The sequence below is a fragment of the Corvus moneduloides genome, chromosome 2 (genome assembly GCF_009650955.1).
Source record: "Corvus moneduloides isolate bCorMon1 chromosome 2, bCorMon1.pri, whole genome shotgun sequence".
Taxonomy (NCBI): Eukaryota; Metazoa; Chordata; class Aves; order Passeriformes; family Corvidae; genus Corvus; species Corvus moneduloides.
Window position 1 is genome coordinate 38,956,447 of NC_045477.1, and position 288,358 is coordinate 39,244,804.

General features: G+C 44.9%; 4 protein-coding genes across 6 annotated transcripts; 2 read left to right on the forward strand and 2 right to left on the reverse strand.

Annotated features, from left to right (window-relative positions):
* The first annotated feature begins 6,764 nt into the window (after positions 1-6,764).
* On the forward strand, positions 6,765-85,187 carry AMOTL1 (angiomotin like 1). 3 transcript variants are annotated; one of them, XM_032099194.1, is made up of 15 exons: positions 6,765-6,913; positions 14,076-14,211; positions 16,750-16,800; positions 37,558-37,704; positions 40,202-41,087; positions 51,073-51,349; positions 55,372-55,516; positions 56,579-56,668; positions 66,985-67,130; positions 73,538-73,687; positions 77,151-77,341; positions 78,652-78,777; positions 80,033-80,259; positions 80,964-81,233; positions 82,192-85,187. In XM_032099194.1, exons 2-15 carry the CDS (start codon positions 14,127-14,129, stop codon positions 82,293-82,295), a joined length of 2,895 nt encoding a protein of 964 aa, XP_031955085.1. In that variant the 5' UTR covers positions 6,765-6,913; positions 14,076-14,126; the 3' UTR covers positions 82,296-85,187. The 3 variants fall into 3 exon arrangements, with proteins under 3 accessions (XP_031955085.1, XP_031955088.1, XP_031955086.1); XM_032099197.1 differs by lacking the exons at positions 6,765-6,913; positions 14,076-14,211; positions 16,750-16,800 and adding an exon at positions 26,590-26,625; XM_032099195.1 differs by lacking the exons at positions 6,765-6,913; positions 14,076-14,211; positions 16,750-16,800 and adding an exon at positions 31,880-32,174.
* Positions 85,188-100,213: 15,026 nt separating this feature from the next.
* Positions 100,214-114,524, reverse strand: CWC15 (CWC15 spliceosome associated protein homolog). The gene is made up of 7 exons (XM_032099198.1): positions 114,418-114,524; positions 113,307-113,445; positions 111,123-111,235; positions 110,124-110,212; positions 109,274-109,384; positions 100,945-101,063; positions 100,214-100,660 (listed from the first exon to the last, which is right to left on the reverse strand). The coding sequence occupies exons 2-7, from the start codon at positions 113,435-113,437 to the stop codon at positions 100,531-100,533; spliced, it is 693 nt and encodes a 230-aa protein (XP_031955089.1). The 5' UTR covers positions 113,438-113,445; positions 114,418-114,524; the 3' UTR covers positions 100,214-100,530.
* A 14,138-nt stretch (positions 114,525-128,662) lies between these two features.
* ENDOD1 (endonuclease domain containing 1) lies at positions 128,663-139,113 on the forward strand. The gene is made up of 2 exons (XM_032099200.1): positions 128,663-129,341; positions 134,995-139,113. Exons 1-2 carry the CDS (start codon positions 129,048-129,050, stop codon positions 136,126-136,128), a joined length of 1,428 nt encoding a protein of 475 aa, XP_031955091.1. The 5' UTR covers positions 128,663-129,047; the 3' UTR covers positions 136,129-139,113.
* An 11,987-nt stretch (positions 139,114-151,100) lies between these two features.
* Positions 151,101-191,731, reverse strand: SESN3 (sestrin 3). Its single transcript, XM_032099199.1, has 10 exons — positions 191,549-191,731; positions 168,289-168,354; positions 165,762-165,959; positions 164,896-165,078; positions 164,277-164,513; positions 162,574-162,721; positions 160,230-160,345; positions 157,677-157,867; positions 156,273-156,417; positions 151,101-154,552 (listed from the first exon to the last, which is right to left on the reverse strand). The coding sequence occupies exons 1-10, from the start codon at positions 191,651-191,653 to the stop codon at positions 154,466-154,468; spliced, it is 1,476 nt and encodes a 491-aa protein (XP_031955090.1). The 5' UTR covers positions 191,654-191,731; the 3' UTR covers positions 151,101-154,465.
* Between the last annotated feature and the right edge of the window lie 96,627 nt (positions 191,732-288,358).

Here is a 288,358-nt window from a genome sequence, read left to right on the forward strand (position 1 = left end):
TTCTTGTCTCCCAGAGCTGAGCTGCAGAGGGTGTGGATAGTGCAGTCTTGGCTCGGGACATGCAGCATCATGAGAAACGTGTGGAGAACTTACCCTGGAAATAAAACAGTCTCAGCTAGGGCTGGGAAGAAACACTTTTTGAGCTTTTTTATAGCTTCGCCCCACCTTTGCCCCCTCCCCTCCCCCAGCTTCACAGGAGGATCAAATCTCATCTTTCTGATTTTTGATTTATTAGTTTTGTTGGAAGAAGACTTAGAGCCCAAGATCATAACCAAAAGGGTTAAGGATGTAGGAAGCTCAGGTCAGAGACCTGCATTGAAACAGGCCAGCTTAGGTCCCACCACTGTCCTGCCCTAACTGCTGATTGCTGCTGCCTCCAGGTGGTTTTTCCACACGTAGACTAAAGGTTCCAGCCTAAGAAACTTTCCTGGCAGAAGTTTTGTTGAAAATGGTACATTCCTGAAATGAGGAGAAAAAAAATTATTAGTTGATATTTTCCAGGAAAATATTGATTTCTGTGGCAATTGGGAGGAAGTGAGGTGAGCACAGGGGCCGCAGGAGCTGCTGCTGATCCTCATGAGTCCAAGTGTTGGGTGGACAGGGCACTTCCATGGGTCGAGAGCATCCCTGTGATCTCTGTGTGTCCTGGCCACTGCAGACACAAATGACATGCCTTTGGAAAACTGCAGAGACTGGTGGGCAAGCTCCAGGGCCTCGGAAAAAACCAGCAGTGGAAAACCCACTGGCACAGCCCAAACCACAGACAGCCAAGAATGAGCTGTTACAGCTTGCTCATGGGGGAAAAGAGGTAGATGTGGTCTCCTTTGGGCCCCATCCATGGAACATATGCAATGTTTCATCCATCATGAAAAAATCTTGAAGGAAAAGCCTAAATTTTGGTGTTGCCAATAACCCATCTGTACATTCAGTGTGGTTCAGTGTCCCCATAGGGGAGGAGATGATGGGCTTGCAAGGATGTTTGCTGGGGGGAGACAAGACTGAGGAATGGAGGGAATCAAAGACTGCCATAATTTTTTTGGGGAAGCCTCAATGTAGTGGCTTACTGGAAGGAAGAAAAAGGGAAAGGGCAGCCTCTGTCACCATCTTTTTGGGAAGAGACATGGAATTGCCCCATACCCTAGAAGAAAGTGCCTCCAATCTGCTCAGACCTACTAAAAATGCTTTCAGCGTAAGAACAGAAAAAGACTTGAGAGCAGTTGCTTTCTTTGCGGGAGCAGGAGTCAGGAAAAAAATAATGTATTTAACAGAACTTAAAGCTTATTCTTCATTTTTTTGTGGTAGCAGAAAATCCTCTCAGCAACCCTCTGAAAAGAGTTCATATCTATGATATTTCTGATTAGAGAATCGTAGTGGCCAATGTGGGTAGGACTGACTGTTACAGTGAAGTGCCTGGTAGAGCCACAGGAAGTTTTTTTAGTTTATTTGCGACATCACAAACATGTCAGTAATAATGGAGGTGTCCTCTTGGCTGCTTAGAAGCGTAGGGAAGGTATTGTGTACCACATAGTAAAAAAAAAGAGCTATCCCCATTCATTTACTTTGTTGCAACTGGGGGGTCTGCTCCATCATTTCTTGAAGTCAACAGGGAAAATATTATTGACCTGATGAGGTCTCTCTTTGCCCCACACCTGGCTCTGTTTCCATTTGAGAAGTGCTACCACCGATGCTGGATTGCTGATGAATTTTTCAGTAATGTGCATGTGAAAGTAATACTACCTCAAGGGATGATTAAATCACTGGGTGTCTCAGTCTTCAGGATGCAGCTAGACACATCCTGTCAGACGCTGTTCTTCCATAATTGACCTGAGCAGACTTTTTCATAAGGTTATTCCTCACCAATAGCTCATACTGGTTCCATGGCATCAGTGTTCGTCTGGCATTCTCGTGAATCACCAAACCAGGGGGTGGATAACTGTTACTTTGGTTCCTTGCCGAGAGTGTAAATAACATGCCCAAATCGAAACCCCCTTATTGATACAAAATAAAAGTCTAAGGAATACTCAGGAGGGAACCTGAAAGGAGAGGAGATGACGTGCTTCACATTTCAGCTGGAACAAATGCCACTACAGTGCTGACATTTTTCTGGTGGAGTAATTTTTTTTTTTTCTCAAGTAGCAAGTAGAATGGGCTGGAAAATGGCATTTCTCTTTAGTGAGATATTTAGAAGTTTCAGCTTTTGGGTTTGTTCTGACTTGGAACATCAGGTCTTCTCTAGTTTTTAATGAGAACCAAAGAGAATGAGGCAGGGACATGGTGGCAGGGACTCATCCACCACCATGCCTTAGGTAAGACTGATGGCCAAAATCTTGCTCAGTGTAATTAGCGATTAGGATTGTAATTGCACCCTCCTCATACCCCGGGGGCATCCCTGGCTCCTCCATGCCAGTGGGTAGAGGGAACCCTGCATCAGGTGGAGCTCTGCCCTGGATGCATCCAGATCCTCCTGCAACTAGAGAAGGAGCTTGCAGAGGATGTGAGGTGGGAAGTGACCACAGCATCCCACCACACAGTTCACAGGGAAGAGCAGGCAGCCAGGGGAAAATCAGGCGAAAGAAAATGTTGGCTACATTTCTGTGATCCCACTGGCAAGATATTAGGTATCTGTGTTATGGCTGACTCCACGGAGGCAGAGATCATCACACCCTCATAAATTGTCACCAGAGTCTTGGGTGTAAAGATACAAAAGAGATTTGTTTCTCTTCTCCCCAGCACCGCAGCAGGACTTTCACATTCCATTTTATATGGAAGACATGAGCAAGTTTGCAGCTTACTGTTATCTCAAGGTCCTATTTGGTCTGCTTTTTAATATTGCAGCCTAGCAAAGGAAGACTTGATCTTCCCTCGTTCACCCATGTGAAGCCATCAATGAGCATCCATCCGTGTGATTGGCCCACAAAGTGTGCCTTAAGGCCTGCTAGGGAATCAGCTGGGAACCAGGGCCCCAGGGCCCCCCAGCAGCACCTGCTGAGAGCCAGCAGCTTTCACTGTCAAAGCTGGGTTTGGGGTGCCCAGTGCTGGGCTCCTCCAGGGGAGGCGTGCCGGGTGCTGGATAAGCAGGGAGTGAGCGTGGGTGTGCCCTTGGATGGAAAAACACAGGGCTGGGGGAGATTAGAGCTGTGCATTGGTGAGTCACAGGAAGCCAAGGTGCTGGGTCAGCCCCGAACTGAATGAGGAAGGATTAGGAGCCAGACCAGGTGCAGGATGCCATAACCCCTATGGGAAGTCAGATAAGGAAGGATGGTCAAGGCATCCTTCACACATGCCGCTGAAGTGTGGTTTTGCCATCAATTCCTCCCGTAGTTACCAACATCACCACCACCTTACCAACCTCTTTTCTGCTCTTAGCTGATCCTGGGGAAAGCAATTCAGTGAGAGGCAGGTTGGATTCCCTCTGTATTTTTCTCTTCAGAGTTCCAATTTTGTTTAGCACAGAAAGATAGACCAAAAAGCAGGTTTCTCTGAAGAGAGAGCTGTAAATATTTTATGTCTAAGTCAGTCCTCTGGAAAATACTACAGCTTAAACAGAAAGTGTTTCCTACCTGCCAGCAGAGATCCTGCCTGAGCCTCAATTGCATTGAAGGATGTATGTGGATATTTGAGCAAAGAAGTTTCCTCAGCCTGCCCTGTCCTTCACCAGGGAGAAAATTATGGTGATTATGGCTGTGCTGTCTGTCAGGGTCTCAATGTGACAGAACTCTTCCTCTCTGACTCCCATCACTGAATAACTGCTGCCCATCTCTTCCTGCCCCACAAGTAACTTGAGACTCCCTACTGCCTGCGCCTGGCCTGGGACTTATCTCCTTTCGACCACCAGTCACACTTTCCCCCTCTCCCTGGCAGAGGTAACCCAGCACTCTCTCTGAATGAGAGAGCATTGTAGGCATGGCGTGGTCTAGACATGGGGATGGGGACAAACCAGCCCTCAGCCAAGAAACTCCACTGCTCCTCAAGAGGCAGCTGTGCAAGACCCCACCAGTGTTCAGGATATGGAAAATCTCCCATCCAACCTCACTCATGCCTGAGCTGCCTTGCGAGGAGAAGCCCAGAAAGGCTTTCCTAGGAGAGTGTCTGTTTTCAGACACCTTTGCAACAACAGAGGGATGGCCTCCCTCATCCTGTTGACTGGTATGATCATCCGTCTCCATTTGCTCCACTCTTTTGGGGGAGCACTGTGTTTACATCTGGGCAGATGTGTAGCAGAAGACAGGCGCCATGGTGAAGACTTTTCTCCCACCAATTCAGAAGAACTGGTGAGCAGGATGATGAGCAAGGGATGGGAGTTTTTATGTGGGCACCCAGTGACACAGCTCAGGTGATGTGGCTGGAGAAAGGGCAGGAGGCTGTTGATATCCAGCACCATCCCTTGTCCTCAGCACAGGGTAGGAAGAGAGGAAAGAGTGGGTTTACCCACTTTGTGGCTAAACCTTTCTGCAACAGACGCAATGCAGTGCAATGACTGCTCAACTCTGCCTCGCCCAGACTCACCTGGGAGCTTGGCTTGGGCTGAAACCATCCACTCCATTTGTGTTCGAGGCAGATCGGTGCCTCTGGCTGTAAATCTCCTGGGAATCTCATGACTCACAGCATAAGAGCCATGGAGTGCCGTGAATTACACATCACCGGCTGCTCACCCTCCTGAAGGCAGTGTTGGCTCCCCAGGATGTTTGTGCAGGAGCGGATGAGCCTGTGCCGTGGTGGGGCGACCACAGCCCCGCACAGACATGCCGGGAGGAAGGTAAGAACGTGCCCTGAGTCAACAGGCCTGGAAAAGCCATTAGGACTTGGTATCCCTGTAATTACAAGCCTACTATGTAGGTTTTTGGTTTTTTTTTTAAAAAAGCTTAACCCAAAGTCTCCACACAAATGTCCATCAGTTGACTTCTATCCAACCAGTGATTTCTCCAAGCTTCTCCCATTACAGAGTTGAAGCCTGGTGGCCTCCTCATCCTCCAGGATGGATCCCGATGCACCAGAACCTCAGGGGCTTGGTGGGAGAGCTTTGACACTACTGGTGCTGCTCCTGCTGGTCTACAGCTGTGGTGAGTGAGTTAGGGTGTGAGGACGACCTTGGAACACACCAGCACAGCCAGGGCTCTCTCAGCTCCTCCCCTGTGCATAGGTGGTGGCACAGCCAGAATCGTTCACTGCTCCAGACACTGGCTGCCACCACAGCCAGCACCGGTTGGCGCCATGCTGGCAGTCCCCAAAATGCCTCTTGGTAAGAGCTTGAATGCTCTTTCCTTTGTGGCCAGACCTATGCCATTGGAGAAGGTATGGGAATGCAGGGTCTGAGTGTCTTTGTTCCGTGGCTGATATCTGCTTCTCCTGGACCTCCTGGCTTCTGGAATATATAGGCAGTCTGCAACCCACCTCATGCCTGGCAGCATCCCAACCTGCTCACGCTGCATGAAGGTGCCAAGCACAGCCAGATACTGACAGAGGTCTTAGGCAATGCTGGCTAAATCTGGAATTGGGTGATAAAACCAAGCCTCAGAGTTGGCTCAAATGCTGCACAGCACATTTCTCTTTGTCATCCAGTACACAGGGCTGCTTGAAGCCCTCCTGGCCCTGGGAATGGGGGCTGTTTGCCTCCTAGGTGTGAGGTTTTTTCCTGGTAGCTGGAAGCACTTAACAACCAAGCTCAAAATTTTATATAATCTCCTGAGTACCATAAGCTGTCAAGAGACATGATGGATGGTAATGGTCGTTCAGGAGATGGAGCAAAAACCAAGATCTGTTCACATCTGCTGCAGGTGTGTGGGCTGCTTATGCTCAAGTGAGCTTGTGGAGGTCATGAAGGATTTGGAGGTTCACTTCTGGGATGTCCTTGTTGTAAATCATATGGGAAAACTGGCCACTCTGAAAAAAGATTGCAGAGTGTGAACATCTGCTGGAGCCATTCTCACCATGGTAAGACCATATTTTTCCTTGCAAGAAGGTGGGGTAATCAAGGCTTCCTTCACTGTTTGCTCTTCATTGTCACCCTCATCTCCTCCCATCTACTTGGTACAAGTGGCTTCTCTGGAAATTTAACTTGCATGGTATCCCATTGTCTCATGCTATTTATTCCTCTTCTGAGACTGCCTGAGGTGCCATTTGATCATGGCAGATATCCCTTTCCTGGTATCACTTTCCCCAGATGCTTCTGACTCAAGGGAAAACCCAGGAAGACACCCACCATCCTTATCAAGATGTAACTAGCCCAGACACCACTGCATCACATCATTTTTTCATTCCGTGTCACCGATGACTCAGCCTTCATTAGCAGCAGTCATCAGGGACTATTTCACCTACATTTCCTCCTGGCTAGAGGCCATCCCATAACCTGTGCAACTCAATAAGCTTCAGATTGTCTCTTCCAGTGCTGTGGCTGCTTTTGAGACTCTGCTGCTCCTTCTCCTTGGCACTTTCCACATGTGGTGCTGCAAACTGCTGAGGAAGGTGGGAAGTAGCCAGTCCAGCATCTCTGCTAGCTTTGGCATTTTGGACATAGGAATTAGCAAATCCCCTGTTTGAGAACATCTCAATGTTTAAATCCTGTCGAGGGATTTAAACAGCCCATTAGGTTTTTTCCCCTCTCTGCCATGTTTCCGCAGGTTACTTTCCCATAGATAATTATGTGACTCAGGAAGACAGACACATACCTCGCATACTTGTGGGAACCATAATTCGATAGGTGGTGTAGAGCATTTTGAAGCTCTTTGAACACACAAGAGCAGCTGAATTCCCGTGACTTACCTACCCAAACCAAAGCAAGTCCAGGCAATGGCTACATAGTTTTTGTGGAGCTCTTACCCAACCGAGGACAAACATTTCCCAGGAAAGCTTTGGTCTTGCAGCACCAAGGCACAGACGCTTTTTGTCGCCAGAGAAATCACAGGTGTTTTGTCAGGTAAGGTTTACCATTTCTACTTTACCATTTTTTTTTTTAAATGTCTGAACTGAGGCTGGAACAGGAACACTTTCTTCTGTGACAGCAAAGAAAAGGCAGTCGTGTTTTCTGAGAGGTCAGGGAAACAGCAAAGAGAAATTATCCTCTCTTAAGCAGCTAAGTGATTGTTATGGCTAAAATATCCTGGCAGCTAATTGCCCGTGAAGATAACTGGCAGAGCTGAGGCGTGGTGGCATTTGGTTCTGCTAGTTTAGTACAGACAGCTTTGCAACAGACACAAAAGGAGACACAGGCTTTGCTTCAAGTGCTTTAACATTTGGATTGTGGAATTGCAATTCAATTTGCTGACTTTGGAAGAAAACCAGAGAAGTAAGGAAGAGAAATTTTATTCCACATGGTGACTTTGAGGACCTTACAGATCTTAAACTCACCCCAAATCTGTATTGATATGTGCATCCAGCATCTCCTGTACTGTGTCATCAGAGCAGTGGTCCTGCAGCACTGTGAAGTGAATCCTGGTGTCCGGCCCTACCTGTGGGATGGCTGGGACAGGTTTGTGAGCAGCTCCATTTGGGGGATACCCTTGCTCAGGAGTGAGAGTAAGAGTTTGGCTGAAACTAAGGATTCTCTTTTCAAAGGTCTTCAAGACTTTGGTTATCTGTGTGGCTAGAGGTGAGCTATTTAAAGGAAGTCATGACAGGTAAATAGGAATTTATTTATTGGTTTGCCTCCTACCTTTACATCCAAAGGGATGTAGAGAATAGATAGGAACTTCTAGAGCCCATCCCCATCAGTGCAGGTGACCTGAAACTACTCACCTGCCATTATGTCCCCTAAGACCAGATTGGTGAATGAAAAAATGGCTTTGTCATACAGAAAGCTTATCAAAAATGTTTTGGGGCTCCTGAGCAAAGATGGGATTCTGTCCCCAAGCCCCTTCCCTCTCTGGTCATCCTTGCAGCCCTGAACTGAGTCAGGGCTGTATTTTTGGGAAGGTTCCCTTTGGAGGAGATTGTGTGTTTCCTGGCTTGTGAATGTTTTTGTTTGTTGGGGTGAGGGGAGCAATACAACTTGCAGCTTGCCCTGACATGTGCCTGCTGTGTGTAAACCTGCAGCTTTTATAAAAAGGGCTCCTGTCTTGAGAACTGTGGAGTGTTCAAGTGCTTCTTGGCTCTGGGCTTCTCCTTTAGCTGTCGTAAGATCAGATTAATGATGTATTAGTTCAAGATAACTGCCATGAGATCATGTAATTAGTTTGTGATCATGCTCTGTGCCAGTTGGCTGAAACTGATGCTTTTAAAAAAGCGTCTTTCAGACCAGCTACAAAAAGAGCTTTTTGATTGATGACATTAACAAATAGGTCATTAGTTACCTTTTGGGCTAATTAAAGGAGAGCACATCCAAGGCAGTAAAGAACAGCTGTGGGTGATTAAAGGCAGCCATCAGGCTGAGCTCTGGGGTACATGAAAAGTAGTTTATCACCTTGTGCCTTTCACTGTGCCCACGCTGCTCCAGGTTAAACAAATTTGTAATGTCCCCCTCAAAGTCCTGATCATGCCCTGCTCAGCTCTGTAAGGCTCAGTCAGACCTTCCCATTCCCGCTCCTATTGCCTTTGGGCAGATGAACAGCTGCAGGAAGGCAGTGCCTTCGCAGGGCAGTGATACCTGCCCAAGAGCAGCTGCTGTCTGCCCAAGCGACAAGACTTCCCTTTGCCACTGCTCCCACATTCCGAGTACATGGCCTTTTTGACACAGAAGTTGTCAAGAAGTTTTTACTCAGAGCAAAACCATGAGTCAGGGGATACTTTAACTTCTCTGGACTCATTGGGTTTGAGAAGAATCTGGATTATTGTGTAGGCACCATAAGGCCACTTTGGTGAGCACGGGGAGAGAGGTTCCCAGTGCATCCCTGATGAGAAGGCAGCTATCCCTGTGTTACTGCAGGGTGCTGGGAAGCATCACTGATAAAGGGATCTGTCTCATTGCATTTAATCCCAAGTGTGATTGCTGCAAGGCTGCTGCCCGACACCTTCTCCCACAGTCTGGCCAAGCTCTTTTCTTCAGTCACTGCTTCTTGTCTCAGCCTCAGTTCTACCTTGGCTGCCCACATCATCCCTTTGGCGTGGCGAATACAGATCCCAAACCCCAAAAGCTGTCTGGAAGCACATGTTGGGGTCAGTGCCCTCTCTTGCTGGAGAACACACTAGTAATGGCCAGCCACTCCTGTAGGGTTTGCAACATGAACAGAAACAGATTTTTCTCCCTTGTTCCAGCCTCCCCTCTCCAAACTGATACTGAACACCACTCTCCATGGTGTGCTCCCTGCTGCCCCATCTACCAGACCTCTTATGACTTGTGACCACCTCAGCTGTTGTGTAGCCTTTTCTCTTGCCACAGTCCCTGCCCATGCTCACTCTTACACGAGGCTGCTACAGGCTAGTGGTAGCTGTCCACTCGCTAGCCCTGGCCTGGCAATGGGCTTGCGTGGCTTGGGGCTGCTCTGATCCCAGGAACCAGCTGTGTGGACCTCACACTACCTGGCTCCCCCAGGACAGATGCTACTCAGAAGGGATCACACATGAGCTCTTCTTAGGTGCTACAAGGTGTTGGAAAGGTTGCTCATTAAATCAAGAAATCGTTAAATGCAAAGGGCTCCACTGTGCTGTTCTGGGGGCTCAGACCAGCAAGGTGGTGTGTGAGTATCACTAGCCCTAAGTGATCACCAGCCCCAGGTGGTCACCAGCCCCAGGTGGTGATCTACCTGGATTGTATTGAGTATCTCATGAAACTATGCCCTGCTTTGTCCCTCATGGGGAAGAGAAGTAGCTGAGTCTGTGTCTTCTGGAAGAGCCACTGAATTTTACTCCCAGTCAAGTAGGTGGATGTAGTTAGAGCTCTAAACCTGAACCATATGCAAGGAGACATGATAGCACAAAGAAATGTGAGCTCCTTTGTACAGCACCTGCATCTCCACTCAGCAGCACTTGAGCCATGTGGATGGAGCCAGTTTTGAGGCAGTGTTTGGCCAAACACTTCCAGCCTATACTTGTCCACCAGATCAAGCCTCTGCCTGCTGTAGCATTTAGGGTTTGACGCTTTAATATCTTGTCTGTCTGGGTTAACCTCAGGTCATTGACTTTTATTTTCCTGCTGTTTTGGCCATGTGAATTCTACAGTTTATGGTACTAAAAAAAATCCCCATTCAGTTGCTGAGTTCCCTGAGAGGCTGGCTGTGTGGCAGATTGTCTTGAATTGGAAATGCTCCAGAAGAGGAGCTTAACTGGGGCTTGTGCTCCAACAACCACTCCTGACAGATTAGAGGGATTGTAAAACTTTGCTGAAATGGTCATTCCAATATTATGCTATTTTTTTCTGTGGTTTGGAAGAGATTTGCAGGTTAGATTGAACATGGACAGTGCTTTGTGATCTGCATTGTTGTTATTGAGGTACAGTAAAAGCTCTGGAGTGAAAGGACTCTTAATGTATTCAGTCCCTATCATTTTTAAAATACTGTATCAGGATATAGGAGGAATGTGAGTCTTTTCTCACCTTGTTTTTCCTCAGAGGAATGGTGGAAGCTATTGGTGTGTAAAATGAGCACCCCTTGCCCTAGGTGAAGACTGCACACAGAACCTGAGTGCAGGCCCTTTGAAAAATCTCACATTTTATTTATCTTCTTGAAAGATGGAGGTAATGGGTGTTGATTTTTGACCATAGCAAGGCTGAGCCCTTCAAGCAGCTGGAGCTGTCATCCCAGCCCTAGTGAGACAACAGCTTGAGCAGTGATGCCTCCTTCTCCAGCTCTGCATTTTAGCAAGAGGTGTATTGCATGGATATAAATGCAGCTAGTGGACCCTGTCCTGTGTTTTCACTCATCCCTTTCCCTCCCATCCCATCCTGTTGGGCAGCCACAGCGATAGTGGGCACAATGCATGCTCTGTGGTGAGACAGGGACCACAAACCCATTGCTGATGCTGACACTGAACATCCAACACCAGCAGCCCGTGCTGATACCAGGTTCTGCTGTGCAGGGAAGAGATAGATGCCCCAAAGCTACAGCAAGGACTGAGGTTTATGATCGTCTGGGTGTTTCTCATTGCTGGTGTTATTGACCCAAATAAATTTTGACCTTTGCTTTCTCTAGTGTAGGTTAGACCTTATGTGTCAGTGAAGTCAGAAGGTTTTACATCCGCAATTAATCTTCTATGTGATGAGAGCTCAGGACTCGTGTCTATATGATTTCATGTCTATATGATTCTGAGCAGAGCGGGTCAGCAGGCAAAGAGCTGAGGTTCCTTCTTTCAGAGAAACAAGTTAATATGGAAAAGCCATTTTATCTTCTATGCTATGCTGATAAATTGCCCTTTCGTTCTTTCTCTCTTATACTTTTATTGAACTTGCAGACAAACCCCTCCCTTGGCAGGTAGAAAGAAGAAATTGCCAACAGTACGCACTGAAGAGATGCCTTTCAGTAGTGTAGCTGTACAAATAATAGGTTTTTCATTTCAGTGGCTGAAGGGAAAAATTGAAAATACTTTTCGGTTTGGATCACCCCCTAAAGGAGAATGTTTCTTTTCTTCTTTGATTTCTTTTCATAAGCGTAGCATGAGACATTCTGGTTTGAGATTATTTACTGCTTTTCATAACTTAAAAAAAATAAGAAAAAAGAAAAGAAAAAGCAAACTAGGTCACTTTCAAACCAAAACCAGCATTTGAAAGAACAAGAAAAAAAGTTTCATTTTTTAAATGTCAAAATGGAACCTTGCTGCTCTTCTCAGGACTCTTTTTTTCTCTTTCAGCTTAAACTAATTACATAGTCAATCCAAATTTGCCTGAAGTCTCAGTACCTCTTAATTGCAATTCAGCTGAATTTGCTATGTCAAAAACCTCCAGTCCAGCTCTGCCTGTGCGTGCAGTGACCTGTCCTGCTTGCTGCTCACCAAACGCATATGGACAAGTATTTAATTCTACTCCATTAAGGTGTTGAGCAAGAGAACGTGTGAAGTGACTTCTTGCAGGTCTGGCCAGCTGGGGAAGAACCAGCATACTCCTGGTTCTTGCTGGTGAGACCTGGCAGTAGGCTGAGGTAGGGGCTTTGGCTGTGCCGTGCTGGGAGCCACTGGGAGCCAAATACGTCAGTGTGGAGCTGCTGCCCCTTCCTGCAGCTCCCCTCAGTAAGATGGTAGCTGAGAGGTACCAGTGCTTGGGAAGTGCAGTGGGATGGCTCAGCCGTGCTTTGCTTCCCTATGGAGACAGGGCCCCATCCATCTCTTTCTTGGCCTCATTTGCTAAGGAGATGGTGCTGGTGTGATGGTGTCCCTCCATTGCTATCCGCCTACCTCTACCAGGAATGCCCTCAATTAGGGTCATGACAGCATTAAATTACAAAAAATTCCTACAAATAATGACGAAGAAAATCAGAGACCGAGTAGAGATGATCAGCTGCCAGTGTGGTGGGGCTCGTGGGACACACCTCACCATGAAATCAGCTCCATTGCTGCCTTTTGGGGTCTGGGTTTGCCTCAGACACTGCTGAGGAAGATCCTTGTTGTCACCTCCTTTTCAGCATCTTCCAACAGAGGCAAAAACTTGTTGCATCACAACACTTGTATGTTTCCTTAATAAATTAGAGGTTGCTGATACTGGATGGACTCTATTCCCTTCCAAATCCATGTAATCCTGAAGGCTTAGGGGTGCATTAAATGCCTGTATGTGCTACCCCACCAGGGATCATAGAACCACAGAATCATAGAATTGCTTGGTTTCGAAGGGACCTTAAAGATCACCTAGTTCCAACACCCCGGCTGTGGGCATGGGCGCCACCCACTAGCCCACATTGCTCAAAGCCCCATCCAGCCTGGCCGGAGACTTCCAGGGATGAGACATCCGTAACTTCTCTGGGCAGTCAGTTCCAGTGCCTCACCACCCTAACAGTAAAGAATTTCTTCCTAATATCTAATCTAAACGCTTTTTATAAGCCACCTTTAGGTACTGGAAGGTGCTATATGGTCTCCCTGGAGCCTTCTCTTCTCCAGGCTGAGCAACCCCAGCTTTCTCAGCCTGTCCTCATAGGGGAGGTGCTCCAGTCCTCTGATCATCTTCACGGCCCTCCTTTTGACTCACTCCAACAGGTCCATGTCCTTCCTGTGCTGAGGATGCAGCACTGCAGGTGGGATCTCACAAGGGCAGAGCAGAGGGGCAGAATCCCCTCCTCACCCTGCTGGCCATGCTGCTTCGGATGCAGCCCAGGATGAGGTTGGCTTTCTGGGCTGTAAGCACACATTGTTGGTTCATGTCCAGCTTTTCATCCATGAGAACACCAAGTCTTCTGCAAGGCTGCTCTCCATGAGTTATTCTTACAGTCTTTGCTCACATCTGGGATTGCCCAGATGCACAGGTCCAAGGAGTAAAGGGAAGATAAAGGTCTCCAGGAAGATTCTCAGGTGCAATAAACCTGTAGGTTTCCTGACTGATAGTCAAGAAAATAATTTAGTGTCTACACCAGAAAGGAACTTTTTAGGGCGGAGAGCTCTCATGTTAACTGCTCAATAATCCCCATCCTTCCCGGGTGACTCAGAGCCACTACTCCAGGGCTGGGGCGGCTGTGAGAGCCAAGTGGCCAGTGGTAGTGTTGCCTTGGAATGTATAAATGATTGTAATTTCCAGCCTGCAACTCCTGTCCATGGAGGAGCTGGGATGTGGGAAAAAGGGCCAGCAAGCCTGCCCACTCCCCTCGCTTGCCAGGACCTGATGGCTGGGCATGTAAAGCCAAGACACACATCTCCGATGGATGTCCTTGTGAAACATCGCCTCACTCAGAAGTAAAACCCCACCCCTGCAAGTATCATGACATATTAGGAATTTCTCAGTGTTGGTCAGACTGATAACAGAAAATGGAAGATGTCCAAGTGTTGGTGGCCTTTTGATGCAGTGGGGAGGCCTGTTGATGTGGTAAGTCGAGGCGTGGTAGAGTCAGCAACTCCTTGGTCCAAGAGTTCCCTGTGAGCCATGTGGGTTTTTTCTCAATTTTTTTCTTAATTAATTTTCTTTTTTTCTCCTGAAATATTGACAAGATTTTCCTCTGCTGAGGTGAGCTTCTCAGCAGCTGGCTATGGTCCAGCAGCACGACAGATGCTCAGTGTATCTTTTGATTATTCCCCAGAGAGAGCAGCAGGAGGCATTGCAAGCAGATCTTTGATGCTGCAGATCAGAGATGGACCCTGGTGAAAACTGGAAGCTGGATGAAACAAACTGGCTGTCTCGTGGTGGGATCCACCCCTTTTCCAGTGTGAAAGGAGGTAGGATGTGATTGATGATTTTTAATCCACCCAGTGAAAGTGCTTAGAGCCTTCCCAATGTGCTGCTGCCATTCACTGTGCTTGCAGTGGCCCCAGGGGTTTTGCTGGGCTATATCCAGAGCCAGGCAGTACTTGGTATGAAGGTGGGAAAGGTCTGACCCAAACTGTCACACTGACACAGGCACTTGGCCTGCGGCTTCTTTTCCTTGTTCAGAGTGGACTTTCAAAGAAAAAAAGAGAAGAAAATAAAAGAAAGAAAAAAGGCTTCAACACCCATCTTTTGGCCACTTAGTGTGCCACTTGTGCTAGATGTAACCACCCTCACTCTCCATAAGCAGAACTCCGCAAATGACCATTGTTGGGAAGGAGTGACAGGAGAACTGATAAAATATTCTCTTCAATCACATTTGTGGGGGATAATTTAGGATGGCTGCAGGATACATGCTGTCCTGGCAGTGACAGGGGGGCTGCCCCAACTGGGGCTCCGTGTGCAAGGACTGTTCAAGGCTTCAGCCCACCTTAGCCGGACACAAGATGTCCCACCTCAAGGCCAGGGTTCATTGCTCTCTAGAAATTGCCTGTTTCAGGAAAGCACCCAGGGCAGATGCAATGAGAAGTACCCAGCAGTCCTTTTTCCTCTATTAATTAATCTCTACCTAATTTCCAGTCAGCTGCTCTTACTTGCTTTTTAATCCCCATTTGAACATTTGGCAGGAGCAGCCACAAGTGCTCCTTGCTCAGCCCCAGGTCATCTTTGTTACCAGAGGTCCCTGTCCCCTGGGCCAGCACAAGCTGTCCCTCCTTGGGCAAAGTTCCTTCTTTGTCTGGGATGTGCTGTGCCCTAGACTAAAACCAAAATAAACCCACAGCCTTCCAGATGGCAGCACCTTGGGAACGGAAACACTTTGCTTTGGTAAAGTGCTCGCTTATCTCCATCTGTTTCCCTTGGCTTCCCGCTGGTAGCCCAGATGCTGGGGGAAGGGAAAGGGACAAACCAAGAAGCAGCATCGCCTCCTTTTCTGTGAGAACTGAATTACATAAGTAGCTTTATCCTTTTGAGCCCATAGGTAGATTTATGCTTTTGAGCCCTGGGTTCAATATCACCAGCAAAGCACCACTGGGCAGCATCCTTATGATAGAACATCTGTTGCTTTTCCAGGTACCCAGCCCAGGGTGGCTCCAGGGGACCAGCATAGGGATGCTTCCTGCAGTCCACTCTTTTTTCCCATTAGAACAATCTCTGCTTCTGTTATTTCTGAAAAGTCTTTCCTATGTGCATGGTCTGTGTTACTGTTTATAGCTGTATTGGTTAAATGCCCATTGACTTCAGGACTGCAATGTGCTTGTGTCTGTAGAGGATGGCAGAGTCACTGCCATCACGAGTTCAGAAAAGTCCAAACCAGCTGAACAATTGAATGTGGATGTACATTGGCTTTTGGTTTTGTATGCAGCCCATTGCTATCCTAAACTAGTGGCTCACAGCGTTTTCCAACTGTTGGGCCTAAGAGCATTTTATAACAGGGGGCAAGATCTCTTAGAAAGGGCACAGGTATGGATTGCTGTAGGGCATCACACACCTGCCCTTCTTAAATGCCGTTCTGGAACCCCTAGGAATACAGCGATCCACAGATTCCAGACCAAAAGTTTTTTGAGTCAAGCCCATTCACTGAAAAGATGCCATGAATCATAAAGGGATAAAAAACCAGCACAAAACCCCCCACCCACTGCAATTTAATTTTTTTTTAAATTTGCATTGGGTTTTTCAATTTAGCAACACTTTTGACATTGCAAGAAATGTTTGAAAATAGCAAAATCCCCCCCAACTACAAGGCACAAATGGAATTCAACACTTGGCCACGTGTGTGGTTGTGGGTCTTACTGGCAGTGAGCGATCTGTGTGTGTTGTTCTCTGCAGCTGGGAGCAGACAAGAGTGGGTGGGCTCGTTTATGGGATGCAAAATAAACCCCTACAAGTTTTTGATGAGAGATGCCACCAGCTCAGGGATTTCCAGAGACTGTGGCCTAACCCGTCACTGGCACTGAGTTACTGCGGTGCTGTTATCAGATGACTCAAAGGTTTGGTCAGCCTCTGAATAATTCTTGCTCCCGCTGGTTAAACCTTCTCCAGCTGCTGTTGTTGGAGCAGACTGTAGCATACAGGAAAGCTTTGCTGCAGGCAGGGTGCTCCTGGCCATGCCCTAAGCACCATGTAAATTGAAGAAAGGGAGTGAAAAGCTGTGGTGTGGACAAAAAAGGGAGCATTGCCAGGGATCCCAGGGAGGACACAGATGGGGCAGTGGAGCTTCTGCTCCTCAGGGCTCATCCTGACAAGCATCTGTCTTGAGATGGTTCTGAGGTTTTTCAATAACAGCTGAATTAGAAGAAAACCCACAACATGCACATGAAAGCTGTCAGGGTGAACTGGAAGCAAGCTGAGCAAGGGCTTATCAGCAGTGTGATGAAAACAGCATTGTTACTCCCCCTGTCCTCATTTACCTCTCCAGCTGACTTCCTGAGCATTTGTTCTTCTTCCCGCAGACAATGAGCTCTCCGAAGGTGCCCCAGCCCTCTTTGCTCTGGATCAGCTGGGTAAGTCCATGCATGACACATTTTCCTCTCCCTGTTTTTTCTATGTTGAGTAATTAGGAGATGACTTAAACAACAGCAGGGCAGCTGCTGAATGCTTTAAAATTTATCAGCAGCAGTGCCTCCTTTCTGTGTTGTTTTTTAATGCCATCCATCAGAGGGATGGAACAACTTGACAGTAGATGTGTTTGATACATTTCTGTGTTAAATCGATGCAGTTTTTTTTCCCCTGGGAGAGAAGCTGTTACCTTTCTGGTGCAGAGCACTATAGGATGCTGTTGTTTCTTGGCTGGGGGTTTGAAGCTTAGCCAGCAGGTGGTACTGGAGTTTATGTGACTTTCTGGCACCTTGCAAAATGATGAGGGATTTTTCTTCACCTGGGAGGCAGAAATAGAGATGTGTAAAGCAAGAGTGAAGAATAAGATACTCAGAGAGAAAACAACCTCAAATGGACAAGGGAAGCTGAAGGCTTCAGAGGCTGAATCCATGGGGAAACCTCATCTGGCAGTGATCTCCCCTGAATCCCAGGGTCAAGGTCAAAAGAGGTGTGATTCTCAGGATGAGTTAGAGACGTTCTAGGTGGGGTGGGGTGAGGACTTGAGCTGCAGGATGGGAAGCTTCTGAAGGAGGACTTCTGGGCACCCAGCACTGGAGGTCTGATGTGCATGGAAAGGGGAAAATCACAGAATCACGAAATGGGTAAGGTTGGAAAGAACCACAGTGGGGTCATCTGGTCCAACCTTCCCACTCAAGTGCCATCAATTGCACAGAGTTGCATCTAGATAGCTCCAAAATATCTCCAGTGAGGGAGACCCCCCAATCCCTCAGGGCAGTCTTTTCCAGTGCTCGGTCACCCACACAGTAAGGAAGTTTTTTCTCATATTTAGGTGGAACTACCTGTGCACCAGTTTCTGCCTGTTGCTGTTTGTCCTATTGCTTGGCTCAACTTAGAAGAGCCTGGGTCCATCCTCTTGACACCCTCCCTTCAGATACTCATTGATAAGTCATCTCTTCATGAGGCTGAACAGGCCCTCAGCCAATCCTTGCAAGAGAGATGCTCCAGTCCCTTAATCCGCTTTGTAGTCCTCCTCTGTATCTGCTCCAGGAACTCCACGTCTCTCTCGTACTGAAGAGCCCAGAACTGGACCAGCCCTCAACCCCTCCTGAGAAGAGCATGCTGGAAGGCGTGAATAAGAAGTGCTGGGAGATATGCCAGTCTCAGGACTGGGTACCCTGCCTTGCTCTGTGGCAGCATGGTGGGACTCCTCTGGCACACTGCAGTGTGCACCACCTTGACACGACTGAGCACTGGCCCTTCCCCACAAGGAAAAGGCACCCTCCTCTTCATTTTCAGGGCAATACATTCTCCATACTTGGAGATATTCAAAAGCTCTCTAGACAAAGACCTGGGAAATGGGCTGTAGGTGGCCCTGCTTGAGCAGGGGATTGGACCAGATGAACTCCAGAGGTCCCTGCTAACCTCAACCTATCTGTGATTCTGTGACTACCCTGCCACTCTTGGAACCCACCTTGACCCCAGTAAAGATGATCCACATGCACTCACGGGGTACTCACCATGTACGGCACTGGTGGAAACTTGGGATAGGAGGGTAACACTGCAGGAGCCCAGAAAGTGGTTTTTATCAAGTATAGCCATCTTCAATGTATATTTCTGCTGCTAGGAGACAGGTTCTTGAAAAAAAATCCTAGAAATACAAAAATGCTTAAAAACTGTATGATGCCTCACTGGTTCTGGAATGGGTGGCGTATCAAGTGGTTGTCCTCCCTTCCAGCGAGGATATATACTTGATCACATTTTAAAGTAGTCTGTGTGAGCTCTCTCCACTTGGTGTCAGGATAGAGACTGCCCTGACATGCATTCACCCAGAAGAGTGTCTTAACAGGGAATGGGAATAAAGCCAAGAGCCTTCTTTTGGCTGCCTCATTCATTACCTGATTCTGGTTAAAACATGTAAGATAACTTCAAAATGCATTTTCTGTGACAGAACTTGGACCAGCTCCTTTTATATTCTTGGTTATCCTTGTCTTATTCCTTGAACAGAGTCTTTCCTCAGTGGCATGTGCCCAGCTCTCCTAACCCTGGTATTTAGTGACAAAGATAAAGCTCCCTCTCCCAAATAACAAGTTGTGGTTGATTTTAGGAGGAACTCCTCGGATATCACTTTCCTCTGCACAGCAACTTAGACATCCCTCAGTCTGGAAAGGATTATCCAAACCAGTGCTTATATCACCTTACAATTCCACTCTCCTTTCCAAACATAGCACAAGATGTGATTACTCCATCCAAGGTAGACAAGACAGAAAAAAGATATGAGATAGCAGAACAAGTAATGGAAATACAATCTCTCCTCTTGCCTTCCTCCCAGCTGGTGAGTTTTCAGCTGGATCAGTCCCCTGGCCCAAGTCAGGCACAGCTGTCTAATTTGCAGTGCCAGGCAAGACAGACGGTTAAGACGAAGCACAGGTTGGAGAGAGAGAGGACAAGACCATGCCGGTAGCAGCTTGGATTCATGCTGTGAAGTGATTGTGTAACCAAAGAATACCAGGTCAAAAATACTCATCTCTGGTCAAACCAGCCACCTAAACAGCTGGAGTTATTAGTAGAGGAGCAGCAGATAAAAGAGTATTATAATAACAACATTCTGAGACAAACCATCAATATTTTAATAATCATCAGGATAAAAATCACAAAAAGGCAAGTCTGAGCAGGACTTCAGGGAGACAGATACACCCTACTTCTGCTTGGAGGCAGGGATAGTGGCTCCTGTTCACCCATCACCCTGTGTGCAGGACCAACTCATCCTAACAGCCTTCCTAGGCAACTCACCCCAGTGCTTTGCTGCACTGGAAGGGTTTCCTCAGTGTCTAATTAGATTTGCATAATTTAAGCCAAAGGCAGGCATAAAGGCCCTCCATGGATCAGACTGAGAGTTTCTTGCCCACTCTGCAGGGGCTGAAGGGGGCATTCAATGGAGGATCAGTGGAGTGTATCCCTTTCTTCCTGCTCAACATGTCTTCCTTGACCTCTAGTCCTGTCTCCAGTTTTCTGTCAGCTTGTCCCAGCTTGCTGTCAACTGCAAATGTGAAAAACAGTGCTTGGATTTTGTGTTATTTGTGGAAATGCTGATCAGGACCAGATTCACGAGAAGTTTTTTTGCATAACATCATACCACAAGCAACTAACCTCTAAGAAAAGTTTTGACCAGACATGCACCCACCTTTTCATATTTTCTTGTAGCCCGTGTGTTCCTATCCTGCGTATAGTGACCCCGTATGATACAGTACCACAAGCCACACTTACACACCAACACATACAGCATCTGCACCTCCTTGTTCACCTACCTGGTTTATCACCTCATTGCAGCAGGTCAGATGAGTCTGACAGTTCTGCTCTTGCTGAATGCGTGCTGGATGTTACTCATACTTTCCTTTTCTCCATGTTTGCAAAAATTTTAGTGATTCCAAAGCTTCCAATGATGGAATTAACCATAACTGGGAAATCCTTCCTAACTCTTCTTTCTCTCTTTGTCTTAAAGATCTGTGGTCTGCTTTGTCATGTCTGACCTTTGAAAACCTCTCTGTGGTCTGCTGCTGTGCAAGTCAGTGCATGGCTCACCTGTACCTTGTGCAGTAAGAACATTTCTGACATTCCCTGGAGAAGTACCAGGCAAGGGAGGCAAAAATGACTGAGGGAGAGAGCAGCTTTTGTGAAAGCAGACTCTGAGAAAACTACAGCTGAATTGGGTGGAAAAGAGGTGCTTGAAGGAAGGTACAATAGAACTACAAGAATTATGAATGGCATTGAAGTAAATAAGTGCAGGAGAGACATGGACACAATGGACATGGTCCAGCAAAGGGCCACAAGGATGATGAAGGGATTGTGGCACCTCTCCTGTGAGAAAAGGCTGAGAGAGCTGGGTGTCATCAGCACAGAGAAGGAATGGCTCTGGGAGATCTCATCAATGTGTATAAATACCTGTAGGGAGGTTGTAAAGCGGTTGTAATCAGGCTCTTTTCAGTGGTGCCCAGTGCCAGGACCAGAGGCAATGGCCACAAACAGAAACACAGGAGGTTCCCTCTGAATATCAGGAAGCAATTTTTTCTGTGAGGGTGACCAAGCACTGGCACATGTTTCTCAGGGAGGTTGTGGACTTTCCATCCTTGGAATTATTCCAAAGCCATCTGGATGTGGTCCTGGGTAACAGGCTCTAGGTGGTCCTGCCTGAGCAGGGTGGTTAGACCAGACGACCTGCAGAACCCCTTCTGACCTCAACCAGTCTGAGATTCTGTGAAATAGGGAAAGACTTAAAATAACCCAAAGGAACTGTGTCTTCACTCAGCACATAATTCCTCTGTGCAACTTGCTGCCACAGAATGTCCAGGGTGCCAAAAGTATGAATGGGCTCAAAAAATGATTAGAAAACATCATGGGAGAAAGGTCTATGAAGGGCTCTCAAACTTGATGATGCAGTTAAACTTCTGGCTCAGGAAGGCAAGTGGGATCATGTACTAGAGGAAACAGCACTTGTAATGTTCTATGCATTTTCTCTTCAGTCATCTACTGGAGAGGACACTTGGAGCTCTTAAACTTTGCAATAATCCAATGTGGTCCTTCTTGTCTTTCCTTAGGTCCACAGTGACTAACCAGAAGAAAAAAAAACCCCAAAGCCACACCTTCTCTTCCTTTCTTTTCTTCGCCTGTCTCTCCTCTCCCACAGCTTTGGCTGCTGGATTTCAGCAGATATGAATCAGACAGTGACTGTTGTGTTCCTTTTGTTCTGTAAATGATTAAAACAGAACATTTCACACTTGCTTTGTGGCTCAGTAGAGAAATGCTCCATTTTCTCCTTGGCAAATCCTGAGGTGGAACTTCTGGCTATGGAGAAAGTGAGATCAGGGAGAGAAAAACTATCCCAACAGAGGAACATGTGCAGACTGCTTTTCTGTCTCTCCCGTGCTTGGCATATCTTCTCCCCATTTTCCATTTTCTCATCCCTCCTCTCTTTTCCACCTCCTTCCCACCCCACTGGCATTTTTTCTGCTTGCTGCTTTAAGATAATTTAATTGAATATCAGAAAAAAAGAAAGCAGACTGAACGAAAAATGCAAGGTGAAAGCCCCCAGCGCAGAAAGCCCTGGGAAGAGTAATGAGAATGTGATGAAACGGAAAAATAAAGTGGGAGTAGGGGGTATGAACCTCACTCTGCCAAAATCAAGATGAATACGTATGGGAGATGCAATATCTCAGTGGAAACCCCTAGGACCTGTGCCTCACATTTCCTGACAGCCAACCAGAGGAGGAATTAGCTGGCTGTACTATTTATAAGTGCACCCTGGGCATGGCCAGCTTGCTGGAGGAGGCTCCCCACAACAGCGGCTTGCAGGAAATACTGCTTTGGTGATACTGACCGCCTGGGGAATAAACACGCCCAGAAACGAGATCTCATTGGATATAAAGGGAAGGAAAGAGAAAGCCCTGGTCCCTGCCCTGCTTCTTCCCACTGCTTCACAGCCATCCAGCTGGATTTTTTTCTTTGTTGTCCTGACCTCATCCCATACTGAAGCAAATCCAGAGAGCGAGTGCTCTGCTTAGCTGTCTTCTGCCAGAAACCAAAGAGGTCAAGTTATTAGAGAAAAATGAAAGCTCTTTGACAGAACTGGAAAAACAGATGTGCAGAGATATTTCTGCTGCCTCCAAACACAATGCTGCCTATGAAATGTGTATCAGAGGCGATCCGAAAAATATGCACAGTTTTTGCAGTAGAAATCTTAACAGTGGCTAGTTATTTAGCAGGATGGGTTTCTTTGGGGCTCCCCAAACCACTGAGTTTACTGGCTGCTAGGTTACAAGATTACTTTAAAACCTTCTGCAGATGTAGTTTAGAAAGTCATGCTCCAGTGCTGCAGGAGGATCTGCCTCTGCCCAGTAGCTGGAAGTCAGTTGGGGATGGTGAGAATGGGGAGCTGTGTCTCTGCAGGGCACGTAAAGCCTGTGACTATCAAGAAGAAATAGGGTATTCTGCGCCTGAGGTATGGTAAGGACATCTTTCATGTCAAAGGCTTTGTGGCTTTTATTCACTAAATTTGCCTGGGTGGAAGTTTCTACGCAGTGTATTCTGATTTCTTGATTCAGCTCTTGCTGTGGTCTCGGCACTGCAGGGCAGCTATTTGGGCCACCCCCAGAGGTGGTGTTAATGGGGCTGGAACCCTCTGGCTGCCCATCAGCCACTGCTAAAAGCAGCAACGACAGCAAGAAGTGGAATTGTGTGCAGGCATTTGGGGTTGCCGCAGTGTCAGGCGGAGCGGGACAATTATTTGTTTGCTTGCGGCATTTGGAATCTGTGGGATTACACGCATGGTTGGCTGCAAATGTAGCGAGCATCAATACCCGGGTGCGCCCGTAGCTTGGGATGGCCACATCCCTGCTGCAGGGTCTCAGGGGTCCGGCCCCAGGTCTGTCAGTAGCAATTGCTTCGAGCTCCCCAGCTGGCAGGTGTTTGGGATGGTGTAGGGATGCTGAGTGATGCAGGGGGCTGCTAAGGACCAAGCCATGATGGCATCTGGAAATGCTTCTCCCTCCCCATGGAGCTCACCAAAGTGCTTGGGATATCCATGAGAGGTGTTTGTTTTCCGTGTCAGGGTATAAGAGACATGGGATGTGTGGATAATGTGGGTCTCCTGAATCCATGGCTACCAGGGAGAAGCAGGAGGGAGGCAGTGAAAAGAGATGGCACTGTCATATCCACTCTGCAGACCTGACAGCTGGAGTTATGGTGGCACTTGGTCCTGGCTGAGCAGATTAGAACTAAAAGGAGTGAAAAATTAACTTCTTTCCTTCCCCAGATTCCTTTGAAGAATGACATAAAACAAACAAACACACAAAGAAATATTAAAATATTGGAGCTATTCCCAAATTGAGGGAACAATATATTTTAATAAAATATATAAATAAAAAAATTATTAAGTACATATAAAACATATTAAAATATTGGAGCTACAAAGGGGAGAAGCTTGAGTGGCAGTTGCCTTGCCCTCCTGGGCAGACACAGCTCCCCAGAGGTCATCTGGGGATAACCTCTGAGAGATGTAACAAACCAAAAGGGGTTCGAGAACTCCCTCTGCAATCTGTCACCCTTTGTGGCCACTTGCCAGTTTATAAAATCAAAATGGAATTGAAGAGGAAAAAAGATTTTGAAAATCATGTGCAAACACACACCAGAAAATTGATTACATGAGAGAAAATTGAAACAATACCTTCACTTCAGCAGAAAAAAAAGGGTCTTTTCCTTGGGAACATAACAGCATGGCTCACCAGGTCCTTGCAATGCTACTGAAAGACAAGATGGCAGATAATCTTTTTTCCTGATATATTTGTTCTTCTAGCACAAAAATCATCACTGATCACCATGTAGGAGTAGGTAAAAGGGGAGCACAAACTCTGGGGCCAGAATGAGAAACAAAATAAGCCCTTGAACAGGATGGATCTGCTTGGCCAAGGGCAGTACAGCCAGATGGCCCCCATGACACAGACTGGGAAGCAGAATAACCATAATAATGTGTCCCATTTTGCCCAATCAAATTATAAAATTGGAACATGACAAAAAGTACCACTTGAATTGCTACTTTGAACTGGACTCATGGGACTTACTGGACAGCAGTGCCCTCATCCCACTTCATCTGCCACAGTGAACAGGCACTTAACAAGCAAGGGCAAAATTTCACCTTCATTTTACAGCTGAACTGGTTCATGGCTCACCTGCGCTTATAAGCAAAGCTAACATTTATCTCTGGGAGAGGTAGGAAAATCTGAAAAATCCAAGGCAAATTCCTCTTAGGGACTCAGGTGTCTAACTCTATTGTCAAGGTTCCCCATGACTTTGCAAAGGCAAATTTGAATTTGAATTTAGGCATTCAAAAACCTGAATTTGGGCTTAATCTTCTCCCACATATTCAGGGCACCTGCAGGTGACAAAGGAACTGAACATCGATCTCTAATACAAGTCTGGTACCCTAAGCACTGGCCTGTAGTTTGTCTCCCAAAGAGGTCAAGGATATGATGATTCCCCTTGTCCCCCACCTCAAAAAGCAGCATATTTGCAATTCGCTTCTCCCCTGTTTGAGCATAACCCCAGCCTGTATTAGATGACTTCAGGGAGACAGGTAATAGATGCTTCAGCTTCAAAGCTTTAGAGAGACACTGCAGGGACAGCACCTGACTGGCACCTCAACTTGCACACGGGCATGGAGGGAAGGGCACCTCTGAGGATGTCCAGCTCACATGGCAAACATCATTCTGGGGTAACTTCTGTCATGGGAGATGCACAGATGCAGGAACCGAGGAACCTGATTTCACCGCTGAATATTTTTTCCTTCTTTGCCTCTTTCCCATATCCTATAGCGTCCCTGTGTGTTGCATCTGAGCAAAACCCAAACTGAGCAAAGCTGGGTTTTGTGATGCAAAAAAGCAATGCCTCAGACTGCTGTGAACCACAGCACCCTCACAGTGCCTGGAGGTACCAGGAGTCCTCTCTGCATCCATACAGTCCAGTGACAATGGCACTGGGGCAGCTCCTGTCTTGCTGTGCCCCTTTATGGGGCTGTGGTGGCAGTGAGTGGGTTCTTCTTCAGCCTGTTGCTGCATTCCTTCCTACCTGCCTTTATCCATTTGGCACAGTGTTGAGGAGGGAGAAGCCACCATCAGTTCCTGGGAGAAAGTACAAATACAATGGACAATCCTGGCATCAGTGGGCAGCTTGCTGGACTGAAGGAGGTTGAAGCACTGAGATGGGGAAACCCAAGCAGTGTCCTGGCAGTGCCACTCATCCCAAAAGATGCCCACCCTGTGGGCCAGTGGTGGGAATAGGGTGTGTTGGGACTGCCCAACCCAGTCTGTGCCCATATGTCTACAGGGATAGGAATGAAGTGCTGTGCAACACCAGAGGAGCTGTCCTGCCATGTCCCCTCTGTCAGACCCTTGGCAGAACGGCTGGAGTGGTCGGGGGAGATGGAGTAGCGGCTCACTCCAGCCCTAATGAACACACCCGTCGAGCTGGTGCGCCAAACCACAAAGACACCTGAGCTGGCAAATGTCCTGTCTTCCCATTACCGCAGCGCTTGCACTCAGCATCAGCTGTAAATCCCTTGAAATAAAGGGATATGTGCACCCACCACTCATGTGAATATGTGTGATGGAGCAGGTGGGCAGCAGGGCAAGGGGCTGCGTTCAGGAATGGGGCGCTGAGTTTAGGAACGGGGAGCTGAGTTTAGGAACGGAGTGATATATGGCCCAGTCAATCCCCAAACAGCCATCGGCTCCTCCATGCACAGGGAGCAGCTAGAGCTCTGGGAGATGAGGAGGATGCCCAGGGTTAATTCACGGGATTGGGACTCGGGGTAACCCCCACCAACTGTCCCTCAAGAGACCAGGGAGCCTGTGCCGGTACCTAGGTCGGGATTTAGATCCCGAGCATCCCCAGACATGAGGCGGGGCAGCCGTGCTGCCACACAGGCTCACCCCAGGCGTAGCCAGCTGTCTTTACGCGGTTCCGTGTGCGGCTGCGAGCCTCCAGCCTGTCCCCACAGCGTGCCGCCCCCACATACCCGACCGGAGGGGCGAGGGGCGGGCAGCGGCCGCCCCGAGCCGGGAGGTGCCCGGACCGCCCCCGGACCCGCCCCGTCGGCTGCCCCCGCCCCCGGCTGTCCCCGCCCCGGCCCGGCCCGTGGCGGCCGGCGGAGCGCGCCCGGCGGCGGCGGGGAGCGGCGCGGATGGAAGCGGTGCTGCCGGGGGCGGCGGGGCGCGGAGCCGGAGGTGAGGGCGTGGAAGGGAAACGGTGTCCGTGTGTCCCCGCAGGGGTGCCTGTCCGTGCGTACATGTTTGCGCACACGTGTGTCTGTGCGTGGGGGGATGCGGGTGCCCGTGTCCACGTGTGTGCCGGGGAGCGCGCCGGGGTGTGCGGGGGTGCCGCTGCGGGATGTCTCTCCTCATGCCCGCCCGTGAGTGCTGTCGTGACCCGCCACCCTCCCGGGAGGATGCGGGAAGGCCTGGGCAGCCTTCTCCGGCTCCCGGAGCCACCGCACCCCGCTGCTCCCCCGGGCTGCGTGGAGCCCGCACGCTGTGCGGGAGCGGGGCCGAGTCGGCGCTAACCCGGCCCGCCGCTCCGCTAGAGCCGAGCCGCCAGCCCGGCCGCCGCCGCTGCTCCCGCTCCTTCGCTCGCGGAGTCCTCCCCGGGTGCTCCCGAATCTTCCCCGCTCCGGGAAGGCAGAGCAGCGCGGGGCGAGCCCCGAAACAGCCCCGGTCAGAGCGGGGTGTCCGCAGTATATTCCGAAGGAGGAACGCGCCGAGGGTCCGCCGCCCCGGCGCTCCAGGGAAGAGCGAAGCGCCGGCTGGGAGCGCGGGCAGTGTTTCCAGCGGCACTCGGAGCGGCCGCTGCCGTTTCCGCAGCAGCGATCGCAGCGTCCCCGCGGGTCCCCAGCGCCGGGCTGTCACTCGGAGCGGCCCCGGAGCACTCTCCGGGGACACCGGCCCCGTCCCGTTCCGTCCCGCGGGTGCGTGGGGCGGCAGCGCCGGCCGCAGGGGACACGCAGGAGGGGCCTCCCACGCCGGGGGAGCGCTTTCTTATGTTGTTGTTGTAGGGGGATGGTGAGAGGGAACTTTTTGATATTTAACCTTCCTACCCGTTCAGGAAATAAAGATAAACTCCGGTTAAACAAAACAAAACAAAAAAAGGCAGCATTGAAAAAAAAAAAAAAAAAAAAGCCGCGACGTGAATTTAACCCGAATCCTTCTGCCAGGTTTTGTGATTCATAGCTTTAAGTACAGGAAGGTCGCTGCTTGGGCTTTTTCCTCTTTCGATGGAAAGAGGTTTTTTTTTTCTCTTTCCTGGTGCTGTGTGAGCATCCCGGGAGCTGTGGGCAGCTGCTGCCAGAGACCAGGAGCTCGTGAATGAGAGTCTGCAAGGCCCTTATCGTGCATCCACTGAGTACAGGTTATGCCTTTTTATGTATAAAAAGAAGCCTAAAAGCTTCCTGAGAGAAGGGTGGCAGTGAACATGAGTCCCATGAATTTCCCTGAGCACAGCTAGCTGGCAGCGCCATTCCTGCTAACAGGTGTGCATGTATATAGTTATATATAGATATTAAATACATACATTAAAAATATATGTAGATAAATGTTTGTGTATTTTTCTATATTTACATATATATAGAGAGAGATATATGGCTGCATATATTATATATAAATAAAATAGAGACCATGTGTATATATTTATTTTTATACATATATATGTGTATATAATAGATTTTTGCATATACATGTAGTCATTTCTAATGGCCAGAAAAGCTTTTCCAAGAGTTCTATAAATACCTTATCAAGAAATGTCTGAGTGATGAGGGCAGGGAATATTGGGTGGGCAGGAGCCCATAATAAAATCCTCTCTGGGGCTGTGCTGGGTGTATGCTATGGCCCTGCATGGAGAGTCCGAGTCCTGCCCAGCCTTCCTCATCCTCAGCCGTGACTGGAGCAGTGGTATGAGGGGATGAATTCGGGGACGCTGGTTTTAGGTTGTTAAACTGGGGAGGTATGTGCCCCACAGTATTTCTGGGGCTGGGCCTCCCAGTTTCCCCAGGCTGTTTGGGGCCAATGGGATCCCCCAATCACCTGCATGTCCATTCTCCTCTGTCCTGATGTCCATTGCTCCCCTTTTCTATCAGCATTTCACAGGGGGAACTTTGCTTTCCCTCTTCTTTTGGAAAGCACTCAGCTTCAATCTACAGGGGCACGTGTCGCCTCTCCTAAATCCAAGTATCTGCAGGATTGGTGACAGGCCTGAGGGCAGTTTCCAAGTCTTGGCCTCCCACAGCGATCTGGACCAAAGCCTCTGCGCATTAGTCCCTGGATGGAGGGATGGGTGCATGGATAGAGCTCTGGTGCTCCTTGCAAGAGCTTCTCTGTGAGGAAACGCCAGCACAGAGCCAAAGGCAAAGAGACACCTAAGGGGGTTGGAAGGGATCCCAGCTGCAGCCCGGGGAGGGTCAGGCACAACCAAACTCTGCACAAGGGTGTTTCAGGATTATGTGGAGATGTTACTGCTGACCATTGCAGCTTTCTTTTTTTCTCACTGATAGGCATGTAACTCACTTTAAAGGCCAGATCTGGTATAAATGTTACTTGGCGCTAAGGCAGGAGTGTGTGCCCTGTGCAGCTTCCTTGTCCTGGAAACCATTAGGAGGACGGCTGCATACTTGGATTTTCACACACAGACTATCTGCTAATGTAATAGTCCCAGTGGAAAGTTTAGTGCTCGGGAATATTTTGTGGATTTGAGAAAAATCCCAGGAGGATTTTTGGTTTCATACAGCAATTGCTTTTTGGCAGCTTTGGGATAGATGTAATCTGGTTCCCATTTGTGTCCTGGATATTTAAATGGAACGGCCTGCCTTCCACTCAGGGCACAAGTAGATGGATCTAGAAATAGATGGAAGTAGAAAATAATAGTAACAAGAAAATCATCACCTCTACAAAAAAAAAATTTCTTAGGTCAACTTTTCAGATGTTGCGTTTAGGAAATGTATATGTCAATTTTTGGTCCTTTTAGTGACTTTTTGAGTAGGTGAGATACTGCTGTGGGTGTAAATCTGAAGTAAACCTGTAGAAGCTGGTGAAATTGCTCCAGGTTTGGATTGGTGCATGTGAGAGCAGAGTTTGGCCACACAGTAAGGTGTACCCCATTAGTGGCAGGCAGTCCTGCAGCCTTTGCTGGCTTTCAGTGGCCTTGTCCAGCTCAGATGTCCCACCACGGTGTGTGGTTGTGGTTTTCCTGATGCGTGTCTGTCCCACATCTTGAAGGTGTCATTTTTGTGCAAACCAAGCCATGACAGCCAGCACCTGTCAAGGCAGCACCAGCCGAGGAGCAGCGTGATCTACAGGGGGATGCCACATCTCAAGAAAACACAGCATGGGGTTAAATAATTGAGCAGCACTTGGGATTATCTGCTCTGACCATGCTGGCTAACACAAATATTAATGTGCTTTAGACAACAGTAACTCCAGTGATCAAGTCTCAGGCTGGAAAATAATGACATTGTTAACTTAATGAACGATTTAAGGAATTAAAATGCTTTTAGTGAAATTCTTCCCTATGATGGCTACCTGGGATGGACAGAGGGTCCCTGCCAGTGACATATCCTGTCCCCTGGGGTGTGTCCCTCTGCTTGTGACCAGCACCATTTTGGGTCTGTTTTTGATATGATGGCTCCACACCAGTGGCTGTTGCTGTGATTTTCCCTGTTTTAAATCTGAGCAGAGCCATCTGGGAGCAAGAACTACAGGCAATTATCTTGTTAGCTCTTCTACGTATAACACCTTTATTAAATTTCTGCATTTTAAAAGTGGCTGAATATAAATTGCTTGTAATGATTTAATAATGGAAGGATCATAGTTGTAATATATATTCTGGTGGGAAGAAGGTTTAATTCCTTTTTGCTTTAAGTTATGACACTTAAGAATTGTGCAAAGGCTCTGCTTAGAGTAGGGTTATCACAAGCAGTTCTTCACACAGATCACGTGAAGAGCTGTGGATCCTTAGGATGGTTTGTTGCTTGCGTTAAAAGAAAAGGAAAAACTCTAGAAATCCATACGATAGAGTTCAATGCCTGCCTTTTCAGTTAGAGAGCACTGTACAGCCTTTGTACTATTTTTGTTCTGTCCTTATCCCAGGCTCCTTTGTACGCTGCAAGTTTGTGGGAATGACTCAGGGAGAAAGCTATTTAACCTAAAGGACACCACTGGCAAAAAAAAAAAGGGATGGATAAAGAGCAATGTCCGTGACTGTGAGTGGGAACCAAGAGGAATATTTGTGTGTGTCTGAGGAAGAGAGATCCCAAAACCTCCTCCAAATGGGAAAAAAAATCCTCTTCTTCAAGATGCTGTTTATTCAGTTCAAGAAGGGAATTTTAAAATATACTTGCTTGAAGTAACAAGGAGCGAAGACTGAATGATCCACAGACCTAGGTCCTATTTCACTTCTGGTTAATTAATGGAAGGGCTTAAATATCTGAGTGACACGGATCGTGCCAGTGCTTTTCTGTAACGTGATCATTTTTAAAGGCAGTAAGTACAGCAGAATTTATCATGGCTTAAACTCCTGCTCTACAAGTGTCTTGTCTGTATGTTGTAGCTGATTGATGATTTTTCTTTTTTCCCCCAGTAGAAGAAAATTTCCTTCCCTAAGAATTTATGTGATGAATTTTTATCTTGGAGGTTTTTTATTGCTTGGAAATCAGAATTTATAGTGTAGTGAAATTGTCTGCAGACAGCTGCTGTGCTGATAAGCAGTGTGGCTGTAGCAGAAGTGTTGTCTCACTCGCAAGCTCCATGTCAGCCTTCGTATTTCACTCTTTTACCAGGAGTTTCTTTCCCTACTTTCAGCTCTGAATAATACTTATCCTTTCATCTCAGAGCAGCAAGGCTGACATGAGTCATCATTGTGCCACTGGCACTTTGATCAAAGCAGGATTTTCAATTATTGATTCAATTCTTTGAATAAATTTGGGCTGGCTGTGTATTGTAGACTCAGTGTTATAGCTGCAAAGGCAAATGTGTAGCTTATAATATAGAGAGACCTTAAAAATGCACGTATTTGTGCAAAGCCTAGTGCAGCTGCCTAAGCAATATGCATCTCTTCCTCCATGGGGTTAATGCCCAGGTAACTGTTTGGCACCTGGAGGTGTGATGAGAATGCTCTGCCTGTATCCTGCCTCTCCTCTGGGGTGAGCCTGGGACGGGGGGAAAAACCAGCATGTTTTTCTAGCATTATAAAACCTGTTACCATCTGAGATGAAAGAGTGGTGATGGGCACAGTTTGCCCCTACATGCCAGCACACCTGATTTCCATAGGGAAGGGGGAGAAGTGCGGGCATCCGAGGGGATCTCCCGGGTAGGCAGGCTTGGCTCCACTCTTTCCTCTATCCATGTGATCTCATGCCAGCTTCAGGAGCTGCTTTCAAAGCACATTTGCTTTGCTTCTCTCATAGGTTTTTTTCTCCCCTGCTTTGCTTTTTGCTGAGGGGAAGCATATATGAAAATAAGCACGTGAGGCTGAAGTTTCGTGGAGAATGCTCATCCTTGTCAGCAGTTAAATTTGGACGTGTTAGCACGATTCCTTGGGAGAGACGGAGTTTGGCTGCCTCCATTGCCTATTCACATTAGTCTTGCTCGTGTTTTCTTGGACAATGCACTTTCTGGAGACTGGCATGACAGTACCAAGGATGGGTGACTCCAGGAACTTTTCTTGAGCAAGGGAATAGCACAACGTGGATCCTGGAGCTGATACTGGGATGAGGATTTCTTTCCCCAGAGTGGTGAGTTGTGGAGGCGTAGCTCGGTCTGATAATCCTGCCAGGCACAGGGGTGCAGCTTCTCCTGGCTTTCATGTGGAAAATGAGAGGTGCTGCTTGCTCACATCTGGTGTGCATTATGTGTGTTGGATTTTAGTCCTGCAAGATATTGCTCTGCTCCTGTGAAAATAATACTAGTGATGCTTGTTCAGTCCTCGCAGGGCTCGGGAGCCCTGGCAGTGGATGCGAGGTTCACAAGCAGAATTATGGGGTGTGAGGATGAGTCAGCCACCCCAGAAGTGACCTGGAAAACTTGTGCATTGACTGGGGAGCTGTTGATGGAAAATGATCACCAGTGGCTGCCTGAGCCCCTGCACTTCATCGGAGCTGTGGCTGCAAAAGAATCCCAGTGCTGCTGAAGGAGAGCTGCTGGAGGTACCAAAAACATGCCTTGTGACATTGTTAGGAGTCCAATTTTTATACCTAAACCAAGAAGTGAGACACATGAGTTATTTTTTTCTTCCCAGCTTTGGGAGAGTGGCATGGCTATGGGGCTGGGGTATGGCAATCCCTGCTCTCACAACTGTGCTAATGCTTAGGAGGGGAAGTAGGGTTCATGGGCCAGGATGCACATGGAGGAGTGTCCAGCCTCAACAGAGGGTCCCTGTGACCCACTGCAGGGACTGATTGGTCCACCCTGGGCAATTCATGGTACAGCCTTCGTGCAGCCCCTGGAATGTTGGAGTGCTTTACTGTCCTTTTATTTTCCTTAAACAATTCTCTTCCTTTTTTGACCTGAGATTTTTATGCAGCAACAGGGCAGAGAAAATATTTTAAATGTGGAATAAGGTATTTATACTCCTTTTTGGCACAGCTATGATACAGAAGGACAGATGTGGGCTTGGAAATGATGTAGTTTTTGTTCTGTCTTTTTTGGACTTCCCTTACATACTGTGGCAGGATTTAAAGGAAAGTGTAAAGCTGCCTTACTTACTTTTTAATTTTAGATGATTGCTTTGGATGATATTTGAAACACCTCAGTTTCTGTTGAACTACTCGGTCAGTAGGGTACAGATTAAAAGGATTTTTTGGAGGTCAACTCTGTGGTTTTGTTTGGCTGGGTGAATTTTGGGTGGTAGAGGAGGAGTTACACATGCCAGCAGCATGGGCTGTGCTGCGGGCAGCCACATTATGTTACCTGGGTGGGCAGTGAGGTGTGATGCAGAAACTCATTAGCTGGACTCTGCCGTGAGGTGTTGCCTCTAAATAGCACCAAGCTGTGTTTTCACGACTGGCATCATTTGGTGTTTTGCTGAAGATGAGAGTCCTAGTACAGTTTGGCTGTAAGCAAACCATCTTCTCTGACTGTTTTCGTAAATTTGTTTCTTGGGGATGCTGTTATTGGTCTAAAAGCATGGCTTTCCTCACATGTCACAGCAATGAGCTTCCTATGTGGTTTGCTTTAGATCCTTTTCAAAACCAGACTGAAACCACATCAGAAACAGGAAATATTTAAGTGTTGCTCCACTGTCTCTGGGTCCTGGCTGACTGTCTGGTGTTAATCTTAGCAACTGATTCATTTAAATAGTTCTGAATCTTCAAATGAATTGCACTGCTGTGCAATAACCTCCAGGATAATATGTCTGCTTCTGTACAATGGAATGTGTGCTTATCTAAAAGAAAAGGAAAACAAGTGAATTGGTGTCAGGCAGTCACTTAGATGTAGGAGGGTCAGTAGAGATGCAGAAATGAAGGCCTGGAGCAGCTGCCCAATTTAGCAAGGACTGAACTGGGCCAGAAATGTGGTCATGTCTTACAGAGCTGGCTATAAGAGACACTAGATGTATGGCAATTGAAGGCGTGATGTCTATGGACTGGGCTGCATCCTGGCATTCTGGGGCTGAGGGGGCTGGGCTGCCTTTGGGAGCGGGAGAGGAGAGGGCACAGCACAGCTGGCAGCTGCCTGCAGGCACCTACAGACATGATGAGGTTGGTTCTTCTTGGCAGTGGCTGTCACAAAACATGGGGCAGCAGCTGCAGCAGCTGTGGTTTATGGTTTGTTTGGGCTAGATGTGGGTAAAAAGCCATTCCCCAGGGACACGTCCCTGAAGGGGTGATAATCTTCATCCTAGGTTGCCCTCAACTGGCTTCTTACTCATGGCTGCTGGGCACCACTGCTCTGGCACCAGGAATCAGTTATAGGGATGAAAATTGCTCTTTTGGTGAGCACTGTAGAGGAATGCGGAGGTCTGGGAAAGGAACAAATGCCTGAGCATTGGATGGGTGCCTTGCACCATGTCAGAGCTGGGTGTAATAAAGCCTTTCCCTTCAGAGAGTGGAGCTGGGATTTGGAAGGCTCCAGTGACAGCAAGGAGGGAAAGAAAAAGGGCTTGTGCTTTGGTCCAAATGGCTTGGGAGGTTCCACTAAGCTTTCAAGTGGTGCCTTACTGCCCATGATCTGGATTTTGGTTATGTGCCAAACACTGATCTTTTGGCAACTGTTTTCTGTGTTACACAAAAACTGGTTTTCTGTGTCAGTTACAGCTGACATTTTATTAAAACCTACTTTGAATGAGCATAAAATATTGTTACATCATTTTTAATGTCATAAGACATCATGACAGCATTTTATAATGATAAAACATCAACGTGGGTGCAGCACAGTCCAGTAGTTTCTGCCTGGATTTGGGCTACTTGATTTTGACTCTGATATAACAGAGATCAGAAACTGAGCAGTTTGGCAGATGCTGGTATTTACCAATCCTGATTTTAGTAGAATATTGCTCTGCCACGACTACCAAGGACAAGGGGTTAGGTGAGAATTTCTGATGCTGTTAAAGAAAAAACCATGTCTTTGTTCTTGATCTTGTAAAATTTGAAACCATGACCCAAGGGTGCCTACAGACTCGAAATGCAGAAGGCGAGGGTACGGTTTTACTAACAGTTTATTTCTTTTGAATTCTCTTTGGTTAGTGATGAGGCCAAGCCAGTATCTGCTTGAAGCTGCTTGTCTTCTTCCTTCGGTGTGCAGGTTTTCTTTGCTTCACCCCAGTCTACCTTTTATTCATAAAACAAGCTTGGGGTTGAAATGCACTGGTTTCATACAGGATTCCAAATTCCAAGGCAGAACTGTGGGTGTGGAGGAGCAATTAAGGGTGTCTTTAATCCTATTCTCTACCAGAATAGGCCAATAATTTTTGAAATTAGTTTACTTGAGATTTTTTTTTGGGTCTGTGTTGGCATCAGCACAATTTACAGACCAGTCTCCTATGCTTCTTTTCACAGACATATATGGTTTAGATCTACTCAAGCAAGCAATCTTTCCCTCTTGCTCTCTAAATATAGATAACTGCCATACACATTCATGCATAATATGAATGGTAAAGTGATGAATTCATTAACATTTTGCAGAAATGTCTATTTCTTTTCCTCTTGGCACAGAAGAAAATAGTATCTTCATGCCTGTAGAAAAGATAGGCTGGATCCTACCCCCTTGTTATCCCCCTGCTGCCTTGCTCCATGCAGTTGCATGGGGTTAGCGATGACCTGTGTAATATATGCAGAGAGATGCAGTTAACTGAGCACAAACCAAGCAGTTAGGATTTATAAATCCAGGTCATTTGTGCATGACTCTTTCTTTCCTGCAGAGCGGGGTGCTGCAGATCTCTGTGTTTGTGGGCTTCCTGACCCACAGGGGTCGGTGGATGCAGCACTGGTGCCACTTTGAGCATTCCACCTCCTGCTCAAGCAAGTCCTTGGCAGTGGCTGGTGCTAGAGGTTGATGACCATTCCTTTAGCCTAAAACCTGTGACAACCAGTGGGGTGAGTTGAGAGTGAGTCTTCTGTGTCCCTGCTGTGTGCCAGGGTACTTGCAGCCAGGAGATGCTCATTTCCAAGGTTTGAACCTTGAAGAGCCTCTCTTTACAAAAATGAGTAAGTTCTCAGAAAAATGAGAAAGTGAAAAATAACAAAATCATAGAACAGACCAGGTGGGAAGGGATCTCAGCAGATCACCTGGTCTAACCTTTTGAGGGAAGGAGACAATTTAGATGAGATTATCTAGGACAGTGTCTAATCGCATCCTGAAAACCTCGAGTGATGGGGAGTCCGCCACATCCCTGGGCAGGTTGTTCAGTGAGTGATTGTTTTCACTGTAAAAAGTTTCATCCTGATGTCGAGATAAAACATCTCTTAGTGCAACTCATGCTTGTTGCCCTTTCTCACGGTAGCTCCTTGTGAGGAGAGGGCCTCTTTCCTCTCAGTAGCCTCCTTTTAAATCCTGCAAGACTGTAATGAGAGCTCCCTCACAGCCAGGGAGAAAGGACCTAACTGCTTCAGCCTTTCCTCACAGAACAGGCTCTACAGCCCACTGATGATCTTTGTGGCCCTCCTTTGGACCCTGTACAGTCTGTATCTTTCTTGAATTGTAGGGTTATGCCAATGTCATTTGTGACCTGAAATATAGGGACAATCCAATGTCATTCCTGGCTTAACGCTGCTGTGATGCATTTTGTATCAGCTTCTTAAAACAAGCACCCCTGAGAACAGATTTAGGATGGGCCCTGTTGTTTGCCAAGTTGCAAGCAGAAAAGGCGTGAATGCTGTGTAAGTGCTGCTCAGCAGAGACTAAAACATCCCTGCGTTATCAACAGTGTTTCCAGTGCAAATCCAAAACACGGCCCCACACCAGCTACTGAGAAGAAAATTAACTCTACCCTAGCCAAAACCAGCTCAGTCCAGTCATCAGTGTCTGTAGCATGCTGGGGCTGGGGCATGCAGCTCCTGTGCAGTTGATCTGCCAGACGAATTCCCATGGCCCTCCAGCTACATCCACTCTTTACCATATTAAGAACATCTGGACAAAGTGATTTATAAACTCTCTCCCTTGATAGCACTGGTTGTATTTTATGTCTCAGCAATTTTCTGTATTGCTAAACTATTACTCATGGGCAGATTTTGTGGTAAGGCCTTTCCCAGACTATAGCCCTATTTAATGTGTGGCTGTGTCCTCAGCTTTCCTTCTTTTTACCTATTCCCTTGTTCAGTTTTATGCTGGCTGTGTTGGTTTCATGTCCTGGGCCTATGCCCTGATTCGTGAGCTTGTGACTTGTCACTGCTAGCTCTTACAAACCTTTCTTTGTACCTGGACTGAGGACCTTGTAGCCGAGGGTGGGCCAATGCATGAAACAGCATTGGTGACTTGGTGTTTTGCCTCTCCTTCCTCAGAGCTACTGTGTTATTTGGGAGGTGTGGACTGAAGAGGTGGTTTGCTCACTGGCCTCAGAAGGGCTCCTTGGCACCCAGCCAGGCTCAAGAAAATTTTTTTTGACTACTATCATAAGTCATGGCTTCATATTTTGTCATTCATGCGGTTTCTTTACTGACATTCCGTTTGTCTTTCTTCCAGGCTCCACATCTGTTTGTTACAAGCCTACCAGCCCAGTCCAGGTACTGGAAGACACTGGCTTTCTTTACCAGGATCACCAGTTATTTGCTGGCAGGCATGAAGTGTCTCCACTAGCGGCTGAAGTGATCAGTGCCAAAGAAAAAGCTGGTAAGCGCATGGCCACACTTCCGTTTGAACCCACTGCACTTACTTCCAAGTTTTCCCCAAAGCATAAATCGAGCAGTTTAAACCATTTACAAATAGTGTTTACAGAGTTGAAGGCCAACTTCTCATTCTTGCTAGAGTCAAAGTTGCCTTTGGCTTGTGTATTGTGACCCACCATTGCTTGTTACCTGTACTTGTGGAGGATGCAGCATTTCCACTTGTCCTTCAGGACATGGTTGCTTTTCACTGCACAGCCGGACCAATTTCCACAGCTCTTTTGCTGATGGAGCAAGACCACAGGCACTGTGGAAGGCTCACTGTGGTCAATCCTTCTGGACTTCAGTAATAGGCAATTTAAAGTACATCTCCCAGATACAAGGATGATAACATCACTAGTACAGAAGTGGAAATCCTGATGTGTTATAAAGAACTGCCTTGACTGTGTGATGTTGGCTTTGTCCCCTTTCCTCAGGCTTTTCTCAGGCGTTGTCTTACAACCTAGACTGGAAGCTTTCTGGTGTGTTAGGGAGACGTTATTCCTTGTCTGCAAAAATGTCCTTTGTGGTGAGGCTTCTGTGTGCTGTGATAACATGGATAAAGCAGCAAGAGTTTGCTGTAACTGCAGGGACATATAAGGCGGATGGATACTTGGCTGTTGAGCAGACAGGAAGATGGAGATGTGTGTGTCTGTGCATCTTCCTGGCTTAGACCCCATCCCGAGGAGCTGATAGCCCCTCTGAGAGGTGGTGGCCAGGCTGCAACCCCAGCGAGTGAGGCTGGCAGGCAGATAACATGGTTTCAGCGAAAGCAGGAGAGGTGTATCTCCTAGGGCAGGTGTGGAGTGAAACAGCCTGGGAATCTTCTCTCCCTCTTGAGCCCCACAATCATCTTTAAGGCTTTGCCACAGAAATGTTAGTGGAAATGACCTCATTGTTAAAGGCTTTTCTTTCCCTCTTGCATCTGGGTTGTATATAAGTTATCCCACAGCATGTGCAGTAACTGGTGAAACCTCCGGGAAATGACCAGACCTCAAGAGAAAGTTTGTTTTTAAACTGCTTTTAAATGCCAAAAAACAAATGTAATTCCTGACAAACTCCTCTGAGAATTGGAAACAGCAGGAGAAAGAAAGTTGCCAAGAACAACCTCAAAAAACCGAACTGCAGACATCACCTCCTTCTTACCTAGGGACATTGGAAGACTCTTCTCACTTTTGTCTGCACTGGAATCTTTCAGGAACATTCCTCTGAGTTCAAACGGCGTTCAGATAGACAGCTTACAGCACTTTTGGGATGGGTGTGGAAGAAGGGCTGCAGGAGGGAGGGATTCCAAACCTCTCAGCCATGGCTATAACACAATATGCTGAGTTGAAAGGGACTCATTGGGATCATCAAGTCCAGCTCCTGGCCCTATGCAGGACACCCCAAGAATCACACCATCTGCCTGAGAGCATTGTCCAAATGCTTCTAGGTGCTTAGCTCCAGGCAAGCTCCATTCCATATGCAGTGCAAAGATGGTGCCATTGGCTCTGAATGACTTCAGTAGCCTGTGTTAGGGTTGTGTAGCTAATCTGTCTGTGTTTTTTTTTTAAATGCTGGCATTACATCTATGACCATAATGCCTTCCTTGTGTTGACCCAGCAAAATTACAACAGTTAGTATTGACTCCCTTAGAAACAGCGTTATCAGCCAGAAGAGAAATTGCAGTTTTAGAGGAACATGCCGGAGCACAGATTATTCTCAGACCTTTAGGGTCACTTTATTTTCAGTTCCATTTCACAGTTTTCCTGTGACACATTTTACATTTTATTTTGTCATGGCACACAGTACACTTACGACTTCGTCCATCAGAAATACAGTAGTTGGTATTGCCATGCAGGCTGCCTCTGTAAGTTGTGCAAGCCATCTCCAGGGAGAGGTCAAACACTGGAACAGGCTTCCAAGAGAGGTGGTCAATGCCCCAAGCCTGTCAGTGTTTAAAGAGGCATTTGGACAATGCCCTTAATAAAATACTTTAACTTTTGCTGAGCCTTGGATTGGTCAGGCAGTGGGAGGAGATAATCATTGTAGGTCTCTATCCCATCCCATCTCATCCCATCCCATCCCATCCCATCCCATCCCATCCTATCCATTTCAGAAAATACCAAATTTCCCTGTGATATGGAATGTCCCTTGTTGACTTGGAGGGGGGGTTCAGAGCTGTGGGTATGGGATGCATGGAATATTGTGGAGGGGAAGGCCAGGGAGGGGACTGGAATGTGTTCCTAGGGGTCACTGCAAACAGAATTAGGGGTGAGGGACAAAGAGGGAGCAGTGCTCCGCCTCCTTTGTTGGCTTCCAGCCATGTCACCTGTGCTGCCAGGGGAATCCTGGCAGGGCACTGCCCATGAGGTGCATCCTGGGCACGGGGTCACTGTTGTGGGACGTAGGAGGGGAAAAAAGAGCAGGGGGAATTAGACCTCCTGGACAGCAGAGCTAATGGCCGCCTCTCTCTCCCTGCCCAGCCGAGGACACCCTCTGCACCCTGCGCCCACCCAGCTTCCGCCGTGTGCCAGAGGCGGAGATGCGAGGGGCAGAGGAGGTGGCAGCCGGCACCGTCCTGCAGCGCCTGATCCAGGAGCGGCTGAGGTATGGCAACCCCAGCGAGAACATGAACCTGCTGGCCATACAGCACCAGGCGACGGGCAGCGCCGGCCCCTCCAACAGCACTGCCAGCACTCTCTCTTCCGCAGAAAACCTTGCTCCCGAAGACCTGCCAATGGTCCAGCCGTCAGGGCGGCAGGAACCACAGGGGCAGGAGCACCAGGGGGACGGTGCTGCCATGGAGAAGCAGCCCCGGGCCCCGCAGCCCCCGCACAGCACCGAGGAGCTCCCCACGTATGAGGAGGCCAAGGCCCAGTCTCAGTTTTTCCGTGGCCAGCCCGCACCACCAGCCACCGCTGCCACACCGGGTTTTTATGGCTCTTCCAGCCAGAAGTCCAGGACGGAGGGGAGGCCGACAGTGAACCGGGCCAACAGCGGGCAGGCGCATAAGGATGAGGCGCTGAAGGAGCTGAAGCAGGGCCACGTCCGCTCGCTGAGCGAGAGGATCATGCAGCTCTCGCTGGAGAGGAACGGGGCCAAGCAGCACCCCCCAGCCCCAGGAGGTGGGAAGGGTTTCAAGGCAGCCCCACAACCTGGCAAGGCCACAGACCCGCGGGGCCCGCCACCTGAGTACCCCTACAAAGGCAAGGCAGCAGCCCCAGGCAGCAAGGCACAGGAGCACGGGCTCTTCTATGGCGAGCAGCCGGCACAGGATGTCCTCAAGGCTGCCTACGCCACCCCCCAGCCCACCCGGGCAGAGCTGGCCCTCGTCCGCTACCAGCCACCCCCAGAGTATGGGGTCAGCAGGTAATGGCCATTGGGGGTGGGTCTGCGGGGCCACCTGGTCCTACCCTTGTTGGAGGAGCCGGTGTCTGTGGGGCTTGGGCCTTGTGTAGACATGGCCACAGTGAGCTGTAGCTCCAGGCATGGGGGGGGACATCACACCCTGCAGTGGGGACGTAACATCCTGTGGCTGGGATGTCAGGCCTGGCTGGTGGAGGCACCTGCATCTCCCCGAGCACTCTATAAAGCTTGTATGCCACTTATGTGCTACTTAAACCTTCCCGCAGAGCTCACATGGGGCTTTCACGGTACAGGGCCCCTTGTGCCAGGCCTCCCCGTGAGCACAGGTTTATTCCAAGCGCATTAAAAACAATCCCGTGTTTGCTGGCTGTGTGCTGATCCCTACGAGCAGTGCAGGTCCTGCCTTCAGTGGAGAGGTGGTGTGTTAAGGGCTCCTTTTCCTTGCTGTACCTGAATGCAAGTGTTTCTCTGTCTCATCCCTGTCTCTTTGACCTCTCAGACAGTTATTTTGCTGGGTTTGGAAGTCTTAAGTTGTTTGGTGTGAATGTGAGCGGTTTCTGTGTTGCAAGCTGCCTCATTGGGTCTTTACTGATCCCAGAATCCCCAAAGGTTTTGTAGGCATCACCTTAAGTTGCACACAGTTATTTTACCACAGCACAGGCACAAAGAAAAGGTGATGCAACTGACCTGGCTCTTTCTGTCCAAAATGTGTAAGGCATGAAATGCAGGAGGGAATGCTCTGCTTTTCCATGTTTGCAGAAAGGATGGGTTTTGTGTCAAGACAGGTAGAAACTCAAAGTATAGCTTCAGTGACAGTGGCAAGGTGACTGTGACAAGTGGTGGGCCTGTGCTGCGTCTTTCTCCAGCTACATGTATGGCCACTGTGTGGAGTTTATGCAATTTTTTCAGAGCAAGATGGTATTTTTAAGACCTCAGCAAAAATGCCTGTTTATGCAAAGAAAGACCTATATGAATGTGAGGGCACCTGGGGCCATGCTTTCCTGCAGTTGTTTATTGTGCTAACAAACATCTCCAAGCACCAAGCAGAATCATCCCCACAGAAAAGGAGCTGGTTTGGGTATTTTTATCACTCTTGGAAAATGCTGGTTTAATAGCCACAGAGTGTTCTGGGTCTGTGCAAGTGAGTGGAGCTGGGTGCTGCATTCACTGCTTCTGCTAATGGGGAACTGGGAAACCCTTTGGGACCACTTCCAGAGCTTTTCCTAGTTGCCTGATCAGCAAGGTTAGTGCTGAGAAACCCTTTGATTCAGTGCAGATTTCCATGCCAGTCCTCAGCAAAGGCTGCATCACCCCAGCAGCTGTGGGGAGAAATCCACTGCCTCGTGATGGTGGTCACTGCTCATTCCTGGCAAGGCAGCATAGTTTACTCCCAAATCACGCTGCAGGGGGGATGTGTGCTGTTTTCTTCGCATGGTGCTGGAGCAGTCTCCCTCCTGTCAGGTATGGGGTCACCAAGGGGAGGGATATGTGCTGCAGCAGAGGACTGGCAGTGTGACAGAGCAGAGCTGCTATGGTTTGCACACTCACTAAAAAAATCTTCAGTGGTATCTTTCTTGCAACTCATCAAGGGCCTTAATACTTCTCAGTCTGCATATATCCCTGCTGGCTATGCCAGGAAGCTTATAGAGGTGTAGGTTAGGAGGTTGGCATGGCCGGGGGTTGTTTCACCAAAGCTAAGTTTGCTCTAAGGTGTATGGTGTCTCTTGTGCTTTATTTAAGGCAGTTCTGGGTCCTGATGTGCAGATTGTTATTTTCGGGTCCTTCTTGGCTCCCTTTACGTGGTGCCTGGATTTTGGGGAGGTTTCCTTTCAGTGAATGGGGGAACATTTGGCTGTGCTCAGATGTCAGAGAGTGAGCCTCTGGGTCTCAGCAAAGCGATGGTCTTCATCCTCATCTCAGGCTTCTCTATATTTTTTAACACAGGAATGTCAACCTTTCACTTTCCTTGGGTGCACTGAAATATTCATTGCTGGCATTACCTGGGCTTGTTCTCAATTATTATGAACTGGTGTCACTAAGAACCAGGAAATAAACTCACTTAGTTTATTCTCCTGTGCTTATCCCAGTTTATAACTGGTCCCATGGTCTGCAGGATCCCTGTATGGCTCTGTCACCCAGGGAGATTCGGTTGACAAAAGCATTTAGGAGGTGACTGTAGTCCCTGTGTGTTTATTCATCACTTGTCATTTCTCTATCTGCAGCAGCTGTGCTCCAGTGCATCCTTGCATGCATCTTGGGCTGCATGACAGGATGGGCTTGCCCACATCTGGGATGGTTAAAATGCAATTTCACAAAGTAGTCTCTGCACCAAATATTCCTGTCTTTGAAGAGGATAAAGGCAGTTTACCTGCTCAGGGATATGAGCCCTGTCTTTACTAGAGGATTTGTCTGGGCAGCAGTCCCAAAGCACTGCTGGAGGAGGCGGCGGGGGCTGTGTTACACTCCTGGGGTGCTCCCAAACACAAACCTTCCTGTGGCTCTGCACTTGATCAATGCTTCTCTCCTTACCTGGGCTCTGGGGAGGCTCACTGCATGCTGGCTGGGATGGAGGACCTTGATAGAAGAGGTTGAGATAAGGGACTACCTGGTTTCATAAGGTTAACAGTAGGGGTAGGGTTTGGAGAGGCTGGTTTTTCTGTTAGAGGAGCAAGCGAGGTGAGGAATTTCAGCTTTCATCTCATCAGGAGGGTCTGGGAAAGAAGCTGATGGAAACAGAACTTTGCTTATAGTCAGATGGGAATCTCATATACCCCAGCATCTCCTTCCCTCTGTCTTGGTCATATCAGTTCCCCAGCCCATCCATCCTGGCATCCTCTGGATAGGGACCACGCAAAAGGCTTCCATGTTCCAGAAAAGAGGAGAAACACAGAGTGCATCAATACAGGAAAAGCATTAACAGATACAAGGAATGGAAAAGACCTCTAGGGTCATTGATCCCCCACTTCCCCCCCTTCTTTGACAAGGGAGATGTGGCTGGAAATGGACCAATGCTGGCAGGGAGCTGTTGAAGGATAATGGAATAACTGTAGCTGCTGCTTAACTTCCTTTTTTGGTTTAACTTTTTCTTTTGCACATGACTGGTTTTAAAGGAAGCATTGCCTTTATAATCATCAGGGTGAAATATTGAAATTTATTGTAAATTTCATGATAATCGGTGTTGTACTGAAGAACTCCTAGAGTCATATGATGTTGTGGTAGTCTCAGTATTTCTACAAATTAGACTTAGTGACTTCTGTTTTATGGACATCACAACTGCAGAGCAGAGCTTGAACCTTGAAGCTTAAAGGACAAAACAACCAGAAGGCAAATAAAAATGAACCAGTATTTTTTCCTTTTAAAATATCAGTATTTTTAAGCCAGTTGCTTGATGCTTGGGGCCCTGACTCACGACTTCTGAATGCTTTAAGTTGGCCAAGTATAATAATCTTTAGAAAACGTTTCCTTTCCTAGATGTGCAGCTATTCCTGAATGGTGTCTTTGCTAACTTTCCTTAGGTGCAGGTTCAGAAAGTCACAGCTTGTTAGGCAAAAGGGCTGGGAACTAATCTAATTTACTTTTTTGCACAATGCCATGAATTAATTCCAGTTTGTGAAACATTCAGTCCTGGAGATTATAACAGTCTCCATCTGGAGAATCCATCACTGCCTTTACAGCCTTGTTCCACTAGCTAATTGCCATCTCTGGCATAGATCTCCATCTTAGTTTCAGGCTGTATTTTCTAGTTACCAGGGATTTTGCAAAGTCTTTGTCAGATACAGTGAGGAGCCCTGTGCTATCAGTCCTTTAATATATTTAACAGATGGAGCCTGGAGCCCTGTACTTATTTCACTGTTGTCAAAATCCGTTTTTCTCACTGTGGAAAGCTAACCTGAACACTGCTTCAGTACCAGCTGGACCAGAGGCTTATCAGGTGTAGTAACACCTCTGATTTGACTCAGTGTTCCTTGTTTACATAGCTCATTAACACTTGCAGTTGGCACCCTGGGATCTCCCCATACAGCTTGTTACCCGGTCAGGCATGTGAGGGTTGTCACAGCCCAGGATAGTATTTTCCACCCTTTTACTCTAGCTTGCTGTATTTATTCCTGGATGGATGAACTTGGACCAGCTCAAGTCTGTATTGTTTCTCCATGTCCTGCTTAAGCAGTGATCCAGATCACTCGGTGCAATGAATCCTCTTCATTGATCCCAGTGGCCCTTGTCAGATCCTGGTGTCTTTTATTCAGAATGATTTCTTTCTCTTCACTATTAATAAAAAGCGTGTATAATGCAAATGAAGCCTTGAACTGGAAACTCGGCTGCTTACTGAGGGGAATTAATTTGTGGTACATGCATAAGACAATCATGCAGGCACCTTTTCATTCTGATTTAATCCATGCATTTTGAAAGACAGCATGCAGAATCAATGAAAAGAATAAATCTGGGCTGTTTTTAAATACATCCCATTTTTTATGTGCCTCATAAAATTCCACCCTGCCAGGATGTAGAAGTCTGTAATTAACTGCTGGAATAGTCTGCTGCTTCTCCAGTTATTTGTGTATTTATTCCCCCCACACATATTACTGCTGTTTTCAGACAACCTGTTGGTATTTACTGATTCAACCACGTCTGTGGCTGCTGACAGGACACAAGGAGCTTGTTTTCTGAGACAGCCCAGGCAGGCAGGTTTGCTGGCAGTGTGGGTGAGCTGAAGGATGTTACACCCAAACTGACTTGACCTGGCATTTCTCGGCAAGGATAGCCCAAACATGAGCGTGGGTTGGAGGCTGCACTTCCATCTTACGTGGATGCTGGCAGCCCTGCGGAGGAGCTTTGCTCTGTATCCTTTTCCTTCTGGTCTAATATGCCTTACATTAAAATAAATGAAAGGGAAATGAAGCTGTTTCTGTGGCTTGGGTGATGCCCATGTCATTTCTCCTTATCCTTCTCTATTACTATCCCAGCTGGTTCTTCTGGAAGTGCAGAGGTTGAGGAAGGCACCTTTTCCTTATGCTGAGAGCCTGTTCTGAGTGTGGATCTCTGAGAGGAAATACAATATCCTGTCCCTCTCTTAACTACCGAGGATAAGTTTGATACAGCATATATCTTTTTAGATCATAATTTTGACCTGCAAAATCTTTATGTAATTGTGCCAAAGAAGCTGGGCCAAGTCTTTCCAGAGCTAACAAATGTCACCAACAAAACAGTGAATTCAAGAGATGTGAGTCCAAGTCTGCAAAATGCTTTTTGAAACAAATACTTGTGTTTACAAGGTGCTGCTGCTATTGCTGATTCCATAAGACAGAGAATACCATGAGGGCCCTGTCTGGGCTATGGCAAATGTTCTCCCATTTCTTTCTGTAGCACCATTTAGTGGTGGATCTATAGTTGTGTTTCCTTGAATCATGACCATCAGACCGGGCTTGCTGACTTTGCCAGGATCCTGTTTTTTTCCTGCGTGGTTATAATACTGTTTCCTCCATGTTATTCACAATGAGACAGAAGTGTTTGAAGTCTGCTTCGTGACTGCAGAAATCATAATGAGATCAGGTAGACACCTGGGTCTGAGGTTAGTAGCCAGACCGAAGGCACCCAGTAAATGGGCAGGAATAAGCGCATTTCACACACTTTTTTACTCTCATTGTAAGGTAAAAGCCTAAGGCAACTTCAAAGAACTGCACCCCAGAAATGCCTTATTGTCATCACTGACTCAGCCAGAGCATCCACAGTAGATGCATGAAGTTGTGAGATAAAGTTCCTTGGGAGAGTCTTTGAAAGATGAAATAGGCCAGTCTGCCCTAGAGGCCAAGGAAGGCAAAGCATTCAGAGAAAGATGAGCTAAATAGGTTAGAGGAGGGCATTTTAATTATGAATGTAAATGCCATGGTGTGTTGGAAACAAAGTCCTTGCTCCACCGGCCCCTTTCCATCTCTAGACAGAGGAGAGCTTCACTGTACCTGTAGCAAGCCAGAGGTGGAATTTCCTTTCCAGAACATTTACAAGCATTTTCATTTTATTACTAATGTTGCGCTGCTTTATCCAACAACAGCTCTTCTGTATTTATGATTTCCTGGTCATCAACAGCAAGTGGACTTTATAATTAATTTTCCTTTCCAGGTTTCTTATTCCTACATAAAGCTACAAATTGTCCCCAAATTCCTCTGTCTTGGTAATTCTTGCTCCCAGGTGGGCCAGTAGAAGAGGAGTATTAAGACCATGCCTAAATTTGGGGGCTTGGGCAGCCCCAAAATCTTGAGGGACTTCTTATGAAAGTGAGGTCTGTGGTCAAGTATTTTGCTGAAGACACTGTATTACAAGCTATAGGTAGTAAGCTATTATATATGTATTACAAGCTATACATTTGTGAAAAGAAAGAGAGTGCTTGGTGACCCCAACACAGTAGCCCTTGAATGCCTTACTGCCTGCTGGTGCTCCTTAATTTTTTTTCTTTTTTTCCTTCTTTAGAATACATTGCAGAAGCTTATGGGGGCACTTCTTCTACAATAATGTTAACAAAAAATATGCTTTTAATAGAAATGCAGCTGAAATGTTGCAGAGACAGCCAAAACTCATAATGTTCCACAGTCGCATGCTTTTAAGAAGGATGATTTTCAACGAGAATGTGTTTGGCTGAAAGATTTTAACCTGCTCTAATGCAGAGCAAGATCAACATTTAAAATACAGTAGAAGCATTGTGAGAATGTCATTCTTTACTAAGCCCAAAGGATCTCAGGATAATCCCACTTGCTGCGTTTCTTTGGAGCTTTATATGAGAATTTGCATAGGAACTAAGCTGATGTTATAATATTCCTATTTTTGCAAATGTTGATTTGTTAATATGAATTGCTGTGTTTATTTTATTCAATATATACTCAGAGATTTTGCAGTTGGCTAAGTCAGAACTAAATTGGGACAGATTAAACAAGTAAAAAGCAAGTCAGAAACGTTAATTTGGTTGAACAGCTGTGTATCCAGAAGTATAAAGTCAATTGTACCTGTTCAGTTTCCAAGCTGGAAAAAAGCTGGAGAATCTCTCCTGTAGCCATGGCTACTGAGACTCTGGTGGCGGGCTGCTGCTATAGGGTGTAAATCTTTCGGAGCTCAAGAAGTCATTTGCAGTTCCATAAAATAGAGATTTCTGTGATCTTTCCTTCCTCTGTATGTAAAGATAGACAGACTAAAGTGACAAGAAAGGTTTGATGAAAGGGTAAGATTTTCCAGAAGTACAGTGTCAAAAGTTCATGCGAGGGTCTAAAGGGTGAATCTATGGACAAAGATTGCTGTGCTTCATAATGAAAAAGAAAGATTGCTGTATCTCCACTGGTTTAGATTCAGAGATCAATTTAATTCTATTGCTCTATGCTATTCCCTTAAAGAAGTGAAAAAATCTGTACCTGCATCAAGTCTTCCAAGTCTTCTACTTTCTACTGAGTGTCTTTGTAGGGCTGTAACTGTATCCAGACAGCTGGGCTTTTACTTGCATAAAACCAGCTGTGCCTTTTCTTTTGGTAAAGACAAACAAGCTCACACTTATCTGAATTCATTGCTGAGGTAAAACATGTGAGCACAGACTGGCTGTCAGCAGCGTTGAGGTCTGAGTTGTCTGAGTTCGTGTTCACTTGTGCAGCATCTTTTGCTGTGAGTGACATCCCTCACTCATGATATTACTTACTGTTCAGATTTTTGAGCAAAAGAATATTCAAGTCCCACAATGGGGATCAGGTCCCCTGCCAGGTTTGCACACTGGAGCACCAGAAGGAAAGGGGGAAGGAAGAAATTTTTTATGCTGAGGGTGGTGAGGCACTGGAACAGGTTGCCCAGAGAAGTTCTGGATGCTCCATCGTGGGAAGTTCAAGGCCAGGTTGTGGACAGTGTTCATCTAGTGGAAAGTGTTCAAACCTGTGGCAGGGTGGCTGGACTAGATGGTTTTTGAAGGTCACTTCCAACCCAAGCCATTCTGTGATTCTGTGAATTCCTATGTGTTTTGTTGTGAAGTGTCATACAGCACCTCCATGACTTCTTGTCTTTTGGAAAGTTTTATCCTCTTTTAGTTGACATTTAGCACCTTAGTTATTAGCCTGCACCTCTGCCAGAGAACTAACATGCCTGGGACTGAGAGCAAACCCTTCTGGCCCTGGGATCTGCCCAGGGGGAATGACCCCTCTCCTGTGCTCCTGAGCTGCCTCCATGGATGTTTAATTTACATTACATCTCTAAGGAGAGACACAGCCTTAGAGCATGTCTATGCTAGACAGGTAAAAGCCATCTCAAGACCAGACTGAGCTCAGCGCAGCTTTCCTCAGTGCTGGCTGCATGAAGCTCTGCTGGGATCTTCTTCCCAGGGGCACTGCTCTGTACTTCTGGCCAGGTTAGCAATGTGCTTGTGTTTGGTGTTTCCTCCATTTCAGTACCTTTCTGTGCCAGAGTGGATGCACTGGGCAAAGCTGGGACGGGAGTGTGGGACTGTGTGTTTGCTGTGTCTGGGGGCCTGCAGAGCCCTATTTGCTTTCACTCTAGTTTGAACAGAAGATTAAGGCTGAACTGCTGGCTTGCTTTGCTGTCGTGTGGCTTGGCGGAGACAAGTTTGTTAGAGCAGTGCTGTTCATTTTCTAGGGCAGGATTTTAAAATTGCCTTCACTTTTGAGCTTTGTTCTGCAGCAGTTGAAAGAAGTGATGGGTTATTGTCAGTAGAATTAGGCCAATACTCAGGGCTTTTGAAAACCCTGTTTTGAGAAGCTGTGTAGGTGCTGAAGACAACAATAACTACAATTACTGTGCCTTTATATAGCACAAAATTGTCTGTCTAAGAAATAGCATTCATGGATCTTTGAGGCCCAGTGGATTAAATAGGTCTGTTCATTGTGTCTTGTGCCTTGTGTAGGGTATAGAAATAAAGGTAATGATATCAACAGCAAGCCTAATAGCTTGTGGTTAAGTTAAAATACAAATTCCAGAAGGTGCTTGATTGCAGACTTCAGGTGGAGTCCGGCAGCCAGCTTATTTTCCAGCCAAACTGGGCCCTGACACTGTGGTACCACATGGTCTGGGTTGAGTCTCTTAAACAAGATCAGTGTAGAAATTCCAGAGCTTTGGCATCAGGGCCGAGGAGTGGCTCAGCCTGTGCACAGTGAGATTTTGCATGGGGCTGCTTCCCCTGGCTGAGGCTTCGAGGCTGCCTGTGCAGTGGATGGAGGGATGGAGATAGGTCGAGCGAGGGACTCTGATCCCACCTGGCTGCCAGCTGCAGGGTTACCCTCACTGCTGAGGCATCCTCCTGGATTATCTTCCAGCCATTGCAAATTATGATTCAGGTGTATTAAAGAACTGCCTGCTGACAGCAAGTCTAGCTCAGGAGCTCACTTCTTATTCTTCCCTGATATGAGTCTGGTGGGTGATGGATGCCCTTAATCGGGGAGTGACACAATGAGGTCTCCCACTGGAAGATGGCTTTCATGGCTCACCGTGATTGAACAGGGCTGTGCCTCCAGCAGTTCCGCAGCAGCCCTTCCCTCTTCCACTTGCTAAAGCCACTCAGGGATGCTGCTTTGCTCACATCACTTCCTCTCGCCTCCCAGCTCGGCTGATCCGCTGGTCTTGCTCTGGGCAGGGAGCGGTGTTTGAAGGGTGAGTAATGCATCCCTTGTGTTTTCTTCAAGCCTGCCAGCTTATGCTTCTCAGTTGTGGCATTTGTGGGAAGGGGAGGCAGGGAGAGGCTGGCTGCTGCTGAAGTATTAGCTGCACACCTAGACAAAAATGCTGGTTTTGAGTCAGTGCTTCCTTTATCCGTTCATGCCAGATGTGTACGTCACTGTCAAGGGCAGGCAAGGAGACAATTTACCCAGTCTCTGCTGTGATTGTTGGTATTTAGGAGTCGTGACTGTCCAGTTATAGCACTATTAATAAACCATGCAGTCATTAGGTGAAAGCTCCCGTGAGCATTTCAAGGGTGTGTGGCTCTAACACTTCCCCTATGTGTGCTTTCCCACAGCCGACAATGCCAGCCGCCCTTCGCGCCGCCGCCGGCCCAGCAGCACAGCCCCATGTCCTCGCAGGCCACCGCTGGCCCTCTGCTCCCAGGCTCCTTGCCCCCGCTGCCGGCCCCTGCGGCTGCCCAGACCCCAACGCTGCCAGGCCAGCAGCTGACGCCCGATGCCTTTGCCATCGTGGAGAGGGCGCAGCAGATGGTAGAGATGCTCTCCGAGGAGAACCACGTGCTGCGGCAGGAGCTGGAGGGCTACTATGAGAAGGCAGACAAGCTGCAGAAGGTAGGTGTAGAGTCTGGGATGGGTCCTGGCCAGAGTAACCATCTTGGTGCTTGTGCCTTTGGGCAGCTGTCTTCATAGCTGTGTCAGTGTGTGCAATGGGGATGCACCAGTGGCCATCTCTAACCAATGCCTCTCCATGGTGGTCTTGCAGAAGGGTAATCCTGTGCCTTGTGGGCTCCTGCAAAACAGGGCAGCCCATCAGATATGTCTCAACTGGATATTTTCCCCTTCCGTCCTTCCATGTTGGCCTCACTGGAGCTTTCCCTGGAAGTGTCCCATGGGCAGTATGTTCCTGGTGCAGCTGGATCCTGCAGCATGTGCACAGGGGTTAGAGATGCAGGTGAAAACCATATGAAGAGCACATCCACATCTGTCCCAAGCACATCTTGTCCACCACAATAAGCTCGTGTGGTGCTCCACACTCTTTGGAAGTGTAACAGCCACCAGTGGGGTTGTCCATTGTTTGGAAATGGATTAACTGGGTTGTCTTAGAGGCTTTCAGTGACTGCTCTTTGAGTTTCTAAGAACTGATGTTAGACATCCATTTGAACATGTTGGTTCTAAAAGCACTGCCCCCTTATCTGAAAGAACCATTTGGTAAAGATTTTGCTCAAAACCCATTTTTATAAGAGATCCTGCATCCTCTTTTTTGTAAGCATGCAAGTTTTTTCAGTGGAGAAGGGTGATGTCTTGCACACTGCCTGGGGTGAGAAGATGAAGGGTCATATCAAATGAAGTAGAAATTGCTTAAAACTGAGGCTCACTGAAGGCAAAGCAGAGATGCTCCCCAGATCTGCTGGCTTTGGGTCCCAAGGGCTCGGATCAAATAACTGATTTAGGACCCTGCACTACTGTTTCATTGATGTCTCCCCACCACTTATACACAAATGAGCTTAGACTGCAGGTCTTTTCTTTCTGAATTTAGGAGTCTATATAGGAGTTCAGTTTTTTTCTGTGCTGTGCAGATCAGGGTGTTCTTGGAGACACCCTTCACATGAGAAGAAGCAGATCTGAAAGACCACGTCCCAGCCTCAGCTTTGGGAAAAATTTGTGACAATCTGTTCAAACAGATGAGAAAAAAGACCAGGTGTTTTGTAGCTGCTGTCTTTTCTGCCTCCTTCTCTGCAACAAGATGAGTTGACTTTATTCACACCATTTCCTAAACTTAGTTAAAAAATTTTCGCAGCAACATCAACTATTCCTGAAGAAGTCTGCAAAAACTTTAACGTTAACTTCCCTGTGGCCTTTGTGGGCAAAAAGAAATATTCCAGCTATTAATTTTACAAGAGCTTCATTGTTCAGTAAAAGGTATTTAAGTGTAATGCCGTATAAATATTCCAGTTTTCTTTCACTGTTGGAAATGGCTCTCTCTTTATCTTGGATGCCCTGCAAGTCGATTGCATCAGACACCAACAGAAAGGTATTCAAGCATGGGCTGAAGTCTCACTTCAGTCAATAAAGTGTGGACTTGAGTCCCATTGACTTTGGGGGAATGTAAGCAGAGTATTACAGTGAAACACATACTCAAGTGCATTCTTTCTTCAGGAAACCAAATTTCTAACACATGGTATCCCTCCCACGCTGCTTTTGCTGTGTTTGAACACAAGGTCAGGGCAGGTCTTCCTCTGTTCCCACAGTTTCAGCTGAACATCACCGCTGAAAATGTGATTCAGTTAAATTACGTACTTTAGATGTGAAAATTCTTCCCTCTTGTTTCAAGTGGAAAGGTTAGGAAGGAGTACTTCTTGTTTGGGGGTAACAATTTTATTCTAGGTAGCACCACCTTCCCATCACTTTTATTCATTACAGAATAGGAGAAGAAGTTAGAGAAAATCAGCCTGACTAGCAGGACTCTCTGGGCATTTGTTCAAAGAGATCACAGCTCTGAAGGTTGTCATATTCTCAGTTGTGTGTGAACAGACTTTTCTGTAGAGAGGTATAAGGTAGTGATGAATCCCTGTGCTGTTTGATGAGTTGCCTTGTTTTCTTACCTAAAAAGAGTTGGAAGAGGAATTGTGTGCATTTAATTTTGAGCTTTTTGCATGATTTTCCCTTTTCTGTGTGGCATTACCTTGCTGAAGTTTAATTGCCAGGCTGGGCTGGCTCTTCCCCATGCCACATGTGTGGGTTGTTGGAGTGGGTTGGCTCCAGGAGCTACCGGGCAGAGAAAAGGCTGAATTGGTTTTTTGTCCTCCATGGAAGAAGGAGAAGGAAATCCCAGAGCTGTTGAGAAACGCCAACACAATTTGTGGCTGTTCTTCTGCTCTCCTTTAATTTTGTTCAGTGCTGATGGAGCACTTGCTACAGGAAGTTTTTGCCTCCAGGGCTGCAGTCTGTGTGGTGATGTGATTTGGGAAATACCAGCATACAGAGGGCCAGGCAGAGCCCTTGTGGTAACCAGCAGCATTGGGCCAGGCTGTGGAAACCCACTTCTGTGCTGGCAAATCTGCTTTGCTGTGGTAGGAGCTCTCTGGAGAAGGCATTTTCTCCTGCAGATACTGGCTTACCAGCTCCCTGAACAATTCAGAGTGAACCAAATTAAAGCATCTTGCTAAGGGCATTGTTCAAATGCCTCTAAAGCACTCACAGGCTTGGGGCATCAACCAGCTCTCTAGGAAACCTGTTTCAGGGTTTGACCACCCACTCAGTAAAGAAACGCTTTGTCATGTCTAGTCTGAACTTCCCCATTTGTTTCAGCTTTTGTGTTTGTGAACAAGCTGGAAGCAGAAATTGGGGAAGGTAATCAGGTTTCCCCATCATGGCTCTGCCAGGCTTTCCTTGGTGCATGGTTTGGAGGTGCTGCCTGCCCATGGGCTGTATCTTGACAGAGTGGCTCCAGCATCATGGGAAGTGCAAGTCCAGGCTGCAGCCTAGCTGCAGGTTCCTACACAGACAGTGGGGTGACAGCTCCAGCGTCCCTGGAGCTTTCATTCTGCAAGTGCTGCAGCTGGAAGATCACACCTGAAGCTTACTGAGAGGGACCTAACTCTACAGCAAGTGGAGGTGAGTTCGCACCCTGGCTTTAAAAATCATGAATCTGTCCCACCCATGACTCAAGAGGCCAAAAAAGTGCTAGGTAAAGGTATGTGGGAGGCTATATATATATGTCTTTTGGTTTTCCAGCTTATGCGCATTATCAAGCCTTTCTCCACACACAAGGGCCGGGCATGCAGGAACAGATTCCCATGTCAGTTGATCATCTCTGCAGCAATGATTTTACTTAACATGACATTTTCTGATTAAAAGAGTTGGATTGGATTGAGCAAAACTCTACCCAGGACTATTCTTGTGTCAGTCTTTTGGGCTCAGGTCTTAAGATGCAGGTTCACCGCTAAGGGATTCCTCTGCATACCCTGCCTGCAATCTGTCAGATTTCAAGGAGATGAAGTTAAGAAGACTGAAAACCCAAAACAATTGATTCTGTCTGTTGTGGAGAGTTTTTCTTGTATAAAGCAGTCTTCAGTCAAGGATGGAAAGGAGTGGATCACAGTAGTTTAAAAGCAACATGAGGCCAGAGCTGAGCCTAAAATATTTCTGGTGGTATTCAGAGCTCAGAGATAAGTTTTGGATCAAGGACTTGTTGAATAATAAATGTTGCCTCCTACACCCTTTCTAGGAGAGAATACAGCCCACACAAGTACACCATTTCCTGTTTTTTCTCCTCTTGGATGGCATTAAAGCAGTCACCATGGTCATAGACCAAAGGCAACCAAGCAGTTCCATCAAGTCTAGCCCACCACAAGCTTTTTTGAGAGCTGCCAGTGGGGTGTCATGGGGCGTTGTAACGTGGTAAGCTGCCCCACAGGGTGTTTACAGGTGTTCCCACTGTAGGAGCCACCAACATTGCTGGGGCTTCATGCCATCCTCTGCCAGGGAGATTGGTCATTGCAGAATTGGTCGCTGGCATGACACTGGACATGAGCATTGCCGTGACCCCTTGTGTCTTACTGGAATGTGCTGGGCAAACACTGGGATGGGACACATTCCTGCGGGGCTTTAACAAGAGCTTTCTCTCCTTTCAGTTTGAAATAGAGATTCAGAGGATTTCAGAAGCTTACGAAGGTTTGGTCAAGACCACCACTAAGAGGGAGTCTCTGGACAAAGCGATGAGAAACAAACTCGAAGGAGAAATCAGGAGGCTTCATGACTTCAACAGGGATCTCCGTGGTACGTTACAGTCGCTTGTGGTTTTTTTCCCCTCTGGTTGACATGGTGTTTCACTTACAAGCTCCAGAGCAGCAGGCTTTAGAGGAGTGGCTTCACACAATATTGAGATACATGTTCATGAGAAGTAAGACCCTGGTCATTGGCATAAGACAAAACTGCTGTCACCCGCCTGGTGGCAAAAAAAACCTTCTGGCAAAGTGTAAGAATCAGCTCCAGATGGTGCCTTTGTGTTCAGCACTTGAAAATATGGATATGACAGCAAGGCCACCAGTCACAGTGTCCTGTCCATTCGTAATGAGCTGAAGGGCAAATTGTAATGTAGAACAGTGCTGTGTTACCCATAAATCTCCAAGGTCAGTGGCGTCACAGATCAGTAGCAAGTATCAAAGGGTATCTCTTTTTTAAAACACTTAAAATTGAGGGTGTAGTCTTTTAAGAAAGGAAACGGAGGATATGTTGGGTCACTATTGCCCATCCGGGTTCCTGATGGGGGGTACTTTGGTACTCGCTGCTCATGCAGCGAGGTGCCTTCTGACTTATGTGTTTTGCAGTGGTGCAAGGTGGGTCACATGGTCTTTTTGAAGTGGGGGAGTTTCTGAAGGCAGGACCTTCCCAGGGAAAGCTGTCCTTGGCTGCAGAAAATGCCTTCTTTCCCAGGACATCCCCAAGGAGTGGTGTCACTGGGCTGGGGGCTGCCTTTGCCCAGGACGTCTTGCTGTACCAGGGGCAGCTCTTCACTGCAGGAAAGCAGCCATCCCCTCGCAAAGCTGGGTAATTCAGATTACAGATGCCTTGTGCATTTTGAATAGTGTGAGAGATGACTGCCTGGGCATGTCAGCTGTGAATGGCAGAGGCTTTCCCCCCAGTTTCTGTGAATCTGAATAACACAGCTTCATGGAAGAGGTCAAAGGCCTCATCTTTTATGTATGTCAGCCTCCATTTTAATGTCCTCCTTCAGAGAGTCTATTTATACTGCTCTGCTGGCATGCATCTTATTTTCTTGGTTGGCCTACAATTTTATATACATATATTTATACTTGAAGTATTTCCTGTTTTTTGCAGAACGACTGGAGACAGCCAATAGGCAGCTGGCCAGCAGAGACTTCGATGGGCACGAGGATAAGGCAACAGAGGGCCTTTATGCCACTCAGAGTGAGTACTGTGCTTATCTGTTTGGAAGATGCAGATAGATATATATATGCATACATACATGCACACATATCTACATGGTGGAGTGGAAGTGAATACTTTGCTCTTAACTGTTATCATGCTTGTAGCTTGGTTTCACTCAGCTAATTCATCACATACTCTTGTTTAAGCTGCAGACTGGATTGTTTAAGGTTTTTTCTCTCTCAGCACCAGAACCAAGCAGTGGGAGTTAATGGTAACACAACTTAGCTTATTTTTGATAAATATTTATCTGAAATTGTGAAGTGTTGCTTGCAGAGATAATCTCTAGGGATGAATGCTTTTTAGAGAAGCCAGATTCTTCCCCTGGCTGGGAAAAACCCAGAGCAAGCTCTGCTGACCAGTTGTCAGTGCCATGGTTTGACTAACTGCAGAAAGAGCAGAACTGGACCACACTTTTTTCAAAGGACAGAAGGGACAAAGATTTTATGACTTCTATTGCTATGAAAGCATCCATTCCCAATACATAGTCGGCTCCCATAATGACTGGCCATAGTGCTGCTGATTTCCTTGCCATGCACTGATGTATGTGTGACCATCTGATGTGAGCATCTGGATGCTGTGTGGCAATGTGTGGCTTCTTTTGTATCCTAAGCATCTTCAGCATGCTTCCAGAAGGGCTTGGCCACCTGGAAGCTGTGCAGTATCTTGTGAACTTAAATCCCATTGATGCTCAGTGCTGTGTACTGAGTGCCTTCTGTTTTATCACACCAAGAATTTCCTTGGAAGATGAGCTGCAACTGCAGTGGAGAATTATCCACCTCCGTTAGCATTGCAGAGTTTGGTACTACTCAACATGCCTTACCACCAGCCCTGTAACGTCCACCAGCTGCTCCAAATGCTGGAGAGCCTTCTCCTGGCTCCCACCAGCAGCGAGGAGCCCAGTAGGGCTGATCATTTGGTACATATGTGCACAAACCAGAAAAGAATCCAGTGATCTTTTCATGACATGTTAGCTTTGCCATATTAGCAAACGGCATAAAGGGGTGTAGATACTGCTGTGAATCCAGCAGGATGATCTGTTAAGGAAATAGCATTGCTGTATAAATCTTGTCATCTTTGGGAAGAGTTCAAATGGGATAAGCTGCTCAGTGGAAACTGGAGACTGGGATCTGCTCTCTTCATATAGAGACAGCCTGGCAGTGTTCCTGTATGCTATTAGCTACAAGGAGGAGTTAAATCCCCAGGATGGAATCAATTTGAGTTATTTTCCAGTTCATGGAAAATAAACATGCTCTGTGCTTCTACTGATAAATATCTAGCAGTGAAACTTTGCACTGTGCACTCAGCGTACTGCTGCAATCAATTCACAGCTTACAAACAAATATAGCTTTTTGGATCCTGTCACGTAAGAAGGTCTGGATGCTTGGAGTGTCTCCTGGCTAGGCCAGAGAGCTGAATGTTCCTAATGCAATGCAGAGTGCTTCCAAGAATAGAAAAATGGGCACATGTAAAGCAGGTCCTCTTCAGTCGTGTTCTTTGGGCTGCTGGGACATGCACAGTACTGACCTCAGTATCAGGGTGTCTGCCTAAAACACCCCTCTCAGAGTCCATAAAAGGTTCTGCTTGGAAATCCTCTGTTGCTGACTGCATTTATACACTGATGTTTGTGTGTTTGGGAGTCTTCCACAGGGGCAGACTGTGACTGGGGTTCGGTTGCACCTCACTGCTGACTTGGGGGTTTTTGCAAGCACAGTTTGTATCTTCCTCGTGCCTTTTAATGGGATGCACAGGCAGAAAACTGAGAAGAAGGAAACTGAGTTTTAGCTGCCTTATATACGCTGAGATTGAAATAGTCATTTTTAGAAGAAGAGAAAAAAGTTTTTTGTGAGACTGATGTTTTGGTTTTTTCCTAAGAGTGGCAGGTTATTAAGTAAGTGCAGATTAGTAAATGCAAATCTTGATTTTCATTAGGAAAGCAAAAGCAAATTTCTAGTCCCTATGTTTGTGGAAGACAGCCTGGAAACATTATAAACAAGTTATATAAGAAGACTCCAACATCAGCAGTTTCCTAAAAGTTGTCATTTTTAAGCCACTCTGGTGATGAGCTGAAGAAAGAAAGATAAGATTCTTGAAGTTGGTAATACTGCACACCAATTTTTCTATGGTAAAACTCCAGTAATAGGAAAAATTCCCTGAAAAAGAAAAATGGCAAGGCAGGATGTTCCAGGATCATTTCTCAGTTCCTCACAGAGGTCTCCATTAGCAGTGCAACAGTGCAGAGCAATCATATGCTCTGAGATGGAGACCAGAGGTGACACAAAAATCTTATTCTTTGCAGTAATAATAGACAAAGCCAGGCCACATGCCTCAAAGTATTGAGTGCTAGGCATTTGTGCCTAAGGGAAACGTTACTGTTCTATCAGGGGCTGGAAATTACTCACACCAGATTAGTTTCAAGATAATTATGTGATGTTTTGTCAGGGAAAAGGGTTATTTTAAGGAAAGCCATGAAGTAGCAACTGATGAAGGCATATGGACCCATACAGGCAAGAGAAGAGATACTTAGGAGGAGGCTAAGAGATGCTGTGGAAAGGGAGAGGCAGGAACATTGAGGATGGTTTCAAGGGCATCAATGTCATATCTTGGGAAAAATATGTTTTGGTGGAGTGTGAGAATTTTGTGTAATTTTTGGGGGGGATTTCTGAACTGTGGGAACACCGTTTTTTCAGGTGTCTGAGACAGATTGAGGTCTGTGCCCATCCATATGGCTCTGCATCTGTTAGTGGGGATGCATGGACAGTTCTAGCAGTGTGTTGATAGAGCCTTATGAGAGGACACTTTGTGGAAGTGTTCAGTTCATGTGCCACGAACTTGTGCATGTATCTCTGTCCCAAATATCCCAGGCAAATAAATATTCCCATTTCCAGACAGGAAATAATCAGGAAATAATCTGCATTGCTGCTCCAGGCCTCCCTTGGCCCAGCTTTGTCAGCATCAAACCACAGCTGTAGGGGACTGACTGAGGCTTGGGCAGATGGACAGTATCTCTGCTGCTCTTCTGGGGGGAAGCACCTCAATGTCTGGGCCTGGCAACCTGGCCCTATTTAATGTGCAGAGAATTTAGTAAAGCTGTGTAAAACCTTCTCCTGTTTGGCTGCTTGGAGTAAATACTGATTCATTTATTTTGCATATTATTATGGAGTGGATACCAGCAGGCAACTCATTTCAGATTCCTTCTGACAGTCAGTCTGGGGAGACTGTCAGAGCATGAGGGCCCATCCTGCTCTTGATCCCCTGCCTCACAGCCATGGTACTTAGCTGTTCAGGAAGGTTGGGCCACTGGAGTTGGCTGGGACACAACTTGATCTAGGTGAGCACAAGAGGTGACTCTTGTGCCCCATCCTGGTACATCAGCTGGTCCAAGGTGACTGGCAGTGGCTGCCATGATGTACACCTGTGACCAGGGACGGCAGATGGCAGAGCTCCTCCACACACTTGCCATGTCACGAGCTGCAAGACTGACGAGAGACTAAAGTCCTTCAGTTTTCACTGAGGAAACGCATGGTCACTGGAAAGCATCTGTGGAATTAACAGCTGTGAGTGAAGTGCCATTGGGAAATGAAAACCTGCTAAGAGAAATTGTTGGAAGTATCGCAAGGGATGTGGTATGGGAGCCACTCTTGTTTGCAGCAAATCTCCTGCAGCCAAATAAGTCTCCAGCTGCTGTAATTTGATATATTTTCTTCCGCCAGCAGTGGTCATTTTGTAGTAGCAAGGACTGTCTTTTAAATATGTCTATGTTGCCACTCTGCAACATCAGAACAAGGCAAAAATCAGATTGGGATGTATTGAGATGGTCATTAAATTGGTCACATAAGTTGATACTTGGATGTAATGTGTGCTAAAGTGGGAGTCACATCTGAGTTACAGGCATGAGATGACATAGATGTAGTGTATCTTTTTGTCTCAAGTTTCCATTTCAAAGCAGATTCAAGACATGGCTACTTTTGGTGTACTTGCCCATCCTGACAACTCAGAAAGCCGGTTTGAAAGCCACTAAATTTGTGCCGGTTTGGCCAACTTTAGAAATATATCCTCTGAGAGAAGGCAGGTTACAAACCACTCCTCCCCCATCAGGTTTGGGAAAAAAATGTTTTCCTTGAAGGAAAGTGAAAGAGATAAAAACGATTTATTTAACAAATACACAGGGGAAAAAAAAGATACTAATGCCAAATAATGAAACCTCTTGCTGTACAGAGAAAACCTGAGAAAATTTCAGAGTCCTTCTGTAGTCTGTCTCTCTCTCTCTCTCTCCCCCTCCTTGGAGCTGGGACAGGGTGGTGGGCCCACCTCCAGAGCCAAGGCCTTGGTGGAAAGTCCTCCCAATGTGTTCTGATGTTAAAACAGTCCAGCAGAGAAAAAGGAAAAAAAATGAAGTCCCAGGAAAGCAAAAGTTCAAGTCTCCGTCTCTCTCCAGAGAAAAAGAAAACCGGAAACTGGCTGAACAAGCAAGCAGGGTGCTTCTCTGCTCCTCTCCCCCAGCCCCTTTGCTTTATCCCCTTTTTTCTACCCAGCCAGAGTACAGGTGTTGCATCCACAGTGTGTGGAGGTACAACAGTCAGAGGCAGTGTGTAGAAAGCTGTGAGATGACAACTGTGAGCTGCAATAGTGAAGCCTTTTGGGAACTGTTCTGTAATGGGGTGTGACAGTTACCCACCAGAACATAGAAATAGTTATTAATTGGAGTCCTTTAGTTAAAAAGGTGTATGCAAGGGTAGTGTAGTAAAACAGTATTTCTAGACTTTAAGGATACCTTGCTTGCACTTGAAGAGAATTTAAGGTATGTTCGATTAAGTCCTTCTTCAATAAAAATTAATGCAAGTAAAGTACTTATAAAATATACCTCCAGGATTTTACAGGATGAAGCTGATGTGGAGAAGTGTTGAGAACTGTTCAGGAAAATTTTTTTTGCCAGCTTTCTAGTGGTGATTATTTTGTGTATTTGTTATAATTTGTCCTCTTTTGGTGGGATAGAAAGCCCAGCGCAACAGTGTAGGGTGAGGGCTTCAAGTTCCCAATATAGAAGCTGAAAATGAAGATCCCAAGTCCTGTTTTACTATGTGTTATCCCCATGTGTAATGCAAAACATGGGTTTCAAATCCAGAGCAGAGCACATGTGGTCCCAGCATGAGGTGGTAGAGTGCAGGGCTGAAATAGCATTTGTCTTCCAGCTTCCTCACCCTCTAATGACTGGAGCTCCCTGATAATTTGCTCAGATTTACAGTTCTCTACAATAGATATTAATGTTCCTTCTGGCTAATCTGATTGAAGTAAATATTTTTGCATTGAAGGAAGAGGTCTGCATGTCTAATATAAAATCCCTTGCCAACAAGGGAAGAAGGCCACCATCACACTAAGATGGCTCATGGTGGCAGTGGTGTGGTGTCTGCAGCACTCACTGGGCTTTGCTTGTGGGCTTTGCAGTGACCACCATTATGGTGTTGCTGCTAGGATTTTTGTTATGAGGTGATGAGTTCCTCCTTTTAGGATAAGTGGGAAGACAGCTGGGTGGGCTTGGGCTCATCTCATCCACTTTTGCCTTGTTCCATATGACTCAGCTTGTGTACATCTCACCTGGCCGCTGGCACCTGCTGATGGTGTGTGAATTAAACCTGTTCTCATCCCACCTGACATTAAGGAAGAATGTGGCCCTGCTGGGGGTAGTTCAGGTCTGAAATGGCATGGCTTTGGCCGTAAGTTTTCTGACCCTGCTTGGGGGAAGGCAGATGGTTGGGCTTCCAACTTGAGTGGTCACATTTGGGTGGCATGGGCTATATGTTTGGGGCAGTGTTGCATTCCACTGTGGGGAACTGTGAGGAATTCTTTTAAAAATGGATGGTCAGGAATGAAATTACGCCAAACGAGGCAAATGTTGTATGTGAGAACCGTTTATTGGTAACGAAAAACAAAATAAAAAGGAGTTACATTATGAAAGAGGGCTAGAAAAGACAAAGCAAGACTAAGGAAAATAGGAACGGAATGGGGACAGAGAGAAAAAGGGGGCATTACCACCAGCGACTCAGGGAAGTACAGTCAGCGTCCAGGTGACAGGGGCGTGCACACTGCCTGCCTGTGGATGGACTGCGTCTGACCGAGCCTGCGTGGCTCCCGGAAAGGTGCGGCTCCACAGCTGCGGCTCCTGTGGCGACGGCCCTGGACACGCGGTGAGTGGGCGGTCGGACGGGAGGACCAGGACCCTGGGCAGGGTCACGGCGACCGGCTGGATCGGGGTGGCAAGGTTGGAAGCAGGCAGCCCAGGCAGGGACGCAGGGTGAAGTGTCAAGGCGGCAGTCGGGTGTCGGGTCCCTCCCCCTGCCATGGAGCCCTGGGAGAGGGGCCCTGAGGGCACAGACACGGGGCTTCCCTGCCCCTGCTCAGCCTCGTTCCCATTGGTTGGTTTGTGTTCCCTGCGCGGGCAGAAGGACCCTTGGTCCCGTGACTGGAACAGTTCCTCGGCAGAGCCCCGGCCATGCGGCTGGAGAAATAAACATCTCTGAAACAGCTATCAAGAATCCGTCCATATGTATTTCTTTCCCATGGGCCTCCTTGTTTGATACATCGTGTTACAGAATCCCCACTGTAACGAATGGTGGAGAATTGCAAGCAGAATGATCCCCGATCCCTAAGGACACAAAATTCGTGAGTAAAAACCACTCTAGATCTCTCTCTTCTCACCTTGGTTTGGATATTCTCTCTGGACTATGGAAGAATCGTGGGAAATGAGGCTCTCTGAACCACAGAAAGAAATGTATCTAGAAGTTAAAGGAATCCTTGAACAACAAAACAAGAAAGTATTTGTTCCGGGAGATCTAGAACATTTTTTTAACTGACATTTCAAGAATTTCTTCTATATTTCTCGAGACTTACTTTTTGATATTGATCCTCCTGGAACTAGTCTCGAGTGTTTTTGGTACAAGATCTGGGATAAGATAAGGGATCAGACAAAACATGGACTAGTGACAGAACCTCTCCGTGGATCCATTGTAATCACTGAAGCTCTTCAGGAGCATTTGTATGGCCCCATTACCCCTAAAGCAGAGGATGGCCGTAATCCCATGGCTGAGACTGTGCGGCGGCCATCTCAGGAGCACATGACTGCAGCCGTGCTGGCGGAGGTGCCTGTGCTGGATGCACCCGGCCCCCTCAGGAGCGCGCGCCTTATGGCGGACCCCATCCCTGTCTCGGGGTCCTCGGCCGCTCGACCGCGAGTGAGGGAGCGATGCCGCAGGCACCACAGGCGCCATGGGCCATGAGCAGCCGCGTGGCAGCCCGCTCTGAGCACACGGCTTGGAGAGCCCTGCGGAGGGAGAAGCGGCGGTTTCCACAGCGACACGAGAAGCCGTGCAGCGCCGAGCCGAAACGGGGCCGCTCTCAAAGCAGCGTGGAGTTGGCGGAGTGGAACCGCTCACAGGGCACAGGGCCAGCGGCGATGGCAACGCGGGGCCGCGCAGAGCCCAGACATGCGCCGGAGCAGCGCCGCTTGGAGAGCGCGGAGCTGCCGCAACGCGGGGGCCCGGCCGAGACATTGGAGTCGGTGAGGCAGCAGCCACGCGGGATCGGCACCCACGACAAACACGCAAGCACGTGATAGGAGCAGTTGTAGCCACGAAAGTCACAGGAACTGTGAAATGGTACAATGTAAAAAACAACTATGGATTTATAACACGAGATGATACAGGGGAAGATCTATTCATCCATAGAACTGCCATTAAAAGGAATAACCCTAAAAATTACCTGCAAAGTGTAGGAGATGGGGAAGTTGTACAATTTGATATAGTGCAAGGAAAGAAGGGTTTACAAGCAGCGAATGTTACTGGGCCTGGAGGTATTCCTGTCAAAGGCAGCCATTATGCACAAAATTATAAACAATATCCATCCCAGCAACTTCCCTACCCACAGCCTACTTCCCCCTTTTACCCTATACCCAATATGAACCCTTTCCTAAATTTACCCTATCCCCAGTTTATTCCTAATCCGTTTTTCACCCCATGGCGTCCCTATACAATTCCCTTTCCCTACAACTCCTCTCCGATGCCGAGAGGGGGATGAAAAGGGGGAGGGAAGAAATTAAACCCTCTCCTGCCTCAGTTTCCCCACAAAGCATGCCCAGAGAGTCCTGTCTCCCTTCTGTCAGCCTTAAGATGTTCCGGAGAATCTGTTTGGACATTTAAAGACTCAGGAAGTGGCTTGTTTTGTTTTGAAACTGTTCTTGTTAAGTTTATCCAGTTGTTTTCAATGTTAAGTTTTAAATCTCTTTTTGTTAAAAATAAATGGGTGAAATGTCGGGGTTCCTTTCCCCCTGCCATGTAGCCCTAGGAGAGGGGCCCTGGGCAGGAGGCACGGGGTTTCCCTGCCCCTGGTCAGCCTCATTCCCCATTGGTTGGTTTGTGTTTCCCTGCCCGGCAAGGACCCTCGGGTCCCGTGATTGAGCAGTTCCTCGGCAGAGCCCCGGCCATGCGGCTGGAGAAATAAACATCTCTGAAACTTCTAGCAAGAATCGGTCCATATATATTTCTTTCCCACGGGCCTCCTTGTTTGATACATCGTGTTACAGAATCCCCACTGTAACGAACGGTCAGGGGCACAGGGAGGCAGGGCAGGTGCGAGGGCAAGCCAGCGAGGGCACGAGAGCCAGAAGGCAGGCTGGGGCCAGGGCAAAGGAGGGAGCGAGCGGCAGCAGCGAACAGTAGCGAGCAGCGGGGAGCCCTGACGCAGCTTTTATACCTCCCGGCCCCTCCCAAAGTCCAGCTGCTGGCAGGGGACCATTGGTCCAGTCCAACCTGTGCCATCCATTGGTGTACATCTTTTCGCGACCTGATCAGAGAAGCCCCTCCACAGTGTCTCCTACTGACTGCCTCATTGGAGGTGGTGCCAGGTGAAGTCTCCCAGAGAGGAGGCTTTGCTCTACCCCAGTTGTCTCCTGCAAGTGGCACCTGTACACTCCCTCCCGCCACATGCCTCTGACAACCATTGTTGAGGCATAACAAAACTGAATTGGCTCCTCACAGGCAGATTTCCCATGTTTCAGTGTTTTTGAAGCAACTTTTCATTTCAGTTAAAAAATAATAGATTATGTAATGCTATGTTTTAAAAATCAAAAATCAAAACAAACATTAATTGATGCCAAGTAAATTTTTGGAGGAAATTTCCTTCCTGGAGGCAACTCTATTTTTGTTGTCATTCAGAACAAAGGCCAGATTTTGAAATCTCAGATGTCACTGAATGAAACCTTGATCCCTTGCTCACTCCAGTCTTTAACTTTGTGTTCTGACATCAGGGATGCAGTGATTGGCCTGTGACACTCATGTTCCCAGAAATGGCTTCTCAGCACTGTCAGGGCAGAAGCAGATGGAGTCAAGCATTTCCCCAGGCAGCTTGCCAGCAAAGTCAATGGTGGGCCTGCAGTTTGTTGCTGAAGACAAAGATCTGAGCGGAGCTGACTGAATTTAGCCAGTTGTTTGCTTTTTTAATGTTGTTTTAAATCCTACCCCAAAAAAGGATGATTTTTCAGCACAGAGATTATCTAAATGCTTTAGAATCGCTTGTGATGCTTAACAGGAGGGAGCACTGATCATTGGATCTTTAAGTCCTGCAGGTCTGGAAGGTCACCCAGGATCTCCATAGGGCTGAAATGGCTCCCATGGCGCCTCCCTTCTCTCTGCATGGTCAGAGAAAGCCTGTGCAGAGGCCTCCTATCATATTCTTCATTACTGCTTTCCCCTCTTTCCATTTTCAGGCTCTCCAGCACAGATTTGTGTTTATTATTCAGCTCCTTCAAATTTTCTGTATGTCACGATCTCCATCCTTGTAAATAAGAAGCACGAGGCACAGCACAGTCCACATCCATGGGGCTGAGGTTTCCTGCCCATTACAGAAGGGCAGCAGCATTGAAGCTGGCAGCTATAAGCAGCCCTTGATGTACGGTGTTGTTTAAAAAAGGGGTAGTTGGTGCAAGCCAAAATTTTACTGTGGGATGTGCTAGCAGTTCAGCAGAATGGAGAGCTGTGAGGCAGTGCTGGGGTCCACAAGCTCTGCTAGTGCAGATGCAGTCCAAGCTGCCACTTGTTTCTGCTGCTGGTGTAAGGCTGGGCACTGAGGGGCTGAGCCCTGGCAGTAGAAGCTTCTTGCCCACTGTGTCTCAGCACTGTGTTGTAAAGGCCCTACTCGCTGCTGCTTCACGTAATTTTTGCTTTCCTAGGGAGGTGGCAGCTTACCTCTGGTGTGTGGCCTGGTGAGCTGTGCTCATGGAGTGGCTCTTGTTCTTGTCTTTCTTTCAGATAAAGAGCACTTGAAGGAGAAGGAGAAGTTGGAGATGGAGCTGGCAGCTGTGCGTTCTGCCAATGAGGACCAGCGGAGGCACATTGAAATCCTCGACCAGGCCCTAAACAATGCACAAGCCAAGGTTATCAAGCTGGAAGAGGAGGTGAGGCATAGACAATATTTCTGTGCTCTGGGGATAGACATGGCTCATGGTTAGGCCTTTCTCCATCCAAGTCCTGGTTCTCTTCTACCGACAGGGTGCTAGGTCTTCCTGTTTCGCTTGCACTGGCCCTTTTATAGAGAACATGTGTAGTTATACAGTACTGAGCCAAACAAGCAAGCAGAGGAGACCATAGATGTGTGTAGAGCAAATCCTTCAGTGTGTAATCAGAAGCAAGATCAAATTTAACTAGCTGGTGGCTGAGGCAATGGTAGGATTTAACAGAAAAATTGAATTAAAAACTGACCACTCACTGGCCTGGACTGTGATACAGACATGTGGTGTTACTGCATCCCATTCCTTGCCAAATAATACTAGGAAGCTTTTGAGATATGCACAGCAACACGGTAGTGCAGGGTTTGGTGACTTCGCATCTTAAAAAGTCTTGCTGATCTGGCTGGAAGCAGACTGACCAGGATTTAGAGCTACAGGTTTTATTTGAGAGCTGAAGAGAACCTGTCGTACTGAAGTCCAAAACTCCAAGAGTAAGCAATAATCATATAAGCCTGATAATGAAAATAGGTATTCAGATAGGAAGAGAAATCCCAGGCACAGGGGGCTCTTTAAACTGACGGACAGAACAATACCTAGTAGGTAGAAGCTGAAACCAGGCGAATTCAAAGTGGAAATAATGCTCAGTTTTAATTATAACTAAGAGTGACATTATCAGTTCTCCATTACTGGTGAAGAAAGTCTCAATTTATTGTATTCCTTAAGGATCTTCAAATCAGGAGGTGTGGCTCTAGTAACTATTTAAAAGTCTGTGCATTCTTGCAGATCGGTCAAGACTGTCAAAACAGGCCTTTTTGACCTTTTAGACCCCTAAAATCTCTGTTGATGGGACCAACAGAGGGAGAGTGTTTTATGGGGAGTAAAAGAAACATAATCTTTACTACTTGAGTGAGCAGGTCATTGGTGAGGGGAAGGCCATTGGTGAACCATTACCCTAGCAGATTTGGTAGAGGTTCAGGCTCTGGCACAGTGTTGGCATGATCTTGGGCAGCTCTGTTCCCCTTCAGAGCCCCGTTTTCCACCTGCACCCTCCCCAGAGCTGGCACAGGGCAGGGGGGAATCCACAGGAATCTGCTGGGTGCACAGATGCAAAGGATCTTGTGAGGAGCAGAGAAAGCCTTTCCCAAATACCTGCAGTTAAATTCATTGTCTTGGAAAGATGAAGGGACAATTGAGCTCAGTGAGTTTTGAATGATTTTTGTTGGGGTATCTAATGATACCGCAGTGACAGACCCCCTGTTAGGCTAACCAATACTTACTTAGAGTCTGGAAGATTTAAGGTACTATATGTAAGAGCTGATGGCATTGCTGCTTTGTACCTGACCATTGGCCCATTCCAACTCCCTGTTTAGAAACATTTTGAAAACTCCATTTCCTTGGATGGATGCACTCAGCAGCAAGAAGAGGATCACATTAAGTTTAACTGCTCTCTTGTTAGTTAGCCTAAAGCCTGCTCACCATCCTGGTGTATTTGGGGTAGTCCCTTTAGGGTAGCTGCAGGAGCCAGCGTATCTTTAATCTGTACATAATTCACTTGATACTGTTTGGCTTAAAGGCTACCTGAGGTTTTCTATTTGCATTTCCTTACAAAGGGCTGAATAAAGGAATGTTTTAGGTGGCAACATCTGCTTCTACACTCATGGCATCATGCAGGGGATGGGAAGAAATCGTGTTTAGCTCATGTCTGGTCCACAGACTGCCAGTGTGGTATGGGCAGGTAACATTGACTTGCTGAGTAGAGACTAGTGAAGGCAGAAGCATATACAGTGATTTCCAGGCAGGTGGTTCAAGAACCTACCTTATGCCTGCTGTGTTGTCGTAAATACGTTTGCAGCCTTAGGGCTCTAAGAGCTTGGCAGCAGTCAGGTTTTACTCTAGTCATCCAACAGAAATGTGCCTCTGCTGGATCCTGGATTGTGGACTGGTAGAGCTGAGGATAGGTTAGATGCTCCCCTCTAGGGAGCTCCTAACCTGCCCAGGGCATGGCAGGTGTTATGGAGGTGGTAACTTCCTGCCTGGGGCACTGTAGGTGTTACAGAGGTGGTAATCTCCTGCCTGGGGCATGGTAGATCTCAGAGGTGACATATATGAAAGTGATGCAGTGGTATTTGTCAGAGTATATCAGAGTCCTCAGCCTGACTAACCCATGTCGATCTGGTACCTTTTAACTTCTTTTTTCATTCTTCGGGCAGTTCAAATGAATTTTAGCCCAGCTGCTGTGTTTTAATTGTTCAAGGCAGTGTCAGGCAGCTTGGGTGAAGTGCAGTTAATCTGAGACTGCCAGCATGTGCCCAAGTTCCATCACTCACTTTCCCTTTTGTCTTGTTTCATGGCTGAATCAGAGCACCTTTTCAACAGTCTCCAGTGTTTCTGGATCTTAATTAGACACATGCAGAAGATAAACTGCAGTGTTAAACCTTCATTTTAAAGCAGGGATTTTTACTATAGTTGGCAATATATTGAAGAAAACGCAAATTCAGTCAAATCAAAATGACTGTTATTATTGTTAACTGAGCTCTAGCTCATGCACTGCTTTGTAAATCCATCCAGATTTCTTCTACCACTGGCATGTAATTAACAGCGTTTTAAATCAAGCCCTGAGAAATAAGCAATAGCTACTAAGTTGAATTAACATAAGATAGTCTGCTATGTAAATCTGCATTATCCTGAGTGCCTGCTAGTAGAAGGATTTAATTCAACATGTGTAGGTGGTATTATCACCACATGTCATTTAGCAGACTGCTGCTGGAATCAGTATCTGTTCCATGCTTTGAATAGAAAAATGAATAATTGGAGAGGACTCAGAAAGCAGCTGTACAATTTATTTGGGGTCCAGAAGCTGTTCTTTGCTGGGAGGAATTAAAGGGAAAAGTTGGCTGAGCTTCGGTCCATGCACATGAATGTGAATCACTGAATGGGTAAGATTAGAAGGGACCACAGTGGGTTGTCTGGTCCAGCCTCCCTGCTTAAGCAGGGTCATCCTAGAGCACATGGCACAGGATTTTGTCCATATGGTTCTTGATTATCTACAGTGAGGGAAACGCCACAACCTCTCTGGTCAATCTGTTGCAGTGCTTGGTCAGCTACATAGTAAAGAGCTCCCAGGTCCTTCTCTTCAGAGCTGCTTTTCAGCAGGTCAGCCCCCACCCTGTACTAGACTATGGGGCTATTCCTCCCCAAGTGCAGTGCTCTGCATTTGCTCCTGTTGAATTTCAGATGGTTCCTCTCTGCCCATCTCTCCAACCTGTCGAGGTCCTTCTGAAGGGCTGCACAGCCCTCTGGCGTATCGGCAACTCCTCCCAGCTTTATATCTGCAGGGAACTTGCTGAGGAGGCATCTACCCTTTCACCCAAGTCATTGATTAATAGGTTAAACAATGCTGGGCCCAATATTGAACCTTGGGTGACGCAACTAGTGACTAGCCTCCAACCAGACCCTGTGCCACCCTCTGGGATCTGCTCTTCAGCCAGTTCTCAATCCTCCTCACTGTCCACTCATCCACGGTTCCTGAGTTTACCTATGAGGATGTTGTGAGAGACAGTATCAAAAGCTTTGCTGAAGTCGAGGTAGACTGTGGGGTATGCCCAGCCTCTGCCCTGGAGGGAGGCCTGCTGAGATAGGGAGATTGCATAACCTCCCAGCAGAATCCCCCTGGAAAAGGGAGCCACCTTTCAGTTACAGCGAGAGAGGACACAGACCTATGATCCTCTTGGAGATCCTATGCAGATCCTTTGTAACCCACTGGCTTTTACCCTCTCACACCCACCCCTGTACCCCTAAAAGATCTAGCCCTCTGCCCTTGTGAGACTGGAGAGCTCGTCCCTGGCCTCCCCTTCGCGGGGTGCAGGCTAATAAGGCTGCCTCATGTGGAATTGCTGTACGAGCCTCTCGTCTCTCTCCTCCTGGTCTGGCCTGGGGTTTGCCTCACAGAACAAGAGCTGAAATCACTCTTGCTGAATCACTAAAGGGCTGACAGCCTCTCTGCAAAGGCACTCCCGTGGCTGAGGGAAAACTACACGGGCCCCGGGAAGACGGTTCCTCCCGGGACCATCTGTCCGAACCGGTTATGGTTTCCTGGGTCTGAGCTGCAGACCCCACACCAGCCACCACAGTAGACAATATCCGCTGCTCTCCATCCATCCAGGGATGGATGAAGAAGGGATTGTTGTCAGAGAGATAAATACTGCTATTTAATATAAGAGGAAATAATGAGATGCAGTGTTTGGAGGCTGAAGCTGAGCAAGTCCGGCTGGAAATAAAGAGTTAAGAGTAATTAACACTGAAACAATCTACTTAGAGTGATAGTGGATTCTCCATCTCTTACAGTCTCATAATTCAAATTCATTCAAATCTCATATCTATAGAATTTGCTTGTTCAAACTGGAGTTATGTTTCTAGCACAGATATTTTTCCAAGACTCACTCATCTTTACTCAAATTTATTTGCTTGGATCATCCCCTTTTAGCCTTAGCTCTTCTTTATCTTTATTTTTCTAATCCCTAGGACAAGGGCAGTGTTCAGGCAAGTTTGCTGATGTAGTGAAGAAGTGAATTGTTTAATTAAATGCTTCTTGCTCTAATAGATCACAGTTTGGAAATAGAACAAGAAGTAATTTGCTTAAATTGCATAAGAGAAAGCTAGATTAGGCATTAATGTAAAAGTTTTCTGGCAGTAAAGGAAAATAAGCTGTGAAGTAGTTTACAGGGATAGGTTGTGTAGTTCCTACCCCTGGATGATTTTGTAAACAGCTTATACAGATGTGTGCCAGGTTTTATGTACAGTTGATCCTACCATGCAGTGGGAGGATAGATTAGTACCTCTCCAGGTGCCATCCAGTTTTGAGTTTTTTTGGAGTCTGTGTGTCTGTGAGGTGTTGGAGCTTAATGTCACATGTCTCTGATTGTAGTCGCCCCTCCCTTATGGATCCATGCTTCCATGCAACCCAAATTAATTTGAATTACAACATTTTCTATTTTGTGTTTTAAATGCATGTGTGATTTTTTTTTTTTTTTGCTTATGAATCTACATGCAGAATAGAAAAGTCAGAATTGGCTCGAGAACCTCCCTATAAATTTATGAATGTGAGAACTGTCTTGTTGCACATCTCCTGCAGAATTGTTTTCGAAGGCAGTGGACACGTGAGCATCGCCTCACCCACAAGGGCAGAGGTGTGTGAGTGTGTGAACCCTGGGGCTTAGGGGACTGCTCCAAAGCCAAGTTGTGGCTGCTGTGATACAGATGGACCCTGCAGCATTTGGCAGGACACGGGAGAGCAGATGAGGTCTGCTGCCAAAGAGAGACCCTGAGGGAGCTCCCCAGCCCTCTCTGATGCATGCTGGTGTGGCTGGAGGTGACACAAACACCTTCCTACTGCCAAAATAGCACATTCTGCAAGAAGCCTCTGCTCTGTGGGTCTTGCCAAGTGGTGAGCTCCTGAGGAATGCAGTCTTCATGCTGCTGCCAGAGACTAGTGGGGATTATAATCTCATTAATTTTCATGGAAAGCCCAGGGAGCTGTAAGCATTAGCCTAGATTGCAGCAAGGATAAGGAGGTCACTCTGCCAGTTGTTGGTGCCACTTGTTAGGGAGGTTTGTTTAGACCAAGCTGTGCTTTTGCTGTGAGCAAGCCTGTTTCACTTCACCTGTGACATGGATGGATTTAGGGTGACAGAAGAGGAATTCATACCCCTTTTGGGGTATGCTGCTTGAGCAATCTCTGGTTGTAAAACCCTGCATTGCACAATCCTTGTGTCATGTTTAGCCCTTCAGTAATTGCATTATAGAGGTAAAGAGGGCCTGGCTTTAGCTGCCTGGACATACCATCTCCAGATCAGCATGGACAAGCCTGTGAGCAGGATAAAGTAGGTGGAGAGCTTCTGGCTGCTGGCATTCCACTTGTTCCACCTGTGTTGAGCAAATATGCAAGAGTGAAAAAAGGGCCCCTCTGGGTGCAGGCAGCGTGCCAAGTGTCACCAGTCAATAAAACCCACGGGGATTCCTCTTAACTGGGTCCAGCCTGTGCGTTTGCCCAAATAGTATCCACCAACATGACAGCTCTTGCTTAGAAATGGCCAGGGGGGTTCATGTTTAGCAGATTCCCAGTGAGTGGAAGATCTGGGCAGCATTCCTTCCGAAAAGGGTAGATCTGCCCCAGCAATGCTTGCTGTGCACATTCCCTGCCCATCAAAGAGGCACTATCCTTTCCCTAGGAAAACTCTTGGAAGCAAATGACCAAAGCCATGCTCGAGCTCAGTGCATGCCTGCCAGTGCACAGGGGTCCCAGTGGCCGAGGGTGGGGTACAGTGCCCTCCAGACTGCTGACCCCCTGTACCCCACAGCTGCGCAGGAAGCAGGCCTATGTGGAGAAGGTGGAAAAGCTGCAGCAGGCGCTCACACAGCTGCAGGCGGCCTGCGAGAAGAGGGAGCAGATGGAGCGGCGGCTGCGCACACGCCTGGAGCGAGAGCTGGACTCGCTGAGGATGCAGCAGGTGAGGACAGGGTGATATGGGCAGGACCCCAGCATGGGGCCTTTGGTGTTGATTTTAACAGAGATGGTCACTTGCATCCCTGCCAGGTGCCACCTTGCTTTTGGATTCAGGTTGTTGGGCTTTCCTCCAAACCATTCATTTGGATAGGGTCCTGGATCATTGGAAGTGTTCAAGGTCATGTTGGATGGGGCTTTGAGCTTGTGAAGTTTTCCCTGCCCGTGACAGGAGGGCTGGATTTAGATGATCTTTGAAGGTCCTTTCCAACCCAATCCACTCTATGATTCTTATTCCTGATCTTCAGCAGAGTATGCGGCCCTTCTGCTGTGGGACTCTGGACACAGTTGAGCCCTGCCTGCTGCTGGGCTGGGATGTCCTGGCTCCCTTGCCCAAGGGCAGGCAGGGGAAAATGTCCTTTCAGGTTTCTCTCTCTAGCAATGACAGATTGTGCAAAACTCAGCTCCACAGAGAAGGAGGAGAGGAAAGGTGTGGTACATGTGAGATTTATCCCAAAAATTTTAGCTGATGTTTCATTGAAAAAGCCAAGTGGGATGATGTGGAAGCTGGTAGGGGCAAGACCTAGGCCCTTATTTGTTCTGCGCAAAGCTTGATGTATGTGGTTCACGGAAACCTCAACCCATGACAGATCTGGAGCCAAGTGATGGCATCTTCAGACAATAAATTATTTATGTATCAATCCAGTCCAGAATGGGCTAGGAGTATAGATTGGCATTTCTGTGTGTCCCCTTGTTTTTTGGCAGCCCTGTGTCCTTAGAGGAGTATTGTTATGCTTATATTTTATGCACAGTTATTCCTTTGTTATATCACCTTCATCCCTAAGTCCCAAGTCCAGTCGTCTCTGAACGGGAAAAAGATAAAGCATGAGGAGGTTGCAGGGAGAATTTCCAGGCTGCAGCCTGTACCAAGTGCCAAATAGGTGGGCATTGGCTCTGGAGGAGAGTGAGCAGATACACTAAATGTATCAAACTACAGCTTGGGGAAAAACCAGCAACATAAGCAAAGCATGATGCTCCTGGAACTCCTGAAGGGCTCATTCGTATCTGTCATCACACGCATCTGCTACTATAACCTTTCCTTATTTATAAGCCATTAGTGGACACCAAAGCAGCTGTTACACAGAGCTTGTGCTGCCAGAAAGCAGAGGGGCTGATCCTGCTGGCAGTATGCCATTGGCAAATAGCTCTACGGTCAGGGTCAGTGTCAGTGGTTTGCAGAGCCATGAGGTGGCCAGACCTGAGAGCATCCCCTTCCTTCCAGCAGCCCCAGGGCAGGGCAAGCCCCCCAGCAGCTTTGCCAAGGTATCACTCTGCTGCTTCTCCCTGCAGGCCCTTCTCATTCATCTTGGCTCTTTCTTGCTGCCATAGAAGTGTGTCAAGTCTTTCTTGCCCAGTCCACCCTGGGCTTGGTGTTCAAGTCTTCTCAGTTCCCCCTTAGCCAACTCTCTTCCTGTTTAACAAAGGAATTACATGGGGTATGACATGCTAATGCCATTTGAGAAAAGGACATCTGAGAAAAATACAATTAAAATTCAAGTGAAGATAAAACTAGAACTAAGAAAGGCTGGGGATACAGAGACAAATTGATATATTAAGTAACAGAGATACACTGTCGCTCAAGTCCTTGTCTTGGGAGTTCAGGCTATGTCTGTTCACTTTGGCAGAAAATTCCTCTGTAACTTACAGATTCTTTCATTTTAAAATTTTTTTGGCAGTGTAATTAGGAATTGGCCTTTAAGTTGACAAAGTTTTCAAATGCCAGCACCCATTCCATCTAGTAAGTTTTAAGAGGAAAGATAGTCTTAACTTCTTGTCTCATGTATCAGCTTTGAGAGAAAACTTCGGGGTGTTTTTACTACTGTTATCCATACTGTTTGTTTATGAGCCACAGCACTGCAGAGAATCATGTGGCATCAAAATACCCCAGCTTTTTGCTTCAGAGCTGTCTTCTTTGAGTTATCAAAGTTATAGCTACTGAAATATTTTCTCATTGCAGAGAGAAAAAGGAGATTTTATTTTCTCATTTTTACCAGAGTCAGCAGAAGAGACCCAGCACACAAGGAGACGATGAGCCAGAATCTGTTCTGTCCCTGGCTTGCTGGTAGCTGAGTCCAAATGGCAAATCTTCCTTATCACTGATACCACTGACACACAAATTGGGACCAATAAACAAACTCTTTCAGTCAGCGTTGCAGGCTCAGTGTTCAGGGCTGGCAGATGTTTTTGACTCAGAAGATGACAAGCACCTGTGATGTCCCAAGATACCATCAGGACCACACTTCCAAAATAGTACCTTCCTGCCAGAGATTTGACTGTATTTTTGCAGGAGCAGAGTCGCAGCCGTTGTTTCCAAGGGCTGATTCATATTGCATTTCCAGAAAGCATCTTCCAAACACGTTATTACTGCACCAGAGGCAAAGGCTGCAGCCCTTCCCTGGTATCTCTAGTTTCGGTGGTACAGCTTTGCCAGTGGAACTTCAAGGTGCAGCATGAATGAGAAGCCAGTGCTCCTGAGACATGGTTTCCTCTTTAGCACAATACTGTTCACCATGGAGTATAACAAATCTCTTGCATTTTTTATTTAAAAATGAATTTGTTTCTACTGAGTTCTCCCAGAGGTTCATGCCTCTCCCCTCAGTGTGCACTCATCCTTCTGCTGAGCCAAGGAGTGGATTTCCATCTGCCTCTGCTCTCTATCAGCAGTGAGAGAAGCTCAGGGTAGCTACCCATGCTGCTTAGGTGACTTAATTAAGTGTTGTAACTGGGTGGAATAAATCCTGCCTGGACAAGCACTTTCCTTGCAGAATAGATGGAAAGAGTTACGCACCCATTGCTGCTTGTCAGCATCCAATGGGAGCCACTCCACAGTGCCTGGGGATCTTCTGCCCCTCTAGTTAGAAAGTTAGCTGTTACACCACAGAAAGCATCCCCTGAGGGCACAAGAGAACTAATGTGCCAGAAGGGACAAGCTTAAATGCATGTCTGGGGTATTCTCCCAGCTGCTGCTTTAAATGGGGTGCCATGTAACTAGGTCACAAGGTGCTTTTTTTTCAGCTTCAATATATAAACCCTCTGCAAATAACTGCCTGTCCATACTAAGCACTGCCCAGCCATGGGCATGAAGTCCTAGCAAGAAGAATGTATCTTTTAAAGCTTCATTGCTTCTTTTTCTACCAACTTTTTTTCCCCTTGGCTTGGGGTATCCCAGGAAATCTCTGCATATCCAGGGTAGCAGCCAAATCCCTGCTTCTGTCAGCATGGTCTGGGGAAGCACATATGGTCAACTTGCCTGTTCTCCAGCAAGCTAAAGGGTTTAGCCTGGGGTTTTCACCTGCCTCTGTCAAAAGACATGGTGATGGCTTTGTATGTGCCAGAAAATTGAGGAAAAAAGGGTCAGCATCTCCCATGCTTGGCAGGGCATGAATATCTGTCACTGTTTCCACTGGCAGAGGCAGGGCAGCTACCAGGCAAGCAGCCTTCCGGAGCATAATGCCCCAGCCCTCATGGAGCTGGTGCGGGAGAAGGAGGAGAGGATCCTGGCCTTGGAAGCTGACATGACCAAGTGGGAGCAGAAATATCTGGAGGAGAGTACGATCCGGCACTTTGCCATGAATGCTGCAGCCACAGCAGCAACGGAGAGGTAAGATGACCTCACTGCAAGCAGGCAGCTCTGTTCACCATGGAAAGCATGGGGAAATAACACAAAATGGGTGTTTTCTTAAGGCTGGATGTTTCTTGTCTTTCCCTGCTGAGTTGCACTGCCAGGGTTAATGCACTTGTCCAAGGTGTGATGCCAGTGAAATACAATAGTTGGTTAAGACAGGATTTATCCTTCTGACCAGGTCCAAAAGTTTATCAGATCTAGGCACCAGATTCAAGCAATGGCCTCTGGCAGTCTGAAGGTGCCAAATTACACAGCACAGGTAAGGCAGCTCCTCCCAGCACACCGGCGGAGTGAGCAGGGACATTGTATATGGCTGCACCCATCCCATGGCCTGCAACAAGGTCGTTTAGCCTAGTTTTAAAAACCTGTAATAAGGGAAATTTTGTTGCCTAAATCTCCTTTTTCACTACTTCATTAATCTTCAAACTAAAATGTTTTTCCTGATAGCTAAGCTAAACTTCTTTACAGCAAATTACCTCCACTGATTCTTGTCCTTCCCAGGCATACAGGATGAGCAACAGAACACAGTTGATGTTCAAACAGCCTTGTATATATTGGAAGACAGATAGCCCCTGTTGTATCTTCCCTGGTCTGAACTAACTTCCTCCCTTCAGCCATTCCTCACATGTCCTAGTGTAAACCCTTTCCCATTCACATTGCATATGTCTGGACTATCTCTCTCCAGTTTGTCTGTGTCAGAGTGTGGTGGCCAAAAGCACAAGAGGCAGTGAGACTTCCCAGTGATCAGGAGGATGGGATAATTAACTTCGCACATCAGTTTCCTAGGAACCAAATCCCCCGAAAACGTCCTAAAATGAGTTTTCCCTTTGAAATGTGTTTAGGTGCGTGACTCAGGATGGAATTTTCTTTTGCACTTCAGTCTAGGCAGCAATTCCTATGCTGTTTTTCAACGTCCAAAGTGTAGAGCTTTGTTACTGGTTCATGATGTAGTCTTGTTGACTTGGGATCTGGCGAGTGAGTCCCTCTAATGCCTGACCCTATCCTTCTGGATGGCTGTTAGCCCTGTATGGGTCACCCATGACTCCAGCATGCTCTCTGTTCCTTTAACCCAGTTAAATTAATGGCATTAATGACCCAGCCCAAGCCAAGAGTAGCCTGCAACAGGATGCCCCGATGCCAGGGAGCCACCCGCTTGACAGGCAACCGTCGCTAGCTTGCTCTTTGAACGTGGCTTTAGGGTTTTCTTTGCAAGTTTCAATCTCACTTGCAGAAGCCACCCTCACAGTCTCAGGAGCCTGACTCACTGTGGTGACCCTCTTTTCCAGGGATGCCTCGGCCCCGAGCCACTCACGCAATGGCAGCTACGGTGAGACAGCACTGGAGGTGAGGGGCTGGCAGGAGGAGGAGGAGATCGTGCAAGCCAACCGCCGTTGCCAGGACATGGAGTACACGTAAGGGATGCTGTGCCATTCCTGCTTGCTGTGGTGGGGGGGCTGGGTTCAGATAAACCAGGATGCCCTTCTGTTCCTTCCTACGTGCCCAGAAAGAATGGGCTTGGCTTCACTTTGACTTAGTTTTGCTCTTCAGCATTCAAACAGGGATTAAAGAGTTGTTGTCATTAGATAACTTCCTCCCTATCTTCTTGTTAAGCCTTCCGTGGCAAACCCAACATTTTTACAAAACAGAGGCTGTTCCACTATTAAAAGTAGTCTGTCATGCAAGGACACAAATGTGCAGACACTTTTATAAAGAAGGTGTGTTTGTTGCTTTTGGAAAACACCAGTGATTGTTTTTACTGGGTTTGGGTTTTGTTTTTCACTCACAGATGCAAGCTACTCCTACTTCCAGGGAAGTAGTGGAGTTTTGCCACTGGCTTCATAAATATAGATTAGCATCTTGTATTTACATTGTTAATTAAACATGTGATGATGAAAACTAATGCTTTCACTGCTTCACAAAATGCACCTGCATTGTATTATATATTGTGCAGCACAGTCAGGCTAGCCATTTGACTGTCACAGTGTACACATTTTTGAAAAATACAGTTTGGTAGTTGTTCAGTATGATTTGGTGTTAAACATTCCTGGAGAAGAGTTCAGATAATCCCATTTTTTTAGTGATTTGAGAGTCTTCAGGGTCTGTATGAGAGAAGTAGCGATCTTTGCTCAGCTCTGAACACCATGTGCTGATCGTTTCTGCAGCAATGAGGGAGAAGGAAGAGCTCAGACTTTTTTTTCTTACAGAAACCAAAAGGAACCTTTCCACTCACTTCAGCATGTCTTCACTCCAGCTGACAACAGACCTGAATCTTGGGGTTAACTCAGTCTGCCGAAGCATAGTTTCCAGATTTGGCCCTGATGTATTACAGGGGTGAAAATTGCCTGTGTGTTTGTATTGTGAACATAACAATGTGCTTAAGACACTGCCCACTGCTCCTGCTGGGTTAGTAAAACCATAGCATAGATGGGTTCAGTTAACCTTGCAGAAAAGTTTTGGCTTAATAGCTAGAAATGCTGTCTGTTTTGAAGTGCATGGTTATCCTTGGAGGAACTGCTAGGAGCTGCCTTGTCCAAGTATCTCAAAACCAGAGAGGACAGAACAGCAGGGCATCTGCCCTGGAGGCCTCCCTTCTGCCCCTGGGTGTGGAGACCTGCCCATATGAATGTTTTTTCCATTCCTGTAAGCAGAGCATTCATATTTTGGCAGAATAAAGAATCTCCATGCCAAAATAATTGAGAAGGATGCCATGATCAAGGTCCTTCAGCAGCGGTCACGAAAGGACCCTGGGAAAGCTGACAGTGCCAGCCTGCGGCCGGCTCGGTCCGTGCCCTCCATCGCCGCTGCTACAGGTGTGCATTCGCACCAGACCTCGCTCACCAGCAACCAGATAGCTGAGGAGAGGAAGGAAGAAAAGCTCTGGAAGGGAAGCATAGGTGAGTTCAGTTTAAGCTTTGGCTCATCCATTACTCTGTCATAATCCTTCTGCTTGAGCTTAGCAAAAGTGCCTTGGCACACATTACCCTGACAGCTCATTTCCAGAGCACTTTCCATGGGCAGAATGTGCGTCCTTGTGCTTAAGTCAAAAATCTGTCATTCTTTAACCTTGCATTGTATCTTAATTACATTTTTATTCATATTAAATCATTCTGCACTGATTATAGAAAGCCACAGTTGAGGGAAGTCTTCCCAGATACAAGCACACAATGTTTGCAACTTCATGGGAGTAAATAACAATTTTGGGCTAGAAATAAAGCCTGAATAAAGTTAATCAAGAGGGTGAGCATCCCTTTGGATGGGACAGCATGATGTGATGTGGCAGATCAGATGTGAAAATCAGTGTTGGACTGCCTTTTGTTTGGGGCCACATAGGATGGGGGTGTGGAGGTGTGCGAGGCTGTGTCAGGAGTAAGTGCCACTAGGATGGGTGTGCACAAGGGGAGGCAGGGAGGGGAAGCTGCTTTCAAAAAGCTATTTTGTAGGAAAGTACATATGGATGCCAGAAGAAGCAGCATCAAGGGAAAAACCTAAGCCAAACTAAATGAGTTGAGACATACCCAGTGTCTTGTAGCTCCAGGGTGGGATGGGGGACAGCACATGTGTTTGAGCCAGGATATGACTGACCCCTATGTGTTTTCAGGGCTGCTCTTGGGAAAGGAGCACCATGACCACCCATCAGGCTCTTCACAGCCTCCTCCTCTGCCCTCCTTGTCTTGCATGCCCGTCCCAGTGCCGGCAGCCTCCCACGCGAAGACGGGCAGCAAAGACAGCAGCACCCAGACGGACAAAACTGCTGAGCTCTTCTGGCCTGCCACCGCCTCCTTCCCTGGCCGGGGACGCCTGGGTACCACCCCATCACACAGCCCAGCCCCACGGCCCCTGGGGACACGAGTGGCCAGTGAGAAACTGGGTGAGCTCTGCCAGATCCCTGTGTCAGTGCAAAATGTCAGCACCCCCAGGGCTATCAGCAACCCCCAGAGACACATCAGTATTAATGGGGGCAAGGTGTGTGTATGTGATGCTGCCACAGTTTGTAAGGTGCAGTGGAGGTTTCTTCAAGGAAACTAAAATTGTTGAGAGAGAACTTCCTAAGGCCGCCCAGAGTGGCTTTGCAGAGCTTTGTGCTTGGCAGCTTCTGTAGGGCTTCGTTCACCTGTGGCAGGCAGAGTTTGCAATTATTCGTGCTGCCAGATATAAAACTGTAGAGTTTCACACCATGAAAACACTCCACACCTGCTCACATACTCAGACTCTTCTCTTTTTTTTCAACTGAAACCATGGTTAGTTAAAGCACAATTTTCTCCCTAATTTTTAAAGGAAAGCTGAGGGAAATATTAAGGAGAAAGTGGAGATCTTTTTTTTTACGGGGGATGGAGAAGTAGAATTTTAATTATTTTTGAAAGGTGGAAACTGCTGGTTTGCAGCCTAGCAAAGGAGACATTTATTTTATGGACATTATTTTGAAAAAGCCTGTTTCTTACACATTCATCTCCTCTCAAAAGCAAGCTTTCCCTCTAAAAACGTGCTATGTATCATTAAAAGAGCTGACTATCACAGAACTAGATGGTCTTTAGCATCCCTCCCAACCCAGACCATTCTATGATTTTAGCTAATGAGGTTCTTTGGTCTATATCTCTTAAATAACATCTTTGTGCCTGTCTTTGGGGTCTGTGCACACTGACACCTGCTGTCATTGTGCAGGGAATTCAGCATCACACGTTCCTAGTGTTCTGAACAAATTTGGCTTTCAGTATGTAGGATGTACAGGTAATACATGCCCTACCTTCCAGGAATGGGTTGATATTTGCTTTGAACAATTTGCTATTGCATTTGGGATGAAGACTAACTTTCCCTTCTTTCCATTACAGAGAACTCCAGCCACGGGAAGCTGCCTGACAGCAAAGGCAGAGTGAGCAGCCTGCTCCACAAGCCTGAGTTTCCAGATACAGACATGATGGAAGTCCTCATCTGAGCAGAGGACAGCATCTCTGGGGTTTTGTGTGTGTACAGCTAGGCCCAAGATGGTCCTTGGTGTGCCAACATTAAAAACTAACCCTGAGAGTGTGAAAAAGATGGAGTTTATGCCCAAATTGAAGCTAGAGTCTGATATGTTGAGACTTTTGACCGGGTGAGAAGTCAAGAGCACTGAAGAGGAGCAATGAAATGAACATCTGGGATTTTCTGAACAGAAGGGGTCGTTGAAAATGGAGAGTGGTGTGAGAAGGGGATCGTTGAGGAAAAAGGAAACTGTGTTTTGTGGCATAAAGAGAAAGTACTGAAGTTACAGACTGGTTGCATGCTGCCGTTCTGTTTTCCTGCCTCTGCAACCAGGACAGGAAGCGAAATCCCATCTCTTTGGAGGCCAGAGTGAGTTTCTTAGTAATCCAGGAAAAACTTACATCTTCCTCAGTATCAATGCATTTCTCAAAAGTTTCAATCTCAAAAATTTCACTACTTAATTTTTGTGAATAATTGGTCTGTAGGTGTAATCAGCAGGTTCTTATAAGTATTTGTTTGAGTGGCATTGCTGTGGTTTTCCTGGGCAGGCAGGTCAGGTGCCTCTTTCCTGGCTGGACAAGTGTTTCTCTTGGAGCCAAATTTACAGTACAAATATTCATGTCTCGCAACCTCAGAGCTTGCTGAGACTTCTTTTTTTGGTAGGAGCAGTTGTTGGCTGGAATTCTCCTGGTGGATGAATGTAGAAGAGGGGGGAGGGACCCTTCTGAAGCGAACCCTGTTGTAACCATAGGAAGGTTTCAGGAGGGAAAGTTGGGGGAGTATCCCAGCAGCTCCCTAAGGGGCTGTGCGCTATAGAGTTCCTTCAGAGGGGAGCTGCATGGGTGTGTTTTTAGAGGAGTTAAGCTGGGTTTGCATGTGAGATCAGAAGATACCTCTTTCTGGGCACTGGTTCATAGTATTGGAAGGATGAGTGTGTTTGTGGTAAAAACAAGATTTTTCCTTACTTTCAATTCTTATAGCCAAATCCTACCTTCCTTGAGCATACAAACCTGCTGTTCAAGCTAATGTGGGACTGGACATTAAAGGGTGTAGGAGCAGGCTGGGATGGGTTTAACTGCAAAGCAGTACGTGAGCATCATGTGTTTTCTGTGCTGCGCTGCACGTTTTTTTCACCTTATTTTACCCAGGGTGGAACATTTCTCATTTTCAGCTTTGTCCCTGAATTCAGTAAGAGGCAGCCAACTCACCCGCTGTGTTACTTGTGGCTTCGTGCACTGCACATGCCGATAGGGAAATTTTCCTATGTGAGGCATTTCTGTATTGGCTTTGTGATTCCTGAGCCTTGTGGTGCACCATAATGACTTTAAGGAGAGCTTGGCTGTGGGAAAAAGAGTGATGGGATCTAATGTGAAGCTGCCTAGAGTGGAAAAGTGATGGTTGCTAGAAGTAATCATGCACTCAGGGCTGGCTCAAAGTCACTTCTTCCCATAGGAAACAAATCAGAGCCCTTGTCTGTTGAGAATACCAGGCATTTTAAACTCTGCTTTCACCGAAAACTGAATCCTTGTGAACTCAAAGCCTTCACAGGCCAGAGCCTTGTGCTCAATACTGCCTGGCTGATAACTTTTTTATGAAAAAGAACAAAATTGCTATGTTAAAGCTATGCACTTATTTTTGCGTGTACCTAGAATTAGACGTATGTTGTTGTCACCCTCTTTCTGAGTTTTGCACTTGTTAAACATAGTGGTAGGTCAGTTGTGCAGGAAGCAAACTGTGTGTTTCAAGTATTAGCAGCTTTGCATTGTGAAACCAAAGGTATAAAACCCTTGGAAGATATTATGCAGCTTAATATATGCCTTGTAAGATAATTTTATTTTTTTCTCTAGAGTTAATTTAAACATTGTAATTGTTTGCATAAAAGCCAGGACCGTGCGTGACATCACCACTGACCCACCTCCATGGCCCTTCCTCAAGTGTCTGTGGGAAGAATGGGGCAGGAGAAAGACAAATCAAGGGAATACAAGTAAAATATTGGTTACTATTTAATTGCATTACTTTTTATCCAAGAAATAAGGATACCCAGGTGCTTGGATATCCCTAAGCATTTTATTACCAGCTGTAATATTTTTTTTGCTGAAACTCTTTAGTAAGTTGTGTGCAGGCAGACACTGAGGCATCCAGGAGAAACAGTGCTGGATCAGCATGGATCAGCTCTCAGTTATGTTTGGTAGTGGTTCAGCTGGATTTCTCCAAGTCAGCTAGAGTACAGCACTCCTCCTTGTGGAGACCACAGTCTCTCCAGTTTCTGCTTTCCAAAGCTGGCTTTACACTTTATGCTGCCCCAGATTCATGGTCACATATAGGAAACTGTTAGAGACAGTGTGTAGGCAACTCTTGTTGTGGGCAACAGCTCAAATAAACCAAAAGGTTCATTCTCACCAATGGTGTTGAACTCAAAAGATGTTAGTTTTCCTGGAGGGAAGGTCTGGAGGACCAGTGTGTCTCCCTGCAGCCCAAGTGCTGGCAGGACTTGCATGGAATACTACTGCCATATGTCAGTCCCGCTCAGCAGAGCGGCGCAGCTCCCTTTGTGCTGGCTTTCCCAGTTCTTGGAACTGTTTTGTGTTTTTGGGAAACTGTGCTGTAGCCATTCCAGGTGACGTTGGTGGTAACTAGTTGTAAAATACTGTCATTTTTTATTGTTGTTGGTTGTATAGAGAAGTTTGTGTACAGTGTTGTACAGCTGGAGGGTTATTTGTACATAGGGGGAAAAACAAAGAACATTATGTGTCACCCCCAGTAAATGTTGATACTGTTGGTCAGCCAAAGATTTCTTATTCTTTGCTGTTTAAATTTGTGCCTTACTATTGTATATAATAAATGTATAAACATGTTTATTTTCTCACTTTTCCAGTGTGAATACATTTAGTCCTCTGGAAGAAAGGACTTAAAAAAATTCTTTAAGCTTTGCAAACAGTGTGCTAAGACTAAGATGGGATACCTCAGGGACTTTTAAGGTTGCATCTTCTCCATTTTTGGCAGTTGTTAATGAAAGGCCCCACAGCAGGTGACACCAGTAGGTGTATGTAGGCATGAAATCAGTGGGTCTCCAAAGCAGAGGATCAAACTGAGAGCTTCCCCAACCAGAAGAGCGTGATTTTAGTGAGATCATCTTCACTGGAAGGAAAGGAGAGTGGAAAGTTAATGAGATACTTTGGTGAAGATCTGAATGTTTTTTAGCCCTATGTTCCTGCTAAGCACATAACTCCCACTGATTTTTTTGTACTTTATTCTTGAGGGTCTGGGGCTCCTTTATCTGGCAGATGTTGGATCAGTGTGAGTGAGGTACCTAAATACCTTTTTTATCTAGATGTTCTTGAATGATGTACTGTGCTCAGCAAGGAATAAAGATCAGATCCCGTTTCATGCTGTAGTGCAGGCAAGGGGAATGCTCCAGCCTGTTGGAAATACTGTTCCTATGTTTGTTTATGGAACTGAAACAAATGGGGGGAAGGGAGCAAAAGTTAGCTGAGTATCTGGCTTTGAGTAAGGGAGGTTTGCTCAGCAGGCTCTCACATGCTCTTGAAAGTGTCTGTTAAAAAATTCCTGAACCAGGTCCCAGGGAGCTACAGGCATGAAAGGCATGAATGCCACTAAGGGCCTCTCTCTCCTGGGAGTTTTTCTCTGCCTGTCCCAAGCTTCTCTCCCCAGATCCTTGCACATGTTGAAAAGACCAACCTGTCCTGAGCAGGAGTGTGTCAGCAAAGATCCAGGGGGGTTGCAGAAGTTTGAGGAGCAGTTTGCTTCACCCAGATCCTGGCACGTGTTCCCTGTGCAAAGGCAGGTCAGTCTGACCCATCTGGTCACTGCATCTTCAAGACATGGCAGCTGGAAGTATTTCTTGGGCCAAGAATGAAAGTTTGGTGACTGTTGAGCTTGTGGCTTTTCAGCTTCCTTCAAGTCAAGATTTGACAGTAAAATTTGGCACATATCTTGTTTTTCAAGGTCATGGAAGAAAAGAAACTAACAGAGGCCAAACCAGTATTAGGATGGGAAAAGCCTCATGGCCAGCTGTGTTCAGGTATAACAAGGAGGGGGCTTATTCCATTTTTGGGTTGTGTCTTCACCCAACCCAAATGCTCTGGCCAAAAAAAAGAATGTCACTGTAACACTCTGCAGGTTAAATACATTTTGCATATTAACGTCAGGAATAAACATGCAAAGAAGCCAACTTCGGGAGTCAGTTTTTTTAAACATTAAAATCCATGATTCCAAAAGTAAGTAATGGACTTTCAATATGTAAGGAAAGAGCTCAGAAGAACTAAAAATATTAGCAAGATTGCCATTTAGAAGTGTTCAAAAGTCTAGTCTCACCCAAAATGACCAGACCTTTTCAGGCTTCACTTGGATTCAGTGCACTGTGCAGCTGTGACATCTCTTCTGTGCTGGTTACCATGTTCAGGGCTTTCTCCTCCCAAAGTTTGAGAGGGGCAAATGTACAAACAGCAGTGAGGTGCATTCTTGGGGAAAAGCTGTGATTTCCAACATCTTCAAATACCTTCTGGGTCTGGACTTAAGGTACACTGCAGTGAAACATGTGAAAAGTTCAGATCTCACTCCCTGGAGGGAAGGATGCTGCTGCCAGGTGTCTGCTTGTCATCAGAATCCCCAGTCTGGAGTCTGGATGCAGCCCAACAAACCGGGCTGGTCTGAGCACCCCGCTGTGTTCCTTGACCACTCTGAGTCAGGTAAGTCAGCCTGAAGGTGGTAACTCCCCTCTCTGCAAACCAAAGCAAGTGGGGAAAACAGGGCACAACGTCCACAGTGCAGTCCCACCTGAGAGAAGGGTAAAACACGAGCAGCTGTCATCGTGCCACTGTGATTAATGTTCATCCAGACCTTAAGCTGCGGCTTCAAAGCCTTGTAAAACCAAACGCAAGTGCCCAGCATTCCTGAGCTATAAAAGGCCCAGGAATTCATTGACTCGAGGTATGAAGACCACAAGCTATTTTCTTTCATACCAACCACTTCAGCTTTAGATGAACTAAGTATCAGTGTGCATATTTTCCAGAGTAACCCTGCATGCCCCTGCTGCAGTCCAGAACTCAGTCATGTGCCAGTACCCTCCAGTTTGACACAAAGCAGGGCAGCAGTTAAGAGATGAGACGCAGGTCCATGTTGGCCTCCCATCCTGTTGGAGGCTGAGGACATGCAGCAAGGTTTAGTGCTGAAAGGGAACTTTTTTCCCCAGGTACCATGCGATGAGGCAGTGATGGAACTTTTGCAAGTCAAAAGTTTGAAGATGGCAGTGCCACCACCTCTTGGGAGGTCTTACCCACACCTGACCATTGTGGTGGCTTCTCCAGCTGCTTGGTGGACTCATTAACTCCTTCTTCATGGCTCCTCTGGTGCCTGTGTGCCCTGGGAACACCCTCAGTTCCCTGCAGCAGCAGGGTGGACAGCCAGTGACCCTCCAGGCATGTGAAGCTTCCTACAGGACAGCTGGGCTCAGAATGAGAAAAGGGGACCGTGGCGGCAGCTGACATCCCTCCGCCAGTCCCTGGTTTGGGACTTGATCAGCTCAGGTAGGAAAGGAAAGAAGGAAGGAAGGAAGCTCCAGGAGGGAGAAAGGTGTAAAGTATGAGGAGATGGAGGTCTTCTTGCTTGGCCAGTTACTTGCAGCATATTTAAGATGACCCTTTTTGGTAGGCTTGCTATTAAAACTGCAACGCAATTTGGTGTGCAAGAAAAGAGCTGCTTGGTGTAAATTCCATCTGAATTCAGGGAAGGGACCTTAAAGACCACATGTAGTTCCAACACCCCTGCCCTGGTCAGTGACACTTTCTGTGAAACCCAGTTGCTCAAAGCCCCATCCAACCTGGCCTTGAAGATTTCCAGGAATGGGGCATCCACAACTTCTCTGGGCAGCCAGTGCCAGTGCCTCACCACCCTCACAGTACAGAATTTCTTCCTTATGTCCAATCTAAACTTTTCCTCTTTAAAGCCCTTGCCCCTTGTCCCATCACTACATGCCATTGTAAACTCCCTCTCTGCCTTTCTTGTAGCAACCCTCTCGTAGCTCTGGCTTTCATCCTCTCAGTGCACATCCTACCCTGCTTCTCTGCTGCACCCTCTCACCCTGAGGCCTCCAACATTTTTTTGCAGCTCAACCCTGCCAGAAACAGGCAGGGAAAGCCCAGGCGATCAGGTTCTCATGTGCCACCAGTTTTACTGTTCAGTTTTAAGACTGAACAGCTTGAGAGGAAGGGGCTGCCCTCATCTAGATGCTTCTACAGTTCCTTGCACTGTGGGGCCATGTGTGGTAGCTCCAAATCATACTCTCAATCTGTAAATAAGGGTATTTGTTGATGATGATGATTATCTGCGTGCCAGCTCTGTGCACCTCTGCTTTTAAAATGAAATCATTGTACACATTTCCCAAGCCTAAATCTGGTGCACAAGTCAGAGCCCTTTCACTTAAGGTGTTAAATAATGCCTTATCCTCACCACAGGACTTTTTTTAGATGGGTGAGCCTTTCTTTTCAGATGCCATGAGTGCCTTATCGTGTTACCCAGATGGCTGTGTGTGCTGGCTCTTCTGCCTGCAGGGCTCTGAAGCCTCACCCGACCCCGAATAAGACTGCAGCACCAGCCTACATCATCCCTGTCCCCATCCACCACTAACAGGTCCCCTGCGCCATTCTCCAGCAGCCATCTGCCAACTCCTGGGCAAAGTCAGCTGGCAGCAAAGTGTCTGCCCCCGTACCGAAATTGTGTGGGAGCCACTCCCTCTGCTGGCTCATCCTGCCTGCTCTTCCCTGCTGCTTAAACTGGGAAGGCTCTGTGTGGGGGTTTTGGTCTGAAGGGTGAGTCCAGCATGTAATGCTGATGCTAATACCAGTAGTATTATAGTAACAAGTGGTAGTAGATGCAGAGAGAGAGCAAGAGGAAAAGATTAAGACAGACTAGGAGGAACCTGATCTGGTTGAAGATGTCCCCTGTCATTGCATGGGGGTTGGACTAGGTGGCCTTCAAAAGTCCATTGCAATCCAAACCATCCTATGATGCTATGATAAGGATATAAATAAAAAATAAGAATAGGAATCAGAACAAGAAAATAAGAAAAACAGGAATAGGAATAAGCATAATAAAAAATTGGTTCATTACAGGGAACAAGAAAATTAAGAGAAGAAGAAGGAGAACAAGAAGGAGAACAAGAAATCTGGTTGCCTCTAGTAGCAGAAGAAAGTTTGAGTATGAAGAATTTGATTCTAGAGTGAGCTACACTCTAGAAGGGAAAATTTTCTGTTATCCCCCAGTGACCCCTGGCTGTGGCCAGGCCTGTTCAAATGTAGGCCTTTCCAGGTAAAAAGCTCGATCTAAGCACAGGGCTTTGAGCTTGCAGCAAGAAAATGGGATTGTGTGCTCATGGGAACTGGGTTTGCATTTGAAAACTAGTTTATTACATAGCCCCTGGGCGCGAAAGTTCTCTTTGCATCATCATCCAGTTGAACTGTTCAAACCCAAAACAGCTACCACAGACCAGGTTCATTTCAGTTTTAGAGAGGAATTCCATACACCCCGTTAGAGCAAATATTTCCCAGCACTCCACAGTCCTCATCCCACACATGTCAGCTTTCTCCTTGGATCTTTCACCAGAGGCAAGATTTTTCTCTTTTGAAAAATGTGCTTGAAGTTTTAAGTAGAAGAGGCTTTTCTGAACACAGGAACTGTCCCTCAGCTCACTGGAGAGAGGAACGCCATTTCGAGGCCCCCTTCAGGACCAGCTCCAGAGTTGCACTGTGCTAGGCATTTGTTGGTGGGACATGCCCTGGGGTCCCAGAGGTCCCGGTAGTCCTTTGCTATCATTGTATGCAAAAATCATGACCCATGGCTAGTCCCTCCTAATCCCAGCAGAGCTGGCATGGAAGGGTGCTGCAGCCCCAGGACTGCTTGGGCACTGGCCAGCAGCTGGGAATCCCTTTGGCAATGTCCTCCTCACCCCACCAGCTCCATGTGTCCCTTGTGGGGGACCATCAAGAAAGTACCGTGGAGTCTGCACCCATCCCTGAAGTAACTTACATGGACTATTTTGCTGGATGCTGGATGCATCAAAGTCTTCCCTTAGCAGAGCACCATAGCAAGAGGGAGAATTGGCAGGAACACGCATCACTGTGCATTGTTTGTTGGGCAGTGTAGGACATTCCCAAGGTGAGCACTGCCAGGTAAGAAACCAGATGAAACCTGTACAGCGGTACAGGACCTAAGAATAATAAATGAGATTTTTAAACCAAGGCATCCCACGGTCCCAGATCCTTATACCTTGAACCAGGTTCCCTCTTCACATCACTGCCATTCAGCACTTGATGTAAATTATGCTTTCTGCAGATGCCCATTTAAAAAGGATAGTAAAGAGTATTTTGCCTTTGAGTGGGAACAGGAGGAAGAAGGGAAAATGGTAAAGCAACAATTGACATTGATGGTCCTTCTGCAGGGATACACAGAGGTACCAGTCTTATTCAGGAAAGCCTTACAAAAAATATTGAAAGAATTTACTCCATGCCTAGGGATTAAGTTATTGCAGTATGTGAATGACTTGCTCCTATCAGGAAAACAAGTGAAAGTGGTAGAAGAAGCAAATGGGAAATTGCTTAATTTTCTAGCTTAAAAGGGACTTGAGAGTATATGAAAAGAAAGCACAAATGGTGGAAAAAAAGGTTAAATATTTGGGATTGCGGTGTATTGATCAAGAGAGGATGCAGGGAATTTTAGAAGTACCATTAAACAGGACTAAAAAGGAGCTGCGACAATTTTTAGGACTAATAGGATATTGCAGGACCTGGATTGAGGATTCTTCTATTTTAGCCAGATCCCTGGACGACCTTTAAATGCACGACAGCCCCAGTGTTGTGATATGGACACCAGAAGGAAAGCAGAGTTTTTAAGTGTTAAAAAACAGACTGAGGGTCCAGCCCTAGCCCTTCCAGATAGGTAAAAAAATTTTGAATTCTCTGTGGATGTTAAACAGCTGTCTTAACCAATTCATAATAGCGCACGTACAACTGTTAAATATATTGTTATGCCGTGACATAACAATACACAATATCCCATTATAAGGCTTAAACTTATCTATGCTAAGCAAGACTTTTCCAGCCTCAGTTTTCCTGGACCTGTAGGATCTTTTATTCTCTCAACCCTGACCCTAAGCCAAACCTAAACCTAGGCTTAAGCCTAAGCCTAAACCTAATGGCAGCTTGGCACTGTGGCAGAGGTCCTCATTGCCACAGGTGTACAGATTAAAAAGTGTTGGGCTGGCAGTGTAGCACCCTTGCACTGCCTTTTTGAGTGCCAGCCTCCCTGGAGCTGTAGGCTCCGCAGCAATCTGAACCTTAACCCAAACTCTAATGGTAGCTTATTGCTGCTGCTGAGATCCACATCACCATGGCTAGATGAGAAAAGGGTAGAGTGAGCAATCTGGGTACCCTGCCGTGATGAAAATCCTTCATTTCATGAAAGTAAATGAAATCTCAAGATTTCAATGAAACAAAAATTATTTCATGATTTTTGCTTCATTCTGATGCACTTCCTTTCTTTCAATTCCATTTCATTTTTTTCACTTAAGTCCTTCATGAAAATTCTTCATTTCATGAAATGATTTACTTGAAATCTCAATATTTCATTTCACTAAATAAATGAAATGAGGAATCAAGAAATAAAGTGAAATGAAAAGATAGCAAAGGAAATAAAATGCCACAAAATTAAATTGAAAAAATATATTCTGACCTACTGAATGCTGGATGAAAAAAACCCCAAAAGGATCAAGCCCTGGACTCACTCCCCCACTTCCAAAAGTTGGTTTTGCTGAAGACCCACTTTGTTTGTCCCACTACATCCTTCATGCTCCCACTCCACTGTCCCCGTACTTCCTCTGTTTCTGCTGCATCGGCAAAGAAAACTTGTGGGGAGTTTTCAATTCCTGACAACTGTTTTCTTAGGAAGAGCAGCTGCTGGCTTAGTCCATAATGACGCCATTCGGCATCAAACCACCCCTCCTATGCCCAGCTTGCCACCTCAGATTTGGAGCTGGCATTCTCAGACACACAGTTACTTGCTGTCCCTGCAGCTGGCAGGGGCAGCTCACCATTTTCCTGCCAAGTGCAGACTGCCTGCACTTGGCAGGAAAATACATAGCTGACTCTTAGGATGTCCAGGATATTAAAAAAACCTCTTTGGTTTATTGTTATTTTCACTCTAGAAATCATATTTCACTATAAAAAAGAATTCCAAGTATTTAGAAACATCTTGGTCTTGTTCTCCCATTTACAACAGCAAGGATCAAGACTAACTCCACTGCAGCCAGCAGTATAACACTGGGATAAAACCAGAGCCATGCCAGTCACAGGATTAACATCTCAGAGCACTGTTTTTTGAGCATTCTAGGACAGAAATTAGAGCTTTAAAATCATCCAGCTCCCTTTCAGATGCCTCTTAACTGACCACAATCTCAGATGTTGCTCAGCATTTTCCCGCAGACACTGAGTGCTTTGGAGAACCTGTTGACAGGCCCCTGAACTGGTTGTCAGAAGAGCAACTATCTGTGCTGAAACTCATTTTTTGGGGCAGCTGAAACAACTGCTGCTTGAGCTGTGGAGAGCAGACAAATGAGTCCATCTGGTCCCACTTAGTGAGTTATCACCTCTTTGCAGGAGTGGGAAGAGCTCTCTTCTGTCCATGTTACTCTGCTCATCTTTCCTGTTTATCCATCACACTCCTTCCGATCTATTCCCTATAGATCTCAAGATCTATTCCCTTTACTTAGTTTCACCATTTTATTATATTTTTTCTCTCTGCATCTGCTAGTTCTGCACTGTGTTTCCTTCCAGTTGAGTGTGGTCCAAACACCCTCCAGGTCTTCTGTGAAATCCCTCCTCACATTCCCTTGTACCAAGGCACTTTGTGGTATCTCTGCATTTTCTTGCAACACACTCACTCCAGTTCTCAGATTTGATACTCTTGGCAAGGAGTAATTATTGAGGGGGGGGAAAAAAGGATGAAATTAAATAACAAACCCACTCCAAACCAACAAATGCTGAAGAGGAGCCAGCAAGGCTACAGCAGTTAAGGAAAGCAGAAGCTTTATCCATAAATGCTCCCATTTGCAATCAGCAATTGCTAGCAGCTTTCTATTTTACTCTATAGGCAAGAGTAAAATGAAAAATGTTTCTCATACGTATCACTGCTAATTGACAAAAAATACTTACTTTGAAAATGTGGAATTTTAATAAAATCTTCATGCCAAAGGCATTCTCACTCTAGATCCAGAAATGCTCTCATGCTCTGCAGCTACAGCTGAGCTAAGAGGCATCTCAGCAGCCAAAGGCATGTCCCAGGCTCCATCCTCCTGCAGGAGTCTCACCTGGAAAGTGTGAACTTACCCAAGGGACCAACGCTGAGCACTGCTCTCTCTGTCCCCTGCCTTGAGCAACATTAACTCAGATCTTCTGCATCTCTCTTGTGACCACCTTATGCTCTAAGGTGGTTCAGCACTGCAAGGGTAAAGGTACACCCACTTTCATCACGAACAGAGCTGGCTAGAGCTGGGACACCAGCACCCTGTTCTCTCCTCAGATCCAGCGTTGGGACTGAAGAGTTTACATGCCTGAGCCATGCCTGTAAATTCACACAAACTGAAGCAGAGCCAAAACCTGAACCCTGCTTCCCTCTCATCTCAGAGCAGGGCTAAAATCATTGCTTCATCCCTTTGCTTCATGCCCGACTCCATGAATATAACAAGTTTTGCAATACAAGTCCATCAAGAGGAATAAAATCCAGGCCACCATCTTGGCTGCAAATAGACTCCAGAGGCCTGATTACAATCCCCTGCTCTAACGCCCACCATCTGGCTTTTATTCTTTATTGGAACAAATGGTAGAAAGGGATCTTTTATAAAGAAAGACTTTCATTTGCTTTTTAATTTTTAAAAAATTATTTGGCTCCAGAATTTTCTAAAATTATTCCTTCTCTCACTTGAAAAGAGGATGCATTGAAAGAGAGAATATACATTTTTAAAAGCTGGTGTTTGAAAAGCAAGCATAAATTAAAAGATGAGGTGGTGTAAAACAGCTAGAGATTTCAACATCTATGAATAATTTCTATAGCTCTGAGAAAACGTGATTCATTGTTGTTACCATCAGTTTATCTGTGCTCCAAGTGAAATGAATTCAGCCCTCAAAGTTTTGAGCCACAAAGAAGTTCCAATGAAGTCTTATCTTCTAAAATAAATCATAATGCTGCACTACCTAAAACAAATCTTGCAGTGAGAAATGTGATGAATCCATCTATTGCTAGGAGGAGTAATTGGGGAAGTTGGTTTAACGCACTCATTTCAGAGGTGCAAGTGGCAGTTCTCATCACCAGAAGAAACAAACCCAACAGGACCTGTGGGAGACAGAGGAGTAGAAACTCCTGCAATTAAAGGAGGCTTTGATTTACAACCCTGGAAGAGACTAGGTCTGGCTTAATTGACAGAGATTTGTGGACTTTAAGCAAAAGGATTACAAACTTGTGTTCCTATCATTATAAGTAAAATTGTACACTGGGTGTTTTGGTGAAGGGCTTTAAAATATAATAGTGTGATTTTATATAGTTTAAGTTAAGAATGTAGATGGTATAAGAGAGACATCTGTGTGTACGTGACATGAGAAGTTATTGGTCAAGACACAGCTGCATTGCAGTGAGAAGTGCCACAGGTGATTGGTCATTAATCTAAAACAAAGTGTCATTTTAAGTATCTATTGGATTAGAAAGTTATAAATTACGATGTAACCCTAAATCTTGTGACTAGTCGCCATTACTCGGAGGTGTTGTAAAATCTCACGCCTCGACTGATGCGTTTGTTATTTTAAACAATAAATTCGTGTAATTGCATAGTCCCATCCCTTAAAGTTATTTTCCTCCGACACGTGAAGCGCGAAAAACGGACAAGGACCCCAACTTCTTCCACTCTGTGTTTGGTGTTGACAACCTCCATTGCTGCCTGGTTTCACCACCAATCCCAACCACCCATGTGCCACCAACTTCAACTGGGCAGCCCCAAAAGAAAGAGACCAACCACAAGGGACCCCATCTGAAAGCAGGCAGGCTAACTGGCAGATGTATCCTTCACCCTCATCCAACTCAAATTCACAGCTTGTTCTCCCAGTACAGGAAAAATAACCATTTTTCACTGGAGGAAGCCTAACTGCTTGAAATCCCATCCACTAGAAACAACTCAAAAGAAACAGAAATAGCCCAATTTCTTAACAGGAGTATTTCTGAGACAAGAGCTGGTTGGAGTGGCAGATTTGTAAGTAACGCTGATGCCAAGAGGAGAGGAGCTCAATATTCAGCAACCAAACACAACTTTTTGTGGGACTGAACACCCTGTTTTCATTCTGCCCTTCACCCTGACTTCTGAGCATCTAAGCTCTTCAGACTACAGCCTGCTTTACAGCCTCTGTTTCCACAAAACTTATCATAATAGATGCCCACTGTGGTCTTTAAAATGATATTCTAGTATACAATTTAGAAGTAATCTTTTCCTATGCAGATGATACTGATTTCAACACAGAACAAGCAGATTTCTCTGTTCCATTCTTCCACCTCCTGTACAGTGCTTCTTCCCTCTACTTCAGAATGTATTTCTTAGGCTTGGTGGCAAACTGGGATTTGGATTAGGAGACAATTTGTTTAGATCTACACGACCCCTTCTTCTCATTAGAGGTGCACTAGGCACACTAGAATTCCAAGCAATTTTGTGCTTGGCTTTTTCTTTGTCTGGTTCTGTTTTTTAATGAAAGTTTCCCACTTGAAATGACAAGTTTTGGTAAAATCAGTGACATTAAGGTTCTGGTCCTGAACTACTGGTCAGATGCTACAAAGGGGAAAGAAAAACATATTACACAAGCCTTTGGTATATTCCAACTCCCTGAACTAATGCAATTTAAAAACTAGACATAGTCACTATTTAATTTTCAATCTTACTTCCCCACCAGGCACAATATCATGGTCATTCTTGAGTTACATCCCATGATACACCCACCTATGCCAAGAAAACAAAGTCAAGTATGAAATACAGAAAAGCCAACCTGTCTGACCTCAGTCCAGGGAGGAAACCAGCACAATGGTTAAATCTATCTGTGGTTGAACAACGTAAGAATTCAATGTGGTTTTGGTTATTGTTTTTTTTTTTTTTAAACTTACCTCAAATGAGTGGCTGGGGCATGTACAGGAACATTATTCTTCTTTCTCCTTATCCACAATTCAAAAAGAGAGCTCGGAGAAGCCTTTCTTAGGAAACATAAATTTTCCAAATGTCCCCATTTATGCTCTGCTTGCACTGTATCTTGGGGGACATAAAGTGTGGTAGCGAGGCTGTACTTGCCTCTAGCACTAGATACGATGAGTCAGTCTGCCTTGGTAGGGAAGATAGAGAAGATAGAGATGAACTCAAAACAAAACTTACAAGAAGACTTTGTTTCCTTGGAAAAAGCTTCCCAAAATTTTTCTCCCAAACAGGCATGACAAAATGAGACAGGAAGTTTTGTTTCTGAATAACAACTAATTAAACTTCCTTCTAGAAGCTGACAGGAGATGGAATGAGGACTTCAATGGATGGAAACGTTTCTGTGGGTATTTCCTTTCCCTCCTCCTGAATCTGTATTGCAGAGCACTATGCCATGAGAAAGAAAATCAGAGAAGCACCTACATGTGATTCTGACTTTCCTTAAAAAAAAAAAAGGCTTCAGACCCCAACTAGCCCTGGCTGCAAATATGAATAAACACTTGAGTCTGAAGCACTTTCTGAGCATCAGTACATCCCTTCAAAGCTTGAATCCTAGATTTCTTTGAAGCACAGCACTTGAGGGCAACATCCCCCATGCATTTAATGGTTTGACCTTGTGTTCAGATCTCTCCTCCAGCATGAAAGACTTTTGGGTATTTGTAGCTGTAGAGCGAAATTTCAGCACCTCAGTGGGAATTGATTCCTGCCTGGCTGAAAGGAGACACCAGGCTGTCACTACAGCAAGCATGAGCTGGGCTGCCCATGAGACACTCCAAGGGAAACAGAGCAAGTACCAGATCACCCCTGCCCCAGGATTTTACTTCAAACAAAATACAAGTGAACAGAGAAGCTGTAACTCACCAAAAAGGTTTGCTTGGTTGGGTTTTTTTAGAAAAGAACTTTTTCCAGGCATTCATAGGATGAAATCCTGAAAAATGCAGATGGCAATCTTGCTGGTTGCAATAGGAAGCCTGTAATATTCAGCCATCTACTTGAGGAAGACAAATAGATGCTAAACATTTTAGAACCCTGTATACACACAGCACAATTATTTCCAGTTGCAGGCTATCATTAGGCTTTATTCCTCATACTATTAATCCCTTCAGAATTATAAAACATACTCCAAGAAAAATTTTGAAAGACGAGGCTTTGCAAAAAAACCTCGGAAGTTTCACTTAGCCCTTACGGAAAATAGATCCTAGTGTTCAGTTGTAATGCTACTCCAAAGGTAGCCATAAACAATAGGAAACTGTTTATAAAGCAGATAGGCTTTGTCTATACCCACCAGTCATAGTAAGTTCAAGTGTTGCTTACAAAACCACAGAATTAAACAATTCTGAATGCTAGCAACTGCAAAATAATGCCTTCCTTGAAATCCTGAACATTAACTTTCTTCCACTTCACCTCCTGGAACAAGTTGCCTTTGCCAGGTCCACTGTCCTTGTTGAAAGCTATTTGTCATACTGAACAGGGGATCCTGGAAAAAAAATCTCTGCTGAGAGCAGAGGTGTAGCATGTCAATCTGATTTTTTTTTTTTAAGAACTCATAGTCATACTGCAGTTTTACAAAAACAAATGGTCAACTTATTTTTTCTAGATGCATGCAAGAAGCACAGCAGAAAATTAAACATCAATACAGCATCAACACTGAAAGCACTTCCCTGACAAAAAAATCACAGAGCACTTCAGAGTTTCCAGTACTAGTAAAGAAAATTCAGTAATTAATGATACAAAACCCATCAAAAGGTAAGACTTGAGATTCCTTAATTATCATATTGTGTTAGTGTATTGCTGAGTCCTCAGATCTTGGGTCAGCTTACACTCCAGGAGGCTAAAATACAAAAGCTTTGAGGGGGGACATCAGAGAGAGGATCTGCAAATTCTGTGGTGGAGCTGAAGAACAATGCCAACAAAAAATGTCAAATGAAGCTGCAGCCTGGAGCTATACAGTCCCTACAGCTCTTTCCACAGAACCTGTGAGGGAGGGAGCTGCTGGGAAAAACGACCCAGCACAGCTATGCATTATGCCTAAATTTAAGAAAGGGAAGCTCCTGCAGGCGTGCAGAACAGCTGCCTGCGTGCCTGTGGAAGACCTCATTCAACCACAGCCATCTGACTTCTGGAAAGTGTTATTTTTTCCAAGAAAAGTTCCCTTACTTCGGGAACACAAATGATGGCCACTCTGCACTTGTGATTTTCCATGAGGGCATTGAACTGGCCTTCCAACTACGTCTCCCTCATCCAATAAAACCCTGTGCCACAGCAATTAGATCTCAGAACACTGCAAGATCAATGTAATTTTTTTGTTGTTGTTGTTGCCATGACAACTATGCTGCTAGGTTGGACCTGAAGCAGCAGCTGGCTTCTCCACTGCCAGGCCCTGACAAGTACAGCCCTTGACTTTTTTCCCCACCTTCTAAACATGTTGCCTATATACTAAGATTTTAGTAGCTTTATTTTAAGAGAATTACAAGCTACATCTATTTTTCTGCTTCCCAAGAATCATTTCTATCTAAGGCAGGCAGCAGAAATAACACAAACACGTATTCCTCCAGTAGCTCACATGACCCTAAGCATGCTGAAAATCTTGTTTCCAAGTAAATGTGGGTATGAGCTGCTGGCATTAGCACGCTATGCATAACTTAGTGAAAGGGTGGCAAATACAGCTAAAGCCAAGGAAAGCTTTTACAGGATACCAGTCATGCCCAACAAAAATCTGAAATATTGTGCTCTACATTTACTCTCTTAAAAAGAAAATCAGGTAAGTTTTCAAATTAAGAACTTGAAAATAAGACTAAGAAACAGCATCTGTGAGAACAAACTCAACTGAGCATAACATAGGCAAAGAGAAGGGCAAGAATTTTACATAAACACATCTGAGTTCTGCTACTGTCACCTCCCAGGCAGGGAGGTAACTACTCCATTTTGAAACTGTTACGTTCCAAGCCAGCGCATTGCTTGGCCAAGATTTCAAATGCAACTGAGATGACAGTAGAATAGAAAAAAATAAACCCTTCACATTTTAGATTTTTTTGCAGTCATTCATATTTTATACTGTCCTAAGTGTTGACATTAGAGGAGTAAATGAAGTGGACTATTGTACCTTGGTATCACTTGTTTGGTTAAAAACACTTGCAAGTTTCTGACAATGCTATTATTACCACTGAAGGACACACACAGAAACTGAACCTTGTGGCCACTAGGTTGTGGCTGAGGGACCGAGCACTGCAGTGGTTTATTAAGGAGGAAAAAAACCCCACAGTTCCATGGAGCATTTCCCACTCAAGGTTCCCCCAGGCATTACATGGCATTGTTCCAGATGTGCTGAGCCAAGAGAGCTCAGAAAGTAGGAAAGCTGCTTAGAACTTGGACCCACCCCAAAACCGTATCTTTGCTGACAGTAGAAAGAAACTAAAAATGAAGATTAGCTAAGTTACTAACTAGCTTTTAAGAGGAAGTCCAGTTTGCTACAGAAAGTATAGCTCTTTTCAGTTCACACTGCTTACCATACTCAGTTCTTCCTCACCTCTGATTAATACTGAGATTTATCAAAGTTGCATGAGTTACAAACCACCATCACTACAAATACAGGGCATTTTGGAAAGCAATTTAAACAATCAGCAGTATTTATTGCAAATCAGGTTCTCTCTTCTACCACTTACAAGGTGGACAGTAAAAGTAAACACACATGAAGAAAGAAAAACATTCATGAGACACAAACTGGTTTAATTAAAACTGTAAAGGAAAACAATATGCAGGAATAAAACCTCCAGACACATAGCACTTATTAATTATGAAGCTGCTGCTGATCTTGGAAAAGCATTTGGGAATCCATGACCAAACATTCAGCCTTAAATTCTGAGGGAAAGGGAGGGAACGACCATGACCTACCAAGTCCTTGCACGCTACCGCACATAAAACTGTACTACTTGATATATTTTTCCATGAACTTTTTGTGAAATTCTGATCGCAGAGTGTCATTGACAAATCTTTTGTCCTTTTTTGTTTCGTCTATCCCCTTGGCACAGTTCTTGAAGACAACATCATCATCCCACCTGAAAACAAAAGTTTTTAATTTCAGTAAGCTTGCATGAAAATTAGGTGCAATATACAAAAACATATATACAGAGTTTGACCCTCCTACAGAACACCTAGTCATTAGGATTAGATTTTAGTCTTTCACAAAGATGATCTATTTTTCTATCCCAACCTGTCTCCTACACATTTGTGACAAGATCTGAGGAAGGAAATAGAAACCAGCTACAGTGACAACATTTTCTGACTCTGAACAGCGAGAGTCAGCAAGGGGATGGGTGTCACTGAACAGACTGCACAGTACCTCCTCTTCACTTTGAAGTTTGCCTGAGGCTGTGCTGGCCCGGTAAGGTTCAGCAGTGGGTTACCACTCAGGATGTTCTCCATCCGAATTCTTTCTTCTTCGGCCTTTTGCTCTTGTTCCTGAGAACCAGAAATGGATGTATTATTTTTCTAGGCCACTTTTCTCCTCTGATTGGTAGAGATACACATTATTTAGCTTTGAACACTCACACAGATGGAGCTTTAATTCTTAGCTCAGACTTTTCAGAGTGTTTGGCACTTGCATATGAGGAGAATAAGGATAGAAGCAGAGATACACTAAAGAGCTTAACTTTGCTAATAAACTGTCAAACTAGCAACACTCATATCTGCTCTACTTAGCTCTGATGTGACATCAAATACTCTGTTAAATTCTAGACCTACCATATACATATGTATTACATTAAAAACTGTATACAGATTAAAAGATTTTCTTTATCCTCATGAGAAAAGCGAGTACATCATACAATATTCACTAGGTAGAAGAAACCATACAGCATGTTGAAACTTCTCTATTTTCAGCAGCTGTTTGGATTTTACAACTACAACTTCCCCTAGGGACAAATTAAAAAGAATACTGAGAACCCCACAGTGAAATGAACTGAGGCTGTCATAAGACTATTTAAGAGTTTCAATATTAAGAAGCAGACGAATTTTCTTGTCCTTGTACTGTCAAATGCATGTAACTCAAGCCTAAGTGAAGCAATGCACTACAAGCAACACAAAGTAATTTCACTGCCCATGCTTCCAAGCTCTATTAGCACATCTAGTGACTTAAATGTTTACAGACTTCAAAATTAATGTTTAATATTCATTTTACATCACTGTATTTTTCCACAAGCTTTCACAAATATTGCAGGGAGTGTTCTTTGATGAAAGAACCAGTAGGAAAAAAAAGTAATTCTTTAAATTTGGATGACTAAGTAGGTTTCCTACTCTGAAGTATGGTCTGAAGACACTGGTTAAAAAATGAACTGAAGCCTCATTAGCACTGCAGGAGAACCAAACCATGGCTTTTAAAAATTATATAAACTAAAAACAAAGAGATCACAAGGTTGGGGCTTTTCCATGAGCTGGGAAAAAAAAACCTGCAGAAAATGAATTGCTGAGGACTTCTACAGGATCCCAAAAGAGGAAGCAGTTTCCTTGCTGCTGGAGTTTACAAGGTTTAAATGCTAAACTTGATGCTGATGCTAGCCAGAGTTCTCTAGCTTCAAACATTTAACCAATACTAAGTAATTTATTATTACCTACAATTTACAATGTTTTTCCATTAAATTGATCAGGTATGTGAAATTCTGGATGGGCACCCTAAGCCTGGAAGTGTTTAGGGCCAGGCTGGATGGAGCTCTGAGCAACCTGGTCTAGTGGAAGGTGTCCATGCCCACAGCAAGGAGGTTGGAACTAGATGACCTTTAAGGTCCCTTCCAACCCAAACCATTCTGTGATTCTATGAAACTTACTGTTTAAATACCTCAGCTTTCTTAAGAACATTGATTTAATGTACACACGAATACCAGATGATGCAGGATCACTGGTAAAGATTTTACCTTTCAAAATCTACCCACATTTTAGTTATGAAAAAACACCATTACACTGCTTCTCACAAATAAAATGTAGAACCAGCTGCAATTAATTGCCAGTGGGATGGAAAGAGTTCCCCAAAAGGGCATATTGCTCAAAAACAAAGTACAGCTGCCCTTACTAAAACATATGCCTCGGCAAAACTTGCTCTTTCTTGCTACTGTATCCATGGAGCTGTAACACAAACCACAGCAGTTAGAAGTTATTAACACAAATCAACTAAGGTTTTGAGCTTTCAAATAGCTCTAAATCCAACATTTGCAGTTCAACTTCAGTTATTATCATCCCAGTCAGTATGGGAACATGGAGAACAAAAATATTTGATATGGAACAGCAATTTCCTCCCATATTAGAAATATAAACTCAAATGATACTTTTCTCTGTGGATCAGAGACAAGAAATGTATGCAGCTGCTTCTGCACAGAATGCCAACCTTTGATTTACCATCTTCCTTCCCCATAACATGGAGTAGCCAACAGCCATGAAATCCAATTTACTGCAGTCTGTTGCCATGTGTTCTCACCAGAAGTCCAGCAGCCCTCTGATTATCATACAGCACATGCATGCAAAGCACTGCCTTGAAACCAAGCAAAACCTTGGCTACTGGAACAAGCAAAAACCCAGTACTGATCTTCAGGTACCTCCCAGGAGGTGATCAGACACTGTTTACGACCATGAGCAAATTTACAGCTGGATGCAAGCATGTGAACTGTTCTCTGTGTTGTCTAAAATGAGGTGGGCTCTGCACCATTAACTTTAATCTGCAGTGCTCCATTAAAAGTGAGGCTTTGAAAACACAACAGGCCTGGGAAAAACATTGAGAGAAACGAGACGGCTACAAACCTAAAATTCCTAATCAAGAGAAGGTAGCACTACTAAGACCATTGCAAGAAATTAATAGTCCTCTGCTGAAAAACAGTTCTGTGAAGAGAACTTCTTCCAAGTTTATACAGATGCAGCAGTTCCTCATTTTAGAGCTGGACTCCAGGTGAACTCTTCTGAAGGTGGCAGGTAGAGCATGGCACAGTCTCACCCTCAAACTTCTAAGACATGATCCAAAGTTTCTGAACCTGTGCATCATGCATTATGCTATCTGGGGCAGACATTACTATTTTAGTTTGGGTTTTCACAATGTATGAAAATGCATCCACACACCATTGACATATACAGAACTACAAGTATGCACTTCACATTCGATGTTTTTTTAGTGGTCAAAAATTGACTGGAGTCAGCCAGCATCTTCTGAGGAGGAATTACAATTCTTCTTCCCTCCCTTTCTCCATTTCAGATTTGATTTCAACAGTTCCTACAAAGCTGATGATTCCAGCACTCTTTACCATGCACAAAGAGAAGCCAAAAGCTTCCGTCATTTGAATGGCAAATATTCAGAATCACTAGAGAAAGAAAAAGTCAATATTAAGAATCATAAAAAATATGCATACTGTACTCCAATGTACTTCCTACACACAGATGCACATTCAAATTTTCTATACTAAGATTTTTAAAAGGCATGTTACACATCATCCTAAATTTTATCTGCTTTGACACAACCCATATATATCCTTCAGCCTCAATCAGCCTGACACAGTTTGATTTCTGATAAAAAGAAAAGCATTAAGTGATAAAATGTGGCGATAGAAAAAAAAAATCAAAGCCGAAATAACACTTCTAAGAAGTGTTACACTACAAGAACTAGTTTAAGACTAAAAGAGGGATTTATCTCTGTGTTAAGACACCTACAGATAGACATGGGCCCATAGGCACCTGAGCTCACATCCTGGCAGAGACCTAGAGGATACAACAGGGAGCCAAGACAGCTCTTGTGCTCACCCTAAATTATGACAAAGGAGACCAGCCACACTCCAGGCTCTACTGACTGCATCTCCACTGCACCATCATGCAGGCTGGGATACACAATTCGTACACTGGCCCCAACAACTTGGCATTCCAGGCTCAACTGAATTCTGTCTACAGCTGATTATTGCTAGCAAAAAAATTGCATTGACTTAAGTCAACTACAGTTGCAGAGGACTGGAAAAGTGGCAGATAAACTAAGTGGTCGAGGCAATCTTGGGAATTTCTTTCCTTGGCATATCTGTTTCTGACTGCAAAGGAAAGAAAAACATTGTCACCATGTTTATTTTTAGCATAGTTCCTACCCTTAGCACAGAGCAAGATTACTTTTACAGAAAGTGCTGAAATTCCCCATATGACTCTATTGTATTAAAGTCAGTTATCCTACAGTTTTTATAGATGTTGAGCAGCTGAAAGAAAACCTGAAATACCCACATTTCATAGAAGGCTGAAAAAAAGCTTTAAAAAAAAGCATAACCTGATTGAAACACTGATTTTTGAATGACAAACTATGATAGCACTGCCTTTAGCAGCAGGGAATGAAATTCAAGAATGCACAGATCCACCTCAGTTATCTGATCCTGTGCAAGTTACTAACTCTGTGCAACACAGAGATTCAAATAATTCATTGAGACTTCAAAAACAAAGAGCACCGAGTAATCACAACAGCAGCATCCACATGCAGCTTTGTTGTCATTTTATCCACAAGGAAAGGGATGTTATCATTAGTTCCTGGCAAGGGTTAAGTGTTCCTGGCATGTCTCAAACACTGTATGAAGAAACATACTCTGCCATCTGCTTTTGCCTCTTTACTGAAATTCTTTCTCAAACACTGATTTGATCTTCTAGTTTTAGTCAGACCCTTAAGATTTAAGTGAAAAGGTTAATATCTATCAAGACTCATTTTCTGATCTTTTATCTGAAGGCCTGTGACACGGCTAAAACAGGGGGCAGAGCTAAGATTTACTCTGACTACTGGTAAAGTAATATATGCAGTTATAGAGAAACGCTTGGTGAAATAAAACTGTTAAGGAAACAAACTTTAAGTCTGCTCTCAGCTAAGCAAAAAATTACTGGATATTAAAACAGGTTTGCTAGAACTGCACACATACATTCAGCTGCTCAATGGTTTGAAGTTTCTTTTTAATTATTTCAATTTACTTTCTAAGGAAGCACTGGCAAACTGAAGAACAAGAGCATTGTAAAGCTTAACTTAGAATATTGAAATGTTTCCTGAAACCTATCCATGGATGGTTAACATAGACACCGACCTTGTGTTTGCACACTTTTATACAGACCTAGAATTATTCCACAGAAATGGCTTTCAAAACTACAATTTCCTGGCCATCTTAGTGTCTGCTAGATACAATCTGAGATTACAAATGTAGACAAAAAGTCAGCAGGACTCCCACACTCAAATGATTTTAAAAAAACATTCATAGCATTTATTTAATGATTCTACATAATTTCAGGTAACCTAAACATTCTGAGAAGTTAACAAGCTTTGAGAGGAATTGCTTATTTGGCTGACGAACTATTAGAACCTCTTAATATTAATATTGTCAAAATTAGATTTAGAGGACTTCTATGGAAATTGGTGTTACCCATAAGGGAAGTTAACAGAGAACAGGATGTCCTGTAAAAAAGCAGATTCTCATATTTTGTTTTTAACTGCTGTTTCACCACCATTTGGAAAGGAGCCGTTCTCCTTTCATGGCAATTTAAATAATGAACACCAAAGTGATGAGTGAAGACTGTTGACAAAAATACAGTTTACTCTAAATGAACTCTCAGAAATAACTGGACTAGCATTTTAATAAATCAAAATAATTTCAGTATCAGGGAAAAATTTACATACGGCACAGGTTTGGGATACATTACAGTTGTTTACCCTCTTAATCTTGTTAAGACCCTGGGATGTTCACATTAATCTGCCTGCATAACAAAGGGGTTTGAGAATGATGACCAGAGTGAAGAGAGAACAGGTATTCACTCCACAGTTTCCCTTTGCCTGGCCACTGGCTTCCACATGCTGTCTACTGTGGACAGCAGCATTTCAGCAGGTAAAGCACTCCTGTACATGGATTAGGATTAACAGCAACTACACGGGTAAGACTTGACATGCGATGCTCTCCTGAAGTCACCTGAATGATTAATACAAGGTCAAATGGCTTGCAGTACATAGTGACATGAAACTCCAGGTATCTGAAGGGAAAATGAATTCATATAAAATAACTCCAAAATGCTTTGCCAGTTAACACCTTATGTCAGAGACATGGAAAACAAGGCATAATCTAAACAGATTGCACCACTAAAGCCAACGTACATAAGACATCTTTCCAAAGATGACCCTTACTCCTAAAGACTCTTTCCAAGGCTGTGCCCCACTCTGGCTTTTACTTTTTCCATCAAAATAATCTTAGTTTCCTACTCCCCAAAAAACCACAAGAAAATAAAATTCCAAGTACCTGTAGAGCACCCTCTATTTACTGAAGATGCCAATTTTAAAGAGAGCCTACCTGCCACCAACCAGTGAAAGGATGAACACTGTAGGTCTAGATTCTGAGTGTGCAATAGTGGGCACTACTGCAAATGAATAACACAGTTGTGTTCAGTATACATAACAGCATTTGACATTAAAAACCTGCTGCTGGAGTAAAGAGAACATCCATGAAGGTAACACATTACATCTGCTGTTAAGAGACAGCAAAGTAAAACAAGCGCTATCCCAAATACTTCATGGCTTTCAGCACCCTCTAGTGACAAAATTAGAATTTCACAGAGATTATAATGTTCCTACTTCTCACACATGATAAAAGAAGCAGGCGCTTGATTATCTGAGCTATTTACTAACAATTTACTAACAATTATTTTCCTAATGCAAGTTTTCTACACTGAAATGTGACAATTTACGCTGTTTAATCTTGATGCATAATTTCAACTATCAAGCAAAGTGAAAAATCCACACAGACCTAAGCTTTCATTTTAAGCACTGTGCAAGGACAGCTGAGATCAAAATCTTTCCTACACATGGCTACACTTAATTTGTATCTTAGTACATTTCACATAGGAATATATGAGGTCGAATTTTTGACAGTGTTTTTTAAGTAATTTTCACCATGTTGTTACTGCAAAAGACAATTTCATTGCTTCAAATGACGTGCCTCAAATGCCTAGATAAAGAGACAAGAGATGCTTTCAGACACACTTTAATGTAGAAGACCTCTCACAGGCCAGATGGGCAATCAAGTAGCAACAGTCTTCTACAGCACAATTTCTGCACTGAAGCAGCATGGTACAGCTTTTAGCCTTCCATAGTATTTAAGTGCAGAGCTGCAGAGCTCACTGGTTCTACAGGCCTTGTTGAGTCTAAAGGTAAATTTTTATATTGTTAGGCAAGAACAGGCTCCCAACTACAACGCTGCCAACAGCAGTTAAAACATTATCATCTCCTCGCTGTTCCTAGTGTCTGCTGGAAGCTCTGCCCTGTTCACTGCCAGCTAAGCACTCATGAAAGACATTAAACTATGAATGTGTATGTTAAGCTACAGGAAAGGTTACAAGTAGTTCAGAGGCACTAAAGCATTACATTGTCAGAGCTGCCTTTGATTAGCCTCCTGATCAGCATCTCATGTGTTTATTTAACATGTTCTAAAAAACCACCTCAGATTAGTTTATACAAAGGTGACAGGTGGCTTGGGTTTTTTGTTTGTTTGTTTAGGGATTTTTGTTTTGTTTTACAGGAATGGAGAAATACACTTACAAAAACATACAAAACTACTCCAGATGAAGGAACCAATGTTTTACAAAAGCACTAAAACATTTAAGCCCTACTCAAAAAAAGAAAGCACTTAGTAAAAGCAGATGAGGGAACTCTGCACATATCCACTACTTCTGTTGCACCATAAGAGCAGAGTGTTTCAGCAGTGAAGATGAAATACCTGGACTCTAAATTCTGTTGCAGTACATTGTTAGAACCAGTACCCAATACAATCCTAAAACCTGGTAAGTTAGACAACACAGACTACTCCCAGAAACAGTCCCTGAAGTCCAATCAATAGTTAGGGATTTTGCTAATGCACTCCATCCCAGCAATTTCTCTCACACCAAGGAGGTAATAGTATCAACAGCATAGGATTTAATCCCACTCACAGGAAAACATCTGTAACTACAGGGACTTTCTTCCCCTTTCAAGGGCAGAACACAGTGTTTCTGTCTGTAGAGAGAGAGATTATAGAGAGGTATGAAATCTACCTGTGAATTAAGTTTCCCATTTCTGAAAAGACTGCTGTATTATTATCTGGTTTTGCAGAGACATTTATCAAATGAATTTGCCTGTGTATAATCACATGGAAATAGTTCTGGTCTTACAGTTCAAACTGGTGCTCCTTGCAACACAGCACCAAAGCTGCGAAAGGACAACTACTGTATAAAACCTGCAGCCACAAGAAGCAGCATCAAAAATCACACATCTTTCTTTCATAAATACAATTAATATTTCTTGTTTCATAAAAGCTAGTTAACAAACTAAATTACACTGGATTGCATGCAGCTCACTAATGCCACTATACACTTTGGTATGATAGCTGAGTTCAGGGGACTTGCACATGAAATCAAGATTATCTTGACTCATTGCCCCTACAAAGCGTAGGAAAAGTGAATAAAATGTTTCACTGAGTAAAGCATTCAGTATGCCTTATAAAGAAAAAAAGTCTTAATAATTATTAGATAGAAGAACAAATCCATCATACCTGAGAGGAGGTTTGAACAGCACTTTGTTCACCAGTTCTCACTCATCCCAAGTACTTAAGGCACACCGGTTTTAATAGACACCAGTACACAAAAACAGGTGCTTTTAATGTGTGAGATTTTACCTTTCGAGCCTGTTCTTCAGCTCGTTCTTTCTTGATTTTTTCCAGCTCAGCCAGAAGAGCTGCAGTGTCATCATCATCACTGTCTTCCAAGTCCTCATCTTCATCATCTTCCTAACAGTAACAAATGGAAGGCAAGAATCAGCTTGGTCATTTAATGTAATAAAAATGGCCATGGGCTGCCCAGCTAAGGCTGCAATTTGCTGCTGGCTGATTTCTGAAATACTTGGGTAGCAGCAAATACAATACAAATGAGGTTTTTACTCTTCTACAGTAACGTTGAGAGAAAAATAGGTTTGTGCTTTTGGGATGACTGCAATTAAAAATGCTATGTAACTGACAGACTCTAGAGAATGGCTGTCCCCAATCGCTAATCACTGTGACACAAGTCATTCTGTGTGCCTGATTACTCTGTCCAATACTGCTGGGACCAAATACCACAGGATTAAAAAACCCTGAGCTTACTGTCAAGCCTTTGACTTAACTCCTAGAGGTCAGCATAAGAAGCAGAGTCAAGGGCAAGCATTTTTTTGCTCATGCAGACAGTCATTTGCAGGTATCTCAACAGTTCTACCTCTGGGGAACTCTTACTAACCCAGTAGTAATTCCCCATACTCTAAGTGGTATTTTCAGTTTCCTAGATTTTTTTTGTGCTTTCCAAGAATACCATTACAGCATGGACCAGAATCCTCTGAACCACTCTGGACTTTCACCACAGTACAGAAGCTGTAAAAGGAAAATAAGTTGGAACCTGTCTGAAGTCTTTAGGTGACCTAAAAGTACATATTGCATGAACAGCAAATCCTTAAGGCAGGGTTCTGAAAGGAAAGAAGACAGAAAAGAAGATACATACATCAGTAAGAGGATCATCTGCATCAAGATTTGCCGCAGGAATCTGGTCTAGCCGAGGCTTCTTAGACACAGATGATGATGTTGTATGTTCTATGGTGTAAGAGTTAAAAGAGAAAGTGACTAAGTCACTTCATTTAACAGCATCTAATGTCAGAAAGCAAAAATCTTCACAATTTGTCTTGAATTAGGCTAAGAGAAACAAGGTTAAGCTTACCTTTCCCTCACTTCTCAATCTTAATGCCCACGTTAATTCCTCCCCCTAGGTAGCCTCAAGAGCAGCAATAATAGCCCAAACTTACAATTTGGCCTCCAGAAGTTTTTTGAAATCATTATTATTTCAAGCCAAAAAATAGCAGAAAAAACAGCTGTGCAGAAACAGCTGTTCTTACTATATATATCCAACTGGAGGGCTCCCATTTAGGATGATCCCAAAGCATTACTGTTGGCTAGTTTGGTCCAAACCACATCTACTTACTTCTGTGAATTTGAGAGCCATGCAATAGCTTCACACCTAAACCTGAAGTACAATAGGTTGTAGTTTAATACGAAAAACGAGTATTTCTCAAAAAGATCTTTGATTGTGTTACTACTTCACCATATCTGAACAGAATCGCATACTTTCAAACAGATTTTATTGTTACACTGGTGCTGTAGCAGTAGAAGATGACTCATTACCCCTTCTCCTTCCTGTCTTGCTCATCCAAGTACAAAAAAAAAGCCCTTTAGTAGCTGTACACACTTGTTGCCAATTCATTACAATTATATTGTATTGGCTGGGCATGCTTTTCTACCAGCTGGCCTAGATTTCTGCTAGCATGAAGCCAGCATGAAAGCCAGTGGACATTCCCTTGCAGGTCAACAGCTCTGAACTATCAGACCAATACCCTAAATTCTACTCTCATGACATGCTGTCTGCAACTGCAAACTTCTTACAGCACCAAATTTCACGCAAGAGCAATGTTTCACAAAGGCATTAAGATTTTTGTTTCTTGGTTTTTACCTCTGGTTGGTCTGTCTCTATTCTTTTCTCTTGCAGCAACTCGTTCTCTCTCCTCCAGCTCCCTTCTGAAATCGCGGTTACGGACCTCTTCAGGAGCATCCTGAGTGGTCTGTCTAAAACAACAAAAGGGGAAAAAGCCTGAAGTTTGACAGTCTACAGCTGGGAGCAATTTTTTCAGGGAGGCCAGTAAATCCTGGGGTGCACAGGTAAGGATAGGGAGCAAGAACTGGGTTCCATGTAAACGTACGTTTATTCTCTCTTCAGCAGAGCCCTCCTGTGTACGTACGCATTGCACACACAGACCGGCCACGCCACACGCTCGTGCTCCTTCTGGTGGCTCTTGAATGAATGAAAAGACCCCACTTAAATTCCTACGAAACAGGGTGACTACAACTGCCTGCAGTCGCTATGTTGAAATACTCTGTTCTCCAGCAGTCCAATCCCAGTGTCCAAGTAGACATCCACACGCATTATGGTCACCTTTCTTCATTGTTGTACTACCCAAAGTTGCTGCTGCAAACCCAGTCCCTTAAGGCTTACAGATAAGACCAAGACTAGAACACCTTTTTCACAAACCTTTTCTTCTCCATGAGACCAGACCACGACCAATAATAAAAAAGTTGGGAGAACAGACAAAACACTAGCTTTAGTGAAACACCTTGTAAATACATGGTCATCCCTCTTTTATATAACAACATACCAGCAAAAAGCAATGAACTACATATATCTGAGTCACATTAAGTTCCACCTAGAGACTGCTGACATTTTTGTGGCTATCTTGAAAAGAACTAGTGAATAAAAACAAGCAGCAATTTCTTTCACCTCTCTGTGAACCCAGTGCTGGAAGTAAGAGTGCCTGGAAGAAACCCAGACTTGAGCCATTATAAACATACTGTGTGCACAGCCTGTCTTTATGATGAAGTACTTAATTTGCTTTTGTAATTAAAAACCTGAATTTGGAATCCCTGTTAGAGCTGCAAAATCTTCCCAAACCCTGTGCCATGCAAACAAACATGAATGGGATTGAAACACTGGACTTTTCCTGCAGTGATGTAGTCCTGGCAATTTAACAAAGACAACTTTGTTTTAGGTACTTGGGAGAAAGACCAGAAGACACTTGATGCTCCATCCATCTCTCCTTCTCCCAAGAAAGGAGGGATTTGTTAAAACATATATGATATATTCCCATACATACCTGTCCCCACAGACTTCTTCCAAAGCAACAGACTGGTGTTCCAAACCCCACTTTTGTTTAGAAAACAAACCACCAGCAATTTTCCCAGCAAAATGCATTTGACAACACTTTTTGTGTTTTTTATTTGGTATTCTTCAAAACACTCAACTGCCTTATGAATATATATTCTTAAAAACCAAAGGGGCAAGAGGGAAGAGGTGACAGGTCACACATCTACACAAAAAAGTGCAACAGTAAAACCTTAACAGTAATTTCACTGACAAGAGTAACATCAGTTAGATAAAATGAGCATTTTTAGAAAGAATTAAAATTAAATGTGTCAATCACACTGACTCCAGATTTTATTTACTTTTTCAAAAAGATAAAGATTTATTATGCATTTCAGACATAGGAAAACATTAGTAAGATCACATTATCTTTCTCACTGGTTAAAGAAACTTCTTCTCCCAGGACCTCCGTAAACCACCTGCAGCTTAACATCAGCTCTTCCAACACACACCACTACCCCAGTGCTAGTCCATGGCTCCCCTGCCTGCTCTTAATGCCCTCACCACAGAGTCCTTTGCCAAATACATGATGTGGTTTTCCTGCCTTTAAGATGTGCTCAACTTCACTTCTCTCATCCCATCTTGCTCTGCAAGTGACAGTACTCCCTGTGGCTCAGTCCCAATGCCAACTCATTTTCCACTTCACTGCCCAAAATGTTCAGTCTCCAATGCTTATCTTCTCCTGATAATTCATGTGCATAAGCAGCAACAAATTATCACTAAAATTAAACCTCCCCAAGTCACCTGCAATGCATTTGAGCTCTTAGTTCTGCTTTTGAGACTATCACTTTCGGCCCACTTGTCCAGCACTGCTGCACAATCTCTGGACCTTGCTCAGTGTCAAACACATCAACATATACTGAGAAAATTTAAGAGTACCACTCATAACAAAACAGTCATTCCCAGCCTGTTTTGCCCTGACACCCAAAAAATGATACTAACCTGTATTTGATTTTAGTATGAGAAGGAAGATCTCTGCTGGAATACTGTTTGGATAGCTGGCTTAAGTCTCCTTCACCTTTTCCTCTTCCTCCTCTTGCAGGTTCAAACGTTGGCCTTGCTGCTGTCGTCATCTTCACTCCTACAGGATCAAAGGATAAAACAAGTTGTTACTAAAACTTACAGTGAAAGACACTCATTAGGAGCTACGTTGCTCCTGGACCTGTCAAAGCAGTGACAAGTCCCACTACAGTATATCAGCCGTCACTCAGCTCATGAGCTCAAAATTTAAGTAGCTTTTTATTGACAGAATCTATTCAGGTTTCAAAATAATGTCTTTTCCAATATGCTTGAAAGACAATACATGGACTATAATTTAAATACGAAGCTACATTTGTGAAGTAAATAACACCAGTCAGGGACTGATCTCGCATCCTTAAAGCCAGCAATACAGTCTTGTAACTGAACTCCTTCCCTTCCTGAAAAAAACCAGGACACTAAGTGCCAAAATCCAGTCTTTCCTTAAAACACCTCCAGGGACAGTGACTCCTCTATCTCCTTGGGCAGCTCATTCCAATGTCTAATCACCCTTTTGGTGAAGAAATTCTTCCTCATGTCCAACCTAAACCCCCACTGGCACAACTGCAGGTTACTTCCTCTTTTCCTGGGAGAAGAGGCCAATTCCCGCGTGGCTCCAACCTTCTTTCAGGCAGTTGTAGAAAGCGATAAGGTACCCCTAAGCCTCCTCTTCCCCAGGCTAAACAACCCCAGCTGCCTCAGCCGTTCCTCACAGGACTAAATCAGTCTGTATTCGGCTTTAAAGGACCCAGACTCAACCTGAAACCTCTCAGGTTTCAGAAATACCCGAAGAAGCCTCTTTAGCGCTACCAGGAGTTATCGGCCAGGAGGGAGTGACCGAGCTCGGCCTGCAGCTGAATTGCCTTGGCCTTGCCGGGGTGCTCCCTCCCGGGAGGGCCCGAATCGCAGCACCGGGCCCGGCCGCAGCCCGTCCTCTCGCTGGGCCCGCGTCCCCCCCGACACCCCCTGCTCCAGAGCCGCCTCTCCATCTTCAGGACCCTCCCGCAGCCTCCCTGCCGCACTCCCGAGCACTCACACCGCGGCCTCCTCTGCCCTGCGCAGCCGGGCCCTAGAGCACCACCATAGCTCCGCCGGGCACCCACAATGCACCGCGGCGGGCCATAGAGACGGGAGCTCTGACCATAGAGAGCGGCCGCCATGACAGTGCCGGGGCGGGAGCGCGCTCGGTAGCGATGGCGCCCCCGGTGCGGGTGTCAGGGCAAGGAGGGACGGGGTTAGGCAGGGAGGGCAGGGAGCCTTGTGGAGATAATAGGGGAGGATAGAAACAGTGGCAGACGGAGGAAAAGGGAGTATTAGGAACATCGGCCTAAGTCTGACTGTAAGGTAGCAATGTTTGACTTGTCCCTGCTCTCCTTGCAAAGAACTGCTTTACATGGTGTAGATGTTTATACAATAGATTTAGACTGGACAGAAGGAAGACATTTTTTACTGTGGCGGTGTTGAGGCGCTGGAACAGGTTGCACAGAGAAACTGAGGATGCCCCATCCTTGGAGTGTCCAAAGCCAGGCTGGACGGGGCTTTGAGCAACTTGATCTAGTGGAAGGTGTCCCTGCTCATGACAGGATTATGTTTAAGGTCCTTTCCGTCCCAAACTGTTCTATGATTCTATAGTCACTGCTGTCTGTGTAAAGAAGCCAAAGCACGAACGACCATCACTAAGGAATTAAATTCCCCCTCTTACACTGGCAGCTCCTTCCTGTGCTTATCGTTCCTTTTAGGTGCACTTTATTATCAAGGTTCTGCGAATCCACACCAAGGCACGTGAAGCTAAAGGGTCTCTGATATAGCTACAAATTAACAGGGAAACATTTTCCTGAGTACTCGACACCCAACATGCAGTTTAGAAGAGAGCCCACAAGAGGTCCCACAGATATTGCTATCCAGGCTGCTACAGCAACGATGGAAATTGCACCCTTTGCGTCAACGAGCCATCAGAGAAAGCACTTGGAAGAAGTGGCCTTTAGTATAGAAAGAAACCAATTATTTTAAGCAACTTAAGCTTCACTCTGAAGTTGGGTAAATAGTAGCAGTAATTACTGTGTCATATCCCAAGTTACCTGTCAGTAACCAAGTATCCAGCAGTGTGTTTTCTCATCTTCAAGCCTCTATTGGCGCCCTGTGAAATGGGTTTACGATTTCTTCCACTATAGGCACTTTAAACTCAAGATCAAACCTTGCAGAGAAATTTGGCTTAAGGAATTTGGTGTTGTTGGGCTCCACATCACAACAGCCCGAATTGAATGCATCATTCTGTGATGGTGGGTGTTATTCCTAGATTATAAATCTGTGGACTTTAAATCAAGAGGCACTGACTATGCTAATTATGATTATGATTATAATTAGCTGATTATGATAATTTGACTGTCGTGGTGGAGCAGAATGTTATGTTTTGCTCAGTAACATGTCCTGAAGGCAGTGCCTAATGTTCAGTTTTAATATCCATCTGGCAGAAGGTATCAAGCCTTGATTAAAGACCTCAATAAATGAAAGGACCTCTCCTGCTCTTGGGTTAGAGGAAAAGGCAAGCATTCCACTGTGTGTTAAAAACTAGCACAGTCCCTGCTCTGAACAGATTAAAAGACTCTTCAAATAGTAAAGGAATGGCTTTATGTCTTTGGCCAAAATTGTTCCCCGGGGAACTTCCCTTCCCCCAGATTGTGTGTATCATTGTGAAGATGTGTTTTATGGTCAAGGGCTTGATTTCCTTAGAAGATTTGAGCACTAAAGAAGGATATTGGTGAAGTGGAGGTGCCTGAGTCATGATTCCTAAAAATACCTACTTAGTTTTGTTGCAGAGGCACTTAACCTTCACAGGTCCACAACTTTTGGGTTTAAAGATTTCTAAACATTAAGATAAGAGGTTTTCCCAATCTTAAACTTGTTTGGATTTAGTTTAGGAGCAAGAAGTTTAGCACCATATTGTCTCCAGGCCCTAACAATGATAGCTGGTCTATTCCCCAGCTCAAGTGCTCAGAGAGCCTTCGTTCAGTAATTATTCTCAGAGCATGTCCGCTCTCATCATTATCACCATCAACTTCTCAGTCCCTCTGGGTCACATCACAGAGCTCTTTCCCATGCAGGGCTCACCCTGCATATGGAGAATTATTGCCCCACCAGGCAGGCTTTGACATTTAGGGACATTCTCCCTGTGTTTTTGACTAGGCAAGTATAAGGGGAGGGATTAAACTTCCACCAAAGAGCAGGGATGTAGAAGGAGACACCAGTCAAGTTCAGTGGTAAAGGTGTGAATTCCTGTGTTCCTGGATTATGCATTAAAATGCCATCAGATAGTGTAAACAAGCAGGCAATAACAGAACCCCAGATCTTTCCCCTTCCCATGGCTGCTCCAATCTTTGCTGAGCAATTTGGCTGTGGCAACTCTTAGAAAGGTACTGTGTACTGCATGGAAAACATGAGAAACAGAAGAAGTCACCACTTCCCTTGTTCATTTCCTCCAGTGATTAGTTATACTCACAGTATAAAACTGCACCTTATTTTTAATATCAGTTGTCTTTGTTTCCAACCACGGGTGCCTTTTGTGCCTTTCTGTGATAATTTTAAAAGCCCGTGTTCTCACTAGGTATTTATACTTTGTAATCTAGTTTTGCTGCTGCCTTTGAATAAAGTAAGCAGCCTGGGCTCTTCTAACCTTAGGATTGCTTTCTTCCTCACATCAATTATTTGAGGACTTTTTCTTGCACTCTATCCAATTTATCAACAACAAAAATATAAGAATTGTTTCAGCATCAGCTCAATCAATGCAAACTAGGGAGATACAGTCGCTTCCCTCCCACAGCTTTCTATGTGATTGTTTATCTGAGGATCACACCGGCCTTTTTACCCACACCACAGCACTGGGGGCTTGAATCCAGGTACATGTCCGTGGTGACTCTTGAATCCTTCTCAAGGTTGTCATTTTCTGGATTAGAAAATGCCACGTAGTCTTTGAGCTGCAACACATAAACATACTTGGTTGTGTTACAGACATCGGTCTTAAAAATAAATCCTTTGCTGGTGTCACTGGCAGAGCCTCTTAGCTACTGTTTCTGGTACCTGTAGACATTCTCAGTGCAATTTTGTAGCTGCTTGTGGAACACACCAGGAGATTGATAAGGCTGATCAATACTTAACTCATGTAAGCACAGTTAACTATTAAGAGACAGCAAATGTTCATCACAAAACCTAAGAAGCAGGATTCATCTTAATCTTGTCAAGATAAGAGGAACAAGAATTTACTTGAAAACAACACAGAAACCGCTGAGCCTTCCTCACTGGTCACACCGGGACACATCATGCATGTGTGACACATATGCTAATGATACTAATGACTTCCAAGAACTAATTTGTATAACCACTCCTATCCCAAGGAATGTGATGACTATTCATGAATTTTACCCATAATACTGTGCCGTGTGTGTGTGTGTGTGTGTTTGGAGGAGCGATCCCCCACGCACCTGGTGCCGAATAAAGCAAACACCCACTTCTCTGACTCTACCTCTGAAGTGTCTCTTGGCCCAGTTTGGGGCGGTTCTTTGGTTATCCCAGTGCTTTAGGATGTAGGTCTCACCAAAGTGCTGGTCCTTCTCTGAGATCGTGGCAAGACTGCAAAAGATATCGTGTCCTGAAAGAGAACAAAAACATTTATAAAAATCTTATGCCTGTTTGGAGCCTTGTTAATGTTTTTCTCATCTAATTCTTGGCCTGTAGTGTTATGAAGATTGCTTATGTTCCTAATGGACTTTAAAAACTCCCTTTTAGCCTTGCCAGTGTAGGGATTTTTCCTGTTTCCTGTGTAATTTTTCTGTTCTTGACATCTTCTGATGTGTATTCTTTGGCTTTTGGTTTCCCTTTCTTCCATCTATAGCATTACTCTTACCTGTTGATTTTCACTGATTTTTTCTGAATCCAGAAAGGAATTTAGTTGAAGAAGTTGTAATTCCTGAGTTTTTGTGTCTCCCACTGTAGGCTATCTTCTTCCCACCCTTAAAGTACAGTAGGAGGATGAGCAATCTTCTCTTTCAAAGCAGTGGTCTGAAGGTGAGCATTTTCCCCAGCAGTGCACAGGTTCAGTGCCAGAATGGAAACCTCCCAGCTTGAATCTTCCCCTTGCCTCTCCATTCTCGTGAGAGCCTGTCTTTGGCCATCTGAGGCACAGCTTGCATGGCTGATCAGCAGTAAATTGAAAATCCTGTTTCTGCTTTGGAGAGGCCACAGCACCATAGCACTGTTTCCTACCTCAGGACACTGTGTGCTTTGAAGGATTGTGCCTCCTGCTGGGAAACAGATATGGAAGGGCACAGGGGATTGTCAAGACTAGAAACTTGGTGCAGGAATGCTCAGCATCCGAACCAGCCTTAAAATAAGTTTGTGGGAAGTTGCTGTTTCCTTGATTGGAAAAAGAGTAGAAGCTGGGCAAGGCTGTGACTCAGCCGGTGAGTCAGCAGGGGCTGCTTTCCGATGAGGCCATCTTGTTTTCTTTGCTCTCCGTCACACCTTCCCTGCTGCCTGCCATGGGACAGTAAATACCATTTACTGCTGCTTCTCTTTGCTCACAAAGTCATTCCAGCCTGTAACCTCTGCCCTGACACCTCCCACTGCACCGTCTCTCCAGCTTTCTGCTTCTGTGCTCCGTTCCATTCCATTCCCTGGGCTGCTGGGATTTTTGTGCCTTCAGTACTCCAGTCCAGGGTGTATTTTGCAGCTGCAAACTCCTGCTTTGTGGCAACAGAGACACATTGTGACCTATTCACCACAGAGGGAAAATCCCAGGAATGAGAAGGAATTCCCTGGAAGAAAAGACACAGGATGAGGACCTGATCTGGATCCTCCCCGAGGCAGTGGTGACCTTCATCAGACACCGCAGACTGTGGCTTCTCAGCCAGCCATTAAACGAGCCAGACCAGTGCTGCAGGTCCAACATACTGGTTTTGAATACATCTTCTGTTTATTGTGTCTTCCTCTGTCTGCTTCCCCACACACGCAGCTCTCTGCTGAGATCCCAGTGCTTTTCCAACGTGAGACGTGATGTCAGCCAAAAGGCACTCAGGGACTTGGGGAAGGGAGGGTGCTGCAGGAAGGAGTGGCGCCCCAAGACACACACAGCTAATGCTTTCTGGACTCACAGTCTTGGATGCATACTCAGCTCCATGGAAGCTCTCTTGTTTCTACTGAAGAGATTTTTTTGAGCTTGGACAAAGCAAATAATTTTAGCCATGCACTATTTACATCCAGGCAAGCAGCCATGACATACCTCTGTCTATGGTTGCATCCACTGTTAAGCAAAACTGTCCTACTGTTTTATTTATTAACCAAACATTTCTAATAGCTAAGCTAATTTTATCTTTTCCTTAATGCTGGCTGACAATGACTCAGTCTGGCTGGGAGGAGTCTCAGTAGTACAGTGCCCAGATTTTAAAAACCAGTGTTATACGGAAGGAAGGGCTGGCTGTCCATGTACCACAGGGACTCTGGCTTTTGATCTGCTCACTTTACCTCCCTCTTTGTGTAGATGTGGAATAAAGAAACCAGTGAAGTATTCCACAAGTGAGTTTGTTAGGCAGGGTGGAGTGGAGATGACCTTGTCTCTTTAAGAGATATAACTTTTAGCAATAACATCAGGAGCAGGTACACATATTTCTCTGTAAGTTTTTTAATGTTTTAATGCTTTATCAATGTTTTCTGTCTGAATCAGTCCTCAGTTTATGTGCATCTCTCCCTTAACTTTAGGATTACTCTCATACGGCTCCAGGTAAGCGAGGTATCTAGTCTAGGCAAATCTCTAGGGCCCTTTTTCTGTTCAGTGGGCAATGACAGGTTCCTCTGGGAGATGATTCACTCCCTTGCTTGGGCAATCCCAGAAAATCCTGCTCTATATTTCATTAGTAATTTACAAAGGCAAGCAGAAGATGTGGAGTTTACAACATAAAACTACGTAAGTAGTTATGTTCCAAAGATGAGGTTAAGTTAGATGAGGTCCTTCTGGATTTAAAATTTCAATTACTGAAAGCTTCAAGATGCAGATAAGTACTTTTTGTAAACAGGGCTCTAAGGTATAGAGAAGCCAGTGTGGAAGCACAGAATCTCCTTATTTATCTCCAGTCTCCAAACCAGGAACGCAAGGAAGAGTTTATAAGAAAAGTGGAACAGCTATATGTCATCCTGAACAATTTAAAACATAATTCAGGTTTCTTTCCAGCAACATCTCAGTAGTGCAGTCCTCAAAACAATTGAAAAGAAGGTTAGCCATAGGATCAATTTCCACTGCCTCCAAAGATGCCACATGAATGTAACATATTCCTACCTAAGCTGGTATCAGCCTGCAGTGAATTCTCTTAACCACTGTGATAACCTTTAGTTATCCTTAGTTATCCTTTATTTACTGAACTAGCACACTGTGCAAAGGCTTTGCCCAGTAATGAGGCCACTCTGGCTTTGGAATAGTTTTAACCAGCTGCATTGTGTCTTTCAGATGTGGGCAGAAGTCAGTTTATCCTGATTCAGATGGAAACAAAGAACAAGAGCTTGAAAAGCAGTGAAATCCCCGTAAGTGGGCTCAACCAGGTTGTTTTCCTTTCAGTTCTTGATTGAAAATTCACAGTATTTTAGCTGCTGAGTTCTCAAGGGAGACTTTTTCAAACTCTCAGTGCAGAGGGCTGGCACTCAGAAAACAGGTATTTTCTTCCTAGCACTGCCACTAGCCAGGGGATCTTGACAAAGTCACCCCCTCTCCCCAAGTCTTATGCATTTCCCTTTTTATAAAACTACGAATAATGGACCAAAGGCTTTTCCTCTGCAACTTGTAGATGTAATGTCCCATTTAAATGCAGGCTCTGAAATTTGATTTCCTATATTACAAAGCCCACAGGGCTTTGACATTTAATTTTCCCATGAGAACTGTCACCTCTGTTTGAGCAAGACTTGTAAACTGGGTCCTGTTGTGGGACCCAGACTAATGAGGCTTCTCCTACGAGATCAGTAACCCTGGCTGAAGCCACTTATAGATGACACTGGCCTGGCAAAATTTGTTCCCTTCCTGGGTTTTGATCTCTGTTTTGTGATTTGTGCAGGAAGAAAGGAGGGGTTCAGTTGAAGTTTAAGTGGTTAGTGCTGGTTAGGAGTATCAAAACCCAATTAGCAGAATTGGTTGGTTCAGGATTTCTGGTGCCCAGTTCCTTCAGCTGAACATGGAGCTCCACTGTGGGTGTAAGCAGGAGGCCTTTTGAACAGGGCAGTGCATGCTCCCCTGAAGACTTGGGGCACACCAAGGTGTGTGTGCTGCAAATGCCTCTGCAGACGTGCCTCATGTTAGCAAGACCTTGCCTGTTTCTGCATCATTGCTATTGAGGATTAGTAATTGCATTTCCCTCCCTTTTCCTGATCTTCTTGTCCAGTTGCCTGCCCTGAGCATGGTGAAAGCAGCCACATCTCACGTCTGTCCCTGCAAAAACATGCACATTGAGCAGCTTGACCTCATTGCTCCTATCCAATACTATCTTACTGTGCCCCTAATAACTTGGCTTTGCTGTCCTTGGAGGTAAAAAATTAAGCAGGAGTAGAGGAAGGATTCCTGGTCCTGTGCAAGATCCTGCACCCCACTGGTGGGGAGTCCCACCCACTAGAGCACAGCAGTTCATGAGCAGCTGTGGAGGGAAGACAGATAGAGCTGGTGCCTGTGGGGGTAGGGCTTTCATAGGAATGTTTGGCGTGTGATGAATGTGCTGCACTATTTACATCTCTCCCTCCCTTCAAGCTTTCTTTGTGCTGGAGCCTGCCTACTCCAGCTACTCCAGCAACTCCAGCTCCTGCAGTCTTTACCAGCTATGAACTCTGTAGTCCGTGCTTGTTAGACTTCAAAGCACGTCCCATCAGGTGTAAGGATGATCAGTTAGGAACACGGGAGTGGTTATGCAGGCCTAGTGCTGGAGGGAGGTTGGAAGGCGGGGGTGCACTCAAGAGAGTTCTGGTTCCTTTGGCTGCTGTGCAGAGGAGATTGAGAACACCATGTCATGGCACAGGCACAGGGGCTGCTGCTCAGAGGGACTGTAAGCAGAGTGGTCCAAGCTGGACTGTGAGACTCTTCCTCTTGTGCTTTCACTACAGAACTAAAGGGCAGAAGGTGATTCTCCTTCTGACTATTTATGCAAAATTCAATGGCAAGCAGCCCAGGGCAGGAGGACAGTGACTCCTGTCTCTGGCTCTTACAGGTGTGAGGTCAAACCTCTTCTGCCTCCTGATGGAGATAAGATCTAAACCTCAATCTTCTAGGTGCTGAACTGAGCTTAAGAGAGAGAGACAAAGTTACCTTTCATCAGGGGTTTTGCACTTGTAATTTAACCTGGAATCCCAACAGCCACCTGTTTGTTTAGAGGTCTAATTTGAGGCCAGTACTTCCTTCCACCCTGCTGTTGATGTGACTAAAGGCACTGCTGCTTTTTTATTTTAGAGGAAATACCTTGTCCTGGTTGTCATGCACCGATGCTATTCTGTGAACTCTAAGGGCAGAATCAGAGCCCTATACTCATGGTAGTGACAGGATCCTAAGACTGGTGATCATGTTTTTCACATCTGAATTTTTCCCCAGGCAGTACTGGCCAAGAAGAACATATGTGGAAAATATGATATTACGTTTACGCCTAGCAGCAGTTGCAATATGTATTTCCGTAACAAGTCAAGGCCTGAAATGAGAATGGAGAAAGAGCTGCTCACTACTCTCTCACACAGCCAACGTAATTTATTTTTCATGGGCTAAGTCTCTGTGGGGGCAGGAGTACATTAGATCCTGCCTGAGGTTTGTCTGACCAGCTATGGACATCCTGGGTTCATTTTAAAGCTGGTGCAGAGGCAGAGGCACATCTGGAGGATGTCATCTCATCCTCACCTTGCTGTGTAGTGTGGTGCAAGTCACAGCCTTGTGGTGCCTGCCTCTCTGCTATGGCTGTTGGGATGACTGGGCTCCATAGGGGCATCTCCACTGCTGATCTGAGTGGCACAGAGGGTGCTGGAGCTAGGGAGCAGCTGGAGCCTCATATCCATCTATCAGGCCTGGCCAAACCTTTAATGCAGAACATCTCACTCCTCCTACTACTCGTTGGTTCCAAAACACAGTGGTGTTTCTGGAGACAGGCAGTCCTGGGTGTGGCTGCTATCTTGCCACTTGATTAGAGCTTCTGGATCTTGCCAGCAGGTTTAGCTTTCTCAAGGGTTATGGCTTTCTCCTTCCCTCTTCTGAGATGATGCAAGCCTAACAAGCCTGTACCTCTAATTTTGTTCCCACTCACCAGTCTTTTGTCAATGCAGACTGTCAGGAGCTGTCTCACGCCTTGTTTTGGGCAGCATGTAGCACGGCAAGCTCTCAGCATTCACTGAATCACACTACACTTCTGAAAATATAAAACAAAACAAATAGTAAAAAAATCAATATTAATACCTAGAAGAAAAGCATGTAAGTGGATAACTTCCCTGTCCAAAACAGATTTAAGGTGGGTAAGAACTGTTGTGGCTCTGACTAATTGACAATCCGTAAAACAAAGACCATTACAGTTGAAACATGAACTCTTTTTTTGTAGTTGTTGTAAGATTAAGAAGCACCTCCTAATTTAAAGAACGGAAATACTGGAGCTTTCAGCACATCTCTAAATAGCTCATTTTGACAGAGAATCATTTGCACTATTAAAAATATTGCCTTATACTGCTAATCTAAAGCTATCCTACTTTTGCTGTCTAGCATGGAATTGTCATTGTGCTTTGAACAGTCTGAAGATTAACAGAGATCTCTTGGGTATGAAGACTGTGATAAAGTGCCAAAGGAAGCAGTCTTTGGATTTTATTAATTTTATTCAGTATTTATGCAATGTATTTATACTTCATGGTTTACAAGGTGTCTGTCAGACTCCCACTGTGCAAGCTTTTGTACAAAATGAGAGTATGTCTCTGTCCTAATGGTGTTACCATCCATAGAGCAGTTTGGGTGCTTTACTGTTCCCAGTTGTCACCCTTTTCCTCTGACTGTGCACCGTGGACAACCTCCTCTGCAGTTTTTTGTTTAAAACTTCATGGTCTTTTTCTCTTCTGATTTCAGCTGTGCCACCACTTCAGGGCATCCACTGTCTGCTGTGGGTGGACACTGTGAGCCTGGATAGGAGAAAATGCAAGTAAAGAAGCAGAGCAGTCAGATCAGCATCCCTGGCATTCTGAGGCAGTTCGTGGCCTCTCACTAGTCCACCCTTGCTTGTGAGCATCATGACAGAGGTGAGCAACAAAGCAGCACTACCAGTGGAGGGCCCTTCCTCACCAGCACCAGGGACACCGTGGGGAAAGTGTGAGGACAAAAGGCAGCAGAGATTGGCATCAAAACCTTGTTTTAGGTGGGAATCAAAATCCCAAAAATGTGTTTTTAAGCTCTTCCCTGAAGAGTTTGTTGTCCTTCTGCCCACCCCCTCCCCTAGCCCTTGAATCTCTTAGTTATAATAGGAAGATTGTTTCACTCTTGCTTTTCTCTGTTGCTCAGCACTGGGCTCCCTTCCCAGAGCAAGTTTTTAAACTAATTTTAAAAAGAGACTGTTTCCCCATGGGGCAGTGAGGAGGCAGATGTGCTCTCTGACATGCCATGGCATGTTGGCTGGCACTGTTGTGCTCCCAGTCCAAGCTTGGTATGTCTACTGAAACAAATGGTGTCTCTCTCATGAGACTGCTTGCCCTTGGAGACACTCTCTTCTTCCTTTTCTTCTCAGAAGAAATGGACAGTCACATACAACATTAGAGTCTCACAGAGGCCATGATAGGAGACTGGAGATCCAGCCTAGAAAAATATTTGGAGTCAAGAATGTTTTGAAAGACTAGAGTAGAGGGGTCAAGCATGTGAGGAGATAGATTTTCTATTTGTAGCAAATCCAGTGTCAGCCATGTGAACAGAGACAGGGCTGGAGAAACAGTATGGGAAAGCAGACAGACAAGCCTGGCAGCTTCTTAATGTCTAGAGAGTTTGGATGCTGCATGCTTTTCAGGTTCATTTTGCAGGGAGGTATTCTTCCTTTTGAGAGGTTGTTGGTGCTTGAGACCCTTGGAGAACAGGAAGACTGCTCGTCTATGTCAGGTCAATGAAGATGGATGTAAACGTTTCATTCTCCTTTCCCCCTCTTCCTCCTAATATTTTCTCCTCATTTTCTTATCACAAGAGACCTTCCTCAGATTTCTCTCATCTTCTCACTTGACCTGTCACAACCTGCCTCCTGGGTTTCCTCTCAACTATTTCCATTTGTTTTCCTTCTTAACCTTTTCTTAGCACCCCAGATTTTCAAGAATGCAGATCCTTCTCCACTCTAGTTTTTGTGCAGTATCTTCCTTTTCCTTCTGGTCAATACTATTTTCTGGATCCTTACCTCTTTTCTTGCCCTTCCTTGTCTCCAACCTCTCTTGATTTTCCCCAACACACTTTACCTCTGTCATGACTTGCAAACCCTGTGTCTATACAGTTTGTTGTCTACAGCCTTTCTTGTCTCCCACACACCTCTGCCTGCCACTGAGTGATCCGCTTCCTCATGAGGGGAAGTGGAGAGGCAGCCACTGATCTCTTCTCTGGTGACCAGTGACAGAACCCAAGGGAATGGCCTGAAGTTGTGTCAGGGGAGGTTTAGGTTGGATATCAGGAAAAGGCTCTTCATCCAGAGGGTGGCTGGGCACTGGAACAAGCTCCCCAGGGAAGTGGTCACAGCACCAGCCTGGCAGAGTTCAAGAAGTGTTTGGAAAATGCTCTCAGGCACATGGTGTGACTCTTGGAGCATCCTTTGCAGGCCCAGGAGTTGGACTTGATGATCCTTGTGTGTCACTTCTAACTTGGTGATTCTATGATCACTTTTTTCATGTGTCCCTTTAGCCACATCACTCTGCATCCTCCCTGGGCTCCCTCTGCTCCATCACCTGAAACATCAGGTTCTTGTCTGCACTGTTGGGGCTGCTCAGCTTATTGCACTGTCACCCTTGACGGGTTTGGAAAAGGCAGCCCCAGCTCCCACGAGGCCACACTGCTGCCACAGTTCATGCTGCCACCACCAGCTCATGCTGCCCATTGCCAACTCAACGTGTATTTTTCCAGAGCCCTTCTGCTCACGTCAATGACCTTAGGGCTGTTTGGGATCTGATCTTAATACTCCTTTTGACATCAGTCCCTATAGGCATCACTCCCTGTGATGCCTACGATAGCAGATAAGCTACTGCAGCACCGAGTCATCAAAACCCCTGGCCAACTCCATCTCATTGTGTTTGAGTCCTCTTTCTTGCTGCCTTGGCTGGGAATGTAATCTTCCCAGGGCAGAGCAGTCCTTTTGTCTTTATCTTTTCAGCATGGTGAGTGCCACAGCATGATGGTGGCACTAGTCTCTTTAGAAATAGTGATGTTAGCAAGAGAAAAAAATATGCAGCTCTGTGTTCAAGGGTCACAACAGCTATCTTAAATTAGATAGAAACGGGAAAGGCACCTCGCTTGGACAGAAAATCGAACTGGGAGCAGAGGAGTGGAACTCCATGCTGGCTTTCAACAGATGTTCCTCATGGGAAGCGACAACCTGAAGCTCCTGCTCTTCAGGATGAGTCAGGTTTATCTGTTGGCTGGTAAATGCAGAGTTAAATTGGCAGACAGACCCCAGCCTCACACCTGAAAGGAAAGAACTCCTCAGAGTTTCCCAAAAGCCCATAAAAAGCCTTTGAGACTCAGAAGAAAACTTGGGGCTATACACCTGATGAGACAGAGGCGCCACTTTGAGGTAAGAGGTTGATTCGCAGGTCCAGGACAGAGGCAGGATGTTTCCAGGTGGAAATCATTGATCTGTTCAGCGTGCTGGTGGCCGCTGTCATGCACATCTAGAGACACCTCATGCTGCCTTTTTGTTGGACTGGGACCATGCCCATACTGGGGTAATGCATGTCAGCCTTGGAGTGGGGTGTTTAAAGTCATTGTCTGGCCTAGGTTTGCCTGAGTAGCAGGGCTTACCATGCTTGTGAAAATATTTTCTTCTGCTGCGCAGGTAATTGCAAGTCTGAGATCAGAAAAGCACCTAACAGCTAAGGTTCAGCTTCAGTTCTTGATTTTCCAGGAGCCTTTTTACATCCAGGAAAATGAAATTTTATGTCTGTGCTTTCCTTTCCATCACCTTTCCTGAACATGACTAACTCTTTCTTTTAGGGCTGGGTGACAAGTCATCTGCCTGGACCAAACCCAAACCCACTTACTACATTTCCTGTTGTTCCCCAGCCTGTCCAGCCTGCTTCTGTCTGCCCTGGCTGATATCACCACACCAAGAGCTGTTGATGTATTTCCTTGTCTTGATACTTCCAGAAGTCATCCCTGAGTAGAGGAATGATAGCCATACAGTACAGTCTATTTTTAGCCTTTTAGAGACTCCTTCTCTGACCTTGGGCAGGCACTTTAATCACTCATTGTACCACTTCATAATTTTCAGTATGGACTAATCCTACCTTGTCTGCAAAGTACTTGTGGGATGGTAGCACTTGGGAGGTTTTTTTGCTTGGAAATTGTATTATAAAAGGGACTTGCGCCCTATTGGCATCCAGGATTTTTTAAGTTGTTGGCAGGACAGAGGATCACATCTCACTTCTTGGGTGGGAAAATGCTACCTTTTCTTGACTCCGAGGTACTGCTCTGTAATCTCCTTTCCGTCTCCACTATTTTGAAAACAGTCACTGAAGGAATACTGCTTTTACCCAGCAGTCACCAAGCTATCACAGGAAGCTGTTCATTGGGCGGATGGTTACTCTGCTGAACATAAACTCAGAGGAGCAGCTTCATTCCCTTTTTCTGCCAGTTCAGTAGGTTTGGGCAAAACGTTCTGAGGTGGATGCTGATTAGAGGTATGTGATCTGAGGGTCTTCATCCTTCTCCCTGTTGTTAGTATCTTCTGAGGGAGGGTCTCCAAAGGTGAGGTGATACTGAAGGGTTTTGAATGCCCCATACAGCACCAGGAGAGATAGGATGTGAATGCCTTTCCCAAGCATCTAAGCAGCTTGTGGCTGGCAGCAATAGTGGTGACAGACACCCCAAAAAGGGACAAAGGGGGCTCCCAGCATCTCCAGTGTTGCCACCTCTCTTCTTCCTCTCCCTCTCCTTTGGCCAGGCTCACAGCTGGAAAGGACAGCTAATACCTTCTTTGGGGTGGTGAGTCTGACTTTGCAGCATCCCCTCTGACAGCCTCAGGAACATTTCTGGCTGTGTCAGCCAAAATTCCTGCCGGGAACTGCTGCAATGCAGCACACCACACCCCCGCCGGCGCTGAGCCCCAGCCTGGACAGCCAGCGCTGCTCAGCTCCAGCCCTGCCGCTGCCATAGGCGTCCCTCCTCCTCTTCCCACCGAGCCCTGATGATTTCAGGTTGCTTGGCACCATCTCCTGACGGCAGTTGCTTCCGCAGCGTGTGTCAGAGCAGCCTGGCACACGTTCGGTTTCACAAGGTGCTGCCTGCAGAACGCGCTGGCTTCCCGAAGGGATCGGCTGTGGTTTCGTATTTCATTTCCCTCGCACGCTACACCCGAATTCCAGACCCTTTCTGGCTTCGCTGCTGCATGGACTCTGACCGTAGATCCTTTGCCGTACCCAGAGGAGGCAGACCGGGCTTCCCTCAGCTCCAGGGAGTGGACCATGAAGACGTCAATTGTATTCTTGCTTTGCATCTCAGTTTTCCCAGGCTTTTCCCAGGGCAGAGTCGTTAGAGAGGATGAAACTGGTTTTGCCGAGTGTAACGTGTTCTTCCCTGGACAAGTCCCCCCCGAAGGATTTACGGAGCCGTTCCATGTGAAAATCTGTCAGCAGTACAACAAAGAGCCACGCTTTGCAACCCTCTACAGTACTAAGGACAAAATCCCTCTTTATTCAGCTTTTAAGTTTACAAAGCCAGCTCAAAGTGAGGAGGAGAACTGGCTGGTTGAACCACAGGTAAGGCAGCTTTTCTTTCGCTGTAAAGCAACTGTTCCTGGAGAACATTTCCTCTGGGGTGAAGCTGGGGCTACAATTTTGCAAAGGAGGCAGGAACTCTGCTTGTTGAACTTCTGTTGGTATGAATTTAGCATGAGCAGAACTTATTTTTGTGCTTGGAACTGAGCAAACAAATAGTTTCTTATCCCAGGGAGCTTATAATGAAAACTGGGAGGCTGTTGCATGAATGTGCAGTCCCAGGGGAGAGGAAAGCTCTCTCTGACCACACCAGTGATGTGTCTGTCCTGCCCAGCCAGCTCTTGTGGGCAGGGAGCGCTGCTGGTGGGTTAAACATTGCAGTGTCAAGTTCAAAGTTTGTTCTGTTGCCAGTGTGATCACAGTGTTGATAGGAGTTCTTCAGCTTCACTAAGCAGAGATAAAACATCCATTTGTGGTTCACCAAGTTGATGCTGCAGCTTTTCAGTGTGTCCCACTGTTACAGACTGAGGTAGGGAAATGAGTTGCTGTGTCCTGGGGCATGCAGGCTTCAGTCAAGTCAGAAGTATGCAGTATAAAATGAATTTTGCCAGAGCCTCAGTAGTTTTTGTCTCCCCTGACGCTTGGCATGTTTAAGCAAGGCCTTCAGGCTGTTCAATTTAAAGGAAATCCTTTAAAAATTGGTGGTGCCCTAAGACAACATTAGCTCTTCTTCCCCCCCCAAATTTTAGATTTTTCAGCAGTGATAATGAGGAATTTTGTAGCAACATCAAGGTACCCCATCTGTTGAGCTCAGGAAAGATTGCCAGTGTGCAAGGGTGCTTTGTAAGGGCAGGAATGGCTGAAGTGTCAGAGCAGTGTGTTGGGAGTGTGGCCCTCAGCTACTGGATGTTGCCACAATCAAATTCACCCCTCTGCCAGGAGAATGCTGTGCTTATTTTTCTCATGTGTGGTGATGAGATACTAAGGCCACAAGGCCACAGGCAGTGAAGAGAGAAGATCCTAAGTGCTTATCACCCTGGACTATCTCAGGGCTCTCTGGGCTGGGTTTTGAGTTGTAGGAGTTCTTCTAAGGGCCTTTTGATCTGAGTTCCTTCCACTTCACAGGCAAGTTGTGGGAGCTTGCCCTTTCAAAACAGAGGAAGCTTTTTGGAGACTGTCATTACCGAGTTGTGGAAGGGTGGTAAGTTTTTAAAGCGTAAAGGAACCTAGGCTGGCAAGAATCTTTGGTCAGTGCCATGGAGGCAGCAAGGTAAAGCAGCAGAGATGAGGTCCTTTCCCATTTGCCTTGGCCAGTGACACGCTTCATCACCTCTAGCCCCCATATCTCCTCCTGCTTCTTGTGGTCCAACCCTCCCAACCTACCTAGGTAGGCTCAGAAGCTGTTCCTGCCATGGAGCAGTGGGCAGCCCCCCACCAGTAACTTCGGTTTTCCTGCACCTCCTTTTAGCTGGCTTCTCTGCCCTTCCTGCTCCATTCCTTTTCACCCCTCATCTTGTCTTTGTTCCTGCCAGCACTCCAGAGTCCCAAACCTTGTGTGTCCTGCCACCAAAACCTTCTGCAGCCTCAGAAATAATAGGGCAGGTGCTAACTTTAGTTGCTCTAGCTTCTCCAGAGCAGCCTCACAGGTTGACAGTAGTTCTTAGACTCATTAATGGATCCCCTTCATCCATTGCTGAAATGCACGTCTCAGAGGCAGGGAGTAGCAACTCTGCAGTTCCCTGGAGGAACCTCTGACTTAGAAAAGTACTGAGACAAAAAAAAAAAAATCTGCAGAAGGATATATAAGGGGAAGAAATCAAGAATATGAAAAATTCCTGTAACTCAAGAAATAAGTACATACAGCCCTCTCAGACACTGCCACTTGGAGGAGAGAGAGTGAGGAAGAGCTTTCACACCCATCATGTATGTTCTATCAAGGCTAGGTCAGATGGCTGCTGAAGGGAACTCTTAGCTACACCTGCTCTGTAGCATAGCCCAGGGAGCTCATATCACCAATTTTCTGGGTGATTTCCTTGCTGAGACAGGGGTAGCTGGGTACGAGCTGGCTGAGCTGCACAGTGGCACGGGCATGCACATGGAGATGCAGACACACAGCAAATGGAAAGAAATCACTGTAAAAGCATTCTCAGCACTCCAGTGAGGGCCTCAAGTTTGTCATATGCTTTTTGGGGGGGGGATTATGATGTAAGTGGTGAGGGCACCGTCTCACTCCCTCCTCAGGAATGTCTGCCTGAGAAACAAATGCCAAATGTAGCACAGCAGCAGTAATTGGGTGACAAGTGTGAGGTATGTCAGTGCCACCCACTGCGGATTGGCAGCTGGAAACAATGAATTAATTTGGCAATTAGTGAAAAAGTAGAGAGCAGGAAGGGTAGGCTGATGAGCAGGGTACTGATGGGACTCCCCCAGGCGCAGGTCTGAAAACCTGCTCTGCCATAGATTTCCTAGGGGCTGAGAGCAAGTCACTTAGGTGTCTTTCACCTCGTTCATTTTGGTTGTCTGGAAATCTCTGTGTTTGATTCTTTCTGTAGCTTAGACAGAGATGGAAAACTCTGGAGTTGCTTTTTCCATCCTAATGTATGAAGGGCTGGATGAATTGCCTCGTGTTTTCATTTGGTTGATGGCTACCACCAGGCAGATGACCAAGCTGGGATTCTTACCCAGCTACAGTGCAGCTACCTCTGAGCTGCTCTTGCAATCTCTCTTGGCAGAGAGTCAAGAAACAGGCACTTCTAGAGCCACTCGTGAACGTCCTACTACAGAAACCTCAGTGTAGGCTGCAGTGTGCCTCTTCCCTGACATACAAGTCCCACACTAAGGTTGGATCAAACATTTCCACTTCAATCAAAGGTGTAAGGGTGCCTGAGGAAGCAGTGGTGGGAGAGGGGTGCTGAACTTCACCAGGGATCCTGAATACCAGGGTGGGGAAGGTGGGAGGTCCTGCCTTGTTAAATGACCAAACTCAATGGAAGCTGCCTGCCCTAATAACTATGTGTTGCCATGCTTTTAATCCCCTCTGCCTCTGTCCCATCTGCACCCTCCACTTAATGACACACATCAATGTTGTTATGTGCTAACATCCACACAGGCTTCAGGCACATAAGTTATTTTTAAATCTCTATCTTATGATAAGGAGTTTACCTGTCTGCTTGGATTTTACCCTGAGCAGTTCCAGGTTGTTTGGACAGGTGGCTTCATGGCTGACTCCATGAACGCAGATATGCTTTGGGGTGACACAAGCCAGAAGCTTTTTGAAGCAGGGAAGAAATGTATCTTGCAATGCAGATTAGATGCAGTGCTGAGACAGCCTGCCTTTGGGACTGAGCTGGAGAAGGCATGAAAACCTCAGGTATGCATTAGTTATTACAAACCATAATAGGAGTTATTATAAGCATAATTAGGTGATGTCAGAGCCTGACACATGAACAGCACACAGCTGCATTTTTATCATATTCTTCTTTAACTGCACCCAAACAATCCCGATGGTATGTGCAAAGGCCTGAAACTGGACAGGTAAACAGGGACATATTTTCTTGATAGGCTCCTCAAGGTTTGCATGCAGCAGCTCATAAGGACAGAGAAATTAAAATTATTCTTTTTCATGTAGGTTGGGGATATCTGCCAGGAGGCAGAGCTGATCCATCTTAGGTCTATGTGTCCTTGTAGCATGGCAGCGCTCACTATGGGAGTGAGATGGGATGAGTGTCTCTGGGAGGGTTTAAAACTCCAAAGGGTCATAGCACTGAGGAGAGTTCCTGGGCACAGCCTCACATCTGTGCCCAATCCCCCTCACCTCTTCTGTGCGATTAAACACACTGGGTGCATCCCTTGTCCCATGGCACACCATCATCTCATCAGAAGGGGAGAATGGCAAGGGGAGCGGGGCCAGGAAGAGACAGTGCTTTTGTAGAATGCAGAATGTCTGGCCTCATCAGCCAGATGCAGCCTGTTGTTTGGGGTGACTAAGCAAGAGGGGCAAAATAAGGCAGTAAAAGTGCAGAATTAGCTCTTTTTTAAGCAGCACATTTAGAAAAAGCTGTGATTTGGGCATCAGCACATGGGACTCACAATGGTCCTCCCAGTCCTGAAGCAATAAGCATCAGATGCTTCAAAAAAAGAGCAAGAAACCTCCTTAGCAGGAGGTGGGGTAATGCAGCCCTCTGCAATGGCCAAGCTTGGCACTGTGACCAAGCTTGGTGCAGAGGGAGCCCTGCGCCTTGACTGCTGGGGGTTGGCTGATGCAGGACGCCAGCCAGAGCTCAGCTCCTGGCTGAGGGTGATGCACAGTTGCTGGCACTGGCCAGCACTGGCCTTTTCATCCTGATTCTCAGCACAGGCTGGTGCAGAACTGTGAGGAGGTGATGTGGCACTAAGAGGATGCAAACTCTGTGTAAGATTGCAAGGACACAGTTGGGTGTCTGTCCATGTGCACTGCAGGGTGGTCAAGAGACAAGGATGGATGACCTTGATGATGGCAGTGATTCAAGGTATAGATGTCTGCTATAGATGTCTCCAAAGTGCATATTAGATAGTGCAGTAAACAATTTATAGGCCGGGGCAAAGGCAGAAGGTTTAATTGGGCCAGCACAGTGCTGGGACCTGAGGGCCACAGTCTCTGAAACAGGGAATACAGAAGGCAGTGACTGCCAGAGATCGTCTGCCACCCCCGAGCTTCTACCAACATGTTCACCCTCTAATCTGAGGAACAAAATGACAATTTGGTGCAGCCCTCTGGAGCGGCTGCAGGCAGTGTCAATAGGAATGACTATGGATCAGACAGAGCTGTGGCCGCCTGAGAAAGACCTGAACACACCCTGACATTTAGTGCTTCTCCTCCCACTGCTCTTTACCGCCTCCACCTGCCCCCTTCCCCCGCCCCGTGCATGGCTCCAGGACAAATTTTGCTGCAGTAATTGCTACCTCTGGCTCTACAGCATGGGAACCAAAGACACCAGCAAGTAGCGCAGATTCCATCGAGGACCTTTGGTGATGGCTGTGTGGTCATTAAGGGTGAGGTTCAGACTATTAATGACGTGAGGATTAGACTGCTGATGACCAGCCCTGCAACAGCCCTAGGAGCTCACTGCTGTGTCTCCTGTTCAAGGCAGGGAAGTTCAGGTGACCTGACACGATGTATGGCTTCATGCTTGCTTCTTACACAATAAGTGGTAAATGCCTTCTCTAGACACCTTATACACCATGGCTTGTTTGGTTTTTTCTTTCCCCTTGGCTTGGATTTTATAGTTCAGAGGGACTTAAGCTGTCATGGTTAAGTTCTTAAATGAACTGCAGGTACCACCACAGTAGGAGGTGAAAACATGACCCTAAATCAAGCCATCTATTGGTCTCAAAAACCTCTTCTAGGACAAAGCACAAGTTAGAGGCTTCGTGTAGGGTGCCTGGTGAGATTTTGAAGGATGTGCTGTGCGGTGTACGAGACTCGAGAGCTGCGAATATCCTTTGGAGCCTAAACCAATGTGTTTGGCAGAGCAGCTAAGTAGAGAATACACTCCTCTGAAGCACTTCAAGGAAAGTAAGGAGAGGGTGCAGGATATAATCCAAGGCATGGCATCTACTAGTAGTGCTAACGAAGAGTAAATGTCAAGGCCCATGTTACACATTGCTTTCTAGGAAGGTGAATTGCATGCAGTAACGCTTCTCTCTACTCTTTCAGATAGATGATCCAGAAAATGACTTGCACGAAATGGTGCATGAAGCCGATATTGGCGGCACTGTGGCCAACCTTGGTGCAAATCAAGCCCTGACCTCAGACTACGTGGGCTCTGGCTACGAGAGAGGCCTTCTCAATCCCAGTGTGCTTAATGAGGAGGATTTCCAGGTGGCCACTTACACACTCACGAACGCTGTCCCTCTGAGCCCAGCTCTGAGCAAAAGCTGGCACAGAGACATTGGGAAGGTAGTGGAACAAGCTCTGATCTCTCACTGCTCCAAGATGGATCATCTATATCTCCTTGCAGGTGCAATTCCTTCCAGTGTCCGAGTTAAAGGCAAGGTGTCAGTGCCGGAGAGCCTCTGGCTGGCAGCCTGCTGTGATGCTCCAGAGGGATGGTCCCTGGGACTAGTGAAAAAAATCAATGATGAAAACAGCTTGGCAGACCTCACTGTAAGAGAGCTGGAGAAGCAGCTTCTACCAGGAGTTCACTTGTTCAAGGGCAACTGTGGGGAGGACAAACAAAGCCAGGAGAAAAGAGAAGCAGTATTGCAAGCTGTCAGTCAGATCCGCTCTGGAGAGCAAGTAGAAACAAGTGACAACCAGGAGACCAAGGACAGCGGCTGGGTGAGAAGAGTGGCTGGCATCATTGCTACCCCTTTCATCAAACTTCTGGAACTCCTCATCTACATCTTTGTGGAGCTGGTGAAATTTGTGTTTTATTTTCTGTGGCTTGTTGTAAAGCGAGTTGTTGGTACAGTTCTGGATGGAGTGTACAGCCTGTGGAATGGGATGGTGTCCTACCTTAAAGCTGTGAGCATGGTGCTCATCAGCATCCCCTATGATGCTGGGAGGGTCATCATCAATATCTTCCTGGGCTTCCTGCAAATTGTTCAAGATCTGATGTCCCTCACCTACAGGATCCTGAGCATCCCCGTGGGGTTCATCCTTCACCTTGCTGCTTTTCCTTACCACTCCATCTGTGCCATTCCCTCTGTCCTTAAAGACATGGCCACTGGGATCGGGGGCACCTTTTCGCTGGTCATCGATGCCACAGCTGCAGTTCTGCATGGTTTTTATTACCTAGCTGGTCACATCGTCAAACGGTTTGTCCCTAAAGGCTCCTCTGATGACTGATAGGGACGGAAACCAAGGCTGCAAATACATGGAATGAAGGAGGAGTGGGGCAATGCTTTAAGATACGTGGCCAAATGCTGTCAATTTCATTCTGGTATTTATTGTAGTGACATTAATAATAATGAACTGACTGGGGAATAGCAAGGAGGGCCAAGGCAATGTTGCTTGGGGCCGCCACCACTGTAACTCAAGTTCTGTCTGTTGTAAAATGTTCGGGTTTTATCGGTGCGGGCCACAAAGTTTCTGTGATTTGCAGGTGTCAAGATGCTTCCTCTGGGAAATGCACACTAAATGTGGTACGAGGTAATTTCTTTCTGGCTGTGGTGACACTGAGACTTATGAAGTGTCAGTGAGCTCTGCAGAAGCCCATCCCTTCCAAGGAGCAGGTGGTGGTGGTCAGGGGAGGACTTTGGTTACAGAGGGTTACTGGGACTTGATGAAAGGAGAAGGAGGCAATGCCTTGGGGCTGGGAAACAGCAGGGAGCGGGGTGGAATGGGGGCAAGGTCCTGCTGTTGGCTGCATTGCTCATTTTTCTGGTGTCCCACTGGTAGAGGGGTTGCAGCTGGGTATATCTCATAGTCCTCAGGCCTTTCCAGACGTCTGAAACTGCATGGATCTTGCAGCAAGGAAAGACCCAATGCCCATTTTTTTTGCATGATGGGAAAGCATTTTTCCTTAGCCATACCAAGGTCATCTTCCCCCAACCCTTCCTTGCTGTCTGGTGACCACTGAAGGTCTAAGCCCTGAAAATTCAAGATGTGGTGTTCTCTGAAGGTCTAAGCCCATGAATGTCTTAGCTCTGAAGCCCTCGTGTCTGCTCCAAAGCCCAGCAGATCTGCGAGTCATACTTTTGGCTTCTGTTGCCACCTGCCTTGCCTCCCTTGAGAGCTGACTGCTCCTGAAGCACTCAGGGGACTATGGACTGTCAAGGGGGAGGAGAGGCAGGAGGGATCCCTGGCTGCAGCTCTTGTTTTGCTTTGTGAAAACCCACCTGGTGAACCCATGCACAAACACTCACTTTAATGCCAGAGGCAAAACCAACCGCTCTTCGGCACTGCTCATCCTCTCTGCTCACTCTTCACACCATCTTCCCTCTGCCAGCATGAGCCATGTCCTCCAGCATCAGCACCACTGGAGCTGGGGCACACATCAGGCTTTGCAGGGGACCATCAAGTGTTAGTAGCCAGATGAGGGGCACAGAGACACCTGCGGCTGCTGGAGAAAGGCACAGGAGTGCTGCCCTTCCCTGGGGCTTGGCTCAGCAAGGGGCTTTGGATCTCTTGGTGCAGTTGCCTACAGGAGGGAGGCTTCTTGTCTCAGCAGCATTTACTTTGACTGGACTCCAAGAGGCATTTGGGAGTCCTACCTACATGGTTCCTTCCTTTCACACGCATCTGTGTCTCTCCCTCCAGCGCCAGCTTGGTGTGGACCCCTGATCTGCCGTAGCATCCCATGATGAGTCCCAGGAGTGATGGTGCTGCCATCTCAGTGGTGCTGTGTTGGTGGTGGCCTGTCCTGGGCTGAAGAAAACTCAGTTACTAACATGGCAGCTTTGCCTCTCTGCATGTAGCTTGCAGCAAGGCTGAGCTGGCATGGATGGATTCAGAGGGAAAAGGAGATATGGCTGGTTCATGATGGGACAGAGTAGTTTCTTCAGCTCAGGGGCTATGTTCAACGCAACCAAATGTGTGTGTGCACATCCCAGACCAGCACACCCTGGCCAGGTGGCACCTTGTTCAGCAGCGATGCAAATGGCAAAGTTGGGGATGCCAACAATGGTGAAGTGGGGAAGCAGTGGCATGAGTGGGAAGAGAGGATGACTCTTCGTCTCTCCCTTCATGGGCACAGCTGGTTTATGGAGGAAGAGAGGCTGACTGCAAGCAGCACTGGCTTTTTTCAAAAGGAAAGGCAGCTTTTGTGTGCCAGTAGAGGTATAGCTGGGTAAAGTCAGTGGTGTTCTACTATAGGAATGTTGGGTGCAAGGGACAAGGTCACTGCTCCTAACAGGCAGAGAACAGCCAGCGGATGCTCTCCAAACTGAACTTTGCATTTCTGCCCACTCAAACATGCCTGGTCTGCTATCAAGACAGATGTGGAGCTGATTCCCCGCTCCTTCATGAGACTCTGTCTCAATCCTGGTACTCCTCTAGGGCTACATGGCAGCTCTCAAGGCAGGAAAGCAGCCAGCTCAAGTCCAAGGGGATGCCAGGATGGGGTGACAGGGGCCCCAGCCTGGGGTCCCCAGGATTCCCAGCAGCCTCTGAAGGCATGTGTGGCAGCAGCAGCTCTCAAGTGCAACCCAAGCACTGGGGAGAAGGGGTAGCTGCCCCCCACAGCTGTCTTGCACCTTGTGTGTGGCCTTATGTCTGACCCATCTCAGCTGTGTGGCACTGCACAGCAGCCAGCCATGCCCTTCCTGGGGTCTCTGTATCCAGAGCAGCTTCCCTACACCTGAACCCAGCAGCCCCTGCATCCCAGGTCCACCAGCATCTCCAGTGCAGCTCTGCAGTCACAGTGACATGGGAGCTCACGTGCTGATAAGCAGCAAAGCTGAGGCACCTCACGAGGTCTGCATTGTCAAATTGCCACCACTGTCACTACCCCACCTGGCTCAGGCCAGCATGTCTCTGCTGCAGCCATGACTTCTGACAGCAAGGGGACAATCCTTGAAATCTAAGGCACTGCAGCTCTATTGGATTTGGGCAGATGTGCAACCGTATTATTAAAATTGTCTTAACATGCTCAGATGTCAAATGCTAAGTACAGTAACGGACATGGGGCATTTCTCTTCTGTGCTGCATGTCTGAGTAGGCAGAGGGAAATCTGCCTTGAATATTGAGCAATTATCACAGAACAAGCAACATCCTGCAAAAAAACACTGTTTGAGATTCTTCTTCTCTAGGCATGATTTATGGCTCCTGAGCTTTACTCTATCCTTGGAAACATACGGCTTCAACAAAATAAAATTAACTTTTCCAAAGAGAGGCTGGTATCACTTTCTGTCACAGTTGCAAATGAGATAATACAACCTAGGGTGCCCTGACTAATCAAGAAAACACCAGCAGCACAGTTGTTCCTTGTAACAGCTTGACATCTGATATTAATGGCTCTTTTGTGCTTTTTATACACCTTTCCTCTCTCAAAGCACTGTAAGACTCAATAATTAAGCTGCAGAATAAGTAGGTAAAAGCTGAGATGTGGCAGGCAGTGAATATGACTGTGTGTGCCAGGAGAGGGGATTGTTTTACTCCAGTGAGATGCACTGGAGTGCAGCATGATAGCCAGTTTTTATACAGAAATCACAGCGCAGCAGCACAGTTCTTCACAGCTCACAGGGAGAAACTCCCTCTTGTGCAGGGCCAGTCCCTGGCCTGGCTTCATCACAACTTCCTTACCTTTCCTGAAAGGGCTAATTATACTCTACTGAAAGTATAGAGATCCTGTGATGAGTAAACCAGATGTTGGTTTTGCAGGTACCTATGTTTTGCAGGTACCTCTCTTTGGGCAGATGAATCCCTGCAACTGAATCTGCATCTGTCTCAAGTCCGCAGGAGCTGGTGAGGCACTGGTACATGTTGCCTGGAGAAGCTGTGGATGCCCCATCACTGGAAATGGTCAAGGTCAAGTTGGCAGGTTGGCTGGGGCTTTGATCAGTGTGGTCTAGTGGAAGATGTCCCTGCCTTAACCAGATCACCCAGAGGTTCGACAGAGGGGTATCTGCACCTCGAGGTGACCCTTGTCACTGCTGCATCCACCCTGGGGCTGGGCATCCACAATGGCAGAGGAACTCAGTAACCCTGGCAGGACAGCCCCTCAGTCTCAGGCCCTCTGGGTCACACCTCTGCTGCCACTGCACGTTTTGGAGCTACTCACCTTGTGTGGAACTCCATCAGCAGCTCTGTCCCTCCCTCTTGTCAGGGAGCTGCTCCTGCTCAGCAGGGAATCGAGCCGTACTTGCTCAAAGGTTATCTCTCCAGCATAGTCAGTGCCAGAAAATGGAAAAGGTACTGGAAAATAAATACCAGTGCAACTCGTTTGGCCAGGAGGGATTGTCTGGGAGCAAGGAGTGTGAGGTGTGTCTGGGGTGTGTGTGTATTAGTGAGGTTGCAATACTGTGGGTTTGGCATGGGATGACTTCTCTCTGCTGCACAGACTTCTGGGCTGTTGGACTTACTTTGGTGGATCTCACACTGGGTAACATCTGCTATTGATTTCCATAGAACTGGTGTTTCCAGCCAAGCAGAAACGCCTAAAGACTTTCCAGTGGTGTTAGTGTTACAGCTGGTTGGAAAATCTCCAAGGAATTATATTCTGTCAGAACAGGGTGATTTATCATACAGGGCTCTTTTCACAGCAATTTACCATTTTTAGTGGAAAATATTTTTCAGGTCCAGGTTGGAACAAGGACAGGAAACATCCAAGAGCAGCCCAGGATCTGGATTAGTGGTTTGGATGTGGACATTCAGCACCCACTCCTGCCTTACAGCAGGTTTGGCATGTGAACGTGGCTCTCTCCATTTCAGAAGCATATCCTTCAGCCATGGCCCGTCTTAGCATATGTGTCATTTTCTTCCAGGGTAAAAAAACCCTGTCTCCTTTCCAAAAATGCTGAAATTGTGACAATATTCCTGAGAGGTAGAAGCCATTTTCTACTGAGCCAGCAGCACAGTTGCATGCAAAACTGAAGCAGAGGCATCGAGTTCTTCTGCAGTATCACCTTTATGAATAAGTTGATGTATTAAGCTAATTTAACATGGTGAAGAATGGACTTCTGCAGCAGATGGCATTGTGTGACTTTTCCAAATCCCCAGTACCTGCTGGTAAAAGGTGGTTATGGACCAATGCCAGGAGCTGCAGCAGGTGGGCAGGACTGTGCTGTTGGGCAGGGGAGGAAATGTGGAAGAAGAACATCAGACCAGATAAAAGGAAGAAATTTCTTTTAAAATGAGGGTAAATCACAGGGTAAACCCTGGTACAGGTTGTCTAGAGAGGTAGTAGGTGCTCCAGCCCTGGAAACATTCAAGGTTAGGCTGGATGGGACTCTGAGTGACCTGATCTGGTTGAAGATGTCCCAGGTTGAACTATGTAGCCTTTCAAGGTCCCTTGCAACCCAAACATTCTACGATTCTGTGAAACCAAGTGGCCACCAGCTAAACAGTGGACAGTAAGGGCTGAGAAATGGTCTCTGCTTGATTCTGACACCAACCATCTGCTGAGATGCCTGAAGCAGCTCCAGAGGGATGATATAATAGACTCATGGAGACATCACTTTCTGGATTTATGCTATCTAAATGTAGGCATTTAAAATTTCTTCTCTGCAGGCACAGGAGTCCCTTTGTTCAGTACAAATGCCTCACCTGGCTTTCAGCTGGGCACCTCAGCTGGGTGCCTAAAGCTGGGACCAATAAAGCTTAGCTCGGGTTGGTGGCTGGTGGGGCTTGTCCCACCCTTGAAGACCCTTGAGGGGTCCACTGACATGGTTCACCCAGATGATGGTACAGGTGGGATGCTCTTTCCCACAGCCCCTTGGAAGGCCCTTGGGTCACTAAATCCTTCTATGCAGGTAGGACTAATATCAGGGTCTGATGCCTCCTGAGTGCCGCTGGAAATGACCCACAGCGCTCACAGCCACGTTTGGGTGGTGGTGGGGGTTGTGTGTGGCCCTATTGAAACAGAAGGGATTAACTACTTTGTGCACCTCAGCCACATGGCTTGGCCTGACCTGTGTGGAATGAATCCAGCCCCCAAAGAACTTCGCCCACAGTTTTTTGAGTTCACGGAAAACATGCGTATTTGTGGGGTGGATGAGTTCACCCCTCACCCTCAGGCACCTGGAGGAGTTAACTGTACACCTTTGCTCTGGAGATGACAGCCTGCACTTGAAAACACCACTGCATTCTGCAAAAATGAGGTGAGTGTCTGATGTGGGGCAAGGGGCTGCCTTCTCAAGGATCTGTGAGGGCACAGAACCCATGGCTGCAGAAGAGGCTTGAATGGTAAAAGTGGCTGTCCTGGTGTTAGAGGGGGGCAAATCTGAGGCTCATCATCACAGCAGTTGAGGATGACTACTCAGATAGAATCATTAAGGTTGGAAGAGACCTCTAAGATCATTGAGTCCAACCATTGACACAGCACTACCAAATGCACCACTGAACCATGTCCCCAAGTGCCACATCCATATGTTCCTTGAACTCTTCCAAAGATGGTGATTCACCAATTCCCTGAGCAGTCTGCTCCAATGCCTGACCATCCTTTCAGTAAACAAATTTTTCTTAATCTCAAGTCAATTGCTCCCCTGGTGCAATTTGGGGCCATTTCCTCTTGTCCTGTCACTTGCTGCCTGGGAGAAGAGACTGAACCGAACCTGGCTGCAATCAGCTTTCATGTGTGATCAAGGACAAGTGAACAGGTGTTAAAAAAATGCCCTAGGGTATATCACCGTGTCCTGCAGCCGTAGGGAGGAGGAGAGAAGGTCCAGCAGGCAGGAATTGTGCAGCAAGATTGATTTATTTAATTATTTTACAAACTCTTTTTATAGACTTTTTTCTTCATAGTCTAATTGGACAAAGGATCAGCACCCCTTGGGGGTGATTGGCTAAAATCCTAAAACATCCATTGTCAAAATAGTTTTCTACTGTACTATAAACAATACTTTTCAAGGTTGCAGGTGTTTCATTGTTTACAGAACTCTGATACCTCTTCTGTGAGAGAGAAAAGTCTCTTACGGACTTAGAAAATAGCAAGAAAATCCTTGCTAGCAGCATTTTTGTATCCACAAACAGGCTCTCAGACTCCAGTGATGAAAGGTAATTTTGTCCATCCCCAGATCCTGTAATGCTTCAGATCATGCCCCCATTCCCAGTCCAATGGAGGTTTGGTGGTGTAGGATCTATCTGGGAACTTGGTACCTGTTCTTTATTTCTCTCAGGAGCTTATTCAAAATCTCACTCTTCCCCCAGACCCCATTTCCAGCTGTGAACAGATGCAGCTGTTCAACACTGAGCACATTCCCTCAACATGTTCTGCTGGCACTGCTGTGACTCCTGTGGACACAGCACCGGGGGCTTTGGACCTCTGTGGCTGTGGGGATTTGCACTCAGGTCTACTAACCAGAGCTGGTAATGATGCTTCCAACTGAACTGCTCCTGTTCCTGTTTTTCACAAAAAATGTGTTTTTGTTGTTTTGTTTTTTCATCAGCAAAAAAAAAAAGAAAAAATGCCTAGGGGTTACCTTAAATCTAATACTGTGTTTTCAGCCAATCTTTTCAGCATCACTGTGCTGTATTGCAGATGTGAGGGCAGTTTCATCTTCTGCGAGCTAAACGCTGCATCCCAACTGTGATTCCCCTGACGTGGAGGATGGAGGCGGATCTGAGTCCCTCAGGACAGATGATTCAGGGCAGATGTCACCCTCTGGTGGAGTCTCTGCCTTTCTCCACGGGTTGCAGAGGAAGCCAGGAGAGATTAGCTAGGTCATTTTGCAAGGCAAATTTAATGCCTGTATTCAGGCAGCATCATCTCCCCAGCCCAGCCCTTCTGGTGCTTTCAGAGATGCTGGGACATATCGGCATGGGAGAGGAGGTCTGGGCTGAAGCTAAGCCCTCCTCCATGGGTCTGCACACTGTGGCAGCAAACTGCTGGGAATCTCCTTCCTGGGCAAGTCAACACTGAATGTTGGAGGTCATCGCTCCTAAGACACTTCCATTTTGACTGAAATCACGTTTTGTTGCATTTGTTATATCTAGTTTTTGGCAACGTTTTATTGCCTGGATATACTGATACTCTGAAGACCAGCCCCAGGCAGGAGGAGAAGGAGGAGAAAGAGGGCACTTTCCTGCAGGTCAGAAACCTTCCAGTTTTGCTGCAAGGGCCTGAAAAAAGCCTGGGGAAAAAAAACACATATGGAAGATGTGGAGGGTTTTAATTTAGCAGGAAATACAAATGCAGTGATCATCTTCCTGTATATATTGAAAAGCTAACAAAAGATCAATGATATTTACATGAGCTCATTAGCATTATGAATGATGTTATTTAAAACTTATGTAATTCTAGCCTGGGCTTGTAGAGCCTCTGCTCCTCTTCCCAGGTGCCTTGCCAGGTAACTCCAATCATGATCTAATTAAAAGTTTTTGGGGGAGTTTCCATGCTCCCACATTGCCTATAATTTGGTCTAATCTAGTGCGTAGTGCTGAAATGAAGTCGTGCAGGTGGGTGCACTTCAGTTAATGTACACTTCGTAGAGTGGATCCACTGATGGCTCTGCACAGGGGTCCAGGGCTGGTCACCATTTCTTCCCATGCTATGGCACAAGGAGCCTGAGGGGATGCTGGGAAGAAGCAAAGGAGACCCCGGCACAAGCGGAAATCCAACCCTACAGCTGTGGGCTTGCTCGGGCCATGAGTGGGCAGCCAGTCTCTGCTGGCAGTGGCACACCACTCTGCTGGCCACCCTGCCCTGCTCATGGCTTCTTGGCTCCAACCAGGAGGCTGGGAGTGCCCACGCTCCCAACTGATGGTCATGGGGCACACCAGGGTGTCTCCCTGTGCTCCATGAGGAGGGGAGGAACCTGGGGAGGCTTGGGCTTAGCCCATCCAGGTGTCTCCCCATGGATGTGCTGCCCATGCAGGGCTGCCTACCCTTATCCCAGCCATGGCCCTTTCCCAGGTCCCAGGGGCATCTCACAGTGGTCACCTATGGGCTGCAGGGAAGTTTGTCCCGCAGGCACTTGGTGTGGGCAAATGAGCATCCCTGTGACGTGGTCCCTGGTCTGCCACCGCCCTTTGGTCTCTGGTGTGAGAGCAGGAGGCAGGGGGTAGATGGCAGCAGAGTGGTGGCCCAGGAGGATGGTCAAAAATGTCTCGGGGAATCACCAACACACAGATGTTTTTGGCTTTGGATTTCCTGGGGGAAACCAGCTGGAGAGATGAGGATGCGGTGTGGGGGAGCAGGGCTGTCCTCTGCCTGCGCTGGGTACCCCCATCTGAGCACTCACACCACATGCTGGGTGAAGGAGCAGGGACCAAGATCAGGGCAGGGCTCACTTGAGGGCACTGTCCTGCCCTGCTGCTCACCCATGCTCTGGGACTTCTAGGAACTAAATCAGGAATTCCACAGCAGCCCTTGGCTTTGAGGAACAGTGCAAGATTTTTTTTCTTTTTCACGATGTTGCTGGAGACATGGTCACCCTCCCAGTCCTGAGCTGCTCTGGCACCTGGGGGTGACAGCCACACGACTGGTGAGGGGGCAGGAAGTTCTGCCTGGACCTAAGATGACAAATACTTTCAGTGTTTTGGAACTCCCACTGAAAGCAAATAAAGAAGCACTTTATATATGTACAGATATTTATATATGTACATGTATTTATTTTATTGTGATCACTGCATCCTGCAGCTGGAGGTAAAGTTACACCCGAAAGGTCTGCAGCTTGTGTTAACTAGTTTTGTCTTTCTGAGGGGAAATGATCATCTTCCCCAGGACAAACTTCCCTGGTGATCCCTCAGCACTAAGTCACCCTTCTCTGGGGCTGGATGGGGCAGAGCACAGGACTGGGGGACCTGGGGGGCAATTTGACTGCTAGATAAGCTTGGCACTGCCCTGAGCACCCTCAGCACACATTTCCTCTCACTGCTTCACAGGCCCTACCTGTTTTTATGGCTCTTACCAGCTTCTGCTCTGGGGTTTGCCCAGGTCTCCCTGGAAGAGGGATTAAATAATCTCTGTGTTAAATAATACATAGACTAAAACCCACTACAAAGGCACGGAGAGGAAAGACACTTTGAGGACTGGATTTTGTCCCAAAACACAGTATGTTCTGCTCCAGAGATGTGTTCCCCAGCATGGGGCAAATGATGACTCAAACAGGAGGCAGGTTTTATGCATTTTATTTAACCAATGAAATTCCTACTGATAACAATGAAAGTAATTTCAGCAAGTATAAATGCGATACAGTTTTAAACAAACCCCATTGTTCCGTACCTATAAATAGATTTTTCAAAACCTCATAAAAAGTGCAGATTTATGAATTGCTGTTAAAATGTTAATACATGATTCCTTTGTTTAAAAATGCGTTTTTGTCTCTTAACTCACAAAAAAAGAAAGTTCCTTCTGCATCTGTTCAGATAAATTCAAGTCGGGTAACTTAAAAACTAACAGAAGTCACACACAAAAAAATCCATCCCACTAGGTCAGTCTGTCCTTTGCAAAAAAAAAAAAACAAACAAAAAACAACAAAACAACAAACCCAACCAGCAACAATAGGAAAGAAATTATAAAAGCTGCTGTGGGAACCCACAGTGAGCTCCTAGCAGCTGCCTCACTTTGCAGGCAAACCTCCTGTGAAAGCATGGAGCCCGTGGCCTATCTCCTGAGCTCAGGGCAGGTGGTGACCTGGGAGGCAGGACAGGAGATGGGCACCTGCCCACAGGATGCTGTAGGGACTGTGGGACCCATAGAGCTACCACACTTCCCCACTTCCTGGTGGTGGGAGGGAGCTGCAGGATCAGAGCTTTGTCCTTAACCCTCCATCCCAAAACACCTGCATGGCCGTGGCAGAAGGAGGCAAGAAGCTGACAGCTGCTGGGCTGGGCTGGGTACAACTCACCCCCTGTCCAGAGGGTCAGAGGTGGGAGATGCAATGAAATGCCCCTCCCTGGGCACAGCGCTGCCCCAGCCAAGGGGGCTCAGCCCCATGGCTGCCAACGGGGAGCCAATGCTGCTTCTTACCCCAGTGTGCCAGGCTCTCCAGTCAGCAAATCAAGGGCTAACTTTTGCACTTGAGAGAGGCTTGGAAGCTTTTTGGCTGCAGAAGTGCCGTGACCATGTTTGTGGTCCAGCAGCTGGTCTGTCCATCCCTCTCATGTCAGCAAGGCTCACGCCTGCCCCGTGCATTGGTGAGCAGAGTGTGGGAGGCAGCCAGTGGCAGGCTTACGGGCACAGGGGGCTGAAATAGATGCCAGGCCCCAGCCTTCGCCACGTTTGGGTCCATGTGTGGTCAAACGCAGGGTGGCCGTGTGGCTCGGGCCGTGCTTTTTGCAGAGAGGGGCTCAGCTCACCCACAGTCGAGAGAGGTCAGCTGGTGCTTCTCCCTGTATCTACAGTGGTATTTTATCTACAGCAGGGTCTGTTTAGCAAGAGCAGTTTAAAGTGGCTATGTTTATCAAGTTTGCTACTTTATGAATTAAAAAAACAAAACAAAACAACAAAACAAAAAACCAAACCCCAAAAACTATAAATACAAAGACTCTCACACACCAGACACTTGCAGCCTGTGTGACTCATAAACTGCATCAATATTCTGTTAAAAAGCTTATTCTACTTAGAACTATACATAGTACAAGAGACCGAAAAGTGGCAGTCGTGTACGAGCACGCTACCTGCCCCAGGGTGGCCCACAGTCAGGTGCTTCCTAAAAAATCAAGGAGTTACAGTAACATGGCACAGGACTGCAAAGCCGATCACAGCTTCTGCTTACACTGCATACAAAGTACCAAGGGGAACACAAAAAAGAACTGGTGTTAATACTGATGGATTAAAGAGTAACTATAAAGATCAAAACAGACGTTCACAGCATGCTACATATATTGCTCACAAACTTTTTTTTTAAAGAAAAAAAAGGCTAATACAAAACAAGGAGTTGGCAGTCTGATTTTCAGTTATGTTGGATAGAAAGATAAAGCATATACATTCATCGTGTGGCTTTCCAGCAAAAGGAGAACAGGGTAAAACCGAGAGATTTCAAGTTTACCAAATTCCTATTTTTTTAAGCTACAATTCATATCCAGTTCTGGTCACAGTCGTGAAAAGACCTCTGACTGCATTGCCTTGCAGAGTCCAAGGGCTGTAGCCTAAATATTATTATTTCCCCCCTAAAAATGGCCACATCACCCACCACCATGAGCGGGCTGCTCCGGCAGCCACCTGGGCATGTGGCAGCTGGGGTGGAGGGAAGAGGTTTGGGTCTGGTGGTACGACATGAGCATGAAGTGAGGAATGAGACACAGTTTTGGACTTTTGGTGTTTGGACCTGCTGCTGTTGCTGCCGCCAGACTCCCCAGCCGGAGACACAATGCTTAGTGATTGACCCATTTTGCCTCAAAACTCCCTTCAAACGGCTGATGGGGATGGGAAAATGCAATTCAATAGCAGCAAGTTTTTCTTGGGCAGAGCAGTTCCCTTCCCCTGCTCCATCTCTGGAGTAAGGAAAGGGTCCCAGCTCTTTTCCCAAAGAAACCCTCTGGACACCTTGGAAGGAGGCATCCTCCACTACCTCCCCTATGCACAGGCATACAAAAGAACCTCTCAGACACATCAGTGAAGTTTCTTCAACTGACCAACACCTCAACTCCTCCTGCTCTGGCCCCCTGGGAGCGCCTGTGGTCTGTACCTCCTGATGCTGACAGCATGGCTTGCTCCCCACAATTACTGTAACAATTGGCATCTCCAGTACCTCTACCTACTGTCAGGAACAAGGTTTCTATTTTCCACAAGCCCTGATGATACTCAGTACCCACAGGAACATCCAACTCTGTCTCCAGCAACCACTCCACAACGTGCATTTGGATTTTTTCCCATAGATAAATGAAAAACCCACATCCACTTATTCCAGAGGCTGGATGCAGTCTGCCTGGCTGCAAAGTATCCAAGGGGCTGCCAACCTGATGGCCCTGTAAGCCTGCCTGGCAGAAGGGGACCTCAAATTCCCTGTTAGATGTCCCTCTGAGAAACCCGCACAGCTGAATAGCTCAAGCATGGGGTGTCTCACCAAAGAAAGCATTTCCTTAGTGGATCCACTGGATTTTTACTGTAACTCCAGAGATAGGCTTTGACACGCTACTGGCAAATGCTACCTAAATGTAAGCAAATACTGAATTTCATCCTTTTGAACCACATTTAGAATTTTCCTGTCCAGAAATAACCTACTACGGCAATTAAGTGTTTCTAAATGTGAGAAAGAGCCTCTGCACTTAACAACAAGCAGTGGTAGAGGAACCTTGTTTTCAAGGTTGAGGCTGGGAGGTTGTCCCTGCATGGCTGCTTGGGGTCAGGAACTGGGAAGACAGGAAGCACTTGATGAAGGACAGGGGTGATGGCAGGTTGGAAAATGACAATTTTTCCCCTGATGAGCAGCAAAGGATTAAATATCTGCAAGAGAGACCTGATGTGTATTGGGGGAGCAGCAGCATGACCGCCTGCCAGGAAATGTGCTCTAAGGAATAAATTAACACTGATCAAGATGCTCCTAAAGTTTCCTCATACTACTGTGCTCTCTCCATCTCCTACACCTGTAATCTGTGCAGTAGGAATGAAATACTAAATTAATTTTCACTTGGAGATAAAATGTTTCACTTACAATTTCCAAAAACAGAAAAGCTGGTGGATGCATCTCTTCAGACAAACACAGTGCTGGGGGACATGACAAACAGTAAATCTGAAGTTCAGGTAACGAAAACTATTTTGTCCAGCTCTTGGAATGATTGCTAACAGCAAACTATTTCTTACAGCTTTATAATCAGATCCGCTCTGGGAAAGTTCATTTACAATGAATCCACTCCCCTCTTCCTTTATTTTGGGCTACATCACCCCTTATTTATGGGAGAAGGATCCAAATATCTACAGAAAATAACTGAAAGAACATCACTTGAGATCAAGAAGATTTGGAGTACTTCTTTTGATCCAAAAAGTTTTAGTTCAGGCACATGCTATCAACTTACTACCACCAGTGAATGTTTTCTGCAAGTAGAGGTTAAATAACCCAGCTCTTCTGAAAGGATTCCAAATTCTGGATCATGAGCCTGAAATGCATGCCTATGTTCATGGAAAACACACATGAGAAACACTGAGAACCTGTTCTGCAAGAGCAGTGGCTTACAGTTTAACTGCTTTAGGAGAGATTTCTCTAAGTCTACATTAAGTCCCCAAAACAACCCTTTTCATTAAGGATCACTACAAATCACATGGATCTGGTACATATTACTCCTTTAGTCTCTATGGAAATTAATTTTATTCTATTTTATTTAGGTGACTCAGTTTCTTTAAAACTCTGACTCAAAAATTCAAGTGGGCACCTTCTAGGATTTTGCTGAGTGCCTGAGTGCTGAAATTCCCAATGAAATTTAGGCAGCTAGCTGCTTTTTCCAAATCCCATGAAAATATCTATCAGTATCACTACAAACAAAAATACACTTGAAAAATCTGGTGCTTTGATTTTCTGCACTCAAGTAAGAGAGCAGCAAAATGTTTTCCTTTTTGTTCTCTTCTGATCTCTTCTAAATTTATACTTACATTTATAATTGTTTACAAGCACTGATTTTCCTATCTTTAAAGCTTTTTTTTTTTAATACATAGGAAGAGCTGATAAGTGGCAATTCTTTAACTCTTACAGCTGAAGTATATCCTTTTCAAGGACCAAGGTGTTGGGCAAGGGAGGGGATTGTCCCACTCTGCTCTGCTCTGGGGTGGCCTCACCTTGAGTCCTGTGTGCTGCTTTGGACACCACAATTTAAGAAAGATATTAAACTATTAGAGAGTGTCCAAAGGAGGGCAACAAAAGTGGTGCAGGGCCCTGAGGGGAAGCTGTACAAGGAGGGGCTGAGGTCACTAGGTCTGTTCAGCTTGGAGGAGACTGACAGGAGACCTCATTGCAGTTACAACTTCTTTGTGAGGGGAAGAGGAGGGGCAAGCACTGATCTCCTCTCTGGTGACCAGTGGCAGGACCTGAGGCAGTGGCCTGAAGTTGAGTTACGAATGGTTTAGACTGGATATTAGGAAAAGGTTCTTCCCCCCAGAGAGGGGCATTGGAACAGGCTCCCCGGGGCAGTGGTCACAGCACCAGCCTGACAGAGTTCAAGAAGCATTTGGACAATGCTGTCAGGCACAGGGTGTGACTCTTGGGGATGTCCTGTGCAGGGTCAGGAGTTGGACTTGATGATTCTTGTGGGCCCCTTCCAACTCAGCAAATTCTGTGATTCTGTGATTTTCATTTTAATGAAGGCTTTAGGACAAAGCTCACCAAAATTCTCATAGGATACCACAGCACTAGCTGTAGTAGCTATAACTGCACCCGAATTTAAAATATTTATTTCTGTTTTAACAATTATTCCTGTTCTTGTATGATGACACTCTCATGAATTTCAGCTGTGGGTAGAGTATTCTGGGAAATGCAAATGCTTTCTCCAGTTGGCACCTTTTTCACTTCTCTTCATTACCAAAAAAACCAGAGCGATCTCAGCACAGACATACTCTATCACAACACACATTTTAAGTGACTCTGCAATGATAAGAAGCTGTTCACGCTCAAAAGCTCTGTTCCCTACTCACAGTGTTCCCTGTGCTAGCTGCTTAATTTATACCTACCAAGCTTTCTCTTCAGTAGTCAGGAGACTGTACACTTTGTTTTTATGTTGGTCACAGCTGGGATTTTGTAGACTAACATGAATGCTGGTAATTGCCAATTCCAATGAAGGAACACAGAGGGAGAGGACCTACACTTCCGATGATTATGGTATTCTTAAGAAAAATATTAATGAACAAAGTGTGAAGATTCACATTCATGAGTGCTTTAAGAATGCAAAAAAATCCAAGTACACTTGCACATTAAAATTTGGCACAGTGTGAACCTAAAGCGTGCATAAAGTGTGTGGTAGCGCTGTCTGACTTTAAACACCTATTCTGAACAAACATCTACTAAAAATCCCAAATTTATGTATAAAAACTAGGCTATAAATTGTTGCACTGTATATGCAGTACCTTGAAAAAAAATGCCACGTGGAAAACATTTCCAGATGTTTCAAGTTTGTGTTTAATGTTAAAGAAAAAAAAAAGAGAGAAATAGCAAACTAGTTGTACAGTGACATTTCCTATGATGGAATGTCTTGCAGGCCATATGAGACTTGATATGGCACTCAAAAAAACCAAAACAAAACACTGGTTTACTACAAGTTTTATGAAGCAATCTATTTATGGTTTCTGTATTTCAAATCTGCTCATGTACTTTGCTCACGAATGCATTTGAGCTGGCAAGTATATTTCATAAGGAAAGAAGTAAAGGCACTCATGTTTCCAAATGTAAAACTCAACCTACTCCAGAAGTCTTTGCATTTCTGAAGGGAAACAAAGCCATCATATTAGTTACCCAAATCTAGTTTCACCTCCTTTCCAGAGCTCAGCTGTGCTTCTTGAGAACTACTTGACTTTTCAATGCAAAGAAATTTAAAGTAGTACTGAACAGTTCCCATCACTTGAAAAAACAAAAGTATTGCATGAAAACTTCTCTCAGCAGAACTGCTTTATGCACAAAAGCCATCAGGTATGGCCACTACAATCACAAGAGGGGGGGAAAAAGGATCATAACAATTTGGAAAGTAAATCTAAGTTCATACATATGAGCATCTCAATATTTCTGAGAAATCTTTGCAGTTAGCTATACAAGATAAATAAATCTGATGTTCTACCCAATGCTCTCTAGAAGACAGACCAGTGCTGTCTGTTGGGTAGTTTTCTAAATAGCCAACATGACATTTAAAAAAATAATTACTGATTTCTTCCTCAAAAGGTTTTCACATGCAGAGTCTGCAGTCTGAAAGTGCAGAAAAGTGTACAATCATTGGGCTTTCCAATCTGGAACAGACAGATAAAGCAGAAAAAACCAACATGCAAAGTCAAAGCAAGGATCAGGAAAACGGAAGAAAAGAGAAAACTAACTTTAGTAGAGTACTGGTCCATGGTTTTATAAATGAAAAGTGTCAAACTATGACTGGTAGTACTTTTTCTAACTATTCTGCAATCACCAATGAAAAAAAAGTCCTGCATTAACTTCTACAATCCAACAGAACATTAAAAATAAACCTGTCCAGTTAGTTCTGAATGTATACCACAGAAATAAAGGTCACCCTCCTCAAAAGAAATATGGAAAGTCCAAACCAACAGACTAAAGTTGAAGCAGTTAACTTGTGTTCTACTGGGTAAGTTTAAGCATCTCTTTAGGCACTTCACTGGTTCATTAAATGCAATACAAAATAAAGCTATAAATATCAACATTTTGTGCTCTCAAAAATTAGTCAAAAGCAACAGAAAACAGCACAAAAGTGTGACATTTTTGGCAGCTTATTTCTTCCCTTCCCCAATATTACTGGTTGTCCAAAAATGCTTTGTTTTGGGGATGCTTTGGCATCTCAGTATCAGGTTGTCTTAAGCCGCAAAAGCTAAAACAAAACTGCTAGGCCTTAGACAATAAAGAAATTTGGTTTTAAAATTTCTTTATGGCTATATAAGAAGGACACTTTAGCAGTGGCATGTCAGGGAAAAAAGCTTGCTTTCTTTTTAAATATTGCACTTTTTTTTTTGTTCACTCACACTAATGCATAGAAACTTTTAAAACTTTGAATATTACAATTTCATGCTATGAAAAAGTTATGGGAAATAATTTCTATACATCCAATATGAAAGAGTAGATATACTAGCCTTCCTTTACTTTCCTTAGTTAAAACATTGACAAAGAAGAGAGTGCAAAAAACCCCACAACCCTGTTTTTGGTCAGCCTGTGTATTAATTTTGTAGGTGCCAACTAAACAAATTGCAACACGTGATGAGCATGGATATTGTCAGGACAACTGAGGGTGACTGTCAGTAAAACAAGACTATGCATGATTGAAACAGTAAGTGTGGCTGAAATGGCAAATCGTGAGGCCTCTTCTCTTTGTGAAGGGGCACGACAAAGCGGATGAATTTCGCACTTCAGTAGCATGCTATAGGATTTACCAAGATTAATTTCACATTAAAGTGTGCTCGATGTTTGCATCCACATCTTGCATCACCTCCAATTGCTGTAGTAAGACAATGACTGGCAGCAGTCTCCAGGACACACAGGAGAATCCAGTGGGCAATTCAATGCAGCACAGCCCGCGCGTCTCTGTCACGAGTCACGATGTGGTGGTACATTCTCAGGACAGGCAGAACTGATATTCTGCTGGACTCCACTAATCTGGAAAATGATTGCTTGGAAAAAGAAGTCTCTAAGCACTTCAGTGCTTAAAGAACAAAGCGCTAGGATTGGATATAGTAAAACCAGTTTTGGGATCCTGACCACTGCGCAGAAATCCAGCTGGAAACAATGCAGAGTAGTACTCCTCAGTGTTACTTCTGTTATCATTAGTAATGTTAAGCATCAAGAAAATAAAACACGTCATTGCACATTACAGCCGCCAAGAAGCACGGCTAAACTTTGACACTAGAGAATTGAATAAGCTGATGCTACAACACAAACAGCTTCTGGTGTGTATCTATTTCGGAAGGTCTTTACATACTCAGTAAAAGCTCCTGTACTCCTGGCCAGTGAGTGCTTCAGGTTAAGTGACGAGTTATGGCACGAAGGGCATACAGAAGTTCAGCTTGCATCCGAGCTTCCATTAGAAGTAGATTGACATGAACCTGTGAAAAATTACGTCAGCCATTTAGCTCACCTCTGAATGGAACATGGTTTATTCATCCAGGCTGAAATTTCTAACCTTTAGTAAAGTATTGCTGCAAGAAAACTTTGTCTCTTCTCCCTGTACCCTGCTGCAGGACTACAGTTCCTCTAGAGACAGCTGTGTAGTGATGCCAACATGGACAACATCCCAGGACTGCAATGAGCTAGCCTCAACTGCTGCTTTAAGCAATCTTCCATCTGAGAAGTCCCCTTTAAACCTTTTTTCGTATCCTAATGGCATTTGTTCTTTCTGAATTATGTTTGGTTTTCTTTACCACTACCTGTGACCATTATATAGGAGCACAGAATAAGGGACAGTTTCCGTGCCAGATAGGCTAGCAGGCACACGTGCTGAACCCTTCTCAGGAAGCATTTAATAGGATATCTGAAGGCCTGTTGACGTTTTTATTGCTGAAAAACACCATAAAGATTATACATATATATATGAGTTTAGGTATTTCTTGATCTCCAAATCCCAAGTATTGGCATAGTTGACCACTTCTGCATTCTCAAGTTTATCCACTTTTCTTTTACAGTTGTCCATTCAATTTTATGGAGAACTGTTGGGGTTTTAAGAGTTCTAGTTTTTTTCTGTTAAAGGAATTTTCCCCCATACTGTTGCTAAGAAGACAAATCGCTGGGTACTTAAGGAAAACAAAGAGCTACCCACTGGGAGTGGGTTGCGCCTGGCTACTCTTTTGTTTCACCTGGGTGTGGGGGCAGTCGGTCTCTGCGTTCGAGAGAGAGAAGGAGTCTGCTTCTTCATCTGCTTTTCCTCACTACTGGAGAAGCTCCGAGATCCCAAGCCCGCCTTCCCTGCCCCACTGGGAGCCGGGCTGTGGCTGCCCTGCCCCCGCCGCTGCTTCGAGCCTTCATTGCGTTGTAGCCCTGCTCACCTTGCCTGCCCAGACCTCCGGGGGGTTCCCCGCTTGGATACACCTCGTCTGCCATCCGGGATTTGTGCTCGTCCCTGCCCTTCCAGCCTGCTGTTCCCGAGGGTCCGGCTGGACACCGGGGCCAGCCGTCTGGAGTTTGTGAAGCCTTTGTCCCATCCCTTCCCCGGATCCCAGGGCACCGGCGCCGCGTGCTCCCCGAGCTCGCTCCGGAGCGCCCCCTGCAGCCGCGGGGGAACCATCGCACCTGCCCTGCTCACCGGGAGCCGCCAGCGCCCCTGCCGGCTGCGAGCGGAACTGCACCCGAGGGGAAAGGGCCCGACAGCCGAGAAGGCTGGGACTGGGTTTGTGATTGTGTGCTGTCACTGCCATAGTTATTGTTGTTTGTTTGACTGGTTATATATATATAATAGTAAAGAACTGTTATTCCTATTTCCCACATCTTTGCCTAAAAGCCCCTTGATTTCAAAATTATAATATCTCAGAGGGAAGGGGGTTGCATCTGCCATTCCACGGAAGGCTTCTGCCTTCCTTAGCAGACACCTGTCTTTTCAAACCCAGACAAGAACTCACTCAAAATAATAATAATAATAATAATAAAGTATTTCCAGCACAACTAAGAAGTATTTTTGTCAAATTGGTATCTAACATTCAAGGAATGAATCTCGTTTTTTTCCGATTCAGAACAGTTCATTTGACAGATACTGCCATTTTAGGTGTCCCCATACTTTAATTTTCAAACAGCACAGGGGTCTCTGTGAAGCCACTTTGGCTCTGGAACACATACCTTCTCCGAGTGCTTGAACTGACGCCAGTAACTGTCGTACATGCGCTTGGTAGTTCTCTCTGGGTAGCAGGTCACTGTCTTTATGTAAACCTTCAGGCTGCGTTCAAGTAGCTGATTAACTTCTCCATAGTCATAGTCATCATACCTACACAACACAAGCAATCATTCTGTTTGATCTAAGTTTCTAAAAGCATTGTCTTCTGCAGCATTATGTTCTGAAGCTTGGGAAGTTAACCACGTGTTAAGAGAGGATCTGAAAGGCTTAGTAGGGTCACAGAATTGACAAGGTTGGAAAAGACCTCTAAGATCATCAAATCCAATGGTTAACCCTGAACCACCACCATGTTCACTATTAAATCACGTGCTCTATCCACATGTTTTTTGAACACTTCCAGGAATGGTGACTCCACCACTTCTGTGGGCTGTTCCAACACTTTACAAACCTTTCTGCAAAGAAATTTTTCCTAATATCCACACTAAACCTCCCCCGGTGCAGCCTGAAGCCATTTGTCCTCATCCTGTCACTTGCTACCTGGGAGAAGAGGCTGACCTCCACCTGGTGACAATCTCCTCTCAGGTTGTTGTAGACAGTGATAAGGTGCCCCTTCAGCCTCCAGACTGAACACCCCCAGCTCCCTCAGCTGCTCCTCACAGGACTTGTGCTCCAGACCCTTCCCCAGCTCCGTCGCCCTTCTCTGGACACGCTCCAGCCCCTCAGTGTCTTTCTGGCAGTGAGGGGCCCAGAACTGACCACAGGATTGGAGGTGTGGCCTCAGCAGTGCCGAGTACAGGGGGACGGTCACTGCCCTGGTCCTGCTGGCCACACCACTGCTGATCCAGGCCAGGATGCCATTGGCCTTCTTGGCCACCTGGGCACACCCTGGCTCATGTTCAGCTGCTGTTGTCCAGCACACCCAGAGCCTTTTCGCCGAGCAGCTTCCCAGCCACTGCCCCCAGCCTGTAGCACTGCCTGGGGTTGTTGTGACTCAAGTGCAAAACCCAGCACTTGGCATCACTGAACCTCGTATAATTGGCCTTGGCCCATTGATCCAGCCTGTCCAGAGCCCTCTGTAGGGCCTTCCTACCTCCTTCCAGCAAATCAACACTCCAGCCCAACTTGGTGTTGTCTGTGAACTTGTTTAGGGATGTTGTCTTTCCTGAATGAAGGATACAGGCTGGCTTCAGAGAAGACATTTCTGTAAAAATTTCCATCCTGACTCATTTTCTGCACTGCAAGGAAAAGTTATTTTTTTGCAGTGCCAGCAAAACCACTCTAACTTCCAGACAGAGGTACCATCTCCACTTTAAACACCCACAGTCTAAAATCATGCTTTACATATGGTTTATTTTTCTGTTCACATAGTTTTAAAATGTACTCCTAAGCCAGTGAATTTTTGTCCATACCTGATTCCATACATACAGTGGACATAGTTAAATAAAGCTCTTCTTAGTGTCGTTGTATCAACATCTTCATGTGTTGCCATAGTGTTATATGTGAGGTTATACACCATCCGAAACTTCTCATCCAGGAGATGTCCAATATCAGAATAAAGCCTGTTTACAAGGGAAAAGCCATGATTTTCCCAAGTATAGTCCTGCAGGAAGAGAAGGAGATATATAAAAGCACAAATGAAGTGAATTCCCTATGTCATCTTCTCTACAAGTCACCATTTTTGTTGTCTGATAGTTATGACTTTATTCCCTTCCAAAAGTTTGTATTTTGAATCCTTCATCCACATCACTTGCTCCATTCCCCCAGAATTCTTGAAAATGTGAATCATGTTGCGACACCCCAATCCTGGATATCATTAGCCTACAGGAGAAAAAACCCCAAGCTTCTCCTGAAGTGCTGAGGGAATCTTCTTCTGCTTTGCCACTCTGACCAGTATCATTCCCTGTGGGATTGGCCTGTAAGTTTAAAAACTTTTTCCTCTTGGAGGCTTTGATGCTTAGCTCTGAGCAGAGACGGAATCTTTACTTCCAGTCAGGATGTACAGTCATTGGGTAAAGTGCTGAACCACCCCTGAAAAAATTGATAAAATCCAGGCTGCTTTGGTCTTAGACAAGCACCTGGATTGCAAGATAAAAGCCTGTCTGCTTATATGAGGAATGGGAAATCTTTTCAGAGTGGTGGCACAGCAGGAAGAATCATCCTGCTCCGGAGCAGGGTGCAAGGGCGCTCTGCACTGCCATCACACTGAAGGTGAGAGTGTGCCCACATCCTTGTCAAGTGCTCAATCATCCCATCAATGATGGCATCTTTACAATTGAGGGCATCATCTCCATGCCCTTCCTGTGTCTGGCTGTTTTCCAAAGGTACTGCCAGGCCAAGGTCCTCACCTGGGCACCTTGGAGCATGTCTACTGTCCTGTCCCCCTGAGCAGGACAGCAGGGAAGAGCACGACAGTGCTCCGTTGTCTTACAGAGGCATCAGTGACATCTGAAACATGTCACAACATCACGTTCGGCCTCTGGCTGCCAGTACAAAAGACTGTAAGGCTTGTGAGAAATATGCCATACCCATCCAGCCCTGGAAAGGTGTCCAGGACATCACAAAAGCCTCTGAAAGCCAGAAGGTCCAGAGAGAGGAAAGCGTTGTTGACTAACAGCAATTGATCCATATTATCAGTGAACCCCCCCACCAAAAACAAGCTTAAGGACATTCTGCTGTGTATAGAATACCTTTTTTCTATTAATAAATTTAAAACCATACAGATAAAGGTAGTTTTGTTTTATCAGGATAAGGATTAGATTTATTTCAGGTGTTTGGGATGCTACTGCAATTTAACTATCATTAATAGCAGAGCATTTGGGAGGCTGTGGGTATATACATCCAACTGTTAAGAGTAGGACATAATAAATTATCAAGGTGACTCTTTTGAATGTAGGCCAGAAGCTGTCCTGCTCATTTAAGAGCAGAGATGTTTTTGTTCCAATTTCAACTTCTTTTGGCGCTTTTTTCCAAGGGAGCCTGCTGCTCCTAAAGTAGTTAGGCAGATTGTTTGATTTATAGGCACTGACTATGCCTTATTCTTTTTGGCAGCAATAACCTCAGGCTCATATAAAGACCACAGAGTAAATTATCCAGTTCAGCAGAGACTGCTATACGGCTAAATACATTTTCTGAGAGTGATCATGGATTCTTTATTTTACAGTCTTAGATACATCTTCTGACCATGGAGATTTCCTGCACCCACTGTCATTTTAATTGAAGCTCTCTGATTTGGTTGAAGATTTCTTCCATTACTTTCCATTTATTTCTAGGCTGCTTATTAATGTACTCTGTAAGGTAGAACAGAACCACCTAGAATGTCCCTCCTGTTATACATAATACGAAGTTCATGATTCTGGTCATGGCAAAGGATGTCAATATATAAGACAATGTACAGGTAAAATACATATTCTGTTCTTTCAACAGCACTGAGAAAAATGTATTAAAATATAGCAAAAGCTTCAGTAATCATATTTAGGAATTCCTTTTCTTCCCCAGCATTCCAGCTCCAGAGATTTGGTGCACATATGAGAACAATACTCCCAAATCATTTTCACAGACGTATATGTATCCACGTATTGACAGCCACTGGACAGACAGTACTTGGTAAAATGACAGGAATAAAGAGTTGCTCTGGTAGATTTTTTTTCTACAACATCTGGAGAGATGGGAAATAAATTCTTGTTTTTCTACCTTTCACTTTTATTTCAGATATGCTTTACAGTGCTCAAACATTAATACTGCTAATAACTGAAGTAAGATGGAAAGCCAAGTATTACCTTGCCAGTGATTGACAAATAGTAAAAGACTCCATCTCAGGGAGGTTTATGGAAGGTTGTGAGTTATTTAATGAACCAGGACAAGAAAAGGAGTGTGCACCAAACATGCCCCACTATAACCCCTTTATGCCCTGTAGTGAGATATATAAACATTCTTTGAGTGAATGTGCTTTAAAGAGATGATACCTGAGCTCTGAATGTTGGCAGATGGTCTTCTCCTCGCCTTGCAAAATCTTTGTACCCAAACCCAGGATCTTCAATATAACGGGAGACGTCTGTAGAAACTATTTCATCATCAAACGCTGTGAATAAAACAGCAAAAAGCTTTGCTTTAGGCAAGAACATGCGTTAATGCCAACTTCCAACTACCACTCTACTATAGGACTAGAAGACAATTTTAGAAGTTATGCAAAAGAGAAGAGAGGTACAAAGGAAAGAAACATTTCAATTCTCATTTGCTTGTATGGGATACACTGCTTTCATTGAGCCCATTAAATGCCAGCCTATACCAGACATCTAATATACTTCTACAAAAGGGGAAGAGATGGGCTACACTTCTGTCTGCAGGTTTGCTTTTCTCTCTGTTGACTTCTGAAGGAGGCTAGGTATCTTAAGTCAGGAAGATGAACATCATTAGCAAAATCACTGTGTTGGCATAAGAAACAAAAAAATGGATCCTTGACAGCAGGATTGTACTGAGCAGCCTTTGTGTCAGAAATCACACCAGCTCTGTTCTCTAAGCTGGAGTATGAGCACCAGAAAGCAATGTAACACTCCACTTGTAAACATCAGCTGAAGATTATGTGAAAGCAAAGAGCTCTACAGTACAGCAGGGTGAAATTCTGCCAGAAGCTCTAGTAACTAAGCATCTTCCAAGAGCTCCAAAACATATCGCTAAGCACACGCAGGTTCTCTATCAGGAATCAATCTTTCCCTCCCGAATAAACAGGTGGCTTGATTGTGTAACTACCTCTGCAGAAGTTGACTACTGCATAGCTGACTGCATTTGACCCTGATGTTAAAATCATGGCTCGCTTCCACATGCATTGACAGAACAGTTGCCATATGTCCACTGTTAGCACCTTGAAAAGTCAGTTAATCTAAGAATTGCAGAAGTGCTTTATCTCCTCTTTGCCTCATTAAACAATCAAAACATAACTGTGTAGGAAGAAGATTGAACAACATCTGCTACAGTAAATCCTCAGTGAAGAATAAAAAAACCTGTACACATACACTCTTCTCCCCTGTCAAGGACTGGACTTCATGAAAGGGTAAAAGCCAACACACACAGACTCCTCAACTGAAATCAGCAAATGCTAAAGAGGGAAGAAAGTCAACAAAACTGTCAGCAACCCCATCCAAAACCCCCTCCTGTCTTGAATGACCCTTTTTCCTTAAAAACCTGAAGTTGCACAGGTTCATGGAAGTCCTGATTTGATAATGAAACTGCAATGAGTGTCCATATATCTGCACTGCTGATACTGCCTGACCAAAGGAAAATACAGCAAGAATACATAATGTCCATTTCAAAAAATCCAGCTTGATGTTGCTGGATGTATCTTCTGTCAGAGATTTTTCCATGTTCCTAGAGAGCCACAAAACAATCTCTTTGCTGATCTGCAGTACGTTCTTCCTCCCTTTTGGGCTCTTTGCACAATACCATTGGTTCTTTCAAACACATTTGGTCTGAAGCTACTGAGACCTAAATTCACTAAGAACAGTACAGTAAAATGTGAAGCATTTTAGGGGTCACTTCTCAAAAAGACACAAGCAATCATCTTCAAGTAGCTTCTACTATGAGGAAATAGAGATTCTGATTGTCTTAATAATATTCTTTCTTCTAACACTTTATTTGGGAAAAAACCCACCTCCCTGTCTGTATGAAGCAGACTTCATTTTGTGGTTTGTTAGAGATGAAGGCCTCCAGAGCATATGAAAAATATGGGAAAAGAAGGTTTCAGCTCAAAATTTGGAAAATTATTTAAGAATAAAAAAATGCTATGAATCTCTATCACAAGATAGGCAGTGAACAGCACAGCAGTATGATCACTCAGAACAGCAAGTTGGAAATGTCCTTTCCAGGTGGGCAGTAAATGGTAAAGTAGTTGAGTCTCATAATCTAATTCCTAAACTAAATGTCATATCTGAAGGCTACTTATGAGTGTTATTGAAGTTCTAAGCACCACAGAACCTGTGAAATACTACTGAATATTTACATAAATTAATTATTTTGAAGATACAGAACATATAAAGAAAGAGAAATGTACACCCTACTTTTTAAGGAAGCCTGCAGGCTTTGTTTTTTAATATACAAAAGCTAAATTTCAAGTAGTAGAAAGGATGATGTTATTTGTCAATCAAGAAGTCTTAAGGTGATGAAGCAAAAGGTAAGACCACCCTTACTACACTCCTCCTACATGAAGTACCAGAATAAAGAAATGGACAGAAAAAGTTTCTAGTCACTGGACTAGCCTCAAGTATTTAATTCTTAAAAAGCACAAACAAAACTGAACTGGAAAAGCACAAATACCTCCACTAATTACTAGCAGACTCTCCTTCTTCTCCTTCTCAAAGCGAGTTGCCATTTCTTCCTGAGAGGCTTCTTCGTCCTCTTTATCTTCTTGTAGTCTCTTCATCCTTTCCATCAGGGCCTCCAGCTCACTTAAAGAATCTGCAATCTGCAAAAACACCATGACATTCTGAAAAATTAGAAGATAGACAACGTGTGTCATCTTCGGATTTCATGCTTGACAACAAACATTCTCAAAACCAGACAGCAGAGGCAAACACAAAAACTCAAGCCAGAATGCATTTTGTCACATACAGCACAGACAAACAGCTTTCAGACAGCAAGAAGACAGGAGCTGGGAAGTGTTAATGTAGCCTGCTGCAGTAATTTACTGCAGTGGGATTAACAGCAAAGAGGTGCTGTTTGAGTGTGGAAGCCAGTCACTCATATTCCACCATGTAGATAGGTCAGGAAAATCCATCTGTGTGCCCTACATCTCTCAGAAAACAACTTTTCATACTAAGGTAACAATAGTCAGTCCATTGGTAATGCAAAATATGTTTTTGAAGAGAGGCAGTGTAACACTGCCTTACAGAAACACAACCTGAGACGGCAAATCAGTGCTTTTCTTTCATTATGTGTGATCGAAATAGCCACTACGTTGACCCTTTTTCTTATTTTTGTGAGGAAAAAAGACCTCTTTTTACTAGAAATACGTCAGAGTTTTGGGTGCCCTGTACATATCATTCAGATTTTTCCTAAGATAAATTGTTTGGTTTTTCTTTTCCATCTTTTTGAGTCTGTTTTGCCCATAGTTGCAACTGTTTCTAGTAGAATTGTTTCCTCACTGCGTAGCAATAAGCACAGTCAGCAGCAGCCCTCTGCCCACTACAAACGGGGAGTAAGGCACCTCTGTGGCATGAGCTGGCATGTTTTACAGCCCAGAAATTTAAGATACAGCAACTGAACTGAGTGATGACATGTGTACATTCTACTGCTAATTGTAAAAATTGTATCTAGCAACTCTGCTCATAATCCTGATCTTCCACAAAAGGCAATGAAGCTAATTCATCTGTCAGCATTAATTCAAGGGCACATCTTCAAAAGAATTCTAGAGGACCTTTCAGGAAAAAAATGTCCAGTTAATTAACCAGTAATCAAATTAATCAAGTTAATTAACTAGTAATCAAAGTTCTCTGTTGATACAAGACTGGAACACCAGCATGAAGAATTAAGTAATTTTATTTCAGACATTTCCTCCCATCTACATGGAAGCGTTTCAAACTGTTTCATGACTGTAGGCCTTGAAGTAAAAATTATTATTATTATTACTACTGCTACTACTTCCATTTTTTTCCATTTCTTTTTTTTCATTCCCTGTGTTAGGAACATGGATGGCACAATGCTCCAGGTCAATGCCACACTGTCTGAAGAAACTGGGACTTCAAGCTTTCTGCTGAAAGCAAAGTTTTAGTCTTGCCCAATGGGTGGTGAGATTAACTATCAAAATCACGTTGCTCTGACTTCCATTCACTGTTACAATGTGGTTTTCAACAGATTACACTGAAAATTGCCAAAGTGTATGTAAGAATTACCAGACTCAAGCATTCCTGTAAAGCAGACAAAAAATTTCAAACTACCCTAAAATTTAAACAGGAAAGAAAGGAAGAAAGTTTTCTAATGCAAAACAGAGGCAAGCAAAAGAATTTTCTTGCAACACTAACCCCGAAGTTGCTACTTGTGAGGGATGCATTTTCTATGTTGTTGTCATTGGCAAGATCACAGACACAGAAGTTGTTGACTGCTATAAGTCTGAGTCCATTAGATGTATCCGGATCTCTCTCTGGATTAATGCCACTACCAAAGACAAAACTTGCCAAGGCATGATAATGTGCCAACAGGACAACAGCATGCACCAGTTCAGGAAGAGACCAATTATTTTCCCCAGTCTTGACAAGTTTCTGAAATGAGAATAAAAAAAGTGTAAATCTAAAATGTCTTTTGGCCCCCAGCTTTTCTATAAAACACTACACATTTTAAAAAGAGATCAATTCTTTCTTCCAATAATACCATATTCCCCTTGCACACAAACTCTCACTGGATGAAAAAGGAGACACCTAATATATTACTTCTTTTCTATTGGACTATTTTAGCCAATGCTATTGCTAAAAAGAAAATCTTACTGGCTTTGTCACACAAGAGAATCACCTTGTTTGGTGCACTAGTACTTCCCAGAACTTTTTAACTCAGGGAGATGACGCCTAACCAGACACTTGCACAGTTCTTGGCAGTTCTTTTTACCAGACATTTACTGGTATTTACAGGGCATGACTGAAGAGGTACCTGGATGTGCTCTTTCGTGATCAGCCAGGGCCGGTGTGCAAGAAGTTTGTTTATTTCGTTCAGATTTTTCAGTCTTTGGGGAATGTATTCTAAACCATTCAGCCACTCTGCAATCCCGCCAGTCTTCAGAAACTCATCCACGTGCATATTTATTAGGTAGGAACACTGATGTCTGGCAGCAGCCTGGAATAATTAAACACAGAGTGAACAGTGCAGCACATTAGTGTGTAATCTGATTTTGCTGTGGGTGGGAGACAGGTTAATAACACAAAACAAAAGTACAGTGTCATTCCAAAGGGCCTTGTGCAAATGCACTGCAATGCATTTCTATACAGTATGGAGGATTCTCCAATAAAAATACATTTGATTTCTCTGAACTGAAAAATATAATTTGGGTTGGAAGCAATCACTACAAGAGAACCCTCCGCTCACAGGGCTGACTTAGAACTTGTTGCTTGGAGCCTTGTCCAGACAAGATCTTCACCCTTGGAGATCACAGAACCTTTCTTGGTTCCTGCTGCAATGTCTCAACATCCTCACAGTGAAAACTGTTCTCCTAGTGTCTACCTGGAATTTCTTGTGACTCGAGTCCACTGCATCTCATCCTACTGCTGCACAGTGATGTGGGCATGTGAGGGATGTATCACTGTGGGAAACAGGGAATGATGTAGGTTGCCAATTCTCCCTTCTCATTGAAAACTTTCCAGCTAGGCACGCTTTATTGTGATAAAAATCTACTACAAAAATTCAGCTTCTGTCAAAACACCACCCTAATTTCTCCTTTTTAAAGTTCTCCTTTTTTTCTTCCTTTTTTAACTACAGAAGTCAGGGTGGCAGGAGAAGATACACAGCCTGTTGGTACGTACCATGATGGCAATGTAGTGCCTGTAGGGCAAAGGAAGGGGCCCATCCATGCGCAGCATATAGAACTGGCTGCGGAGGAAAGACTCCAGGTACTGAGTATGGATACTCATGACCTGTGTGATGTTGTCCAGGCGACCAGACGTAGAATATTCTTCCACAAGAAGGTTAGTACGTTCATCCAAACCATTTGCTTGCATAACCTTGAAAATAAGATGGAGAAATATTAACAGAGGGAGAGATTTTCCCTGGCTTTTGCCCTGGGGAGAAACACACTGTGGTGTGAAAGGTATATCTGTGTACAGACTTAAAGACAATGATGGAGTTCTAGATACATATTTGCAAACATACATGCCTGCATGAATGCAAATACACACATACAGATCCTGCTTGTATAATGAGAATTGAAGAGCACTTTACACTGAACCTCTGTTATTTTTTATATGTCTCTACAAAACCCCGAACCATTTTATATAGATCTTCTTGAAACAGTGGAGGTTGCAGATGCTGAAAGTCAAACCTGTACAGAGATCTGGAAGTAAGTAAAAGCTAAATGAAAAGTAAATTCTTTTTGGAAGACAACCTGTACAGACACACACCACCTGAGTGCTCAGCCCTAAAATCAATTTCAAAATTAATGGAGAGGGACTGGATTATGTAACCAAATGATAGAAACAGCCTGGCAATCTACCCCTTCTGTGCTTGTGTAATTGAAGAGGACATCAAATGCTAATTTGTCCATAACATTCAGGTATTATTTAGAATAGGAATTTAATGCTTTCTTCAAACAAAACCTGCTCTTTAATTATTCCAACCAATCCAAACCTTGGGCACAAGATTAAATGAAACAGCAGAAGAGTAAGTAGCAGTTGCATTGCAAGCCCTGACACAGTATGAGTGCTATTACTCAGTGTTTATCACCAGGGATAGCCATTCTCAACATGTTCACCACTGAAGTTACAAGCACAAGACTAGAATACCCAGTATTTATTCCGACAACCGTGCAGTAATAAACCAGCCAGCTTACTATTGCAAATACCATGAAATGAGAACACATTTTAGCTGTTTTACTGCACATGAAGCTAAAAAGTGCCTAAAACCAAGAAGCACAATGCTTTTGCTGAAATATTCTATTTAAAATATGTTTTCCTCTTTATGATGGGCTGATGAGTGGACTGTGTCTCAAATATTTTTCTATCGGATCATATATAGAAGATACATACAAGGAAACACAAACAACATATGACATTTTCATTTCTCACCACTGTACTTTCCTGTTTCAATTTGTGGGCCCAGAAAGAAAGGGAAGAAGCAGCTACACAGGCAGCTCCATCATTTTTACACGTGTATCTTCACTATTGGAGCTTTTCTGTGTTTTATACCCAAAATGATGCCTTCTCAGTTTTCCTTAAGAATGTTTTTACCATCAGAATTTTATTCACACATTAGAGACCATTTTCCCTGTATATACCTCCTAGGAGTCCCCCTTACTCTTCAGCAAGTGTATCTCCCATATATTTAAGAGATTCTTGTCTCATTTAGTGGTTTCTTGGGGAAATCATATTTTTTGTGTCTCTGGTAAGGTTTCTAATCTTCTCCAGCTTGTCAGGAATTTTCCTTGTAACAGTGCAAGTTATAGCAAGAAATTCTGCTGACAGAATCAAAACATAATCCTGTAGGACTGTACTGTTGCTATGTTAGGCATAGCAATATGCCATATGACTATTTCTAAGATTTATCTCCATCTCTATTACTATCCTCTTCTTACTGTGCATGTACTCCCTCCTGATTTACTTCCATCCACAGACATTTTTTTAAATTCTGCTTTTAAAGCCTTGTGGCATGTTAATAGGAACCTTTACAATTAAGTCATTATTTCTCTGCCCATATTCCTTCCATCACAACAATAAAGCAGCCTTTGACACCGGTAAGTGTTATTATCAAGATCTGTGAGGCATTCAGTATGTTACTATTCTGTCACTAAACCCTCTCTATTCACTGTACTATTTCATGACAAGGAATGATGGAGAATGGTAGTCATTTGTTTAACAAACCACAGTTGGCATTTGCCATGGCAGGAATCTCGAGTCTGAAATCCAACCATACCTTTCAACCCTTAATTCTCTCAAGAGCCACAGCTACAGTCTAAGGATTGAAGTCATATTTGCAGGTTCTCTCAAACTGAAGGTCAGGCACTGCTCTGAGAGCTATATAATCACATTGCTGCAATACTGGACAGGCCTCCCCTCAGGTCTGGCATTATGAGTAATGCGTTCACACCCACCCGAGAAGAGTAGAGCTGTCACTCATGCCTGCCTCTGGAAATGCTGCTGACAGAAAAGATGTCAAACAGTACCACTTGTGTGAAAGGCAGGGGTGGTTCATACCCACTGGAACCTGCTCCAGAGAAGCCATTGCTTTTGCTTTCAAGGGAGCTCATCCAGGTACCATGGAACAAGTAGGGTCATAGAACAGTCCTTCAGTGTCGTTATTTTCAAAGCCATCACCCAGCCCAGCTAACTGCAAACTCACTTCATTCTCTGGTATAAAGGCACTTGGTCCTCTTGTCAATGGTGGGGAGACTTGTACTCTCTTTTCCTGCAAAACAGTCACATAGTTCAGTCAGTGAATTTTTACATATTACATATTCACCTCACAAGATGAAATCTTCAAGGTCTGGATTCAGTTCTCTTCTCAAAGCCACCTGGGTGTCCACTGAGGAGGTATGGCACCATAGCACATTAAATCAGCTTTGCATCCCCTGTACTTTGCATGAAGGAATGGCAGCAATTTTGGCAAGGAACAGCACCAGTTTTGGGCAGGGGTAAGGCAGAAACAAACCGCAAAACTCTAATCCCAGTTGGTTTACAGACCAGTTTGAAGATACACAGACAATAGCAACAAAACATCTCGCATGATGCTAAAATTAGCCATTCTACTTGATTGAATGGAAGTTTGAAAACAGAGGGGAAAATAAACCACACTCAGGAAACTATAAGCAAGATGCTGTTTTCTTCAATATCACCATCTGACGAGATCTTTAGTGTTGTGAAGTGCATAAGCACTATGTGTGCCAAATAATGGCATGAAAAGCACAGTCCAAGCAAACCAGCAAGACCCAGTTACAGAAACCTGTATTTTCTAGAAACCTGGTGAAAAGGCCACCTTGCTCACTGCTGAGCCTGGAGCACACTGCACGCAGCACAAGCCTTGGTGTGCAAACCCCAGCTACAAGGCAGGAGGATATATTTAGTACAGAACAAGCTGATAGTGTAACAAGAGCCAGAGGACTTTTTTGATTTATTAGGGATAAGAAACTGGATTAAGATAAACTGTGCTACCAGCCAGAGGAGTAACGGGGACCTGGGGAGGCTGCCTGTTCCTCCGACTCATTGGGGACAGGACCAACACTGTCCACATGATTCCTGACCAATGTTGGTCCAATTCTCCTGGAGGCTTCTTCCTCTCCATGGGTCATTTATTTCAGTGACTAGCTCCTCAGATTGCTAAAGTTTTCCTAATGTCTAACCTGAATTTCCCTTGCAATAATTTAAAGCAGTTGCTTCTTGTCTTTTCTTCTTTTCCTCTTTATGATTATTTTCCACCTATCTGGCTGGCTGCACACTTGTCTCAAGTCCCTAATTGCAACCACAGTGTTGGTGACTCTTAATATGTTATCCATAAACAGCAGTATTGGATTTGCATACTAAGTATTTCATGCCCCTAACGTAAAAGTCTGAAGTTTTCCATAACAAATGACCCTTAAATACCTCTACCAGGGGGGCTTTAAGCTTAACTGCCATGTGCACAAACAGCAGTGCCAGTCCCATAATGAATGTGCCACTGATTTCCACACAGGAAAATTAAGCCACTGGAGCTGCGTAACTATTGTCCTGATCCTTAAAAACATCCTGTCCTTTCTAAATTAGATTAAGAAATAACATGCAAAAATCAGCAATGATTATTCAGGGAAGATGTTCCAAAGCAAACTCTCGCAGGACAATTGAATTTGTGACTTTGGAACAATTAGCTGCTAAAAGATGCAGAAATAAGCTGGATCAACCACATGAAGCCCAGCAGCCAGGAGACAACTTACTGCATCTGCTGCCTACTATCACAGCCCCTAAAATCCTGTAAAATACTTCTCATGTGTAAAAAATACTCAATCTAAAGTAAGAAGAAATGGTGTAGAGTCCTGAGAGTCCTGGTATCTGCACATGCAACCCCTTCCTCACAGAGTTACACAAGGCACAGGAAGACACCTTCTGCCTTCAAATACACAATCTTGCCAGCAGCCAGTCATTTCTGCCAACAGTAAAAAAAATAAATGCTTTCCAAGATTGGATCCAAGCTTGGATTTTACTTGTTTTATGAAGGTTATCTGGAAATTAAAGTTTAAGCCTTTATTTCACACTGAATAACCTGGAGGAAGCACCTTGTGTGAGTGACACAACTTGGATACCTGTACACTATCAGCTCTCGCTGGAGCACAGGTCTAAACCAGAGGTGAACCTCCTCTATCCTGCTCTCTGATCTGTACCTTCTTCAGGCTCTGCAAAGCTGGTCCGTGAGGCCAGACCATGGGAAAAAAATGTTCCTATGTTGCTTCTAGCAGGATCTGGGCTCCAGTCCACTGTTTTCCCATTCAGTATGACTCCTATTACTCCTTTGAGCCTGCAGATAAGGTACTGCTGAGGAAAGGAGGAAACGGTACTTGGGTGGATGAATATCGGCAAGTATCAACAGTTAATTCCTGTGAATGATGACAGAAAGCCCAGGAGATAGTCAGACATGAAAAATGTGTGTTAAATCTACTACCAAAAGAACAAAATCCAGCTCCTTTTGGGTGGAGGCAGTTTCAAAAAAACCCCAAGCCTGGGAAAAAAAAAAAAAAAGACAAACAACCAAAACAAGAACAAAACCCCAAAGGCCTGAACATGATCATTCAAGTTGATGAGCCTTATCACTGCACACTTCCAGGGAGCTGGGTTTTTTTGATATTAGAAGTGTATACTCTTCCCTTCCATCAACAAGAAAGATTATTTTGCCTTCCTGCCAATGCTTTTATTTTATTAAAACTGGTTAAAACAAGGTTGTGAGGAGAAAAGGAGCAAACATCATCTGGTTGCACAGGTTCTCAGGATGCTATTAATAAAAACGTGAAGTTTACAAGCATTGAGAAAGATAATTTTGGCTTTGTTGAGCTGTAGATAAGAACCACTGCTTCTGGGCATGCTTTATCTATAACAGTGATTTAAGGTCTACCCAAGAACCCAAATATAAAAACCAGTATATGGGAATTAGAAAGTAACAGTGCAGATATATGGTCCTTTATGGTGAAAGTTCTTGCAAAGCTTCTTGTTTTCCAAGAAAGCCATTTTGTTTTACTGTCAAGTAGTCTTTGCAGGTTACATTAACTATCACTAAGTCAGCCAGGGTCCCAAGTATCTTATTTGAAATCGGATTCTTATGCAATGAGGCTGAAGCAAGAAGTGGGTTGCTCAGCAACTAAAATGCTGTATGCACATCTACCAGTCATTTTCTGCTTCACGATCCGCCAGAAACACATTTCTGGAGTCAGAACAATTTCCATTTACATTAAGACTAACACCTTTTTGAGGGCTGTTTCCTCAGAAGGAGGCTTCAAAGCAGAAAAAGGTGTGCCTGAGCATGTTCCTAAGAGAGGGGCTGCTGCAAGCCAGAGCCTCAGAGCAGGTTTAGCAGCAGCACACTGCAGTGTCAGACAGCAGAACGAGACCTCTGCAGAGCACGGGAGAGCTGACGCAGGAATCCATGAAAAATCCTACCTAAGCTCTACCTGTGACTTCTTCCTGTCCTTAAACTGCACTTGCAATGGTGTCAGGAGCTTCATCAGGAATTTGAATGGTGACAAAGTAGGAGCATTTCACCTTTGCCCAGCTATAAATTGTAAGAAATACCTGCGTGCTTGGGCGAGCTCCGCACAAACCCACAGACACAAATCGGCAACTTGCCATCTCACGGGTTTATTTTCAGTTGTGGCAGTGACTGCACACCCTTCCTTCCAGAGCCAAGATGGGCACTGGGATGTGGCACCTGCATCTCAAATAGCTGGCAGGCTGCAGTGGCAGAGCACGGAATGCCAGAGCCACTGGGGTTGGTGATTCAGGCCAAGTGGGAGCAAGCATGAGCCCAGCTGGCACTGGGATAGCACAGTGGCTTTCCTCCCAAAGCCTAAAGCAAAAGAAATACCCTTTCTTCCTCTTCCCCACCACATGAATCACCGTGTCCTCAGGCATTAAAGAAGTGGCTATTTTTAGCAAGCTGTAAAAGGAGGCTGTTTTGTTTGAGAATGGAAGCGCTAGCTGGTGGGGCTGATCGAACAGCTGCTTTAGGAGGTACTCCTGAATATCTATGTATTCAGAAAACACAGCCAAGAAGCAAGGGGTTGCACTGCTACGGGTGCATGGGGGCTTCTTACACACACGGCACATAAAATCTAATTCATCCTGCACTTGATGTCAAGGTGGTCATGCTTCAACGGGGTGGTGGGGGGGAAATCACAGGGAAGAAACATTCAAGAGGGAATTTTATGAGGCACAGCAATACTGCCACTTGTGTCCCTGCAAACTCCCAGAGCAGTGCAAGTGCGTGGGAAACACTCATGAAGGGGGTCAGAGCCTCCACTCTCACAATACCTGCCACCACTGTCAAGACATCAGGATAATAAACATACCAGATCAAATATAAATCCTAAGAGCATCCCAAAATTAGCTTCTCCTGAGGAACAAACTCTTTTTCCTAAACAGGCAGAAATGTTTATTGAGGGGAAGGTAATGAGTATATACTTATTATTTATTACACCTTCTCTTATATTATAAACTACAAGCAATTTTGCTATCATTTAGCATTTAGAAGGATCTTTGTTATTTAAATTCAACAGTCTATCTCTTTAAAACCCACATTATCATCTGCAGCAATAATCTGAGTCAAGTCTGTCACTCGGTGGGAGTGGAGAACTGGATTCCCTATCTGGGGCTAAACCAAAGGAATTGGTTTTTTTCCCAGTCTCAGCTCTATCTTACAGTTCTTCAAACTCAAAATACACCAGTTCAATCTCACAGACTTAATGCTATGGAGCCCACATTTGGTTTTCAGCTGACAGACACAAATGCCTTGAATTTTACTTCACATTACAAGCAGCATTATTTGCTGCTGCTGCTGCTGCTGGTTAAAACCCTACCTACAAACTGGTTTCGCCTACTCCCACTGTTGCTTACTGAACACAGTCTCACTTTCGGTTCTTGGATCCTGGAACAGGGTCTACCTCCACTGGCTCTAATCACAGTCAAATGCTCTGAGTTTCAGTAAATTGTAACGCAGTTTTAGTCATACAGTCATACTGGGCCATCTGCTTATTCCATCCTTGCTGAAAACAGAAGAAAACATTAAAAAAAAAGGTTATCTGAACACTGGTTGTGTCTTAGCATCTACTTTTATTCAAACTCTTCCTTAGGATGCAGGAGGGATTTTGTTTATTTCTGTGCATGTCAAGTTGCATTTTAATTTACCCACCCAACTTTGGCAGATGAAGAGCAGTTTGAAATGTGACAGAAGTTTAGGATGCCTCCAATTCATTTTAGGTGATAACTTTATTATTTGTTGTAAATTTGAAGAGGATTAATATAATAGTTAAAGCTACACATAGTCTTGCTGACTAAAATGAAAACTCAATAGTCACAGTTCATCTTGTCTTCCCATGTCAGTACTCCTGGGAGACTCTGATTGACAAGAACAAAGAAGTATATTCAGCAAAGCAGTGAAATTTTGACATTTATTGACAACCATTTATTGATCATCATTTTTTAAAGAAAAAGATCAGTTTATGACATCTATTATAATAAAATTGGGAGCTTTATAGCTTCAGAACATATCTTCAATTAATCTCACATGAAATTTGCGCTGCAACTTCAAAAATTTAGATACACATTTGAAGGGTAAATGGTGTCCTGTTATCCAAAACAATTTCTGTAGAAAAAGAAAAACCAGAAGACAAAAATGTGAAGAGCAATGATTTAAAGGATGCACAACACTTTATTTGCTGACAGTGCAGAACTCCTCTTTACGGCTGACCCATTCCTATAATTAAACCCAGGATATAACTCCAGAAGCAATAAAAGAAATGTTCAGAACAAACAATGTCAAAATGTTAAAGAGTTCACAAAGCAAAAGTCCTAGCCTACGGTCATTTGTTAGGGGTATTTCAAGTGATTTTGCAACAGTTTCTTCCTCTTAGCAAACTGTCCAACTCCAAAAATGCAAACTAAGCCATAAAAATGAAAATTAGCAGAGGAAGTCAAACAGCAGGAAACCTTTTTTTTTAATGGAACAGCATTTTAAAATACTTAAACCAGTAACTTTTAACATTAAGAATTTGGCATCTTTGTGCCTCACAGCTGATGAAGTGGTGCAAACAGCTGGGAAGAGAGCCAATGTAGTACAATTGATGGAGAGCTTTCGCTCTGGTAACAGGTTACAGCCCTTTTGGATTTCACACAATAAAAGGAAGCCTATCCCAAGTTCCCATCCCTCCACCAGCTATTAAGAACACAATCCACACTAATTAGAAACCAAAGGTCAGCAATTTCTACCCAACCCAAGATGGATGGTCAGGCAGCAGAAGTCCCACAATGGTTCCTTGATCTTTGAAAGATATCCTGTACGCTTGGCCTATGGGAGTAAAACTCAGCAGTGAACACGAAGTTACTGACAGAGAAGCCTATCACCTTTTCCATATAGCAAACCTATGTCTGCATCCTTACTACTCCTACTGTTGTATCTCTCTCCTTGTCCTGGAGATCATTCCTATGAACCAAAACCAACCCCCAACTGCAACTGGGAGCAGACAAACAAGGACCACAAGTCAAACGTCAGTGTAACAAGTATGCTGAAAAACACTTCTTTATTTAAGAAACCTGAACTGTATTTCGCAATTTTTTTGGTCAGAATAGACCTAAATGTATCAAGTTAAAGACATACCTGTAACTTAATATTGACTGAAGTTCAGAGTACATCTAGCTGGGTAAGCAAGGCTGAGGCTCCGGGCTAGAAAAATGGAAAGACCTTCACAAGAAAACCTGCTTAAATAATGCTGCCAAGCCAAACCTAAACATTGATTATTAACACATGAAAAGGATGAGAGACGAGCAGCTACTTTTTCTATTTCCTCGTTGCTTGAGAATCACTTCAATTCAAACCTCAAAATCTGACTTCTTGTTCATGCCCCATTCTCAGATACCAAGGATGAAACTCAACTGACCAAACACAGACACCCAAATCAGAGTTAGCCAGCTGCACTCTGGTTAAAACGAAAAAAGGAAGGGGATGTCTAACTCAGGATGAGATCAACTATGTCATGGAAAAGCCTGAATTTCCACCATAGACTAACAGGACTTCATGGCTAACCAGGTACTGCTCTGAAGACCAGCAACACACGTATCACCAACAGACAACAAATGGTCTTCTGGTCTACTTCAGCCTTCAAATAAACCCTCAAAAAAACAAACAAAAAAGCCAAAACCAAAATTATGGGGAGAACAGAAAAAAAGAGAAACAATGCTTCTCTCATTCATCCACAGAGAACTTCACCTCCTTCCCTCCCTGCACACCGAACAGTAACACTGGAGTTTGTGTGCTCCCCCAAGAACTGCCCTGAGGACAGAAGACCTTGTGAGTGAATGTCTTGATGACTCAATAAACTACAAGCATGGCAGAAGAGCATTTTCTATGTTTCAACAGCACCAGATATTAAGAGCAAAAGTTAGAAAACTTCAGTGGTTTTAGCTGGGACTTGTTTTATCTGTACCTTGGCTCCCTTTCACCTTTGGGTTTAGTCCACATCTGACATACTGAGACAGACCAGTATTATCTAGTTTGGAGAACGTAGCCTTTAGCCATTAAGTTGGCAAACGTGCACTGAGTTAATCTGCCTCCTCATCAGCCAGGACAGGAGCGCTGCATGTTCAGGGAGACTCTCTGAAGCAGCACAGCATATCCTTTAATCCGCTGCCTCCATGCAGAGGGCTGCCTTGTCCTGCCTGAGCACAGCCCATCTAACCAAGCCTGCTTTCGCTCTGCCAGAAGGGTCCCATGTGCTCAGGAGGCTGCAGGCTCAGTGTGGGCAAGGGCAGTGACTGTGGTCATGCGTGTGGCCTCCATTCTCCTACGGAGAGATCGTATCGAATGCCCCGTTTGATCCACGCAGCAGAACACTGCCACCAGGTACAACAAACGTTTGCTAGAAAGTACAGATAGAACAGCAGCTGCTTTGACAGGCCTGAATTAATACTAAATTAACGACTGAGAGCACAGCCTCTTTACTATACAGCAATTGAATGGTTAAATACTTCAATTCATAAACACACATTTGATTTATGGGGCGTACTGCCAATTGGAGATTAAAAAACAAAAAGAGAGAAAGACTCCCTGGGGTTATGCAAATCCATCATGTATCTCTGGCAGAACTGTCTCCCAAGAATGCTCTACCGAATTTTTAATAGAAATATTGTCTAAAAAGACATCCCTTGTAAGCAAGCAAAATGGAATGGTATTCATCCATACTGTAAATGCATAATGGCATCCTCTTACTGTTAAGAAAGTGGCCCATGGTATGGTGGTTTTTTATTGTTTGGTTTTGGTTTTTTGAATATTTCAAAGATGCTAAATGATTGAAACACTAGATTAATATAAGGGTAGTACACTACACAACACTCTGACAATTTTTTAAAGAAAGTCTTGAAAGGACTCCACTGCAATGCATGCTAGAAAATCCTCACGTGCTACAGTGTTTCAGCAGTGACCATCATCACCAAGGGTTTATAGAAAAGAAGAAGCATTTAATAGCACGTTACTATAAAAACAGACTGGGTGAATTTTTAACTAGGGACCGTCATCAAGGCTGCATTCTCTCATCTCTCCTCTTTGTTACTGGCATTGCATTCATTATGACAAAGCACAGAGAGAGATTGATTTTAGGCACAGTGTGCCCTAAAAGATTAAAATATGGATTTTTACCAAGGTAAGACTCTTAAAGTCATGCCTACACTGCAGTTGCTAGCACAACTGCTGCTCTTCTACAAGTCAGCTTCAAAGAAGTCTTTGGCTTCACTGGTTTTGAAGGAGTCCTTGGTTAAGAGTTCCTAAGTCAGGCAGGCACATGAAGCTCCGCTGCACAACTGGCTTGAGAAACCAGACAAATGTTAAGTCAGCCACTGCTGAGTCTCCAGTTGAAAAGATGAAGCTTGACAGCTTGGAGGGAACAGTACCATAAAGAAATCTGCTCACAGCAAGTATGCAGTCCTACCTTTGCACTTGAATGGAAAAAATAATAACAATATCCTCCTCTGATTAGCATCTCAGTCCCCCACAGCTGCAGGGGAGGAAGCTGGGCTCTGACCTCTGCACCAGCTCACTAAAATAGTTTCCTTCCCAGCTTCAACTTACCTGCATGATACACTATCAAAACCAACAAGGTCTCCTGCACTGGTCTCCTGGCCACACAAAGTATTTGGCTGCCTGAGGTGCTAGTCAAGCAATGTTCATGACTAATGTCAAACACTGCATGTTTACAGGCTACCAAACAGTGAAAAATCTTCACAAGCTAAGTGCAGTGTAAATCCACCACAGAGTTTAACTCAAGAAGGCAAAGGTTGAGGACCCTTTCCATGTGAAAACCTGTTTGACCTGTAACTATGAGATTTTAGATCATACAGCCCAGCTTCCCAGGAATTCCCACTACTTTTCACCCTGCAATATCATTGTACAGCTTAATCTTCTTATAGCTGTTCTTTTAAAATTCAGTAGGAGATGCACTCTGACTGCTCCCCTGATCGGCCATTGAACCAGAACATGTAAGTGGGACGTCTGAATTTTATCAGAAGAGCAGCAAACCCGCTGCAGAGGCACATTTCGCTACCTGGAGTGTATCACAGGTGCTTCTTTGTTGCATTTCAGGGAACAGGTATGTGAGCAGAAGCCCCACACTGCAGAAATAAACTTAGCATGTGTCCCTGCCGACACTCCTTCTTGATAAGTCTGTGTCCTTGTAGTGTTTTCAGCTCGATAAAAACGTCTAGAGCACCATCTATTTACTCAGTAGTAAATGCTGCTGCAGACATATGCTCCTAAGCACCTTTCACTTACCAAATACTACATAAAACCAAATTCTATTCAGACACATAAGAAAGCCAAGCAAATGGCTCAAGCATGGGCTTTCAAACTGCTTTTCCCACACATTTTATGTACCAAATGATCATAGCAGTTATTTTGAACTGTGTGCAGGAACTACCTTAAGCGTCATGGAAGTAACTTGCCCAAGTTCAGAAAACAAAATCCTCTCACACAGATTAAAGAGGGAAATGTGCTCTGCTCAGTACTGGAGCTGTCCCAGCTAGTTTTCTGCCATCTTTTTCAAACAGGATTGTGAAACACAGGAGCTTGAGTCCTGGAAACAGCAACTCTGAACTGCTGAGACTGCTGTCACAAGCATGTCAAATAATTTTAATTGATTCCTCCTTGCTGTCACAGTCCATGCATAGCGTGCTTTTACCACCTCCAATAAAAAGATTGTGAACCAAACAGCACGTGACAAGCTCAAGCAGAGGTACTTAGCCTTTCCACAATGTGCAACTAAGCTGTGGAAATCCTTGCTGTAAGATGCTACAGACAAAAAGCCAGTGTGTGTTTAAAAGTGAAGTGTTTGAGTTCATGGAAGAGAAATGCAACAATGATCATTAAATATGGAGAATTCACCTCCAGCTCCAGAAGTTTTCAAATGGCAAACACCTGGAACCTGGGAGACAATGTTGTTGGAGAGCATAACAAACTGCTCCATTTTGTGTCTTCTTTCCTCAATGTCTTCCCTTGGCCACTGTCAGATGACTGGAGTCTGAGTTTCAATCCGACCCACTGTATCTGCCCTAATGCAGTCACATATCTGCAACAGACTGGTTCAAGAATACTACTTATTCTGTAAGTCCTATTTGAAAATGGAACCTATTTTCTAATAGAGAGAGGAATTGGCATCCCCTAAGCAATGAGGCATTTTAGCTAAACTGGACCCTTACAGAAACAAGCATTATGCTAATCCAGTGTAGATGATGCCGGCCCTGTTACGGAGCTCCTTAGTGCCTGGGTGAGCACATTCCTACACTGCCTGTTCAGCACAGGTGGTATCATATAATTTACTTCAGAATCTTAAGTACATTACACTTCAATTCTTTACTAACACCGGTTTGAGGAAGCCAGTGTTATTATTCCTCTTTTCTGAATGCACCCCTTCAGAAATTCCCTCAATTTAGATTTGAAAAAGGTGAAGAAAAAAAATGCCTATGCATTAAAACATAAAGACAATATACTTATGAACCCTCCCTACTCACCTGATGGGCAGATGATATTTGTTTAGATAGATGGTACTGGAGGAATACAAGCACATATTGGCTATGCCACCTCATTATGAAAAACTTTAACTAAGCTGTTTGTGTTAACATTCAAGACAACATCAAAATATTAAAACATGAGCCTGTTATAAGGTTTCTAATTTATAACAAACAAAATTTGTGGCCGATGTTCCTTAAAATTTTAAGTTAATCCACTGAAAAGCTTTTAAAAGAAAACGAGAAGCCCTCTTGGCACAAGTTTCTCAGACAAATGCTTATGTGCAACTGATGATCACTGACCATCTTTGCAACAGTTCAAATAATGTAAGGCATGCTGATGCTGTTGTCCTTGCTCTGCCAGGGAAGGGAGAGTCTTCCTGGACATCCAAAAGGAGCAATATCCTCCTGCTTTAAGAGCAGCAGCTTTTTTTGCCATCTTTCTTTGGCTGATGACTCAAACAGAGAGAATGTGCCAGATGAAAAATAAAATCTCCCTGACTAACACGCTTTACCTCTAGCCTAAAGGTACAATTTCCAAGAGCAAGCGCCTTGCTGTCTAAGGCAGGAGTTTAAGCCTCTTTTGATTAGTTGACTTGCAAGCATTTTTCAGAAGGAGGTGGCACCCAGACCATACCTCTGAGTTTACTGAAGTAAGTCTTCTTACACAGTCTCCTTGAAGGAAGTCCAGAAAAATCTTATAGGTGCTACGGCCACAGATGGAAAACCACGGGTGAGCCCTTTTAATTTTACACCTGATAGGAAATCCTAAAATGGTCACCAATTAGAACAAATTATTTCTCCAAGGAGTCTTGTTTGCAAAGGCAGGAGACTGTTTTACAATGAGCAGGGAGCTGACACACTGTTTTACATTTGATTAGTCTGGGAAAGTCTGGGCAAGAGACAGACAGAGGAAAGGCTTCATCTCAGTAGCACATTCGCAAGCCACCGACTTGCTGGAGCAACCATAAGAATACTTTCAGTCAGGCAGTTTCTTCCCCTTTCTTCTTCTTTCCTTTTTTTTTTTTTTTTTAAAGAACATTTTGCATCTTAAGCTACATCTTACCAAAGTGAGTCATTAGTGAGATACAATCTCCAAAACACACTGACTGAAAGTAGCTGAGCTGGTGGCAGCAAAGATACAAATGTATTTTCATGATGGAGCTTAAAAGAGATGCTGATTTTCAAAAATTAAAGACTCCTAACTGTTAGAGAAGATTTATTGCATGTAAATACAGGACTTGTCCAGAGATAGATCAGCTACTCCTGCTCTCTCCAGCCACCCAGGCCAGCAGATCGACAGAATTTCAGATTTACCTCCAGCCTCTGCTAGCAGGTGCTACCATTTTCTCAGATCACTGCCTACACTTTTACTAAGAGGGTTTTTGCTACAGTTTGGTGGCTTAACGACTCTGCAAAAAAAAGCACCAGCAAGTAATAAAGAAATAATAAACTCACTTATTTTATGCCCTGCTTGAATAAAGACTTCTGTAGCTATGGAAGAGTGATTAACATGCACTGCCTAATAAGGTTCTCCATTGCCCTCCAGTCGACTTGCCCTTTTTCTTAATGAAGTCTCCAAACCCAAACAGAGACCTTTTGATCAGAATAAGCCCAGCTCCCAAGAGACACATTCACAGCCTTTACTTGCAACAGCCTTACCTCTATACAGACAGGTTAGACCATGCAATTTTTTGTCCAACTTTTCTGGGAAACAAGAACTGAGGCCATAGCCCTAACTTCTCAAACAAGACAAATTAATCATTTTGGATGGCTGGATGCTGCCTCTATGTATTCATGAGGCACAGCTTAACTCAAAGGAGTGTCCCATACAAAACAGCAACAGCACTGGATAGTCAAACTGCTTTTGCTTGTACGGCAAGTTTCTGTTGGATAAATAGGTCAACTAACTACACCTTTATCTAATACTTTTTGCATAAGTGGCCTAAAGAGCAGGGGCATGGAGGGAGACCCTCCTTCCACCTCTACTCCCCTCTTGGCTTTTCTAAGCCATGTGTGTAAGATGGTTCCAGCATACCCTCCATGGCTGCAGCCTGCTCTCCTTCCTCTTGGACTCTGCCCAGGTGGAAGAGGCACCAAGCCCCATCTCTCGTGAAGAACTCCAACGGCAGCTGCAGGCTCCTTCAACCTTTAATTATGTTAAGTTGACCTTTTCAACCAACACACCTTTCCTCCTAACTACTTGTCAAGCACCAGCACAGAAGTGAGACAAGTTTTAAATTGCTGGAATAAAAGTCACTTATTTCAAAGCAGATTCTACTTGAATGACCCCCAATGTTACCACCTCATCCAGTCTTTCCCCAGTAACGCAAAACTTAAAATACTAATGTAATTGAACAGTTTGTTCAAGTTTTCTGGAGGGAACAAGAAGATGAAAATAATTTCTGAAGCATTAATATGGCATAAACTAGTTGGGAGTTTTTCTGGTTCAACCTTTCCACTGCATTTGTTTAAATGTGGTGACTGCAAGACGTAAAAATATTAAATATGGTGGACAAACAGAACTAAAAAAAAAAAAAAGGAAGAACACAAAAGACCATGTCTGATTCTAGTGAGATGCATTACAGCTTATCTTCTGGATTTCACAGGGAGAAGGCAACCAGTCAAAATGAACTGTTGACTAATGAACACCATGCACCTCAAGTGTTCCTCAAGTGTCTCCTACCACTAGGGACTGGAAGTTTCCACTACAGGATACTAACAGAGTGCCAATTTAGAGTCTTCTAGCCATAGTGGTCTGGAGTGCAAATGGCTGCAAATGAATTAAAGAGGACTTAAAACATGGGTGCTCAAACAGCTGCCACTGCACGTAATGGGTGTTGCAATCAGCTTTTGGAGGAACTGAAGACACTACTCATAATGGGGAGAGAAATGTGCTGCTTTAACTTTAAACTCTTATTCATAGTGTGTTGTTGCCACCTTATTACTAGACAACAACAGCGACAAATTGGGAACTTCAGCATGTTTCTACCTCATATACACACACCATGTTGTGTATAACATATGTGCACAACCACCTGAAGTCCAGAGGACAGAGCTGTAGTATGGGTGCTTCTCCATAAAGAGCTACTTTAATTTTCTAACTCTAAGCCAGATACTGCAGTCAGGCAATCAGTGCTCACTGGAATAATCACATCCTGATACTGGTTTCCAGGGAGGCTCAAGGTTTGCTCTGCCTGCTGAATAGCCAGTAGGTATTTGCACTGCAGACAGCACGTTGACTTCAAGACACAAAAGATATTGTAGTAAAGCAACATTTCAAGTGTTCTTCCACACTGGATGAGATCCAGCTGGTGCCAGGTAGAATATTTAGACAGCATGTAGGAGCTCCATTTCATTAGAGTTCTAATCAAATTTCTAAATGCTATAACAAATTACTATTTCCACACCTCTAATCAGCAATGAGGGTGCTTTACTGAGAGGAATGTCAATCAACTCAGAGGGGAATGTTTTTTATTTTTTTAGTTAATAAGTATAATTACTTTAAAACAGATTTAGAACCATATGGCCAAAACCCCTCCAGATACATTTAGACAATAATGTAACTATATTCCCTTTACCACATGCTAAAGCAGGAGATATTAAACATATTTACAAGCATGTGCTATTAAATTAGGTTCAATACTGTTAAGATACTGTCTTATTAAACAGTTTTTAACTGCAGAATTCATACAGAGGAGAGAACATACACTGGCTTTCAATTGTTTTGTTAGTATCAGCCAGAACAAATCCAATGCAATAATAAACTGCCCAGAGACAAATAAAGGATGATTTTGAGTAAGCAGCTGTGTACTGCTCTAGAATGGTTTACACCAAGACAGCTTGTACTCCCTCACTGTCATTAACATAACTTTGTTTTACTGAGGTTATGTGCAATTGCTCAGAAGCATGAGTTTTTAATTTGAAAATGTTAAGTGAGGAGTCATTCTTGCAACCATTCCTCCTTTCTAAGGAACAATTTTAATCCATCCTATAAAGTGTCAAATGACTCTGAAAGAATTTACATGTCTCTCCAGTTTCATGACAAAACTAATTTCAAATTTAATATGCTTTAAAACAGATACACAATTACACAGTTTGATTCCAAACTGCAGCAACTGAGACACATTGACTGTATTTATTACTTTATTGCCCATTCTGAATAGATGAAAACCTGATTTTCAAGTTACCTTTTATTTTTCTTCCAAATGTGTTTTGCACTTGCAGAGATAACAGAGACCTATGACTCCAAAGAATTCTCAAGAATGCGATTCCTCCTGGCTTTCATACCTGTTAACCTAACATCTGTATATGTTAGAAGACTTAAACCACAAGCCAAAGGGGGGTCCACACACTGACCACACCATATTCCCTTGTGATAAAGACTTATTACTTCTGTTTCAGCCTACTCCCAACACATGAAGCCAGGAATACTTCATATTCTACTCCATTATTATTTTTTACCATCTGATCCCCTGAGGATGGGGACTGCAGGTAGCTTCACACTATTACCAAGTTCAATAGGTTGGGGGCTGAGCTCAGAATCCATTAGAAATCTGTTGCTGGTCTAACAAAACAAAGATGCTTACCTTGAGAGTACTATGGGAGTCATTAACAACAACAAAAGGTGTTTAATCAGGAGGTTGTATCTGTTTATTTATCTTACCCTAATTCAAGTAAGCAGAGACATTCAGGAAAGATTTAAGATATCTTGCTAGATTAAGAGCACTGACTTCTGTCTCTCACCCTGAGCACCATCACTTACACTCTGTTCAGCCTCTCCCTAACTTAAGTCCATGACTGTCACAAAGATCATGCCCTACAAGAAAAAAGCCCATGCTTCAAAACGCCTTCCTTTCAATTTAAGTAAGATGTGAGAATGAAGATATTAGAGTAAATCAATGGTTGACATGGTCTCTAAAAGGAACAAAATAGTTTTTCAGCTTCATAAACACATAATATTAACTACCATCTATACCAGTATTTTGCCCCAAGTGGTAGTTATCTAATGTCTGATATGCAAGAAGCATCCTATAATACAAATTTGAAACTAGTGGTTAAGAGAGACATTTAAAATTAATACCCCTTGATCATGGCCTCCCCTATTATCAGTAACACTGGTCTGCCCAGGATGGCATACCAAGAACTGCATAAAATTTCTTGAACTATCTGTAATGTGTTTCATGGACTGACTGATAGGCAAACAATCAGAAAAAAAATGTTTGCCCTGTAATGGCATTTCACAATTTGACTCATCTTCATTACGTTCCCTATAGCTTCTACTCAAAGCACAAAGACTACCAGGCTGGGCTGCAGAGAAAACAATGGGAAGGACCTCTGCATACAAACAGGAACACCTGCAAAGAACAGAGAAATTAAACAGCATAAATTATTTCCAAACAGGTTTTTCCAAAGCTGATGAGGTGCAATTTCTCATTAACTGAGGTCTCCCTCCTGACAATTCAAATTTCTTTTCTACTGAAAGTGCTCCATATCCCCCCAGTCCATCCTGACCCACTTAGACAAAAAGCCAATATTCAGCCTGGCCATGCAAACTATGCTTGAGATCCCTCCTTATTCTCCAGCCCTGTAAATCGAAATCTGATAATAAAATCTCCAGACCCCAGCTATGCACAGCCAGGGGAGAATTATACCACTATCTTCTCTCTCTCATATCTCCCTAGCCAGGAAAAAAAGGTTCAAATAAAGAACTAAATGAGTATCAACAGCTCCCTCACCAATGTGGAAGAGAGGAAAAACCAAGGATGCTTAATGAACCATATTATTTTTTTCAGATTTCAAAACACTGCCATTTAAAGAGATGTGAGATTTGAAGCCCTAATTAAGTAATATGCATAAATTTAAAGCAAATGTTCACACAGTCCACATCTCCAAACCACAGCCTGTGATTTGGCTAATGCAATGCTCCACTCCTACGAGTAGAAGTAAGTCTTAGCAGGGGACAACCTCCACGCTTGGCTAACTCAGTCCCAACACTAAACCTCAAGGTTTCTTCTGAAGAAAATCCTCCCGCCCACCTTCCTTCCTTTCTCACCTCCATTCCCTCCTTGTAATTCAGGGAAGACGGTGTTTTTGCTTTTGTTTTTTTAAATAGAATGAGTATTCTAAATGAGCACGGTTGCTACGAGGCCACCTCTTGCAGCTTTTCATTGCAAAACCGTGCTGTTCACCAGAGGTTCATTTCACTCATGCCACTCTCATTACAGGTCTAATGAAAATTTAGTAATTCTGCCATCTCATTTTCAGCCCGTAAAACTAGGAAAACACAAGGAAATTTCTTTACAGTAGTTTCTAAGGCAAAATTAGGAGAACCCAGGAAGCCTCAGGACCAGCATACATGTGCAAAGAGCAATACTGTCCTTTGATTTCAGGACACAAAGACTATAATTACGCAGGGGATGGGAGAAGAGCCAGTTAAATGGATCAGATTCTGAAAAGATACAAATTATTGAAACACTTGTGAGGATGGGGAAGGAGAGAAACCAGTCAGCTCTGGATTTTCACAGCATTTATTTCACAGGAAAGAACCCTGCTCTAAGTTCTCAGTTTGTTGGGAGTTTTTTTATCAAATGTTTCAAGAAAAAGTAAGAATGAATTATGAGCGTGAGGAGCCTGTTGCTGTTGACTTTAACTGCCCTAAAAAGTTTGGTTTGTTGCTCTTGGTTCATAGCTTTACATTTTTGGACCCTAAGAAAACCCATCTTCTCCCCCCCAGCTGTGCATTCGGAATTAGTTGGAGGAGTGACCTGAGCTAGTTTCACCATGTTTCACCAGTGCTCCAGGGGACTGGAAGACACAAACACTGAAGGCAGACACAATGTTTTACACAACAGAATGTTGCTAATATTAGAACCAATTTTTCATGACGGACTTCGCAAATCATTTTGAGAACTCCTTTAGGAAGAAACACATTGGAGATTTAAAGCCATCTAGGCAGCCCCTCACATTCCCTACAATGTGAAGAGAGATTAAGAGGCATCAAACTACAGAAGATATAATTTGATTTTACCAGTTAAGATTCTCTGTGACAGCCAACTAGACTACTTCCAAAGCCAACTAGACTATTCAACTCAGAAAAAAAGACGCTGCATTGTGGAAAACCCAGGGTGTTTTCCAAGCAAAGGCATAGCCACTTTGATTTGCCTATGCTCAGAAGAGATTGAACCAGGCTGACTTCCCTCAAAATAGCTGAGATATCCTTGAAAGGCCCCTTGACTTTTACAGTGCAGGTAACAGCATCTCCATGCATCTTCATGACTCATGGTGACACATATTTTGCTTTACATGGGCTTATGAGACCTGACATTAAACTATTTTTGGTTCACTTTTGGGCTACTTTCTTATTCACCCACACAGAACAACAATGTGAATCAAAGTGTGTCTTTTCTTTTTCTGTTTTTTGGTTGCTTTTTTTTTGGATATGACCTCAACTCCCTGAGCCTAGGCTAGTGCTATTGTAAGCACCACATCATTTAATGATGTTCACACATTTTTCTATCCTAAAAGCGGGTGCTTTTTTTTGGCAGCATCAGACCTAGAAAAAACTCTTCCAGATCCTTGTACCTGTGGACACTTCAATTTTCCAGCCTAAATGTATTTATGACCATATTACATCCATCTACTCCTGAGCTAATTTCTCCTCACTGGCTCTTACCATGAGATGTATTTATAGATGTGGATCATATCCCCTCTCAGCCTTTTTTTCTGCTGGATTAAAAAAGCAAACTTTTTCGTTTCCTTCTGCAAAATCAGTATGCCCTTTCTCCCAGCACCCAGGCAGCCAGCCTCTGTGCCTGTTTAATTAGGGCCTATCCTTCCAGCTTCCCTCCTCTCCAACACCACAGCCCTGCAGGGTGACAGTAAGCTGCTGGTCCTCCTGCATCGACATTCTTCTCCCTGCTCCTTCCAAGGAGCTGCTCTTATTAAAAGTGATGAGTAGCAAACAGCCAAGCCTGTAACTCTCACATTTCACACCACTGGATTTCACACCGCTTTAACTATGTCAGTGCTCAAGGTCTCCCAGCTCTCCATGAAATGTCCCTCTCTCCCTGGAACAACAACATTTACCACTTGTGCTCTCCTCTCAGCACAGCAACTTCTCCTTTCAGCATGGCCCACCAAAATTCCCATTCTCATCAGTTCTGAATCACTGTAATTAACAGGAACAGAAAAACAGACAAATTGTGTCAGAACAAAGGTCCCTCCTGCCCAGTAACCTGTCACTGCTAGGGGACAATGGGAGACGTGACACCCAGGAAAGCATACAGAAACTATACTGAGAGGTGTTGCTGTTTCATATTTACAGGTGTTGTTTAATTTTTCTGTTATGAATTCGCCTAAATAATTTTCAAACCCAGTTAAACTTTTTGATATATAGAACATGTGATGTTAGTAAATACAAACATTTAATTTGCATTGACTTGCAGTGTCAAGTTCAACCTTTGATGTTACTTCAGATGTTTAATGACTACAGTGCAGTTTTAGTCCATTCAAAGCTTTTGGAACAGGACACTGTAGCAGCTGTCTTACCAACAGAAGACCACTACATTAGTCTAGCATGACCTGCTTCTGGTGGTACCATGTCATATAAATTTTTTTCCTATTTGCTTTATTTAGTAACTTTGTACAGGATTGAGACTTGCACTAAAGAAGGAGACTGGCATGGGAGGATGAGGAGCAAATTATGTCACTCATTTTTATGGATATTTCCCCTCTCACAGGATCACCCTGAGTGGGTAGGTCTATAAATACCATGAAAATCCTGGATTCCATATGCCTTTATGCTGCACTCCAGCACAGACACTGGTTCAAGCTAGGAGGGTCAGGTAAGTTGGGTCCACTTCCACCTTGCCAACACTAAATGTTGCTTTTAAACCACACTCCCCCATCACTCATCTTGCCACTGCCCTTCTATCTGCCTCACTGAAATCTAACACAAACCAAATATTTAATCCTGGAACCATGTTTATACTTCTTTTATATCCTACTGACTTGTATGTACATGTAAAAGAACCTTTTACTTCACATGCTTTGCAATTTGCAACTAAGTTTGAATAGTTGGCAAATCTTCCCTGTTCCTACATTTCCTGACACATCAGGACTTTTCTATCCCCCGAAGACTTTTTGCTTATTCCTAAAAGCCTTCCTGAAGCAGTTATTTGTCCAAAGAAATACTGAGCTCTTCCTATATATTCTCTTCTTTCTTGCTTGGGATATTGATTCTGTTTAGGCAGGAGAACCTTGGATTTCCATCAGGCTCCAGGATAACACCCTGGAGCTCCCCTGCCCAGGGACTCCCCTACATGTTGCATTTTCAAAGGAGAGAGCTGGAGCTGTCCTGGTTACTGAAGTGGCAGCAACTCTCAGCCACCTCTAGGAAAGACTTGGCAACAGCACTCATATGCCATGTTTAACACTTTTCCCTACTGGTATGCCACAGTTTTGTTACAAAGGCTGCCCATCCACCCCATGAACCAGAGCTACTCATGTTGTTTTGGTCATTCTCCCATTTATTAAACTGAGTTAAAGCATTGCCTTGGTTGTGTGTTCAACAAGCTCACTGATCAAACTCAAGACAGCATCACCTACTACTGGCTGTCCTTTTTTGTTTTTCTCCTAAACCAAATAATGATGCAGTTGTTGTATCTATGACTGTCTAAGCCCTTCTGATTAGCAACAACTGTTCTGCAAGTAGATCTGGTTATCTAAAGAGTACCATAACAATAAACCCAACCGGAAACTGTATCCTTTTAATATGAGAAACATTCTTCATAGGCGAATGCAACCCATGAATACGTAGCAAGATTCTCAGTGCTGCCCTCACAGAACTTTCCATAATAAAATGTAACTTTGATTAATCTGAAATCGGCCAAAGCATAAAGTGCTGCATCTAGCTTTTCCTGTTTCCCAGTTGAAAGAGAAACTTACCTTCACCCATGAAAATCCAAAATGTGCTAGACTATTTCAAATTTCATTATATGCCATTGAGTTGAAAGCTTGCTTTGCTCCTTATTATTTTGACAACAGCACTACCTAAACTGTGAGCATTCAAATGACTTCAAATAAAGGCTTAAGACTGAGGAGGGCAGAAGAGATTCAACATGTTTCAAGGCCAATCATTTTTTCCAGTATATTATCACATGATCATTAGAAAAAAAACCCCAATACCATCAAAAGAACAGATGAGGCAGCACTTACCTGAAGATTATTACTCTGAGACTCAGGTCAAATTTGCATCTTGCTTCTATCAAGCACTTTTTGTTTTCTACTTGCATGCTTGCCAATGAGGTGTAAAAGCTTAAAATTTACAGTGATTTTTATTATACCAACTTTTAAATAATGACAGATGTAGTCAGAAGCTTTGCACTTCTATTTTTATTGTCCAGCCTGCAACAGAGATGGAACAATGTCCCAGTACAACCACTGAAAGCACAGAACACCTATGTTTCAAGAGGGTTTCACGGGCTGTCACTCAGTTTCTTTATTCTTCCCCAATTTTGTATGGTTGAAATGACCACAGCCAAGGCAGAGCAGCACTAAGTTGCCTTCTCAACAGACCCAACTGGGTGCCTACGTTTCACCATCATCCCTAAACTACTTTAAAATAAAATAAAAACACAGCAATAAATCAAATCCAGCAAGTTTCCTGTTACCAGAAAAGTACCATCTAACCCTGTCCCCGCCTCCTACCTCCCACTGATATTAAAGAGGTATACAAAAAAAGTCCTACACAGCAGGATGGGAATACGGCTTCAAAAAAATTCAATAACTTAAATTTAATTTTAGATCTACAAGGGCTGCCAAGCACCACTTTATTTGTCAACAAAACATTTTGATTATTTGGCAGAACAAAGCAAGCTCCCTCCCTGCTTTTTCTACAGACATATTTGGCACTGGTTAATTTGTATGTCTTTAGACATATGTCAAGTCTGAAGCTGTTTCAGGCTTTAACCCTGCAGAACTTCTCTCTTTTAAGTACTTGTTTTTCTTAAAGCGGGAACAGCAGCAAGCTAAAGCCAAGAAGGGATTCGATCCTGCAACGAAATGGTTAAAAATCAGACTCTGCTGATGTGTGCTTCTCTGATCCATTACATTTCTTGCAAGCTGAGCTAAGAGCTGAGCACCAAGTATCAACTGTAATATGATCCAAGAGTTTATGGAAAAAATAACTGCACATACCAAGCATGCACATTTAATAAGATTTTGTTTCCATTAAAATATTCAAAAAACATGATTTTTAAGACCTGCTTCTCTCTCTGACCGATTTTTAACGTTTCTCCTCCCCCTCCCCTAAATACACACCTCCTTTCCAAAAACCAAACCCTTAAAAAAAAAAAAAAAAAAGGAAGAAAGAAAAAAGCAGTCCTACTGCAGGGAAGAGAGGCTTGAAAAACAACTTTGATTGGCACTTGGCCTGACCCACAGAGGAAGAAAAACAGTTTTTGGACAAAGAGCGCAAATATTTGAGCTCATTGACTTACAGGCTTTCTTAGCATTTGCAAGAACCAACGTGGAGCAAAATGTGTTGGGAGAGATTGAATTAAAATAAAACCAAAACCGGCGTCGCGTTCATCTTGGGCGCTCGGAGACTCGGCGCATTTGAACAGCTCAGCAATTTTAATTCATTTGCACTGGACAAACAAAAAGCACCTCCACTAATGCTCCCCGTGAGGCAGATGTCGGGAGCAGGGGGTGCAGCCACCGCACCCCTCCGGGGGCACGGGGGGGTCCGCAGGGAAGCGGCCGGGCACTGCAGGGATGTGGTTCAGCGGGCTGGGGGGCGGGGGGCTGGGAATTCTTTGGTGCTTTTCTTACATTTTTAAAGCTCTGATGTCGGATTCCCCCCCGCACAAAGACTTGACGGAGACCGCGGTGATGAATTTCGCCGGTGAAATACGTGGATAATAAACTTTACAAGCGTGGCTGGGCCCCAAGTCAAGCCCCGCAATGCCACCGGGGAGGCCGGGTCCCCCCCAAGCCCTCGGGATGCAGGGGGCAGCCTGGGACAAGGGCAAGTGACAGCCGTCCCAAGGGGGATGGGGGGGATGTGGGCGCGGGACTTGGCACCCTCGGCACCCCCTGGGCCCACATCCCCCTCGCCCTGCACCCCTCTCCTGCCCCCCACCCCACGCTCCCCAGACAATCACCTCCTGGAAAGCCCTCCATGCACGCCCCCACCCCACTGCTCCCCTCCATCCCCCCGCCCCACAACTGCCCTATTGCCCATTTCTCCTCAGTCACTGTCGCCGTCCGTGTCCCCCCCCCGCCAAGTCTCTGTCCCACCGCCCCTCGCTCCCCCAATCTCCTCTACAAGCCTCTCCCGCAGCTCCCGCCTCCTCTGAGCGGGCGCCCCCCGATACCTGTCTCGGCACCTTCCGGCAATTGCCGCACACCCGGTACTGCCCGGCGGCGGCGGCGGCAGCGGCGGCGGCGCTGCCCACAGGTCCGGAGCCGAGGCGGTTCATGGTAGCGGGGATGGCGGCGAGGGCCGGGCGGGACGGGGAGGCGCAGGACGCTCCGCGCCGCTCAGCTGCCCGCGCCGCCGGCCGCCCCCATCCCCGGCCGCGGCCCCAGCGCCCGCTCCGCGCCACCGCCCCCCGCGCACACCCCCGCCGGCCCCGCCAATCCGCGCCGCCCGCCCCGCCCACCGCCGCCGCCGCCGGCCAATCCCGACGGGCCGCCCGCCGCCGGCCAATGGGCAGCGCCCGCTGCGGCTCCCATCTCCGGGCAGCCTGCGAGAGGGGGCGGGGAGGGGGGCGTGGCCAGGGCCGCGAGGGGCGTGGCCGGTGGCGTCTCTGGGCAGCCTTGGTGAGAGAGGGGCGGAGCCGGCGCTTCGGCGCGTGCCCTCCGCTGGCCAATAAGGTGCGCGCCATGCAAATGAGGCGCGGAGGCCACGCCCCCGGGCCGGGGTCTCGGCGGCCGCGGCTCCCCCGGGCCGGTCCCGGTCCCGCTGCCCCAGGAGCGTCCCCGAGGGTCCCGTTCGGGGTCACCGGTGGGAGGAGGGGCCGGCCTCAGCTCCCCATCCCACCTGCCTGCCGACCCCGCGGCCAGACCCAGTCCCCGGGCATCGCCAGCCTCATTCTCCCGGGGTACCCCCGTTCCCGGGGCGGGGGGCGATCTGCTCTCCCTGCCAGAGCGGCGGGCTGCACATGCAGGGACACGACTGCGCTGCTGCCCGGCGGAGCAGGATGAGGTGTTTGCTCTAGGGGAAGTTGGGAGCACGCATGCGAGAGTGTGTGTGTGTGTGTGTGTGTGTGTGTGTGGTTGCCTCAGGTCGCCGGGATTGTTAGGGATGATGAGTCAGGTTTTCTAGGCTCCATGCTAATGCACGGAGATGGAGTGTATAATTAGGACAGAGGCAAATCTATTATCTGCAGCCTCGGAGAGCTGGGGTATGGACCTCTTTTTTGCATCACGGCATCATTGCAGTTTCCCTTGCCTGTGTGCTCTTTAGCTTTTAAATGTGCACAGACGAGCTTCAGCATAAGTAGTCCCACCGACGTCAATAAAAGTTCATTAAATGTCGAGCGTTATATAATTCCTATTTTGAAAGATGATGATACAGAAGGATTTTATTTTCTGTTTTTTAATGGCAACAGAATGCTATTACGCTATGAAATTTCTAAGCAGATTTGGGATGTTACATTGTTTTCAAGGTTTCTCCCAGAGAAACATTCTTAAACCAGCTGCTTGAGAACTGTGATTTGCTTTGCCTGGGAATACTTTCTATTTTTGCAAAATGAAGCGTTGTATAATTTAGTCAACTGACTGGCTAAAAAGGGCACAATGCAATTAGTAATTTACATATCTTAAAGGAGATGATTGAACCTAGATCTATCTTTGAGAACTACCGAAAAGTTTCTCAGATCAGACTTTGCCAGCATGAGTAAAACCACATCCACAGGAACATTCTCCTCCATCCTTTCCCTTCTGTCCATTTCAAAAGGGATCTTTTCCCCAGGCAGAGCAGCCTTCAACAGACGGACACTCTGTGGACTCCACTGTTGGGAATACATCCAAATGTTACAGTCACAGGCAGCAATACAAAATGCTTGGAGAGGAATACATGAAAGGAGGTTGTTTGTTTTTTTTTTTCTTTTGTTTTGGCGTTTTGGGGGTTTCTCCCCCAAACAGTGTACTAGAAAAGGCATCCCAACATGAGAAAACAGTTTGTTTCCCTGAGTGCAGGTACTTGCTGTGCCGTGTCTGAATCCCACACACTGCAGCATGGTGCTATTTAAACGAGGGGAAAAGGGTAGCCAAACAGGTTAGTTTTCATCGTGTAATCTGAATGTAATGCTAACATTTAAGTAAACTACGTGAATGATATAAACAGCTTTTTATTTCTTGCCAAACTCCATGATCGTGTTATCTGAAATAAGAATTTTAAAAGAAACAGTAGAGGATCAGTGTTATTAAGCCACAAGCAAAGAGGAGTTCACTCTTCAGTTCAAGTAAGATCACTTTGAGTCATTTGCTGTTAAAGTGTCTGGTTCAAAACTCAAACCCATTGGCAAGGATGGTAGCAGACAAGTTTGAAAAACAGGTAAGAGAAAGATTTTGGCTGAATTACTCCTAATATTTAACATCGGAACATTTGCAAATACTCAGATTTCAGTAATAGCATCCATTCATTTATTTTATATCCACAGTGTCAAGTACACATGACTAAACATTCTTAGAAATGTGGTTGGGTCCCACTCCCCTGCTGAAATTATTTCTGCCTTGAGTGACATCTTCAGATCTTTAGCAAAGTCCATTAAACCCAGGAAAATTTTCCATTAGTCTGGTGTGAAAGTTAGGCTGACTTGTAAGGCAGTTTACAATTAGAGAAATTTGGTATCTAGTCTCTGTTCTGCCACAAACATCTTGTGAAAAAAAGCAGGACATGCATGCCCAGATGCTTAAGTATTTGGTTGACTAACCCTTAATTAAACAAGAAGCACTTAAATACCTTTGTGGCTCCCAGTCTTGCCTTTCAGTACTTTAGTAGCTGAGAAATGTCAAGAGAAACATAAACTTCGAAAGTGTTTCATTGTTTTTGGAAATAATACAGCAAATAGAAGTTGCCTAAAACCCTTTCTTGCCCTCAAACAAAAATTCTATTGGATATCTTTTCTGGAGTTCATTTTACCCCTCTGCAAATTTTTTTTTTTAATAAAGAGTTTTAATGCCTAATAGAGATCAGAAATGTACTTAACAGGGCCAGTGCTTACTCGGTGTCAGTCTTAGAAAATTAGTGTATACATTAGAGACAATATGACAATTTTTAAAACACCTCAACTCTGTTTAGATGCGGTGTTTGGAAATGAACTGCTGGGCTCTGTGTGACAATGCTCCTGTAAAATGCTGGTTTTGTGCTCTGCTTACAGCATCTGCAGAGTCCTGCTGCCTGCAAAAGCTTGTGCATGTGAGCCTGATTTTGAGCTCTTGCATCATTCCATTTTGAGTTAAATGTGCATAAGTTCTGCAGAATAAAAGCCTGTCTTTGTACAAGCTGGTTTCTTGGTGAACATATCCACATTCTTGAAAGTTCTCCTTGTAAGCTTATTGCTGAAATGAAGTATGCAAAAATATCCAGTGCTCCCTTCACAATTGTCTGGCAGTTTTTATGATTCAACTGTACCTCACTTACCATCCACTGCTGTGGATTTCCTTCAGTTTTTGGCCAGCTACTGAGTCATAAAGGAAAGCAGAATGCTGAAATTAAGAGGTACTTGAGTTACAAACAGCATGGCATCTTGACCAGCCTGTAAATTTTACAAAGATTGTCAGTTCTGTAAACCCAATCAGTTCTCTCTTCTGAGGTCACCTAGACAGGCTGTGAACTATTGCTGTATAAGGGTAATGGGGAGATTTTTTTAATCTTGATGATATGGAGCATACTGGCTTGAGACCATCACATCCTTTGACAAAGATTACTGATCTGCTGGGATAGAGTTGCACAAGTGGTTACTGGTTTAAACAGATTTTTATCATCAATGATCATAACTTTTGCAAAGTTTAAGAAACAAACACTATGATGAAACAACAAGGTGGGAATAAACTTCCAAAGGAAGTAAGGATTTCTCTGCCTCCTGAAATCATCAGATGCATTTTTGGCAGACACATTGCAGCCAGGCGTGGACTGCTGCCCTTGTCGTAGGAGTGGCTGAGATGTGATGGCCTTTGCTAGAAGGTCAAATTTCTCCTAATGCCTTATGCAGCCTTCAAGTTAACTTTGTTGAAACAGACTGGCTGAGAGACCCAGGTGCATCCAAACACTGAGCCACCTTCACCTCCCAGAGCATATACTCATGCTGTGTTTCAGCAGTGTGATACCAGCTTTGAACTCCTGCTGAGGCTGCAATATTTCCACCTGGAACTTGGATAAAATGCATCTCCACTGTCTTCCAGAAAGCATAACACCCAACAACCGTCTGCTGCACAACCATTCTGTAAGGCAGCACAGAGCGACAAACACACACTTTTTTCAAGAGCCGTAAGAAGATGATCTGTAGGTTGACTGTACTGACCATACTGTGTGTCCCGGAACAGTCAGCCTGGTGGCAATGTGCTGTGCAGGTGCTGTGGGATGCTCACAAAATCTACATGATGCTTCCCTAAATTATGCACCTACTCTACAAGTGTGCAGTGCTTCTGTTGTTCATACATTATTGAACAGCTTGATGCTTCCTGAAAAGGCTAGATTGACAAGATCAAGTGTTGTAAAATCGAACTTGTTATGCAGTGGAAACGTTTGTTATTCATAGACATCCAGCAGCTTGGAGAGAGAGGACGGGAGGGGGCAGCTGCTGTGCAATAGCTCTGACTGGATTGCTGCCAGACTAGAAATCCCACATGAAATTAAAAGATTCTCGGGTTTTGCCCAGAAGCAGGAAGAGAGAGCATACCTGAGCACCCAGCTCTGGAGCCTTACCCAGCCTCCCTGACTGCCATAGTAAAGTGCTCTATGCATGATTAAATGAGCTGATTGACACATGTCACATGCCTTACATTTCATGACCCCATGAGTCATTCAGTAAAGCCATGTGGAACATGTATACACAGGCAAATAGATGTAGTTTCTTCAGGCCAAAAATCCAGCCTGTTGACATTATGTCAAATGAGTGACAGTCCTGCCTTCATTATCATAATTTTTGTTGCACTCTTCTAATATCATTTGCACGGCATTTATATTATATTGTTAGGGGAAGGAAGAGAAACAGATAAAATTTGTGCCCTGACTGATGTTACACACACTTAGACACTATAAAATGACTTCTCATCCTTGCTATTACACATCCTAATCTGCAAAAATGGGTGTTCAGATAATTGTGTGAGATAGGGAGATGTAATAGTTTGTGGAATTCTTCCTTGAGGGTGGGGGTGCACACCTTTTCATTTGCAGGGTTTAAACCCTAACTAGACAAAGTACTTGAAATTATGTTTATCATAAGAAACAATTATGGCCTGGCCCAGGAAAGCTGAGCTCACTGACCTAATAAGCCTTTATAATATCTGATTTCTTTGACAGAAAACATGAAATCACTACCCAACCGAGAAACCTCTTCTCTTCTCTCTTCATGTTCTTCTGTGGTTTGCATGATAATTCACTAAATATATTTCAACATGTTGTTTACTTCAATTCAGCCTTCTGAGACCACACTGGCCAGTGCTGTGAGCCCATAAATAGGGATCATCTGGAACAAAAATACTTTATGCTTCAAGTTAAAATTGGAAATGTTTCAGCCTGTATAATTTTTGGGAGTGATACAGAGGGGAAGTATATTAAATGAAAAAAACTGCATCTGAAAATCAGGACAAAGGCAGCCTGATCTTACTCCCTGCAAAAGGAGAAATGCAAGTAATCATTTGCAATGTATTCCTATTAGTATTGAAGGTAGTCCTACAAAACAGATGTAATGACAGCAGCAGGACTACCTGTGGAGACAGAAAACTCTCTCCCCTCCAGGACTGGAGGTGTAGTTCATGGGGTGGACCTGGATGCCTGGGGTCATACATGTGGAGCAGGGACAAGGCTGGGTCTCAGCACTGGCTGCACAGCTGCTACAAAAGGCACCAATTCCAGCACTGATAAGGATGTGCCCGAGGTTTCATCCCTCTCCTAAACATGTGTACCTGCATCAAAGCTGCAGTTATGGCATCTCTGTGAGATGTAAGTGTCCTCTGGCACTGTGGACCAGTGGCAAGATTTCCTCAAGAAGACAGAAATGCTGCTGGCCTTTGGGTGGAAAGTGGGAGTTCCTGCCTTGGCTCCCAGCTATAATGCATATCACTGAAGAGTACAGCCTAAACACAACAGTGTAGGTCAGGCTGGGTAAAACACCTCGAGCTTTTCTTTTGTAGCCAGGATACCATGAGGCCAAGAGCTCAAAAGCCAAGGAGCCAGAAGAGGGCAAGAAGGAGGCAGCTGTCTGGGGAAGAGAACTGGAACCTGGGGGGTTGCTGCCTGTTTCCTCCCACTGCCTTGGCTCAGTTTTGTGCCTGGCCAGTGCAAAGCACACAAATGTCTTTGTCTGACTGAAAAACTGTAATGTTTCTCAAGCAGAAGAACTTGTCTGTTTGTATTTTGCAAATGAAACACTTGGTACAGCATGATGCCACATTAAGGATGGAGCTGATCAGTGAAATTAGCTTCCGGTATTCATTGGTAAAGTTATGGCTTTCATTATTTTCAAATACAAGTGCAAATACAAAAAACCAAATACAAAACTCAGCAGCTTTTGGGATATGGCACATAGTTCAGCTCCATTTCTCATTGAAACCCATGAGATAGGAACATAAATATGTTGGAAGGTCAGGCTAAATTATGGCAGAGTTTTATTCCTTGTTTTTAGACAAAGAAGACCTGAAATGCTGAAAGATTTGCGTCTGTCATGGACTTGGCTTGTTTTTATTTAAAAATGCTTTTACCCAATTTCATTCTTTTCCCAGTGGTTACACCCTGAAAAACCAGAGTGTCAGTGCAAGTGGGATTTTCTCAGAAGGTACCACACTTAGAAGCAATTAGGCGTGTGAGTGGAGGCAGTTAGCACATGGGATCTTCCCCAGCAAAATCAGATGAGTGCTGAAAGCTTGTTTGCATGGTGTGTTTTCTTCTTTCATTCATCTCTGTCTGGATGCTGGGGATGTTCTTGGACAGGAGAGGTGTTGAGATTCAGCCTTGAAGAAAGACCCCTGCAGGGGAGTCGGCTGACTGAATCAGCAGCACAATTTGCCTGTGCAGAGCCTCACAACCTGCTAACCTTGGCATTTCCGCCTCCCTCCCTCCTGCACAGCCAGGCAGTGATACACCAAAATGCAGCAAGCAGGACGGGACCAGCCATCTGGCACTGCAGAGTAAGAGAAAAGGAGCAGCAGTTTCCTGGACCTACATCAGCCAACTCCTTTCTGCTTCTGTCTCCTCTAGCCTGCTGGTTGTCTGCTGCCGGATGGAAATTCATGACTCCTGCATGTAGATTTTTCTTTGAAGACTCCCTGACCTATTTCAGCCCAGTGTTGCAGCAGACATGAGCTCTGTTTATCATGTCAGAAGAGGGGAAAGAGAGGGTCAGTCTGGAAGGAAAAAAGGGTGTAATCAATGCACCTTGCTCTGCTGGTGAAGCGCTGGCAGTCACCCCTTCAGTGCTGGGTCTCCTGAGCTGGAAATGGCAGAAGCCAGCTCCTGTTTGGGCAAATAAATGAATAATAACATGGGTCATTGCGTCTTGCTCTGCTAACTTCCAGATCTGTCTAGTATAACTGAACCTCAGGCACAGACTGGACTATTTACTATGGCCACTGAAGCATTTATATTGATGAAGATTCATGAGAATACTGCGCAGTAGAAGCAGAAACTGCTTTAAAGGTGAAGTGATGTCTTTGTACAGCACAGGATCTGAGATGGAAAATATGAAAGGATTGTATTTCCGGAGCAAGGTCATGTCTTAAGAATTTTATTTGTCCTCATTTCTATTAAAAGGTCATTTTACGGGGAGAAATAACTTATTTTAGTCAGGTTGTATTGCTCCTGAACTTAACCTTCCTCTAGCTGGACTCCAAATCACTGGAGATCATGGATTTTCTTGTAAACAGACTTCAGACCAGCTTCCTTTTTTGCATTATTTGACTCCCTTATTTCAGAAAGAGTATGGACCAAATTCTTTCCTGACATAACTCCAGTCCTAGTACTCCTATTCTGAGAATGTTGGGCCGAATTCCCACTCCCTGTTTTGTCAATATATGTTCAGATCAACTGTGCTATAACCGCTGGAGTCATATATCATTAGCATTAATCTACTGCTGAGCAGAATGTAGCACTCTCTATAAATATCACTTTGGTGAAGGGAAGTAAGGAAAATAATGGTGAATGTGGCCTTAAATATATTACTTACTCTGTTGAAAGATCATTCACTTTTGGCTTAACTTATTTCAAGCATGACAGTCCAAGAGAAAATGTGTATCTGTGAGTGGAATAAGAGTCAATAAGGCCCGGTGTTATGTGGTATTAATAAATGTATATTTGTGCTGAAGCATGCTAAACCTCAAAGGCTGGGTATAAATATCAATGTCTATTGAATTTCAGGAAGAGATGGCTGGCGGTAACCACGCTCGATGTCATTCTGCAATAAGCAATCTGTGTTTACACAGTGGCTATTCATAGGCACGTTCCTGCTGGTAGGCAGAGAATTTGCCTCTTTCTAGTCAGTTTATGAGAAGTGAATTTCTTCCCTTACTTCCCTGGCAGGATGGTTAGATTTCCTTTGAGTAAAGCAGCAGTGATGTACTATCCTGCAAGTAATGTGTGAGCCAAAAGCGCTGGAGAAACAGTGCCAAGCAGTCCACTACTGGATGAGGACAGCACTTGGCTAAAGGCAAAGGGGGTCCTGGTGCCTGAAGCAAGTTTCTGCAGCTGGTGGGCAAAACATCCTCTGCGCAGACTGGGGATCCTCTGAACATCCGCAGCGACTTCTCCCTGCGATAAAACATGGCATTCATGCATTTAATCAGAAAGTGTGTCGTAAGCGGTGGGGACAAGTCATACTGAACAGAAGGATGTGGTTTCCAAGCGGTGTCTGTAACAAGATTAAGCTCAGAGAGCAGAAGAAAGTGGTTGGTTACTGTTTGTCAGTGCAGTGAACAACTTGCAACTGTGCCAGGTAATTTTGTTGGTTGTGTTCTTAGCTGCCACGTGCAGCTGTTGTTAAAGCATCGCCAATTTGTTTGGCTATGGGTGGGAGAGAGGGTCACAAGTGAATAAATCACATCTTTGAGTTTGCATACCTGTAGCCAGCTGTCCCAAAGTAGTCAAGCTGACATTTAATATGTAAGAGACTGGAAAAAAATATTTATTGTCTAGTAAAAAAAAACCAAACGAGGCATGTCCTGTCTGTAGTATGTTTTCCTTTTCCCCACTGGGATGATGGACATGAGAGACTATTCAGAAGCAAAAAGGTATGCTGGTCAGCTGCTTTGGAAGCACCTGTCCCTGTCTGTGGCAGGTACCTGGGCACCATGGCAGCAGTGAAAATCCCAAGTGCTAAAGAACTGTCATCTTCCCAAGCCTCCTGGTACCTGACCCCAAGTCTCCACTGCCTCTGTGTGGTGAAGGGTCACTGTTAAAATAAGGCATGGAGGGCTGGGACAGCTGACTGCTGCCTTCTGGGACTGCCACAGACTTCTTGCGTCTTCTTCTGTGTGAGAATTATTTTCTAGAGATGCAATGCTCACCAGCATACGACCTCATCATGAAAAGCAGACAGGATTTGTAATTCTGTGAAACTGGGTTTTCCTTTCCCACACCTCAAAGTGCTTTGCAGGTCTTTAAGCTTTATTATGAAGGGCAGCACGAGGTACTGGAGAATCAGACCCCATCTGCCTCCAGACACTCACTTCCAGGACTTCCTGAAGTACATGGAGATCCACTCATGTAAGATGCTTCATGAACGGTGAAAATAAAAGTCCAGAAAGAGCAGTTATCTGTGGAGTTATCAAAGAACAGTGCCTGTACTCGATAAGCTGCAGAGAAAGTAAAACAGGAAAACACTCAAACTGAAGACAAAGCTGATGTGGCTGCTGAACTCTTGATAATAGCATGAATGGGAAGAACCCAACAGATCATGCACAGTGTGTCTGAAGTTATCTGAGTGATAGACAGAAATTTTATTCTTCTCACCAAGAAAGGCAGTGTGATGGTTTGAATGTGATCTCATTTTCTTCTGCTAATCAGAGTTTTCTTGCAGTTTATGCTAAAATTATTAGCCAAGTCAGGGTTTCCTAGGAGAGCCACAAGGCATGGTGGGACATTTGCCATCTAATTAGCTGCCCCTGGTTAGTGCAGGGAGAAAGCTGAGCAGCAACTTTTCTCTCCCCCTCAGTACCATGGTTGCATCCATCCCTGAAAGCTGGGGTGCCACCAGAAGAGCAGAATAATTCTTGTCTTGAGGAAGCCAAAGCATGACCATAGCCTGTGCTGGAGCATGGTGCCCAGACTCACAAACTTGTGTTTCCTAGAGTTTGTACTGACACACAGGACAGTGGTGTGCTGGGGGTGATTAATGAGCAGAGCCAGTTAGCTTCACCAACTCTGGGTTGAATGCCTAACCCTCTTCCAGCCCTTGAGCAGAGCCAGTGAGCAGCACCACAAGCCTTAATCCCATCATATCCTCTTCCTTGAGAGGACAAATACCTATCTGAGAAGAGCCTGTAGGAAGGCAGGCAGGGCCTCTGAGTTTTCCTGCATGCCTTGCCTAATTGCTGTAAAATTTCCAGGGGACTTGGAGTTAAGGTGATCTGTTCCAATGCCAAGCTTCCCATGAGAACTGCAGTGGCCACCATTTTTTTGGGTGCTTTACTACTGATCTGCCAAGTTTACAGTTGGACCTGATCACGCCCACAGCACAGCAACGGTGTGACAGGGGGTTTCCACCCCCAACTCCCATGCACTGCAGCTGAAATGTGATAGCTCAAATCCGCAACAGACCTACTCTGTGCAGCAGCATTATGGGCACGTGGTGGGCTTGCAATTTTCCCACACAATCTGTTGTGTTACCATGCCTTGCTCTTCACCTTTTATGAAGAGGTGCGTGCTGTGGGCTCCTCACACCACTGAAGGTATTGGCAAATGCTTGGGGTTTGCTGAAGAGCTATTAAAAGCTGCTGGCTGAAGTCAGATGGATGCTCATGGTATAATGAAAACCAAAGGTGGTACGCATCTAGCAGAATATCCTGACCAGCACCAGGAGATTTGCGTAAGTTCTTGCACAAATATGCATTGGAGGGAAGAAATCCCCAAATAGTTGTGTTTAATGCTTTCTTTTGCACTTCTGTACATGAAAGACTCCCAGCAGACTTGCAGCCTGGGGTGGCTAGAAACTTTCCTCTTTGATTAAGAAGCAAAAAAAGAAGAAAATAGGAAGACCCTCCAGAGGTGAGGACAGGCACTCTGCCATCACAGGCAGTATTCAAATGACACTGTAATCAAAACTGTGCTTCACAGCAAGTGAGGTCGCAGCAGTGAATTTGAAAGAAACTGCAGGAAGAACCGGACATTTTAAGCAAACTGTGCTGTTTCTAGGTCTCCTGTGGCTTATCCAAATGGCCCCTGCTCCAAAGGTTCCCCATGGCCAGAGGCTGCAGTGCTGTGAAGCAACAGTCTTGCCGGTAATTGCAGAGGTCAGGCAAGTGCAAGGCATTTGGCTTTTGGCTGGTGAAAATGGGACTCTCAAGCCGCAGATGAGAAACAGTGATACTGAAACTTCATCTGAGACAATCGCTACCAGGAAGATGAAACCAGCAGTTAAGGGTGCCGGCGTGAAATGAAGCAGCCAAAGAGGCGCATTGGCTTCAGGCACCTATGAACAAAAGGCCGTTTCATGAAGACGATGCCCTGGGAACAGTGCTGGTGGGGGGAGGAGGGTAGAAATCAAAGAGTGGGCAAAAAATAAGGTGGTTGGATATCAGTGGACAGGGTGACTCCAAAGACTGCCAGTTCTCCCAGCTGAGATGAATGGTTTCTTTCTATTTACGTAGATCCGTATGCAGAAAAACATTATAACTATGATCTAAGCAGAGTCACAGACATTTTGGCGCCTGGGCTGGTTCCCTCCTCCCACTTCAACAAGCAGGGCTTGACCCGAGTGGTGAAACGCATCCCGCAAGCCCTGAGCGTGTCACCCCACGCCATGCTGAGCCCTGGGAGCAGCACGGGCCGCCCTTCACCCGCCACTTCCCACTCGGCCTCCTCTGGAGGGGCTGCTTGCACTGGGTGACCACATTGCTTGGGGAGAGGATGCGTGGGCAACACATCCCCCCGGCCCTACCAGTGCTGCAGACCTCTCCCACATCCCACACCTTTACAACACATCCCTGCATGCATTTCACTTTGGATCCAACAAAGCCAACAGAGCCCCAGTTGCCATCCCAAGCTGAGCATGTGCTGAAGTGCTCTGGGAGCAGCCAGCTGAGTCATAAGCCGATCCAGCAATTCCTATTCAAAGGCTGCTGTCTCTGCCCTTGTGGAAAATGCATTTATTGTTTTGGTTTTTTCTTCTTTGTGCTAAGGTTCAAGCAGTGCTTTACTTGTCATTGCATGTAATGGTTTGTACTCGGCACACCAGCCCAGTGAGGGCTGATGCCAGGTAGCAGCAGTGCTGGGGCTGAGCAGGTACCCTTCGCGGAGCACAGCACAGCTGTGGCTGGCACAGTGGAGCTGCACTGGGCACCCCATCAGCATCAGATAAAATGGGAAACTCAGGAACTACCAAGCTAGGATGGATCTGAGCACAAAGCTACCAAAGTGAACAATTTGACTTGCTTTCCTCAAGACTGAATTTATCGAATTGCTTACCTCGAGATTAAATTTATCAAATTATTTGTAAGGTAAAATGTTTTCCCCTCTGCAGTCTCAAGGTGTAATGTGCAGGTGGATAAGATCTGAGGAAGGTCTCATCTCCTCTCTCCCTTCACAAATCTGCCTCCAGGCTGGACTTTGCCACAGGTTCCAGGGGTGACCCTAGGGTAAGTAATTTCACCTCTCACCTTAGGAGGGGCAATTCCATAAAACCACTTTTGTATTTTACTCATGCAAATGAACACAATGGGAGGCATCTGGCTGTGGACTGGAGCCCTGCCCCTGGACTTCCCACCTCTCCCCAGTGCATTGCACTGTGCTCAGCCTTCTGGGGCAGTGATTCCCTCCCCAGAACCTCTCCAAAATGTCTGTGTGTGAGGTGGCTTTTGGGTGCTGTCACCTTGCTGGCGTGGCTTACATCCACCCTCCACGGGCCCCAAACACTGACCCCAGCTGCTTGGCAGTCACTCCTTGTCACCCACCCTGGGCAATCTGCATCACCTGCTGGCAATCAGGGTTTCAGGAGGAAAATTAAATAAAGATGCACATTGTTACTGGCAGAATAATGACTCATTATCCCCATTTTAGAGGCAGGCTAGCAGGCCACCACACTCCATAAGAAGCCAGCCATGGAATCAACAACAATAAAATAGAAAGTCTATGTTTCCTCCTTGCCAGCCCTTTTTCTTACTCCCTGGAGGGCTGCCCTGTGCAGTGCATAGGGAGCAGGCAGATTTTGGCTCAGCAGTGCTGTTTGGAGGAGGGGAGGAGTGCTGGGCCGCCAGCATTGTGTGCGGCAGAGTGCAGAGAAGCGTGGGGCTGGCTGATAAAAAGGGTAAAAACCCCCACTGACAACCCCATGGCCTTTGAATGGCAGCATCCTCCTTTGTAAACAGAATATGCAGATACATGATGTAACTCCTGGTAAATTAACTGGTTTTCCATACTGTTAAAACATGGTAATTAGATGTTTCTTGTCTATTGCCTTTGCAACAGGAACATTTTGATTCTCTACTGCTTTTACTGTTGTGGCTATGTCATTCATACCTTTTCTGTGTTTCTGCCATTCTGCTAACACCAAATGTTAAAAACAACACCACCTCACCTCTACATGTATTCTCAAGTATTAATTTCTAGTGCAAGCCTTTTCAAGCTTGCCTGAAAATCTGCTGTTCTTTGAAATGAAAAATTTATTCAGTGCAACATGCCAAGATAGGAGACTTCATGACAGCCTCCGAACATGCAGACCTTCACTAAATCCCCAAGACCTGGTAACATTGGCACTGCCAAGAGACATAAATCAGGCTGACAGCTCTGGTTTAGTATGTATTGTACAAACACAATGAAACTCATCTGCCCAGATCACAAACTGTAGAGTTAAATGCAAAAAGGTTGGAACGGAAAAGGAAGCATGAGAAGATGAAGTGACTTGGGACAGGTCACAGCACAGGTCATGGGCACAGCTGACAACTGAACTTTTGAATCTGTCTTTCTAAAGTGGTGCACTCTAGAAACAATTTGATTTGACTGTACTCTTACTTAGGTTGTACTGTGAGCTCTCTCCCACCAGCAGAGAAATCAATTCCCATCAGAGATGCCTTTTAGTTAGGGGTATCACACAGGATATCCCAGTGATACTGCAAAATCATCATCCAAAGGGATATCCAAAAAGTCAAATGGAGATTTTGAACAATAATACTTTTATAGCAGCTGCTGTTATGAGAAGTCCTTCTTGTTCATATTTCTGCCTAGTTGTTGCAAATAAAGCAGGTCCTTGGATGTAAACTTTATTTGAAAAATCCACAATAGAATATGGTGTTCAAATGCCTGCTTTTATTGAATATACGCAACAGTAGCACTTTGCTGCCAGCTACTCTGGTTGGTGTCTGGTCACTTCTGCTGTAGCTGCTGAAACATAGAGTGTGGTGAGGGACACAAATGACTCACAAAGTATTTAGAGGGTGCTGCAGTTCCCCTGCTTACTCTCTACATTTGTCCATCACACAAGAATGAGGTAGGATTTAAAAAAAGATGCTTAGGCAACTTCAAAACTGAATTTATATTAAAAAAAAAAGTCTCAGGCTTTCTTTCAAATCAAACTGCATCTTCCTTTGTGGTTCATACCCTCCTTTTGCCACCTGTTTCAAAATGCTACTGCATCAAGAGCCCCTGTTTGGCACACAAAGCTGATCTCTTTTCCTAGTCCATCACTATTCTTGAGTCAAATTCCTTGGCCTGTTTTAACGTTTACAGTGCACCAGATAAGGGTTCAAGGAATGAACAAACATTTTCCTCTCAGGAGTTCAGTGTGTGTTTGCACAGGTTCATGGACAATTCTTGGGCATTATTCAGCTCACCTAAGCTATGTGCAGGAGGTGTTTAAGTTAGGACCACAGATATGCTGGACTCACTTTGCAGTGAACTTGGAAGGATGGTTCTTTCCAAAGGGTAAACCAGCCCATTTGACTTCCAAAGAATCACTGGAAATTCCTATAACTGTGGGTGATATAGGATGAGTCTAAGTCTTACAGCATGCCATTATTTCAGGGTTCACTTGTGTCTGATGCTGGCCTTTGGGTTCCACCGTTTGCCTGGGCGAGCATCCCTGCTAATCCTGTAGGTTCGATGCATGTAGCCATGCTCTCCCTCCTACTGCAGTCAGCATGGTCTGGGGACACCCCATGGCTCCTGGGCTGTTCTGTGGCCATGTCCTGATGGCCAGCTCTGTGCAACACGAGAGCAAGGGTTGAGTCTCTCCAGCACTCTGGGCAGGTCAGTTCCTCAGGCTTTAGCTCAGTAAACACTTGAGGTCACCACTGGTAGCCATGCTCCAGCCATGGGTCCAGGGCAGGAAGGCAACCCAAGTCTTGGTGTTGGTGAGTCTTGTCTGGATATAGGCAGGAGAAATCAGGCGCCACAGTGCAGTGCAGACTTTACTGATTGCCACTTACTGGCCTGAGCCTTGATGGCCTTACTTCAGTAGGAGGTCACACAGGCTGGTGAAGGGGAGGTGAGTGCTATGGGTTTTAACAGACATATTATAGCACACTAACATGGGATGAATAGCAGCGGGCCCCAAACACCACTCTGTGTGTTCAGCCAAAGGAAGCTGAACAGCTGAAATCCTCCATCCATTTAATAAATGGAAGATCTTCAGCCAACCCCCTGCACCTGGCCTGACTGGCCCAGCCCTGCAGGAGGTGGTGAGGATTCAGGGTGCTGCAGAGGCTTAAGGGGTGCCCCAGACAGCCAACCTGATTGCTGTCTCAAGTCTGTCCTCCCATTTCCAGCTCTGAGTTCTTGTTCCCATCCTTTTTGAGATCCCAGAACAGCCCTTTGTCAACTGCAGTAGTTATTTATAATGACAAATGATATTAGGAAAGAGCTTGATATCTTTTAAATTGCATCTGATGAAATCTTCCTGCAATGGCCACATGGGTGAGAAAGTCCCCTTGGCCCCCTTGGAGCCTTTTGGCTCTCAGTGCTGGGCTCGTACATCACAGCCACTCCATTAATCCTAGCTTAGGGCCCTCAGCTTCACATGGAGAAGTCCCTGCCCTCTCAGCATCCATGAACCCTTTCTCCAGTTCATCCCACATTCACCACAAAGCTGGTGCTTTGGCCACTGCAAAGGGCAGTGACTAACTCATGGGCCAAGGCCAAAGCTGGAAGGCTCAGAATTTTTTTTTCTTACATGTAAGAAGTATCCAGCATTCTTGGGAAGTCGTTAAGAGACTTTCAGGTGACCTTACCTTGCCTTAGTTCTGACCTCAGATTTGAAATTAATTTTTGAGCCAGTCCCATTAGAATGCAGTGAATGATGTACTTTGTACAAGCTGACCATCCTCACCTCAAATACACATACACAGACCTGGGAGGAGAGAGAAGTAGAAAAAATAATAAAGTGAATATAACAGAAGTAAATCAATATGAAAAAAAATAAGGGTTCAATCTTAATTTCAAACATTATTAGAAATGACATAACGTGAAGAGGTGAAACTGTTTCCCTCACAGGCAGCCTACAGACAACCCAAAGATGACCATGTTGTTAAATGTGTTCCTATTCTATCAACGGCAAAGAAGCTCAAATTAAAACAGAGCCCCATTTTCCTATGTGCTTTCCAAACCCAGGGTTTTTCCTGCCCTGTCTCCTTGCACCCTGTTTCCAGGGTGGTGAGCTGTAAAACAAGGTGCCTGTGTTGCTTGGTGGATGTTCCTGCCCTCCCTTGGTGCCAGGATGGGCATGTGGCTGCACCCATGATTACCTGAACCAGCAGGAGACAAATCTCTCTCCTAGACTTCTTCATTGCTGCATCTCAGCTAATTTGAGTGAAATTTATGTGTATTATTGTACTTAATCCCCTAGTTGCTCCAACCTGCAAAAACTCCTGTGAAGCTTGAGGCATAGCTGAGACCTAGCTTTCCAAAGTGACAGGCACCAGCAAGTTTCATTGCTGCTTGGTGGATTTGGGAATGCAAGATGATTGGGAAATTATGGGTGCAGATGCTCTGTATAGGTAGAAGATAGGATTCATGGCATCTAATTTTGGTAATCTGTAAGCCAAGTGATGCGTTTTGGTGGCCCATCTCCTCTGGTCACCTGCAGAAGCAGGAGTCCTCAGCAGATGGTTTGTCCCTTCTATTTCAGATGGTCAGGACCATGCGAGTCTCCGCTTCTCTCTGTGGATTTGGAGGGCTCATGGCGGGTTACTCATCCTGCAGCACCATCACTGTCCCCAGTCACGGAGGGATGTTAGGTGACTCTCAGAACAACTGCTTAAATTTGGGCCAGACCACACCAGGGGAGAAAGTAATGGAGCTGTGCTGGCCAGACCTGGGAAGCTGGGCTGGTTTTCTGCTGATGTGAAGAGAATCTGCTCCATTGCTCCTATCCAGGACTGTGAGCAAGGGCACACGCTGTGCTCTGCATTCGCCAAGCAGGTTCAAGGTCTCCCTTTTCTGCTCACCTTACAGGAGTGCTAAAGATAAACACCTGCACTTTTCTAGGCTGAGAGTGCTAAAAGCAAATGCCACCGCTGCTCAGCTTTTCAGATGGTTGACAAAGCTCTGTAAAGGTCCAAGTTTTATTTGGAAATGAAAAGATCTTTGTGCCAAACAGAACATAGCTTGTGCGCTGCTGAGACCGACAGTCACTAAAACCAAGCACATCTGCTGATGCAACCTAATTGCTGTTTTGATTGCCCAGCCATGACGGGGCATAAAAATATTGTCTGTCTACAAAAAAAGAATGAAAACTCACTTGACCATTTTGTGCCCAAATACCTTGGCACCCAGCCCTGCCGAGCTAGAGTTGGGCAATCTGAAATCAAAAATTCCCCAGTGGAACCAGCTCCTAACAATACAAAGCTGTGCCTGTCTGACTGGATGGGCTATTTTCATGACTCTGAATAAAAATCACGTCTAGAGCACTGCACGTTTCTCTGGGGGCTGTGCAAGCAGGCGGGCACACTGGCCTGTGCCTGGGAGCTTTCTGAGCTAAGTAGGCAGAGAATGAGCCACTGTTGAAAGCCAGTCTCTTGAGGCTTATGGGCTTTCTGCTTGCCTGTGGACAAGGATCCTTACAAAACGCCATTAGGAGCATTGCTGAAGCAAAATGGCAGGGTTGGAGCTAATCTCCAATTAGGAGAGACCACATCTGCTTACTGAAAGAAGTTCTTGACTCTTCTTGTGAAGCTTCCAGCATTCTCACAGTTGGAAACAGGAGCATGGCCTCCTCAAATGCAGGTATAAATCATAAGGATGTCTCTCTTTCCCTTGCTTTTGATCAAAACCAGATGTTGTACCTAACCCTGTTGTCTAACAGCACAACTTTTTAACAAGTTACACCAGCATGGCTGACACTAACTTTCCTCCTCCCTGCCCCAAGTAATGTGGACATTGCACAGCCCCAGGCTCTGTGCTAGGGGCTGGTACATACCAGCTGGACTGGGATGGACTGGGCACCCCTGCCACAGCCAGCACAGCCCTGCAGGATACTGCTCCAGTGCAAGTTGTCTGGGCCAAATCCAGCCTCCCACAGCCCAGCTCTTCTGAATTTACCTGGTTATAGGAAATGAATAAATGGGAGCTTGGGTAGGAGTAAGCCACAGAATCATAGGAACATAGAATTGTTTGCACTGCCAAGTCCACTACTACACATGTGCCCAATGCCACACCTACATGTCATTTAAATGACTCCACCACTTCCCTGGGCAGCCTGATCCAGTGCTTGACAACCCTTTTGGTCAAGAAAATCTTCCTAACATCCAAACTAAACCTGCCCTGGTGCATCTTGAGGCTATTTCCTCTTGTTCTATTGCTTGCTCCTTGAGAAAAGAGGCTGACCCCACCTCACTACAACCTCTTTTCATAGATCAGTAAGGTCTCCCCTCGGCCTTCTTTTCTCCAGGTTAAACAACCCCATTTCCCTCAGCCACTCCTCATCAGAGCTGTGCTCTATAAACTTCAACAACTCTGCCCTTGCAGAGAAAAAGATTGATCTTTCCCTCCCATTAAAAGGGCTATTGATTGATCTGTCCATTTAATAGGCTTCACCTGCCAAACCCCAGCTTGCAGCCTGTCTCTGTCCCTTCAGCCAGCTCCTCATACCACTGCTTTTGTGTTTTTCTTTTCCCATCATGGAGCCTTTCAAGTTTTTCTTTAAAGAGTGAACCAAGTGATTTCAATCAGCTGCCAGCCCAGCCCTGTATCATTGAGGGGCTCCTGGCTGCTCCCTGGCTGTTCTTGGCACTGCAGCATATGAAATCCCCGAGATCCACTCCTCCTCCCTCAATACAAAATGTCAGACTGGCTTAAAATTTTTTAATGTGGGGGTTTTTTGTTTGTTTGTTTGGGTTTTTTTGAGATGTTTTTTTGGTTTGGTTTTTTTTTTCTTTTTTCCACTAAATTCCTCTTGGGAACCAGTGCGTTTCACACACTTGGTTAGAGAGAAGCTGCTGTGCAGCAGAGTCAAGCTCTTGCAGGGCTCTGACTGCAGCATCCATCAAACACTCTGGGACATTGCAGTCACCTGATCGCAGGTGACAAAAGAATGAAAAAGATGGGCTGCCCCTTTTCACAGCCTGCTGGGCAGACCCTAACTGCAAATCTGGCTGTGTCACTGCTGTATTCAAACCACCAAGGAAAAATCAGGGAGTCTAAAATCAGTTCTGAATTGCATGTTTTCTCTGAATTATGAGAATGCGTAATACAGTAGTCAAAAGAGCTGGTATGGCTTTCACCATGTCTCCATGTTGCATAATCCCCCTCATCTTGCCTCCACTGGCTTCCCTTTGGGTTATCCTTGGCACTGTACCAGTGGGTCCCATGTAGAGGCTGACCTGTGTTCTCCAGACCAGAGGATCCAGCACCTTGACTTTGGCCACTGTAGACCCAACAAAAAGAAAAGAATGCTGCATCTTGCTGAACAGCCTTTCCTTTTGGCCACAGGGAGCAAGGGCGGTTTTCAGGATTAACATCTTGTGATTCCCCACAGTCAAGAGCCCTTTGGGAGGATGTTTGGGGAGTGGGACCATTTGTGGAGATCTCCCAGGGAGAAGGAATGAAGCTGCTGAGGAGAGGTTGTGTCTACTCCCATCAGTGTTTCCAGGCAACACATTGCTGTTTACAGTCAGGGGTAACCAGTTAATTTGGACAGATGGATCTACATTTATTCCATGTTCAGCTCCACAGATGAGACCAAAAAAAAGTTTACTCCAAAATAAATAAACATTTGCAATGGTGAAATTCCAAAAGTCATTTGAGAAAACTTTTAGGTAGTATTTTGTGTGTCAACCATTCACCAGTATTCCTAAGATGCTCAGACAGAAGGCTCAGGGAGGATGGCTTTCTTAGCATGGCAGCCCTGAGATCAGTCACCTTTGCCAGGGTCTTTCCATGTTTCAGAGGGAAGCTCTGGGAACTTGGTGTACCCATGATCCTTGTGCCTGGGATTCAGCAGGGCAGCCTGCCAGTGGAGCTGTGCGTGAGCTGACAAGAAACAGGGATGGTTTGGAAACCCACCTGGCAAGTGAGACTGTACTGGAAAATTGCCTGGTTTCTGTCAAAGTATTGTCAAAATCATCCCATTCTCAAAGTATGTTTTCTTTGTGTCAGGTCAGCATTTTCAGGGTAAAAAAACCCCAACCAACCTCCCTCCCCCCCCAAGGAAAACAACAAAAAAAAGTTGGAAAGTTTTCAACCAGCAATCAGCCCAATGGCCATATGTTGTTGGTGTTCACGAGTCTCCAAAAAGAGGTTTCTAAGCCAACTCTGCATTTTACACAGGCCCATAGTGAGACTGAGGAGGGTGAAGGAGAGCAAAGGCACTTGGCTCCTCTGAGACCTGCATCTCCACAATCTGATCCCAAAAAGAAAATGCTATAGCTGAGTGTGACCAGGATTACAAATACTCAGTAATGACTTCATGAGCAACAAGCACTTTATTGACTCCTTCAAAGCAAAATCCGCCTGTCTTGCTCAAAAGCTGACCATTTCTAAGTCAAGGACCTGATGTTCTCCACCAGATTTCATCTACCACAGATGACACAGATGCAAGATATTTTCTTTTTTCCCAACATCCACACTACCTAAGGAGCACCTGTTGTCCACACTTCACAGGAGAATGTGAGTACTGTGTTACCTTGTGAGTTTGTTCCACCACCAAATCAGTCCTATCCACAAAAAAAGCAATTCCCTTCCTCATTATAAGCACCTGGCTTTGCTGTGAGAGCAGGACCATCCAGACTTACCAGTCTATCTAAAACCAGAAGAAACCTCTGTCAGAATTCTGGATAGTGAAAAGGACAAAGCCATAGCATGAATGGAAAATAGGTTGTTTCTGGGAGGGATGTGCCTCCCCTCTGAAATGCTGAGGTAGTGGTTGATGCACAATGTAAGATCCAGTTTGCTACACTCCACTCCCCACTCAAAAATGAGGTCCAAACATGCAGATGCTGGTAATCACTGAGGCATAGCTGCTTTGATGAACAGAAAATTCATGTCTGCCTTCCCAGATCTGTCATCTCCAGGCAGGTGGACACTGCCCCAAGTGACCATGTCCAGTGTCACTGCAGTAAAGAATTCATTTAAGTCGTGAAGTGACATGAGCTAAGCTGATGGTACACCTGGGGAAACAACACACTAAATCCAGCGTCATTTCATGCTGAAGTAGACATTTTCATCTCTGAAGACAATCTCCCTTCAGCAATCAGTACAGCCTCCTCTTCTCCCTAATGGTTTTAATCATGGTTTACTGCTAAATGACAAGTATGTTCAATACTATTCTTGTGCATAGGTAACACACTATTTTTATTTTTTGGATTGCAGGTTGCTGATTTTTCCACCAAGAGAACATTTCTTGTAGTTAACCAGATTTTTGGGTTGCATTTATCTCACCCTGCTTAAAAGTCTACAGTCTATATCTGAGCTGATTTCACTGGGAAACTTTTGATAGTCTTTGGAAGAAACAGGCACCTACAGAATGCAATGTACCTGTTTTGCTTTAAAATTCTTATTTAGGATGACATGAATTGAAACATCCAAGGGATCTGTAAGTCTCCAGGTGAATTCCACCCTTGTATCCCAAGGATTTAAGATTCTGAGAGGATGAACCGTAAAGGACCAAAATCAGACTCTTTGTCCAGGATGCATTGTCTCTTTGGTTTCCCACTGCCTTATTTCAAGGTGCCACTGAGACTGAGGACACAAGACTCTGCTGCTGATGTTCATCTTGGGTCCTTGTTATTGCACCAGTGACAGCAGCCTCTGATGGGAGGCAGTTGACAAGCAAAGAAGTTGATACCAAGAGTGACTTTGTATCACCATACCAGAAAAGCACTCATATTTCCTGCCCGGCTCCTGCTCCTTGTCTCACACTGAAGAGCTTTCCACGCATTATACTAAAGCCCCTCCTATGCCCTTCTTAAATCCCCTTTTGTCACTGTGGCCAAATAGAGGTAAAAGGGAATGCAGTCACTCCCTAGGCTGATCTCTGGCTAACCCCTAAGTCCTGCTGCCGCAGTCCCAGAAGTGGGGAGGAAGTCAAAACTGGTTCATCTCCCATTGCGAAGGGTTTCACCCATTTGTAGTACAAGGCCTTCATCTCTCCTCTCCCCATGATAAGACCACCTTTAAAGAAAGAGAAGACTCTTTTTGTAACTAGAACCTTCCCTAGATTCTATTAGTACCAGTTGCCCCCATTTCTGATCTTGTTCTTTCTCTCACAGAAGCCAAACTCTATGGATTGCCTTAGGGATTCAGCACTTAATAAAGTCTTATTCTTTCCTCTTGCTCACACAGCAGAACCATCACACTCTACCCCACACCTAAGTCTCTCAATATAACCAATACGTAATGACCGGAAGAAAGGAAATTTTATAGCCCCTCTTGCAGGCCAGGCCCCTTTACTGGTAATCCTCTCTGTTACCAGCAAGGTGGGTCTGCTGTGTAAGGTGAAATGAATTCAAAAATCCAAACTGGTACTGATGCAAATAAAAAGCAGGGAATTTTTTTCTTAACAGCTGTCACCTATTTGAATTCTTGCAGAAGTCTTACTCAGTGTCAGAGCTGAGTCAGTCCTACAGTGCATGGCCAAAGTAACATCTTGTTGGGATATGTTTGGGGAGGGGAGTGGGAGTAAAGGGGAGGGAGGGGGCTAATCATACTTCATAATTTCTCATCTTCCGAAATAATCTGTTTTCTAAAAGCACTGCTAAATCCTTGTGCTAGCAATCCACCATCTGCTCCTTCTTTCAAAACACCCACTATGTAGTCTGCTGTCTTGTTATACTGCCAAAACTCTATATACTGTGGGTAGAATAGTCTCTACTTTCAGATGCTTTTCTTAGGCGACAGGGGAAAAAAACCTTTGGAATTAGGACCAAATATAAGCTAGTGCATGGCCATGCAGCTTGCTCTTATTCTGCAATCTGTGAAGTAATCTCAGCATCAAATAGGCAACTAAATTTTATCCATCTAATTCCAGGCAGGGGCTCTGGTATCACCCTCCAGCATCGACTGGAGCTGGAATGTTTTGGGTAATCTCCGGAATGCCTCAATAGAATTATAAATCCATAAATCAAAGCAGTCATTATGTATTTGAATAATATGTGGATCAAAGTCTCAGATTGAGGGCCCCTTTGTTCCCATGCTCTTTTTATATCTTACTCACTGAGCATCTATTCAATGAGAAACAATTACAGTGAATTTAGAGCAAAAACATACAGTGCTAATGGAGCTCTGAAGACCTCCTCTGTCAAACCATTTAAGCATATGCTTAATTTTAAGCACATGAGTGGTAAGAGTGGAACTGCACACAAAAGAGTGGTATTTAGTTCAGCAGTATTTTGAATTGGTATCTAAATTTAAATTATCGATCTCTCCAAATTGAGCCTTTTTCAAAGTAGTTCATCTTTACTCTCCCACCCAAACACTCTCCTAGCAGCATTTCATACCACAGGTCTGTGCAAATACCGCATTAAATCCTGCACATCCTACTCTAAGGCGAGCCTGTCTTCAGTAGGAGCAATTAAAAAAAAGAGGAGCAAGACAAGGGCCATGTCTCATTAAACAGAGCAATTATCCTGGGATATATGAGTGCTGGTTTTTTGCCAAAGGGAAGCTGAGACAAAGCAACCAAGTGAGTTATGATGTGCATCGACTCAGTCAGTTCCATGACAGACACAGGACTAGACTGTTGGATCACAAAATGCTGCCACCAGAAACATCAGCCAAAATCCTCCTGCCTCCAGTCTGGGACAATCCCAGCCAGTCCAGTGCTCCTTTCTCATCTGAAAGGACATTTCTTGTGATGAAAGGTAATGTTTAAAACACTGTGCTGGTAAGCCTCTGAAAAGCAGTACAAACAAATAAAGGTATGACTGTACCTCCAATAAAGGAAGAAGTAGCACTGATGGTTCTGGAAGAGCTCTTCACACGGCTGTGCTAATGCTTGCTAGGCAGAAGTGAGGCCAGCAGACAAGGGCTTTGGTGCACTTTGTTTACACACTGGGAAGTAGGAAAACCCTCTGGCTTTAAACCACCTGTGGCAAACAAAACAAATCTGACATCTTTGCTCTGCTCTGCTCCAGAGAGGCTCCACTGGATGCAGCCTGGTGTTGGGATGAAGTGAGGCCTTGAGGAGGCTTGCATGGATGTTTGGGAAACATGCGGATCATCCTCCAACATAGCTCCTGCCCCAGTGCCTGAGCTGCTGCCTGAAGAGACTTCCAGCTGTTCAGGGGCCACTTCCCTGCTTCAGCCCAGCTCATGTGGGTGGTCAGGCTCAGTCCCTCGCTAGAAAACTTCCCCTGCTGTGACTTGCCCTTTCACATTGGCAGAAGTAGGAATTGTGAAACGTGTCAAGGTGATTGGGAGCACAAAGGTGGTCTGCTCACAAGGTGAAAATAAAACATTATTTTAAAAGACAGATGTTGCAAAAGACTGAATAAGATCAGAAGATGGCATAAAGAGCAGTGAGAGGAGCTCACATTGCTGAGAAAGTGAGCCAGATTTTTACCACACAACCAGCTGTGTGGACTGGGGAGGGCTGTCTGGAGTAGAAACCTTTCCAAAGGGAACAAAAGAGAAATGGATAATCTTTTTCTCCAGAGAGCAGGAGAGTTCCTCTCTTGCTTCAGCACACATCAACTCACCTACTTAACTTTAAGCATAGTCTTAACCCTTAAGATCTTTCCAAGCTGCCAAATCCCAGCTCTTCTTGCTCTATTAAAAAAAAAAAAATTGCTTATGTATCAGCTACAAAATCTCTTACCACACTTCTCACAGAAAGACCAGACCAAATATGAGCCTCCAACTGGGTGGCAAAGAAGAAATTCTTTCTAGACTTGTAGTTAATGAACATACTAGAGACTGCCATGTTTTGTCTTAGAATCTCCCAGTGGGGATGCTGCTCTACAACTTTTCTGGTGGACATGACTAAAATCCGATGAAAATAATGGCAAAGACTTATTCAGGTCAGCTACTGTAATGTGAGAAAAAGTTGTTTATGTCCAAGCTCTTTTTCCCTGGTATGTTTCCCCCTCTTTAAATGCTCTTCAGTTTGGCCCCAACTGAATCACAGATCAAAGCACTTCAGCTTTTGAGACCAAATTGCAATTTATAATGTCTGTGGTTTTAGCTAATCTGTCTCTGTGTCATCTCATTTTAAATCAACAGAAAGCAGCACAAAAAACCTCATTTTGGTATGCACTGTTGAATGAGGGATTTTAACTCGGGCATCCTGTTACCAGTTCTCTCCCCAGGTAAACGGGGTTTTCTGCCTTTATCTGAGGGCGCTTTGTTCCTATTGTAAACATCAATTTTGTAAACAATTTGTGTTCCACTGAGGTGAAACAACTACATCTCCAAACTTAAGTTCAGGTTCTGGTTTGTCTCCTTTCTTATAACTTTAACTGTAACAAAGGGTAGCTTAATGCTGTAAATAGCCTTTCATTTTTAATTAAGACAGTCCTAATTTCAAACCCACTTGAACAGTCTGGGTTTAAAAGTTCAATTCATGCCACAGTCTCATTTGTTCTTCACAGCAAAGACCATGGCAAACAGGCCAATTCTAGTGGAAACACTGCTCCCCAGCTCCCAAAAAGCACTGCTGTGTGATTCCTTGTTTTGTGCTGATGCTGCTCCCCTGACAACAAAGGGAATCCACCAAAGCAGCATGAGGATGAGTCAGCCCCAGGGTGCATCACACATCAGCATGTCACTGGAACAGCTGAGCACATCTCCACTGGCTCCATGAGCTCTCTGCTGGGCTATCTGCATCTCTGTGTCCCTGCACATTTTACTGTGTACCACTGTACCGGAAGAGAAAATCCAGCCTGATGTAGCCATTTCCTATTCTGATTTCACTCCTCCATCTCACCTTCCTCTCCTTTTTCTTGCAGCCTGGCAGACCCTTTCACGCTGTGCCCCGGTTAGCTGTCTCACTATTCCTGCATCCCCCACCTCGAGCCCATGGGAGAGGTGGGTCCATGCTGGGTGGTGGCTGAAGCAGCCACGAGTGACTCCCATACCATCATATCCTGGGAAAGTCAGAGACAGAGAAATGGGCTCCTTGTGTTGAGGCTACAAATTAACTCTCTTGGAGCAGATCTCCTTGAGGAACAAGTAACACATCCCACTAATGCCAACCTGGCTTTTGTTTGGGATTGCCTAACTCTGATGAATAATCCAAGAGTCCAGCCTGCACTACTTTTTATTTAACCGCATCACTCTTCAAAACAAAACCAACCAAGAGCCAAGCAAACAAATACCCCTCCAGAACAAGCTGATGTCTGACCTAAAGTTTGGCTCTACAGAGTAAGGTGCACTGGAGAAAAAAGAGCTTTATGTTCATGGCAGGGATACTGTGTGTGGAGGCAAGAACCACCTTTTGCAGCCAGAGCAAAAGTCCACACAGCTCAGTCCATGCTCAGTCTTGTCCATAACAGGAGTTCAAGCAAAGAGATAAAAGCAAAGAGAAAAAGCAAAGCCAAGATCTTCTTGGCCTAAAAGTTGTATCCAGAACATTACTTTCAGCAGCTCTTGTTGGGTCTGTCCTTTACTAACTTGTCTGAACTATCGGCTTCCAATTTTCATGCCACCAAGTCCCACAACTTAATTATGTGTTGACTGAAAAAGTACACCTACTCGTTTGTTTTAAAGTTCAGTCTGGGTGCTGCATATCTCAGGTCAAATAAGAGTAAAAGCTAAAAGAACAAATGAAATTTTCAGAGCTGTTACTTGCACACACATCTTATTCTCAAAATATGACCCAATTTCTTTCCACATCAGTTGAGTAAGTTAATACTGAGGCTGTGTGACAAAAATGGCTCTTGTACATTTGAGTGTCCAGAGACTAAAGCCCGTGCAGGGCCTCAAAACCCCAGGTGCTGCAGTCCTGCCCTTGTGGAGGTTTGGGTGCAGGGAACAAGGGTTTCCAAGGATGAGGGCAAAGCAGGGCTCTCACCAGACCCCAGTGGGAGGAGAGTCAGATTCTGTGGAGCAGCTCATCTTTGGTCCCCATGATCTCCCTAATTAAGTTTGAATCAATTGTCTCCTACATCAGTGTGAAGCAGCCATCTTCTCCCAGTCAAGGGCACCAAACCCATCCTGAAAGATATGGACCACTCTTGCTGCTACAGTAATTTCCAGCCCCCTCTTCCTCTGACAACATGTCCTAAACCTCTCATGATGCTGGTAGAAACTGTGAGTATAAAGAGGAACATGACTGATAGCCTGAATGGGCTTCCTGTGGAGAATGCACAACCCTGCAGACAGGGCAGCGCTGCCTCCAGCTCCGCTGCTGGCTCATCCCCCAGAGAGAAACATCCACCTGGCTCTGCCCAGCTCTTCCTGGTGGCACACAGCCTGCCTTCTGGGCTGTGCAAAACCTCAGGCCAGGCAGGATGCCCACCCTCCTGGGAGGCAATAAGAGTTTGTGTCACTGCACATGGAGGAGTTGAAGGGAGACGTGAATTAGACCATGTCAGCAGTACAGTTCTTTAAAAGTTGGGGTGTACCTTGGGAAGGTATCCAGTTCATCCAGTTTGGCAGGGGTAAGGGGTAGAGTGGAGGAGGAAGGAGAACATGCTGTCAGGAAAGGATAGCTTACCTCTGAGCCTGTTTCACTGAAAAAGAACAGGTGGCACTCTGCCTGTCAGACAGAAACTGAAATAAACTCTGCAAGATGGAGGGATTCCTGGCATTACTGAGCTCTGCAGGAGCACGTACCCTGGTCATCTTTCCAGATCTGTTGCCATAGGTTTACAGCAAGAATATAGAATTGCCTGAAAAGCAGCATTCCAAGAAAACAGAGTTAAAACAGCTCAGATGTGGCAGGCCTAGCCCTACCCTGCAGAAGGCATTGGCAAAAATACCTCTTGATTTCTTCTTTGTGGTTTTCATGTTATAATGTCCTGTTCTGCCCTTGAGTATCATATTGGTATCCCCTGTAAAGGATGGGTAGCAGGGCCCAGTGACCAGGAGAGTCACACACCGACACAGTGAGTCAGAGGGCCCTCCCAGTGTACCCAGAATCCCACCACTGGGACAAGCTAATGCTAGTTGGATTCAAGCAGTGGGCTGGGTAGCAGGAGGTGGTAACACCCACGAGGGACAGAATGGGGAGCATATGACCAAGTAATGGTTAAGGTTGGGCAGGGGACTCTTGTGGGACCCCAGAGATTGAGAAGTGAGGAGAAGACGCTGAGAAAAGGATAGAAGAATGAAGAGGTGAGACATTTTCAAATGGTTACTGAGATATGTTTGGAAGTAGAAAGTTGAATTTTCCATTTCAAATGTAATTTGAAATATTTTGTTTGACTTTAAAGATCTCCTTCTTCTTCATGGCTTCATCAAGGGCAGGTCCTGCCTGACCAACCTAGTGGCCTTCTATGATAGAAAGATTACAGCAGTGGACAAGGGAAGGGCTATGGGTGTCATCTACCTGGACTTCTGCAAAGCCTTTGACACAGTCCCCCACAACACCCTCTCTCTAACTGGAGAGAGAAGGATTTGATTGGTGGACTGTTCAGTGGAGGAACTAGTTGGATGGTTGCATCCACAGAGCAGTGGTCAACAGCTCAGAGTCCCAATGGACATCAGTGGTGAGTGATGCTTTGTAAGGGAGTTTGAACCTCCTTTTCCAAGTTGATTTGCCAAGGTATATACTAAAGTAATTTTTTTTCTTTGGCTGAGTCCGGTCCATGGAATTTCATATTATTTAGTACAGTCCTATGAAAGCTCCCCAGCATTTGGAGAGAAGCTGTACTTACGCTGGTATGCTTATCATTATCAGTGTTAAAGAAATAACTTTGCAGGGTGCCTTGACTCAAGTTTTTCCATTGAGGTAGTCTGGATGAGTTGTTCAGATGTACATATATTTGAGATTTTGATCTTTTGTACCGGTTTGAGACAAAAGAATTTTATAATATTTTAGTCATTTTTGCAGGAAAAGAAATATTGTTCCTTCCAAGTCTACCTTAACCTGGCTGCAATATCCTGAAGTGAAGGCTGTTTGTGCCTGTTAGTAATTGCAGTTGTTCTGCTAATTGCAGATGGATCACTTATCAATACAACAGCTTTGTGATTTTTAATTCTGCTAAGCTTATTGACATAATGGTATCTCTAAGTTCTTCAGGCTGCTTAGCCATTGTAAGAAATCAATTCCTTCAAAAAAAGGTCCATCTTCTTTATTTCAACCAACTTCCTTTGCTCCTGGAGTTGCAAGAATGGTCTGTTAGCCAACCAGCCCAGCAGAGCCCAGCAGGGAGTGCTGATACCTCTGGAAGTACATAACCCAATTCGGAGTGATGCCTGGCCCACCAGGGCACAGGAATCATTGCTTTGACAATATGTGGGCAAGAACATTTGGGAACATGTGCTCTGCAACACTCACTACTGACCTGTGATTCATCCATCCTCTCCTGCTCTGAAAGAGCCTCTGACCTTTCCCTCTTTATTTTCTTCTTGCCATATCCTTACAGAGTGCTTTAAAGAGCACCAAACAAACTGGGTGGTACAATACCTGCAGCCTAAATCATAGTTTCTAAATTCCCCTTCCTTGCAGCCATGTGTGTCACCATATCCTGACGGGTGATTTCATTTTGGTAGCGCCTTGAGCTTTTCCTTGGGGGCTGCAGGTAATCCTGATGCCTCAGGGAGCCTGGGCAGCTCATGCTGTTCCTGCTACCAACTCTGCTACATTTTATCATTTTATTGATGCAGCCTCTGGAGATAATGACTTTAGGAAAAGAGTATTTCTTTGCTGTCCTGGGATGCAGTGAGCAGGAAAGATCTGTTTAGTCTTAGTGTTTAAATCCAAGGGGGTGCTTTCCCTTTTAGGATGGGACAGATTAGGATTGCCTATTTTTGCTATCACATGTCCTAGCAGAAGACTGGAGTGTGGCAGCCCCCTGCATCCCCTCCTTGTCCTCACCACCCTGCAGGGTGGCTGTGAGCTGTCTCTGTCCCTGCTTCGATTTCTCTATCTGCGAATGGGAATTATTGTCCTGAAGAACCTTGGGACTTAGTGGTGAAAATGTAATGTAAGCCCTTCAGTGTGCTATGGGGTCTGCCTGTTCCCATGCTTCCAACTTCATTAGAAAGCTCTGAAAACTGCATTTATCATCTGTATTTCAACAATACGCTGAGCTTCTCCAAAGCAAGGAAGCCCTTATCCCATGTGTTCTTTGAGCATGGTCTTCCTCCTAAAAAGTCTAGGAATCTCTTCAGTTATGGCTGCAATACGTCGCTTCGAGCCATTTGCAGATCTTTCCCTCTGCTTGTGTTCCTCCCTGCAGCCACCAAGGAGTCTGTACACCTCGGAAAGCTGTTGAAGGGGATACAAAGTGTTCTGTCTGGTGTTGCATGGACCCTGTCACCAGTCCCTGTGTGGATTGCTGCTCCAAACCAAGCATTGAAGGAAGGCCACAATGCTAGAATGTGGAGGATACCTTTGAGCAAGGATCACTGCATGTGGTGCCCTGCAAGATGACATGTATCCCGCTTGTCCCTGGTACCCATGCTAAGGCACCAGAGAGGTCACACATCCAGTCCATGCCTGGCATGTGTCACAGGGCAGGAAGGAAGCCACAGAAGCAGCAAGGGAGCACAGTGGAGGAAGCAGTCAGGTCTATTGTTTGCATTTTCACCAGAGGGTTTGTCACTATTGCATTTGACAGGTTCAGCAGCAGGTCAGAGACCAAGTTACCATAGGTCAGAGACCAAGTTACCATAGCAGGTTGGGGTGGTTGTGCTTCCTTCCCGGGCTGGAATACAGGCAAAGCTTCTGACCCTGTGAGAACAAACACAAGATGGATCACAGATGCAAGATATGAGACCAAGAAGCAAGAGATTTAAGGTCTGATTCCTCCTAACTCACCAAGGGTAGCTGGAACCAGTTTCTATGCCCAGACAGGATGCAAGATTTTGAATGCTGATCAGCCTTTCTGGTCCCTGGTGATCCCTGGTGAGTCATTACCACTTGGGCAAAACTTGAGTGAATACATGGGCCAATTTGAGAAGCTCAGCTAGTCCTGGTAGCTGGGACATCCAGTCTGGTTCAGCAATCTGTCCAGCTGAGCTTCATGAGAAATCTTGCAGCCTTTGTTTCAATCTTGACACTGACGGTGTTCCTCAGTGGCTGGCAGTCCCAATCCAAAGGTCAGAGAAATCAGTGACAGAATTTCCATTTTTTCTGAAGAACTTCGGACCTAAAAGGATTGTTTCATGGTCCATTTTCTGTCCTTCCTTGCCCTGCCCCCAACATATCTTGTCCCTCAGTAATGCTGATAACATGGTTTTGGCAGCTGTAGACTGACCATATTCCCAGTTCTGGGAAGAAGCACCAAATGCCAGGTATCTAGGGTACATCTGACCTTACTTTGCACCTCCTCAGCCTCCTTCTTGTTGTACTTCCTGCCTCTTCTCCTCTTGCACCCAATGCTTTTTATATCTCATGTAAGCAGGTTGGCTCTAAACACACTTAAAATGTAGCAGCAGGCAGATTCTGCCCATACCTTTGCACAACAAGGCTGCAGGAGAGTGAAGAGAGCAGGAACCAAAAGTGAAAAGCAATCTGGACATGTCAGAAGAGTTTTGTGCTTTGGAGGTGTATTTTATTTTTTACTTGTTTTGTTTTGTAGCTTTGCAGATCCTTTCCTTGAAGCTTGTCACAGGAGGTACAGTTTGCTCTTGGCAGCAGGGTAGGAGACTGTGGGGATGAATTCCCACTAAGTGCCCAAGAAGTGCTCAGACTCAGTCTCCGTGCCCACAAATAGACATACAGACCATTTTGTGCACAATGAAAGAAGCTGCACCAAGTACTACAATGCCTAACCTAGTTTTTATTCATCCTATTTTGATCAAGGCCTCTAAAAGGTTTCTGGCTCTTTTAAAACTAAGGAAAATGTGGATAGATGCCCAGACGCTATCCTGCTGACAGTGCACTTCTCTGACACATGTACCATGCCCTGCTGAAACACTGATAGTGGTTTTTCACAGAGGTCTGCAATCTATTAGACAGCACTTACTGGTACGTTTCGATGTATCCGCTGATCCAAGTCTGAGAAGACCATAAAAAATGATGAAATATTTGGCTACATGGCAATGATCCTTTTAACCATCACTGTGCATGTATTACACCGTGCATGAATGTAAATAATACACACGTGCACACACAAAATCAGTGGTAGTGGTCCTGATAAACTGATTGTGCAGCTTTGATCACCTTTGCTGCGCTCAGCCACACTATTTCGTCTCCTAAGGGTGCTTCTCTCACTCCTAAACCTCCCATGGGGCAGTCAGCAGGAGACAGTTATTGAAGTAACATCAACCTGACACAAAACTGCTTCACTTCTTCCCCCACATTGGGGAATTCCTCTCCCACCCACCCCATACAATTACACATAGAAAAGCAGACTAGGCAATATTGAATCCTGGACCAAAAATGAGGTGGGGGTCCAATTTTTGTTTGACCATGCAGGACAGAAAAAGGGAATTTTATATGACAGGAAAAGGTAAATTCTCAGCTCTCTTCAAGGACCACTGACATCATCTTTGACTGTCAAACTGAGACACAGCAGACCTTAAAGTCATGATGTTTTTAGCTCCAGAAAATGTAATTTACATGATTACTAAAGATGTTGAAAATTCATTAATTGGATGTTTTCTTCAGTTTTAGTCCTGGGAAGTTGAACTTACAGAAAGATTTAACTTAACAAAAAAGGGCCTGTAAGGAGTATATATGTTAATATTACCTTCTCCAACTGCACTAGAGATTTTCTTTTTGAAGGAAGATGCATGAAATTCAAGTTAAGAGTTGAGTGACATGAAGTAGTTTGGCCCCTTTTAGGTTTCCTTCCACAATTAGTTTATCATAGAATCGTTAATGTTGCAAAATACCACTAAGTTCATCAAGTCCAACTGTTAATCCAGCACCACCATGTTCACCACTAAGCCACGTCCCCAAAAGCCACATCCTTTTGAATACTTCCAGGCATGGCGATTCCACCACTTATCTGAGCAGCTTGTTTTGATGTCTGACCATCCTTTCAGTGACAAAGTTTTTCCTAATATCCAGTCTAAGCCTCCCCTGGCAGAACTTGAGGCCATTTCCTCTTGTCCTGTCACTTGTTACCTGTGAGAAGAGATTGACCCACACTTCCTTTCAGGCAGTTGCAGAGAGCAATAAGGTCCCCCAGAGCCTCCTTTTCTCCAGGCTAAATACCCCCAGCTCCCTCAGCTGCTCCTCATAGGAATGGTCTTGGTTATTGTCTCAACCAAGAGTTTCCACAGATTTGTTGAGATTTTGGATCCAAGCACTGCTCTGCTATGTATGATACATGGCATCAAGCGTTTGTGCAGTAAAATCTTTATGCTGTGCCTGATGCATGCAGGTGGAGTGGATTTCAAGTGGTGTCTGAGCACAGGTTTGAAAGGCTCCTCAGAGCCGTGCTCACAGAATTACACACTTATTACCCCCATAATTTAGAAAGCAGTTCATCTAAACACTGAAAAGACTCCTGAACAAAGATCCATTAAGCTTGGCAGACCCTTCTGGCTTATTTTTCTCTAGAAGTGTGCTTGCAAGGACTAAGATGATGTCAGTGTGATAATGGCCTTTCCTACTTCTACCAGTACTCAGATGGGACTGCAGAAGTGATGTTAATATTGTGTCTGCTTCATTAGCTTACCTATTGGCAGTTGCCTTGCTGAGATCACTGGTTTTTCCCATTCTGTATTTATAGCTTTGTGTGCAACTTTCAGCATACAGATTATCAGAGTCCCAATCATTGTATTTTGTAGTTCATCATGACCTTGTTTTGCTAATCATGAAAAACTAGTCTCAAGCAACAGGGCAGGAGACAAATTTTATTTCTCTCTTTCTCTTCCCTAACTATGTGTATGTTTCAAGTACTTAGACACACACACAGTAGATTAGAAAATAACTAGTGCAAATGTTGTCATTTCCAACAGGAGGCTGCTAGCATGTAAGATCTTTAGAAATGTTTAAAGTCAAACCAGGTTCAACTTATCATTAGCTCAAGAGGTAACAGAGAACAGGAGAATTGCAGATGGACATGCTGTTTACATGGAGCCCACGCCTAGGATTAGGACTGTGGACCCAGTTCTCCTCATCCCTCTTCTACGTTGACACCAGTGGGTGCTTGGCAGACAGAGCTCAATCTGCTAGTTATTCTTGAGTATCTGCTGTCTTAAAGCATTAAAGCTTTTTGTTCAGGAGACAAGTGATCTTGCATTATTCTCAACAATTGCCTTTTAAGAGAATGTCTGATTTTTAAAGTTGAAGATGAAGCTTGCAATCAACGTGAGGAGCTCTAAAATCTTGGATGCCAGCAAGTAAATGAAGAAAGACATACATTTCTTATTAAAACGAATGGAATGATATAACTCTTGGCTGAGGGCCATGGAACTGCTGTCAGCACTATTTCCGTGTGCTAGGGCCAGGACTGAATGCATGGGGCATGTCTGTGCTCTGAAATGAGCTCGTGTGTCGGCTCAGCATGCCCAGCCCAGCCCTGGATGGTGGTCTGGGAGATCGGGGTGATGACCAGCTGTGCTAATGGACTGGATGGCTCCTGGGCCAGTATGGCATTGCCATGGCTGCACCCTACCCTCTGCCCATATCACGCTGGGCATGACTCAGAGGCATCTGGAGCACTGGGAAGTCTCTGCATGAAGGCCCATCGTGAGATGAAGGAATCTACTTTAGGGTTCCTTTTCCATTTTGTTTTGCTGAAGGATTATTTCTTGTATCTTGTTGCTTTTAAGAGAGGGCTTTGGCTTAACCACAGAAATGGGTATTTCCCCAAATGCTTGCCTTTTGTTGAATAGTTTCCCTTTTTTATACCTCCTTTATAAGATGCTTGTATCCATTTTTGTATGCTCAACAAATTATTCCCACCAGCTGAAAAGGAAAAGGAAGCAAGTTTCAAATGTCAACTGCAATTTGACTGATTTGGCCGACTGCTGGGCTATATGAAATTGTTCTGTCAATGTGAGGCAGGTTCTTGGATGAGAAGACATGGATAGGAATTGAGGAAAATGCAGTTGTACAAAAGGTTTTGCATGTAATGTTCAAGATGAGATTAAAACAATAGCATATTATGAGAATGGTGTACTGTAAGACAAGTAATGCTAAAAGAGATGCCTAAAGCAGATGGGATTGATCACCTTCTGATTTTACTTCTTGTTCTTTATCAGTCGCCCAGAAGACCTAGACAACTACTTTACACTGAGTACTAAGACATCATTAGGTTACTTAAAACCAGCATTTTGCTCCATTTGAGCCCCTTGAGGGCATGTGAGACACCTGCATGAGGCTGGTGGATATGAGTGCCCCAATGAGTGATGGCTGGAAGGCAGGCAAGACAGTCAGGGACACATCACATGGCGCAAGATATTTTTATGATGGGCAATGAAACTCAGCCTCGAGGGTGGGGTGAAGCTGCTGATTCAGACACCTGCTTTTAGATATCGACTACATGAGTTGGGCGTCCAGACTCTCACTGTAATCAGGGAAGACCTAATCCCTGTAATCAATGGAGCCTAGAGAGAGATTCACATGGGCACATATGGATAGCTACTTACAGGAAACATGAATCAGTCTCTAGTCTCCATTGGCTGGGGTAAGACTTGGTGGCCTACTCGTGACATGTAGTGCTATATGAGATGATTTTCGCTATCAAGATGGGTAGATTGGAGCTTGACCTAAGACATTCTGGAGTAGAAGATGGAGGATAGGCAGGATACCCTGGTATGTACCAAATACCTGCACCATGTGAATCAAATCTCTAGATCTCAATGGGTATGGAGGAACTGACACACAGCTCACATGTGCACCTTAGGTGGCAGACACTCTCATAAAGCTGTCTCAGACTGCAACTCCTCTCACTTCCTACTTTCAGATGGAAAAATAAGAAATTTATTCCACTTTTAAAATGGATCTTTACCCTAAAGACCTCACGTTAGTTCACAGGATCCCCTGAATTTCTAACTTTTCAGGCTTTTAAAGGGCTTTGAGAAGGAAGAGATTAATTACTTTATCAGCCAGGTCTTACCTGGGGAGTTAGCTGCAATTCAGGATAGAGTTACAAACCCAGTGCTCACACAACTGGAGAACACTCATCTGCTGGTTTTCTCAATTAAGAGTCTGCAAAGTTTAGAAATTATATCAAGTGTCTGATCTCTTGCATAACACAGGGCGTACTACAAGTTCTGGTCACTCACTGAAGCCAGAACATTTAAATTTGTGACTTCCATGAATCAACCAGAACTTCTTCTGTGGAAAAACATGAGCCCTGAGTTTAAATTTTCCTTTGACAAAGAATTCTCCGTAGCAATTAGTGACCTAATCTGTTGATTAACCCTTCCACTATTAAATCTTTCTACTCTGGGTGTGCCAAATGCCAGCTTATAGGCATTGGATCATGTTGTAGGTTTGCCCATGAGAGTAGCCAACACTTTGCTGTTTCAATACCTGTGTGAGGCACTCAGCATTTTTATTTGTTCAATCACTTTGCCTTCATTTGCTTTTGGCTGCAAGTTTTTATTTACCCATGTGTGGCCTTAGTCATTGTTTCCCTTAGCATTCCCTGCTTTTATATAAAACCAACAGTCTTATTTGTTAGATATTTATTCTGTCAGTGATGTACTGTCCTCATTAGTTATTATTGTGCATATATTTATTCTATCAACTTCATTAAATAACTCCTTTTTCCACGTCATAGTCAACAATGCTAAATAAGAGATAGTCAAGGAAAGTCTCGTGGGATCTTGTCTGAGGATGTTTCCCTGGTTACCCTTGGATTTGAAATTTCTCATTCCTAGCGTTTAACCCTTGTCCAACCATGTGCTTCTCTGTTTTTCCCATTGTTTGGGCCTGTGAGTCAAAGTGCCATGTATAAGGCCATTCTGATGCCTTCTGGGAATCTCTTAGATTACCATTACAGCCTTTATTAACTCAACCTGTGATTCCATCAATAAAAGTTACCAAGCTATATCATGTCACAATATTTTATGTACCAGTATCCTGACAGAAGGAATCCCTTCTCTATCCAGTGCCTTTTCTTTTCCTTTTCAATGAGGATAGTCTCCTTCCTTGTCTTCTGGAGGAAGGAAACATGAGGATGGCGGTGGCCCAACACCTTGTCATGCACAAGTTGAACTGGGTGACAATGGAGAGCTGCATCCTCACAGGGTTTTGCTGGTGCTGCTTGCTCTTCTTGTTTCCCAAGGAATGCTGCTGAAACATGGCTCAGCTCAGCAGCTCAGTGGGACCATACCCTGCCCGTGGGAGCTGGACCGGGGGGCACGGCTACAGCTCACTCAGCCCCAGTGCTGCACTTTCCCCTTCTGTCAGGTAATCACAGCAAATCCGACCTACCTGCTGAGCTCTGATGCTGCACTGAGTTAATTATTGCTTAAGCAGTCCTTTGGAAGTGCAGAGTATTGTAAAGGCGTGAAGTGCTATCACTCTTAAATCAGCCTTAGTCCACTGGCGGCTCTGCTTAAATTTACAGCTCTGTGCTAAAAGGTGTGAAAAGGACCTTCACAAGGGGGGCTGCACTTCAGGCGTACGCTCAGTCTTTAGGACATGAAGCATAGCAGCACTTTGGTCATGTAGTTTGAATAATTTCAGGGTTACGGAAGATGTGGGACTGAAAGGTTACAAAATATTCACATTATTATATTAACTCCCTGCACTGTTTCAGGTCACAGATAGCAAAATCACTTAACTTGAGGGAATGATATCAAGCTTAATTTGACACAGAACATTGGTTAAAATAACAGTAATGTACCATATGTACACTAAGTTACTAGGACCTGGAAGGACAAAAGGAAAAATCAAAGGTATATCTATTATTAGTGCAATTGATTATGACATGAATAAAATTCATATTTAAGTTTAAAATCCTGAAAATGTATTTTTGGTTCTGTGAGCCATCTGGGCAACTGGGTATTTAACAAATCATAGATAGTATCAGAATGCAGTGCTGTTACAGTCATCTGCTTGTGCTCACATGGTTTTGTCATGAGGCTCCTGCTATTTTGCAAATCCTTGCTGGACCAGCAGTGAACATCACTATCTTCAGCTTCTGTTTACTGCAGCTTCTGAATATTGTAAATTTTGCAGGCTTATAGGAATGGTGCCAGAGGCTCTCAGAGTCTGGACTTGGTTAAAATTTGTGGTGCAGAGAAGAGAGAAAGGAGTGGGGAGTGGAAATGAAGATCTCCATCTGGGGTAAATTAAGATAGTGCTACTCCAATCTGTGGCAGCTCAAGACCACTTTAAGGAAAAAGCATATCCTGAGAGCTCATGGAGGTTACCTCAGAGACTCCCTGCTGAGTACCCAACCAGGTGATATTTTCATCTCTTTGTATTGTTCAGCTGAGAAACCTGAATTAAGTTCATGGTTGTATTCTGGTTTTGTTTCTAGCTCTCCACAAGTACTGATAGAGCAGTGGCAAGAAAAAGAAGTCTGCTTGTAAACCAGCTACTTGCTTTTTCCAGATAAAAGTTTAGACTACCCCATTTGAGGTGGGGTAAGGTAAGGAAGGGTGATTCTAAGACTGGTGATTTATTTCCTGACTTTAGAAGGAAAGAAGTAATTGGCAAAGTTTTCAGGAATTTTAACCATTGCAAACCCTGGGATATCCTTACCTAGATTTTGGGTTTCAGTCTCTATGTCCTTCAAGGAAAAAATGTTAAAGTGGGCTGAGACCCTGTGTTCTGCCCTTCTTCTGGCTTCTTTCAAGTACATTCACAATAAACTTCATGTTATAAAGGTCAACTCAAATTTTCCAAGATTTTAAGACAGTTTAGGGAAATGCCTCAGTTCTGGTATCATAGAATGTCAGCCTTCACCTTCCAAGTGTGTGTACTGGCGGCTTAGGTGGTTACAGCTTGGGAATTATTTGCTACTTAATGAATTTTGTGCATTTCTTGAACTGCTGCTCCTCAGCTCCTGTGCCACCATGAGGAACAGCCTCTTCAGCCTCAACAGGTATGCAAAGCTGAGCTTGCTAGACAGCATTCACAAACTCTTTCCTTTTTAAGGTTGAGGCCGGATTTAGTTCATCATCCCAGGGGATGCAGACTCAGGAAGAGTACCCAGCATTTTCAGCAATTGCAGTAAGTATTTTCTTGAGGTCAGCAACTCCTTGTCTGAAAATGAGTTTTAGGATTACAGATGGAATGCTTCAAATGGGATTGAAAAAATGCATCACTCTGTTTCCCTAGGTTTCCTAAGGTGTTATCCCAATGAATATGACAACCAAATCCGGAGTGATTTGTTGAGCCTGGATCTCAAAGCGCCTCTGAGCTTGTATAGCACTCAGCTGGGGGTCTGTGTTTGGGGCAGTTTACAATCAGGATTACTTCCCACTAGTTTGAGTTGTACCTCAAACCTGATGCTGGTTTCAACAGTCAGCAAAAGCCACCTTTTACTGAATTATTTTACTGGCATTGCATAGACTTATAGAATAGAGCTTACTTTTACTTTTCTTTTTTTTTTTCTTTTTAATTTTTACTGTTCAAATACCCTATTAGGTGTTTCTAAATGTAGAGCTTTTATACATCATCACGGATTTGTTAACAAGTGTGCGCATCTGGCCTAAATTAGACCACCTATGATGGTGGCCCACTAAATCTAGGTATTACCAGAGGAAACAGTGGAAAAGGCAGTTTACTACCAAGAAGAGAAATATTTTAAAGCCAGCCCACCAGCGAAGAGACCCTGGCAGTCCATAAAGAACTTTTCAACTGAAAGTGGAAAGAGAATATGATGGACAGATATTGATCCTAGTTCCACCAGAGGTGATTAAATGTGTTGACCTTGGGGTACTTGCTCTAGCCTTACAGTTGTAGGGTGGAATGACACATAGAGAGTAAGATGAAGTTCTGAGACCCTGTGAAGCCATTGAAGCGATGTGCTTAAATTTCACCTGCAGGAAGAGAAATCCATTAGAAAACCAAAATACTTCAAGAAATTTTTGGAGAACATTGAAAGCCTAGGTCTCTGCTAGAAGTAGCAGGCTGCAACAAATGTAAAACTTTGTGGCTACACATAATAATAGAAAGAATAAAGGAAATGAAAGTAAGGATGCATACAGTTAAACTATTTCTTATTTCCTCTCTACAGAGCTGAGAAGTATTGATGCTTACCTCACACACCGGAGCAGAAGGACCACATGCTCTCCTATATAAACACTGCTGGTCCAAGTTTGATTTTATGGAGTTCAGGTTTGGCTCAAGGAATTAAGACTGCTTGCAGCCCTATGCACTCCCACTTGGCTTCATGACCATTAGCAAAGCTGAACGGGACTAACAAACCTTACAAACAGGGTTTATCTCTCTCCTACTGAAAAAGAAAGGAGTGTATTATGTTGTGGCAATCTGAGGACAGGAACTGAGGATGTGAGCATGGAGTGCCAATGTTTTAGCAGACTGCAGTTAGAGATCCTGTTACGTGTCTGGTATTCCTTCAGCTAAATCATCACAGAAGATCTGGTGCTTGGTGCTTTGCTGTTACTATTTGCTTTTAAGACTATTAAGTGGTGAAATGTTTGGAATAAGATTTGAGGTTGGTGCATTCTTCCGCCCTGCAGGATGAACAGAGTGGTCCAGCAGCCTTGGGGGGAAGCACAATAAATGTGAGGTCTTTGCTGGATCCTCTTGGTCTGAGGGTGTCTGGATGGATCCTACTGACTAAGGTGATTGTGGTACTCTTGCGTCCTCCATTAGGTCCTCTGCTAAAGCCTCAGGACAGCAGTGAGGCGACAGCAGTCAAGAGGCAGCAGTCACTGACATGGCAGTTCAAAGGTGAGAAGGGGCTGTAGGTTATTAGCATCGCCCATTTTGGGTAGTCCCTCTTGCCATTCGTATGAATACTTGGTGTCTCACACTTTGGGATTTTGGCACAGATGAGGGAACAACACCGAAAGATCAACTTAAGCTGCTTCAGAAAAGGTATAAGAAATCCTGTTAGGACTGTGAGAACAGTTTATTTCTAAACCTTCAGTAGTTTGTTTATACCAATTGTCTGATTGGTCAAAGGGATATCCCAAACCTAGAAGGTTAGTTAATGTGGTGGAGACACGTTGGCACCTGAATAGTGTTACCATCTTGTCCATCCACTTTGGGCTGTCCAGTCCAAGCTCTGTGGTACAAACCAAGATGAAGGACTGAGCTTGTACTCCTGGGTCAAGGACAGGAACCATTCAGACATGAGAACATAGGGATTACATTTACTGGCTCATTGCCTCATGCTGGTGCACTGTCCTGAACAAGAGGCACTTCACCTCGTGCTCCTCCAAAGCCCCAGATCCCTCTGGTAGAGAAAGCACCATGCAGGCGGCTCTTACTCTTACTCCTTTCCTCATACAGTGGTCTATATCTCTGCTTCAGACAGAGTGGCACTTGTCTGTTTGCCATAAATAGTGGATAATACAGAGGCAGCTGGGTCAAGGACAGTGCTGGAAGAACATTCCAGCTCAGAATCAGCTTAGGCATCTAGTTTTTCTCCACTGAAGGATCCCCAAAATCCTGTTGTAACAATCAGGTCACAGCAACAGCCCCATCTACATTCATGATCTGATTTCTGTCCAGCAATTGCTTGAGAGGTATGTAAATGTAGGACTGTGCTAGAAGTGATCCAGAAGAGCAGCACAGGGCTACTGGAGGAGAGGTCACAGATGGCTGTGCTCCCCATCACAGGCAGAAGAAAAATTACCCTTCTGCCCTTGCTACTGAGGTTCCCTTTCCACCACAGCATGAGTAATACATCCCCTTGCCAGGTAAGCAACACTTTTAGCTACTTGATATAAAATATATTTATTATTTTTTTCAAGGATTAAACTAGAAATAAAAAGCTAATTGCTAATTGCTTCCCAGGCTTTTCTATTTGCATTTGCAAGACTGGCAGAGCTGACGCTGTCGGTCTCAGATGTGGGGCTGTTCTTCTGACGGCCCATCTGACCCTGCTCTGCACCTTCTCCTCCCTTTCCACAGTCTGCAGCAGCACCTGTCGCTGCATGGAGCAATCCCTGATGTCAAGTTCTGAGGTGAAGGTCAGCTAATTGGGCTTAAACCTTGTCTAGCATTTTTTCAAATAGTCTCGTCTGTCATGCGTCCCATGCCACTGAGCAATCACCTCATGACCTCTGTCTTGAGGCCAGTTACTTACATCTGGATAAAGCACACCTTGAGTGTTTTGAGTATTTTGAATCCCTTTTCATTCTTCTGAGCAGAGGTTTCCAGTTTTTCATGTCTTTTCATGTCTTGCTGAGCACAATAGCCAGCTGAGACCCCCCATTTTTCTTGGCAAGTGTCCTTACCCATTCCAGTCAGAGCTACCTCTCAATTTTCTTCTTGATAAATTGTGCAGCACAAGACTCACGTAATTCTCCTTGCAGGAAGTTCTCTTTACCCTCACATTGTTTATGCTAGTATTTTTTGCTACCTCTACAATTTTTTTCAAAAGCCCTTTAAAAAGGCTGAAATTTAACTAGAATACAGTTTTATGGTACTTATCAAATCTGTATGAAGAGGTAAAATCACCTTCCTTGCTGTAATCACCATTCTCTTATTTAAATATCCAAAGGTCATTTAACCCCTCTTGCTACATGCTTTGGAAAGATGCTTCTCTGCTCTGGTCCTAAATGCTTTGAATCATCTGAGCTTTGCTCCATATATGGGCAGATACAAATCAGGCCTTATTAAAGCGTATTTTGTTTGAATGGATCCTAATCACTTTGTGGAATGGTCTCATTATTTACTCTTCTGGTTGTGTTGGACCACCCACACGCCGTATCAGCGGTGCCTTTATGGTTCATTCCAGACAGCTGATGGCCCTATTGGGCCACTAGCTGAACATCCATCCTGCTTTCCTGGTGGTGTCTGATAGCTGTTGGATAAAGCCATTGGGGTTATCAGCAGAGCAGTCTCACTGATGAACCTGTCCAAATTAATTCAGAGGCTTACAACCTTTGGGAAGGGCTGCAAAACTTTCTAGCTCCCCAAGGCCTTTTCATCCCAACACTGAACCTTCTTGCTTCAAAAAACCAAAATCATTCCCTGTGTTGAATTTTCACCCTGGAAACATTAATTGTATTGATTGTTTATTGATTTGAAGTGAAATACAGTCAGAAAAGGCACAGATATCTGCAGCTTAAAGCTCTAAATATGAAGAGGCAAAATCTGACCTAACTTTTGAGAAGAAATGCACTTGTCCCTGCCGTTTGTCACAACTGTTGTGTTTGTCAGAGTGGATCATGCCCAGCTCTGGACCACAGAAACATGGCATGCAGAGAACTTCTCCCGGCCCTCCCTTGCTGGTGGGAAGGGAAGGAGCCCAGCAAGTAGCCAGATATGCTCTGTGCCTAAAGGAGCCTCCCAGGCTAAGCAGGAGACAAAGTGAACACACCGTTAAAACCCCAAGGATGATGTGAAGCTCTGTAAAAGCAACGTGGGTGCATCCGCTGATCCAACATGGCTGATGTTCTGCACCTCAGATCTGGAATAAAAGAGGACTCTTCCTGGGACAAGGAAGCTTGTGCTAAGCAGCAATTATTTTAGTAGTAAAAGACCAGTTTCTGGGAGCTTCTCCCAGCAGAATAAAGCTCTCCTTCCTCTCTCCCTCTGCTGATCATTGCTCCTGTGTGTAAGAGAGTGGGCAGGTGAACGTGGGTGGCTGGTGTGCAGACTGAGCACATCACTGCAAATTATCTGCAGGCTTCAGGTAAAATGTAGATCAGAAAGTATCACATAGCAGGAGCTGCTTTCCATATTTAGATAAGCAAGGCTTGATGTGGGATTTTATGAGGTTTCTGTACTGTTACTGTAGCACCTGGTTCCCACTAAGAAAACACAGAAAACCGAAAGTAAAACCTCCCTGGTGGGGTCTTGAAATGTCTATAACAGACTGGGGCCATTTTGGTCTTTCCAGATTGTGTGCCTGCCCAAAAACCAGAGAAGACAATGATAATTGCCGTTGACCGTCAGCAAACACTGTCAAGTCATATTAGACCTGTGACCAGAACTTATCTATGGGAAAAGTATGGCTTACTTTCTTCTTCATCCAAATGCTAGTTAGCTTCCTGCTCTTTTCTGGTGTATGGGAAACTTAATTCAACAATATATCAGGTATTAATGTGTGCCCCTCCTTATATTCCAGGTAGAACACGGTGTCTTGGAAATCCCAGTGACCTACACCATATGTTATGGACAAGCACTTCTGGTTTCCATTAAATACTTATTTGTATGCCAGTTCTTGATGGTCTGTGAATTAGTAGCAAAGAACTGTATAAGCTTTATGGTGTTATCTATAGGTGAGAGGAATGACTTGCTGATTAAATGTTTTGAAGGATGACATTATTCCCAGATCTCAGATTCTTTGGACTCAGTGATCCAAGCAACTGCACTCAGAAGCACTGCTCATGACAATAGAAACATGATCTGAGAAACTGGGAGACCATCCAGGATTTCAAAGCAAGGTCCAAGCACAGAAGAGGAAGAAAATATAAGACAGGCAAAGCGAGGCGTGAAGCTGTTGTTTCTTGGTAAAATGAGGCCCTGTCTGGAGTGTGGGGGTTGGGTTGGGACCCAAAGGTCTCTGGATCTGCTGCAGATTGCCTGGCTGACCTTGGGCAAGTCCCTGCTCCTCCGCTTCCCTTCCTCGTTCAAAGAGCCAGAGCTATCTTTTACAAATATTTGCCTAGGTAGTGCCTACCACTTAGAGTCAAATGTCAAACTTGCCCCTTATTCTTCTTCAGGCTTAAAGTTTGTAGGGGCTATTTCCTCTTCCCTAGGGTGGTGCACAAGGCTTGTGGTTCTACATGCAGCAGCACCAGGGGACACACCAAAGACTGTGCAGGCTACATTTCACAACTTTTTGTGGTCTTCTCTCTGAGATATAGGAGTGCCCCCTCTGCAAGTAGGAGGTCAAACAAGCCTTCTCCAGTAGTTGAGGTCTGGGTGGGATCTGCCTCTCACTGAATCACAGAGTCCTCTGGGGCATGCTGGGTTGTGCTTGCTCTTCTAGACAGGCTGGAAAGCTGTACTCAGTACTCATTCCTCAACACTTGGCACCTTGCTCCAAAGCAGACCCTTTCCCCTGAGGAGCCCCAGCACTGTGGAGTATCCACCAGTGGCATTTTGCCTGAGCAGGGGCAGCCAGGATCAGGCCACATGACACCAACATGAGGGAACAGCTTTCCTGTGATCTAGGAAACTGATCTGGGCATGCTACTGGCCGAAATGCTTCTCTGATAGGGAAAGAGTATCATGTGTCCTCTTAGAAAGGACAGAAATGTTGTCCAGTTGTCAATCAGATGAGATGGATCATTTGTCCCTTCTGCTGGGACGTACCATGTGAAAGACAGAAACCAAATGGTGTACAGGAACACTGTGAAAGTGAGGGATGAGACTCACTTGTGTGTAACATCCATGCATGAAACTCATCTTTTCTGGGAACTACCTTCAGAAATCTTGTGCATAGATAAGACAACAGAATCAAGTCCCACTAAAGAGTCTCTTCTTCCTGATGACATAATTTGAATGGTCTGATTTTCAGGTGTACTGAGTGCCCGGTGACCTCCTGGCAGATACTTAACAATTCTGAGAAACAAGACCCCTTAGCCAAGCAAGTTACCATTTTTGGAAAACATAAAAAAATCACAGTCCACCTTGTTTAGAAATCAGCATAGTGCTGATTTCTACGTGAGCTCCACCTTACTAATTCAAAACTGCATTGCATCAGCCATCTCAACCCTTAACCCTGACATCTGATTCGAGGAGCTGGAGATCATTTGGGACATAACTCAGGGATTGTTACAGCTTCTAGCTACCTCCTGTGTCTAAGTCATCCTTCCTACGTGTTCAGAGATAATTTACTTATCCTAAGATGTGTCTCTAAGCTGTACAGCAGCACAGTGGTGAGGCACAGTCTCTCTTATCCTCACAGTGTCAGGCAATGCAGAAGGTACCCAGATGCGCTTGGCACTCAAAGCCTGATCCTTCTCTTGTCGTATGCCAGACTTACCCCACTATAAATCCACATGGGGTTAATTTTGATTTATAGCAGAGCAAATGGTATCAAAGTCAAGCTTCTGATCTCTCTTGCTTGTGGTTATAAAATTTGAGTTTGCAACTGCTTTGTTATCTGAAAATTTACTCATCCCTCTTGTTTTTTTCTGTGCATTTTTCCCCCACCACACATTAATCCAGCAGCTTGTCATTTTCTTTTAAACATTGAAAATGACCTTGCTTATTTTGATGGGCTCTGGAACAATAGCACTTGCTGTATTGCACTCATTCTCCATCCTGGGGCTGTGAGTCATTATGTTTATGAAAGAACATTGAGTCACTGACTGTCAAAAATCTCTGCTGTGAGAGATAGAGCCTTTCAAGAACCCCTCTCCTGGTAAAACACTTTTCTGTGTTTATACTACCATAGGACCCTGATCCCAAGTCAGAGCTGAGGCTCTAGTCATTAAGTGCAGGGCAAACACACTCATCTCACCATAGTCCTTGCCCTGATGAGTAAGTGTGGGATTGATTTGGGGCTATCTACAACTGGAGAAACTTCCATCTAAGAGTCTTAACAGATATTGATTAAATAAGACTTGCATCAGGTGTATCTGTTAGCCGAGAGTCTGCATGTAGGGCTGGTCACTACAAAACTAGGGCTTGGCTGGTCCTGGTCAAAGTCCCCATCTGTGTCTCACCACATATTCCCTAGAGGACCTTGCATAAGTTGTCCATAGGTGTTGGGCTTCTGAATACCCATGAAGGATGGCTTTTGGCTTAGATGTGCCTCAAAAATATCTCTTTAGAGGTATATGAACACTGTGCATTTCACAGCCTGGAGGAGAAGAGAAAATACCACAACCTGACATACTCAATGGTAGGAAAAGCCTGAAAGTAAAAGTGTTTCTGGCACACGGAAACTTAACCCATGTGACACGGTACCAGGCTTTGTCTCCTGTCGGCTCTGCCCTGGTTCCACTTGTTCAAATGAGCTTTTTGGGGGAAACACGTCCTGCATGGTGATAGAATTTGCCAGCGTTAGCAGTAGGTCCGGGGCTCGAGCTGCCCTCCCTGTGTTCACTGTATCATTACCACTAGCCTTTCCTAATGCAAAGCACCTCTTTTACTCAGCCTGGGCTGCTGTGCCCTGAGGGCCATGCCCAAAACTTATGAAGGCCTTACTTCTCCCCCAACCCAGATCCCAGGAGCAAGGTGGTTTCTGATTAGAGCATGGCACCCCAAGGGTAGGAGTGTCCCTCCTCCAAGCCCTTCTGCATGTTCCAGCAGTGACACCAGCTGCGGTTTGTTATAAAGATGTATCATGCTGCTTGCAGCACTTCCCACCCCATCCACTCCACGGCCAAACTGAGGTTTACATTACTGCTTGCCTGATCCAGTTCTGTGCTTAATCCTTCCTGCACAGCTCCTTGTCCCAACAGGCCAAGCACAAGCTTCGGTGACGCTCGCTTTGAGGTTTATACAGGTGTCACTGGCAGTGCAGACTCCAGGTCTGAAGCACTAAGCCATATGGATTTCCCCAGATGGATTTTGTGTTAAGTCAGTTTTGCATTTGTGCCCTAGGAGCTGATGATGCAGAGGGGGGAAAAAAAAGCTTTCAGTACCTGTTTCAGCGCGGCATTGGTCTTCAGCAGCCAAGGAGCTAGAGGCCAGTGTCTCAGCTTTGCAGTGGTTCCACTGACACTGGTGTCAAATGACAGAAATTCCCACTGTGTGGTGGACACGCAGTTTTCTGTATGGGGCATCACAGATGAGAGTTCATCAGCTTCTTTAAGGCACCTCATTCGAGCCCCATCAGTTTTTAATGACTTGTGTTAATGTAATTTTTTTTTTTTTTGCAAAGTGAAATGCATTCTAACGAGTTGTGTTTGCCCTCTTTGGGGTCAGATAAGTGTTCCCTGATGTCTCCTGCAGTGACCCAGTAAGTGAGCACAAGAGCCACATGTTAATTAGACTCTTTTTTAGTACTCTGACTGTGCTGCAGCCCCTAACCTTCACATCTAGCTGGTGAATGCCTCACCCCATTACACTGAGCTCAAGCTTTTTCTAATGTCCACTTATGGAAGCCTTGCTCAGTCAAAGTCCATGGTAATTTAAAGATTATTACGCAAGTACACATTGCGCTGTCAGTATGCAATGAGGGCAAACACAGCTCATTGCTGAAGGATGGCTTGAAATATTGTAGCTAGTAAAGTTTGACTGAATTTTTTGCAATTAATGATCCAAAGGGCTGGAATGAGAAGTGCTGCCCCACCTGGGTAGGCAGGGAGGGCTTCCTTCAGGAAGATGGGTTTCTCTGCTTGGCTCTTCTGTGTCTGACTTTGGTCTACTTCCTGTTTTCAGACAAGTGTGAATCAGGAGCAAGTTGTCCAGGTTGAGAAGTTCAGAGCTCCCTATTTCCACCCCAGTCTCGAGAAATAGGTCCTCTGAATTTGCCTTGAGTTGTGCACCTGGAAGCAAAGTCGAGTGAGAATCGCTGGTTGCTTTTGAAAGTACCAATTGCATTTAGCGGAGGAGGAAGGTAATTGTTTAACTCTCTGTGTATCTATCTCTGCTTGGAGTTCAGAATACAAAAATGCTGTTTCTTGCCCTCTAGGTTAGGATGAAGGATGAAGTGCTGTAAAATAAACCTTCTCAAAGTGTCTCATAGTGCTAAAGAACTGCTCATTTTGGAAGTTTATAGTGAATATGGCAGAAGTTGCAGGTGGTAGGCATGTTATGGCAAAGGTTTCTTCAGATTCTAACTGGGCAGCAAATTAAATTAAAAAACACAGTGACTGGAGGTACTAGGCCTGTAATTAAGTGTATGGGTGGATGCATGGCTTATCTGCTAACATATGAACATTAAAGAATCCCCTAAAACCACATTAAAAAGCTTATATGGTTAAACTTAATTGCTATTCTTCTTGTCTTGCAGTTGGTGAAATTAAAGGAAATTCTGGCTTTACGAAAAAATAAAGAGGGTAATTCAGGAAGAGAGCCGTCTGGCAGTGCTCTGAAGTTTTATTGCAAAACATATAAGAAATATTCATCTCTAGTTGGATAAATAGATGATTTTAATACAGGGAAGCAAAACATATAAATGTTTTGCAATAAGTAGGGTCTTGTTTTGCGTAATGTAATTCCCATGAGTAATTGCAGTGAGACCACTGACTTTGTCAGGGCTTCTGACATGAATATTATTTTGCACCAACTTGCGTCATTCCAAATAATTTTACTCGAGCTGGCCTATTTGTAATTATTCACCTGGCCTGCTGAACCTCAGCATCTGATTGCCTGTCTGATATTCACCACTTGTTCTCTCCTGTCCTGTGCAGGGATAGGCCAGGACTTTGCTTCTGTGCGGGACAAGATGTGCAGGTGATGGACAGGGCTGGTGATGTGCCTGGAAGTTTTGGGCTGAGCCAAAAGCAGAAGGCAGCTGTTGACAAGCTCAGCAAGGAGCTGCTGGTTTATGAGTCTGAGGATTTGAAATTAAGCTCTAAGCTTCAGGAAGTGTCATGTGCTTACTTACAATGCAGTGCTCCGTAAAAATCACACGAACCACAAAGCAAAGGAGAAAAAAGCCAAAGCAAGGCACAAGGTGGTTGTTGCTCGCTTTACCCATCCTAACTAAAAAAAAAGTATACTTTTCCTATTTGTTCTGGGGTTTTTGTTCAATTTCTTATCCCACAGAAGAGACGTCTTAACCCTTTTTTGACTGCATTACCTTTAAAATCTCACAGACACTGGCTGCCTTCTTATTTTACTACCTTGTCTACCTTTTCTACCATACTAGCTCCCCATTTGCTGGAAGAGTATAATTGCAAGCAATAAAAAATACACACACACAAAAAAAAAGGCAAAAAAAAAAGAAACAGCACAGCTTTAGCTTTAGTGCTTTGTTCATGCTAGCCTTTAGGAACCAGAAACCTGCAATACACAGAAGGCTGCCAAACTTTTTCTCCAGACTGTAACACAGGAAAACAACTTCCCATGCTACGAGGAGCATTGGAAATGCATGCTTCCCTCTCCTACTTTTTATTGCACACCATTTAAGGGTCTTAAGCCTGCATCAAATTCTCTGTGACCCAGCTCGAAGCGTTCCACTTAGTTAGCCTAAACCTCTTTACATTCCTCAACTCTGATCTGCTAATCCCCCATAAATCAGCACCGTTTCTCAACAAACTCAAACCAGTGTTAAGATTTATGTGGAAAGGATTTGTCATTTCCCACCAGCTTTAACCTGAATTAAGACGGGTGGGTGCCAGGGGGCGACAGAAGAAGGAGGAGCTGCCACATGAGGGGTACAGTTTTGCGCAAAAGAGCAAATTCATCTTATTTTGCAGATGATCAAGGATTTCAAGCTGCAAATGGGAGTGTTTCCGAGGCTGTTTCCATCAGGACAATCCCAGCAGGGAAGGGTCTGGAGAAGAACTGTGTTTCAACAACTTCTAGGCGCTGCATACACTGGGTGCCTGTGCCAGACCACTGGTGGGGGCTGTTGGGGTTTGGCTGGGGATGGCCCAGAGCCCCATGGGCACACACAGCCTGCATGGCATGCAGAGAACATGAGGGGCTCAGTCCTTTGGTGCTTGGCCCCCAGGTGTGTAATGGGTAGGAAGTATGTCTATGCTCTTTGTGGGGCAAAAAACAAGTGGCAACAAACCCTCTGTGTCCCGCCATTGGGTCTATCTTGTTTTCCTCAGTTTAGGTGGTCACACTTTAAGTTACTCCCTGTACTGCAAGCACAGTGGTTTTGTTCCAGGCTGTTACAGGTTGCCTCTCCTCTGGTAGTGCCATGTTTTCACATCCTGTGAGCAAGCGTTCAGGAGCGCAGTCCCTAACTGTACCCCCTGTGTGGGACTGGGACCTCAGCCCCTTCCCACCAGGTCGTTTAGACTCTCCACATGCATCTGTTGCAGGGCAGAGCATTTACAGCTGTATTGCCTCTCTTCACATCTAGGTTTTTTTGCTTGTTTGCTGTAGAATACAATCTCTGCTCTTGTTCTTCATACCCAAACCATCACCCCTTTCTGGAGACTGACAGTCACCCTCCCTGTGGCCACCAAGTCCTGACCCCAGCAGTATCTGCTCTGGCAGAACCGGTCCCGGTGCCCCTCATGGGGGCCACAAACCCTCCCTTGTCCTCTTACTTCTGGGACTCAGCTGGGCTTCCACACGAGCTCTCCAGAACCTGGTCCAGCCCAGCTCTATGGAGTTCTGCTGGTCCTTACACTCACCTTTCTCACACTGCAATACCCAAGGAGGTTTGCTCCACAAACAGAGCCATCATCAGGGAGTTATGTGGACATAAAGATTAGCCATGGTGTCCTAAGCAGAGGCATCTCTGCCATACTGTGTTCACATGGATGCCAGCAGTCAAACTCCTGCAAACAAATGTTCCCAGCAGTCACACGGATGGGTTTCATGCGTGATAAACTGCATATTTTGGATGAACATTAAGTTTTCCTGAAAAATGAATAGGACCATTCCAGGCCTATCTCCACAGGCATAAAGAGTGTGTCTAGGGAAAGGACTTTGATGCTGGGTGAAGTTGCATCCATGGGGTTGGAGCTGAGCTGGCTGGGTTGGAGCTGGCACGATGATGTAGTGGGGACGTGGCATTAAGCATGTATCAGGAGCCACCAGCTGTTCCCAAGACAGAATGTGTGTCTTATCCCATGAAGGGTTTGAAAAATAATAATAATAACAACAATAATAATAATAGTAAAAAAGCCACCGTGTGCACGAGTCACCTGGACGAATATGTTCCTTTTGGCAGTGTGTTGTGCTGTGTCCTTTGACTGACCTGGGCTGACCTTTACACCTGAATTAAATAAAATTGTGGCTATTGATCAGGATTTTTGTTGATCTGACTGAGTGGACTTTGAACGAAAACCCAGACATATTCCTCTGCAAATTTTGTGACTTTATAATCTTGATCTTGACCCACAATGGTAGTGAAAAGACACATGCAGGTGAAAGGGAAGAAAAGGAATCTGTAAGGCAGGTTTTCCATTATTCTTTTGTTAGTTTTCATATCATGTTTCCCTTGTTTCTGTGTGTGTCAGCTCTTCTCCACTCTTCCTCAATTCTCTTCCTTTTTCATTTTTCTGTCCCTTGTCTTTGATGTTTTCCTCCCTACCTCATATTCCCTATTTGCCATCCTCCTTTCTGCTTTGAAGAACATCGCTCCAGCATCAGTGCATTTGTACCTGATGGACTTGACCAGGCCCAGGTGGCCAGTGAAACACCAGGACACTGCCTTAATGCCTGGTATTGCTCTGCCTCCCCACAAATAGCTCTAGGGAGGCCCTGGGACTTCTGCCAAGGGAGACAAGTACCCCTAACTCCACAGGGCCCTGCTGCAGCATCCCGTATCCCATGGTAACACATGCTTCAATATTTTCTGCTTCAGCTCAAATACTTGAGAGAGGAGCCTCAGTTTTTAACTCCAGCCTGTCTGCTACTGCTCACTGCTTTCCCAATCTGTAAAAGGCCATGCAACTGTCTCTGCACTTGCTCTCTTGGAGGAAGAGCTTGATTCAGAAAGAGAAGGTCCTGGCTTCTTCCCCGGACTTAAGTGTCAGGTAGCTTTTGTTCATTTGCTGAACCACCCCACCCTGACTGGTAGTGAAGTTGCTCGGTGCAGTTAAATAGTGGCAATAGTAGCCCAAAACAGGCTGTTTGGGGATGAGGGCTTAGCCAGGGTGCTTGGCAAGGCTGCAGGCCTCCAGCATTAACACAGATTATTTTAGCAATGATGCTGTTATGGCTCTTTTCCAACTCCTCATGCAGCAGGCCAGCTCTAATTCTGCCTGAGTTCTTACCTGAAAGCAGAATTTCACACCCAGCTCTAGAATTTTGGTTGCATCTAGTTAAGCACTCAGTACTGTTCTGGTTTTGAGCTGTAAGCTGATGACAGGACATTTAAGAAATGCATGAGCATTCAGCATTCATTCTGCTTGAGGAGCTGTTTCTCCTGGCTCTTTGTCTAGATCAGATTAGAAAAATGCAGCTTAGCTACCCTTTCCATACCATTCTTGCCCTGTTTCCCTGGCTTTGTCAGGTCAGCTTTTCAGCTGAAGCCCTGTTCTAGTTCTGCCAAATCACTTCATTCTCATTCTAATTCCCATGAATCTCAGTTTTTCGCTTCTAGTTTTTGTTAACAGGGACAATATTGCTGGGATCCAAGTGAAAATGCTAGATGCAGAGGGGTGAGAAGAAGCAGAAACACCAGTGAGGAGGGCAAACAAGGCAGTGAAGAAGCGCTAGAGAAGCACTTGTGAGAAAGCACTTTTGGGCTGATGGCTGGCCAGACCAAGGCTGGAAGCTCTGAGCACAGAACTTCGTTCAGTTTCTTGTGTGTGTTGGGAAATAGGGCCCTTTTTTTTTCCTGGTAAATAAGCAGTGTGTCACGTATTGTGTAACTCCATCATCCATTTGTTCTAAAGGGAAAAAAAAAGACAATAGCCAGAAAATTGCAAGCTGCTTTGTCTGTAGCATAAGATAACTGCATGGTACACCAAGCGAACAAGCCTTTTAAAATATAACAGGTTTAAACCTGTTTTGCAGTAGGCAAGGACCTCAGTGTATGAAGGAAACCTCTGGATTTTGGCCCAAGTTTACCCATTCCACATCCAGTGCGATACCCTACACAATACTGTACCTGGAAGCCCAGACATGGTGTCCTGTGAGTGGCAGTGTGACTTACAGAGGGGCAGCATTATTGCCTGCTCCTCTGTCACTCCCTTTCCTTATACTTAGATGTTCAGTGGCAGTGGTGGGGACAGCATGTCACCCGGGGGTTACACAGTACCTGTGGTAACTTCAAGTGGCTCCAGAAACTTGACTTGTGGGAGCAGTCATAGTATGAACCAGGTCCCTAAGGATTTCCAAAGGAGGACCAAGGCACTTTACCCTTCTCAAGGCCAAATGATACCAGAGTGGAGCCAGCTGAGCTCCTTGTCCCTACCTCTTTAATAGTAAAGATGTTGAAGTTATATGTTATATTATATGTTACTGCAGCTCCTTTAGATTTAATTTAAGCTACATGACCTTGCATTTAGAGCGCCTGCCCTTGTCTATAATCTAATCAGCTCAGTCAAGAGGAATAGTTGGACAAGGATGAATGTAGGCCTGGGAGCCAGAAATTAGATTGTGTGCAATTGCATCTGTGGATTTATAGCAGAAATTTACTGCAGAAAGTGGGGATTTTTATCTTCTCAAGAGCCCAACAGGAGGGAAAGTTAATGGCTGACACATTTATTGCATGGAATCTGCAAAGACCTATGGAGTTGTCATTAGATGGATGGAACAGGCATCCATGAGTCAATAAATTGGTTAGTACACAAGTGAAAGAAAACTCTTGCTAGAGCCATTCTCTCTTCTTTGATGGGACAGTGTTGTGATGGAAGCCATGAACAGGAGTGTAGGAAAACATAGGGATTTCTTTTACCTTCTGAGGCCACTTCAAGCAAGTGCTTTCCAAAGCACAGTTTGCATTCTGCTGCTGGAATTGCTCAAAACCATTTCAGTTCCTTTAACCCAGCCAGACGCCTCTCAGCTCCCACCCTGGGCTCCCCTCCTCCCTCTACCTTATCAGTGTTATGCCTGGCCCTCACGTCTGATCAACATCCAGGGCTTTGTTTCCTGCATGGCAGAAATGATGCATTTGCCCTGACACGGGCCACAGGGAAGACGCACATGCCCATTGTGATCTCAAATGGCCACTTCACTCTTGTTTACTTTCTCCTCCTGTTGTCCTAGGTACTGTAAAAATCACCCAAAAAAACCCTAGATCCTGTGCCAGGAATCGCAATGTAAGGCCAGAGAGTAGGTAACATGCATGGGTAGATGAGGAGATGCTAAGAACTAGATTATCTTATTTATTTTAACTTACTTCATGTAGACAAAAGACATTTGGGTTTGTGTATGAGCTCCACGAGGAGTTTGTTTGTGCTGGCATAGGAGCCTTGAATTATAACATTCACATTTCCAGCTCTGGATAGTAACATTTTGAATATAAAATTAAGCAAATGTTTTACTTTAAGTCACAAACCCCAAGTCTATTCACATTGGATTTGGGGAAATCTTTATAAAAACAACATAACACAAGATTGCATCGAAACTGCTTGGCAGCCTGCCTGTAATGGCAACCAGGAGGTTTATTGTTGTGAATTAGTTATTTAGAAGAAGCTGAAAGTGTGACAAAATAATGGCAAGAGGGTTTTTTATTTATAGAAAGTCAAAGCCGATAGTTCTCAGTGGGAATGCGCTGTACGATGTTACAGCAGAGACTGCACCAAGAGAGATGCAAACATAAGAACCTGACTGACAAGAAGTGAGAATGGGGAAAAAATATGTGATAGGGACAAACCAGAAGAGTGGTCAGTGTCTGAAAGACTTGTAATGATAAGGAATTCCTTTATTCTATTCCATGAAAATCTTTCCTACTACACTGTAATTCCATGGAGGAGAAAACACAGACAACTGAAGAAATGGACCAAGAAAAGACTTCCTGTGTTCTGGGTATGTCGAGTGCAGCTTCGCTTGCGAACCCCGAGGGCATTGTTAGTGCAAGCTGTATTCCTTGTGAAGGAAGCCAGCCTGACAAATAATGAGCAAGAATAAAGGGGCTGTTGGCACAATATTATGATTATTTGAGGAAATAATGTGATATGAAGATTAGCACAGGATAATAGCTGTTGCATATAGCAGTGTTTTATGGTCCATTCTGTGTTGCTTAACACTATTACTCATTCTATGTCAGGCACTGTTAAACTGAATTTTAAAAGGAGGCCCTTTGCCTTGCTCTGGTGTTGGCAGCTTTGGTGTATTGTTAAGCCTTACAGTCTATGTGTCTCTGTGCATAATGTAACGCTTACTGGTTTGAACTGTAATTCTCTTTTATAACCTTTTACTACTGTGAGACATTGTCCCTTATGGAATTCCCATAACCTCAAACTTGATTTTCTCATAAAAACAAACCGAAACAGTTCTTTCCTGCACTTTGTAAGTTAGTGTAGACTATTGCCTCTCTGCAGAGGACACAGACATCTCGATATCTTCTTCCATCTTCAAATTAAGAAGCTGTATTTTGCTTTGATGTTTGGGGTAGGAAGGAATTAATCTGTGGCTCAGCACCAGGATCCAGTGACAGTCCTTTTGCAGGTCTATGAGGTCCTGCAGAGGCTGGCATTACTGACTCTTGCTGCCCACTCTCCTCTGCAAGGACTCAAATGGAACCCCATGCTAAGACCAGCCTCATGAGATGGCTCCAGTCCATTGCAAAGCCAGATATTACATGGCCAGACACAATTCTGTCCCTGTGCAATTCAAGGGCAGATACTTGGGAGGTATAAAATTTGGTTAGAAACTTCAAGCTATTAATCCTTGCCACGTAGCTATGAAGATCTTGCCAACTTTTGACAAGGGCATGTAGTGATAGGACAAGGGGTAATGGCTTTAAACTGAAAAGGTTAGAGGACCACCATGGGCCACACCCTGGCACTGTCATTGTCCCTGCGTACAGATCTGAAGGAGAGTGAGGAAACAGAGCAGGCCCTGTGCTGTCTGAATCAGCTCTAGTGGAGCATGTAGGTCTCTCATCAGGAATTTTGGGCCATCATTTCTTCAGAGATGGGTGTTATCTGGATGATCTGGCCTTTGGGAAGACTATATTGCAGATCTAGGATGGTCCCTGCAGTGCCTGAACTCGGCCCTGCATCAAATGCACAGGGTCATAGGACAGCTCAGGGTTGAATCAGTCCTCAGCACTGGCCTTTTGTTATCTACAAAATGACAGATCAGCCTCTGTGCCAGCATTTCCTGGCTCAGGCCCAGTTGCAATAGTGTGTGCTTGGACACAACTGCAGTGCAGATTTAAATTCACTGCCCCAAACTGCCTGAAAACTACAGTTTAGGTTTAGTGTTGGTTTTGTAAGCTAAGGGCCAATGGATGAGCATAAAGACCTGATCTTTCTTTCCTTGGGCTGTCAGGGCTCATATGGGCCTGGGTTCAAGAAGTGTCCTCTCCTTTGACTGCAGATTGGTGGCATTACTCTCCTCCAGCATCCCAAGGGGATGGTGACAAACACGCACATTTGTGAGAGGCTGTCCCCAGAGAATTTTGTCACCATTTTCAGCAGTCAGTGGGCAGCTGTTTCCTGCCAGTTCCCAAGGGACAATGTGGGGATAATCCCACTTGCTACCACCCTTATTTTTCCTTGCAAACCCATGTTCCAGGAACATCCCCATGAAGAACAAAGCTGAAGTTGCACTGCTTTCTCTGCTGTTGCCGTGGGATGAGGTGCAAAGCATACCTAATGTCCAGTGAGTCAGGAGCTAAGTTTGGCTCCATTCCCCTTTGCAAAATCTGCTCCAAGGGAAGATTTTTCTGAGCCCATCAGGTTTATTAGTCTAAAAAAAATGTAAGGAGACAGGCTATTTATGTTTGTGAGTGCCACCAACAGGAACCATGTGAATTCCCTGTTTACCTCTCTGCTGGGGGACTGTATTTGCAGTTTCCATCTCACAGCTGGCAAATGTTTGGTAGACACAGGACATGCATTATGGTGTACAAGTCTCAGCACCCTGGGACACAGAAATGGGTTCCAGGTCATCCCACATCTCTCCACGGTGCTCTGAGGCAGCCTAAAACTGCAGCTGGGTCTGCAGAGGAAGCAGGGGCAGAGACAGAGTTTTATTTGTTTGGGAAGCACTCAAACACCATGGAGATGAAGGCCTCATAAGCACCTAGGTAAATAGAAAAGGCTTTGCTGACAGTGAGCAGCAATGCCTAATGAGTCATCCTGCTGCCCTGCAGTGTTGTTATCACTTTTACGTTGTGCAATCAAAAGCTATGAAGTTGGCAATAAAAATAATGCACGATGAAATGAATATCTGCCTGGTTATGCAGAAGGCAGCCATTTTCTATAGATACTCAGTGAAACACGGGGTTGCTTTCAAAGTCAAATTTGAGATTATCCAATTTCTTTGAGCTTCCAGAAGGCTCCGATTTTGTTTGAGATGCCTCTGTATGGACCTCTCTTTAATTAAAACTGTATCAACTATTTAACTGAAGAATGTCTCTTATTTTTTTCATGACAACATGCCTCTCAGGGTTAAAGAGTCACAGAAAGAGACCACCTAATTCATTCACCACTACAGTGTGAATAGTTGGAGACTGCTGTAGGCTAGCAGCTCCTCTCCTCCACATAATGAGCTGTAACTCAATATATGGAAGCAGCCATAGGGGATGTTTTTCCTGTATCTGATGCTAAAAATATATAATGTAAGGTAGGTACTGAAGAATAAAATTTTTACCTAAAATGGGGTGTCTCTTCCTCCACCCTTTCACCATTTTAAGTGCTGACCCTGAGGTGAACTTTAAAAGGGTCTCTGCCCTTACCCACTTGCCTTTGTATATTGGGGTTTTGGATAGGATTCATCATGAAAGAGCCTGTTTCTGTCAAAGAAGCTGTGCTTCCTGCATATTTCTGTTTCTTACTAAAAGTTCTCTTTTCCTGTGGGATTCTTGAGCTGTGCTTCAAGCTCAGGTATTCAGTTTTGGTCAAGGTAAACATACCAGTAGTGGAAACAGATTTCAGCCTCAAACTCCTGGAGATTCAGCCACCATTTATTTTAATAAATGTCACTTTCAGTAAGGAGAAGGAGAAGCCAATCCCAAATCTCTGTGTTGAAACTGTAGGAGACCTCGTTTGTATCCAGCCTTCACAGTGCAGTCCTGTGCTTGTATGAGCTGGCTCTTCTTGCCACTGCACTTAGATCCAGATCTGAATTCAGGCCTAATACCTGTGGTTTGGGCCCATCTCATATTATTAGTCATTTCCTCATCATATCACTACTTCTGGTCAGTCACTCCCATTTGGAGAAAGGATTTCTCCTATCATTTTGCATTTCTTATCCCAGAAACTCTACCCCAGCCATGGCTCCAACTGCAGTTACTGCCAAGCGTACATATCTATTCACGTCCCTTTGAGCTGCTCTCTTCTAGATATTGTGGAATCATAGAATATCCTGAATAGAAGGGGACCCATAAGGATCACCAGTTTCAAATCTTGGCCCTGCAGAGAACAACCCCAAGATTTACACCACGTGCCTGAGGGTGTTGTCCAAACACTGAGTCAACTCTAAAATACTGTCCTGTTCTCCAGGAGCCATCTCCAGTTATCTTTAGCAGGGTAGTTCTGGATGTGTGCAATGACAGGGTGGGGTCTCATCTCCTTTTCTCTACTTGACATCATTAAGGATGGAGATTTTCTACTCTCTCTATCCAGGCAGGGTCCCACTCTTTCATTCCTATTTACCTATTCTTTTTCAGCTCAGCTCTGTGAGGATTCTCCATTTGCTGTTCCATGTCTTCATGCTGCACAGGAGTTCGCCTCATTCCTCCTCCATACCCAGTGCTCCCCTAACTACTCGTGGGTAGTTGAAGAGTGGGTTGCGGAGCAGAAATTTTTCATTTCTTGATCTGTCTTTTGGAATTGAAAAATATATAACAAATATTTAGTAAGCCACAGAAGAATTCTCTGCAGGCTGGTGGAATTACATATTATATGTGAAATTAATCTCAGGTCATGAAGAGAAGGTTTTAAGTGTCTATTAAAAACCACAGATGTTCCTCCAGCAAGACTGGGTATCACTGGGTTCTTTATCATCAGATAGAAAACACATGTTCCTTTCTATTAGCAGGAAGTCATAAGATCCCTTTTTTTTTTTTTTTGTCTCTAGTAGTTGAAAGAGCAGCACTTCTTTCTGTTTACAGCTCCCTAATACAACCTATACTGGCTCCAGGACTCTAACCCAGAGAGTGGGTGAGAGGACGTCATTACTTGTCACAGAACACTCAATGAATCCTTTCAGCAGTGCAGAAGGACAAGAAGACACTTCAGCAAAATCTGCCTTGGCTTCGTATAAGTTTGGTGGAACAACCACAATGCCCTTCCTTTTTAATTTTGGTGCTTCTAGCCATTTCTTTTTTTCCTTTGGATTTAATTAAAAATCAACAATAAAGTATAAAAAAGCCCCTAGAAATAGACTTTAAGATATTGGGAGATAATTTTAACAAGAAAGTCAATTGCAAAGAGGTTGTCTTTAACCTCAGACAGACAAAATTAAATGCATGATGATGCAGTCAGTGAATGGATGGTAGAATGTTTTACATTTAATTGGACTCCATTGAGAGTCACTTTAACTTATTTTATCTACCTTCAACTGTTTGAAAATTAGAAGTTTGGTGTAAAATTTCTAAGACTTTTGGGGTCTGATTCTGGGCAATGGAGAAAGGCATTTTGGAAGGACAGTTCATCCTAGATGTCACAGAGCCCACTTAAGCTTCTCTCTGAAGGTATCTACAAATTGTCTAGAGAAGAATCCAGAATTACTACTCTAGCCTTGATCTTTAGTTTTTAGGTGGCTTAAATTTAGTGTAATAAATCCTATTCATATTACCCAGACCTGTAGTGGCCAAGGTTTCTGTTGCCTTACAACTGATTTGGTGGCTTTGAATTGGTGTTGCAGTGGATCATGTCATAAAAGTCCTTCCTGGCTGCTGCTCCCACCCAAGCTGCGTGGACACTGAACTTTGTGAATGGGACAGTGTGTTCCAGGCAGTAGAGGTGCAAACCAGGCATACCAGCTGGTCAGTGGTCAGGATTAGTTGCCTGGGGTGAACCTTTGAGGCTGGGCAGATATGGCCAGTGTCTGTGCACTTCAGTGATTTGTATTTTGTAAAGATGATGGGATAGTTTTTACCACCTGATATAAGAGCTTCCAGATCTGTCTACCTTGTACCTCTCCTGAAGAGAGGGAGGTGCTCCAGTCTGGTGGCTTTTGCTAGGTTTGTTTGCAGCTCTGATGTGATGAATGATCTGATAGCCCCTCCATAAACACAGCTGTAGGGTGCTTCTGGCAGAGCTGTGTACTGTGCAGCGATCCCCCAAGTGTGAATTTTGAAGCCTAACCTGTTGCACTGATTGCTTGTACATCATTACATGGCCTGCGTTGGTGAGGTACCATGGGCAGTATGTGACACCTATAGGGGATGGACAAGTATAGACATGTGCAAACAAAACAAGCAAAAATATCTCCTGAAGGTGTGGGGAAGCCTGTGTCCTGGATACTTCAACCCTTTGAGGAAGATCCACCTTCAGTTTTGCTCTCCCATCTCACAGGAAACTTGTGGGGTCATCATCCCCTCCCACTGCCAGTCATGCCTCAGCCCCGGGGACAGCATCCTGCACCCAGGCAATGCTCTTGGGTGACCTGCAGCTGGCTGAGTCTGGCAGAGCAGGGGCAAGGTATGAGTCTGCACTGCAGCCAGAGGAAGCATCACTTGCAGGCACCCAAGTTGCTGCAAACTGCTCAGCTACAGCCTTGCACCTCAGTCCCATCCCTACCATGTGCTCAGACACTCCTGCCTGTGCCCCATATGCTGAGGACATGAGTGCCTGACCTTGCAGGATGCTGTTTCTTTCACTGTAGAAGAAGCTATTTCAGAAGCCTTCTGAGTAAGCATCATAGCTGGCACAGTCATCCCAGACACCAGAGCAGGGGACAGACGACTCTTAATGGGGAGATACTCCCAGCTCTTCCCATATTACAAATTCGAGATGGAATGTTCACCCTTGTGCAGTGTGGGCTGACGGAGTGAGCTTTCCTTGGTCACTGTGCAGCCAACGTGCACAGGCTCAGGCATCTGTGAGGCTGCTCTCTGTGCATCTCTGCAGCTGCCCTTCTGTGGCACAAAGCCCAGACCCTCCTCAAATAAACAGCTTTTTAAAGAAAGCTGTAACAAAACTACCAGAGAGAAGCATCAAGGGAAGCAGCAAGTAGCGACAGAGGCTGTAAGAGAGACGAACCCACTAACCACCATAAGTAGATAAAAGGAGATGCTTTCTTCATACTGTCAACTGAGTAAATAGCTCCATTGTCACTGGAGTATTATTTGTGTAATCCCTTGGAGTGAATACTGTTTCAAATCTGCTTGTTTTCACATGCAACCACACTTCCTGCTGCTGCTCTCAGCACTGCAGTGCCCAGGCCTGCCAGCAGCCCCGCTTCAAAAACAGTAAGTTCTTCCAAACTGTGTTTTTCCCCCAGCAAGTTCAGGGACAGCCAGGCAGGAGAAGGTTATCTGTAAGGCCAGCTTGGCCACGCTCCTGCAGCACCATGGAGCTAAGATGAGCCAGCAGATGCCAGCTCCTTGGTTATGCCCCTGAGGATGTGGTACAGGGGAGGTCCTGGTCCCTTGGCAGCAGAAAGTCTATCCTGGAAGCTGTCACTTTGATCATGCCATCCTGTGCTGCTTGGAACTGCCCTGGAGCAGGCAAATGTTTAGTGGAAAACCCAGTGCTGCTGAGGGGTTCTGCTCCAGCTTGCGATGTCCCTTGTTTCCCTTTCAAGTGATGCCTCCTCTTCCTGCCTCCCACCTACAGAAAGCAAGATCCCATCAGCGAGGACTCTGATCCATTCATGTGTCATGCCTACTCCACACCATGGGACACAGCACTGGAGGACATGGAAGGTCCTAAATGCTGAGCTGTGACTTTTCATCAAAAGCCAAAGTCTTAATTGCAGAGGCACAAGTCTGAATGGAAACCTCTGACTCCAACACCAGCATGCACCTTTTAACTCAGTCAATTTGATGTCAATGAAAGAGACACATACGAGCAAATTTGCACAAACTTAATAAAGGATCTATTTAATTGTATGTTGTCAAACTGGAGTAGACACCTTGTGCAACTAAGACTTAATTTATATTGACTTACCTGAACCTACTGAGGATACAAAAAGTTGTGTACCACTGCTTGATAGAAACTAGTTTTAGAAAGGTGCAAAGTTTAAACACTGTAAATAAACATTTAAATAGAGAAAAGAAAAAAAAAAAACCAACAAGCAAACCATTACACGTTTTCGCGTAGATGTGAATAGGTGCTATGGTGACACATCAGTACTTGTCCCATTAAATTTACAGAGGGGTAATAGGATTTGTCCATGTATCTTCAGACTGGGACACAGCGGCAGATGTCACCTCCTGTGAGAACGGGGGGAATTTTCATGTTACATGAAAGGGAATGACAGAAATCATGGAAAGCGTTGGGAGTATCTGTCCCCTTCCAGCTCCCACCAGCAGGACACAGCCCTGGCTTCATGTTGGCATGGGGGCTCTGGAAGCAGCATGCTACCCAAATCTGGGAAATCAGAGCAAGTACTTCACCCTCATGGGGCAGCAGCTGTGCTTTGTGTGCTCTGCCCAGGATATACACCTCCTCCAGGGCTTGGAAATGACACAAGGCAATTGCTGTGGTGGGTATCTTATGTGGCGCTCTTTAAGACAGAGGTTCTCCTGGTACTGTCTTTGCGAAAGCATGTATGCTCTACAATTCCCCACATCACACCGTGTGGAATAGTTGGCATCTTGCTCCCAAAGGAGTCACCTTTCCTGTCATGTCTGAGTGACCTCGGAATGCGTTCCTAATTGGATCAATGCATGTGCTCCCCCAAGGCACTCTGACACTCCTCAAACCCATTCACTCGCCTCATGGATCATTAAAACTCTTTGCTACTACAGTGCTACTCCCAAAAGGTTTCTTTGATGTCTGTTTGGATATAAGTCTTAAATTATTTTATAAATAAACATCTGGATGAAATTAAAAATAAATCTTATAAAATCTTCTAAAAATAAATCCTGTTTGCAGGCACAAAACTGCTTTTGAACAAAATTTTCATTTTCTCCCCCACAAAACCAGAGGTGGAAAAAAAGCCTTTGCCCAGCCTCTGTTTTTCATTTAGTGCTCAGCTACGAATTCAGAAGTGTCAAGTTCATCCTCTGCACAGGCATGTTGAGAAGGCTTCCTGCTGTGTGCCACGGCTTGGCTCCTCCAAGCAACAAATCCAAGCCCTTTTCCCCCTTTTGATCCATAGTAAGCAAGCTGGGATGCTTATGTGGGTTGGAGATGGGGTCCTGAGCCTCCTCCCCATTTGCTGTGGCAGTAGTCAGCTCCAGATCTTGCATGAACATCCATCTCCCACCCTGCAAGGACTATATCCATGCAATCTCATTCGGTGTGAGACTCGTGCTGCAGTCTCCTTGCCCACTGACTCTCTCAGAGGGGCTCGCTCTTGCGTTTGGAGCACAGGGCTGGAACCTCTCACAGAGTGCCGGAACTGCTCTCTTGCTCTGTGGCTCCATCTGCTCCACAGCTGGTTTGGCAGATGACAAGTGGCATCTGGTATGTGGGCTTTTGGAGCAGAAGAAAGTGGCTGGTAGGGACAAGCTACATCAAGGGTCATTAGGCTTAAAAGGAGCCCTGAGAGTGGGCCATTCCTTGACCAACTGCTGTGGCTCCATATGACCCAACAGGCGGAATACGTCCCTCAGTCCATGACAGGTCCTAGCACTGTCTTCTGCACTGGAAAAGAATTTGCTTCAGTTTTGTGCAGTCTCTGTGGAGCTCTTGTGATAACACGCCTGAGACAGAAATCCCTTCTGAAGGCATATGGTCTTCATAAGCACCTTGAGGTTCACAGAGCTGCTTGGCAAAGAAAAACGAAAGTGGAGAATGATGGCAATACAAATTTCTACATTTCTGGTGGTCTCTGCCTCACCTCTGAATGTGTCAAACTCAAGCTTGCAGGGAAAACAAGGAAGGATGCTTCATTGCCAAAGGCTTTCTACCTGCATCCCAGCTCCACACACCTCCTCTCCTTTGCCAGCTCCCTTGGGAGACCAACAATCAGCAATGCTTCCTCTCTACTTGCATGGTGTCAATATTCTGAACTGCTGCAGAGACAGCTACCCTGTTTACTTGTGTTCTGCATCTCACATGTCCAGGCACTTTTTTCTGATATTTTGTTTTCCCTCCTCTGTTATTTTAATCTGGAAAGAAGGAGATCAAGAATTATCCATTTAACAGCTTTTCTACAGAGCATAAGCATTCCTTGGGTTTTCCTCTGGGATCCATTATTCCAGAACACTGTAGCTCTTTCAGCCTGTTTCCGCAAATCCTCTCGAAAGAGTGTCTGAGTTAACAGCTTGCCAATATCAAGCTTTCAGGAATAAGGAGCCAGCCCCCCAAAGTCATGAGATTAGCTTTAAAATAGAGAGTGGTTTAGGTTTTTATAAAAACAAGCATTAAAATTTGGCATTCATTTTATTTACTTCTTGTTTTTCAATCTTTGGCATATGCTTAAGTCACACTTTCAAGCTTTTCTCCTGTAACTGTTAAAAACAGAAGCTGGCACTCTCAGGAGCTGATTCCCAAGACTTGGGGAGCTGGGACTTATAAAACTGGAATTCAGGGATGATCATTATAAAATTGCAAGAGCTGGGACCATTGAGTTAACAGTATGGTAAAAACTGATTGCCCGGAATATCATGACTCTGACTTTCATTTGCTTTTAAACCTCTTTGGTCTGTGGACTCAATCTATCTCTGAATATTACCAAACCTACTAAATAGGCCTAATTCTTTTCATTTAGAGTCCTCTTGCACTTTTACAAGCTTTATTTCTTTCTCCAAAGCCCACAGCAAATTATCCGTCTTCCTGTGCTCTGCACAGTAATGTTTTGGGTAGATGTCAGATCCAGATTATTGAACAACTCAGTTTAGGTGAAGGTAGTTTGACCCCTTCTAACTGAAGGTACCTCTGTGGAAGGTGGGTCTCTAAGGGCCTGTTGTAGTTGGTGGAAATGAGGGATCAAGTCAGTGGCCCACACACAGACAATTGCGGCGCTTTGAGTAGCCATGTCACAGAATCACAGAATGGTTTGAGTTGGAAAAGACCATCTAGTCCATAAAGATCATCTCATTCCAATCCCCCTGCCATGGCCAGGGACACCTCTCACTTGACCAGGTTGCTCAGAGCCCCATCCAACCTGGCTTTGGACACTTCCTGGAATGGGACACCCACAACTTCTCTGGGCATCGTGTTCCAGCGCCTTACCACTCTCACAGTAAAGAATATCCCCCCCCAACCATTACAATCTATCCAGAAGACAACACTCTTCCATTAGGTCTCTATTTGCCTATGTGTTCTGATGCTATATTTGGGTATCTCAGCAGACACTTGCTACCAGCAAACAGATTTCCAGGTCAAGAGGTAACTGAACTGGTGAGCCCAGTAGAGTCTGGAGAGCTGCTCAGCTGACAAGTGGGAGGCATTTTGCTTACATGTCTTCAATCTGAATCAAACCTTGCTGTTACACAGGGTCAGTGCTTTAAATTGTATTCCCAAGGTGAGTAGAGCTGAACTGACAGAACTGTTTGTAGATGAACTGCTCTCAGTGGTGGCTCTCTCAGTATGGTCATGACAATAGGAGTGCTGTGCTGAGAGCCCCTATTTATAAAGTCCCATCACTGCTTCTGTGAACAAGGGTCCTCAGTCTGCAGTGTTAACTCTTCTAGTTATAAAATGACTATTTTTTTATTTTCATGCCTAGTTAAATCTGTACCAGTAATGCTTGTGATCCTTTCTTATGTCAAATTATACTTCCTTTGTCACACCTTTACAATGGCATTTCTGGTGACGTGCATTTTAAGGAAGAACCACTAAAACCAGCTCTTTTCAATGATTTTGCAACACTTTTTGGCAGTTATTGGAAACCAGTTTTTGCCAGAATCTTTGTGCAAGAAGCCTTGCAAATCCCCTTGCTGCTTGGGATCAAAGATGACAGATGCACACAGAGGAGCACATTTACTGTGCTGACACATACACTCAGTAAAGGTTTTTCCCTTTGCTGAGTGTATTGCCATTGCTATGGGGCACAATTGTGCTTTGCTGAAACAGAGCTGTTATTGCTGCAATGGTTGCCAACAAGTTCTGCAGTAGCAGCATAGGTTTTCTGCCTCACCAAATCGAACCCCTGCCTTCCCTCTGCTACCAGGAGCACCCATGGCCTATAACCCCTTCCAGAGGCTGGACTAACTCTGCCCTGAAAGCAGTTGTGTTTTTGAACTCTGTTCTTCTCCTGGAAGGCTGTTCCAAAACTTCATGCCTCTGAGGAGAAACCTCATTTCCAGCTCTGCGGTTCGTTTGTTCCCGTTTGTTCTTATGCCAGTATTCTCTTTTAAATTCAGTGGATCTTTCTGCCCCCATCCCACGTTTACCTCAAATGAATCTATAGTGAGCTTTTGTATTGCTAATCAGCCTGACTAAGGTTACATTTTTGATCTTGTCTCATAAAAATGGGTCTTCTTCCCAGCAGCCGACCTCTACACCTCCACATATTTGACTTCATTTTCTTTACCATGACTTGCCAGAAGTCTACACTGTTTCCCAGGTAGTAATAATACCTCCACCTTCTACTGGAAGTGCCCCAGCAGCAGCAGCTGAGCCTTATTTCTCTTGTTCAAAGCCTTACTTTGTTTGTCATTCATTATTTATTTATTTATTTATTATTCCAATTTATTAGCACACCCATGTTTTTCCCTTGGTAGAGGATTTTCATCTGATTCAAAGAAAATTTGTAGAAGTCTGCAAAGATTTTTCATTACTCTGAGTGTAGGACCTCCAATTCTATATAATCACATTTCTGCCTCTCTTGCTCCTGTTCTCATGGTGATTTTAGTCTTCCTGAATGATACTCATGTCCTCCTGTTGATCAACACTGTTCTTTGACATTGGGACATCGGGTTATTTCACCAACACTTTCTTCATTTTTGTTGAGGCTATTGATGAAATATTCAGTAAGAGCAGTTCAAAAGATCTTCTGTGATGAACCCTTGTAATGACCCTCCTCCCTGCAGATGTTGTGTCTTACAGGATTACTCTCTGCCATCTCCTCTTTGATCAGCTCTCTCCCTATTTTGCTGTTCTTTGCCTAATCCCCATTTTCCCAGTCCAAATAACCAATTCTCTTGTGGCATCACACCAAATAATAGACTTACTGCAGATCCCTGTGTCGAAAACAGTTGCATCAGAGAAACATATCAAGTTCATCTGGCATGACTTTTACAAATCTGAATGCTTTTTAATCCATTTTCCTTCTATGTCCCTTTTAAAAATTATTCTTCCCATGTAGTTTATTTTCCTGCCTGATACACTATTGCTGTGAAGCAAGCAGGTTGCTGTCACATTTATTATTTTGCTTTTCCCTTTTGAGTGTAGACATTACATTTGCTCTTACTCTCAGCTTGACTAATTTGCAAGTCTCATTTGCTCTGCCCATGCAGTTTCATATGCTGGCTCTTCCATCCTTTAGATGCAGACATCACATCATAGATTTTGAGTACCTAATAGGTTTCTAAACCTTTTATCTAGATAAGATATGAACATTTCTGTTGTCATATTCCTGTGTTACCCTTTTTTCCTCCTCTATTCAACAGCAGCCTTTTTTAAACTACAGCAAAATATTAATTTCATTATGTAGCTTTAATATTGCTTTCACACAGGTCCATTTGTTTCAGGTGTCTTTTCATTTGAAGAACTTGCCTATTCTTTTTTACAACCTCTGCAAGGTCTATATCAACTATTTTTCTTGTAATTTCCCCCATATCCTTTCTAACAGTAACATATATTTTCAGTACTCAAGTGAGTCTTCTTGCACCTTTTATGTAAAGACATTTCAGGCTTCATTGATGTTCAAGTCCTTGAGATAATTTAATTTGTTTCCTTTGAAATTAATTTGCCCTTATGAAATTGCAAATTTTATGTTACCTTTATTTCTTTTCTTTTGCATGAAGTTCAGATAAGGCCTCTTTGGTTTTATTCTATCCAAGAATGCATTTATGGACTATGATTTTTGTGACCGTTTAGCAAGCAAAAAGCTAAAATAGCAATGCCTTTGTTCGATTTAATGGTTATGTCATCAACAAATCCCTGCTGGTTCTCACTGCCTGGAATACCCAGACATCACCATTACTCATAGCATTAGTTCTTCCATCTATATGTATGTGCAAAAGGGAAAATTTCACATAACACAGACAAACCTGGTAGTATTTATCTCTCCACTAGTTTCCAAAAATCTTTGTTTGCAATGTTACTGTTACCAGAAAACTGGAAACTGATTAATATTACCAACGGGAAATATGGTGAGAATGTGGGTAGGTGCTTAGGCCTTTGATGGATTTCTCAGCCATTTGAAATAATGGGCAAAAACCAGTATGACTGCTGCAGTCTCTATTGCCAAGATACAGGCTGGAGGAGAGAAAGTCAAGAGATCTGTGCTTGGTGGGTGAGTGGATGACAAATTAAAATGACTCTTGTGGGTAGGTTAGACTCATAAGCACCTACAGATGATGTTCCTTAGTGCTTTGATGAGATAAACCCACTGTTTCTTCTGCTCTGTAGCATTATAGGGGTGCTGGACTGCTCTGAGACAGACCTGCAGTACTGATTCATGCTGCACATAAAACTCTCCATCATTCAACTCATTTAAGATATGAGAGGTTTCAAGCAATCGGGGGCACATGGAACCAAAGCACAGATTTACATCAACTCACCCTGCTGGTGTGAGCCTGCCTTTGCTTGCAGTACATGGACACAGTCCCACTGGAATCACGTAATAAAAAATTACATAATTAGGAAATTAATCTGCCTAACTGAAAAACTCTTTCAAGAAACTGTCACAGACCTCCTGGTGCCTGAAGGATCAGTTTACTTCCGATGGGAGTTAGGCAGTCCCATCAACATCATGCCTTGGGAAACCTCCCCTGTAAGACTTTGCTGACTGAAGCAACAGTGATCTGTGTGTTGTATCACCCTGTCAGCAGAGAAGTCCCAAGAGCTGTTTCCCAATGTCTGTGCCTGGGTAGAAGCTGCGGGGCTCAGTGCTGTGCCTCCCACCCTGTCCTTGCATCACTACCATCTGTCCCCAAGGTCCCACTGCCTCCCTGCTCCTCCCTGAGGCTGCCCAGGAGCTCCGGGGTGGAGAAAGAGACAAGAAGCAGAGAAAGCTAACAAGGACAGAGCAACCTGGTCTTGTGGGTGGCATCCCTGCCCATGGCAGGGAGGTGGGAATTAAACGATGTCTAAGGCTGCTTCCAACACAAATCATACTATGGTTCTACAAAAACAGGTCTCCTGTGTGGTGGCACCTCCACCAGCACCATGACCACTGACACATGGGCTTGGGCACACCATGGCCCCCATCCTACATGGGGCCCTGCTTCAGCCTCTCTCATTCCTCCCAGGGCCTGCTAAGGTCCTGCTGCTCAGTTTTCAAGTCTACTGTACCTCCCAGAGCTGCTACTCCCATTTTGTTGGTGTGATGGACTTGCTTATTTCCACTGAAACACACTTATTGCACAGTACAAGAGCTGGACAGCACAGAGCAGAGCCCTCAGCCACAAACAGTGTCAGATCTTTCACTCAGAAATGGGTTATTTTGTGACATTGAAATACACACATATATAAAAGAAGAATAAATGAATCCTGGTGTAATGAGTGTATGAAGCACTAAATCAGCAAAAGGACAACACAGGCTTTTGATTTGCATCAATGGGAAACACAGAAAAGAGTGTATGGAGTAGGCAGATCATAACTCACGCTGGAGTAAATACCACAGATATTGTTCTGACCTTGTGTGGAGCTTTGCTGCTTCAGTAAAAAATTTTATTGCTGCTGACCATTTGTTTCAAAGGGGAATATGATGTGTAGAAGGGCATTTTTAGAAGGAGTAGAGGATAAATTCTTAAAATAGTCTTCTGCAGTCTTAATGTTCAGGTAGCATTCTCTTTAAAGACCTGAAACAAAATTATTGTTACCTGCACTCTGCAGCAGATGTGAGAGTTATTTTTTTCTGGAGTGTTTGCTCACGGCCATGGATCCTCTTGTGTTGGGGGCTGTATGGAAAATGAGTGTGTGCCCATCCTCAGAGGGCCAGTGCATGTGCCAAGACCCAGTGGAGGACAGAGACATGCAGGGAGGCACAGAAAAAGTGACAGTTCTGCTCAGATCAATAGCGCTGGCCAGGGCACCCTCAAAACCTTCTATGCAAAGGGCAGAAGAAAACCATCTCCTTTTTGATGTTCTCTCCCAAATGAATTAAATGTTTTGAGACGTGGTGATCTTGTGACAATCCTGGACCTGAGAAAGAGATTTGTGATAGCATAAAGATTATACCATACTTAACTCAAGTGCACTCAGGTCCTGGGACTCTTTCATTGATTTAGCATTGAAGATCTATAACCACCTAGCCTGGTGTCCACCCTGCCTTGGGAAACAGAGGTGGCACAAAGGGCTACAGCCCTAGCAGGTGATCAGCCCTTTCACAAAGCACAGCCCTTTAGGGGAAAAAAATACACTTTTTAAGCAGGCACTTTCTGTGAAAGCTTCTGTTGAACTGAAAACCTGAATTTTCTTTGGAAAAAACATTTAATTAAAAAAAATGGGTGACATCTTATCATAAACCCTCATTCTGCAGCATACTTCCTGACCAAGCCAGTTATACTGACATGGTTCATCAGTGAAAAATTCTGCTTTTTCTTCCTTAATTTGGAAAGGATAATCACATGCAGTCAGTTGGAAATCAGCCCTTTCCCAGTTCAATTATACTGTCTTCCTGAGGCAGATTACACTTAAGGATGTATTTGTGGTTTGAGCAGGTACATGTAACAGCACATAGCCCATTTATAAAGAAACAGACTTCCCCACAGCCCTGCTGAGGGGTTTCTGAAGAATCCAGCATCATAAAGTGCCCAAGCACCATAAACTTGGTGATTCCCCCCATATTCATCCCATTGCTTAGAGAAGAAGCCAAGAAGAGCTGCTGTGTGAGGCTGCAGTGGGCAGGGGAAGGCGACATGGTATGGCAGGGGCCAGTTGTGTGGCTTAGGCAAGAAGATAAATCCCCCAAAAGCCATCAGCTTTTGGGGTGCAATGATCTGTAGATGGGGTCTTTGCTCACTATTGCTACTTTTAGCTCTTTTTGCAACATGGAAAACAGTATCTCCAGAAGTCTCAAGCACCAAAATTGAGGGAACAGCGGGGATCCAGGGAGCAGAATTCAGAAGGATGCAGCAGGGTATTAAAAACTAGGGTGCAAGGAATGGGATGAAGTAACAGCCATTGAGTGGCAAGTGACAACAAAATGACCCCACTGAAGCTCAGGAAGTCTCTGGAACCACACTTTTTAACCTAAACCCTTGCTCCTGGTGCTGCCTTGCACAGCGGCATAAGCTCCTTAGGTGTAAGCTCTTTGGTGGAGTGAGGGCTGCCACCATGGTGCTCCATGCCTCCCGGGGAGCCTGGCCCCAGGCACCGTGGCAGGACAGGGTGCCAGCAGCACGGCGGCACCAGACCCACGTGCAGACACGGGCACTTTCAGGGCTTGTTTTGTAAAAGCACCGTTTCGTTGGTGTTAGCGTGTTGTGTTCCACGAGAACATGAAGGCAGCTGAGGTGTGGGAGGTGTTGCCCTCCGGGAGAAGCATGTGCCTTGTGCCGGCAGAGCCCATGCTCGAGGCCCAGCACTGAGCCTCCATTGTCCCCAGGCACATCTGCACCATTTGCTGTTTCAAACAAGCAAAGTCAAACTCCTCTGTGAAAACGTTGAGACTATATTTGGCGAATCCCATCAAGGCAAGCAGCAACAGTGTGTCTCAAACAACAGCACAGGAGCAAAAAGCATATTATGAAGTCTAATCTTACTTTTTATTATTTTTTTTTTTCCATGGATATTTCCCCATCACCTCCAGTTGAACTTGCTCCTCATTCCCGAGCTGGGAGATCTGGCTAATCAGTGTTGTTTGCAAAGCTTTCTTAGCCCTCAACAAACGCCGTTTCTTTGCTGTGTTTGTCAGTGTGGCGAAGCAATTACTGCCGAGATCTGAGATGTGATTACGCGTTTGTGGAGGAGGAGGGGGGTGGAAAGTTGAGGACATAATGTAATAATGAAATCCATTGTCACGAATAAATCTGTAGGAAGATTTAGATGTTTTTCCCTTTTTTCTGACCCACTTGGTCCTCATGTGTCTGGCTGCACCAAGAGTGCTGTTGACACTGCAGGAAGGTAACACAAGGGCAGTGAACAGATCCCTCTCCAAGTTTAGTGAGTGGGATGGATTTTACCTATTTCCAGGAAAAGAAAGAAAAATAAAAATGTATTCTGTTTAGTGTGAGTGTGCATGAAATGCTTTCAGTGGTAAACTCAAACCCTTCCTGCTATCCTCCCATGGCCTGACCTAGCCATCCCTGCACTGGCAGTGGGACAATTTTTATGGACAGGTTCTTAATTTCAGGGACAAGTTGCAGGGTGAGGAGAGAAAAGTATTTGGCCCTCCATCCTCATACATAGGATGGACACTGCTAGCTCAGGACACCAAGGCAATCCTGGGTGTCCTGAGCTAGCAGTGCTGGTGTGCAGTGTCTGTGACACCCACTCCAACTGCAGCAGCAGGTACCTTCCTAATACAGTACCAGATTTCCTCCTCCTTAAAGAAAATGGACTCCTTTCTGTGCTGAATCTTGTAACTTCTGCCCTTATTATTGCCAGATTGCTTTAATTTTAGGTACTTCTCCTATTCTGTCCTTACTTCCCCAGTGTGTCACATTTCTTACTTCATGTTTACTCTGCTTTGTAATTTTAGCCTGGTTTCCTAAGGAAATGATGCACCATTCAAATGAAACAATCATGTTGTTTGTGGCTCCATCTACGTCTTATTCATCCTCCAACATCGAAAAAACCACCCCAGAATACTGCTCCACCATAACTGCATCTGATGGAGCAGAAAATATTTCCAAGATATTTCAGCAGACGGGATCTTTGTGCTGCCAGAGAAGGGTGTGGTACCCTTCACTGCCTCTCCCTGCTTCCCTGTCAAAGTGCTGCTTGGCTGCTGCTGCAGGAGAAAAAACAGGAACAAGACCTTGTTCCTAGGTCTGAATCAACTCTTTTCTCCAGCCAGCACCAGCCGCACGAGATCTATGTTAAGGACCTGAGGTGCATCCCTGTTGCTTGGGGGCAACTCAAGCGGGCTGGGGTCGTGGCACCTCAGCATCCCCATCCCACCAACCTCAGGGATGCAGTCAGAAGCCAAAAGGCTTGTGTCCTTGTAGACAGTCCACAGGGGGAAGGGAAAGCAAGGCAAGGCAAGGCAGGACAATGCAAGGCAAGGCAAGGCAAGTGCTTGAGTGCTTGCAGGGCCAGAGTGCAGCAGCCACTGTTTTCCTGGGGGTGATGGGTGGGTGGAGGAGAAGAAAGGAACAAACAAGGCTTCCAGATGAGTTCATCCCCTCTCAAATCACACTCATTGAAACACATCTGTGTTTTCAGGGCTGTGTGCAGCAAAAACTGCCTTAGTCAGCTCTTGTTTTCAGTTTTGTGTGTTGGCCATTTGTATGGTTCTTTTTTTTGCCTCTTCAAATCAGATCCTCTGGTGTATAAAGGCTCAGTTCAGCCAGAGCTTTATCGAGAAAGCTGCTCCCAACGTTTCCTAATCTCATAAACAAGGAAGAAATTACTTAATGCTACAGAACAAAACCAGTTTTGTTGAAGTACAGCAGTGATACCCTCAAAGAGACACCTTGCATGCATGGGTCTGCAGTGTCTATCAAGGGGCTGCAGACTGCTGACAGCAGAATGGTGTTTTCAAACTCAGGTAAATGATATTTTATTATGAAATGGCACACAGCAGTAATTTCTGTATTTGGGTAGTACCACAGGACACACAGCTAGCATTTGGCAGGGAGATGATTAAATCACCAAGGTGTAATTGAAGGGTTTGGTTGCATTCCACCTCCAGCCATCAGCATCTGCAGCATTTGTGTTGTCAGCTGGCACATCCCTGTGGTCCAGCAGACCAGGGTGATGCTGCCCACAGGTCACTGCAGGCCTGGCTGTAGAAATCTGCATCTTGCCAGCCTGGAGATGCCTGAGCTGATGGACACCTCATTGCCGACATGCCACAGATACAGGTTTCATGGCAAGACTCATCACAGCAGATTCTGATCTCAAGGGCATGACTGTAAGTACATATATAAGAATCTCAAGTTTTGCTTTCCAAACCCTATGATTTCTGACTTGTCAAGGAAAGCTCAAAAATATTCTGCACTCTAAAATCGCAGAGTCTCAAGAACAAATACAGAAAAGACATTTTTCACATTAAGTTTATGTATTTTTACCTCCAGAGCTTTCAGCTGACCATACACATTTTTGAAATATCTCACTTGCAGTAAGAATGCCAAAGTTTTTCCAGGGACTGCAGATGCAATGCTGCACAATTAACAGCACCAGCCCTGTGCTGGGTTTGCTAAACTGAAACTATCAACTTCACTCAGGCTGGTTACCAAAGCTTTCTAGGTACCAAATTCCTACAGCAATCAATTGTCCCTGTGATTTCTCCACACCGTCAGGGAAGTTAGATGCTCTTGGTGGTGGCTCTCAGGGAAAGCTGGTGTCCTGGAGGTGCTGCTCATGGTAGGAAACAGGGAAAGGAGAACTCCTTCAACAGAGCAGCAGCTGCAGAGCACAAAGCATGAGCATTGCCCCGCAGACGTTCATTAACATTCAAAAAACAAATATTGACTCAGTCGTGTTTGTGAGCTTTTCTTTTTACCTTCCCCAGACATCCCAGCTGTACAGAGCATGTGTGAATTCTTGAGGAAGATTATCTCTGGCCTCAACTAGCCCCCTGGATAAGATGTATTCTGATGTTACTCAATGTTGGAAAGCTTGCACTGCCACCCAGCAAGGGAACTGAAGCAACAGGGTGCATGGGGCAGAAATGGCTGCTCACAGTGAGCACAGACATCTAGACTGCTCACCCTGCCACTGAGCTGCCCAAGGACTGTCCCTTTGGGTGAAGCCATCTGTGATGAGAAACAGCCCTGATCTGTACACACTAAACACCATGTTGGTTGCACCTGCAGGACAGAACATATGGTGACCATTGAGCAATCTGCAGAGCATTGTTCCAGCTATGTGGGAAAAAAAAGGTGATGAAATAATAGAAGATTTTCCTGCATCGCCTGTGTTTGAGAACTCTGTACTGTGCCTGGTCACTGAGAGTGAATTCAACAAATACAAAGCAGTTATAAATTATTTATCCCAGCCACCAGTGTTTTTGCAGCACAAGGCAACTTTCTATTTTGCTACCAGTCTATTACCTAAATCTAGAAATTATAGTGCATCTCATTAGGGACTCCAGATTTTAAAAACCCGTACTCTGGGATTCTGACCTCCATACTCAACTCATTTGGAAATGGATATAAAAAAATACACCGCACCAGCACACTGCCGGAGAAATCTACCCCCAAAGTGAAAGCCTTTCAGCATTCACAGACCTTCCAGCATGCCCTGGGAGCTCTCCAGTGAGGCTGTACAATAAAATCATAAAGAGCCGGACTGGAACAAACCTTGGGTGTTTGGCTACTGCACTGGCTTACTAATGAGTGGGATTATCTCCCAAGTCACCCCTGATAGGAGTGTGCTCAACCTGTTCACAAATCCTCTAAGGATGGAAAATCTTTTACTGGGATTATCTTCACTGCTAGAAATGCCTGAACTGAAACCTCTATGTACCTCATCTGATCACTGTGTGTCCTGTTTCTGAGGATGTGCAAAAGGCTTCGCTGCATCCCCCAATGCAGCGTGAGGCTGTGATCCCTCCAGATTTCTCTTCTATAGATTAAATAAATTTAGCAGTAGAATTTTTGGGACAATCTTAAGGGACACTCTCATGTAGAGACATAAGGGATAAGGAAACACATTTCCCACAAGCTCAGTTAGAAGAAAAAATAAAAATCTTATGTAGAGGAGGAAAAAAAGCCCATTTTTGGCCACTCAGAAGAAATGTTGCATCCAGGAGCTTTTAATAACTGTTCTTGATAACTGCTTATATATATTCTACATGAACGAGAACAAACACAATGGGGGCTTCAAAAAGAAAAAATAAGAAAAAAGGTGACTGTTTGTTACCTTGTTACCTTTCATAGAGGAGCTGTAAAGCTAAGTGAGTTAGATCCAATGGGAATATAATACCAGGAGACTGAGAAATCCCTTGAGAAAAATATGGACATCATGTAATCACAGAATCATAGGATAGTTTGTCTTGGGAGGTAATTTTAAGGATTATCTAGTCCAAGCCCCTGCCATGGGCAGGGACACCTTCCACTACACTGGGTTGCTCAGAACCTGATCCAGCCTGGCCTTGAACACCTCCAGGGATGGGGAAATGACAGTGCTGACTTGACTGACTGACAAGTGACATACTATCAGCAAGGGAGTGTCCTGAGGGTCAACTTGGGCATTTACTTGGTGCAGCAAGGACTAGAGGAAAAACAGTGAACATAATGTTGAGGGAAAGGGGGAGGTCTCTACAACAGGGACTTCAGTATTAGCAGCAATAAGAGCTACCTGGTGGGATGCTTTTGAGATAGGATTGAGAAACTCAGATAGGAAGAAAATAAGAAGAGACCAATTGAAAGAAAGCAAAACAGTTAATTTTTTTTTATCCTATGGTAACAAGGGGTTATACAGCTCCCAGACATACAGCACATTGTCCTGGTTCTCAATAAGAGGGACTTCCCTGGAAAGAGATGGATGGAAATATCACTGACCTCTGTCTAAAAAACGAAATTAATATCACGTAAGGAGGAAAATTGCGATAACTTGACTATGGGTGCACAGATGTGGGTCTCAGTTGCAATATCGACCTGGCAGCAGCTCCATTCACTGAGTCAGTGAACTTGCCTTGACTCTGGTGGGTGTCTTCCAGCACTAAGGGCAGTTGGCTTTGACAGAGGCTGTTAAGCCCCTGGGAGCTGGCCCTGCCGACTCTCTTCCAAGTGCATTTTATGTCTCACGTGTTTCTGTACCCAGCGCTGACACCCTGACCCCAGGAGGGAAAGGACCCATTTACTGCACCTGGGGGGCCCCTCCCAGCTGTGCTCCTCTGGCAGCTCAGAGGCTCCAGGCCTGATCTGCCAAATGCACTGGTCTTGGGATGCCGTGCTGGACTTGGGATGCCAAGCTTGGGATGCCGTGCAGGTCTGCATATTTGGAGAAGGGTGGGAGTCCTGAGCAGGACCAGAGGGTGGGTTGGCTACTCTCCTGCATGCACTGTGAATGAAACAATGGCAGAGTCTGCCACAGTGCCCACGCCAGCCTCCTTGGAGACACAGTTTGGGCCAGAAGTCCTCGGCACAGGCTGCAAACCCTGCCTGGAGCAGACAAAACCGCGAGCAGACTGTTTGTGGATCAGCGCCCTCCTTCCCACACAGACATATGCTGGAGGAAAAAACAAGCTGCCTCTCTCCAAGTCCTCATACAGGCTCCGGCTCTCTTGCCATTGAACTGTCATGTGAAAGCCAAGATCTTGAAGGTGATCACTGCTCTCCCCTCCACAGAATGGCTTTACTCCAAGTGCAGCACAGACATATTTAGCAAAGGGGTGTTGGGTGAGTGCTACTGAGATGAGGAACAGAGTGAATGGAACAAGCAAGAGGTGTGGAAGGTGAATTATACAGATAGAAGGAGGTTCTAGAGAGAAGACTTGCACAAAGAAGGAAAAAGTCTCAAAGAGAGCTCAAAGCAGCTGACAGAACCCTGCAGGGGTAATTCTCTGCATAGACAGAGCAAGGACATCTCCATGACCTCACCCATTTCTTCAGGGATTCAAGTTCCCATGACTTGGAAAGAGCAAAATACCTTCATTGACTGAATTTTTTTCTGTATTGTGTAACAGCTGGGTATACTACATTTTGGGGAATGAGATTATCACTGCCCTATAGTTCCTTCCAGTCAACACTTCTGTCTCCCAAAACAAAATAACTATAAGAAAGTCTGTATAACAAGTTGTCTTTGATCCTGACTTCATTCCTGCCACCACAGAACTGGAGTGGAGTGTGAACACAAGGCAGGGAGGAATGCAGAAGTACAAAGAAATGGGCCCATTGCTGGCCCTTTCCCAGGTCAGCAAGGATCTTGCAAGTGATAGCTTGCATTTGACAGACCTTTCTGACATGAAACAGACTGTGGCCTTGCCCAGCATTAGGCTGTATTTGGGGACTTACGCAGTACCTATGCCAAGTCAAGCACTGCCTTTATTTCCTAGGATTAGCATAGTCCCTGGATAAGAGCAAGAAATGAAGCACAGAGCTGCTAAACATCACTGTAAGGGACTGAATTTAGCTCAAAGTTAAGCCCTTTGATCCAAAGTTGGCACTTTCCCCATCAAACTATCCTTCCTCTCCTGGAGTTCTTGCAAAAGTTCTTCAAATTCTCTCCAAGTTCTTGTCCAGCCCCACAACTGAAGAAAACCCTGGAGAAATGATAACTGAGTAGCTCTTCCAGCCAGCCTGACCTCGGTCCTTCTCCTGGCCAGCTCATCTGCTTCTGGAGGGGCTGCCAGCTGGCGAGCACCCGGCTCCCTCACACGAGCTGGCACTGCCCAGGGGGTGAATCAGCCTGCTGAGGAGCTCACAGCAAGGATAAACAGCTCTGGGGCTGGAGAAAACGAAATAGTTGGATATTAATGGGAAAGGAATTGCAGAAGAAAAGTCTTGCAGCTCTACTGTACATCTGCTACGCTTCAGACATGCTGCAGAGATTGCTGCAAATGCTGGGTGAGAATAATGTTACTGCAGATGAGAAAGACCAGATAGACTAGAAGAGGGCAGAGCAGAAAAAAGACTGCTCCATCCCTGGTTTATGTCTGAGTGGTTCTCTGGACAAGGTAGAATGTTGTAAGACCACTGAAGCATACCAAAAAAGGGGGGGGGGGAAAGGCTCTCTTGCAGGCAGGAGTGGGGCACATAGGTGGTGGCAGAGTGGGGTCAATCCCCAGTCCTGTGGCTCTGATACCAGCAGCCCATTTTTGGTAGGAGCTTTTTCCCTTCTCTTAGGTGCAGCAAGCTCAGCGTTTGGCTCTGTGATGGTACAAGTGAGTTGGGTAACAGGGGAGATCTGGTTTTAATGGGAAACACTGCAGCACTGATTCATCTGTGCTATTCTCACATGTAGGTGCATCTGCTCCAGTGTCCATCCAGCCCAGGAGAAGCAGATGGAAGAGGGGGAAGGGGAGAAAAGGGGCTGAATTTACAATCTCAGAAACAGATTTGTCTGGGCCATGCAGTGGCATCCTAACATAATGTGTTTCTACATCCTCCCCCTTGCTATAATTAATTTTTAATCATTCAAGCAAGTTCCCACATATCCTGTAAATCTCTTTTCACAAATTTTGCTTTTAATGAAACCCTCGCTTGCTTTCAAAAGAAAGTTGGTTTAGGGTGTGTCGGAGTTTGTTCATAATGTGTTTTGTTCACAGTAAACAGCATTTCCTTTTATTCCCATCCAGGAATGGTATTCAGACATCTGCACTCCACAGAAAATAGTGACTCTGGATTTACTGCTGAGTTGCAATGAAGTCACTAAGTGTGCTTTTATCCCAGTGGTGCAGGTTTTAGCCCTTGAAATGCATTAACTCCTTCTCCTTCTGAATTTTATCCTCCCTCCAGTCTCCTTCTTAGTCCAAGTAAACTGAGAACTGTATCCAATAAATGATTTTATTTAAAGAGCTCTATTGCAGAAGCACTCTGCCGTGTCAGCACCAGCACCTTTTTACCTCTTTCTGCATGGCATCTGCTGTAAGTTAACAAGGGCAGTGCTTGCTGCCCTAGCCTCCTTGGTGGCTGTGCCCTGCACCCTGGAGACTCATCACCTGCCTCAAATCAATCCATCTATCCCCATCTCAGCTTTGCGGCAGAAACCCACAAAAATATTTTTCTTGTTGTTACTTCTTGGCACGGGCTTTTGTATTTATTTCAGGCCAGGATAGTGGAGTGAAGCACTGCAAAATCTGAGTCCCGAATTCTTTGTTCCAAAAATTAACCGCATCAAAAGCTCTGGAGGCAGAGACAGTCTCTTGGCTGATACTTTTCCTTGAACAACAGCAAAAGATTTAATTTGTATTAAAGACGAACTTTGCTGCAATGCTAAACCAGAACTCCCCGGTTCCATATTTTGCTGGAGCTCTGGCCTTGCTTTTATTTTAATTTAGGAAAAAATATAAACCCACATTTCCCATCCATGATCACATTTCACATAGGCTGTATACTAACTGTGAAATACTAACTTCTCCGTGTTCTTTTTTCTGTGCATGATTTGTACCAGCTTCTGCTGGTCTCTTGGACTTTTCTTAAAAAACCTTGCTGGAGAGCTTGAATCTCCCAAAAAAGGTTTTTAGTGGCCCCTTCCCAACCCAGGGAGACTGAAGTGCCTGTGACTTGTCCTTGCACAGGCAGTTAAACTGGTGCAAAGTTGACTCTCAGCAACCTCAGCCTGATGGGGTTCAGCAAAGGGATGATGAGGATGACTCTGGTGTTAGTCATGCACCCAAGTGCTCCTCTTCTGCAAATCTCAACGTGTTCGACAGAAGCAGATAAGCCCAGTTACCTCCAGCACACTGAGAGGGGAAATTAAGGGAGAAAGGCCAAAGGTCATATTTTCCCAAGGGCTTCAGTCACCCAGGTGGTTTTACCTCTGTTGAGGTGAACTCCCCTAATGCAACACCTGCTGCCCCTACAGGCAGAAGGAGCTTGGTTCAGGAGAAGCACCTCTACCCCCACCTGAAGGAGACCCGACCAAGTTCCTCTTGCTGTAACTGATGGGAATGGCCTGGGGATGGTTTGCTTCAGGTTCATGGGGAAGACTTTTTTCTCTCAGTCTCTGTCCTGACTGCCCAATGCCAAAGGAAATGCTTAAGTATGGAGCCACCTCAGCAGTGCCCCCACGCTGGCTGACAGCAATTTCCTTGCTCCAGGAGAGCACTCCCAGGATGCAGATTCACAGCTGGTGGTTCCATCTCCCCCATAACTGCACTGTGCAACATGTCTGGCCCCCCAAGCCAGCAGACAAGCTACCCCAGCCTTTGAGAAGGAGGGTGGAGGGTGTCTCACTGTAACAACAGAAACCTCTTCTGAAATGGGATGCAAAATCCTACTTCTCTGTAGTGATTTTTAAAATTTCACCCTGGAATACTTTGCCATGGGCTTCCTGCCAGTGGAACCCACCAAGATGAGGTTTCAGTGGAAAGGGAGAGGGTTTCTCAGAGGGGCAATGACCATCTGGCTACAAACCAACAGCAAAGTGAAGAGTAAAACCCACCATCCTCCCACTCCCACTCCAAACCATGCTATCCACAAGTCATGGGCCAAATTTCTTATCCTCATGCTCTGAAATCGGTGCCAGTGAAGCCTCACAACATCTGACTTGGATTGGTGGTGGAGCCTGGAGTTGCGATGGGGAGATGAATTACTGTTTTATCTGTCTGAAGCAAATGAGCAGAAGCACAAACACAGAGGGGTTCGATCAAACCACTTGATAGGTGCAGGAGATGCTTCATCCCTTGCCTGGGCTACAGAACAGAAAGACATTGGTCACTGCATTTCTCATTGGTATTTCTCATATTCAAATTTACGTATTACCCAGCACCCACAGAGATCCATACACATCTGAGCTTGCCCAAGAGCTGACTGAATTCCAGACAATTCCTGTCTCCATGTCCTTCTGCCCTTTCTTTATTGTTCCTCATCTCCAGTGTTAGTCTCTTCAGTCTCAGCCATTACCATCTATCTTTCCCTATCATCTTTTCTCCCCCTCTCTCAGACAACCAAGTGGAGCCCAAGTGCTGGAAATAAAGCTTATTACCTTCCTCCTACAGACAGCAGAAGGTATTTCTGCATTTGGAAATGTGCAGAGTCGTTCTGAGGTGGAAGAAGAGACACAAATATGTGAAAGACCAGCAGAGACTGTTCCTGCAAGCAGAAGTGTAGGTTGTTTGAATTTTTATGTACCATTGCTCACATGCTAATCTTCTCCAGGAGTTTGTGATATTCCTTTTTGCTCTGCGGTTCTCCTTAATTTATCTTTGATGTCCTTGTTTCTATCCATTGTTTTGTTCTCTGTTCCCTGCTCTGTGTAAACTGGTGTTCATTTTATTACCCACTTCTGCCATAGGACTTCCAGCCTGGTCTTTCCCAGTGCTAGTGGGGGACATGCAGAAGGGATGAAAACATAGAGGAGCAATGTGAGCTGCACACCAGGATTTAGAGGCAGAACCAAAACTGTCTAGGCCTGTTGTCCCCTCTCATAGGGCTGCTTGTGCCCTGCCCAGTACCTCGTACCCTGTGCTCCAAAATGGTATTTTTTGCCTCTTTCCCTAGGAGAGGGCCTGTAATGGGGCCTGCATGGCTGCATTCCCTCTGGAGACACAGCCTCAACTCTAACCTGCAAATGAGCTACTCAAACCCACTCGCTCTGGGAAAAGTGTCTGTCTCAGGGCTGTTTTCCTCACCATGATGAACGGAAGTAGAAATAAGCTACCTCGTGTGTGTGTGAGCTGCAGACAGAAGGTAATCTGCTGAGCCCATCCTGCCAGGATGTCAGAGGTGCTGAACTCCTTGCTCAAGGGGCAAGCTCCTTGGTTCATCCTTTTTCTTCTCCCTCAGCCCTGTTCTGGAAGTGGTCCAACACTTTGGACCTCTGTAATCTGTCCACACTTTACCATTTTTCCACCCCACATCCCAGACTCTGGGCTCAGAAACAGGGCATAGCTGTTTGCTTGAGCTTTTCTCTATTCCAAGACCTCCCACATCCTTTTCCTCTAATACAACCCATAGCAAGAATTACAATATGGTCACAGGTCTGTGCTCCTTGCCAGAAATTTTTGCCAAAAATGACAAAAAACCCAACCAAACCACAATATTTGATAAGTCTAATTTATTCAAAACCCTGAGAAGCTTGACTGAAATATTTCCACTATCTCTTCCAGCGTATTTCTGGAAGCCTCTTCCTCTTCTGTCTCTGGGACTATGTTGCTTGCCATGAGTAAGGAAACAGAGATGCTAATGCTGTCCCATGGCATGGGCAGTCCAGCACAGCCACCCGGGTGTGTGCTCCTGTCCTCCTCAGACTGGGAGGACACCATAATCCCAACTACCATGTTTCTTCCACTGGGGCTTGCCTGGGAATTTTAAAGCTGCCAGCTGATGGCTTGAGGGTTCTGATCTCCATGAAGTTGGAAGGACTGGGAAGAGATCCCCAGAGGGGACCTTGGACACAGTTCAGCTCCAGCATGAGTCACTGCTGCTAGAGCACAGCCAAGGCTTTGCATCTGAAACAGCAGCAGATCATATTTGCAATCGGTTGCAAAAGCAGCTCTGTAGCTTTAGTCTGCCTTATACTGGAGACAGTTCTGTTCCACTGGCAGCTCCTGTCAGCTGCTTTCAGAGCCCTGCTCTCTGCGTGTATAAGATATATGTCTCAGCTGGTTCTTCAAGTAAGAGGGTTTTGTAGCCCTGGGAGGGAATGGGGCTTAGTTGTCCCTCTCCTCCTTGCCCCACTTGGTCTGGCAGACCTGATATGCCTGTATGGTACCACACTGATGCTGGCATTTGGACCTTTAAAAAATGATCTGCCATGAGGGAACTCCAGCTAAGCCTCAACAAAATGTAAGGAGGATTTTTGAGACGCCTGTAACTGGTGCCTGTGGCTGCATGTTCACTAGTGATCTGAAACAGTCCCAGAGCACTGCCCCAGTGCTGGCACAGCGTGGGCACAGCCTGCCAGGTGACTGTTTGGTTTTATCACTTTGATTGCCTTTTAAACAGAACAGAGACCCCTCTCTGCATGTGGGTTCCACTGACCTATCCCATCCAGGTTCACCATCACCATTCACTGCAGAAAATCACCAGTGAGGTAAACCCTCAGATGCCCGGCTCTCTGGACACAACTGCAAAGGCATGGAGACATTCCTCCAGACCCCTACAAGCAAGAGGCATCAAACCACCACTACAGGAGTGGGGGCATTCTCCAGAGGTGCTTGGGGATCTGTGTCCAATCAGCAGATGGTCCTCCTGAGATGCAGATCAGGAGGATTGGTTTTAGCAGGTCTCTCTGGTAATGGGGTCTTTAAAACCTTGTCCCTTGTGCTCGGTGTGAATCAAATTTCCAACAGCTTTATAAATACGTCACCAACAGGAGGCCTTTAGAGTAAGCATATTGCAGTTTCCTGACATTTTCGTTTCTCTATCTTGACATTTCTGAAGGGCATAAGAGGCCTAAAAAAAGAAACAGCTGCTCCCAGGGAACCATGTGTTTTCAATTCCATCCTGCACTGGTGTAATAGATGGTCTTATTATAAATATGGAGCAGTTTTCCAGATGAGCCTCTCCCTCCTGCTTAAAATGACCTGGTACAACAATATGGAGTGGAGATGGCTGGGAAGGAGAAGGATCACAGGCAGAAAGAGCCCTGAGAACTTTAAGGCACCTATTTAGAAGGTGCTGATGTACTACATTAATATTCAAGTCACCAGCCCAGGCCCTGATGCTGCAAATATTTAAAGAAAACCCACTTGACTCAGGCAAGCAGTTGCACAGCAATGCTTGGCACAAGTTTCCAGCCTCCGTACACCATTTCCCCTACTCCTCCATCCCTCCTGCAGCTTTTTCTGAGGCGCTCTCCTGATTTCTTAAAATCCTTCTGTGGATGATCATTTCTGTGCATGGCAGCGTGTGGGCTGAGCAATTGCTCTCAGCAGCTGTTATCTATCAGGTGATTTTCATATGGCTCCCTCCACAAGGGACTGAGGCTTTTGCAAGACTTTGTTCTTCTTTTAAGCATCCAAACAATCCCTAACACAATTAATATAATAAAATGTAATGTAATATAGTAAAATGCCCTCACTGGTTAGAATAACTGTGGTCTATAAACCAGTGCAGCTGTAGCAAGATGCAAAGTTACTCTGGCATTTCAGAGGTTACAGGGTTCCTGTCTATCATCAGGCTGTCTGGGCATCACTATTATGATGTTTACTTTACATATCCCTGTTTGCAGTTATTTGTACAACGGTCCAAGTTTAACTGTTTGGATTTTCTGTTCTGTGTGTCTGTTCTCTGCTGATTTCTACATGTATAGAGTTCATTTCAACCAGAATGGCTGAAACTAGAAAAACACACTTGTGGTGGGCTGTTTTCTGAGAAAAGAACCCAAACAAATGTACTCATATTTTGGAGTGGGGTCTTCAGGTTGACAGTGAGAGGAACTTGTATGTCAGGATGTGCCGTTTGCCTCATGCGTGGAAATCCACCCTCAGTGACTTGTCCAAATTGTGCCTTTGGAGTTGCAGCTTGCACATGTGCTGGAACACAGCCAAAATCCCCCTGCGGTTTCTTCACATTGCCCAAGCTACTGCCACAGTTCAGTAACCAGCCAGACCTGGGAGGGGCAGGACCAGTTTCACTCCAATGCAAAGGTCAAGGTGTCAGATGAAGCAACGGAGAGTTTGAAGAAAGGCAGAAAAGCAGCCTTTAATTTGATGGACTTTTGCCCTGAGTACAGCTACAAAAACCACAGTGGGTTTTCTCTTTCTGGGAGAAGTTTTTAGGAGGGTAAGTGTTTGGTCAGTTATGTCACTGGGTAAAGTTCCTTGAGTGTGGCAATTTGTGCCTGAGCATGTATGGCCTGGAGCTGGACACCTCATCCACACACAAAACCCTGCAGTGGGAACCTTGATATTTTCCCTTACATTATCACCAGCTCTGAATCATGCAAGCAAACCAGCTGAGACATTAGTAGAATAAGAGATGGAAAAAGAGAAATTCAATCAAGAGAGCCAAGGAACTGTAATTGACTTCATCAAAGCAGATCCCTAATGAACAAGATCCGCAGAGAGATTTGGCTCCATAATAGTGTGTTTTGCACTCACAGAGCAAACTACATACCAGGGAGCTGTTGATATTTGGTAAAATTAAGCACAGAGAGATTATCACAGTCTCCCACAGGACCCTGAGTGTATTAGTGACAGCATGAGGAAAAGGTCCCAAAACTCCTTCCAACCCTTCAGGCAAACTCTTTAGGTTGCCTTGCATGTGAGGACCCAGGAACTCCAACAAGCATCAGGTGGCAGAGCATGGTGATAATCCGTGGATGAAGTGTGGGTACATCAGGAGGATTGGTCATGGTTCCCTACAGGAGCCTTTTAGACTCAGTGCTGGTAAACAGGCACTTTTGTTGTGTAAGTCATCTCACACTTGTGTCTGACATAGGGCAGGTGTCTTTTTTAAGAAAGATTATATCAGTAACAGGTTTTTTTTCTCTCTTAGCAATTCCTGTGCCAATTAACTGTTAACCTGACAATCATTGCAAAGATCAAAGAACTGAAATGTTTAGATTATATATGTCAAATATTTCTGGAGTTTGACCAAAAGTTAGGGCGAACAAGAGCGAAAAGCAAGGGCAAGGGCCAGGAAAATTTGTGCAAATTAAATATCCAATCTGAAATAATTTAGGGGAAGGAGGTGGAGGAGCAGGATGTAGATGAGCCACATACATCCATATGGTGTGAGGGCATCTCTGGAACACAGATCTTCAACATGTAATGTTCATTACATTTTGAGATCAAAAGATAATTGTTCCATGGCTTAGATGAGCTGCTTAGCACTTGCTTCTCAGTTAGCATCTGCTACAGGTCCAGAATTCATGCTTAGCCCAGAGGATGTCCTGTTTTGAAATACTGGTGCTGGCTTCAAAGCAATTAGTAACTAATGGAAAATCAGAAGCCTCAGTAAGTGATTTCAGTGACTGGTATCTCTCAAAATTGACATATCATGATTTATTTCAAATACAGCTTTCCCCAGCTGCGCCTTTCAGCATTGGATTTGGTTATGCCTGTGTCTATAAGGGTACAACATTTCTATGTTATTGAATTATTCATCCTTAAGTAGATTCTTTTAAACAGTGACAAGTTCTCCTTGTAGTCAAGATAAATAGACCAACATCTTGAAATCCCACTGAAGGGCATGCGTTCCAGACATCTGAAAGACTTTTTTAGGAAAGCTCTATTCAACGATCGATCTCCAGTTATCTTCCATTATATTTTGAGACTCTGCCGGGATTTATCCTTTTAATGTGTATCTTAGGAGCTTTCTATCACTGTAGCTTCTTGGTTAGGAAGTGTATGGTGAATCAAATATTTTATGGAATTGCAATCGTGTACTATGTTTACGGAGTTACCCTTATCAGCTACCTTTGGAAATTCCTAAATATCACACTGGTACTGTTGACCTACTTTTCTTAATTGATGGACATCCTTTGTATTAAACTGCTTTAATTCCTCATAGTAAAGTCTGATAGCAGTAGGTGCTCTGTTTCCCTCCAGTGAAGGTCAGGGCAATTGACTTAGTTTTAACCAGGCCATTCCATTTGTCCCTTCAAGAGTTAAATAAAGATAAATAGAGTGTTTCAGGAACTTCATCACTCCAAAGAGCTCAAAAATTAAAATTGCATATGCAATAATAGAAAATAAAGGAGCACGATAATTTTTGTCCGGCATAATCCTGTGTAAGTTAATTTTCTACGTAAGTTGTTATCTAAACAAACGCATTTCTGAAAGGGTACTAAAAGAATGTACATTAGGTTTTCAGCATAGCAACAGTGTTTCCAATTTTGTCACTGTATTATCTTTTCATGTATTTAAATACCTTTGATGACAGCTTGTGTGTGTAGTCATTCAGTCCAGGTGAAAACTAAGTGTCCCTTGAGAAATTTCAGAACAGCACAGATCACGAAAAGAACAAGTACCTGTGATGGATAAACAGGACCAGCCCAACCAAAAAGCAATCAATGAGAGCAAACAAGTGGAACATGTTTCAAGAAGGAGAGTGTGCCAGTTGAAACAAGCCTCCATCAAGGTCTACTGGAACTTCTGCAACCAGTAACTCCAGCTTTGCTTGGTCTTGGCACTGGAAGGAGGAAATACCTTCACAAGAATGAACTTTTCCTGGACAATGACTCCAGTATGCAGGACTGCTTTCCAACACCAACCCTTGGATACTGGCCTCCCCCACTTGCACTTTCTCCCTTTGAAGGCTTTTAAACAACCCTCCACAAGGCTGCTTTTGCTTTCTTGGTGCTCATCTTCACAAGTCACTCAACACCATAAGAACAGTTTTTCAAATCTTTCGATCTTCAAATCAGAAAATCTTTGACTTGACCAGCTCATGTGTAAGACAACTGTGTGAATACAGAGTAGAATATACTTTATCCCATTGTGTAGATGATCTGTACTCAGTTCATGTTTACTCCAGCATCAGGGGCAGGCAAACATTTTTCTGATGTAGCCTCTGATGTCTTTACAAAATTGAGTTTTGCAATATCGGTCAACTTCCCTTTAGGGGAGGGACTTCTTGCTGGGCACTGAACTGGAGGCTTTACTTATTTCTCTCTTAGAGATTCGCAGATGCATCTTGTGTTAGATGTAAACTCCAAGGAACTTACATTCTGAACACGACTGAAAGAGTGGAAAAAGGAGGGAAAAAAAACCCCATATGCTCAAGTCAAGAAAAATTCTTCAGGACACCCAGCAATTAAGGGATGGAGCTGGCAAAAATGTCTGTTATGGATCCTCACTTGCAAGCTTAGAGGCTTTGAAGTCCTTTGAGGACCAGTCCCTCTTGACTGCAGGACAAGGCCTGTAGACCCAGTCCAATGAATTTAAGTGGTCCTGAACTCGGTGTTAGCTATTAAGCACCATTGTTTCAGGAACAATGCATACCTCTTGACGGGGAGGAAGTTTCCAAGCTTGTTTTATGTGTCAGATGGCAGGAACTGTAACTGGAGTTCTTACTTTCTCCAGTGGCAAAGAACAGTCAGTTGTGCCAATCACCACTAATAAAACACACTGTGTTTCTGTTGTCACCAGACGTGCTCTTTCACACACACATTTCTAATATCTAAGTCTGGGTTGCATTTATTAGCAAGTGCTGATATGTTAAGTACCACACCTCCTTCCTGGGTCTATGTGTAATTTTCTCCTTATCCTGTGAAGAACCAGGACATAACCAATCTTGACTCCCTTTTCTCTACTAACACCTTCAAGCAGAAGCTTTTATGCTGGCAAAACTAGAAGCATCAGCACAAAAACTGCCTAGGATTAGACCCTTTGCCTTTTATGAAGAAACAAACAGGTCTTCTTGAGGTCATATTCAAAATGACTGTGAAAAATTGTGATGGGGGAAAGTTTTGGCCGCTTGCCAGTAGCTGTTCACATGTCTTTGTTCCTGTTGATGAAAACCATACCGATTGCAGGGCTGACATCCTCGTGGACTGGCTGCATGTGCGCACAGGAAACGTGCACTTACAAGCTGAGCAGATTTTGCACACAGCTTCTCACCAGCACTCTCATGGGTGAGGGAAAGTGTCACCAGTGGCTCTGTCCCTTGCTGAGATCATTTTGCCACTACATCTAGGACACTTACTGAGTCCCCTTGGCACAGCTACTTAGTTTTTCTTCACCCAGGTTATCACAGATCCCCAAAATTTGAAGGTGTATCTCTGATTTCTGATGCATTGACAAGACGTGCTGATGCAATATTAATTTGGTGGGATATAAATAACGTATATATGAGGCTTAAAAATTTGTTATTAAGGTATTTCACTGGTTCACAATTAATTCCTCTGGACTGAAAGAGCCTGCCCCTCTGCTTTGTGTAGCTCTTTTTGATCTTCTTTCTGTGACTCTGCTAATGGTCCCTCCTCCCCTTAGAAAGAAAAATCCTTTTATCATCTTTTCTCCCTCTGGGTGTTTGGCTCTGTTCTCCGGCTTTAGAGGGGTATAGGGGGATAAAGCTAAATGATCCCTTCAAAAATGCTTCTGATGATTAGGACTCTTCCTATCCTTGGAGGGCCTGGGTGTATTATCTTCTGCCTAGCTCTGGCTTCACTCCTGCTTTGTGCACAGATGGGCAAAGCTCAGGGAGGTTGGCACTGAGGTCCAGCTTAGCCAGAGTGAAAGACTCCTCTTCCCTGCACCGGAGATGGATGCTGCTGTGAGGTCAATGTGCAGTTTTACCAGCAGCAAGGAAAGAGCCACATCGAAAAGCCCCTCTGACAGAGGCAGTGTTGGAAAGTGGTCTGTTCCCCCTCTTTGCTGCCAGATGCAGAGGGGTAGAGGATGCCTGTGGTGGAGGGGCTGTCTTTGACCTTCTCACTCTCCTTCAGCATTGCTGAGGGAGCAGAGACCGGAGGAGTTGCTTGCCTATCTCCTTTCCTAAGTAAGGGAGCCAGGGTGGGTGCAGACACCCATTCTTTGGGGTGCTGTCTGGCTCTTACCTTCTTAGGGCTCACTTCTATATCCTTGCTTGTGTTGTACTTCCTAAAGGCAATTTCCCAAACCGTGCCAAGAGAGGGCATTTCTCAGAACAACTTCAGCCTGATGGAGACACAAGGAGGAAGCATGTCCTGCCATTGAGCTCCCCCGTGAAGCCACAGGCAGGGTGAGACCGCCCTTGCCTTGAGCCTTTAGGGACTTCCATGAAGCTGAAAAGCCAAGGAGCACTGCAGGTTGCCTGCTCAGCAGGGCCATCGAGGTTGTGAGGAAATGCCCCAAAAGACAAACCTGACATGTTCAGGGACGTTGCACAGAGCTGAATTATTCACAGGAAATGTGTAAGCAAAACTTAGGTGTTTTTCTCAGCAGAAGCTCAGTAGCTGGAGGTCCAGGAAAAGTGCTTTCTACCAGGCAAGCACTTTGAAACAAGCCTGCAGTGATCTTGGGGTAAAGGCTGAGAGCTGCCGTGGTGCTTCAGGATCTGGGTCTGCAGGCAAAGAATGAGTACTTGGGGATTTTTTTTTTCTTTTGGTTTCAGCTTCTAGCTCTGAAGCGTGGGGAACAGAGTTCACATCTGTGAATGTCAGGGGAAAAAAGCTCCATGCTGTGTAAGCAGTGTGCTAGCTGTAGCAAAAAAAAGAGTAGTGCACTGAAAGTTTGATGTGATCAGATAAAAACATATCCTTGTGCCACTCAGACTGTGAATGAGGTAAAATAATTAAAAGTTTGAACAGAGTGCTTTCCAACTCCCTTCTGTTCTTTTCCCACAGGCATTTGGTACATTGCTTCATCTTAACTGGGGAAACCATATTTAATTTAAACCTGGATTCAAATCACCTGAGCCCTGGTCAAAAAGTAAATGCAAAGTCAAATCAATTTCGTGTAAAGCTGAGTACAGCCAGCTACTGGGAATTACAGCCACTGCTAGCAATTATCACAGTTGTGATGGTTATTTCCAGAGACAGTTTATATTTTGTTTTTTCAGGCTCCACTTCATAACACACAAACTTGAAAATTATCTTTTACGCTTCACCACTGAAATGCTATTAATTTGCTAAAAAATTAAAGAATCAATCAGTATCTCAGAAGTTTAGAACTTGCCAAAGAGCCTTAATTTGCATTCAAAATATTTCTGTGTGAAAGATGTCTCCAATTTAATTGAATTTTCAGAGTTCTCGTGGAGGGTTCCTCTCTTTGGGTAACACAAGTCAGTATTTCTCTCTTTCCCTTTGTAGTCACAGCCTCTCTTCTGGGGACAAGGTCTGGGGCAGAAACTGTTTCTGCACTGATGACGTGGCTCTGTTGGCTGGCTTGGGACTCACTGGGAAGGTTTTGCAAACCACCTGTGAAATCCATCCCAGTTCACCCAGCCTCCTCTTTTAACTTTTTGTGGCCAATATCCAGCAAACATTTGCCCTTCAGAGAAATATTTATGGCTGAAGAGACTCATCAAAGAGTCCACAACACAGTGCTGGTGGGGGAAAGGCAAATCTTGTATTTAGTGTGCTCACAGCCATTCACTTGCCTGCAGAAGGGATGTCCAGGAATTTGGCACCAGAGGCTTTGGAGGGCTGTGAGCAGCTCCAAGGAGAAGCCAGGTGCCTCCCTTCCATCAAATTTCTATTTGCATATTAATGAAGGTACTTTGCACTGAGACCAGAATAATGTTTCAGACATGAAACATGTAAGGCTGAGAATCAGGGAAGAAAAGCAACAATTTGTGGGCTGGGTGACCTGGCCTATGCCAGGAGAAGCAAAGAGCTGAGCCGACAAGCAGGCAAACAACCTTGTGGTTCTGTCTGCTCATGCTGTGTTCAGCAAAAGAACCAAACCAAAACAACCCCATGATGCTAAATATGAGAATATGAGCATTTTACAATAACCAAGATCAGGTTAAAAAATCTGTGGTCCAAGAAAGAGCTTAATATACCAGATCATGTATTTATGCTGAATATCTCAGCCAGCTCTATCTGCAATTTTACATTCACCATTCTAAATATAATTTTTCTAGTGAGTGGCAATGAAAAAATCTTAACAGCTTGCTTGGAAGGGGGCTGTGCTTTGGTTTACAGTGGGCTTGTAGCTACCGACAACTGCTGACATCCAGCTACAGTACTCAGCTAGGTACCTTTCTGAGACAGGCATCTTTGCAAAGTGGCACCCTGAGCTTTCTTAACTGGGGATACTGCCTTGGAAAAAACAGCTTGTGATTTTATTCAAATTACTGCAGCAGCATAAAATTTGGACCAAGCTGTTTATGGATTGGGGTGGATCCAGGACTACAGAGGTCAGGAAGAGTTCAAGTTCATACATAATGTATGGCGTGTTTTAATAAGTCTCCTTTCATACTTCAGTTTGTCTGCCCGCCTTTGCATGAAGCTGTAAAGCCACGGGCATCACTGTTTAAAATTAAAAAAGCACGACTAAAACCCTCGCCCTCTGCACTTTTAAAGGCAGGTCTGTTTTGCAGGTCGCTCCGTGAAGCCCCATTGCAGCTGCGTGAGGCAGTTGCCCCGCGCAGGAACGCCTGCGCTCCCAGCTAATTATCCAGCTCTTTGTTTCAGCTCTTCTGTTTGCTCAGGGCATGTCAACCGTGGGAAATTCCTGCCTTTGCTGGGAAGTTGCTGATGGCTAGGCGAAAACATTTTTACATAGATTAGACCTTTAAAAGTGATTACTAATACCCACTAATATGGATGGACACTTTCTGCTTTACGTTGCTTTGCTCTTTCCCAGCTATTAAGGAATGCAGCATCATGAGAGCCAGTTCTGCAAGATGCTGAGCCCTTGGCTGTCGTCCAGCAAAAACTTAAATATAGGGATGGTCCCATTGACTTCAGCTGGTTGGAATGAGCCCTTAGGCCCAGATCCTCAAAGGCATCTGGGCAACTGGCTCCCAAGGTCTGGACTCAGGGTCTGTTTGCATGTGTGATATATTTGGTGCTTGAGACAGGGGCTGTGTAGCTCTTCCCTTTGGCTGTACTCTTTTTGCAAGATGAAGATTTGTAGTTTTCATGGCGAGGATTGGGGACTACAGAACTGGATGTGCTGATTTGACTTTCTAGCTCATAGAAATGTGTCCTAAAATCATACTTGTGAATGTATCAAGCAAAATTCTGAGCACAAGTCTGTGTTGCAGCAGAATCTCCAGCTTTACAGCCATCTTCCGATGTACATGGTAGCTATTGTAATCTTATTTTTTGAAGTGAGAGAATGAGTTCTGGAGCACCTACATAGCTCAGCAAATGTTGTACAGTGGGTCAGGAGTTATGCCAGAAAAGGAAAAATTAGATTTCCTAAGCCACTAGACAGTGCAGATCCTCCTGTGGGTGAGAAGAAGGGTATGAGACCTGGCCTGTTCTGCAGCCTGGCAGCGCCCATAGCTGGCAGATGGGAATACGGTCAATCCCATGGGAGCAGGCATGGTGAAGGTGACAGTCTTAAAAAGTTTGTACGGGCACAGAAGATGGGAATGCTTTCAAACTCCTGGATCTATGTTCCTGCTCTGATTTTATTCTGAAATTGTATCAAGGTGAGAATCCCCCTTCTCTCCCCATTTATTTTCACCAAGGAAATCTGAGTTTTCAGGCTGCAGTGGAGAAATACGCAGTAGTCAGGCTCAGACCCTGCAGCCCTGTGCATGTCACAGCTCACTCACAGAGCAGATTAAGCTTGGCCTTCCTCTGCCATCCATTCAGAAAGGAAACACTCCAGCAGAGTGAGTGTCTGGCTGTGCTGTTGGATTCAGTGCTGGGTAAACACAGAGGCTGTGGTAGACAAGCATGTGTTTGCTTTACTTCCTTAAGAAGCAACTGCATGCCAAATATGTGTAGCTACATCAATATACCAGAAGTATGCAAAATTCAAACTCTTTGAATTTCTTTTACACCAATTACACAATTTCTTTTACACCAATTACACAATTTCTTTTACACCAGAGAATATTCCAGTCTTGCTTGGCATAAGGCACTTCCAGCATGCAGCGGCGAGTGCCTGTACAAATATCAGAGAGATTATGGATTAGGACCTAAGCATGTTTATGACATTATGTCAGGGGAGGTTTGTGTTGGATATCAGGAAAAGTTTCTTTACCCAGAGGGTGGTCAGGTATTGGGACAGTATCCCTAAAGAAATGATCATGGCACAGAGCCTGCCAGAATTCAGCAACATTCTCAGCCACGTGGTGTGGTTTTTGGGGTTGTCCTATGCAGAGCCAGGTGTTGGACTTCACGATCCTGGTGGGTCCCTTCCAACTCAAGACATTCTATGATTCCGTAACATTTAGGGTGACACCTCAAGCCTCTACTGTATGGCTGTTTATTTCCAATCTTGATATCGAGGATCCCATTCTAATTGCTGGAGGTCAAGGATTCCTTTGATCCTAAACCCATGTGAAATGCTATAGGGCATCCCCATCTCATCTGTAGCTATTCTCCAAAAGGGCACAGGTGTCCCTTAGATCCTGCGCTATATCTGACAGCCTTCAGGGGTGTCCCAAGCAGCTCTACTTGCCCATGTGTGGATGGTCTGTCATGTCCCTTCAGGTTCATTTTGTGTTTGCTCTCTGTACAGATCCAGTCATTGCACATCCCTCACGAAGCTGCTGTTTGTCAATTCTCCTCTGCCAGACCATATGATTTAATGACACTTTTCCATTTCTGTTTTCTGATGCTGAAAGACCAGTGTAGCACTGACACTGCCTTGCTTAATGTATTGCAAAGAAGACACCTTTAGTTCCTAATGATGATTCAACAAATACTGACACCAAACCTTCCTTGCTTAGAAGAGCTGAGCCCTTCCAGCTGAGCGTCATGTTTGTTAAAAGCTATGGATGTTTTAACTACCTCCCAAAGCAAAACCCAGCATCATTTAGGCTTCAATTAAAGAGAAAATAAAAAAGATTAAATGCTTCACAGCAGCGTTTCCATCCTTTCTTTTATAAGTTGCCGCTTCCCAACCACCCATTCTGTGTTTGCTTGCTCCTGACAGCCTGGTGAAGAGGGTGTGGGGCTAGGACAGGGAGAGGCCAGAGGCAGATTAATGGTAACTTTCTGAAATTTATGCCTATTTGAGAGAGGTGAGACTACAACCAGAGATGGCTGTTAAGTGTCAGTGTGACAGGGAGTTGCAGACACCTCAGGCAACATTGGACTCATGCTTCACAGCTTTTATTTACTGAGCCAGCCCCAAATGAATATGATCAGTAGGCAGGAAGGA

Bases quoted from the DNA above. Each gene is read 5' to 3' on its own strand.
- AMOTL1 (XM_032099194.1), top strand. From the start codon at position 14,127: ATGGACCCTGGTGAAAACTGGAAGCTGGATGAAACAAACTGGCTGTCT. The intron at 37,705-40,201 runs GTAAGCGCATGG...CTCCCTGCCCAG, and splicing joins CAGTGCCAAAGAAAAAGCTG to CCGAGGACACCCTCTGCACC. The intron at 67,131-73,537 runs GTGAGGCATAGA...TGTACCCCACAG, and splicing joins TTATCAAGCTGGAAGAGGAG to CTGCGCAGGAAGCAGGCCTA.
- CWC15 (XM_032099198.1), bottom strand. From the start codon at position 113,437: ATGACGACAGCAGCAAGGCCAACGTTTGAACCTGCAAGAGGAGGAAGA. The intron at 109,385-110,123 runs GTATGTATCTTC...TGTTACTGTTAG, and splicing joins CAGATGATCCTCTTACTGAT to GAAGATGATGAAGATGAGGA. The intron at 100,661-100,944 runs GTACTGTGCAGT...TTTTGTTTTCAG, and splicing joins AACTTCAAAGTGAAGAGGAG to GTGGGATGATGATGTTGTCT.
- ENDOD1 (XM_032099200.1), top strand. From the start codon at position 129,048: ATGAAGACGTCAATTGTATTCTTGCTTTGCATCTCAGTTTTCCCAGGC. The intron at 129,342-134,994 runs GTAAGGCAGCTT...CTACTCTTTCAG, and splicing joins ACTGGCTGGTTGAACCACAG to ATAGATGATCCAGAAAATGA.
- SESN3 (XM_032099199.1), bottom strand. From the start codon at position 191,653: ATGAACCGCCTCGGCTCCGGACCTGTGGGCAGCGCCGCCGCCGCTGCC. The intron at 164,514-164,895 runs GTACCTCTTCAG...TTCTCATTTCAG, and splicing joins TCACGAAAGAGCACATCCAG to AAACTTGTCAAGACTGGGGA. The intron at 160,346-162,573 runs GTATTTGTGCTT...TTTTATTCACAG, and splicing joins TCTGCTAGTAATTAGTGGAG to CGTTTGATGATGAAATAGTT.